This window comes from Bactrocera oleae, chromosome 2 (genome assembly GCF_042242935.1).
Source record: "Bactrocera oleae isolate idBacOlea1 chromosome 2, idBacOlea1, whole genome shotgun sequence".
Classification (NCBI taxonomy): domain Eukaryota; kingdom Metazoa; phylum Arthropoda; class Insecta; order Diptera; family Tephritidae; genus Bactrocera; species Bactrocera oleae.
Genome location: NC_091536.1, coordinates 68,169,254 through 68,408,118, shown reverse-complemented (window position 1 = coordinate 68,408,118; position 238,865 = coordinate 68,169,254). Strand labels below are relative to the sequence as shown.

Below are 238,865 nucleotides of genomic sequence, written 5' to 3'. Positions count from 1 at the left end.
TGCTTTTTAGCGCAGCGTTCGATAATGAGTGAGTATTGTGAAGTGGTTTGAGCACAACAAGCTCCCAAAGCTTGTAACAGCCATAACAGACGCAGCAAAACTGTCCAATGATGTTCACCAGCATTCCATCCAAATTGGGCAAGCACTGTGAGGCAATCAGCATACAAATGCACACAAAATATTGTGTATTGAAAAAAAGCTCATTAATTTAAATGTGCCGATAACAATAAGTACTTTTTTAATGAAGTTAGTTTGTCCATTTCCAAGTCCAGCATCGGCAGTGTTCGATTAAACAGTCAGTGCTTTCACTTACAAGCAAACTCTTTATGGTAGTCACAAGACTTGGAAGCTACAAACTTTTTGAACTTAAATGTGCCGAAAAGCTGCGTTCGCTCATTCATTCAAGGTCCAAATCATATACTAAGTATGTGATGCTAGTCCAAAAACCTTATTGCATTACAAACTAAGAGTCAGTATAGACATAATTTTGCAATAAGGTCGACAACCATTTCTTCGGTTTGAACTAGCATAGGTCTCATTTAGGGCCGTCATAGCATATTCCCCATCTATAAGTAGATTCTAAGTTCGCTAGGTATTACTTCCGCTAAGGTACCAATGTAGAGGGTTTAAAACCGGAAATCGGCGACAAATTCGTAACTATCTAATGTGGTAGATGAACTGAAAACGATTTGTGGACTAAATTATGTGAGAGGTCTGTTTTCAAGACAAAAATTAAAGACTGCTACTTTACTTATGGTATTCACATTAGAAACATTATCTGCTGTTGCTCTTGAGTATTTTATTTTTTGTTTTTGATTTTCGGCTCAACTTCAGCGATTGCATATGCCTAGTTAATACATATAATATGTATATATAAATATATATACATCTATTAAGTAGAAAATAAAGGAAATGAAAAAGCTGCAGCACAAAACCCACTTGGTTTCAGCATAATCAGATAAAGCAGCACTTAAACACTTAATGATAAAGACATTTGAACGTCATAATTGCCACAAAATGGGCATAAAAGGCAAAGTTAAATGAAAAAGCAAACAAATACTTCACGACAATCGGTCGTACGCATTGCGCAGGTGCGTCTCAATAGACAATTCAATAGACGATTGAACTACTAATGGTAATAACTTTATTTGAGAGTTTTTATGACTATGGAAGAGAATTGTTGTCAGGTGAAAGACGAAGCTTGGAAGGGAAAATAACTTACTGCTGATCGTTGCGCCTTGTTTATACGATTCAATAATAAAATTGTTGTTTTCTTTTCGGGCCTTTTTTTATTTACAACAGATACATACAAATTATCTTTATGCCGCTCACGCGCCAACACGCACAACTCATGCCCAAAGAGCTTGGAAGCGCTGTAAAAGGCTTTAAAACTTAAATGGCAACAGCGCAGCGAACGACAACAGGTCTTCCGCCCGAATTGGCCGGAGGCAGCGCTTGTCAACTGGTCTTACATATACGCCTATGTATGCATGTGTGTCAATACGTCAAACGGCTAGGTATTTGAAAGCGCAGTGATCACATAAGCCAAGCTTGTGACTTACTTACTTTTGGCTTGTGGCCATAATTGCGCGTTTGCCAATAATAATAATGTGTTCGATTGGAACTGAATTTTTGAAAAATTTTTTTTTTGGTACTTGTAACGTTTTTGCTCATGTCTGCTGCAGGCGCGCATGCGCGTATACGAAAGAACGGTTTTAGTGTATCTGGTCAGTAATTTGAGCTTTTTATGCGAAGTGGTGTATTTACATACATATGTATATACTTAAAAAATATATTTGTTATATAAAACTATTTCAGCATATATACAATAATTTAGTATTTTTTTTGTTTTTGTTTTTGCTCTCACAGCTCACCACTACCTTCAGTAATACACTTCAAATGGCAAGCCATCGCTACAGATACTTTTGCCTGTTGTCGCACTGAAACCAACATTAGGATAGGTCAATGGCCAGCCAATGCGTCGTGGTTGCATGTGCCAACGCCACATGTGGCAAAACAGATTTTGCGCTAAAAATTGCAACTCAGCATCTGTGCAATTATCATTATTTGTGTTCTATGCACATACGAGCATATATATTATACATGTATGTTTATATGTATATATTCATAACATTTTTCTTACATATGTTGCAACGCGTGCAACAGCACGCATGCGCAACATGAAATTAGCATGCAAAAGACATTTGCTGCAACAAACAAATTGAATGCTGCAGATGACATTCTTGTGGTTTCTTATTATCGTCTAGTACTAAGTTATCCATATGCTGCTGCCTCTAGCAGTCTAGCCGTGACAGTAATAAACTTTTTAAAGTTATAAGTCTTTGCAATTCCAATTGCAGGAAAAGTTCAATGGCTTCTCTGGTGCACATATGTGGCAACTGATCCTAAAGTGCCTACGTACTTACATCTATACAGGAAAAAGTGATAGAGAAAATACACTACATGTATGAGTTATGGGTACTAAACCAAATAATAAATGTTGATGTAGTGGAGACAGTTTACGGAGAAATTGTTTGAATAAGTAAATGACTTTCAAAATTATAGCTCAAGTCCACATCCGTCGTACTGAGTGTAATAATAAAACCTTTCATCAAAATACAGATCCAACATGCCTCTCTTTTCTTTCTTAACTTGTGCGCTTGTGCCATATACCATATGTGAATTCAACCCAACGCCCAGTTTGAGACCCTAAATGAAGACTTATCTAACCCAAAATTTCATATTTAGTCCCACCACAGGACAGACTTGATTGTAAGAAGTGGGTCGCTTCCGGATTCCATTCCAAATTCTCGTCCGATAATCTCGACTATTTGGTGAAAATTTACTCCCATCAACGGCTTCTTAGGTCAAGTGTACCACATATGGCTTATGCAAAGCTTTAGAGCTGTGCAAATTTAATTTTTAATTGTCTACGAAATCTAAAATGGTCAGAACGACTTGTTGCGAAGCCATAAGAAGAATAGATGGTGGATATTGACTTACACAACTCCGAGTATTTTCTTCTTTATCCTTCATATATTCATCATGTAAATTGCTGAATTCGCAGTTCTTAAGTCACAATGATAAGATCAAATTTTTACTTATCTTTCCTTGAATTTTTTTTAATTTGACTATCTACAAACTATGGGCTTTTACCAGGTCTCACTTCTGTGTGTCGTCGCGCTATCTTGTAGAATAGTGACACATTCTATTTCTCATTCTCGAACTCAGCTTTCTTCATTTGAAAGAAATAACTATATTTTCAACACAGCTTTCAAACACCTTTTGAGTACGAGGTAGCTCGGCGTATTTTCTTATACACGATAACAGACAAAACTTGATTACTTACCCACTCAGAGAGTTTACTGAACAGATGCTTCTTCCCTATTAAGATATCAGATATTCCTGATAATTGCTCTCAGCTTTAGGATAGTACTCCTGAGTTCATGCAAAGTGGTTTAACATCCAACATTTATTTATCGACTTTCTGATCGCTTAAAAGAAAATAATTACCGCATCATAACAGCGCTGTTGATTAGATCTGGTCGATAGGGAAGGGACTAAAGCAAAAAAAAATTTTAAAAGTTAGCAGATAATAATATCGATTATTTATTTACAATAAAAATAAATACTAGATGACTAGAGCCTGACCAACATTGCTTTGAATCGATTTTGAGGATTCTTACATTAAATATCAACTACAAGACGTATGTATAACAAGCAACATTCCCCAAATAATTTTTAGGAATTCTGTTGACTTCACAGCCTTTGACCGAATTGAAACCCGGACCGATTCCAGTTACCTTGACCCAAACTCGAAAACTGAAATATTTAAGTTTTATTTAAGCAAGATATTTTGTGGTCTAGTTTATGCTATTCCGATTTCCTTTCAAAAATTCAAAATTTCTTCGTTTAATATTCATTAAATAGTATTTACGTATTCAAAATCAGGGATGTTTTATGTTAGAACTCTACCGAGCATAATAGGAGGCTTCGCAGTCCTATTTCAATCTAACCTGCTCTAGTTCGCATAAGCTTGCTGACTGCTGGTCAAAGTAGAACGCAAAAAGATCTATTGAACTTTTTGTTCTCGGCAGTGTTCATTTTGCATCAGTTTTAGGTATTTTAATTGATACAATAAGCAAGGATTTTAAAAAATTTGACGGAATCCAAATGTCAATGTTGTCTGGAAGAAAACATCAAATTGGATGTCGTGAATTGCCTAGAATAGAAATCTGTCGATTTGTAATTGTCACAAAGCGTTTCGTCGATATATTGTACATATGTATGAGAGCATCTTGATCCATTTTTATTCATTTTTGACAACTCAATGGACCAATGTTTAAACGTGAGTAACCCAAGCGAGAACACCGTAATATCCATGACGACTACTAGCTCCCAAACCTAAGGTATATTGAGAGACTGATTTACTATACCAAGAGTATCTGCTCTACCTAATCAAAAAGTATCCATTTTATATAACAATATAGAGGCCACTATTTTAAATATATAAAACCCATAAAAAGTTAGTTTCAGCACTTTATTCAGCTCGCTAATTTAACGCTGCATAATCGCTGAAGTGTCTTATAGAATTGCAATTCAAACCAATTGAATGTCGATGCTTTGATTAGCAAAAATCATTGTTTATTTAAGTTCTTTAATTTGTAAAAATTTAGCGAAGAACATAAAAGGCACATAGAATTCATAAAATTATAACATAAATGTTAAAATGATAATTGTCATAGCACATATACTTGCATATGTATATACTTTTGGCCACATTTGACACTAAAACAAAGAATTCATAAACATAAAGTAAAAGTTAAATATATTTCGAAAATCAGTTCTAGATTTGGAAGTTCAATAACTTGTGGCTTAAAGAAAAAAAAAACTTGCAACTCTCACCGCTTTTTTATGACAATTTTTTAAGTAGTGTTCTTAATGTGATTATATCCACTTGTGAATTTAAAAAAATCGATTTTTTATTTGCATATATATATATATATATCGAAAACATACATATTTGAGAATAGTCTAGGATTTGTAGTTGATTCGGCAAAAGTTTCGGAGATATAAGCGCCTTTCTAAGAATTTTTTAACTTAATGTAAACGTCTCCAAAAACATTATACGCATTTTTTCCGAAACGATGTTTTCAGAGTTCGCAAGGAAACTTTCTTCGAAACGGCTAAACCGATCGACTTGAAATGTTCACACGACCGGCTTATATATATTTCAGATAATGATCAAAGCAATACGATTTCTAATAATAATTGTCAAACTGAAGTGCAAAGTTTTCACAAATAATTACTTTTTTGGCAAGCTGCCATCATATCTTCAAAAATCAAACTTTTGGCTAATTCTTCGATCATTGCCTGCATTCATCTATAGTAATAATAAAGTTTTTTTTTTAATTTGGGGATTTAAGTTAATTTTAAGCAGAAAAATCTTTCTAGGCGAAGACACCTTATTTCGAAGGTCCCCCAGAAGATCGGCTAAGGATTCAAGGCAATTCAAATATTTTCAATATGAATCCGATTATTAAAATACATTAAATTCTGTAAATGTACATTATTTTTATTTATTTTTTATATAAAATGCCTTTTCAAAAAAGAAATAACAAAACAAACGGATTTTTTCGATTCGCAAGTGAATATTACCCCTCAAGCAAACCTAATATTAGTGAATAGTAATAAGTAGTTGTGTGTAATTTGTGCAGTTAGGTAATTTACAAGCTTGCTAATGTATAAATCATATGTTTTGTATGGGAATGTTGGTAAGCTAATATACCTATTTTTTTGCGGTAATGGGCTTTATGTGAAAAAATTCCTTAAAAAGTATAAATAGAATTGAAATCACATTTGACTATAAATATAAATGGACAAATATTATTATATAAAGTGTTTTTTACACGAGTGGCAACTCATTTATTTATTTTTGTAAAAGAAAAAAAAATTGATCATTCACAGTTAAAGTTTAATTCACTTTAAAATACTTCAATTATGAGTTTGAGTAAACTTAAAAATTAAGAACTCATATGTATTTTAACAACAAAAATAAGTATCACTTAAAACTTACACACATTAAAGCACTTAAACAGAATATTTCAAAGCTGGAATTGAAATATTTCCGAAAGACCAAAAATACATACAGTTAACAAAAATCGAACAAAAAAAAGGAAATACATGTAGACGCGTAGTGCCAAACATTTCACAAGGAAATAAATGCATACACTCTACAAGCTGGGTACATGACAAAACATGGACGCAACAAAACCATAAAACAAAATCTTACAACGTAACCTCACATTACTTATAACTAACTATTTACACAGTAAAGGCATTTTTACGAAAATTTGCAATCACAACTATTTTCTCTGCAATTTTTCTGTAAAAAAAAACAAAAAGAGAAAGCCATGGTTAATAAATAATAAACACTTAATTTAGCTAAGCTTTAACTAACCTGTATATCGACTTAGCTGTCGACACATTTTATTATAATGCTTCGCCTGTTGTGGTTCATTGAAAATTTTAAGCGCAGCTACTTGACTCACATATTCGACCGTTTTCTGCATCATCTCCTTATTGAGCTCAATGACAAGGCGGTAGCCACCGCTTGGTGTTGGTTGCAGGTCTATATCACGCGCAGTACTAATGCCGCTATCACTGTTCTCCAAATCACTGCTGGTGTCCTCATCTTTTAAAGCTTTTGCATGTTTGCTGCTGTCAGCGGCGCTTTTCATAAATTTCGTTCTGCGACTTGGCATTTCTGCAACAACAAAGACATGGTTTATTAATTTTTATACCCCGAATAAGTTAAGTTAAGTTTGCACGAAGTTTGTAACACCCAGAAGAAAACATCGCAGACTCTATAAAATATATGTATATACATATAATGATCCGTATGATGAGCTGGATCGATTCAGCCATATCCGTTTGCCTGTCTGTATATACGCTAGTTTTAGAGATATCGATCTGAAATTTTACACAAATCCTTTTTTCCTCAAGAAGCTGCTCAGTTGTCAGCCCCGCTAATATCGGACCACTATAGCATATAGCCGCCATACAACCAGAACGAACAAAATCCAGTTCTTGTATGGAAAACTTCTTTATTTGCATGAATTATTGCCCAAGTTAACGCTATAATCACCGAACAAATTGTTCAGATCGGACCACTATAGCATATAGCTGTCATACAAATTGACGATCAAAATTAAGTTATTATATGGAAACTTTTTTATTTGTGAAGGGTATTAAACTTTCGGTGCAAACGAGCTTAAAGTTTTTTCTTAATTAAATTATATATTAAATAATTCAGTGCAAACAAACCTCCGCTAGATTTACGTTTGGATGGAACTGTGCTGTTGCGCTGATCAGTTTCGAGGTCTCGCTTGGGGCAGCTGCAAATCTTGACATCCAGCACGCGTTGTGAGAGTATTTCACCACTAAACGTAAATAGAGAATGAATCAGTACACGTACACATACACAAATACATACATGCATATATGTATATGCATTGTAGCATGCAGTAACATGTTCGCAAACCTACTTGATAAGTGCAAAGGTATTTTATATTGTTGTTGTTTTTTTTTTTTTTTTAATTTTTGATTTTGATTTGCTTTGTCACCACAGAGCACACAATGCACCTACTCACCTCATGCCCTCTAGTAGAAATATTATGCTTGTCTCACGGCGTCCAACGCAGGAATTCTGACAAGTGAACTTTATGGCGATCGTTTGTGAAATGGAACTGTCATTCTTTGGCATGGCACTGAGACCCAATGGTATTAAAATCGAGTAACGATCATTAATGCTTTTGCCATCAGCTGTGCCGCAATACTCAGCAGTAGGATTTTCACAGCGCAGTAAGCTGTGACGGCGCTTTTGATGTGACTCTGAAAGGTGGTTGAAAGTATAAAGCTATATCAAAACTTGATTGGACACCCCCCAAATTCACAGTGTAAACATACCGGTATCCTTGCTGAGATGATTTTGACAGCGCACCACTGGCTCACTCACTTCATTCTTAAAACTCATGAGCACACGCACGCGTAGCTGTTGCAATGGCAACTTGGGCACGTACACAGCCTCCAATGAAAGAATTTCATTCATACGTATGTAGAGCTTCTTGCGATTGGGCGAGTACATCCAACTCTTTTTGGCTTGAGTGTTATTACCAATTTGCACGTTGAACTTGTAGCCGCCAATGTCGTGCTCCTCGAATGTGGGCAAAATGTCCAAATTCTGTGTGATTATTAAATAATAAATATTAATATTATAAAATTATAATGATTTATTAAAAATATTTGCGGAAACTCACCGGCTTAGCATCCAATTGCTGCTTCATGATTAACTCCTGTATAGCCGATTGCTGCGGAAAAGAAAAAGAGTTATTTTTATAAATATTGTATTTTGCCAGTTTATTCGAAAAATATTTGTTTATCTTCACTTGTTTATTTACATATTGCTCGTATCGGCGGCACATGTGTAGTAACTTCATTTTCTTACACTTGCTTGGTCTGCAGTTGACAACTAACTAACAACTAACTGGCCTTTCGACTCACTGAAGAAGAACAACTCAGTTTGCATAGAACGCACATGCACACATACACACACAAAACTACTGACTAAGCAAATTTTAGATTTCATTCACAATTTCAGTTTGTTTGTAAACAAATTTATTGTTTCTCGTTGGCTGCTCTCCTTTTGTATTACAATTTTTTTTTATTTTTGAACAGCTTTGCATGTAGTGGTGTTACTATACGCGATACGTCACCGGTGCGTTTAATGACGATAATGCGATAAAGACAGATAAGCTTGTGAAAATACTTGAAGCTTCTGGTGAAATACACGAAAGTTCTGTGAGCACCCTTGTGAGAAATTTTACAACTTGAGCGAAAAAAAAACTTGTGATCCTATGTAATTTACTATAATAGTACTCTACACGACACCGATGTTATAAATATATCAAGGGGACTTAAAAAATTGTATATCATCAATATTCCATTAAACCTTAAACCTTAAACCTATTATTCAGTGATTCTAAGAGCACTCAATGTCAAACAGATGCTAAGAGGTAAGATTTTTTTCATATTTCGATAGGTGATACCTTTAAAAATGAGATACTGAAGTTTAAAATGAATATTTTTAATATTTTTTAGTTACAGTCTTCCAAAGTGTAGCCGGTTACTTTAATCAGCTCCAACAGTTTGGCTTTAAGCGCGTATTTCTCGAAACAGCATTTTTCAAATTTGTTTGAGCGATTACTCGGACACATTCCGATTAATATCATGATTTTCTGTTTAGCAGGTCAAAATTTCTTGAAAACGGTCATTGTACGGGCAATATTTTCTAGTCTAGACTTTTTTTTAGTTTTATTCACGGAGAAACCCGGAATCCCTGCAACAGTGAATGACCTTTTGTTTAGCGCCGTCAAAGATCGCGCGTTACTCAAAAAATATTAAACTTTTTTCTTCCAAAATTAAGAAGCATTAAAAATCGCCCTTTTAAAAGTCTCACACTCGTTGTTACTCTTTAAGGGGTTACATGAGTCTCGTCGAGCAAAAACCGTCCTATTATCAATATTTTTTTTCCATATAAAAAATTAAATATTTTATTCAAACTTTATATTATTCCGAATATAAATATTTAATCAAGATTTTGTGAAGTTTTCAAAGGAAAAAATTCAAAACACGCTCATTACGACGTCAATTCCGGCAGTTCCTCGGAAAAAAAATTACGTTGACAACAGAACTTCTGACAGGATCATCAAAAGTAAAAAAAAAATACGTGTTTGAACTAAAACCATTGGTCTAGACCACTAGATATTGGACGGAGAAAAACAAATAAAGTGAAAACTGTATTTTTGAAGCAATTTTTACAACAAAAAAAAAATGAAATTTAGGTAAAAACTTCTCGACGTTTTTTGATTTTTAAATAGTTGTAATTAAACAAAAAAAAATCCTTCGTTCAAGACATGTTAAATTATAGCTTAAAGACCTGTGTAAAATTTCATTAAGATCGGTTGAGTAGTTCGCGCGAATTCTTGACAACCGACTTTGAAAATACAGTTTCGAGAAAAACACGTTTAAAATTTTGAGTGTATCTCCAAAACTATTACTGGGATCAACTTGAAAATTTAGGACAATATTAGAGATGTTATAGAATTAAATAAGACAATAATTTGTTTTTGAAGTCGTGAAACCCATGTAACCCTTTAATGCATTTAGCAGAGAACTTGTGGAGGAACTAATTAGTGGTTGTTGTTTTGACTTTTGCTGCTCACAGGTTATTATGTTTAATAATTATTTATACATAACTGTCGTCAGAGCAAGAGGTACATAAGATCATTAAATCGTTACAGATTTCCTACCGTTTTCTTAATATACATATATACATATTTGTACACATATTAACTTTAATAATTTTATATCTTAAGTCCACAATTCCTAGAAGGCATTGTAGTAAACATAAAGCTGAATGTAAATGTTAATATCAGCTTAAGATAATAATGAACATAATGATGCTAATGAATATAGTGAATATTATTGTATTTTGTCTATTTAAGCTGTGCTGATGATCAGAGAGTCGACAACGTGTGATCTATTGCCTTACTGGCAAAAATATATACCATACATATAGCAAAATACAGCAACAAATAATAATAATGCAAAAGAGGACTGCTCAGAGGCAACCAACGACCTCGGAAAAGCTTTTGAATATTTCTGATGTCGCTTATGGCTTTGTAAATTATTTTTATTAGCGAGAAACGAAATATTTTGTTTTTTAAATATAGAAAAGATTTAACTAAAAATATGTTAATAGTTATTGTATTTGTTCGACTTCATGAAATTTATTTAAAAATAAGTGGTTGTTTTTGACTTTTTCCCCAGAAAACTTAAATATTGACTTTTGCAATATTCGACAATTAATTCACGCCCTAATAATTGTTCACGTTCAAAATCAAGTTCTTATATGGAGACCCTTTTCTATTTAAAGAGGTATCTTCGCGAAATTTGGCGTGAATTTTTTGTCCAAAGCAATACTATAGCTTTCAAACATATTTTTCAGTTGGGATCACTATTGTCATACAAACTAATTGATCAAAATTGAGGGTATTATAGCTTTTGGTGCAACGTTTTTTGTCTTGTTAGTTATTATTTCTAGTTTGAGGCACTAAATTTGTTAGATTTTTCAACAGGCTGATTTCCAAACCGTATATGAATTTAGGTTTATTAAACAGCAGAGCAACGACGCGCATGGCAAACACATTTGGAAGTAAAGTAATAGGGGGGACCGTTAGATATGATTTGCAGATAACAACAAACAATTAAATAGCAATTAACAGCTATTTACATTCATTTGCCATACGTTTAAACCAATTCGAGTTGATACTGCTGAAGTGCGCCCTGGGAAAGCAAATAAAACAAACAAATATTAAGAAAGAATCGTTAAAATTTCTGAAATTTTAAAGCGTAAAAGAGAAATTCTAAATTAACAACGAAAAACAAAATGCAGCATTTGAAATGGGTGAAAATATGTGTTGGAATTATTTTTGGAAATCTGATGTTATTCGGTTTCTCAGCGCATGGCATATCACTAAGCAAAGGTCGCTTTTACCATTCTTATATAATAGCAATGTATGCATTGGCAATTGCAATCACTTTCACAGTGTCATACGGTCAAAGTATGCTGAACGATTGGCAAAACGACGAATTTGATTTGGAAAATGTTACTAAACTATACAGTTACATGAATATTATATCAGTCATTATCAATTATCTGACAGCACTCATACTGTCAAAGACATTTGTGCGATTTTTTAATACAGTCGCACTTTTTGATACACTAAAATTCTTCGAAGTCAGCGCGCGAACAGTGATGGTATCGGTTAGATTGGTTATCCTTAAAGCTTTACTAATACCTGTCATATACGAGGTGACATTGTTGTTACAACAAATACGTAACGAACCAGATAAACATTTATTGTGGACTTTATATACAGTCTTGCCTTTGATACTCGCGCAAATGTTTCCAAATATTTTCTTTAGCGCATTAGTTATTAGCAAAGTGCTTGTGGAAACATTGAATGAACGTTTATGTGAAATTGTCAATGAGGTTAACTGCATGCAAAGTACACTGCAGATGAGTTTGCACAAGCCATATTATCGTATGCAGCGCTTTTGCGACTTGGCTGATCGTTTGGACTTGCTCGCGCAAAAATACGACATTATTTGCAGGCAAATGACAAAGTATCTGCAATTGCTTTCGGCGCCGTTGATTTGTTCTTTGCTTTGTAATTTGTGCGGCATCACAGTGGGTTGTTTTAGGCAATATTTAGCTATTGCTGAAACATTGGTAAACAATGAGCCCTATGATGTGTTTCAAGCTTCAACTAATGCAGTCTTTCTGGCTATATCTGTAATTGAAGTGATGTTACAGGCGCAAATTAGCGATAATAACGTAGTTAAGGTGGAAATTAATTTAAAAAAAAAAAGGAAATTGTTAGCAATGTTAGGTAATGAATTTTTCTTACAGGTGCAAGAAACTGGCTTGATTCTACAACGCATTAATCTGACACATGCAGATTTACGTTTCAAGCAATCGGTGGAAGCATTTTCGTTGCTTGTCTTGGTGACAAAATATAAAATTCAACCACTTGGGCTGATGGAAATAAATATTTCCCTCATTCAAGATGTAAGTGAATAAATACATATGTTGCTCAGAAATATTATTGATGCCTCACACTCTTTATATGCTAGGTGCTATCAGCGGTTACAAGCTTTTTGCTCATATTCGTGCAAAGTGATCTCACGTTACGTTTCTCATTAAAGTAAACAAGTTGAAGGAGTAGAGGTTTTGCTTACCTGGCTGAACTGCATAAGATTATCCGACTGTAAAGAAATTAACAAGTTATTATAAATTATCAATACCAAATAATATTTTGTATTATTTTACTTACATTAAGTTCTTGTAGATATTGATAAGGCTCATCACTTAGTCTGCAAGAATTTTATACATTTTCAAGGTCATATAAAATATGTATTTTTACTGAAGAATACTCACATAATATCCTCCTCTTTGTTGAGCTCGTCAGAAGGATTGGATGCATCGGAAACTTGAACGACATCTGTCATAGCTGTGTCCTTATTAGTTTGATTTGAGCTACAAGAATATTCGCTGTAAGGAGTAAAAATATTATAAGTACCAGTAGTTGCCGTAGTCTAAAGACCCGATTTATTCTTTATTGTTGGAACTCTGCACTTATTTATAAAGTTGCGAATCTGCTTCTAGCTTTCGTCACATATAAAACATTGTTTTTTTATACTATACTTAATTTGTGAAGCAGCAGCTCAAGAATTTTTGAGTTCAAGTTTTGATTTTATCTCCATGTAATTAGTCCACTACCCAGTATATTTGGTAAAATTTCATCTATTTACCTGATCACATGCCACGACATAGCGAATAAAATACTACCAATTTAAATATAATAACTTCTTCAACTCCTCCAAGTTGAAAAGGAAGAATATAAAATACACAGCAAGTAAATAACAATTATTAAAGAAAACCGAATCTGCGCAATAGCAGTGTTACCAACTGTTTCTAAAAGTACCTATGAACACATTTATTCCCTCATTTTCAGTCATAAAACCATTTTTAAATTATTAATAAGTTTTTAACAGGGAAAAACTTTAGTATAATGTCCCAAGCTTTCGGGGATAAAATGGGTATGGGGGGATATAGCCGCGGGAAACTTATAGTTTTCGAGATATTTACGTTTAAAATTGGAAATTTTAACTATTTAAAGTACGCATTTTTTCGATTTGAAATGAATTATACACTTATATTTTTCAATTTTATATCCACTAACACTTCACTAATTCGTTTGTACATATTTATTTTACATTATATAGCGGAAAAATAGTTTAATTCTATATTTAAATTATTGTTAAATTCTATGATTTCTGACAATAACAAAAGGGTTGCAAAATTTCAAATAACCAGTGTTACCTTATCGACATCTTTTGTAAATGAAATGAAAGAAATGAAAGCCGATAATACCCCAAATACAGCAATCCAAAACCGAGGAAAAAAAACTATTGTAGAGCATTGATGTTAAGGATTATGTTATACCCTCATGACAATGTTACTTTTTCTTGTAGAACTTCTTTTTAGATTGGCGGCCTTCGGCCGCGCTTCAAAAAAAAATAACCCTGGTCGGTCCAACACCGGGGTGAACCAAGGTCTTTTCGCGTAGAACTCCTTTCTGCGATGGCGGTCTTCGGCCCCGCCTCAAAAAAATAACCCTGGTCGGTCCTACACCGGGGTGTACCAAGGTCTTTTCGCGGAACTCCTTTTTACATTGACGGCCTTCGGCCGCGCTTCACAAAAAAAATAACCCTGGTCAGTCCAATACCAACACCTAATCTCTTATTTTATTTTTCTTCGTTTGCAAAATATATTAGTATGGCCGCACTATTTGTTTGACATTTACAGCCCTTGGTTATTGTCAAAATTAAAGAATGATTTAAACATCGAAAAACAATTTTTGCATCATATAATATAAAAAAAATGTCTTAAAACGAATTAGTGAAGTGTTAAATATATCCTTGATCTGGAGGATCTCCTCTATCGGTATACTAAAGCCGACCCATTAAAAGTATTAAATTGAAGTAGCTTTTGTATAATTTCATTAAGCTGTGTTAATTGAAATATAAGTCATTGTATAAATCTAGGCTTATACAATGATATAAATTGAAGATTTACTGAATCCGTTAGTTTGGCAACCGGACGTTTCAGTTACAATCCACATGTCAGCTGTCAAAGTACATAGGCCAGGGTTACCGTTTTATTATATGTATATCTTAAGTTATCTATAATTGTTTTGTAAACAAATTCTTGGCCAAAAGAATTAATTGAATTCTGTTAGAACGAAATTTGTGAATGATAATGGCTGAAACCTTTTCAGGTCACAAGCATTGAAATGGGCTAATTTACTTAAAACTAGCGAATGTAGGTTATAGGCCTTATACTATTAATTCCATAATGCAATATATAGATAGTAATTTGCTGCTTACTTGGTTATAACACTATTAGGATAATTTTCTGGTGTTAATGGCAACGGTTTCATATTTTCCACTTCACTCAACTGCTCGTATCCCGAATTAGCTTCCGAAGTGAAAATGTCAAGTTGGTTGGTTGTAATACCAATCCTATTATGCTCTCGAGATTGCGTTATGAACTGTTGCAATCCTTGTGAATGAAGTTGCAATGTTATATATTTATTATCTTCCCCAATCTGTCGTTGCTCTTCAGTTCTAAAACAAAGTAAGAATTGTTAATTTAGCTTTTGTAATAAAAAAATAATAATATGCGCACCTAATATTTATCGTAGTATCTGGTAGGGTTGTTATCTTGATGGGGCTTACAGTGGCGTTGCTACTACCACTATTGTCGCAGTGGTTTTGAATCATCTTGGAAATTTATAGCTTGACCTAAGATATTTGCAACATCTGACGTTGGTAATCCCTTTACCAACTCTATATGCTGTTGTGGATTGTGATGAAATACGTAGATTCCTCCCTGACAATTTGTCGAATTTGTTGTAGATTGTTTACAAAAATATTTTGATGTTTTACTTGCGTCGATTGCGCTTACCATTCACTTGTTTCATCGAATATTAGATTGTTATATTTAGAAAGCCTAATTTTAATGACTTTTAGGAACGACTTGTAATAAAGTAAACGGATTAGTAGAAATTTTCACTTTGAAATTGTTAGTTTGATCTCTTCATACACTTTTTTGTATTCGTTAACACGTCGAGAATGCTATTTATCAGTATTTAAATGCATATTTGCATGCAACTATTTTTAAAGCAAAAGATAAAAGAATCAACAAGTGAAAAACCGGCAGTCAATCACTAAATGTGTGGAACTTAAATAACTGCACATTAATTTCTGCAAGGTTGCCAGTTGTTAAATAAACTATATATAGTAGTAGATTAAATGGCGAATGCCATATTTACAGAAATATTAAAATTAAATGAAAGCTCTACTCATTAAAAAAGGCAGTTTGCGTAGCGAAATAAAAACTAGCGCACTCTGTAGTTTTAGAACTTAGTTAGTTTAAGGAACTAAGGATTACAACGATCTGTGATTCTTCTCTGCAAGGAGCCTAAAATCTGAACACTAAATCCACATCAGCATATTTTCGAACTCGATTTGAGATTTTAGTATCACAGTCGATGGCATTAAAATTCCGGCTGTCAACAACCCTAAGATTTTAGATGTCTGCTGTCAAACACCTGTATAGTCAGGACGTCATGCTTCCGCTTAAGCAACACAATGCACCCTTCTCCGAGCAGTTTCTTCAGTCGTCTACTTGAAGCGGAGCCAATATTAAGAGGTCACTCTTTGATTCTGTCGACAACATTGACCAATACGCTAACTAGGATAAGGGCACAACTAACTTCAGACACCCACTGACCGCTGTTCACAGTGGAGCCAACAACACCTTCACCGACCACCGTTATCCATACTTGGCCCCGCCTTACCAAATATATGCCCCGTGTATTAAATAACCGCTACAACAACAACATCATTGGAGTCCGGTTCTACATACATATATCGGCCGAAATTTATTAACTAACCATTACTCCCTTAAATTATTTACAAGCAAATTGTATATTAAACATGTCTCAAATAAAATTCTTTGATTAAAATAAAGGTACTAAGTACATCAAAAATAAGTTTATAATAACTTTAACAAATTTTATTGCAAACAGACATAAGGTACAAAAATGTAAAAGATACGGGGAATCATACAATCGTAATGCAAATAAAGAGTTAATAATAATTAAAGCAATAATTGTAGTTCATCTATCCCAGCTTTCACCAGTTTTTATCAGGATTTAGTTTTCCTTGAATGCAATGCTTTCGATCCATTTCAGGTATGGGTAAACTTTTGTGTAAACACCCGGTGCGTTGGGTTTGGCGCAAAACTTACCAAACGACGTAACGCCAACAATAAACTTCACACATTTCAATTCCGGTAATTCCGCGTGCAATGGTCCGCCGGAATCCCCTTGACACGTATCCTTCCCTCCAGCCATATCACCGACACAAAATTGCTCATTAGTAATACCGTTTAGCAAACGACGTTCTTTGTTATATATTCTTTTACACACATTTTGGTCAATCATGCTCAACTCCACCTTTTGTAGCTTATCGGAACGAGAGCCACGAAATGCGGTGCGTCCCCAACCAGTAGCAACCATAGTTGGTATATCTATATTCGGTAATTGCCAAAGACAACCTGGATGCACTTTCGAGGATATTTTCACACTACTCTCTAATTTTATCAGCGCTATATCATGATAGTGGGAGAATGATTTATATTTCGGATGCAATATAATGACAGCCACGCCAATATCTTGTAATTCGGTTGAGATTTCATTGAGATTAGATGCACCTAGGCGTACCACATCAGGAGGCTTCCTAAAATTAAAGTTTTTTATGAATTCTTTTTAACTCCTTGATCTAATTTTTATAACTTACACGCTTGATGTTGCACAATGTGCGGCAGTGAGCACATACAACTCGCTTATTAGTGTGCCGCCACAACCCCATCTTATATCCTCGCCTATTTGAGACCAACCCAATGCGGCCTAAAAAGCAAAACCGATAAGGAAAGAATTTCAATACACTATATGCTATAATAAGTATTTAATTTAGAGTACCATGTGGGGATATTCACCGTCATTGGTGACCTCGCCGCCTACAATCAACGGCAAACTTGGTACACAGGTTTTCCCAGAAAACTTGCGCGGCAAATCGAATTTGACACCTTCGATAATGTCATTATACTGCTCGCATTCTAAAACCAGATAAAGTAATTTCATAATAAATTCTTTGAACATCTTTTAAAATGAACTCACTTCTTGCGCTGAGGCTTTTGGCTTCGACATGCTTGACAAACAACGGACAACAGATTACTGGTATACTTTGCCGATATGAACATACGTCTAATTTGGAGCGATGCACACGATAATTGTTAACGGCATGTAAGCACTGATAAGCCAAAACGCAGTATCCAGCTCTGCCATCAAAGCTACGACGACAAAATGAACCCTGCGGCCGCGCCACTGAAACACCGATCTCATTTTTTATATTACCGAATAAGCGGTAAGTGTCAGAATCAACAAAAGGAATTGATTGTAATGTAGTCAGTGGTTTACTGGTCGTGACTGGGACCGCCGTATCGGCGCCTTTAGGTACATTATAATAATAGGCGCTGGGCAGATTTGTTTCACGCTTTGGTGGACGTGGTTTCATCTCAAAAATATTAATGCCATTTGGTATTTTTTCGAATATTTTTTTTCCAACACGTCGCGAATCTGTGTACTTGGTGCTACGGTAGTACTGGAAAATTTGCGGCTTTCCAAAAGCTGAAAAAAATTTGTGATTAAAATTACTACTTGCTTTGATAATAGTAAATATGAATAATTACCCGTAATTAAGTTAAAAAGAAAACTCAAGATAAGTAACTTGTCAAAAAATCGCAATCGGAACATTATTTTGCATAAGGTAAAAAATCCAAAGGTGACATCACCAAAAAACAACAAACGTGGGCTGAAAAGGTAAATATTATTTTACCGTTAGTTTTGCATATTTATAAAAGTGAATGTCACGAAAAATGGAAGCAATGACGAAAGAAATAAAAAAAATTATAAAAAGAGTTCATTAACTTGGAACATCGACTTCATTTAAAAAATTTATAAACATTATAATGCAGCTAATAAAAAAAAATTAAGAGACAAATATTTTGAGATTAATTTTATACGATTTTTAGAATGTTTAGAACCGCAATTATATAGATGTTGTAGATTTAAATACATATATATACATAGCTAGGTATTTGTTTCTTCATTGTATTGAATAAAACTTTGCCGCCGTTCCTTTTAAAATCTTTTGAGGTTAGGAATCTATGGATAACACTTTTCTTAAACTTATAAAGGACAACACTTACATTTTAATATATTCCACTTTATTAAGAATGACAACCCTTTTGTTAATTATTAATAACACTTAAGTGCTTATATTGATTAATATTATAGTTTAAATTAAATTTAAAAAGTATTTTTTAGCACTTAAAAAAATTTCTTTACATCAACAACTTGCACTCTAGAACACTAATTTAATACTGTTTCCTGCGTATGTCGTTAAGTATAAGGAAACCCCAAAACGTTTCAAAATATCTCCTTCAAGGACTGTTTACTAACTATTATATTCTGCGCCCGGAAAGCCCATTATATTTGAAATTCCCCTGTTGAAATTCCTGGTTGATTGGCTTATTTTTTTTTTCATAAACATACTTCAAGGTTTTCGGTAATCCCAGCATCAATTTAAGTTTCAAATGCATATAATCGGTCATTGCTTTGTTCGCTTTATTTGACCGTAATGAGGAGCTACCGGAAAAACCGCATTAAACAATATACCGCTTACATACATATAGATACCTGCATTTCGCACATGTGCACTAAGGATCTTTTCCAAACAGGCAGTTTATTTATAGTGAAATTTTCCTAAATTAAAAACAAGAATAAATGGAGGTTATGGGCAATTTTGTGTGACCGCAATATATAATAGTAAACTTTTTTTTGCTCCTTTGTCAAAGGAATAAGCTCTTTTTCAAATGGCATGCCCAGAAAATTACTATACACATCTGTTTCATACCTACTTGAATGAAGGGAACCGTACTTTAAATTTCTTTAAATATTTATGTGATTCCAATTTTGTGTTTCCTTAAGCCAGGATCGAAATACCTTAACAAGAAAGATAAAGAAAGCACTAGAACCTGGGAAAATCTAAAATCTCCGTCTTAACAACTCTGTCGAACAACTTCAATTCTAGCACACCTCAAAGCGGTAAAATTCTTTGAAATGAGGTAAATCTCTGAGAATGTGAAGAAGAAAAGGTAGAGAAGGAAGAAGTTGGAGCAATTCACTTATACTAAAATATACACTGATGGGTATGGAAATAGGACCTTAAGTAGTAAGTATTGAAATAAAATCATCGCCAATGCCAGCTAGCTTAAAAGTGAGCAATCAAAATTATATCATATAAGCAGAGATCGTGTGAATTTCCTTAAAACGGCTTTTTCTTTTAATGAAGCTTTATACCGGAGCCCATCCGAAAGAACGTCAATCAATGAATTTACAAATACTTCTAGCTCAGATATTTCTAAAGTTTGAGGTTTTCACCTCCAAAATTAATACCACCTAATACTTTTTATCTACCTAGGTTCGTAAGGCAGTACTCGTATTACAGTGTCGCTACATGAAATATTTCCGTGCTGAAGAAGTTCACAGTCATACATTTGAGAACATGGGACCTTACTGTTTATTGTTAAGTTTTGCTTTTAGATTTTTCATTGACTATAGAGGCCAAAGGTGCTCCTAATTTTTTTTTTTTTATAAATAATGTAAAGTTTTTTTATAAATAAAAATAAAAACGAATCACATACAATAGCATCTTTTTGTGAATAAAAAATGCAATTAATTGCTTTTTGAGCTCGAGCGTTGATTAAAATTTAGATTTCAAAACGCTGCAGCATTTAGTCTGCCGCTCGATAAGCTAAGCGATGGTTGTAAATAAATGTTGTTTGTATAAATAAAATAATTACAAAACACACGATGAATATTAGAATATTGCTCATCTCATACTTCAGTGTATTGACTATACGCAGTACTGGCGTGTCTGGTTTGCGAAAAACCCGAAAAGTGCACGGACAAGGTCGCAATCCGCATGCCGGTATTCAATCGCCGTCTGGCGATTATGACATACAACCAAACCCATTCTCTACATACAGCAATGGACAAGGCAAAAGCAACGGACATGGAAATAATGGGCGTGGTAATAGTGCTAATAACGGTGGGAATAGCAAAGGTTTGCAGGGTTTCGTTTTGGCCACTGAGTCGGACAACAGTAATACACCGACTGACTGTACAAATCCCAATGGACCTGGTAATGGACATGGACGTGGACATGCTTATGGTCACTGTCGCGGTAGGGGTAATAATAAGTTCGGTCCGAAACCACCGCCACCAGGACTTTACAAACGCTTTGCCGCTATCTATAATAATGTTGAAAGAAAAGTCCATGGTGCGGCTTACGATGAGGCGCTCGAAAATGATGACGTGAATGATGATTTCAATGGAAGATCGATTGTGGCGCCAGGACAATATCCGCACATGGTGAGCGGAATATAAATATTTTTTTGCTGCATAGATTAATGCATTTCATTAGCACGAGATAGCCGCGTCAAACCGGTTTCACTTTTGCCTCGCGCTAATCACATTGAAGGTCGAAATTGAGGTCAAAGCCATGCATTCAAGAAAATTTCAATGGATCCATATCAATATATATATATGTATATATTAGAACTTTAATTGATTAATTAGCGCTGTTAACGAGCATTATTAAATAATAATACAAACATTTTCTTTTTATAATGCAGGCCGCCTTAGGTTTCCGCTCCTTCGCCGACAGCTACGAGTACAAATGTGGTGGCAGTTTAATTAATGAGTTGTTCGTTTTAACAGTAGCACACTGTTGCTATCACAGCGGGTAAGACTTACATACATGTATACTTTAATACTAATATAAAACAGTTAAACAAAAAAAATTACGATAAAGTAATTAAATACTTCTTTTTACGACATTCAATTCCTTCATCTCAAAGCCAACAGCCCGAGACCGTTAAAGTGGGCGACATCAATCTGAAAAACGTTGACTTCGATGAAGTATTCCAAGTGCGTCCCATTGCCGAAGTGCAGGTGCATCCTTTGTACAACTCCTCGTATTACTATCACGACATAGCACTGATACGCTTAGCGCAGCCCGTGGTGTAAGACCGTTAATCGCAAGAAGTTGCTTTTTTTATATCTCAAACACATACGAAATATTTTACAGCTACACGAATTTTGTGCGGCCAATACGCTTGTGGGTTAGTGACGATATTCCTTATAATAAACTTCATGCAATGGGTTACGGTTCGACCGCTTTCGCGAAGGCTCCCACAAATATCTTGACCGAGCTGGAGTTGTCCATTGTGCCCTTGCTGCAATGCAACCAAGTTCTGCCTTCGGACTCTGGGGTACCGGAGGGAGTACTGGATTCACAGATTTGTGCTAAGGACTACGAGCGGAATCGTGATACATGTCAGGTAAGTAGCTTATTGGGATTTTTTGTTTTTTTGTTAAAGAAATATTTAGTTGTTGTAATAGCATCATGAAATGTTGATGTGCTGATAGTCCCTGAACGTCAGCACCTTAACAACCAGGAACATAAAGAAGAATATATTGCTTCTTCGTTCTCTATATGGAACATACTTAGTACAACATAGTACTGATTGACGATAGTTTTTAATTTAATTTAAATTAGCGTCAATGCTCATAGTAAAACGATCCAAACCAAGAATGATAGAGTACTAGATTTTGACATAGTAACTGCTTTATAAAACCGCATTCGGGGCTTTACATTTTCTTGGCTTGGTTTTATAAGTATGTAATTAGACTACAGCCGTATCTTCATCGTAATACGTATATAAAGAGTCCATTTACGATGGTAGAGATGGTCGGCGCTTATGGCGGAATTTATACCGAAAATCTTGGCATTTCTCCTATACCTAACCGCTTATATAATATATAAAATATGTCGTTCAATATATCAAATATCTAAAAGTATTGATGTATATTATCTAGACATACTATACCCATTTATGTAACTATTTATACTCCGTAAATCTAACAAGAGAAGTACAAATGTTCAGCTGCTTTCAGACTTTCCCTACTGGTTTTGATTGAATCTATTTGAAAAACATTACTCAGAGCATCCGAGTAGTTCATATCGTCGACATACTGCTAATCTTGAGATAATGCCAAATCTCCATTTGTTGATTGAAAAAGGAGGCGCAGGAGCAACTAACCGCACTTAAACCATCATTAGGTTTATTGTGCTCAAACAGCCATTCGGTGTTTAGCCACGAGGTGTCCTTTGATTTCAATCAAACGCTATCGATTTTTATATTTTTCAGTTCTATGCCGTTCGTTTATTTACACGATTACTGCTGAACTGCGGTATATTCAGCATGTTTTTTAAGTACAAGTATTTATTCACTCCCCATATAACAGTTTTGTCAAAAAACTACCAAATGTATGATAAGTCAATAACTAAACGCGTTAGAGACATTAACAGACGCCACATCCGACGTGGTACAAGAGAGTTTTATAGGAGCAGGTGTCAAAATTGGACGATAGGTGTGACATCGCCCACATTTAGGTGAAATCACATATCTCAGGACCTACTCGACCAATTTCAACCGAATTAAAATATAACATAATTTTGACATTCCCATGTTACGGTGCGAAAATGGGTGAAATCGAACTAGAACCACGCCTACTTCCCATATAACACAATTTTAAATTTCATCTGATTGTTTCACTTTCCAGTATATATCGAGATAAATCTTTACATAAATAGTGACTTTAAGATGTGCCTCCTTACGATTAAACATTTGAAAAATCGGGTAACAACCGTTTAAGGCCCCTGTTACCGAATATGTGGAGCCCAGTTCTAATTACGAACTTTTTATTGAAAATATCGGTAAATCTGTGAGATATATTATGGAAATTCGGAATAAATCCTTTTCTGATAATAGCATATATGTAAACCAAAAATGTTTAATCGGTTCAATACTTTCATTAGCCCACATATACCTAATATAAAGATTTTGCAATTTCCGTTTGACTTTATACCGCATATATCGGCAAATATTTGGATTATCTTTATAAAAATGAGGGAGCGTGTTTTTCTAATAACGGTATATATTTTTGCACAAAATAGATAAAAACGTGTATATGTAACTAATATCAGGATTTTCAAACATCCGGTTGACTCACCAATGGTATATGAGGTATCTTAGTGAGACTCAGTGATCATCTTTTTCTATTAATAATATGTGGTAATACCAAAAATAGATAAAATCGAGTCAATACTGTCCCTGTCTCCCATATACTTAATATAAGATAAGATGATTTCCGGCTTTCCACCTGACTTTAAACCGTTTAGGTTGGTCAAAATGTGTGATATTTTAATGAAATTAAGTGGACATGCTTTCTTAAAAATTATGTGGTTTAGCACTGAATATGTATGGAATTGGTATACCTTAATCCAAACCTCATATTCCTAATATAATCAATTCCGATCTTCTGGTTGACCTTTTGTACATCTAAACTTATGCAATATATTGATTAAATTTAGTATCTTCAGTTAAGTATACATATATATCATATTTCTATTTGAGGATGATTTTAATATAATTTTCGCTGACGGGAAGTCATATATAATTATTAAACTATGTTAGTATATCGTTTGCAACATTTCTTAAAATAAAGTTTTGCCAACACCTGAAGTTATTTCGGTTACACCCGAACTTAGTTTTCCAAAACTCCTTTTTTGTTTTCCAATATTTGCAGGGAGATTCTGGCGGACCACTGCAATTGAACCTAATGCGTAAAAATAGGAAGCATTTTCGCTACTATTTAATCGGAATGACCTCGTATGGCGAGTTTTGTCGCAGCGCATATCCGGGAGTTTACACGCGTGTTTCGTCGTATATTGAATGGATCACATCGGTTGTTTGGCCAGATGACTACGACAGTTATTTTCCAGAACAATTACAATAGTTGGGCAACGACATGCAGCAAATATGAGTAAACATTTTCTTTAATCAATGTTACTAAGGAAATGTACAGTTGTTTATTAAGTCAATACAAGTAATTTTTTAGATCATGTTTTAACGCTGCTGTTTCTGATTTGGAATCATTATAAATTTATTTTTGCAAATGGGTGGGAAAGGCAAGAAAAAACGTAATAGCAAAGATTCCTCTTCCAGCAATAACGGTAACGGGGAGGAGGGGGAGAAGAAAAAAGATGGTAAGAAGAAGAGCAGCGGCAGCAAATCGCTGGGTTGTGACATCTTCAATGATGTAGCCATGGAGAATGCCTACTATGTGTGTCACAATGTGCAGGTAAATATAAATATACGAGTGCGTTCCGATAAATACTTAGCTCACATGGCAACAATACAGACGGACATGTCTGCTTATTTTAGAAAAATGTTCGATTCTTGTTTTTGGAAGGGAAATCGAGCTATGAAATCAAAAAGCGTTTGGATCATCTATACAGTGAATATTCTTTAATGGCGGCTGTCAAAAATTAGCTTACGTGGTCAAATGTCGGTTTTTGAAGTGTCACACACAGACAGGCTACCCTGATGGAAGGTACATTAGATAGTTGAGACAATAGGTGCCGGAAAGGGGTTATTTCCTTAAGGGTTATAATGGGCGTAAGAACGCTATCGGCTCGATTAGTGCCGTGTTTGTCCACTCCTAATAACGATCGAAAGCGAGAGGCCCCATAGAAAACAATGTTTGAAGCTATTTGAGTGCAATCCGAAGGAGTACCTGCATCTTTTCGTAACCGTAGACGAAACAGGTATCCATTGATACCAACCAGAGACCAAGTAACAGTCGAAGCAGTGGGTTTCACCTGACAAACTTGCTCCGAAGAGTGTGGAGATTGTTTTATCGGCGAGAATGGTGACGGGCACCGTTTTCTGGGATTCACAAGATATCATCGACTACTTGGGAAATGGTACTGAACTTTTGAGCCGATTCGGCGCCGAATCGCAGAAAAAATTACCCTTACTACGCAGACAAGCAAAATCTGTATTTTCTGATAGGTGTTCTGATGTGGTTTAAACTAAAACGAAACTATTGAAAATGGTTGAGAATCGTAATTTTTCCAAAATTACCGTTTTGCTATTGTAGACTAACGACCTTTCGGAACGCCTTCGTATGTATGTTCGTATGTGGCTTACTACAGAAGAATTAGTATATTAGACGGTATTAATCAAAGTAGATATTATTGATTAATATTGTATTAAATTTTACTTTTATTTTAGGATTTACTCAAAACACGTGGTTTTGCTTGGCCCGATGGACAAAAGAAGAAGAAAAAGGGCAAACGTTAAAGACTTATTTATACATAAGTATATTTTTAGTGAATCTATGTTAAACGAACTAAAAAAACATTTATTTTATTATTAAAATGTATTAATTTAAGCTTCCAAGCCTCTAGTTTTGAGGGCTATAATTTAACGGCGACCATACATATGTATGTATGTATATATAAACATACCTACCAAAAGATATTGTTGTTGTACACACAATGTCTACAACTTTTAGCACCGACAGCCGTTTGCTGTCTGCCGACGCAAAATGCTCCCACACCGCCCACTCAAAGCCAACAAAAAAACAAACAACGAAAATTAAATGAAATTCTATTTTTATGTCAGAAAAGTCATCAATACATTCATTTACTTTTGATATCGAAATTTTAATAAACAAAATTCAAAAGCACTGTTCTAGAAGAATTTCTTTTCCACAAACAAAACAAAATTAACATTTCCAACAACGCTATTATTATTGAGAATTTTTCCACAATCAATTGGCCGAAAGCATAACGTTCACTTTCGTTCACAACAACTTCCAAACGTAAACAACACTTTTCACAATTCGTACGCTCGTAGCTGCTCAAGCGCATGCGCACAGAGATTCGTCTACGCTACGAGATAAACGCAAAAAAGCGACTTCGTGAATGCCAAAAACAAAGAAATCACAAATATTCGGCCAATTTGAAAAATAGCAATAAAGCGCAAAAGCATAAAATCGAGTGTGGCGGCAGGAAAAGCCAACAGTTTGCCGGCGCGTTTGAAAGCGAGCATTTGTATTCAATTCAATTTCAAAAGTCAAAGAACTAAGTGACCAATCTAACTGCAAACATACCCATATACATACTTGTATCTTCATAATTGCCGGAGAAAGTGCCGAGTGCAATACGAATAATATAAAAATAAAATAAAAAAGGATTGCATTGCATTTATTTTTAGTGCAATCAAGTAAACATTTGAAAAATCAAGCGAAAAAATGGGTAAGGCACCAGCGATCGGTATTGATTTGGGCACCACCTACTCCTGCGTGGGCGTTTGGCAAAATAACAAAGTCGAAATAATCGCCAACGATCAGGGCAATCGCACCACACCCAGTTATGTTGCGTTCAACGATACGGAACGTTTGATCGGCGATGCAGCCAAGAATCAGGTGGGTACAAAAACACGCACACTCATACATGCATTAAAAAATATGAAAATAGAGTGCAAAATAAAAAAAATTTCCCAGAATATGAATTTAATCGTGATAATACTTTATTAGGCAACAATTTTTCAAAGGATTTTGTTTTACTTGCAATTGATTAAGAACACTTTTGGTGTAGTTGAGTATGAAAAGACAATTGAAAGTCATTGAAGAATTTGTGTGAATGAAAAACTTAACAGGGGTGCAAAGTGCTTTTCTATAAGAGAGGACGTAATAGAATTGAATGAGTCATTTTGTATTTAAACCTAGTCTCCAAAAATTTTTTGCAATACGAACTCTGTAGTCTGTCCGTATATAAATATTGTATTTTCATAGCTAATAGTGCAACTTAAAATTTCAAAAAACTTGTTTATAAAAAGAAAATTTTAATAAAAATTCAGGTAACTAAAATTATGATAGATTCGGTTCCTTGAGCGAAGAAGAAATGGTCGCGTTTACTTGACAACTACTTTAAATTAGTTTCTTTAAACTCGCCTTTAATCTACGAAGCTTCACAAACTCTTAAACAGTGGCACCACAATAAAATTTCTTGATCTTGAAGAAAAGGATTGTATAACAGGTAGCGGCAGACTCTCCGTAAATATCACACTTTAACATCACTATAACTTTACGGTTAATCCGTAAATGACATAGATTAGTGCTGTAAAAGTACATAAATTTTCGTTTATTATGATAACTCGATAAGCCTTTCGACTACCCTTACGTAATAATACAGACGTAAGTTTGATAAATTCAAGGTGGAAAACAGGTGCTATTCCTCCTTTTTTGGTAAACAATTTTTTCAAAATTATGACTTACAGTTTTGTAGAGCTAAAGTTCCCTTGATTGGATTTTTTGGAAGATAGCTGAGCTATAAGCCATTGATAAGCATACTCTTTTCTTAGCGAGCTTTCAAGAGGCTATCTATGAAAACAGACTTACACAATCTAATCCCGGAGATATACGTAATTTATTATCTTCCTTGATGCTTAGTGATCCAGAATTTTTTACTGAAAAAAGTAGGTCTTATTCTAACTATGTTGTGACAATAGGGATACCTCGTGCCTTAGAGGGACATAAGAACATGCCTTACGAATTGAATGAAGCTAATACGGGTGGTCCATCATTTTCTCGGCCATAATAAAACTAAAATAGGATGATGGGAAAAGAAATTACGAAAATTTCGGCCCGTTATTTTTTTGGAGCGCGTGTTAAATAAAAATAAATTGACCTTGGGTGTAGTGAACGACGCAAAACCGTATACCGTATTAGCTGATACGACCTATCTTATGAGGGCGCAGTGTAAATGAACAGTTACGACTCGCAAAAATGGCATTATTCCCGTAGAAACGAGTCCACTGATTACAATGGCAACATTGCTCAAATGGGAACAAAAGAGTACAACTGATTTCTAAGTGTACACTACGGGCATATGTTAACTTTTCACAAATTATCATATATCCTCTCTATGCATGAGATATCTGCAGGCTCGACTTGGTAAGCTCTCTTCGATCGACTTGGATCAATCCAAACATAAATAAATCGATTTCCCTAATTTTCTATTCTACAGGCATCATCCAACAAAGAAAGTAAAATCTATACAGTTACAATGATAAAAAGAATTCGTTCTGTTTTTAGTAGAATCCTAATAAGAAAAGTATATTTGACAATTTTTTTATTTATTTGTTATTTTGAATTATTAAATAATCGCATCGCAGCGAGTTTGATCTGAATGCCTCCAATATTTATGTTAAATGTTACTTATCTACAACTGCTTAACAAGCTCTACAAACAAACATAAATGAGTCAAAATCGGTAAAGAATATATTCGCACTTGTCTCTTGCATCATGGCCAGCCAAAATCGTATGTTAATTGTTAATTTGTAAAATTTTATTAGTTTTCACACCAAATGTGTAATTTATGATTTCATAAATAAGTATGAATGGAAACTGCCAAAAAATTAAACATCAAAACAAAAAGAAAATGCACAAACAATGCGTTAGAATAATATCGCGCTTTGACAAGCTGTCACTATACGTTTTTCAGTTGACATTTCATCAAAGCACAACCAAAAATGCAATTTGTGCAACAACGTTTTTCTTGACCCTACACTTTACGGGCAAAACATAGTGCTGGGAATTGCAACGTGCACCCGCTGACGATTGCTTGTATTCTCATTGGAATTCTTCAAATTACGGCACACACACTTGTCATCGCCCAGACGCGCTGTACGCCAAATTTGATGAACCGCCATACTTACCACATTTGTGCGAACATACTCGCATACACGTGTATGTACATACGTAGGTGAAAAGGTGTAGTAAGTTTGTAAATACCAGCTCGTACATACATTTATGTCGGATTAGGTGCCGTCACTCATTATTTTTACAATAGACCATACCCGTAATGATCGCCGGCGACAAGCACCCAGTCGCTCGGAATGCCTTTATATGGATCTGACTGGTCCACTCTCCGACATTTACTACCATTTCGATACATGACATGAGTCGTCGACACCTGTTCAGCAGCCATAAATATGAAAGCATTCGTCATGCATTCAGAAAATACCTAATACACAATGTTTATATGTATGTATATGTGGTCATGTAAATATATATAATATATAAATTTGCCTTTTTTATTACCCCCATTACCGATGTTGACGAAGTCAGAGCGATGTTGTGGGAATGGTGTGAATTTTGGCAATCGTGTGGGTGTTTGCGGGTTGCAGCATCATTTAAGTTATATACAATGCATAATTACATACATACTATATACACAAACACTTATGATTGTACATACTATTTACATACATAAATTCATAAGTCACGTCGCGTGGAATGTTCTGGTTTAGTGGCACAGTGTAGAGGACGTGTGCTTCCAAGTTGTTTTGTTTCAAAAATAGCATTCGCTGCAATGAATCGATGTTTTTATGTTTCATTTCTAAAAATGTTTATAATTGTTGGCTATTTTTAGCAATGGAAAAGGAAATGAAATAATAATTTGGCAAATATTTTATTATATTGTTAGAGAGTAAGTTGCAAATATCATAAAATATTTAAGATAAATTCGTATATAAAATATTTTAAACTTATATTTTATATGTACGACAGTTTGCTCTTTAACAGTTAGCAGATTTTTTTTTTCAAAGAGAATATTGATATGAGACACAGTGAGCTAGCGCAATACCCACTTTTCAGACTATTATAGTGATATTTTTCGAGGGTTCATTCACGATCAACCTTATTTTATGGTTACCCAAATCATTCTGTAATAGCCTTTCTTGGATGTCCAGCGGGTTTTTCGTCTTCGCTGTTAATATGATCTATACAGAATTAGCAACCCACTAACAAGTGATTGTTTCAATTGGCCAAAGATCGGATAACACTTATTCCGTAAATTTGTGTTCTCGCCGAAAATTCTCTTTAAAACCAAGTCAAACTTTAGAAGCAAAACATCATATAGCGTCTTACAATACCTGAAATGGTTAAACTGGCAATATATAGCCGTCCTCGTATATGATGTGTCAATATTTATAATCAAAAATAATTGAAATTAAGATTATAATATTTTTATTGTGTATAGGATTTGGGATTTGGTGCATACGAGGGTTATTCTATTTTCTTGAGGGCGTCTTCATTTGCAATGAATTAATTTTCGGCTTTCCGCTGGGTCGTAGTAGCGATAAAATCCTAGCATTGTGCCATAGTCTTGAAGAACCTCTTAAAGAATTCGACCTTGACAATTTCTCAATGTTCCTTTTAAGTATGAGATGGCAAACTTGGCATAAAAGCCTTATAAGGTTCATGAATTTTACATGAATGGAAGCGGAATTCTTCGCAATTAATTCTGAAAGCCTGCAAACATTTCTTAAGAAATCAATTTTTCCAGACAAAATCTTTTTAAACTTTAGCCGCGTTAAGATCTGTAAGTTATCATTTATAAGTATTAAACCCTTCCCCGTATTTAAAATAATCTACAAGTTTTTTGCTTCAAACAACAAGTTGTTGTTTAAACCGGCTTTATTTTCTATTTTAAATTCATTTTACCGTAAACAACTTATAACATATTTCACATATTTCTTAGGTCGCCATGAACGCCAAAAACACAGTATTTGATGCCAAGCGTCTGATAGGTCGCCGTTTCGATGATGCAAAAATACAGGAGGATATGAAGCACTGGCCTTTCAAAGTGGTCAACGACTGTGGCAAACCTAAAATCGAAATCGAGTTCAAAGGCGAACTAAAACGTTTCGCGCCGGAAGAAGTCAGTTCGATGGTTTTGACTAAGATGCGTGAAATCGCCGAGGTCTATCTGGGCGGCAAGGTTACCGATGCCGTTATTACAGTGCCCGCTTACTTTAATGATAGTCAACGTCAGGCCACCAAAGATGCCGGTTCGATTGCTGGTCTCAATGTGTTGCGCATCATTAACGAGCCCACAGCCGCTGCTTTGGCATACGGTTTGGATAAGAACTTGAAAGGTGAAAAAAATGTGCTCATCTTTGATTTGGGCGGTGGTACTTTCGATGTCTCCATATTGTCCATCGATGAGGGCTCGCTCTTTGAGGTCAAATCGACAGCTGGTGATACACATTTAGGTGGTGAAGATTTCGATAATCGACTTGTCAATCACTTCGTTGAGGAATTCAAACGCAAACACAAACGCGATTTGTCCTCCAATGTGCGCGCCTTGCGACGTCTGCGTACCGCCTGTGAGCGCGCCAAACGTACCCTATCCAGCAGCACAGAGGCTTCCATTGAAATCGATGCTTTGCATGAGGGTATTGATTTCTATTCGAAAATCAGTCGCGCACGTTTCGAAGAGCTTAACATGGACTTGTTCCGTTCGACTCTGCAGCCAGTTGAGCGTGCGCTGAACGACGCTAAAATGGACAAAGCCGCCATACACGACGTAGTGCTGGTGGGCGGTTCTACACGCATTCCGAAAATACAAAAGATGCTGCAAGACTTTTTTGGTGGCAAACAGCTGAACTTGTCCATCAATCCCGACGAGGCTGTGGCATATGGCGCTGCCGTGCAAGCTGCCATTCTCACAGGCGTGGGTAGTTCACAAATTCAGGATGTCCTACTGGTTGATGTAACGCCGCTTTCATTGGGTATCGAAACTGCCGGTGGTGTGATGACTAAACTAATTGAACGCAATGCTCGCATTCCATGCAAACAACAACAAACCTTTACTACATACAGCGATAATCAGAATGCTGTCACAATTCAAGTGTACGAAGGTGAACGTGCCATGACTAAGGACAACAATCTTTTGGGTACATTCAATTTGACTGGCATACCGCCAGCACCACGTGGTGTGCCCAAAATTGAGGTGACCTTTGACCTTAATGCTGATGGCATATTACATGTATCCGCTAAGGACAACAGCACTGGTAAATCGGAGAAGATTACAATTACTAATGATAAGGGACGTCTGTCCAAGGCAGAAATCGATCGTATGTTGTCGGATGCCGAACGTTATAAGGATGAGGATGAGAAACAGAAGCAGCGCATTCAGTCTAGGAATGCTTTGGAGAGCTACATCTTTAGCTGCAAGCAGGTAAGTCAAATAATAACCTAAAGTAAATTTCGAGCTAAGTCGGTTTTGCCATGCCCTTCAGTCCGTCTGTGCAGATTCAAATTGTCTTCCCTGGTCCGTTTTTACTCTTATCGGTACTCCAAATCTCGCGATCCAATGTATGTAGAAATAAAAAGCAATTGTTTCTGTCGTCATATCTTCGAGCGGGTATGCCTCTAACCAGCGGGAATAACGATCCACTATTGTCAAGCAGTATCGATATCCCTTGCAAGGTGGCAATGGTCCGACGATATCCATGTTGATGTGGTCAAATCGTTGATCCGGTAAAATGAATATTGATATGGATGTTGCACCTCATCCTCCTCCATATAACAATTTGCGTTCTACGACTTAAACAATGTCCTTTAAGGACACCTACTATTACGGCAAGATGAAATTTGCTAAGGGCAAGTAGTTAAAAAAGGATCTTGCAGTCGTACAGGAGCGGGTCATTGACCAGCGTCTTCTAAGATAACGCGAGGTCCATTGGTTCAGCGCTAGAACGCAAGATGCCAATGGTCCGATTGCGACTTTAACAGCAGTCACTTCTGCCTGAAAGGCACTACAGGGGCCCGGTAGCTTAAATCTAAGATTGACGGAGGGCTCCTTATAGAAAACTCCCCTCAAACCTTCCATCCTAGCTTCGACCCACTAAAAAATTCGATCTAAAAATAATTTATTATTTTTGCAGGCCATTGAGGATGCCCCCGCTGGACGTCTGACAGACGCCGATAAATCAACGGTACGCGATAAATGCATCTCAGAGATGTCTTGGTTGGATGCCAATACACTCGCTGAAAAGGACGAGTTCGACGATCATCTGAAGGAGTGTCAACGAGTTTGCGGCCCTGTAATGGCGAAGATGCACGGAGGCACTGGTGGTGGTGATGCAGGTGCTGCTAAGGGAGCACAGGGGGGACGTGCTGGCGGACCGACTGTCGAGGAAGTCGATTAATTTAGCAATAAATTACCAACATTTCATACTAAACTTTACACATACTTTAAATTTCACTTTCAATTTGAATTATTTATTCGTACATTTTCTAAATCGGACAATTATAAATATATATCTACATAAATTTGTTTTCTTTTTACCTTTAAAACATGCACTTATGTATGTATTATACCTATAAATATTAAACTAATATATTATATAAATACCAAGCGGAGTTCGTTTAGTTCTTTCCTTTCTTGACTTCTACTTTGTCGAGTTTACTTACCGCTTCGTCGACTTATAAATAGTGTATATTCAGATTCGAATTCGAATTTTATTAATACTTTTTTATTTCCTCGTGGAATTGTAATGACGTACTGCAGCAGATACAAGTTCAATCGACGAGTACAAATATACAAAAAAAAACAACAAAACAAGTGTACAAGGTTTGAAAACAAGGGAAGGAAAAACATAAAGAAATTCATTAAATTGACGGTCACAATTTTAACTTCGAATTAGTTCTAAATACACGCTGGTGCGCGCAAGTTCGATTTTAGTTTGAAGAACAGAAAAAAAATCAAATTAGTCAACTCAACAAATTTTAAATAATTCAAAATGATAGTTATGAGTAAATTCATTAAATATTTAAATGATAACGATGTTAAATGTACCGGCATTTTTCATGATCATAGCTGTAAACAAAATGCATTACTCAACACATATAAATTTCTCTTCTCGAATATGAAATATTTCGCGCCTATTATGGGTGTAAGTGCATGTTTTGAAAGTGTATGCGGTGGACCGCCATTTGAATAAAGTTCAAAACTTTTTATTTAGTTACCCTTAATCATGCATATACGGTCGCTCAACAGGAAGGTGCTGCAGTCGACGCTCATATATTATGCGGAGGCAGTGTTGGCCGGCACCGCTATCGGCTTGTCGATCCAAGTCATTATCTGTATTTCGCGGTTTGTTTCACAAAACCTAAATAAAAATTTAGAAACACTTTGTTAAATTGTTTACAATTGTTTCCCTTACAGACATTTATTTGGTAAATATACCTATTTAAGCTTCATATTGCTGCCCACTTTCATCGGCAGCTTTGCTAAATACCTAGTACCAAGTCCACGAGTTCATCGCCTGTTCGCGACCACAATATTTCAGTGTGTAAGTATAATTGTTGAATTAAGCAGTGAATTCCTTAAATCAGCATTAATTATATATTGAGACAATTTCTAATGCTAAAAAGCACGTTGGAAGTATCCAAAGCATGGCTGAGATATGGTATAACATATGTATACAGAAAATAAGTATGTGAGACACACGCGAGTATACAGTAAATGTGTTTGTTTGCTTAGAAAGGGTTTTTGCTTTTACAATAATAATATATGCAAGTAATTTTGGCGTTATATTGGTGCTTGTGGAAAATAATGACAGAATAAATTTAGTCGGGATGGACTGTGAAGCTTATAGTCGATAAATGATTCCAAAGGTACAAGTTTCATTCAAACTTTGTCAAACGGTTGTTCGTAAATAATTGATATAGGTAGAAAGTTATATATGTATATATAGGTGTACTTTCAAATGATGACTAGGCGATGACTCCAGATGTCTGTGTATCCGTTCATCTGTCTGTACGTGCCAACGGTAACTTAAGTAAAAATTGACAAATAAATAAGGTTGGTTTGTCACGCCCACAAAATGCCATTATTCGAAAAAAGGTAAAATCCACAATTGTCCTGGGACCAAATAAAAAAATACGCCGATAATCTACATACATGAGAAATCCCATAGCAATACATAGGAGAATTTGAAAATATTGATTCCTTCAAAAATTATAGACATTTATTTTTAGTCAATAATTTCGTGAATAAAGAAAATTTTGAATCAATCAAAATTTCCCTACTTACGAGTACTTCTAAATCCAATTTTAAAGATAATCTCAAAATTTGTAGTCGATCGGATAAAAATTGTCAAAGTTGTTTGTCTCGAGGTTTTGAGAAAAACATGTTGTACAGAGTTGACACATAACTATAGTTGAACCGATGGTGGGCTTACAACATACGCTTAAAGTTGGAAAAAAATGTTCCTGCTACAAATCACCTTGAAACTTATTTTAATGACTATAAAGCATAGTTTAAGCGAACAAAAACGATTTGTTAAAAATTCTACAGTGGCCATTTCACTTAAGAATAACCTTAATAACAATATTATTTAAAGTATTGCTCTTCTGAATCTTTAACATTTTCCCATCTTCCTGAAAATGAGTGCATTTCATCCCATCCCGCCGGGTTGGGGAGCAAGAATGAATTAGGCCAATTTTTGATACCCTATTCTTATGTAAATTGTATTCCAGTGAAGGCGTTCTGCAACGACCGGAATAAATGGTAGTCAGAAGGTGCAAGATCTGGGATATATAGCGGTTCGCTAGTTGTGCAGGTTTCACATATGATTGTCGCAATGGATCCATTTTTCATCACCAACTACTTGTTTTTGTAGGATTCAAACAGTATTTCTGACATGCATAATCGTCTTTCAACGTCGCTTGGCTTCAATTCATATGGCACCCAAATTCCTTGCTTCGGAGTCTATCCGGCTGCTTTTAAACCTTTTGAACTGGCTTCTTGAGTGACTCCTAAAAACGTGCAAACCATTTTTGACACGTTCGCAAAGCCAAATCATATTCACCATACACTTCCACCTAAATACCATGACTTTCAGCTGAGGCTTCGCAAAAACTTTTTCAGGCACAAAGTTCGACATATTTGAGTAAAAAAATATGGTTGTTTACGTTCGAAATTAATGACATATACTAAGGAAAACGTACACGGATAGTAGCTTTCCAAGGTATGTTCGAAATATTGAAACAAGGAATATTAATCAAGTTACGCCAACTCTTGGCAAACTACACCAATATATCAACCAGACTTAGAACGAAGATTTCCCTCTAGTATTTCATGAGCCAGAGTAAAATTAGGTGACACCCGATAATAACCACTCCGACTATTATGTTAAAGACTACTAAAAGTATGAAAGCTCTCCGAATAAACAAGGCAGAAACATTAAATTTGAACCTACGGTTAGCAATTCCTATGACAACCATTTCTACGTTACCGAAATTTAACCGGATTTTATCTGGTGAAGGTCAATATTTTCGCTGATCTAATAAATTACTCGTTAATTATCTTTACAATATCTTTTCGAAGCATCAGTTATATTTTTTTTATTAAACCTTTGAACAAATATAAATAGGTATACATATTATTAAATATTTCTTCGCGTTTGGTTCTGGTAAATTGGGAGAGCAACAATATTTGATGCATCCGCACTTAGCCCTTCGGAAATCCCTGTCTGGAGTATAGTGGGGCTGGTGAAAGGTCTGGACTGATTGCATTAACTTTTGCCTTTACGCAAGTAAACTCAAGAAAAATCACACAATTTTATGAAAGCTGGCCGATAAATTCGGCAAAATGTCTGCCAAAAAAATTAAATTTTTTTAAGTAGTATATGTGAGCTGGGGAATTATTTAAATAATGAATATATCGAATACGTACACATAATATTACTAAGATATCTTACATATTGACCAATATATATCGTATAAGGCCAAACGGAAGTATGAAATTGTTATATTAAGCATATGGGGGTAGGAGCAGTATTGAAAAGGTGATCTCTGAGTTTCATTAAGATTGACCATTATATACGATATAGAGTCAGCTATTAGGTATATGGGTATTAGGGGGAGTTGGTTTCTTTAACATTTTTGATGTTATCATCGATAACGAAAGTGAACTCGCATGGAGCAGTTTTCAATAACTACGCAACCTCACTGAATTTCAAGCAAACTTGTTGTTCAATTTTTTTAAATGGAAAAAATCGTCCGAGGACCTTTTCGTGTCGTAAACAAACAGCTATTAAAAACACACTAATTGACATATAAGGTCAAAGTTCACACGGACATAAAAAAGCTTGTACCAATCTGGAAAAATAAGCGCGCAGATTAAATGGGCCAAAAATTTTTCAGACATAGGCGTTCCTCCTCATATTCGAACGGACGGACAGACAATCAACACGTCTCGTTATCCATCATATATATATATATATATATATATATACTTGTATGATAACATAAATGATTTTATGTGTAATTTAAAAATGGCTATTTTTTTTTTTAAACTTTACATAATTCGATTTTGATTTTATTTCTTGCTATGATTTTCAAATTTAATACTATCTCGTCTGAATCGCTGGATCTCATCATCTCACCAGACACTCGAATCTTTGATTATGCTAGAGAATACTGCACTCACGAAATTAATCGCCAATTCGCCATTGCTACGCACATTCATATTTATGTGTTGTAGTGTCTTGATATTGAATGCCAAGCGGAGAAAAGCCTACAAAGGCTTTTGGTTGATGGAACCTACACCCTACAATGCTACAACAGTGAAGCAGACGGGAGAGAATGACGACAACGGATCATGCAATCACAAAAACAAATCGTGCAAGCAATATGCTCTGCAAGGAATTCGAAACTTTATGCTCACTGGATTGGGATTGGACACCATCAAAATGCTGATGAGCAATGTGCCACCAAATGTGAACGGATTCATGGCGAAATTCTACGTCAAATTGAAAGCTTTCAAACTCCGCTCCTTCGCGCTACTCACCTCATACGTCGCCATTTACAGGGTAGGTGTTAGACACTTCCGTTTATTCATAATTTTCATTTCATTTGGATTTCTAAAATTTTCAGCTGCTGCATTGCTACTTCAATCGCAATTTCGGTGGCGACTCACCGCTGAAACACAGCGTGGCGGCTTTTCTAAGTGGATCTGGCTTCATATTTTTCCCAAAATTAACACTGCTTTGCTATGGGATGGTCGTGGGCTTACAAATTAGTTGGCAGCAAGTTACAGCTTACTTGACTGAAGAGCGTTTTGGCGACTCCTATGAGTGGGTCAAGCGGTTTCCCTGCAGAGTGATACTTTATCCAATGGCGCTCGCCTATTTGGTGAATACTTATGCCATTCACAAAAATTATGTCAGCAAGCTCAGTGCGATGGTCATAAACGGCATCACAAATAACTAGTAAGTATGTATACTTAAGGTCTAATAGTTGTGAAATATGTGTGGTTTCGGCCGGTGTTTATTTTATTTTGTCTGTCCGTCCTTCTGTACCGACATTGATCCACACCGTGTCTAGTCCTATAACCGAATATGAGGATTCCTGTAGCACCGCTTGACTTCATCAATCGAATTTAAATCTCACTAATTGTGAGAGTATCTTATAGTCGATTGTTTTCACGACAGTGGTTATGAGGGATTCAGTATGAGTATATATTTGCCTGGTTTGTTAAGAAATGTCAACCTTGGTACTGCAAAATCTTCACAATAAAGGGAAAAGTGTCTCGATTGCTTCATGCAACTTTGTTAGATTTGTAGTCTTACCGCATGTATGACTACTACTACAAGAAGTGTTCAGTTTCACACGATTTCGGAAAAAAGAACCTTGATAAAGCAAGTAGTTCATTAGACTTTATAACCAAAGCGATCTTTTGATGCACTTCGATGCAGAATATTTGCTGCTACCTTGATAGCAAATACTAGCGCTTGAAAACCAATCCGGTGGTCTGGTAGACTGAAACTAAAGTTCATGGAGCGCTTCCTATCGCAAACCCCTCTCCTATCTCCTTTACAACGGTATTTTAAATTTACTGTTCATTTCATTTTTTTACAATTTACTTCGTGCTGATATATTGATCATAATTATGATGCTGTTAGTCATAAGCACTTTGACGAGTAACCACAACAGAATTATTTATAACGATAGTAGTAGATGTTTGAACGCTATTATGTGTGTATGTATGTATTGAAATTAATATTTTCTTTTTTCTTATGTTTTTGATATAATTAATAATTATCTTTATTCTCACATTTCCACTTTATTTTAGTGTGAGATCCACACATATGAGCATTGAAAGAATCGAGAAAATTCTGGCGCGGAATTCACCAGCTTTGTAAGGCTTTAAATCAAATTGACCAATTAAAATGTAAACAAAAACTGCTTTTAAAAAAAGCTATAACAACAATTTTTTAATATACAACATGTAAGTTAAAATACATTTTTTCTCAATTAATTGAACTCAAATAGAGAATGTGATTACTCCTCAGGTATACAAGTATTTATGAATTTTAATAACACAATGATCATCAGTTCAAATCGCACCCTTTACTCATTGCTTTTGAGGTCTTCAATCATATTTTTGTCATTAAACGCTTATGTTTTAATTATAAAATTTTGATCTGTTGACTTCAAAGCTCAGAAATTGCTATATTTGAGTGCGAGGCGCAATCCATCCTGGAGAAGACTGTAGCGTTTTAAATTTTGTTGATAACTCTGATATTTACACATGGAAGAATACTAAATGTTGTTTATTATAATAATACTAAGTAATTTTCAGTCTGATTACTTCTAATAAGCAAATAACACATTAATCAATCACTAGTGATTTTCTAACGAGGTATTGACACAATGGAGCGCTTTTTAATAAGGTTATTGTAAAAATAATTTACATAAATGCAAGTGTTAAAACATGACTTATTAACATATTACAATTGAATTAAGTATTTCGCACATAGTTCGCATGTGTTTTATGATTTATAATAATGTTATGCGAAAACGTGTCGTTCCTTTGCAGAATACGTTAGTATGGCCTCGTGATTGATATGTTAGGTTGCGAAATTATTATTCAAATGCTGTCACTTAGGTAAGACACAAAAAATTCAAAATAATTTGAATTTCTACTTTAATGTGGAGTAGACGGTACGATTTATTATCAGCCAACCGTAGCGGTATCGAGCATAAAAACTTTAATATTTTTACAAAATTCGTACGACCAGACATATTTCCTAGTGGAAAGTCACAAAAGTTGCTTACATACGAGTACATATTCTTCAAGCTTACGTATTTCAAAAGCTTTAATCCGAATTTTTACTAGTTGGTCACTTAAGCTACCAGTTAGTGCAGAACAGATATAAGTATGCGTGTCATGAGTTATGGCACTCGGTAATGCAGTTGCAAAGCTGAAGCAATAGTAAGCAAAGTAAAAGAAAGTACTACTTTCTCTATTTATGCTAAATTTTAAAATCATTAAGATCAATAGGCGTAGAATTTATACAGATTTGCTCAGAACCTTCATATGGTGTGGACATGGGTGAAATTGGATAACATATAACGGTAATGTTGAAAACTACTAAAATTGCTATAACTCACTAAATAATAATAATTTAGAAGCATTATAATTCACAGCCAAGGTGCTGCGGAAAGGCTTTATAGGAGCCGGTGTCAAAATTAGTCAACGGGCGTGGCACCGCCCACCTTTTGGTGAAATCCCATATCACAGGATCTACTGCAGCAATTTTAACCAAGAATTTATACAAAATATTAAAAGAGCATAGTCTTTGCAAAGACTTAGCATAGCGAAGTATATTAAGAATATGAGACTGAATCCTAGAAACATGAGTTGTTGTGGAATGAATTTACAAAAAATTTAGTAAAATTAATTAACTCTTTAATTGAACAAAAAATTTTGTTTAATATTAATACTAAAGCAAAGGAACGTCATTTACGCTGGGTTAATAGTATTCGTTTGTAAATTGACGCTGCATACATTTTTGGAACTTTTTTTTATAAACTTTACCATGATTGCTCCGCACTAATATTATGCGAGTTAGAACTTAGTACGCTAAGGTATGGCTAACTTTTGAAACAGTTTGTCATAATAACATTATCAAGTTAAATGGGTTGTTGATTTTAATACATTCTTTAAAGAAAAAAGGTGTTGAGAATATAGAAGAATAGTCTCCTCTCGAGGGGTCTTAAGTTTAAAGTACAATTGAGAAAAAATCTATATTTATAAATAAAATCAAGCAAAACAATCGTTAATTTTGACTGCACCGAAACTAACATATAATACTCTTCACAGGTGCATTCCTTATAGCATAAAGGGTATAAAAAGATCTTTATCTTGATTATGATTGGTCGGTTTGTATGGCAGCTATATGATATAATGGTCCGATTTAAACAGTATGTTCGAAGATTGTAGCGTTGTCTTGAATAATAATATATGACAAATTTCGTGAAGATATCTTGACAAATAAAAAAGTTGTCCCATTTCAAGTTCTTGCTTGATTATGATTGTTAAGTTTGTAGGACAGCTTTTGAAATAAATGAGCAGCTTCTTGTGGAAAAAAAGGACGTGTGCAACATTTCAGATCCATATATCAAAAACCTAATTAGTATATACAGACGGACAGACGACAGGCTAACCGGCATGGCTAACTCGACCCTGTTCACGGTATGATAATCAAACAGCCCTCTAGGAAACGCCTTAGTACCTCACGGCACCCAACTAAAATATGAATTGAAGCTCAGCCAAGCATGACTAACAGACAGACCAGCCAAACTATAGGTTAATTATAGCGAAATATATATTATCTAAACAATCATGCATTTGACACTAAGTTATGAATTTGGACACTTGAAGAAAATATTCATTTTTACCATTTGTTTATGTACCCGCATAACACCATACTTGAATATGAGCCAAAAAATGTTTTGTAGGGTAACATTGTCATCGTTCTTGCTTGCAATTTGAGCTAATGTATTACATTGGATCATCAATGTACGTATTTACATATGTATATGTGCGTATGAGTGACCTTCGGTTTGCAACTAACTTAAATGGGTGCGACGCTTGCATTAGCACAAGCCAAGAACAAATCAATCAGTTCCTATTCGTACGCAACGGTCGGTTGTTCAAAATTGTCAATGCACTCTGCCCGATATATGTGCAATTCTATATAATATACATACATACAAAACATGGTTGAGATAAGTAAACTCTATCAACCACCATATAATTGTTTGACCTGCTCGGAGCTGTTAATGCATGGGGGTCTAACGTGTAAACAGTTGTTCGGGTGGAACTGGTACCGTTGTTCTATGGGATGCTTGAAATATTTCCTGCCGTTAGCTGTTGTAAGTGCACATCATGATCGTGACGCGCTTAACTCGTGTATTGCGTGGACTAAACGTGTTGTTATCTAATCGATTATGTATTTACAGTCACCATTAGTGCTTAAGCCGCGAAGCTTGAATCGTGAAACTCTGTTAAATATACTACGCTATTATTTGGAAACTTCGCTATGGGGTTCGACCAGCACTGCTTTGACTTTCTACTGCATTTGCTTTTACAGGTGATTACTTTTGAAATTTTTAATTTTTGAAATCATACAAAAATTTCTATTGGTCAAATATCTTTCGAATCAAAGGCGTCTGTTTGGAAGATACTACTTATTGAGTGCGAGTTTTTTGCCAGCGTACACAGCGTTCCAGTTAAGTTGGTTCTATCCCATTCGTACCGTGCGACTTTTCGGCACGGCAACAACACAAGCGGTAAGATGTTTGCAAAAAAAAAAAACACTTTTAATTTTTAGGAGATGATCCGAAGGGGCAGCCCTTGGGTTGATCCTGAGCAAGAGTAGCAGTATAAGATGACTAGCTACAGAATAAAGAGACAAGTATTTAATGTGAAGACAGCAGAAATTATAAATAAGGCAAATTCCAAACAAAAAAAAATAACATAACATAATAGACACAATTTACGCCTTAGTTAAATTACGAATGCTCAAAAGGTCTAATCAACAAACATTTATAACAACTTTAAATAGTAACAGCATTTTATTAAAGATATGGTATAAGGAACCTATAGAAGCCTTAAAGAAAGTTTTCAAAATCAACCTGCCATGCCAAAGCCTCAATCCACCAATTTTTCGTTTGTACTAGCAACAGTACGCAAACCGACAGCTTTTAGCTTGGCGAAAACAAAATTCTTTACGAAATAAGCGCTTCATAATTTCGTTGATGAAAATCTGAAGCTATACTTCATCTTCGTCTTTTTCCTCTACCCTACCTCCAATACAGATCTTTGCATTCTAAAAAAAATCTTCTAATTAATGAGAATTCTATGAGTAGAAGCCAATGAAATTGTATCTTAAACATAATCTTCAAACTTTTAACCGAATTGGATTCGTAGTTTTTGTTTTGACCACGTGTGGATCGGAGCAGTCCGCGGATTTTATAACAATAGAATATACGATTATTGTTTTTGGAAGGAAAATAGCACAGTAAAATCAAAGAGGGCTAAGCGCTTGGATACTGTATACGATGACACTTCTCCGTCGGTAGCGACCATTAAAAATTTGTTTAACAAAAAACCTAAGAAAAGTCCACAATCTCGTATTGGTAGACTCTGAATGAAATGTTGAACATTAGAAAGCTACTGGCATAATGGGTGCCGCGTTTGCTTAATCTATGTAACAGGTTCAACTGTGAAATTACTTCACAGCAGTATTTTACACGTTTTCTGGGGTTCACAAAGTGTAATCTGGTATGTAGAACGGTCATAGGACTGTGCTATGCAAAGCTACAGAACCGATTTAGTGCCGAAAAGAAGAAAAAACGGGCCTATTTGACGAATGAAAAAGTGCACTTCCCGCTTAACTAAATTATTCTACGAGCAGAATAAGTGAATTAGTAGATTATCGTCGCTAAGAAAATCTACTTTGAAGATCTTCAAAGATGCTAATAAAATTGAAGCATCACTCGGTCAGGTGTAATTAACTAAAAGGAGGCTATGTTAAGAAATAGGCCTAACCTTCAGAAGACACGTATGCACAGCTGAGGGACAATTGGTTCGTGATAAATCGGATTTTGAAAGACTTAAATTTTGGTATTTTGATTTTAATGAAAATAAATGCTGGTAATAGAAAAAAGTGGCTTGAATACTTGTACTGTTGTTACTACTGTGGGAAAGCTACCATTGTGCAAAATTTCATATAGACCATATAAACAACAAAGAACCCAATGGCGGACTAAAAGAGGCTGTAACGAACGAAAATATGATACAATGATTTACAAATACCAAAATGAAGTTTATCGAAATAGTTGACATCCCGAAGATGTTGAAGAAAAAAGCTGAACATATCGTTCGTGATTATTTGGGTATGTGGATGATATGTGCAAAGTGAATGCTTTGAGAGCTCACAGTCGATCAATTTACCGTTGGTAGAATTGTTTCGATTTAATTTCACAATCACCGTATTTTTCAGATCTGTCCGCAGCGGTATTTTCCTATTCCTGGAGATGAAGAGAAGCGTTGTTGGAAAGAAATCGACGAAACGAAAAGTGGTATCTAAAAGTTAAAAGATCACAACCACCATGGTACCCATATTCATTAATAATATCGATACTTAATATCGCCTTTACTAAAAAAATTGTTTTTCTTTAAAATGTTACGAGATCTCAATATTTTGGTTTACATAACCAAATATCGTATCATTTGAATAATAGTTAATTAAAAGTATCCGTATCAACTCTTTACAGATTTTAGAAACTTGGCTGCGCAAACAAAACTACTTCATAACACATTCCTTACCCATTCAGACACTCGTCTTCATGCTCTCCAGCGCCATTGTATTACATTTTAAGCGCCGTAAGGAATTCAATGGTTTCTGGTTTATACAGCCCAACACAGATGAATTACAGCAAAAGGATGTAGAGAACTTGGAAGATCTTAAAAAATCAGGAAAATGTTTACATGAGGGCACATCGTGTACAAAATATATTTTGAATGGAATGAGCAGTTATTTAATGTATGGCGTACCATTAGATTTACTGAGCACTATAACTAAGAGGAAGATGCCAAGACGTTTGAGTGAGTTGAAGATGATACGCTTCGAAATGACTGCCTTTTTTCTATCCTATGTGGGGATATATAGAGTAATATAAGTAGTGACTTTCGTTACTTGTTGAAATGATTTACAAATGTGTTGCGTTTTTAGTTGTCAAGCTGTCTGTTAACACGCTACACACGCTATGGCACAGGACAACACTTGCTCTCCGCCGGTTTGGGTGGTCTTTCATATTTCTTCCTGAACAAACTGGAATTTAGCGTTTTGGCCTTTGTGATAGCTGTTCAAGCATTTTGGCAATCGTACTGCTGCCAACAAGTAGAGAAGCCTGAAAATAAAATAACAACATTTCTAAAAAGTGTTCCGTTCGCTAAATTGTTAGTTCCATATAACCTCGCCTATTTAACGCACGTTTTTATTTTTCACAATGACGCCTTGTCAAAGATAGCAAGAGGATTCTTTCGCGGTGCGACGGATAATCGGCAAGTAGAAATTATTTGAGTAGCACTTATTTTATGGACTCTTTAAATTAACATCTTCAAATATCTGATTAACTGTCACATTTTAGATTTGAACAAATGCATCAATATATATTGGATACGCTAGCTCAACGCGAAAGGATGCTGTTAAGTTAACTATTTACTTAAATTACCTAAAAGCGAAAGTTTTATGTGCGTAATATCACAAATATATAATTCTCAGCAAGCCACTTAGTCCACAATTAATAAATCATGTGAAAGTTTGAAAAACAGATTTAAAATATGAATAATTTTCTAATGGATTCAATAACAACATGGGGTGAGTTTGCAAGAACTTTTTTTTTTGCGTCGATCAATTTTTATACCCTGGACAGGGTTACTAAATTGGCACGAAGTTTTTTACACCCAGTAAAAAACTTCGGAGATCCTATAAAGAATATTTGTATGTGGGTCTAACTGTCTACTTGTACAGGGTTTTGCAATAAGAGTAACATGATTTTAAAAAAAAACACACTTATTGATAAATCAAGTTTATTCTTGATTTTCTTTAAATTCGTATATTTTTGTATATTAACTTACTAGTACTGAGTAGTAGTTATTTTTGTAGACCATGACAAATTCCCATAATATTTTTAGTGGAAGAATAGCGAAGTGTTTTAAAAATGCAACATACTCGTATAGTGTTTCCGTTTCCAGATAAATTTTTAAAAACTACGCTGAACGCGGTAACTCTGCTTCTACTAGATAATAAACACAGCTGCTGTCTATTTCATTTCTTTTGATTTTATATTCTGAAAACAGCTGTTCGTAATATTTCGTAAAAATTGTTTGGCTGCGAATTTGGTGTTATTACTAAGGGTGCATAAATTTGTAAAATTTAAAAAACGCAACAAATATAGAAATATGAAAAAGAGTCAAACATTTGTACAACGCAATTTGGTTACTATTGTGATGATCCCCTCCCTTATTGGTATGCATTACGCATGGAGTGTAATGCAAAAGAATCGCACATTAGTTTCCGTCGAAGAAGAGATCGATCTGCCAGTTGTGACGGTAAGCTAAAATTATAACTTGGTAACATTTATTATCTAACTTATTTTGCAGTTTGCAAAATATTGCTGGAAGCGAGTGCAAGGTTTAACTGGAGGTGAGCAAAATGTTGAAGCCGCGACACCCGCTGCTACAACGGTAGCAGTTAAATAAAAATAGCATTTGCTATACGATATAAAATTTTGTAAATATCACGTTTTTTGCTAATTGAAATATGCATAAAAACGTATTCGTCTTTCCCGTTTATGTTTGTAATGTTTTAGGAGTTACATAATCAAGTGTGACGTGCGAAATAAAATTTGCTGTTAGTATCAATATACAGTAAAATACACTTTATTTAATAATATTCAGCGGATTCTTGCTTCCAAATTTAGATTAGATTACTTTGATGTATTTACACAATTAAAAAGTATAAATATGTTTTATGTTTCTAGCTATACATATCCCCACATTCAAATATAAGAAATAGTTAATTTTAATTGAATTGTATTATTTCAAACAAATTACAAACAAAATAAGAAGCATGGTACAAAATTGACCGGCTAAATATATTTTGTAAGCTACACATAATATTTAAAGGTATATATAATATGTATGCAGAAATCCCAGCTATATTTTCGAAAAATTTCTTAAATTTTAATATTTATATCATACAATTACAACTTATAGTACTATTTGCTTACTTATATAAAATGCTAATAACTTAGGTTGAATAACATTACCTGCACAAAATTTGATGTTTTACAAAAACATATTTTCACTGAGTCAAAGTTGAAGAGACGCTGAGATTATCCAATTGCCCGTTGAATAACACATCACTAATCAATTTCTCGGCAATAATGCGTTGAGTTGGATTCATTACTCGTAACTTGGATGCCACATTTATACCGATAGCATCGTATTCATCGTCCTGTCTGTGAGTTGTAGTGGTGGCATACGAGTTGCCGAACAACGGTTGCAGGTGTTCGCGAGCAATTTGTATGGTTGGAACTTGCTGATGAATTTGTGCGATTTGAGCTGAACCCGCTTGATTCTGTTGTTGTTGTTGCTGCTGTTGGTGCAACTGTTGTTGGATATGTTGCTGGTGTTGTTCCAGAGAATTCACAGCCTAAAATGTACGAGAAAAGTGTTTAATAATTGCTTAATATATATATATATATAGAAATCTTTACCTGTTGTATTTCCCGTTGCGAATTTGTGTCAAGAGATGTTATTTCCAAAACTTTGACTTCAGTTGCGTGCTGCGGTTGCGTTGTGGTTGTTGCATGTTGCATGTGTTGTTCGGCGCTATGTTGCTGTTGTTGTAATTCGTGTTGATGCTGATGCTGAAGCTGATGTTGAATTTGATTTTGATGCTGCTGTTGGTGCTGGTGTTGTTCTTCATCTTTCACAATTACGCATTCACCCGCTGTTACAGTTACAGTTTTAATTTCAGTGCCTTGATTATGATTTAGGCTCTCTGATGGTGATACAGTAGTAGCTTCGACAATCGGTTCCTCTTCAAACTCCATAGAGTCGTCAACATCGAAACTTATTGCCAACGGTCTCTTAGGTGTTTTGGCATCACGCAAAGCTGCAAGACGTTTAGGATTTTGTTCGGCGATGAAAAGTAGTTTGTCATAGTACCACAATCTTGTTTCATAGTTGTTCTTTGAACTTGATTTACGAAATTCTCGTCTGAACGCAGAACGTAGTGAGTTGATTTTGCGCACAACCATCGCACGATCTGGATTCGGTTCAACTTCCTTAAGTTTTTCAACCAAACGATCATAGGCCTTATTACGTACACTAAAGATATCATTTTATTGTTATATTAGTTCTTTATATGGAAAAGTTAACATTTTTATTTACCTGTGATTGCTGTAATCTGGATGTTTTGGATGCCATAAGCATTCTTCCTGTTGATAAAGTTCAATGAACTCGCCGAGCCAAAGCCTTGAATATGATCTTAGATCACAATGTAAAGGACTTAAGGCAGCCGACATTGTAAAATATTAGTTTGCTCTAGAAATTGGGGAAAATTTTAAATATTTAAAAAAAGATTTTTAAATGATTGGTTAAATGCAAGAAGTAATTGTTAAACATTTGTAGTAAAGTACGGATAGTTTAGCAGACCGATTTGTCAACTGATTTCTTTAAGAACTCTCTGGGGAAAAACAATTAGATAAACACTTTAATATAGGGCCCACTCTATATAAGGTGTACATATTTAAACCCCACCAGGACAGATTACGTTGTTGTTGTTGTACCGGCAGAAAACATTCCTATAGTAATTTTGAGGAATGGGGCTGAGTTGAGAGTTCTTGGCCGGATAAAAGTCCGGGCCGTTCTTGTTACTTAGGCCAAACTGTCGTGAGAACGGGACAGAATACGTTATTCTTGTTGTAGCGGCAGAATTCTGGCGAGTTTACAGTCCGTTCCGGTTACGTAGACCCTACTGTCGTGGGAACGGGGACAGAATACGTCAATACCATCGGTCTGATTTAAGCCTCAGAATGTAATACTGATTAATAACAAGAAAAAAACATTAACTTCGATGGCACGCATGCTAAAAAACCCAATATAAAGTTTTCCATGCAAGGAAAAGAACGTGTACAAAATTTCAGATCGATATCTCAAAAACTGAGACATTACTAAATCGACTTAGCTCGCCATGGTGATCATCCGACATTTCCATCTGGGCATTACGAACTCAGAGGCAAACTTAACATACCCAGTTCAGGGTATGAAAATAATATAAACTATAATCTTTTTAAGGATTGGGATATATTTATATGTTAACATGTGTCTGCGGATATACTCCTTACCCTCGAGCAGGTTGAGCGAACACGCTCGCGTTCGGACGTTGTTCCGTGTTTGCGCGCCGTATAAAACAGAATTACAAACGACTCCAAACAAATACTCGCAATTGCTATTCGGTCGTTTATTATTATTTTAGTATTTTAAAACTAAATTTCGTTAAAGGTATAGTTGTTAAAATTTACAGAACTATAATGAATCTCCCTCATTTTAATCGGACTTGTAGCACAGTTACCTTTTTCGTTTTATTGCTCTTTACTTTATGACACACTGCACTCAGTAATTATATTTCCTATTAAAGTAAGTAACAAGTTAAATTACACACTTCAAATTATCTATAATAGAACGAATGAAATGTTTTCAGTTTTTGTTTACAGCATATGCAGCAGTTTTTAGACGCCACTCTTGTTTTTTACACGACATTAAAATTTGTTGCTGAATTTTGTCCTGGTTGGTGATCGACTCGAACGTCCAACATACACAACGAACATGACCAACGAACAACCATTTTGATAGCCTTACAATGAACATAATTCGTACGCTGCAACTGCTTTCTCACTCGCACAACTGGTATTAATAAAATTAAGCATATGTTAGAAAAGACAGCTGCTGCTCTGTAAATAGAATATTGTACAATGCAAACGTGCCGATAAAATTTAGAAAGCAAAATAGACAAAATGTTGGGGACAAAACAAAAACAAATGTGAAATGTCAGAACATAGGAATTTTTTGAGAAGTTTCGTAATTTTTTATTAAAAGGAAATTGTACGTCGTTAATAATTTTAGTTCAGTGGCGCTAAGTGTTGTGAGAATATGTTATTTTTCCATTGCAGCGAATCGGTGAAAGAAAACTGATTAAGCAATACTAAGCAAATTTACAAATATCATTTGCAAAGACGTAAAGTGAAAAATCCAGAAGGGGATAACAAATATTCAAACTTACTTATAAACCTATATGTAGATATATACACCTTAATTTTCACACAGTGCGCAATTTTCGTTAAAAAAATAAGCGTTATAAATATCAAGAATTAAAAAAATCTAAAATAATAATTTCAATCTGCTTTAAACTCATAGTAGATAGTAGGTTTCTAAAGTGCAAATAAGTAACAAATCGATGTATGTAGTGTTAAGCTCAGTTGGAGCTGGGAATTTTGGCAGTAGCCACGGAATACAAGGAGCTAGCGTGCTCTGTTCGAACCCCCACCTCGCACAGAAAGCATCACCCAAGTTCCTCTAAAACCTAACAAAAGACTGCAACACAATTGGATGAAGAGTGGTAAGAGTTGGTTGCTGTATATTTTCCAATTAAATTAGAATTATTTAAAATTGTTCCAAACGAAATGACATTTGCAGGGAATTATTTTCTTATTATATAATTAGCTCGCTAAAAAAAAAAAAACAAATAAGAATATACGCATACTTATACATATCGGCGACTGATGTACCTATTCGGTATATCAAGTTTTGTTCTTTAATTAAAACGAAAATGATTTGAATAAATAAAAAAGTTAGAGATGTGTGATAATTGAAAATAGCGATAAAACATAGCCTATACGTTAGTGTTCTAAACAGGGCTGTTCCTAATAATTTAAATTAGTAGTGATAACACATTAATAACTAGATATGTGTATATACATATGGTATGTAGATATGTGTATTTAAAAAAAAACTTCACATTTGGGCTATGCATATGTACATACGCAAGGGTATGTATGTACGTACATCTTTATATACGTATGTATACACTGTAAAAACACAAGGGTGTAGAAAATAAGTGGAGAGTAAGATTTTTTTTGCAAAAAAATTGGTTAATTTGTTATTGGCAAATTTAAAATAAAAAAAAAATCGCTCCAAAATTAACTCGTTTATTATGTATAGAAAAAGTTATCAAAATTTCAAAACGATCGGTGCAGTTTTGAAGTTATGAGGCGCACCGATTTTGAAACCGTTAGTTGTGGGGAAAACGCCTATAAGTTTTGAAAATTGATGTAAAACGTTCATAAGACAGGTATAAAAATATAAAAATACTCATACTTCCTCAATTTTGCTCCAATCCATTTGAAATTTAGTTACAACATTACTTAGATATGCATTCATTTAAGAAAAAATTAAAATAAAATAAATTTGAAAAAAAAAATTAAAAATCCCCTGTTTACTTTATTTGTACATACATATGTGTTGCGATTATTGTGATATATAAAGTTCTGTCAAGATGAATTTCCTAAAATTTATTTATAAATAATGCTTGCACTAATATTTGTTTATTTAATTAAAGCGAGAAATTGGTTGAATTTTTGTTAATAATTTAATTGGAAATTTGAAATATTATCAGATGTATCGTTGTTGATGTGTTAACACGTTGTTATCTGACACATATACACAAATTTCTATACGCATTATTATTGTTTGTTTGGAACCTTGTTCATAATAAAAAGCTATATTAAAGCCCTACGTATTGAAAATACATATGTATGTAAGTATCTGACAACATGCCAATAACAATTCCATAAACACTAATCGGCATCAATTTACGTAAATATCAACCCACATACTTACATACATATGTTAACATATACATACATACATATGTATGTATGGTATTATATTTTATTAATATATAAATTATAATAAACAATTATAAGCATACATACATATGCATATAAATATTTGCTAGAGCACCTTACAGATACGTTTGCAATATTTTTGCAATGTTCTTTAATACAATTGTGTTTATTACTTGTTTACTTAAGTAGTAGGTCTAGCATTTTCGTTATTTACCGGGTTAAGCTCAAAGTCCACATTGCTCTGCACACAAAGCGCGTTTCTGTACGAGCCTCTTTCCACGTTTTCTTTTCTTTTGCTTTGGCATTAAGCATATTGATACACATAGGTGTGTGTACAATTTCATATAACGACGGATATTTATTTAGTTGTGTTTTATATATAATATGTACATATACAATTTGTATATGCGTAAGCACGTATTTACCATGTGTATAGTATGTGCGTATGCTTCCTTGAGTCGCTCGCTTTGCAGTCTATTAGCATCTTGAATTGTAATATAGTACAAATCTATAAATAAGTTCAACGAACAGAAACACCATTAGTTGTGCGACAATTTATTCAAGATGGTATTAAGGGTGCTTAAATGTTCTTAATGGAAAAAATTCTAAAAATAACATGTTTTAACAAATAATAGAAGAATTAGATAATTTTCATCATAGAAAAAAGTACTCAAATTTCGTTAAAAAAAAGCAGCTGGTCACTTGTCGGAATCACCAAGTCAAGTTAGAATTTTGTTGCAAAACCTTTTTTTGCGACTACCGCAGCGCACCTTTTCGGCATAGATTGCACCCGAGCTTTTACAGACCTAATTTTTACCATAGTTCCTCATTATTTCTTGGTTTAATGGATCCCAACTTTTACTTTACACTCTTCTACGGCCAAGTCAGAACAGCGATTGATCCTGTAGCACCCGAGGTATGCTTCGGGTCATTGTCATGCTGGAACTGCCAACGAAAGAAATCTTTTAAAGTTCTAAAAGGTCTCCGGAATTTATCGGGAAAATAATAAAGATTGTAATTATTTCGGAACCATCCATTTTACTATATTTTATTGTCAGTAACTGTATATGTCAAAACCTTAATTTGCTTTAAAATATAAAAATTGGTCAGAAAATTTTACTTAGTTTCTTACTGGGATGTCGAAAATAACCGTTATCAAAGAACAACTATTTTGTGTCGTTTCATAATTGTTAACCATTTTGTGCCTCTCTTCGCAGAGTCACACTTGTGTGTAGTTGACAAAATAATTTATTTCTAATATAGTGGTTTTTAAACATTTATAATCGGCAAAGGTATTTAAAATATGATGGAAATAACTATATACATACATATTAAACGAATAACGAAATATTATAGTTTAGTGATTCAAAATGAGCAGAGGACGACATGGTTGTGTTCAGCTTTGATAACAAATAAAACACCTTAAAAATTATATTTTCTATCTATTGAAAACAATATAGTGAGATTTGTAAAAAAAAAACACTTTGCATCTTCCAAACACATAAAACTCCAACTTTCTTTAAACGTTGATACTTCCACCATTCGAAAAAACTCAATAAAAATGGCCAGTGGAGAAATGGCGTTTTATCTTAGGTCAGATGAGTTTAAATATAATATGTTTTAGCCTGACTGTGGTCGCAACATGTCCGAAGACCAATAAACACCGCTTTCAAACCACAATACACACTTAAAACGATTAAACATAGAGGAGCATCCATGATGGTTTGGCGATGCTTTTTTTACCATGGTATAGGTCCGATATATCGGATTGAGAATACAATGACAGCAGCTACTTATTGCAACATTTTATATGATATATACCGACCCGAAGCACACATCAAAGTTAGTAAAAAATGGTTCTCAGATAACAACATTAGCACTTTAACCTGGCCTGCTTAATCGCCGCATTTAAAAACCATTGAGAATTTGTGGCGAGAGTTGAAAGTAGTATTGAGGCATAAAAAACCAACCAATAAAAATGCTCCCTAGTCACTGGTAAAGGAAGTATGGGAAGTTATTCTCCAGGAAATATGCCAAAAATTTGTTGAATACATATCGATGCCCTGGCCGTTATGTACAATATAATAAAGGTTTAACCATCAAATACTAAACAATCAAAATACATCAACAATAAAATAATATTAAAAAACAAAGTTATTTAAACTTTTTTAATTAGTAAACACTTTAATTTTACTACTAAATGTGCTTATTTTTTTCACAGCACACATATGAGATGAGCGATTGAAATAGGTTTTGTCTTTCTTTTATTATTTGATAGTAAGTACATAAGCTATTTTCAAAGCAAAAAACTTATTCAGAAATAAATTTAGATGCATATAGGTATGTATGTTTTCTTTGGATTTATATGCCATATTGCAATATGTCCCTATTATTTTTCACATGACTGTATACTATATGGAACTACCTTTATAGTCAGCTTAATTTTATATAAGAATCACCTTTAAGATATTGTAGGGTGTGCATATTAGTCATATTCCACCTGGGTACATGGACGTTTAAGTATACATATACATATTAATACACATGTATGTATGTAGGAGTGCTCTAGTTCATATGCGTCAAGATCTAATGATCGGCGTCCATTTGGCGTAAACCTTGAAAATTATTTAAATGTCAATTACATGGGCATATACAAATCTACATGCAGTTATGCACTGAATGCTAGCAGACGTGTGCTTTATTATTCAATAAACAGCGACAACTAATTTTATAAATAGAACGTATTGCAAAATTATATACATATTTATGTGTATGCATGTATATGTGCGTGTACACAAATAAATGTATATTTAAATATTACATGTAAATTTTTACAGGGCAATCGTGGAGCGCACAATAATTTCAAATCTAATGCAATCATACCCTGAACAGGGTACATTAAGTTTGCGACGACGTTTGTAACATCCAGTAGGAAACGTCGAAACCCCTATAAATATATACCTAAATGATCAGCATGATGAGCTGAGTTGATTTAGCCATGTCCTTCTCTTTGTCCGTCCGTCCGTCTGTCTGTATATATATGAACAATTTCCTCAGTTTTTAAGCAATCGATTTGAAATTTTGCACCTGCCTTTTCCTCACTAAGAAGCTGCTTATTCGGAACGGCCGATATCGGACCACTATACCATATAGCTGACATTCAAACAGAACAATCGGAATAAAGTGCTTGCATGGAAATCTTTTTTATTTGACGAGGTATCTTCACGAAATTAGTTCGGAACCAAGTTCTTGTAAGGAACCTTTGTATTTGTGAAGGGTATTATAGCGTCGGTGCAACCGAAGTTAACGTTTTTTCTTGTTTTTAATTGCAAAACATTGAAAAAAGAATACTAATAAACGCAATATAGGTAAAATACAGAGTGCAAGCGTTTGCAGGATATGTACATAAGCTTTAGCGATTATGTATACTCGTAATGCAAAAAGTCATTGACAGCGTTCCATAATTGTTCATTGTCTTCAATCAGCTGTTTTCTGTCACTGTCTTTTTATTTACAACACGCTTTTGCATTGTTTATCATTTATTTTCTTGTTTTGAACGTATTCTCTTGATTTGCTTTTCAACTGCTTCGCATTGTTTTGTTTACTCATACACACAATACATATATTATGACCGCACATGAGGTCATAGTAGCCTTTTGGGGATTGTATACTCAAAATAATCTGACTACAATTGTCATGTGTATAAAAATCTATTTATAGTGCACAATGAAATTTCGCATGGCCTCTCCCATTTATGTGATGAAATGCATAATTTCGGTTTTATAATATATGGAAGTTATATTAAAAAGTTTTCGTAAATTATTATCTGTTTTGAACATATACTTGTAGAATATTGACTTCCTCATTATCCTATACATATGGGCTGAAAAGTTGTTTGCCTCTCAAAAAACTCTGTATCCAAACAAAGTTCTTTGTCCTCGTTCTAGATTACTAACCTTAACTATAATACGGTTAAAGTTTCATAATATATTATCCAAACGTTCTCAAGTTATTGGTCCTAAAGTGACGCTATCTCCACAGCTATTTTGTGTTTCCAATATAATCATTCAGTGGGGGTCATGAAGTCATCGAAAAATTGCCTAATGTGATTCGTCCATCTACCTCTGTTAATGACAATAACATCAAAAAAGTTAAAAAAAAAACCGTGCTTGAAGATTGTTGTTGGCATCAGAGAATCTCAACATCTCTTATGGATCGACTCAACACATTTTGGTTAATGTTTTGGGTAGGAAGTGTGTTAATGCTAGATTCGTACCAAAAGACGTGATTTTTTTTCAAAACCGACGTCGAGTAGAGGCTGCAAAAGAGATGCTTGGCAACATAGTTGAGAACCCTAGATTCATGAAACACAAACGTCTCATTACAAGTTGTATTAGTTCTAAAGGAGCTTTTTTTGATGCCGATAATCAGGATTGTATTAAAATAAGTGAAAAATGAATTTTTTTTGTCAGTCCGGGTCAAATTTGATCAGATTTTATTTTTTACTATTTTATTACGGCTGTAAACGATTACTATTTCCTTATTCAGTAATTTGAATCTCTTAACACAACAATTTTAAATTACAAACAAATTGTTTCAACATGCTTCGCTGATGGCAAGTAATGTTGACAATCTGCTAAGTTCTGTTATTATTATTGCAATTTTCGCACTAAATAGCAAAAGATAGTGTTGAAATATGAATTAGCATGTTAAATTTTTTATGATTACCATGTTAATGTTATCCTTCTAGGGTGGTTATTGTTGTATAATTTTGTAGTTTCTAATTAAAACTTAAGCATGCATAACGTTTTTCGCTGTTAACTCGACTGTAAAGTCAACTAACCCGTTTTGTTTTTAAAGCAAGTGATATCACAATGTAAACACGCTGATCAAATACACCTTGCTAATATATACTACATACTTATGTATGTGTGCGCATATTTAGATCGGTAAACAAGTGTAACAGTGTTCTATATCAATATTTTCGCATGTACTATCGGTTATCAAATTATATATTATTATTCAGGCACAAATAATAAGATAAATAAACAAATAACCCTACAAGAACATTGACATCATCTGACCGGTAAGTGCACTTTTACATTGGGACTCAAAAGAGTCTCATTTTTTTCAAATTCTCTTTTGGTGTCGCTCTGTGCATTCACACGGTCAAAAAGAGTCCAGCAACTCGAGTCTAGTTTTTCTGCATTCCTTTTCACAAAATTTTCGTAAATATTTGTGCGGTTCGACTGCGCAACACTGCGTGCTGCGTATTTCATTTGTATGTTGAGATGATGGTCACACATTTTGCTTGCAATGAATTACCATGAATATGGTAGAACAATATGCATAATACAAGTACCTACCCGCTAAATAGTTTCAAATAATTACTAAAGGCGGGAATTCCCTAATCCACAAGAATGTATTGAATATCCGCAACTAATATTTTCAAGGCCAAATTTATAATAGGAATTTCCTAATCTTTAAGTATTAAAAACTCATAATTTCTTTACTCCATAATCTATATCTTAATTTTCTCCTTATTTACAATTTTTGAAAATATTTCTATTATTTTATGCATACATATTTGCATATTACATACAAAAAATAGATAACAGAATTCAAATTTGCGATCAAATTCATTTGAAACCCGAACACGAGTGGCACGGTCCCTTCGTCGTCCCCTCGCCCACAATAAACTGGTTTGAGACTCTTTTGAGTCCCAATGTAAAACGGCACTAATATGACAGTCACAGCTGGAAAAATTTTGTCAGCACGCAGAACAAAGTTTCTATAATTTTCTTAAGAGCCTTGTGCAAAAACTAATGTAAACAAAGGGATGTGTGTGAGTTTTCATCTCTCTTTTACACGTGGGTATTCGGAATTGATTCACTATATATCTATGCTGCTCACTCTAATGCGTTTTTCTGAGTCATTGCTGACCATAAATCCATCATACATAGTTGAAAATTGTCAGTCAGTGACTGAAAAGCTACATAGCTGCCACTTATTGAAATGAAGCATAATTTACATGTGTGAGGTACATACATATGTATGTTCATATTTGTACTTATGCATATGTAATATCATGGAAAAGTGACAGAATCAATCAATGGTAATCGCTAATCGAAAATCATGAGGACTCAGCATTAAACTGGACTTAGCGGCAATCAAATGAGTATATTATCATACATATGTATGTATGCATGTATGTGAATCCAGTATTGAATTCGTTAATCATTCATCCAACGACATTATGGGTATTTTCACTACAAAGTGACAAATGTTCGCACATATGTTAATAACGATTAAGTAATGATTTTTTAGCTGAGTTGTACATTCCATTGCACGAATCTCGTTTAACTTCATAACCTAATCAAGTATACTTACATATATGTTCTTTAGTTTACCTCTGAGCTTTTATTGACATTTAAGGTGAGCACCTGCGTGACAGCCTTAAAAGATGGCGATGTTTGGGAAATAAAAATAAAACTACTATATCGATTGATTTTAATTTTAAGGGCATATTTTTACAAATTTTATGAAAACACAGTAAAGTGTTTGAAGAATAATACAAAATAGTTTTCTGACGGCGCTAAAAAAAATTCCCCCACTGCTGCAGTGATTCCGGCCTTCTCCGTGTATGAAACAAAGAAAAAAAGATTGCGATAGCATACGGTCGAAAAAAATAAAGAATTCTCAAAATGGCTGCATTTAAAAAAACAAAATTAGTTGAGTTTTACTCAAAGTTTTGGTCGTGTTTTGGCCTGGTATAGTATGCAGAACTACATACATACATATATACACAAAAATCAGTAATCACTACAGAAAATTCGAAAATGCGGTTTCGAGAAAAACACGTTTATATATAAACTGATGGAGCTGCCTGTAACTTCAAAATATTTGAGATATTCAATGAAAATTTTAATATGGGATTTTTAGTAGCATAGACTAGATGCAAAATTATAAAATTATTGTTTTTTTTTTTCAAAATTTCACAATAGGTGACTATTTGCTATAGCAATATTGAACTTTTAATAATTCATAAATTCGAGTCAACACTGGACATACTGAAAGAATTCTTGAAAACCGGTTCATAGCATCCTGACCTAAGCACTGTAATAATCCTCACTTAAAGTGTATATTTTATCTTTAAAGAGTTGATTTATTTTCTCAAAATACATGTGCTCATAACTCCAGCAGGATATGGAATAAATCCATAACTATGCATGCACCTAAAAGTTTATTGCAGTAATTTGTAAATAGATGTTTGACTTTTGATCCGCCTTTTCGAGTATATTAACACTGCTAATTGTCGTTATATAGTAGCAAAAAAAATTGGGGTTCGTTTCGGTCACGTAGACCCGACTGTCGTGTCGACTACATAATACTGCTAGTAATTTGGTATATGGTATTACTAGCAATATTAGCTAATATCAAATTACTAGCAGTATCAGCTTCACCCCAGGTGACGCCTAATGTTCCGGCTGTTTTTTTTTTTTTTGGTTGCCAATAAGCTCAAAAGAACATTACCATTCAAGCTCTCATTTCTTAGAATAAAGGAAGTACTTTGTTTTCTGTTCTTCTCACCAGATGTATTTTTAGATGATATACTGTCTTTATAGAAGCATTTTATTTATATTATTTTCCTAAAGCCGTTCGCCATGTTATGCATGTGGTGATTTTTCAGTAATCTGGGAATACTATCCTGAGTAATATTTTTTATCTATATTATTTTATAAATTTATTATTGAATATTTTTTTATTTTCTGAACTAGTCCAATACTTTATATACAATACATACCCTTCTTAAACGCGCACAATGTCGGAACAAATTCTGCTGAATTCATAGCTATTTGAAATTTTTTTGGATATAAGCCAGCAGTCTTTTGTTTTCGCACATAAAAGCTTTGTTTTTGGATTTTGGACTTATATTTTTAATATATGTACACCAGGGTGGGTCTAAAAATCGTTTGTTATTAATTTTTGGTTTCGTACTCAGAAAAATTGGTTGATGAGAAGGCTCCTCTCCCAATATGATTGTAAAGGAAAGTCCTCCGCTTAACGGTATCTATTTTTTTCTTATTATCAGATATAAAAATTCATATCTGGTTTCCAACTGCTTCAAAACATATAAAATGGTCTCTTATGGATTTAAAAGATATAAACGGTTGAAGTTTGGCCATTTTAAAGCAAATTTGTTTGTTTCTTTTGAATTTTGTAACTCAATGAAAAACATAAAATTTTTTTAAAAACTTTCTGCTCTACAAAAATGTATACCGACCATTTTTCGATTAAATTAAGCGTTTACGAGATATTCATCGTCAAACATCAATGCCTATCAAAGGAAAAAACAAAAAAAAAACAAGGAAAAATAATGAAGAAACTTTTGGTGAAGCAGAAAATATCCTTAAAGACTATGAACTTTGAAATTTAAAATTATATTTTTTCATTGAGTTATAAATTTCAAAAGAAAATAACAAATTTGCTTAAAATAATCAAACTTCAAAGGGTAATATCTTTTAAATGGTTAGGTTTACGAAAAACCAGTAAAGACCACTTTAAAGAGCATTCAATTTCCTATAAAATCAGCAGTTGGAAACGGTCTATGAATTTTTCTATCTGACAATAAGAAAAAATAGGAAACCGTTGAGCGGAGGACCTTCCCGTTAAAATTAAGAGCCCATAGTTGGAGAGCCTTTCTAAGATGTGTCAATCAACCAATTTTTCAGAGTACGAAACGAAAAAATCATATGTTTTGTTTACCCACCCTAATGTACACCCCTTTGCCTTGGCATTTATAATTATATACCTACATATAGACAATAGAAATTTACGCTTTAAATATGTTCAAAAAAATATCACTTTCCTTTGGTACTATGTCCAACGTCTGGTGTGTGAATTTTAGTAATTTAAATTAATTAGCAACTCATTTCAATATTAGGTTCCTACAGGTGTTCGCTTAAATCGCTGTTAAAGTTGTGCAGTTTATTTTTTACTGATAAAACTCACGGTTATATAACAATTTGCATGCTTTTGCTAAAATGTGGCCTTTGTGTGTGTAAGTATGTATTGCGAAATATATATCGAATAATTTTCGTAAATATTGACATAATTTGCTAAGGTTAGGATCGATTTTCTTAATTATAACGGTAACAAAATAGAAAAACATTTGCTACATACCTGAAAAAAACCAGAAGAAATCAATTTAAATTATGTTAGCAATATTAATTTTTCACTAATTATGCCCTAAATGTTGTTTTCTCATAACGAGACTAAAATAATAAAAATTGCAATAACACAAAGTCATTGATATACTTTGTATATACATACATATATATACATATAAATATTTATTTATGTTGGTATATATATAATATATGTACTTATGAGTATATAACAGTTATCATTAACATCAGCAATAAATTTCATTTTTGCTGCTAATATCAGTAGCAAATGCTTGGATTTAATTTTCACTATAATATATAATAATGGCAAACATGTGTTTATACATACATATGTAGGTATGTACCTATGTGAGCTTTAGCAAGAATAGAGTACATAAAGTTTTCTGTCCGTTGTCAAATGTTAAATACCTTGTTTATGCAAATTCAGTTCACTTAAAATTTCCATATATACATACAGACACATATACATAGATACATACTCAAATAGATAGTAAATACACACATGTGTATTCTATACTAATTGGTTCTATTGTTTTCTCACACTAGGGTGCTGCAGCTTTTTTTTTATTGAGGCTAATTTACAGTTCAAAATCATCTATGCTTAGCAAAAAAATCGGTAAATTTTTACCGATATCGATTTCGTGATATCGCTAAATAATGGGTTTTATATAAAAAAAATCGGTAACAAAAAGTTTCAAAATCATGACAATTGACTAACCGGTTAAGTGATAGCTGAAATGTTTGGAATAAAGTATTATTTGTAAACCTCTGGTATACCATCTGATAAAATTTCACCCGGACTGACAAAAAATAAACATTTCATGTACTTTAATATAAATCTTTATAATTACTTTCAAAATAGGTTCCTCAGCCAATACAACCATGCCAATTTTTCATATACTTGAATTTTGGTTTTTTTTTCGTTTCGGATAATTTTTGGAGTGCCATTCTCTGAATTGTTAGAGAATTTTGACATCACAATCATAAACTCACGTCTCGTCATCAGCAATGAATCGTTTGATGAACGCAGGGTTCTCGGCTACGTTGTCAAGCATCTCTTTTACGACGTCTACTCGATGTCGTTTTTGCAAAATTTCATGTCTTTTGGTACGAGTCTAGCATTGACACAACTCATACCTAACACATTAATCAAAATGTGTTGAGCCGATCTCTAAGAGATGATGAGATCTTCTGCAATCTGTCTGATGCCAACACGACGATTTTCCAGCACTGTTTCTTTAACTTTTTCGATGTTATCGCCATTAACAGAGATGGATGGACGACTCGTATGAGGCAAGTTGTCACGCGCAGTTTAAATGGATCAATCCTAGTCAAATTTGATCAGATGGTATTTTACAGTGTTTGAAAATAAAATTGTTATTCTTATTAATATCACAATTCAATTTCGACAATATAACTTTTTGAGCCAAATTAATGATAAGATATTTTTTAGAAAATTGTTGATGTCGTGTCTGTCATCCTCATTATATTTTCTACTAGGATTAAAGATGCCTTTTTATTTTTCTAATTTAATAAAATGTTCGTTATTATTGAAAATATCTTTCGTTGTATTACGGACCCTTTAATTTGATACATACGTATGTGTATTCAATTTATTACAAATAATTTCTCAACCATCATCAGATAGCTTAACCTAATGCCCCCATGAATGCGCATATCAATGGCAATTCTCTAACCAGCCGGCAGAAAATATAGTAAAACCTTGCGCTTTTATATTTTTCGCTTTCTTCTTATTTTCACTATACTTATACTGAGTCTGTATAAAAACAGGTATATATATGTAGCTGCTACTGCTAGTGAACACGCACTATAGCCATGGCGGCTCGTAATAACTCGTAAATAAATATAGTTACTGATAATCTGTATTTACAAAAATGTGATCAAACAATTTGGACTTTTGCTTTAGTTTCTTAGTTGTTTTCTGATTATTTGTCTTATATTTGATATTGTAGTAATAACATATTTACTAAAAGTATACATAGATATACTATGTATATACATACATATATACATTTATATTCCAGCATCAAGTTATTTCTAAAATCTGGTTTTCTATAATGTTTTTCCCCCATTTTTAGAACTCTGAAAAAAAGATTGCTAGCGCATTTTATGAATTTTTTTTAGCTTATATCGAATGTTATGGAGATAATGGGGTTTAGAGTCAAAAGCCTATTTATATGGCTTGGCTAATATAATTTGAATGTAAAAATTTAAATGTTATGGCCTAGGATCTTTGCATAATTTTAGTACATGTTAACATGCTTTAACCACTTATAGCCTATAATTATCACCGGGAGATCCATGTTTTCTGTTCAAAATATGTTTAAAGACTCTCTATATGTTGAAAAGTTTTTATAGATTATAATTGTAGGCTTATTTACTATTCTACTTTTACCTCGTTTTTGAAGTACCAGTATATTTGTAAAGAGATTAGTAATTCGTTAATCATTGTCCAAAGGTTAAAATTACCTAGATAAGCAGTTTCAGTTATAGCTTTATCAATTCAAAAGCAAACGCTTTAATTATAAATAATAAGAATTATCGTTATCCCATAAGGAAAGGGAACAAATAGATATAAAGCGTTAGATAGAATGTATATATATATATATGTGTATATACATAAATGAAATCATATTACTCGGACTGGTTCATTTAAACTGCGCGCGCAAACTGAATCGATACAAATTTTTTGCTAAATTGGACAACCCGTTTTATGTTCGTTTGAAGTATGATATCATATGTCTGGCGATTTTTACTATGGGAAAAAATGGACAACGAGTTTGCTTGAGTTTCTAATGGTTACGGAAGTGGTGAAAATGTTGCAGAAGTGTTTTGGGGTTTCTACTTTATCATGGTCAGAATTATTTGAGTGGCACAAAGTATTCAGTGAAGATCGTGGCGTAATTGAAAACTTACAGTGCTTGAAAATCGACGTGTTAGCATCAGAGAGATAGCAGAGAATATCAGCATCTCTTATGAATCGGCTGAGCACATTTTGATTAATGTTTTGGGTAGAAAGCGTGTTAATGCTATATTCGTAGCAAAAGAACTGATTTTTGCAAAAAAGACATCGAGTATACGTCACAAAAGAGATGCTTGACCACATAGCTGAAAACACTACATTCATCAAACTCATCATTACTGATGACAGGACGTGGGTTTATGAATTTAACGTTGAACGTTTCAACGAATAGCGCTAGCGGAAACCGGAAAAACCAATTTTTGTTGTAAGCATTGACAGCCAATTACAGTGAAGCTATTAACCCTTTTATGGTCTCCCTCCCAGTGAATGGCGTACTTGGAGTCGAAACACAACCTATCGCCGTGAGCTCGCGTTTCCGCGTGAAACTAGAGTGACCCATGCGGAACTTCATTGTGGATACTGTAACAGGTTAAAGTCCTACTTATCCAGAAAAGACCTTGACATACTAAACATATGTCCTGCATACAAAGAGTCGCCGCATGTCATTAACCATCTGTTTGCATGGGACGCCAAACCAATTTACTTATCACATCTCTGCCTTTGGTCCGATCCTGTCGAAATAGTTCTACGGCTAAGTGATTTCAATAACAGTTGATTTTGCACTTTCTCCACACAGGGCTTAAGCACTCGTGACAACAATAATAACAAGTGCGTAAAAGATTAGATTAATTGTATAAGCTGAAAATAAGCCTATTTTGAAGACGATAATAAATATAATATTTGCATTTAAATACATAAAACTGTTTTTTGTCAGTCCGGGTCAAATTCAGGTCAGATCAGTTCTTTATGGACAATTTCTCGTTTATGAAAAAAAATTCATTGTTTATTTTCAAATTAATGTTATTATTTCTACTCTTTTCCTTCCTTTTTCTTTAAGTAATTTTCGAGAAAAAAAAAACTAGCATCATAATCCAAAAAAAGCCGGCTTTAAACCATTTCTTCTTTATCAAAATCTGTCCCATAAACATAATTTTTACATGCCTACTACTATATACAGATTGGTTGAAAAGTTACTGCGCTTGAAATGAAAAAATACCGTTATTGATACGAAATATATTTTTTTATTCAATATAATCTCACTTAACTTCAATACACTTATTCTCATGATCCTCCAATAATTGTATGCCATCCCTACAAGTATAATGACTTTCCGGAAGCTTTGCAAAATACCCGTCTACGGCTGTAATAGCTTCTTCATTCGATCAAAAACGCTTTCCATGCAGGAATTGTTTCAGGTTTCTGAAGAGGTAGTAGTCGCTGGGCCCCAAACCTGGTGAATACGGTGGATGCTCAGTCCATTCGTACTTTAATTCGTTAAATTTTGTCATTGTTAAAACATCTTTGTGAACAGGTGCATTGTCTTGATGAAAAATGATTTTTTTGTGCTGAAAACCAGGTTTTTCTAACGATATTGTTCATCAACTGATCCAAAATGCTGCAATAATATTCAGAGTTAATCCACTGTAAACGTTTTGTATTTCAATTTAGGATCCAAGTCTCATCCATAGTTATAAAACGATGCAAGAAATCAGTTTTATTCTGCAAAAAACGTTCTAAATTATGCTGAGAAATTTGTTTTCGATTTCGTTTTTTTTGAATTGTTAGCGTGTGCGGCACTAACTTTCCAAACAGCTGTTTCATATTTATCATATCATATCACATTTTTTCCATATCAAAAAAATACTCCGACACGTCAACTTCAAATGTCAATGACTTGTAACTTTGCATGTGTTCTCACGACAGCTGTACCAACTCGAGAAAAAAATTTGGAGCTAGTAGTGCTATTTCTTGATGAGAGCAGACACTTCACTACCAACCTGTATTCTTTGTGTACCCAAGCACTTCTTATCACGGACTTTTTTCTTATTTCATTTCACTTGTCATTTGTGCGTCATGGATTTAATCTTTGTGCTAATTAGCTATTCGAAATCAGCAAATCCTCACACATTAACGAACGCATTCTATGTACGTTTAATCAGGCACTTATACCCTGACCTTCACAGCTGTATTGCAATTTCAAAAATACGCAAAGTATGGCAATTCGCTCGGGGACTTCATGCCATCACCTATGAAACAACATATTCATACCTTCTTCCTGGTTGGTTGCAACAATCTTAATCCTTATTTGTTAGGAGGAAAGTTTTTCTTGGTAGAAAACAAAAACATAAGATGTCATCGAGTTGGATTAAACTCTATGAATTTGATTTCTTCGTTTGCAATGCTTAAAAACTTGCAGCTTAGTCGAAATGAAGCAGAAAAGTCCGAAAAGTCGTATTTAAATATCAGAGAGAATCATAAAGGACTTAGTAATGAATGGTTAAGGTTGACATAAGCGCTTTTTGGAAGAACGATTTGGAATTAAGTGTATGTGACTTATGTTTTTGAGTATTTTTGCTTCAAAACGTACCCTATTCTTAGTTATATCGAAATTACAGAATTCGAATTCCAATAATTATACGCTGTAGAAAATGAGAGCAGAATTTTATATCTTAAAACTGATTATAACCATTTGAAGGCCCCACTGAAAATGTCTTAACAATATTTTTGAAGGACATTTTCATCTCCTACCGACCCCCCTAAGTTAATTATTTCTGATTCTTTGAAACAAGTACCAATATGACCCAAATGGTCAGGGTAAAAAAGAATAAAATATGTGTGATTATATTGACTTAAGTCGATTTGAGCTAATGGTTTAAGTTTGAGTTATACTGACTGAATTATTCGAAAGTAGTGGCGTAAACAATTCCCTTAAACCGAAAGCTTCATATTCCGAAATATTTACTATAATTTGATCAAATCAAACAAAATATGACGTTAACTTCCGACTGTATCGAGCGGTAATACCCTTCACATCTGCATTTATTAGAGCATAAACGGATATAAAATATCTTAATTTTGAACGATCAGTTTGTATGGCAGCTATATGCGGTAGTGATACCATCTGAATAATTTATTCGGAGATTTTAGCATTGGCTTGGATAATAAAAATAAAATGTTAATTTTCGTGAAGATATCTCGTCGAATAAAAAGTTTCCCTTACAAGGACGTGTATTTGAACGTTCAGTGTGTATGGCAACTATGTATATCCTATAGGTCTCCATCAAAATGAGCAGCTTCTTGGTCAAAAAAGAACGTGTGAAAAATTCAAAAATCAAATCAGATCCATACCTATGAGTGACTAGTTCGTGTATATACAGACAGATATTTCTTGTTGAGAGTATAAATATCAGCTACGCTTAAGTTGACAATGATTACTCTGCTTAACGATTTTATAGAATTCGGAAAACAACCAATTTTTATATATAACCAAGCTTTTAAAATGTTTTTCGTTTATAAATCCTTTTTTTTATATACATATGTATGTATAGTTCTCACAATCATTATTGATATTTTGTCTGCAACCCAAATGAAGCTCAACAAATGACATGAGTTTCCAGCTGCTAATTAAATTGTGTACGAAATTAGTTTTTCATCTGTTACCATTATGATTATGCCGCCTCGTGAAGTCCTAAATTACTCATGTAATAATTGTGTATTTGTATGTTTTCAGTTTGCAATGAGCCGTCTTCTCGAGAAGCCCAACATAGCGATGTCCATTAAGTCGTCGTCAGGTAGTCAATTGTCCTCAAGTGCTGCAACCGCCGGTAATGCAACCGCATTAAGTGTTAGCGCCAGTGAAGTAGCAGTGCAAAGTCCAACGGAAACGATCACAAGTCCAACCGCAGTCATCAGTTCGAGTACAAATAATAACGGTGAGATAGACGAGAATAGAAGGCAAATTTCATAATTTCTAACTTAAATTTTAACTTTCCTCACACCACTTCAGGAACTCACACAATTTTCGATGAAGTCTTTATAAGTTTAGTGTCCGGTTCAGCGGCTGGAGCTTTGGCGAAAACCACTATTGCTCCTCTGGATCGCACAAAAATCAATTTTCAAATAAGGTGAGGTTTTGGTTTTGAATAGCAAAATTTAATGTTTCGTCTAAACGCCTTGATTAAATATTTTCTACAGTAAAAACGTTCCCTACTCATTTAAAGCGGCGATCACTTTTCTTAAGAATACCTACGAAAAGGAGGGTATTTTGGCGTTATGGCGCGGCAATTCGGCGACCATGGCGCGTATTGTGCCTTATGCAGCCATACAATTCACGGCGCACGAGCAGTGGCGAAAGATTCTGCAAGTCGATAAGGATGGTAGCGAGTAAGTTTCAAGATACATATAAGGAATAATATGAATAACTCGTCGCTTTTGCATGGTTGACTGTGCAGAAAAGGCGAATTTTCATTGTAAACGCCCAAATTTTTTCATTTATACTAAAATTTATAAACAATTTTTTTTTTTCACCAGCACGAAAGGGAGACGTTTTATAGCCGGATCATTGGCTGGCATAACCTCACAGTCTCTGACTTACCCGCTGGATTTGGCACGTGCCCGAATGGCCGTAACGGACAAATACACCGGATACAGGTATGTTAACGGGATTTCAAGGAAGTCATTTAATTGTATACTGTCATTTTGGTTTTCTTACAGAACGCTACGTCAAGTTTTTGTAAAAATTTGGGTCGAAGAAGGACCGCGCACACTTTATCGTGGCTATTTCGCGACCGTTTTGGGCGTGATACCTTACGCCGGTGTTTCTTTCTTTACCTATGGCACACTCAAACGTGAATATTATGGTAAGTGTACACAAAAAAAAAATTCCGTTACCTTTTCAACTATTTCCGGGGAATGCCTTAGAGTGTCATAATAGTATACAATTTTCTCTAATGGAAGTAATTTTTTATTATTAATACCGTAAAAACCCAGCCACCCGGGTTGGGTAACAATCGTACCGTCAAGGAGTTTAATCACAACAGCAACCATATTTAAAGTTATAGCAGAAAAGTTTTCTCTATCTCTCGAGTATATTTCTTAGTTGAAGAAGTTTTTCATAACAACTTCTTAACCTTTCGAAACTTCCTAAGATAAACGAAATGAACCAAATATTTGATTCCTCTTTGACGATTTACTATAATATACATATATAAATTAATAAAACTATTTTCCCGCTCCTCTAAACACAGTTTGTGCGATATTTGTAATTATTATGAATTAAAAAATCCTGAAATTCAATCGAATTCCTCGATACCATTGAAAATCAGAATTGTTTTGCGATTCTGTCAACTTAGCAAATCTGACTATGTTTCCACAGCAGTGCTGATTGCTTACCAAACTAATAAGAATTAAGTTCTTGTTATCAATAAGCTCTTATTTATTCATATTCTCATTAGATGATCGTGAGCATCACTCCTGATTTCTAACCAGTAAACAGAGTCTGCGTGATCACAGCAACCAAAGTCAAATTTAGCTCCTGTTGGTCTTTTAATAACCTAATAACATACTATATTTTATACATTTGCAGAGGTGACGGGAAACGCGAAACCGAACACTCTAGTCACACTTGCATTTGGCGCTGTAGCCGGCGCAGCAGGTCAAACATCCAGTTACCCACTGGACATAGTGCGTCGGCGTATGCAAACAATGGGCGTCAATAAAGGCGCCAACAATCAATATCGCACCATATACTCAACCTTGAAGAAAATTTATAAGTAAGTACATAACTGTAAAACTGGCAACAAATGGGTGTACTCTTAACTAAAACATATACTGTTTATGTTTTGCTACTTGCAGAGAGGAAGGTATAAAAAATGGCTTCTACAAAGGGTTGAGCATGAACTGGATCAAGGGCCCGATCGCGGTTGGCATCAGCTTTTCTGCCTACGATTTAATTAAGGAGCTGCTTAGAGAATTATTCCATTTGAAACGCGGTCGATACGATGCGTAAATTATGAAATTGTTATTGTTTATATTTTAATGATATTTATATGTATTGTTATGTTAAATTTTCTTATTTTTTATTTGGAAAAAATTACTAAACGGTATACTAAGGGACGAAAATTATTGAAAGTGAATTAAAAAATATAAACCATGCATTACTGGTATATATATTACCGATAAACTGAGTAAACGAGCAACGTTCAATTATTTTATATAAATATTTACAATGCGCACGTGTACATGCATATAAGTATGTGAGTTCGAATATATGCAGTGCAAATTGCCACCTATAACTTCTATATGTAATATGTTAGAATATGTATATGCAACGTTAACCGATTTAGCTTCGAATTTGTGGCGAGCCAAGTTTTGTTCCTTTTTATATGTGTTAATATAATATATACAATAAATAAATATAAAATATGAGTAATTTAATGTTTTAAAATATATTAAGCACAATGCGACAATAAATCTTAACTGATCTTTTCATATACATACATATGTACATGCATAATTATCTACAAGTTGCATACAATCTTTTAGCTACGGATTGTACATACATACATTTCCGGATGTCATGTATACTTAAGAAAGGCATTTTTAGCTGTTTCAAACTTTTTTTTTTCAAAAACTGTGTAATAGAGTGGAATGTTTCTTATTTACACATAGTACATATATAAGATAAAAGCTAATTTTGTTGTACAAATAACAAATACCATTTAATTGCTTATATATATTCCCTGCCGTTTAGTTGTACAACTATAAATTGCGCGCATAAATGCATAGTAACTGGATTTTTGAAGTTTCGTAGGTCTTTTAGTGGATTTTCTATTGTCAAAAATTGTAAAGATATTGTAAATAAATAGAAAACTAAAATGAAACTGTCGTATTTTTTTATTGTTACGCTGTTAAATAATATTGTTCGAATCGTAATTGTTGTAATGGCAAATGTTGTTATATTTTATTTTTACTTGTGCTGGACAGACATGTTAGCGCTTAGTAAATATTGGAAAAGCATAATTAGTTGGAATTATGGCCTAATAGAGATCCCCCTTATGGAGTATGAATGCATTCTGTGGGAGAATATACTGTTATTGTATTGCCGTTTTATGTAGAGCCGACTGTCGTGGGAACGGTGGTAGGAATATATACTCGTAATGCATCGTTGGTTAACTATAACTGGAGCCTTACTTACTGAAGATTAAGAGAAATGACCAAAGGGCCACATCTAGCGTGAAATTAAAAAACAAAAAACATTTTTTTACATTTCGATAGGGCATGGAAATTACATACTAAAATTTTAAATCGATATTTCAAATAGTATACTCAATGAGTATATTCGGAAAAACTTTGCGATATGCCATATGCCATCTCGAGTCTAAAAATTGTCAAACTCGGACCATAACTGTTCAAGCCCCCACATACCGAATATATGAATTCCAGTGTGGTTGACTTTTTGCTGAAAAGATCGGTCAATCTGTGAGATATATGCTTGAAATTCGGCGAAAATGTTTCTTTGATAATGCTTTAATTATTTATTGTATCGATGTATATTGCCGATTGGCGTTTGAATAAATATATAAATAAATAACTTCACTTCGCGCACTTCACTACTTCCCTTAAAGATTTTAGAACTTTCGACATACATTATACCACATAAATCGGCCAATGTGGAAGTTATTTTAATTAAGGTAGTAATCTGGTAACTTGCATTTTTTAATACTTTTTTTTGGGAAAATTTTATTTGGAAAAAATAAAATTCAATCAGCTTCATTTTGTAATATATTATTAATAGTATCTGAGTGTACAAAAAAGTTATTTTTTTTGGAATTTGTTGTTTCATTGCACTGTAGGGAGCGTCTTAAAAAAAGGTGGTTGGCCCCGGTGATTTGGTCGCTTGAGGACATCTGAAATAGAAAAATCAAAAAGATTATTGTTCTGTGAGCTTGTCATTCTGGTTGGAATTAAGATTAAACAATTTCGTTGAAAAATAAAAAAAATGATTGACGTCGAAAAAAAAGAATTTTTTAAAGAAGAAATCGGGCTGTAAAATGGAAAGTTAGCGAGCTAACTAGTTCCTGCGAGAGCTATTGATGAGTAGAATAACATATTCAAATTTTAGCCCAATCGGTTGGAACAATTTTTTTTATCTGCGTTTCAACAACAGATTAAATATGGTTATATTTATGGTATATGCGTACTACTACGAGACGTTCACATATATTATAGGTGCTATAACTTCGTCAACATTTCAATTTTCTTTTTAAAATTTTTATAATGTATTCTTAATATATACTTAGTACTTTCGAAAAAAATCAACTTACCAGACTACTAATTTAAGAGAGCGTGTTTTTCTAATAACAGTGTACCATTGTGCCTAAAATGGATAATATCTGATAATATAATTTTCGATGAAGGGAAGTAAAATATAGTAATAAAACTAAGGGAGGCTATGACCTTCAAAATAAGTTAATATTATATGATACCAAATTTGATTGTAATCTATTCACGATTTCGTCAATGTTAAACCCTTTCGCTATATTTTTTTATATTACCAACACCTGAACGGTTTTAGCCGGCTTTGACCTGTGCAATTTGCACAAGTATGAAATATTCGGTTACACCCGAACTTAGCCCTTACTTGTTCATTTTATTTTTTCGACCGTAAGTCATTATACGGGCAGTATCTTCTAGTGGAGAATTTTTTATTATACGGTTCATTAACGGAGAAGGCTGAAATTACTGCAGCTGTCGGAGATAGCGTGTAACTTGAAAAATATTTAATTTTATTCTTCAAAAACTTTATTGTATATTCTTAAAATACATACATATGTATCAATATATGGTATAAGTATGTACTTTAAATTTTTCACTAAAATATTTTTAATGAAATACGTAAAGCAAAACTGTTTATCAAAGAACGCAAAGCAGAGATACGCAAAGTCTTTGTTTATTAGCAAAATTTATTTGTATATTAATGTGAGAGAGATAGTGGCAACGCTATATATTTATTTCACAATTGAACACATGAGAAATATTTTCAAATTGGGAAATGTTTTTTTGTTGTGTTAAGTTTTTGTTTTATCTTCATTAACGGAGAATTTATCTATTCTAAGGTTGAACTAGCATAGCGTGACGTGGCGTTCTAGGGGAAGTAGTAGTCCTTTCGGTTATTTTGTGGCTGGGTAACAAAGGTCTAAATTAAAAAAAGTTTGGAACTAAAGTTTCGTCCATACAAACTGTTTTTTGTGATATTAAGCTGCACATGAAACTACCTCCTTTGATATCTAAAGAACATGTTTTACAAATTTCATCAAGATATCTCAAGTTTTACTCAGGTTATCGCTTGCACGGATAAGCGGCCAAACGAACGGATATAAAGAACGACATCCGGTAATCAATTATTATCGTCGTAAATATCACTTTGACAACCTTATATGTATCCCGACCTCCTTTAACTATTACCAGCAAGCGTTAGATGAACAAACCTATTTAACATGTACTGCTTGTTTTATGATCTTCTAAGTGGTTGGAACAGTTTAGAATTTTTCAATATCGAAAAAAATGCTGGCTTAAAGTACACTTTAGATTCCTAAAAACATTATTCCATTGGTAGAATAGTGAAAAAAGATTTCCTGTTCGACCCGTTGTAATGTTGAAGCGCTTTTGTAAGACAGTTTCAACTAAAAGTTAAAAATCGTTTTTCTTAAAACTTAATTTGTTAAATCGGGCAATAGTAGAACATGTAAACTATCGCACGTATCAACTTAAAAATTTAACTGTAGCTACACAGTGACATTATCAAGTAAACTACGATTTTTTTGTTATTGTTTACAATTTACTGATAATTGCTTTTTTTATTTATTTTTAAAAAACACATGCATATCTATCTACTTTACTAGCAATTTTCCGGTTCCGTTTTTTTTATTTCATACTCTTTTGAATGAAATTATGCTAAAGATTGGCCACCATTTTGTATAGGAATGTCAAGATACAAGTTTTTTACAAACTCAAATACTTGTTTGATAATGGCTGGAAGAAAGAAAATTGTTCTCTTTTCCCAGTTATAATTGTCAAAGTTAAGCTCTTGAGGGCTCTGCACTGACCCCTTGATAGAAAACAGGTACTCATTATTTGCATAATTGCACATATTTTCCTGTTGAGTGTAGCGGTACGTTTGAATGCTACCCTGGCATATTCTTACTGCTAGCCACAAGTGCTTAGCATTCTACTATTATTTATTTAGAGCCGGCAGTGGCACAGTAGCAATCGGACAGTAGCCAAGGATGAAATGATGCGAGACTCTTTGAATCGAGAGAGAGCTGTCAAAACCCACATTTTTTATAACATTTGCCAATCATGCCACTGTCGAACGAAAATGGATTGGGTATTATAAAAAAAAATTGGGGGTATTTTGCATTTCGATATTATTTTTAGGTGCTCCGTCCCCAAGTAGGCCTATATAACGCATATACATCCCTATATACGTGTATTTATATTATAAAATTTTTAAAAAATCATATAACATAAAAAAAATTGCATATAAATAAAAAAAAAATTATAACAAAGAAACAAAACAAGTCATAATAAAAGATCATGGTTTTATAATGAACGTTTTAAATTAAATTAACAAATAAAATTTAGTTGCACGTTATTCAAATGTATTTGTGTCGTTCCTTGAAATTTCGTTTCGCACTGCTTTTGTTAGCTATTTTTGGCTGGTTTATTTCTGGCATCCCGTTTTTTTTGACATCAGCTGTTCGAAATTCCCTGATTTTAATAATCAGGGAAAGAGAATAACAGAAAAATCAGCGAAAATGAGAGAGTCTCGCATCATGTCATCCTTGCAGTAGCAATCGCACAGTGATTATAGGACGTTCATTCAGTGAAAAAGTGCGCTAATTTTGTGCGCATTAGTTTAAAAAAATATATTTCGAAGCATTTGGCTTTTTTGTGCTAGCAAAACTCAGCTCCTTGTTCAACAATCATAATATTGTTTAAATAAAAATAAACTCGTTCATAATTGTTACTGGTAGTATTTCAAAGTGAGTTGACTGCTGTGGGGTATTTATGTACGAATGTAAATAATTTCAATGCGGCTTATGCATATAGTATAGTCAAAACCTGAATCGTAGAAGTGCGATGTGTTTAATATTATGGTATGTATGTGCACACATGCATACTAATGAATAGTTTATTATTTGCTTGCCACAAATGGCTGTAAACATGAGATCCATACGATGTTTCCCCGTTCATTCTTATCGCTTATAAGTGCACAGTTAATTTATACATGGATGCGTAATAACGCATAATAAAATAATCCAAAAATAGTGAAAATAAAAAATTATTTTTCTAGACATACATATGCATGTACATACAAATGTATATATTTAAACGCTATTAACAACTATATGCATTAATTAAAGTTGTTTTCTATTAGATTGAAGATAATCAGCCAACCAACTTGAAGTAATTTTACATACATATTATATGTATGTATGAATATTGTTCGATTGTATATATGTATACATAAGTATATATTATATATGTATATGTATATACGTATGTGTTTTGGCAATAATTGTTATGTCTAGCAATAACAGTATACCGAAATCTTAATCGAGCCTTAATAATTTTATAATCACACTATACACACACATATATACATACATATATAATTATTGTTTAGCTCCAACAGCTTTCAAAACTGCAATCGTTAATATGTATGCTCGCAATATTACATATCTTAGCGTGGGCATTGCATTTATAAACATTAACCACACGTAGTACCTAACTGGATCCAAAATTTACAAATATTTATAAACATTTCATGTTCTTATCGTGTGCTCCATGTATGAAGGTGTGTGTGTGTGATCACTGGCAATACATAGGTCAAGTCATTTTTATACTCTCGCAACCTGTTGCTACAGAGTATAATAGTTTTGTTCAACTAACGGTTGTTTGTATCACCTAAAACTAATCGAGTTAGATATAGGGTTATGTATATATAAATGATCAGGATTAAGAGACGAGTTGAAATCCGGGTGACTGTCTGTCCGTCCGTCCGTCTGTCCGTCCGTGCAAGCTCTAACTTGAGTAAAAATTGAGATATCTTTATGAAACTTAGTAGACATGTTTCTTGGTATCGTGAGACGGTTGGTATTGCAGATGGGCGTAATCGGACCACTGCCACGCCCACAAAACGCCATTAATCAAAAACAAATAAATTGCCATAACTAAGCTCCGAAATAAGATACAAGATTGTTATTTGGTACACAGGATCACATTAGGGAGGGGCATCTGTATTTAAAAATTTTTTTTAAAGTGGGCGTGGTCCCGCCCCTAATAGGTTTAATGTGCATATCTCCTAAACCGCTAATGCTATAATAACAAAGTTCACTGCGTGACACCGCCCACTTTTAGGTGAAAACCCATATCTTGGGATCTTTTTAACCGATTGCAACCAAGTCCGGTGCATAACGTTCTTTTCATATTTCTATGTTATGGTGCGAAAATGGGCAAAATCGAACTACAACCACGGCTATTTCCCATATAACACTATTTTCAATTCCATCTGATTCTTTCACTTTCCACTATGCATATCAAGCAACAATGATTATATCGGGGTAAAACTTTGCGTGAATAATACGTTTAAAGTATGCCACCTTGTGTCCAAAAATTGTCTAAATCGAACCAAAACTGTTCAAGCCCCTAAGTACTAAATATGAGGACCCCAGTGCTAATAGTCGACCTTCTACCGAAAATATCAGCCAATCCACAAAGAAATCTCAAACGAGTATACCATTTGACTTTGCGAGAGTATAAAATGTTCGGTTATATCCGAACTTAGCCCTTCCTTACTTGTTTTCATGTGAATTTCGCTAAAAATTTTACAACAGAAGCATATACTTACATATGTAGTTTTAATGCTTGTCTGGAATATTTTGAAGACGTGTGATACGTTGCCTAACAATATTTTTTGGTTCTTCAGACAACCATAGTCTAATTTATTATTATTATGTTATCTCATCAAATCAATATTATAATTATTTAAATTTTAAATAAATAGTGCTTAATTTAAATTTAAAAATTAAAATCCAAAATTTATAAATATTTATAAACATTTCATGTTCTTATCGTGTGCTCCATGTATGTAGGTGTGTGATCACTGGCAATACATAGGTAGAGTCATTTTAATGTGAATTTCGCGAGAAATCTACACAGAAGCATATAGCTTTAATCATTGTATAAATCTGCTAGAACCAATCCTAAGATTTTCACTAATACACACGCAAAAATGTCCCACGTGGTACGGGTTGCCTCGAAAATTCTACTACTAAAATCACACTTGGTACGGGCTGCCTACTTATATTCTACTACTAAAGTGACACTTGGTATGGGTTGCCAAACAATATTCTACTACTAAAACGTCCAAATGACACAAATCTGCTATAGTGTGTTGCCGTGTTAAGTTTTTAAATTTATAACTTTAAGAATGATTTCATTACATATTCAAATATTTTTCGATTGTTATAATTCGTAAAGATTCCATTTACATAGTATTATTTATTGTATTGAAATATTATTTAATGTTTCCAATTTTATCAAAATTATTATTGTGGTCGGTAACGCGCCAATCTTGCAACCTCAGAGGTGGCGAGGAGATGCAATAAATATATAAAACTCATTTGTATATCATTCGATAATACTCTTGAAAGTTTTCATTATTATTTCCTTTACGAATACATGTTCATAAACGAATTGTTAAACTACATCCTTTTATTTAAAAATCTGTGTCAAAAAAGGCATATTCGATCAGGTGATCACAGCCGTTTCACACACATAGGAAAACAGCTGATTCTTTGGCTACTTGTAGACTTACACAATGGTTTTAATGCTTGGCTGGAATATTTTAAAGACGTGTGATAACGTCAGAGAATGTTGATGAATAGAGAAGGAGCAAATGTTAGCAGTACTAAAATGTTAATTACGATGGAGGAACATCGAAAACGCGCAAATTGGAAAATAAAATTTCACCACAACTATCAGCGTACGAAACGAACTACACCACTCTATAAGCAAAATGTATACACATACATATGCACAGATGTTCTTTGATATGCGCATAAACAAAAATTGAAATAATAAAAACGAAAGAAATTGACTTTTGACAGGAAAATATTAATAATCAGGGAAATAATATTAAAATAGAATTAAAATATCATTTCATACAAAAGGGTTATAAAAATAAAAAAGGACTATATAATATATGATTGGATTTGAACTTAGGCAAAATATTTCACGTTGCAATAAAGAAGTCTGCTATACAAGCAGCACCACAGACGATATTCGAGTAATTTTGTCTAATCTGTAAACTCAAACAGCTATTGTTGTTTACTTGCTTCAATGTACATACGTCTATATGTGAATATTCTTGAAATTGCCTTCCTTCATTCGCATGTCCAAATATATTTGCATATATGTACACATATGTACATATGTATGTCCCTCAATATGTCTTTCGCAAAAAATCAAACATTCGCGCAAGTGACAAAAAAACGTAGACGCACCATCATCGACCAATAATATTCAAGCGAACATCGAATTTTTAATTCAGAAGGCTTTTCATAATTATAAATTTGTCATATCATAGAAATTGAAAACATAAATCTAAATAGGTATGCGAAACGATTTTTCATATAGGAATATTCGTTGTGTCTATTTATAGCATTTCGCATATTGTGTGGTGTATTTTTCTTTTTCGAAGTTATATTTTTCGATGTTCCCTCATGTGGAATTACAAATTAGTACTGAAAAAGATTTCAGTTAACATTTGCTCCTTCTCTATTCATCAACATTCTCTGATTTAGCCATGTCCGTCTATATGTTCGTATATACGCAAACTAGTCTTTAAATTTTTGAGATAATTGAGATTTGCCCAAGGCAATTATGCAATCTCCGAAGAAATAGTTTAGATCGGATCACTGTAGCACTGTCATATAGCTGTCATATAAACTGAACGATCGAAATTGAGTTCTTGTATGGAAACTTTTATATTTGCAAAGGGTATTCAAGCTTCGGTGCCACCAAAGTTAACGTTTTTTCTTGTTTTTCTTATATTTTCCTCGCCTCGCTCTATCGTTGAGGTAGATCTACAAATTTTCTGTACAATTTATGTCAAAGCTTTGTCGGGTGTTGGCAAGTGTTTTGTGTTACCTTTTTAACTTTGTACGCGAGTGATTGTCATGCTAAAACAAAAACTCGCTTCTATACATATCAAATTTTATGCACTTGTATGCAAATGTTCTATGAAAATGAACAGCTATAAGTAGATATTTACCCATTATACTATTAATCTATTAATAAACAGTATACTTCTCCGACTCCATTAGCTGATATACAAAGGGAAGCCAAAAATTATTTTTTCCCAAAAAACAAAATATATGTGTATATATATATAAATATATTTATAATATATTGTACATATATTTTTTTTAACTAGAAAACAGAAAATATGTATTTAATCGTTGTCAGCTATTTGTATTTCATGGTTTATGCTATTTTTGACTAACTTTTATTGTCATGCACATTTTCACATTTTTGTAATGTGTATTTCACGATCTAAATTGTTTAAATAATTTTTACAGAGCTCTTGATTGCAATCGCTAGGAGAATCTTTTGAAAAGTCACCATGAACGTAAATATGGGCATATCACCTGGAAATATTGTGATGTTCCCGTCATTGGGAGATGACGATTTAATGCCGTTATATACAAGTTTACAAAATTTATCTGAGGGCACCGCACAATTGAGTGCATCACTTTTGGCATTTCAAAACGAACAAATTATCACTAATAATAATTTTATTAATGACTACCAAGGCGGTTTGGAACCAATGGATATTCCTTCAGCGGATACATTGTCATTAATCGAACGCAAAAACGGTTTAATTGTGAACGTGGGTAACCTGCTTAGAGAATATGGTGTTATTCAAGATCAGCTGATCGGTGCATTGAAAGTTTGGCAACGGAAGCAGACATTAGCTGGCAATGGTGCACCGTTTCCAACCAATTTAGATGGTATACAGTTTGTTGTAGAGACCTTAATGGATCGCATCACAGACATTACTTTATTTATAAGTACTCTCTTGCATTTGGAAGATGAGCCAACTCTAAACGAGTTCTTGAAACATGCACAGGCCTTACATCAAATACTCATAGTTTCAACATTCATCGTCGAGAAGCAACCGCCGCAAGTGAAGAAAAAGGGGACAAAGTAAGCGGCATTTAGGTAATGCTATTAGCAATTGAATAAAAATTACATTTTATGGTACTTTCAGACTTTCGGCAACTGTGCGCTGGTTGATCGGTGATAAATTGGGCATTTACTTGAGCAAACCAGTTGTAAAATGTGAAATACTCTCAGGTAAAATTACAAAGGCGGTTTTCTACGTCATGATTCTAGTATACCATATACGCAATTAAGTACGGTTTTATCTATATTTATTTTCTTAGTATGAGAGAGATTTCGACGTAGATCTTTTAAAAGAACATATGTTCTTAAAATAATAAGAATTTATCATTATTTTGGCTAGATGAAAAGAAAAGTTCGATTGTTTTTTTGTTAAAGAAGTTTTATTTTTTTTATTCTTTAGTGACTTCGAGCAATTCTTCAATAATTTTTTTAAATTTAATTATGAGTTTAATGATTTTGACAATAGGATACATTTTTCTTCATTCTTTATCTATTTTAGTTCAATATAACGATGTTATCAGTTCGGCTGAACTTTATAAGAATATCGAAAAAATAGTTATCCAATAATAAATATTGCAGCTTTATAACTTATGATATATATATCAGCTTCACCGCTAAACTATCGGCGTCTTTGTTATCATAATTTCGTTTGCCAGCAAATGTTAGATACTACTCACAACGTCACAAACTGAATGAACTGTCAAACTTCCACAATAATTGTAAACAATGCATATCATGACGTCACGAACTAATGTATTTTTTCGTCAAACTCAATCGAAAAATGTAACGATTAACATTGTAATAATATATAATTTTCGTAACCTTCATTCTATAATTTTTCTTTTTGTATATTGAGGAGCTTAACAACTTATCGATACAAATTTAAATATTTACGTATGAAATTCAAATAAAATTTCTTATTTCACAATATTTACAGAGGCTCTAGCAAAGCGACTTACAATTGAGAAGCTTCCTATGCCACCAGAGTGTAATGGTAAAATGACGGGAAATGAGTGCCAAATGGAATTCGATGCTAATAATCGGAGTTTTTCAGCAAATTTTTCGTATGTACATAAAATAGTATGCCAATTTTTATACTCTCGCAACCTGTTGCTACAGAGTATAATAGTTTTGTTCACCTAACGGTTGTTTGTATCACCTAAAACTAATCGAGATATAGGGTTATATATATATAAATGATCAGGATGAAGAGACGAGTTGAAATCCGGGTGACTGTCTGTCCGTCCGTCCGTCTGTCCGTCCGTGCAAGCTCTAACTTGAGTAAAAATTGAGATATCTTTATGAAACTTAGTAGACATGTTTCTTGGTATCGTGAGACGGTTGGTATTGCAGATGGGCGTAATCGGACCACTGCCACGCCCACAAAACGCCATTAATCAAAAACAAATAAATTGCCATAACTAAGCTCCGAAATAAGATACAAGATTGTTATTTGGTACACAGGATCACATTAGGGAGGGGCATCTGTATTTAAAATTTGTTTTAAAGTGGGCGTGGTCCCGCCCCTAATAGGTTTAATGTGCATATCTCCTAAACCGCTAACGCTATAATAACAAAATTCACTGGAAGCGAATGTTTTTTGCACTTCTATTGACGGTGTGAAAATAGTTGAAATCAGGTGGCAACTCCGACCACTCCCCATATAACGGTACTGTTAGAAACTACTAAAAGCGCGATAAATCAAGCACTAAACACGCCAGAGACATTACATTTTATCTCTGGGATGGTATGAGATGACTTTATAGGAACCGCGTTCAAAATTAGACAGTGGGCGTGGCACAGCCCACTTTAAGGTGAAAACCCATATCTCGAGATCTGCTTAACCAATTTCAACAAAATTCGGTACATAACGTTATTTTCATATTTCTATGTTATAGTGCGGACTACAACCACGCCTATTTCCCATATAACACCATTTTTAATTCCATTTGATTCTTTCACTTTCCACTATGCATATCGAGCAACAATGATTATATCGGGGTAAAACTTTGCGTGAATAATAAGTTTGAAGTATGCCACCTTGTGACCAAAAATTGTCTAAATTGAACCAAAACTGTTCAAGCCCCTAAGTACTAAATATGTGGACCCCAGTGCCTATAGTTGACCTTCTACCGAAAATATCAGCCAATCCACAAAGAAATCTCAAACGAGTATACCATTTGACTTTGCGAGAGTATAAAATGTTCGGTTACATCCGAACTTTGCCCTTCCTTGCTTGTCTAATTTAAATTATTATGTGTATTCGTATTTATTACAGAAATCTTATAATCAACGACATCAAACGCTCCGAGAGAAAGGGTTCCGAAATTGTTACAGACGGCAAATACGCTTTGCTCTTTTACACAACCACTGTATATAAGGGATATGCGATTAATGTAAGTTAATACATAATTAATACCTAGCTAATATACATGAAGAGTCTCTAAAGCACTAGCCAAAAAAAAAATTTTATTTTTGAGATGTCGAATTTTCAGCATTACTAAAACTTTGCAAATTAGTACAGTAGGACCAGGAAGGGCCGTGAGATCACCCATTCAACTTAGGGTGAACGATGAAATCGTACAAAATATGAAGGATATTGAGCATTAGAGAGATAGCAAGGCGTCACACTTTTGGTTTGATGTTTATGCTTGTGAAGGAATCATTTAAATAGCTGTATCCAAGAATATTAAATTTTCCACAACGAGATTTAAACATAAATATTTACTCAGCCACCTTCTTGTGCGCAGTATCGCGTTGAGGGGAAAAAATAAGAAGATACTTAAACAACCATTTTAAAGGCGATAGTAAAGCTTAAGAATATGTAAAATTTATATTTTTTTACTTAAATTGAAACTTTATATGATTTTTATTAACAAGAGTTATTTTTGTATTTGCATCTTCCTATCATATTTAGTGCTGGGCAATTAGTCTACCGTTAGTTGTGGTGGTGCACGATATTCAAGCGCCACAGGCCTGGGCCACGATTATTTGGGATAACGCGTTTTCCGTAATCGAACGTGAACCATTCAAAGTGCCAGAGTTTGTACCTTGTACAAAACTGTTGGAAATATTAAATATGCAATTCGCCTACTATACAGGTCGTCCATTGACTGCAGAAAATTTGGAAGTTCTTCGTAAGTTCAAATGCCAGAGAATTTACACACATTTCCTTAAAATCTGACCGCATTTTATTTGGCAGGTAGAAAACTTGCAACGACGGAAGCTGGTCAGCCTAACGAGTGTATAAGTTATTCGCAATTCTGTAAAGATAAGTTGCCTGAATGTAACTTTACGTTTTGGGATTGGTTCTATGGCATAATGAAATTAACAAAGATGTATTTCCCGCAAATATGGAAGGATGGGCATATTCTCGGATTCATAAGTAAGCCGGAAACCAAGGAAATATTAACTCATGAAGCCATGGGAACTTTCTTACTTCGCTTCTCGGATAGTACGAAAGGTAACAACGCTTGCATATGCACATACATATGTATATGCAAACATACATACACATATATTGAATGCGTGACTTTTACACACATATTTTAGGTGCTATAACTATTGCCTATCGTGATTATTGTGGAAACATATTATTTTTGGCGCCGTGGACTTGCGTTGACTTGCAAATACGTTCTCTGGCTGCTAAGATACGAGATTTGAATGTTTTGAAGGCCGTATATCCAACGATGGTGCTCAGCAATGTTGCTTTCTCTAGTTCACCCACAACGCAAAATGGTAATTATGATGATTTAGTATCCAATATGTAGATATGTACATATTTTTGCGAACTTTTGATGTAAAAAATCATGAATGAATCAAACGGTACAATAACAGTAAATATACAAAAATTACTCAATCTATGCCACTTACAACGGGATATAGACATAGTTACTACCCTTATAAATATCTCCGTAATTTAGCCCAGCTTCTGACTTTTTCTGGAACAGGCTCCCTGAACTATTCTATTACTATTGTATCGTTTTTTGATTAAAAAAAAGCATTTACCTTGAATATTTTTTATAGTTACAGCCACATCTAAGGATGGTTATGTAGGCAATGAATTAATAACGCAAATTACCACCCCTCACTCTTCTAATGACCAGCAAACGTAAGCGCCTTATATAAATCCGTAAAGTACATAAAGTTAATCTTTATTTTTACCCTAGTTCGCCACAACATTCTGAAGTAACTGTTGCTATGCCCTGTTTCCCAACCGCACAATCTGGTAAAATATTTCATTCTTAAAAATGATTTATAAAATTTATAATATAGTAAATATTCTTAAACTATTACAGAAATAGTCAATAGTTTCAATCACATTACATGGCAGGACTTGGATATCGCAGAATCAACAGCATCGGCAGATGAGTTTTCTTTAAGCCAACTTATGTCCTCTGGATCATCAATGATTGGAGTTTAAACTGCAAATAAGGATTTTCATATCTATATGTAAATATACAAGTATATATATATATATCTTTATATTAATAGTAATTTATATATATATATATATACATCTTTATATTGATAGTAATATATATATATATATATTACATAATACATAATAAATTGTTAAAACAGTTAAAACGTTAAACGCTTTTAAACACTTTTTCATGAATAATTGTGAAAATCACTGTTATATCAAAAATACTTGTAAATTCGCTAATTTTCAGTCTTATATAATAAGTTTATATATATATTTGCACATAATATAGTTTATTCATATCATTATCGTATTCGTATAAATAATATTTTGATTATACTTGTGATATGCCAGTTTTTTAGTTAAATTGATTTTTTTATATAAATGTTTATAAACTTGTATATTTATGTATTATATAATTAATAAAAAGTGCACTAAAATTCTAAGTTGTACCCACTCAGTTCAAACAGCATTAATTAGTTTATCTTTAAACGCGTTTTTCTTAAGACTACATTTTTAAATTTGCTTGAATAATTTCTGCGAGAGAAACGATCCGATTACTAACAATTTTTTCTACACGTTCTGTATGTAGTTCTTCATACAATCAGCCATCAGACCAAAATTTTAGGTAAAATTCTGATGTTATTACAAGCTTATTGCTAAAGGTTCATCTAAGGTAAGTAATATTCTTTTCGTAATAAAGTATTTAAAGATTTTAACGCCTTATATTTGCAATTGATGTGATTTGGCGGAAATTCTTAAACACGAAAATGCCCTTTTTTCGAAGAATCATTAATTGCTAAAATAGAAATACACTCAAGTATACAAAAGGTTATACACTTTTATTTTAACAAATGCCAAAAACTATTTTCACTCATGTCTAACACAAGCATCGGAAGCACATGTTTGGCATTCGAAATGGCGGCGGAAACTTAACATAGCGGTTCGACAGTGTTACCAGTATCATCATCTATCATTAATTTTCCAAATGTTTAATTTTAGTGTAACCAAAGAATAAATAGCGTTGAAATTCACTGAACAAGTAAATTTTTATATTCTAAATGTGGTACCGAAGGTAAACAAAAAAATTATTGTATTTACAGTGATAAATCCGGACTAAACTAGGTATGAGACACAATCCAACTGATCTGGCAATACTAGTTTCCGCCGCCATTTTAAATATCATGCAAGTTTCCGATCGGCTTGTGAAAAATGTCATTTTAACTTTTCATAACAATGGAAATAAAATAATTTGGTTAATACATGTGAAATGGAGTTCTAAATTAAATATTTATTAAGACAAACTGTGTTTCGTATGGTATAGAAATGAGGTGACCCTTCTCAAAAATAAATCGTATCTTCAAAGAAGCTAGTTGGCTTTTTTATTATTGTACCACAAAGCTCGGGAAAGTATTCTTATACATATGTGCTACAAATATTATTTATAAAAAGTATTAAATTCTATGTGCTTGGTCGTGTTTCTTAATCTCTGAAATAATATATTTTGAAAGAGCAAATTGCTCTCGATTTAGTTTGCCGAAAGACAACTTCCTCTGTTGCAAAGTTATGCCGAGTGTGTACACACTAAATTTTCATTTGCTATTTAAACTATCTATTAAAGTTAAAGAAAAACTAATTAATTGATAATTTATACAGCAAATAACAAAACAAATACATATGGGAAAACTTTAGTTTAGCATCCCATGATTTTAGAGTTAGAGGGGTATGGTTGGATAGAGGAGATTCTCCAGATCTCGAATATATACAATTATTGCCGCCGGAAACTTATAGTTTTCGAGATATTTGCATTTTAAGTTGAAAATTTCACAAATTTCATTTTACATTTTCTCGATTTATGGTTTTTTTTTCTTTTATATTATGCACTTATTATACACTAACTTTTCACTTCAATGTTTCTACATATTTATTTTATATTAAATATTTAAGTATTTGCTTTAAATAAGCATTTAATTTTTACACAATTTTCGTAATATGAACAATAACAAATGGGTTCCATGTTGTCAGATAATAAGTGTTGCCATATCCAAACGGTTGAAAGCAATCAAAATAAATAAAAAACCCAATCACCCTCTACAAAATATTATGAACTTAATTTTCCATTTTAATAAAAGAAAAAGGTTTTATGGCTTAAACGTATATTTTATTGCATCTGATAATTTCACAAATGGATCATGATGCTGATTTACTATATTTTTACGCCATATGTATTCATATTTCAAATTTTCAAAATCTTCACTACTATTATAATTATCCTTAATAAAAATTGAAGTTTTTAGAGAGTGATATATTCTCTTTAACATTACTTTTTTTTGTTAAGATTTTTTATTTGCACTGGCGGCCTTCGGCCGCACTTCAAAAATATAACCCCGGTCGGTCCAACACCGGGGTGTTCATAATTCAATCGCGTCAAACTTCTTTCTGCACTGGCGGCCTTCGGCCGCGCTTTAAAAAAATAACCCTGGCCAATCCAATACCATAATTTATCAATAGAAGGGAATGAACAAAATTATAGTTCATGTATTTGGGGTATAATCCTCTTTTATTGTTCATTTTAATTCGCTTTCAAAATATATATTTATATAATAGATATGGACAACATGGAACCCAATTGTTATTGTTCATATTACGAAAATTGTGTAAAAATTAAATGCTTATTTAAAGCAAATACTTAAATATTTAATATAAAATAAATATGTAGAAACATTGAAGTGAAAAGTTAGTGTAAAATAAGTGCATAATATAAAAGAAAAGATAACCATAAATCGAGAAAATGTAAAATGAAATTTGTGAAATTTTCAACTTAAAATGCAAATATCTCGAAAACTATAAGTTTCCGGCGGCAATAATTATATATATTCGTGATCTGGAGAATCTCCTCTATCCAACCATACCCCTCTTGACCCTGAAATCGTGGAATGCTAAACTAAAACCCACCCAAATAAAATATTGTTCTAATCCATTTACAGCGCGAAAATGAAAAACGACATTCAAAGGCGAATACTTCGATATTGAGGATAAATTCGAAAAATTAAGAAACAAAGAATCAATTATTCTATAGGTATTAGTATCTAGGTAAATTTAATCAGTAAAAAACGAAATCCATTTTGTGCTGTGAGACGTGGGATGTCTAATATTATACGATATAAAATATATGTACATAATTTTTGTTAAGTGTCTTTTGATATCAAGCAGTTAACTTTGATTGATTTAGAACTAAAATAAAACAAGTTTTTTCACAAAAAAAAATCTATGTACACTCGAAAATTCTCAAAGTTTTTAATGGTTTAATGCTTCTCGTTGTCTTCCTAGCAATGTGATTTTCTAGCAAGGAACTTTAAACAAAATCAACAAGAATACACGAATAAATCAATTTCAAATTGTTCTATAAATAAAGGTTCATATGTATATACTCGTAAACATCCTTTATATGTACATACAAAAACTTAAACAAACTTAGATAAACATCTAAAAATATTTATGGTTTGATAGTATGTTTGTATGTACGTATTATAAATATTTAATGCTAATATATGCGCTTTAACCATTTTCCTGTGAAATTAGCAATCAATTATTTTTTTGCAAATACATTTTTATTTAGCGCAATTACTCGTTGCACATTCGTTCGTTTCCAATATTTGCATTTCATTGCGAAATTTTTTTCCAATACTCGGTTTACCCACAATTCTTGGCTATTATTTCCATTCGTTTAATACGGTTGATTTTCTTGCGCTGTTATTTTCTCGCTATGTGAGACTTATACTCTTAACTATTTATTACTAGATGTGAACAATGCGCTAAATTATGCATAATACAAATGGACAGCGTGTATGTGGCGCTTAGTGCAAGTTTTGTGCTAAAGTGGGCGGTGAACAGTCTAGAGAATTGCACTTCAAAGTGCAATTAATTATTAAACATGCATGTCTATATGTATATGCATATTAAGTCTTTTACTGCGAAATGTCAAATATGCACCACACAGTCCCCACCTTCGTTAAATAAATGCAAATGTTGACTGGTCCAAAGAGAATTGTAGCCTTTTAATTAATAAATATTGTAATTAAGTAAAAAGTGTATAAGATGTGGACGAATAACAAATTTTTATTTTTCAGATGTTGAAAAGACGATGTAACAAATATTGGTGTACTATGAAAATAAAACGATTATATTACGATTTCCTTGGTGGCCCTATGCTACTTGCAGGAGTAAAAGAAACAATATACACTTATAAATACATACTTGAAAAGTTGCGTAATCTCTTTAATCCCTTAAGGGTTGTTAACGTTTCTGTAGAAAACTTTATTTTATTGGCATTGGCAAAGGGAAGAAAATCGTTTTTGATAATTTGGAGCTACTTAGTAAACAGTCGTAACCGAAGATTCATCTGTGAACTGACGCTTTCGCTGACCCTACTTGCGTCAAAATTTGCATATGAATACTAGAATCCCATTGAGCAGGATTTAAATTTGGGAAAAACCCACAAGGTTAGGTTAGGTTAGAGTTGGTCGTTGACCAGCGTCTACTGAGTGCATGTGAGGTCCATTGATCCAGAGTCAGAACGCAAGACATTAATGGAGATCCAACTCGATCCCATTCCGAAGTGAGCGGGGCAAGGGTGCTTCCCTGGCTAGCTCATCGGCTTTGCAGTTGCCAGCGATTCTGCTGTGACCAGCCACCCAAACGAGCCTGATCTTGAAGTAGTTTGATGCTAATTTTAGTGAGGACAGACACTCCTTGTCCAACTTTAATTGCACGGTTTGCGCACTCAAGGCTAGTATTGCCGCTATGCTGTCGGAGTGAATGCTCACCTCTCTTAACAAGGCTGCACTTCGTAGCGGTACTTCTACCGCCACCTTCCGCCTGAAAAACGCTACAGTGGTCCGCTAAGAATGACGGAGAGCTCTTTACAGAAAATCCCCCCTCCAACATTCCCTCCTAACTTCGACAAATCCGTGAAAAAGCTCACCGCGCCCCTTCTCCAGAGGCTTCTTCCCACCCTCATCTCTCTCGTCGGGATATGAGCAGAGAAAAAGCCACCTGAAGGAAGAAAGAATTGCGTGTCCTTGTTCGGACCTATTCATAAGCCCAGCTTCTCTGAGCCTTATTGCATAATTCGCAGCAATGCACCTGCCGGCAATGTCCACAGGTGCTATGTTTAAAATAGCATTAAGAGCTATCGTTGTTGTGGTTCACAGTGCACCGGAGATTCCGTTTAACGCCGCTCTTTGGACCTGTTCAAGCTTTTTAACCAAAGTAGTCCTTTCGAGCGCCCTCCATCATACGAACACACCATAGAACAATATTGGTTTGATTACGGTTTCGTTGAGCCAGAACACCACTTTTGGTGAGAATCCCCACCTTTTTCCTATAGCTCCCCTGCAGCAATATAAGGCAACCGATGCCTTCTTAACTCTCTCCTCGATGTTTGGCCTCTAAGAAAGCTTTCTATCAAGGATAAGACCAAGGTATTTCAACTTATCAACAGGTTGAAGACGTGAACCCCCGAAAGAGGGGAGAGACACATTTGGGATCTTATTCCTTCTAGTAAATAAAACTATTTCGGTTTTACTTGGGTTGGCGGCTAGGCCGTTCCTATTCACCCAGTTGGATACCACGTTTAGGTACTCTTCGGTGATCTCATAGACGGTATTTAGGAGTTTTTCTTTAACCATAAGAACCACATCATCAGCATAGGCTGTCACCTGACAGCCTTACTCCTCGAGTTCTGTAAGTAGGTCGTTTACCACCAAGATCTAGAGCAGTAGGGAGAGTACCCCTCCCTGCGGAGTTCCCCAATTAACCTTTCTGGTTGACTTGGCACTACCCCACTCCACTACGACAGTTCTGTCGGAAGGAATACTAAAAAATGAGGTGCTTGAGGACGCACGTTATTGAAGGCCCCTCAATGTCGAGAAAGGTACCCACAGCAAATTCCTTGTGCAAAAATGCTATCTCCAACCCTGACACTATATTGTGCAAAGCAGTGTGGACCGATATAGGCATGCTGCACCTGTAACAGTTTACTCCTCGGTATTCTGCATGTACAAATCAATAAGTCTCTCCAGCGTTTTCAACAGAAACGAGGATAGGCATGAGAGCTTTTACAGAGCTTGGGAATAAACGTAACCTTAACCAGTTTCCAGGCCTTTGGGACATGGCCCAATCTAACACAATTCGCGTAGATGGGGGCCACCCAGCTGCATGATATTTTGTCCGTACGCTGTAGTTGCGCCGGTATGATGCCATCATTGAATGATTGAATGATTTTAACGCCCAGGTAAGGTGACGCTCATCCAGAAGATTCAAAAAGCCTGTAAGCCTTTCTGAAGCTCCCCAGTGGCACTTCTTCAGTAGAGCGATTAAGCGAAAAATGCGCATCTAGGAGTAGCTTAAGCGACTCCTTGCTACTCGTTGTCCACCCCCTATCTGCATTTCTTAGATAACCCACCGCCTTAACCTTGAGGACTCGTGACAACCGCCGCAGAAGGCTCTCCACGAAGCTCTCTTGACTTTCTTCAACTCGGACTTGTAAATGGCCTGTCCGGCCTTGTTCAATGCCCAGTCGTCACTAGAGCCACTTTTACGGGCTTATTGAAGAGACTTCTACTCGAAGATCTGATCTCCGTTAGCTCCGAAGTCCACCAAAGGGGTTTCCCTTTACTTTTCTGAGTTCTCAGAGGACAGGAGCTTTCAAGAGTAGTTCTACTAACAGAGCTGAAAACCTCGACTCCGTCCGCAGATAGGATCGAATCCCTGTCAATTGGTATTCCTGAAATTTCTATAGGTTTTGTGCTTCGGGAGCGGGGTGTCCAAGTTGAACCCAATATATTTATGATCGGAAAAGGAATGGTCGTCTAGAACTCTCCATTCCGAGATCAAGTTAGCAATTTCTCTAGAGGCTAGCGTGACGTCAAGGACTTCCGCCCTGCTAGCTGTCACAAAAGTAGGGCAGGATATCCACGTCCGAGAGATTTGGGCGAATATTCATTTTCGTGTGGGTATCTTTACCACTCTCTTCCACCCCAGCGGGAGCCAACGGGCCATCCGCCCTGGCCTTCTGTTGTCCCTTTGTGACACTGAGAGGAGCGGGAGCTCCTTGTTTAGGAGTATCAGCGCCTGCCGATATGGCTCCTCGGTCCTCTCCAGTCTTGTAGGAAGAGATGGATTACAGTACCTCAACATCCCTTCAATTTCGGCCGGGGTACAGAGTTTGGCCGGGCGCCAGACCCGAGCCCGAGGCCGCATCGGGAGATCCGTTTTGGCCATTTCCTCGAGCCTTGCTCCTTTCCACACTTCCCCTACCCATTGTACCGCCTCCTTATAAAGGAGTGCCGACCGTTCGTCGGTCGTACACACCGAGTTCCACTGAGCTTGCGAGTTTAGCGATTTCTCTATACATCGGTGCGGCTCTGTCGAGGTGTGGGGCTCGCTCGGCACCACTTAAGAACAAAAAAACCCACAACAATATAACTACAGAATTAATTTTGATATTCTACATAAAATATTGATTTGGCATGTCTCAACCGTTAATAACTAATAAAATAATAACAAATGCCCTATTGGATTTTAAAAACTGTTATATTATACATACACACATACATATGTGGTACATATGTACATGATAACACATATTTTTTATACCCTGAATAGGGTATATCAATTTTGCCACGTAGTTTGAAACGTCGAAGATCCTATAATGTATATATGAGTCAATTTGGCCATGTCCGTCTGCCCGTATAGTTCCTTAGTTTTTGAGATATCAATCTTTTTCCTCTCCTCACTAGGAAGCTGCTTATTTGTCGGAACCATCGATATCGGACCCCTTTAGCATATACATACATACGCGCCATACAAACTGAACGATCAAAATCAAGTGTTTTTAGCTCCGGTGCTGCTAAAGTTAAAGTTTTTTGCTGGCCTTAAATAACAAAGTGTTACATTAATATCAATTATACAGATTCTATTATTTAATTTCCATATGGACTCGATCTTATACGAATAAGTCTTCATAAAAATTGAAGAAATATAACAAACATTTATTATATACATATATTATATTATGGCAAGTTGCGTATGGATTTAGTTTAGAATGTGAAAATAAGCGTAGCACCGCACAATTTTCGACTGATTGCAACAATAGTCATTTAAGAAATTATCGTTTTATGAAATGAACTAAAACAAGTAAGGAAGGGCTAAGTTCGGATGTAACCGAACATTTTATACTCTCGCAAAGTCAAATGGTATACTCGTTTGAGATTTCTTTGTGGATTGACTGATATTTTCGGTAGAAGGTCAACTATAGGCACTGGGGTCCACATATTTAGTACTTAGGGGTTTGAACAGTTTTGGTTCGATTTAGACAATTTTTGGCCGCAAGGTGGCATACTTTAATTGCATTATTCACGCAAAGTTTTACCCCGACACAATCATTGTTGCTTGATATGCATAGTGGAAAGTGAAAGAATCAGGGGGAATTGCAAATGGTGTTATATGAAAAATAGGCGTGGTTGTAGTCCGATTTCGCCCATTTTCGCACTATAACATAGAAGTAAAAAAAGAACGTTATGCACCGAATTTTGTTAAAATCGGTTAAGCAGATCCCAAGATATGGGTTTTCACCTAAAAGTGTTCTAAAAAGTCATCCCATACCATCCCAGAGATAAAATTTAATGTCTCTGGCGTGTTAAGTGCTTGATTTATCGCGCTTTTAGTAGTTTTTAACAGTACCGTTATATGGGGAGTGGGCGGAGTTGCCACCCGATTTCAACTATTTTCACACCGTTAATAGAGGTGCTAAAAACATTTTCTTCCAGTGAATTTTGTTATTAATTCATTAGCGGTTTAGGAGATATGCACATTAAACCTATTAGGGGCGGGACCATGCCCACTTAAAAAAAAATTTAACTGCAGATGCCCCTCCCTAATATGATCCTGTGTACCAAATAAGAGTCTTGTATCTTATTGCGTAGTTTAGTTATGGCAATTTATTTGTTTTTGATTAATGGCGTTTTGTGGGCGTGGCAGTGGTCCGATTACGCCCATCTGCAATACCAACCGTCTCACGGTACCAAGAAACATGTCTACCAAGTTTCATAAAGATATCTCAATTTTTACTCAAGTTAGAGCTTTCACGGACGGACGGACAGACAGTCACCCGGATTTCAACTCGTCTCTTCATCCTGAGCATTTATATATATATAACCCTATATCTAACTCGATTAGTTTTAGGTGATACAAACAACCGTTAAGTGAACAAAACTACTATACTCTGTAGCAACAGGTTGCGAGAGTATAAAAACGATAAATAAAAGTTTAAAAATTATTTATATATTCAAGCTTATCGGGTTACATGGAGCTAGACCTTTAGAAAATACTTCAAATTTAACAACATTAAAAGACTAGGTATAAACCCTTATATGCAGTCATACAAAAGATTTTAAGTTGAATTTCAAATTATTAAATTGAAGATTTCGTGGTTAGAAAATAAATATTTATTGAATTTAAAATCTGAGTATTTTGGGAGGAATTACTATAGTTTGTATTATTTATTAAAAGTATGGAAAGTGGCATCATTCTGTGCACTACCATTCACAATATACTAGTGTAAAATATATCGATTCTGGGCTTTTACACACAGACTCTTTTGTAACCCAAACCGGTTTATTGAAGGCGAGGGGACGACGAGGAAAGACGAAGGGACCGTGCCACTCGTGTTCGTGTGGTGTCGCTTTGTGTTCTTGTTCTTTTCACTTTCAAATTCTTTGAATAGTTGCAAGAGCGCTCGGTTTCAAATAAATTCGTTCACAAATTTGAATTCTGTTATCTATTTTTTGTATGTAATATTCAAATATGTATGCATAGAATAATAGAAATATTTTGAAAAATTCTAAATAAGGAGAATATTAAGGCACTCAAAATTCAATTTAAAGAAATTATAAATTTTTAATACTTAAAGTTTAGGAAGATTCTGTTATAAATTTGGCCTTAAAAATATTAGTGGCGGATATTCAATACATTCTAGTGGATTAGGGAATTCCCGTCTTAAGTATTTCTTTGAAACTATTAAGCGGGTAGGTATTATGCATATTGTTCTACCATATTCATGGTAATTCATTGCAAGCAAAATGTAAGACCATCATCCCAACATACAAATGAAATATGCAACACGCTCTAAGTGTTGCGCAGTCGAACCGCACAAATATTTACGAAAATTTTGTGAAAAGGAATGCAGGTAAACTAGACTCGAGTTGCTGGATTCGTTTTGCTCGTGTGAATGCACAGAGCGACACCAAAAGAGAATTTGACGAAAACGAGGGTCAAAAGAGTCTGTGTGTAAGAGCCGTCATTGCGTTTGCAAATATTTTCGTTGGCTTGCAAATTAATTTATTAGATATTATTCAAGTGCATTATAATTTCAAAAGTTTCTAACAAACATGTTATAAACCGTTGGTGAAAGTGTTATTTGGAAATGTTTTGATGTAGGGCTTAAATATTATATTGCATTACATGATAGTAGATCAACGTGTTGCGCTTTTGCTTTGTATGTTAAACAAAAAATCCTTGAAAAAGCTGTTGCCGTTGGCCAGGGGATGCAGGATCATAAGCGTACCCCAATCATACATGAAGGAATCGTGAGATAAGAAGTCACCGATAAAACAACAAACAAAACGAGTTGCAGTGAAAAGTGTAGGTGAGTTGACCGACAATATGGATTAGAGGTGCCACGTCTGTTAAAATTGATAAGGCATGATAAAACAATTTTTAGATCATCTATCGATGTTTTATCCATTTACCCTTTAAATATAAAAAGTAACATGTTGAGTGTTTTTATAAATTTAAAGTTAACAACTCATTACAATGAGTGGAATCATTCAATGAGTTTAATTAGGAGGCACTACTAGAATCTTATTAAATTTTAAGGTATTAAGAAACTGAATTAATGAAAATTGAGAGTGAATGTATTTTGTTAAGTAGCAGGAGTTTAAGTTCGATTTAGATTTTCAGAAGTGGTTAATTTAATATAAATTAAACATTAGTAATTTAATTAGTTATAGATAAATGTATAATATTGAATCTACCTTTGATATGGCCACATTAGGCATCGCACATCGAAATGCAAACGTGTGGATAAAAATAACTACATATGACGCCGATAGCAGAGCAGAACGTTAAAAGACTTCGGCTATTTCATGCGTCGTAAATTTTGTTCCCGAGTTAATTTTTATTAGTGAATTTTAATGCAACTGTGTTTTATGGTAAATAATTAGAGTGCTTAGAAATCAACAAATTTAAAAATATTTATAATATTGAAAGCTTCGAAACTTAATTGGTTTATTAATACGCGATATATGAGCAAAATTTTATAGTTGAAAAGGTTAGTGAGAACAAATGATGTGAAAAAGTATGTTTTAAAAATAAACCAGGAGTTCTACCTATGTATGTAGGTATATATACCAACTATTTCTTATGAAAGGTTAGGACTGAAAACGTCTGAAAAAGAAGGTGGGCATAGGAGGCTGTTTGTGTTGATATACAATGGTATACATATTTATAAATATTTTACCCGATATCACGTCGTCAGAGAAGCCTGATGCAACAGAACCGTGAACTGAATGTAAGAACAAATAAGAAGCTTTGTGTTTCTACCTTTGCAAATAACCATTGGTGTGTAAACTGTTACTGGAAAATAAGTACATACAATAAAACGGTCCGAAACAAATTGTACGAAAACTTTGCTATCATTTATTAATATCAAAAAGCTACGTTATTATGCTATTGTGTGACATTTGTGATATCTTAAATCATTGAAGTTTGTTGTCTGATATATGCAAACTTATGAATTCCCTGTTAGAACCATGTGTATTAACAATATGCGATATTTTATCGCGAACTGAGCTACTTAATATAATATTAATTAATTGCCACAATTAGTGATTATTAAAAATCATCCGTGTATACATTTATGCATGTGAATATATGGACGTACTACGTTGTAATATGTCTGGTTTTCATGACGCTTTGAGTAAATCTTCTATTATTCACTATTTTTACAACAACTCGTGGTGTTATCACTTAGGATAAGTGATGGAATTGTTAAAGGTTATATTAATTGTGATAATATAAACAATCAGAGTTCTTACTTTTTTACTAATTAATATTTCTTGTCGAGGCTGCACCTTTTCATCATTTGATACATATCTATTTACCAATATTATTCAGTTCATAGGGATAATTATATTGAAATATGTATGTTTCATAAATTTTGCCGACTTTTATTGTTGTTTTCTGTAATACTACAACAACTATGATTTTTTCCTCTAAGAACTTGCTCAACTCGTTGCCACTAAAACACAGTCAAACAAAAATTTCACTACTTGGTTGATATGAGGGTGGTAGCGAGGTACTGTTTATAACATAGTCGATTAAAATTGTATTAATTATATGGTTGGCAATGTCGGTACACCCGTTTGCTTTTATATGAGAGTAATATAAATATGAATGTCTGTATGTATTTACGTATTTATATGAAGTCGTCTTTCCAATTCGCTTGCTGCTGTATGGCGCGAATACTTAAAACGAACGCGGCCTGCATGAACGTTCACTCTATTGCGTTATTTAATTTACATATTTTGTACATTAACACAATTTCTTGCCGCTCAGTTTCGTAGTTAGATAATTTAGGATTGCTGTTATTGGCGCTTAATTACAGAACTAGTTATTTTTTGTTTGCATTATGTTTCTGCGAAAAAAATGAGAATGAATTTAACATTTCTATTCAAATTCAAAAAATCAAAAAAAATAAAAAATAAAACAATCATCCATTAATTTGTGCACACAAAATACACACTACATATATAGTAAGTGTTTATGTATTAATAACCTCCTAATTATATGTCCGAAAATTATAAGGAATTCATAAGCATTGTGTGGAACTAACTTTGATAGTAGAAATTAGCCTACCCTAATATTTTATCACTTAGTACCTCTAATCAATATACTAAAAAAGTGGAAACAAGAACATTTGCAAGTAATTACTAATATTTTATTTTCACCGAGTTGATAGTTCTTGGATGGATAAAAATCCGGGTCCATTCCGGTTACGTAGATCCGACTGTCGTGGGTACGGACTTAATTCCAGTAAAGTTCGCCTTTATCAGTTCGTTTATTTGATTAGAATATAATTATCGGAATGTAAACGTTGAGTTTCGACGAATGTGTGTTAAAGCTAATTTGTAATTATTGTAAATATATTCTTACTACATAGTATATGTTTATATACTTCCGTGCAAAATATACTGGTCAATACATTTGTTTGTGTAAATAGGAGCGGTGGGGTTATCAAAAACATCAGATTCCTATAAAATTGCCGCTTTTGGGATTTTCTGTAATGCGTCAATATAAAATATTGATTAGCACATAGTTAACAAATATAGTAGGTACTTAATGTGTTATAGAATTATACTTTTACTTGTACTTATAGCTGCATTTAGATAAATAAATATATTTGGGCCTTATTTCCAATTATTAACACCGTCGTGATTTCCTGAATTTTTCATTTCAGTTGGGTTGTTTTAGGTAAATCTTTTTTATACCCTTGCAACACGTTGCTACAGAGTAAAATAGTTTTGTTCACCTAATAGTTGTTTGTATCATTTAAAACTAATCGAGATAGATATAAGGTTATGTACATATATACAACTGATCAAGATAATGAGACGAGTTGATATTCGAGTGACTGTCTCTCTGCCCGTCCGAGCAAGCGATAACTTGAGTAAAAATTGAGATATCTTAATGAAACTTAATACACGTGTTCCTTGGCAAAATAGTGAATCGGACCACTGCCACGCCCACAAAACGCCATTAATCGTAAACTTATAAGTTGCCATAACTAAAACGCAAATTAATTTACAAAATAGGTTTAATGCATATATCTCCCAAACTAGTCTTGCTACTGCATGAAAATATGTGAAATCGGATGAAAACCACGGCCACTCCCCATATAACGGTCATGTTAAAAACTACTAAAACTGCGATAAATCAATAACGAAATGCGTCAGAGACATTAAATTTTACGTACTAGATAACACAAAAGGGCTTTATAGGAGCAGGAGTCAAAATTGGTAAATGTGCATGGTAATGGACACATATCTCCGAACCTACTCTACCAATTTTAACCAAATGCGGTAGGTAACATTATTCTGATATTCGTATGTTACAATGCGAAAATGGGCAAACTAAAACATTAACCACGCCTACTTCACATAAAACACAACTTGAAATTCCATCTGATTTTTTCAATTCCAGTATAAAATTCAAGCACTAATTAATATATTGGTATAAAAATTTGCAGAAATATTTAATTTAAGGTATGTCATCTAAGGTCTGCCGGAAATGTGAACCCCAGTGCCTATGACTGACTAATATACCCTCGTGTCAAAAATGGGTTGAGTCGGATCAATACTTCCTTTAGCCCCCATAGAGCTAATATAAAACCTTTTGAACTTCCAGTTGACTTTATACCACATACATATATCGGCCAATGTGCTTGTTATTTTAATGAAATTACCAAAGCGTGTTTTTCTAATAACAATTTGTCTTTGTGCCTAAAATGACTGAAATCTAGCGAAAACTTGCCTTAGCCCCAATATAACTGACATTCACATTTTGAAACGTCTGGCTGACTTTACACCGTACATATGTATGTTTATATATATATTTATAAAATTGCTTGAAAATAAATTCTCAAGTATACCTGAGCAATGTCAAAAATTAAAGCAATCAGCATTTCCATTTCTATGCCCAAAATGATTTTAGTATCGTTTGCGATGCCGGGAAGTAAAATGTAGTAATAAAACTAAGTAAGTCTATGGCCTTAAAAGTAACTTAATATGATACCAAATTTGATTGTAATCCATTCACCATATTTCCCCGGCTTTAATCTTTGCAGGTTGCAAGAGTATGAAATGTTCAGTTACACCCGAATTTAGCCCTTCCTTACTTGCTTTAAGTTATAATTTACCGTTACAAACGAAAAACCTTTCTAATAATAGCATACATTATTGATAATTGAGTAGGAATGCAAGGATTATTTTTCAATACAGTGGAATATTTCTGTAACAGGTGCAATTGCTGTACTTACAAATTTTCTAGCCATATCAGCTATCCAGCAAGTAAACAAATAAACATTGAAGCGAATCGATAAAGCCAAAGTAAATACATGCAAAATAGTTATGTAAGTACACAAGTATAAGTTTACATTAATAGTAACAATACAATTAAATCCTCTAAATAAAAGTAAAGCAGAAGTGAGTATAAGTACATTTTTTCACACCAACGTAGTATGCGTGTTGTATGCACATATATTTTTATACCCTGAACAAGGTATATTAAGTATGTCACGAAGTTTATAACACCCGGAAGGAAACGACGGAGACCCTATAAAATATATACATAAATGATCAGCATGATGAGCTGAGTTGATTTAGCCATGTCCGTCTGTCTGTCCGTCCGTTTGTATATTGCACACGTCCTCTCCTCACTAGGAAGCTGCTCATCTGTCGGAACGTCCGATATCGGACTACTATAGCATATAGCTGCCTTCGGCGGTTGTACCTTTGTATTAAACAATATGGCTGCGTACGAGCTACTTCGACAAATTTGCAACACTGCTGTCGTGATTGCCATCTTGAACGCACCCTATACCATGACAAAGATATCTCGTCATACAAAAAAATGTTCATACAAGGATATGATTTTGATCGGTCAGTTTGTATGGCAGCTATATGCTATCGTGGTCCGATATCGGTGGTTTTGACAAATGAGCAGCTTCTTGAGGAGAAAAAAGACGTGTGCAAAATTTCAAATCAATATATTTTGCATTGAAGCATATCCCAACTCGCATTGCTATTTAAGTAAACAACTGTATTTATGAACTTATTGTAAAATCTATTATATAAAGCCAATTAATTTTATACTTTATATGTACATTTATGCCCGCATATAGATTTTATTAACAAGAGTAAAAAACTTAAATATCTAAATTTTTTTATTCCGCTTTGTATTTACATTTAAATATATTTACTGGTACTATTTTGTTACTTATAAAATTAAAATAATATTTTTCCCATTTCAATTTTATTACAAATGTAGCGTCTGTGCGGACCAGGTTTGCAAATTTTTAATTCAAAAATTTGGGCTCCCGAAAATAGTAATTTTTGTATTTGAATGAATTATTATTTTGCTTAACATTAAAATTTTTCAATCTGGTAGTTGAGATTAATTTTTTTTGTTTGTAATCCGGTAAGCGGGACTAAATTTTTTTTTAAGTCCGGTATATATAAAATAAAACAAAAATTTTAATTCACATGTTTACTCAAAATTTTTTGAATGCATTATTTGCAACCCTGGTTTGGACCAATATTTACTTGAATAATTTCATTGTTCACTTCCGATATTTATCAGTGGCTAATTTGTTATTCCAATGAGTTCAGTTTACTCTTAAAATTTGCGTATATGCAAACTTTATTATTTTGCATATCATTTGTTGAATGCTTCCAGTAAACTGCCATCTATATGTAGTATGTTGATTTTCCTTGTTGTATATAACGAAACTCTGTGCATTTGTTTATAACACCAGCTGAATGGGTGTCATCGAATAATGCAAAGTTAGCTTTTCTTTTCCCCCATTTCGGATGGGTATCGATGTTAAAGACCAGTTAATAATTGACAGCTGTTTGTGTATGCAGCATAAAGATTCTGCTCGCCGGTTGACATTCTTGGAAATTCGTCTGCCGTGGAATTTCACAAATCATTATTATATATATATACATATATATGCGAATAAATTTGCAACCGATATACAAATATATGAACATATGTATTTGCATATACATATGTTTATGTATTGAAAAGTGCAGTTATGCATTTAAGTGTTGTATATACATATGTGTGTATATATTCACTTCTTCAAATGTATACTAAAAAAAAAATTTAAAAAAAATATTAGTTATTTTCAATTATGCATTACTAGAACAAAAGTATATCCCTGTATATTTTTTCCAAAATAAAATATAACTTCAGCTCTTGTTTATGAATTGATTTATATCTATATACATATATAAAATATATGTAGTTATCCGAGGTAAACTCCTAAACTACTAGCACACTGCGTCCAGTTTGTCCAACTGCATTAACTTATTACTTACCGATCCAAACATGGTTAGATTCTCGCGAAATTAAATTTGATGGTCGTGCCTTGTTTGAAGCGGAACCCCCTCCAAGGAAAATCAGGAGATTATTTCTCCAACACGTCGACAACCTGAACCAATATACTGACCATTCACAGTAGAGCTGTTAACATTTTCATTGACTCCCCCCCACTGAATGGCGTTCTTGGAGTTGAAACACTACCTATTGCAGAGCAAGTGTCTAGTTGCCGCGTGAAACAAGAGTGACCCTTGCGCAACTTCATTCTGGATACTGTAGCAGGTTAAACTTCTACTTCTCCAGAATAGACCTTGACCTAGACCTTTATGTCTATAAATCAGTCTCAAAGCCAATAATATCAATTTTTGGTTTAGATTTTGAAAATTCATTATTTTTTTTATCGATAAATATTTGTATCAATCATTTCCAAAATTTTAGCTTAAGTTCAATCCATTGGATGCTTGACGTGTGTCCTAGACGTCGTTATTCTCTTACGATCAAAAGTTCTTTGATATGCCATGTTCTTTACTGATATGTTAAGCTTGAAAACTTTGTTCAAAACTGGTTCAACGACATAAATTCTGCGAAATTAAATAATCTTTCGAATCTGATTTCTTTCAGCATAGCAACGCATGTGATCCATCACCAAATTTATATGGTTAAAAATTATAAATAAATAAATAAAATATAATTTTGGTATTACACGAATGTACATACATATGTACATGTGTAACATACACACATACAATTTTGGTAACGTAATATTATATTTTATTTGCATTCTAACGTTCCCAAGGTAGTCGGGTCTGCATTGAGTACACGCATTTACATACAGACGTGTTCGAAATATTTATCAAGAACAACCAACGCAAACATAGAAATATGAAAATATTTTTCCGACAAACAGTTGTGCAAGGTTAGAGTTTTTAAAAAATGCAAAACCTGACAATCATATGCACGTTAAATGTTTTTTTTTTTACAGAGTTTTTTGTTGCTTTGAGCCCGAAACAACTTGTTCGAAAAAATAAGGTAAAAATATAAATAGTTATACGAATTGTATTTAATATGGAGAAATGCACGACTGCCTTCAAATTTAGTATTATTATTCCCTTTGCTCAGAAGAATCGAACATGTACATATGTGTAGGACTACCCACTCGGCATTATTCTTTTAATTTATTTTGTGAATGTTTTTTACCGCTATAACAATCATAATTTTTATATTCTTTATTTCTTCAATATACAAGTATCATGTGCTACAAGTATTTCTAAAATTAGTGCGAGTGTTGTGCTCTTCCCTACAATTTTGCCTAGCGTTATCAAATATGCAAACAAATATTTCCACACACGAACACGTTTTTGTTGATACCCTTATCAAATGATTGCTCATCTTAAACATTTGTTCCTAACGGCCAATCTCGTCAAAGCAGCTAATTTGAACTACTAATTAGTTGACGTCGATGACCTAAGTTCTTAACACCAACCAGAGTTACCGTAGTCAATACAATAAAAATATGCTATTATATTAGTGTTTTAGTGTTTAAACTGTACAACAATAAAGATGTGTTTGTATATCTGTTAGAATGATGATTCATATACAATACATACATATTATAATTTCTTTTTGCTGCCTCAGCAATTGTTCACAGCACAATTGCCATTTTTTGGGTTAACCCTGAAATTGCAAAATATTAAAATATTACATTTATTCATTCAATGCCAGCGTTAGGCGCCATGAACACATTTCACTTTTCTTCTTCAATTGAGAGTTTGTTGTTCGCTTCCAACATTACGATTACATAGGCGTAAGCAATCTATGTACATTCCTATGTATCTGCAACCTTATCTACAATACAAATTTACTTAGCGCTAAGTTTGAGCAGTGTAAACGTTCGTTAACAGGTTTTAACCGGCGGCTAAAAGGCGGAAATAAAACGAAAAATGCAACGCATGCAGCGCTCTGCTCAAGTTACAATTGACCTACCTGTTGGCTTAGAAAATTATCTTCACTTTTCCCCCAACCCAAATGTTTAAACGTCTGCACGGATTGCGTTCATTTGAAACCACTACTTTATGTAGTCTTAGGCAGATCCTTATCGCTTCAGGCCACTTACATACAAACACATAAATATATACGTTTGAGATTCGTGCAGCCTACAATATTTCTTATTTTCCCTATCTTACTGTTTAAACTTACGCATACGCACTTATCTTCGTATATTTATATACTTGTACATATGTATGTATATTTTCGTGGTTTTGTTTTGCTTGTCCGCTCCATTCGTCTCACCGGTCAAATTTTATTTATTTATTTGTTTGTTGTTGTTGAGAAGGTTATTTATATTTTTAGTCACGTCTTTTATTGTGTTTATTGTATTTGTTGCATTGCCTGTTGCTTCCCTTCGAAATTGTTTTACTTTCAAGGCTTATAGACGGTGCGTATGACTTTTTCCAGCTCAAACGACGTTTTCACGGGAAATCGTATAAATTCTATTCCGTGTGGCTTTTCTTGATTTGCATTCATTATAGGTCGTTATGCTGCAGTGTAGAGTGTTTTCTTTCAAACATTTTCTACTCAATGCGTAGCATTCGGATCGAGAAAGTGTGCACAAAAAATGTTAAAATTTAATTTTGAACGAATTAAAAATAAATGTTTTTGAAATTAAAAACCGTATAAGTATTATATTTTTGCGCTTTATACATTATTTATGCTTACATGTATGCATACATGCATAGTAATTGCCACAAAAAAAACGCGAAATATAATATTATTTTTAAGTGTTGTACATTTCTTAATCTAAATCTTTATCAGAGTATACTCGTATGCACCAATATTTGTGTGTTTGCATTTAATGTGCATTTATAAAGTGACTTTGGATGCGAATACGTGGGGCTAGACAAACAACGCGCAGTAACGATAAGCGAGTGAAAATTTTAAATTATTCATATTATTATTGTGTTGTCATCTTTATAAAATTTCAAGCAACCAAAGTAAATAAATCTTTTGTTTAATATCATTAAATTATAAAAATATATTATTGCTATTTGTGGTTTCGGTCTAAATGCAGATGGTTAGTCATAATTTATTAAGTATATTTAGAAAACAATATACAATTGTGTGTGTGTGCGAGCAATAATTACCTTCTTAAATAAAAAAAAGTCCATACAATTACTTGATTTTGATCGTTTACTTTGTATAACAGCTGTATGCGATGGTGGTCCGAACAGGAAAATTTCTTCGAGTATTGCAGCGTTACCTTGGATAATAATCAATGCCAGATTTTGTGAAGATATCCCGTCAAATAAAAAGGTTTTCCATAGAAAAAATTGATTTTGTCCGTTCAATTTGTATGGCAGCTACATGCTATAGTGGTTCAACAATATATCAGCGTTTCCTACAAATGAGCAGCTTCTTGAGAAAAAAATGACATGTGCAAAATTTCAGATCGATAACTTAAAAACTGAGGGATTAGTTCGCGTATATACATAATATTCTGTTCAGGGTAAAAAACGTTACTAATGCATCTATACCACATCTATACGGAAATAAGAACATTAATTAATAAAAGCCTATATATGTACATATACAGTGTCGGCCAAAATATAAGAACACTTAATCCAGTAATATTCGATTGCAAAATATTTTTTAACGTCATCGTTTTTGTTAAACTTTTTTGTTTGACGATTGGGTGGCATATTATATGCGCAAAAAAAAAAGGTTGGCAAATCTGCAGCTATATCGGTTTTTGAGAATTCCCCGAATACTGTCAATTTCATTGTACAAGCAGGGATAATGGGATGCCCAACTCTTTCCAGTGTGAGAGCGCCTCAAAATTAGCGTTTTTTATTACATTTTCCATTGTAGCCAGATTGGAATTTAAATTAAAATACCCATCATTTATTAAGATTAAATATTATTATACATGTATCCGTTAAACATATGCAGACACTTTTTATACTCTCTTTTTGTGATTTTGTGATATATTAAACAATTGATTTTTGAACTTTCAATACGTAATCAAAAGAATAAATGTATTAGCTCTCAATTAATAAATGTTTTTAAAAATTTTCAATTGAAAATCAATACCACTTAGCATGACATCACAAAAGATATCATCACATACATTTCAATTTCGCGTTTTCTTTCATTTTCATTGTTTTTCAATTTTTGTTAGTGATCTTCAACAGCAGCACAAATCTCTGGTACAAGCAGAGATAAAGAGATGCCGAACTCGTCTCGGAAGGGTACAATAGACCATAGGTCGCGGTGCATACCTCGAAACTAATCTAATCTAACTCGTCTCTCACTGGAAATGAGAGCGCAATTGCTAAACGTCAAAACCTCCTGAACTCAAGCAACTGTCAACGTTCAGGAGGTCTGACGTTTAGCAATTGGAAAAAGCGGGATGGCCAGACTGAAATCCTACAGAAAAATATGTCAACAGAGAGATTTCATGCCGCTGTTAAAGATCACTAACAAAAATTGAAAAACAATGAAAATGAAAGAAAACACGAAATTAAAATGTATGTGATGAAATCTTTTGTGATACCATGCTTAGTAGTATTGACTTTCAATTAAAAATTATAAAAAACATTTATTCATTTGATTAAATATTGAAAGTTTAAAAATCAAAAGTTTTAATATATGACAAAATCACAAAAAAGGGTTTAAATAGTTTCTGCATATGTTTAACGGATACATGTATATTAATATTTAATCTAAATAAATGTTAGGTATTTTAATTTAAATGCCCTAAAGTTATTATTTTGACTGATCTGGCTACAATGCAAAATGTTATAAAAAACGCTAATCTTGAGGCGCTCTCACACTGGAAAGAGTTGGGCATCCCATTATCCCTGCCTACTAGCCTAATAGATTTATACAATGGTCAATTTGAAGCGTGTGAAGGAGGACAATAAAATAAGAACAGAAGACATAACGGACTATTTTGTATCAGAAAGCATTAAGAGAGATGACTGAGAGACTAATGCCCGTTTAAGATATTAAGTGCAATTAATTTCACACCTAAGGTAAAATGGGTGGGGTAGGGCGAAACATTGGAGCACGGACGAACAGGAAATAGTAAAAATACTAAAAAATTAAGGTTGTTGTTGTTGTAGCGGCTGAAAACATTCCTGAAGTAATTTCGAGGAATGGTGCCGAATTGACAGTCCTGGGCCGGATAAAAATCCGGATCCGTTCGGGTTACTTAGACCCGACATTCGTGGGAGCGAGAAAAATGAAGGTCAAGGTATTCGGTGCACCAAGCCCTCTTACCACAAACAACTCAATACAAAAGTGCAACGATAAATTCGGTAGATTTGCAGTTGCGGGATTCATTCAATTCAACTGCCGAAATTAGGGAGGAGATTGCAGTTAAAATTTGTGCTCGGTCAGTAAGGAGACGTCTAGTTGAAAATAAAATTGATGGACAGCTCGCAAGGTGCCGTTATTGACACAGAGACAACGAAGCGGTCGCATCAAGTTCGCTAAAACTCATGTCGAATAGAATGTCTCAATAAACGTAAAAAAAAATGTTTTCCCTTGCACGAAATTGGTTTCTTCATAACAAAATAGATGTTTTAATCTGGCTATCCCAATCTCTGGACCTGACCCAATAGAGAACTTGTGAAGAATTGTCAAACAAAAGTTTGGAAGCGTTAGGTCGATTAAGAAGGAAGAATTGTGGAGCAAGATCTTAGCAAACAGTGCATATTCAACAAATATTGAATATGCACACATCTTTCCCTTCGGTTTTAATCATATTTATATTTCTGTCCTCTCCCGATGTGATTCAGCACATTCAGTGTGTGCATAATTAATCCAATTTTAGATAGAGTTATTGTCGTTGGTTTCTTCGACAGATTTCTTTTTATTACCACAAACTGTGACTAAGGCCGCGTTCCCCTCGGCGGGTATTTGCGTTTCGGTTGTGGTAAAATGCACAATATGTTATTGTTGTTGTAGTTGCATAAGTCATACCTCAAATTGGAGCACTAGCCGGGATATAAATTCATTCCCGATTCTGTTACGTATACTCGACTGTCACGGGAACGGTAGCGGCGTTCCTCTTTTCATTTGTAATATATTGATAAAACATTCAGGTTTGCTTTGCCAGCTTGTCGGGGACGCGACATATATTCAAAGTATACATATACAAGTATTAATGTTTATATTATATTATTACCGTTTACAACTCCACTCGGTTGAATTTGAAGTTGAAGCAATTCAACTTCAGATCAACCCAACTCTTTTTATACTCTCGCAACCTGTTGCTTCAGAGTATAATAGTTTTGTTCACCTAACGGTTGTTTGTATCACCTAAAACTAATCGAGTTAGATATAGGGTTATGTATATATAAATGATCAGGATGAAGAGACGAGTTGAAATCCGGGTGACTGTCTGTCCGTCCGTCCGTCCGTCCGTCCGTGCAAGCTCTAACTTGAGTAAAAATTGAGATATCTTTATGAAACTTGGTAGACATGTTTCTTGGTACCGTGAGACGGTTGGTATTGCAGATGGGCGTAATCGGACCACTGCCACGCCCACAAAACGCCATTAATCAAAAACAAATAACTTGCCATAACTAAGCTCCGCAATAAGATACAAGACTGTTATTTGGGAGGGGCATCTGCAGTTAAAACTTTTTTTTAAAAAGTGGGCGTTGTCCCGCCTCTAATAGGTTTAATGTGCATATCTCCTAAACCGCTAATGCTATAATAACAAAATTCACTAGAAGCAAATGTTTTTCGCACTTCTATTGACGGTGTGAAAATAGTTGAAATCGGGTGGCAACTCCGCCCACTCCCCATATAACGGTACTGTTAAAAACTACTAAAAGCGCGCTAAATCAAGCACTAAACACGCCAGAGACATTAAATTTTATCTCTGAGATGGTATAAGATGACTTTATAGGAACCGCGTTCAAAATTAGACAGTGGGCGTGGCACAGCCCACTTTTAGGTGAAAACCCATATCTTGAGATCTGCTCAACCGATTTCAACCAAATTCGGTGCATAACGTTCTTTTCATGTTTCTATGTCACAGTGCAAAAATGGGCGAAATCGGACTACAACCACGCCTACTTTCCATATAACACCATTTTAAATTCCATCTGATTATTTCACTTTCCACTATGCAAATCAGGCAACAATGACTGTATCGGGATAAAACTTTGCGTGAATAATGCGATTAAAGTATGCCACCTTGTGGCCAAAAATTGTCTAAATCGAACCAAAACTGTTTAAGCCCCTAAGTACTAAATATGTGGACCCCAGTGCCTATAGTTGACCTTCTACCGAAAATATCAGCCAATCCACAAAGAAATCTCAAACGAGTATACTATTTGACTTTGCGAGAGTATAAAATGTTCGGTTACATCCGAACTTAGCCCTTCCTTACTTGTTTATTCATATTTTTCCTAAATAAACGCTATTATGTTCACCTATAACTGCTCGGTAGCAGCTGAAATTTTATAATACTCTAATCAACCCTACTGGCACAGAGTTGAACACCGTAATATCAAAAAAAGTTAAAGTTTGACAAAACTTCAACCTAATTTTTTTGACGGGTTGAGTTGAAAACCGTAATACCGAATGATACCGAATCAACCAAAATGCAGTTGTGTTGAAAACCTTAATTGTAAATATTTATTATTAATACTTTCAATGCTTCGATGCACTGCCGAAACGGCATGATAAGATTTCAGTTAGCTGTAGTCTATATGTTTTATTATATATGCATGCATGTATGTGCCTTAATGTATATAAAGAATTCAACAGAAATCAAGTTTGAATATCAGCACTACTAACAAATTGGACCACTCAATGGCCATTTTAACATTCAATTGATCTCTTTTTTTTTAACGAGAGTCTACGATTTTATACAGCTTTTATTGAGCGGCAATAAAACAGAGTCATTTGTTATAAAAAATACGCATACTTAAATAAATAATGTATTTCACAGAATGGATAACCGCAACATCGATTTCAACGGAAGCTGTTACATATATGAAATTTTTTTTAAGGTTATAATGAGTTTTAAACAAGCAGTAACTACCTACCTTCTTGTTCAGCACTGTGCAGTATTTCAAATGGAGGAGAAATCTAACATTTTGTAGCAATTAAAATGTATTATTTTTTAACTTTTTAATTTAAAAGTCAAAATTGTGTAATTAAAATACGCACACAAGAACAAACAAACTAATTGTATTTGAATAAGAATTCTTCAATATCGCTTTATGGATTGTAGACATACATATACCATATAACAAAGATGAATGTACATACATACTTATGTGCATGCATATAAATACATAAATTGCATTTGTTTAATATTGTCCAAATCACTAAATTCTAATTGAAAATATGTGTATACGCTTTGCTAATTTGCCACATTTCGCTTCTTTCCTCATTCATTTTTTTTTAGTTTTTCATAATAAAAAAAATAAAATAAAATTCGCACGCACGAAAATTGGACTCCCAAAAAAACAAAAACTAAAAACAAATAAACCAATTTATATCAAAACGAATCGTTTCATCCATTCATCAACACTTTGGGGCACGTCAAATTCAATTTTATAACATTTACGGATTGTGAAGTGTGTCCATTGGATTCGGTTTGGCTATCATACATTGCCGTGCAGGGACATCGCACATCATTCCCACTACAATTACCACTACCATCAGCACCACAATCATTACTACCATCACTACTATTACTACTCCAACCACAGCCATTAGTGCCAATATAGGCGATTTAATCACTATACATACGTAATTAGGTTGCAGGACAGCATCCTCATCTCAGCCTTGTTTTGTATATTTGTGGTAGCGCATGTTGTAAATTGACCGAAGCAAATAAGCAGCCATAAGCTTCAATAAAAATAGCATACACAAACATAACCTGCAAAAAAGAAAAATACGTATTATATTTGCAAACGGGAATATATAAATCATAACTAAGAAAATTGTTAATTACACACACACGCACACATAGTGCTGCTCACCACAATGACTCTGTGGAAGAGTATCGTACGCTCTCCAGAGCTTGAAAAGCGCATGACTCAGTACTACGATGTCAAGGGCCTTACCGAGATACGCGTGCAATTTGCATCGTGGATTGAAGAGTTTATAATGTAAGTAAAAAAAAAAATCGAAAAGCACTATAGGCAAATAGGCTGCAGTGGTAAAAGAAATGTGTGTGCTGGGCGCGTAAACCGCCTTGCAAAATCTAGCAAAACTTAGCATTTATTTATACCTATTTGTCACAACAATTGTATTAGCATAATTTAACGCAATGCTTGCCCACAACGGCTGCATATATAAATAAATACACGTGTTTCTGTATGTATGTGCGTGTGTTTTTGTGCTTAATATGTCTACTATTTGCGTAAACCTAACGTTTTTGTTTGAGTCCTCTGTACACGTACTTGTCGTACTAGAAATATGTGCAATTTCTTCCATTTATTTAGACCCTTCCAGAAAGGGTTCGGGCGTTGGACCAAGTTAGTTGTCTTAAAATTTTATGTACCTATAGATATTGAGCTAAAAATAAACATGTATATATTTGTACAAAGTTGAGTTTGAAAATATATTTATTGCATATATGGTAATACATATACATACATACTTACCAAGAACGTTTGTGCACTAAACCCCGCTTGTGTCTTACAGGTCGCATCACCAATTGCCAACTAACGAGAAAATTTTAGAACAACTAGTCAACTCATTCTACGACGGGCTCAAACAGAAGCTCATTACATTGGATGGTGATAGTTTATTAAAGTTTAAAATTCGTGAAATTTGCGCACATTTAGCACGAACAACACCCCTTGAGCTATACACGTACTTTCGTAACGGTTTACTTCGTGAAATTCAGGCATTGAAGGAAGGAATGCCACAAAATCCCTACATGTATAATACAGCACTTGTTGGTGGTCATGTAAATGGGATCGGCGGCATGAATGCAGGTAATCCCTATTTGAGCGGTGTTGGCGTTAGCCACATCAACGATGTGCATATGGCCGAAGATGCGTATGCATTGCCGGCGCGCATACAAAAGCTAGCCGTTGATGTTGAGAATATGCGTATGGCCATACACAATTTCCAAGGTGAACAGGATTCGGTATATAATTATTTTAGTGATTTCAACCAAACGCGTGCAATGATGTCGGCACAAGATATACAGGAACGTGAAAATCAATTTAAGGAACAGTATCTCATTTTATCTGAACGCAAGAAGGTTGTCGTCACTGATTTGCGACGCGTTATCAACGAATACGATACGATACAAGAGCAGGTGATAATGGCATTGAAAATGTGGCAACGTAATCAGGCTTTGGCTGGCAATGGTGCGCCATTCCATGACAATTTAGATGAGATACAACGCTGCATAGAGATGTTGGTGGATATGATTACTAAAATTCAATTATACGTTACTAATCTGCTTGCGATGGGCGAGGATCCGATATTGACTGATTTGCTAAATCATGTACGTTCTACACAAAAAATTCTGGTGTTGTCGGCTTTTATAGTGGAACGCCAGCCGCCACAAGTGATGAAAACACATACGAGGTTAGTCAATATACAAGTACAAGTACAAGTGTATATATATTTTGTACATAGGTATATTATAATTTTGCTTGCCTCATTCTAGATTTGCCGCTGCTGTACGATGGTTGATTGGCCCACAACTGGAGATATACAGAACTAATCCAACTATAGAATGCGTTATACTCTCAGGTAAGAAAAATCTGAAAAGCTTTTCATTAAAATACAATTCCTATACTTCCTATAAAATCAATTTTAAATTCATCCGATTTTTTTCTACTTTATATTATTATAAAGCTTGTTTAAATCAAGCGTCAATGATGATATAAATCAGCCCATAAGTTCCAAAGCCCTCTGATCATGAGACCCTTGGAATTTTTTACCGAAAATAGTCCTCAATCTGTGAGATCTCCTAACAAAATTCACAGAGAATATTTTCTTGAAAAAATGTATAAAATCGGGCCAAGGGGAAGTCCCTATTATTTTAAAATAATTGCGTGGAAAATGTTTTCATGCAACCTATTAGGGATCCGAATTTGAGTCTTGCAAATTGCAAGAATATAAAAAGTTCCGTTACATCCGAACTGACTCTTTTCTTACTTATTAAAAATTATTTTAAAATTCAATATTAACAAGATAATGTTTGGCCCATCTTTTAGAGGCCCAAGCCCAACGGCACGCCGCTCACAACAGCACTTCGGATATGCAAACCGCCGCTCCACCGCAGTCTTCTGGTGAAATTTTAAATAACGTTAGCTCTATGGAATTCCAACAAGCTACCCGAGTATTCTCAGCCAGTTTTAGGTAAGTTCAATTTTTGTGTGCAAAATGTTGGCAACATATGTTATCTGAAAAAATCGACTTTCAGAAATATGCAATTGAAAAAAATTAAGCGGGCCGAAAAGAAAGGCACCGAGAGTGTTATGGACGAGAAGTTCTCTTTACTCTTCTACACAACTGTCGTTTTCAACGAATTCAAGATAAGTGTAAGTACTAACGAAATTACTTCTTCAAAATATTTATGTTTATTATTTTTCACTTTCGTTTTCAGTGCTGGACACTTTCTTTGCCAGTTGTTGTGATTGTGCATGGAAATCAGGAGCCACAGTCCTGGGCTACTATCACTTGGGATAATGCATTTTCCGATATAACGCGTGAACCCTTCCAAGTGCCAGAGAAAGTACGCTGGGCGCAATTGTCTGTGGCTTTGGATACGAAGTTTGGTTCGGCGACTGGAAGAAATTTAACCGAAGATAACTTGAATTTTCTTTGTGAGTTATACCATCTTTACGATTATTTAGAACGTGCGCGAGCTATTAAATTTTTTTTTTAATTTTAATTTTTAGATGAGAAACTTTTCCGCAACGAAGCTGGAGAGCATAATGAGTTCATAACTTGGGCCCAGTTCTGCAAAGAACCTCTGCCTGATCGAACATTCACCTTCTGGGATTGGTTCTTTGCCATAATGAAATTGACCAAGGATCATTTATTGAATCTGTGGAAAGAGGGTCTTATTGTTGGTTTCATAAATAAGCGCAAGACTTTGGAAGAAATTTTACCTATGCAACAATATGGCACATTTTTACTGCGTTTCTCTGACAGCGAATTGGGTATGTGACTCGTTGAATTTATTTGCGAAACACACTTAAGCGTATTATGTCTTCCCTTATTAGGTGGTATAACTGTAGCTTTTGTCGACGATCAGGGTAATAAACTTATGTTGGCACCTTGGACGTCACGAGATTTAAATATACGCTGTTTGGCCGACCGCATACATGACTTGAACGTTTTACGTACTGTCTTTCCAAAGAATTTGGCACGTGATGAGGCGTTTGGTAGCTTCTACTCACACCACGTCGGTAAGTGCTAACATCAACGCATTGATAAATATGCTAACCTCCGCTTAATTGCTAGCGAAAATAGGATTTTTTAACATAATGAATTTGCTTTAACTTCGCTAATTAAATAAAAATTGCTTTTAGAAGAACAAACAACACGTGATGGCTATGTTGCAAATACAATAAGGGCACACGTGCCGGCCATAGAGGGCGGTTCTGTGGTGGGCACGCCGCAACATCAACCGCAAGATATATCAATACCGAAGTAAGTTTTTGTTGTTGTTTGTTAAAAAAATAATTTTTGCTTTAATTAATTTTCGAAATTGAATTATTATATAATACTTTACTAATTTTTTTGTAATCATAAGTTTAATGGGCTGCTTTTACTATTCTTTTATCTGACTAAAGTAGTAAATTTTTTGTTTAAAGTTTTGGTTAACGATCCTTATAAAATTTTTTGTTCTATCCTATGTGCTATTATTGTTGTCAAGTCATATGTGTTGAGATTTCCTCTTTAAGTTCTTGAAAGAGGCTTTGTTAGAACGGTTAAAACTGACTTTGTATCTGTTTAAAATTTAACTATTCTAGATTATTATAGCTAGAATTATGCAATCATTGTTGGGCGCGGTTTAAGGGTATAGAAATGGCTCACACCTTGTATCTTCGTACTACTGTATTGAAAATGTTTCACTTTAAATCAAATAGCCACTCGGAGTGTGCTCAATGATCTCTTACGGTTGGACAACTAAAATCTAATTTATTTTATTGTTCTTGTAATCACTTACCAAAGTACTCCATACTCCATTTTCGGTAACACCTAAAAAGAAACGTCGGAGACCCGTCTGTCTGGTTGTATTGTACATACACGAATTGGTCTCAGTTTTTGAGATGTCGATTTGAAATTGCGCACACGTCCTATTCTGCCTAAAAGGCTGCTCATTTGTCGGAATCGATATTGGACCACTGTAGGATATTGTTGCCATATAAACTGAGCGATCAAAATGAAGTTCTTGTAAGAAAAAGTTGTTTATTTGACAAGATATCTTCACGGATTATTGTTTAGCGTAACGGTAAAATCTAACAAATTGTTCAGAACACTTTAGCATATAACTGCCTTACAAGTTTTTTTTTTTTTTTGTCAAGATATCTTCACGAAATTCTCCGATGAAATTGTTGAGATCGTATCAGTATAGCATATAACCACCATACACCGACCGATCAAAATCAAATTCATGTATGGACATTTTTTTTTTGTATGTGAAAGGTTATAGCTTTAACGTTTTTTCTTGTTATTGATATTTTAAAGATAACTAAATGTGTTCAGGAATTATGAAAATATGACGAAATTTTGCAGCCATTTTTTTTCTGTACTAAATTTATATTTCTGTATGTGCGAAAGATAATACTGTACAATTACAAATAAGGGGATGTGACAAAATATCTAGTAAATACGCAGATAAAATACATTTTTTTTTTCAAATTTCCAACATATGACTGTGGCAACATTTTGACATATTTTATGCAAAATTGAAGTTATTTCGTGTATTATGTATTTTTTTCTCTTTAATTTTAACTTGGCAAACAAATTTAATTTGTATATTTGTATTTTGCTTAAACCTTTGAACACTATCTCTATGAATGAACCTTGCTTTTGCTCTATTTGAAAACTAGATCGCAATACTTTGAAAATTAACCTCTCACCTGTTGAATTAATTAATGTTTTTTTTTTTATGATGACCGGAAATCAAGCTTTTTAGCATAAATCACTAATGGTGCGTTGTTTGCATTGGGTTGTTTCATTTAATCAATGCTAAATGAGGTCAGTCAGCGCAGTTTTCTTTCGACTGTGCCGATTTTTTGGAAAATGTTGATATGTTTAACAGAAATAACAAAACCTAGCCTATTTGTGTATGAAGTATATGATTTATTTCAATATAACTGAACACAATTTTGTCTTTTATTTTTCTCCCGATTCTTCTGGCTGTCCGACAACTATACTTTCGACAACAAAATAAATCAAAAACGACTGCGTGCATCTTAAATCTTTTGCCACTACACACACGCTTAACCTCACGCGTCCTCCCTGTGTGATGAAACCAATATTTTCTTAAACACACATACACAAACTCGATAGTTATATCGAAGATCTTGGCATCGATTGGAATTGCATCTGAAATGGGTGGGCTGTATATAATTGGTATAATGAATGGTCAAATATTTAGTGGAGTGTGTGCAACATGTCATGCAACAGTTGCTCAAGACATTTAAGCAGGTATTTTTTCTTAACATTTCGTTTTCATTGATTTGGTTATATTTTCTTTTTTCTTATTGAAAATTTAAAGTGTTGCACTACTGTCTTGAAATGTGTTATAATGTGCTGTTATGTTTTTTTTTCATTATTATTATTACTTTTTTTTTGTACGTTGATAAACAAAGCAAATTAATGCGTACGTTCTCACAGCCATTCAGCCATTTAGCCATATAGCCAATCAATGCCACCACTCAAAACTTCTCATTACCACATCTATTAACTAACTAATTTCTTACTTAAATTACACAATTTCCACATTTGTTTTGGGTAACTTATTGTAGTTTTAAATATGGAAATCATTGGACGCTTTTCAATTGATACAAAAAAGAAGTAAATATTTGAACAAATAACGGCGAACGGAGCTGTGCTGGAATGAACATACATACAGTGCTAATTCACCACTTCCGCCAACATTAAAATACTATATCCTTTTAATTACAAATAATTTATATAAGATAGTGTTAAGCGCTTTTCTACTTCCGTTTTCGAATTTAACTGTTTTTCAAATACCACAGACTTAAGCAACTTAAGTTCACTTTTTTCACTTCTTCTAGGTACTTTATGCAATTATGATGTCTAAGTTCTTAACAATTTATTTAAAAAAAAATCACTAATTCATGGATATGTGACTTACGTACGTACATACTTACAGTCTGTGTTGTTGTGCATTTAAGTAGTAACAAAAAAATCAATAAGGCATTCATGCTATAACTCATTCATCCACAAACTGTTGCTGTCGTTCATTAATTTTTTCAATTGACCAGCAAACAACATGCTAATTTCTGGGCCAAGAAATAAAATTGTCGCTGTTGCGCCAGTTTTCACTCATGCTCATAAACATTTTGTTGTCATTTGTTGCGTGTTTATATGCATTTTCGCTGCTACCGATGGTTTGAAATAAAAAACTTCTTAAAAAAAAGTATTGCCATCTATATCAAACTAACCACCACCCTGACTAATTATAAGCTGCCCTAGCTGTTTAGCTAAGGAAGCTGTTACTCCAATGACTACTTATATAATTAATACCATACATATAAATAAAAACATATCTATAACTAATATATTTAAAGCGTATTACTAATTTTCATTTCATAAATAACCAAAAGAATTAAGACAAATTTTTGCTTGCATTTATTTAGATCGCAGAGTAACACCCTAATGCATCTTTGAGTACGCACACACATTAATACAATCACCTACTTGTAAAACAAACGAAAAGCATTGTAACGAACCAAAATGATTCGGTTCGAAATATGTTTTGGCAAATACAAAATAACTTACAAATACTTCGCTACTCAAAAAATGCGCACGATTGGGAAATTAAGCGCATGCCAAGTAATTACTAAGCTATGACAAAAAAAATATTTATTAAGCTATGAGAAAAAGCAAGGACAAATGAAATGTGAAAAAAAGTTTAAAAAAAATATATATAAAAGAAATACATTTTGCAGAAATAAAAAGTATATGTGCTTCACTTACTTTTTACGTTGAAGAAATAAAATATTACAAAAAAAAAATACTAAATCACATCTAAAGTCGTTAAAAGTGTTAACACGCGTTATTACAACAAAAGAAAACACAAAAAAAAGTAAATTTTAGCATAACTCATTCTTCACTCGATTGTCACAATACTGCAGTGACATTTTTTGCATACTAAAAAAAAAATGAAAAGTAAAAAATTTATTCGCAATTAATGTGTGTACTTGCATGCTCAATGTTCTTGCGCATCAGCCGCGGAAAACTATAGTGATAATATGTAGTTGTATTGGGCCACTCAGTCTTTTGTTGTAAACCTTGTATTCAAATGTCTATAATAGATGTTTAAATAGATGTGCTTTGCTTGGTCACGTCACTGCATCTGTTTAGATGTTGCATGTCAATGGTGTGTTTTTGCTTGCCGCTCAACTTAGCTGTTCACATAGCAGAAGAGAAATTTAAGAGTTTAGGGAGGATTTGTGGCCACAAATGCTCTTTCGTGGTAAAAAAATATATACAGCTGTGTTCATGAAAATAGTAGTGCTGGTGGGTTCTAGCTATAAAACAAAAAATTTAAGTTAAAATACAAACTACGAATTCAATAATAAAAAGAAATTTCTAGTTAAGATTTATTTAAAAAAAACTTAAAAAATAGCCTGTTCAATTAAATAATATTGCCTACTTTGTTGAAGGAAAAACAGAAAAAATCCAGTTAACAATATAGTAGTCATAGTGTAAAAGTTTTCGATTGACGAACATACACCGACGTTCCATAGACCTCCTTGACGACTAGCAAAAGTTGTGTTCTACTTGATGGATTGTGTTGCTGTTGCTACAACTCGTTTAACATCTCTCCATAACTTTTCGATTATTACATTACATCAATCTTTTCTCCTCCTTATTCATTGCATTGCATTTTATACCATTGGATATCTTTGTGTAGCTGTACCCCACTATTGCTTGTTCTGTCTTGTTGCCTTAGCTTTACTATAAATTCACTCTTCTCGATAAAGCAATGTCTTCCATTACCCACTAAAAAAGAAAGAGCATTGGGATTTCAAAAAAGTTGCATCAGAAAATGATTAAATCCGTTAAATGCACTCACTTAACGCAACTACGAGTATTTATTAATTTTTTAATTTATCGACACCCAACGACGAGCACTACTATTTTAATGAACAGCATGTTTTTTTTTTAGAAAGTGCGAAAGTGTGTCATAGAAACGTTAGTCAAAACAAAAGTAACGGGGTTTTTTCGTTTTTATAATTTGAAGTGTATTCTACCAAAATAAGCACGCTTATTGACTTTTAAAGTCAGTATACGAATTGTTAGGAAAGATTTTTAAATATAAGAACTTGTTGCACTATTATTTTCATGAACACAACTGTATATAATGTAGATGTAACAAGAAAGCGGAATCATCTTATAGCACTTGGCTTTACTTTTCTCTATCAATTGCATGCTAAAAAGCCGCCAAAATTTCATATTCATTATTTAATTTCATTTTAACACACCTCTATTAATTAGTACTACATTTTCTTCTTACTGAACATACTATACTTAAAAAGTATTTATTAATATTTATAATATATATTTTGTGTGTGTTTTCTATTTAATGTCTATAATTTTTGTTTTTGTGTATTTTTCTCTCAGTTTTAGTGATTTTGAATCAATAATTTATGATGGATGCGGATAGATACACACAAGCAGTGATATACATACATATACACACGTTAAGAAATTGATTGAATAGAAAAGGAAAAAGAAAAAAAGTAATAACAATAAAAAAAAACAACAACATAACTTATACTATAAAATACATTTTAACTATTTGCCATGAGTGAAGTATAAAGCGTATAATTGTTTAGAAACTGCAACTTTTCTATGGACTTTATGACTTATAATATCAAAACAAGCATTTGCATATATTCACATACATATATCGCAAGTGAGAGTCACGCGTTTAGTAGCAAAGCAGGCCAGTGTATTAGTTATAACTAATAATTAACCGTACACACATCTGTCCACACAATTAACTACCGTTAATAAATTGTCGAGCAATATTTTCAAAACTACGTTGCTCTGCATATTTCAAAATTGCTGTCACTGTGCGACTTGTAAAACATCGCTGAACACCCAAGTAAAGCAAAATGCCACTAATGGTTTGAAGAACGAAGCATGTTTAAAACAAGAAAAAAACAAAAAACACAAAGAAAACGAGTTATTGAAATACTCTACGAAAGGATACTTTGCTGTTTTATCATTTTGTGAGCGCATGGTATGTACACATATTTTTTTTCATTTACATTTTTATTGAATTAAAGTTTACATTTTTTTATAATGCATTATTTTATACAAAAATATTAGCATAAATAGCGATCTAAATTTTTACGTATTCTACATTAGTTCCGCATCCAATTGTTTTTATTTGATAGAATAAATATTTAAAATATAAAAAAAAACGCGCGCCTTAGTTTTAAGTTTAAAAGTGCAATTAAATTGTTTCAATATCCGTTAATCAATAGCAAAAAATCAAATAGAAAATTTTAATAAGCACGTTTAAAAGTTAAAGTGTAGTATAGTACAGTTATGTTCATATTTATAGTAGTGCTATTTGGAATATGCCTCAATTCAAAAGCTGGTCTATTTGCAATACCAATTTAATTAAAATTGTGTTTTTAGCTTAACATAACGGCATGAAAAATTAGCTATCATTCGGGTTTGCTTAAAGTAAGTGTACTCCTATTTACAAGTACGTTTTACATTGATCGCCCTTTTGGAGTTGTTTATAAAAATAAGAGTGCTATTTTTAATTGCGCGTTGTGTGAAAATTAATATACGAGTATAACTATGGCTTAAAGCGTATCATCACTCTATTGCAATTATTTAAGGCAAACAAATTGACTTATGGTAAAATAGAATGGGCCGTTCCAATCAATCCCTACCCGCAAGGATATATAAATTTACTAAAACGCTTAATATTTTTAAAGAAAACATGCCACGATATACAAAAAATTATTTTTTTCCACCACAGTGGACAGATCGAAAAATTTTAAATGAATAACAACTGCAAAGAGACAGGCAGACTGGACAATGTGTGTAAAATACAAATAGTGTAAAATATTTCTGTAGGCACAACAGTATTGGTAAAAGAGAATGAAATGTTCTATTGCTTGAGTTCAAGATAACATGGTTTCAAAAAAATACCATATACCAACCAAATGATCACCATACTCCGAAAATGTGGCGCCAATATCCAATATCCGGAACGAAGATTAGTTGAATTATTATGTTATTATACGTCTTTTGTAGTTTCACTGCAATTTTTATGAACACATACTTTCGCATACAGTACTGTATAAAACAAAAGCAACAAATTAAAATAAATAACCGAAATTTTTGATATATTTTCCTAAAAAAAGTTTTACAAAAATATGATGGCTAAAAATTTTATTCATGTATTCTCTTTAATTAAAAAAAATTAAATTATTACTTCTTATTAAACAATCACTAATTAAAAAAACAAAAACTACTTCATAATCAATAAGGAAGTGCAGCTCCTTTATGGTATGGGAACCAAACGAACGCATGGTTCCGGTCCTACCATCCTGGAGGCAGCTGGTACGCGGTCCTGCGACGCCACCAACAATGCCTTTCGACGTTTTCGAGCCGTCAGTGTACCACTTAACAGTGCTGTCCCTTAGCAGTAGGCCTCAAGCAACCAACTTGAAGTGCCATGCAACACCCCGCATATAGATTGGAAGGCACCGAAAATGCCTTGTGACTTAAACCACTGCACCACGTTAAGGTTCCTATTATTCGCACAGGAACTTTTTCATACTTTTGCAATTTGCAAGTATCAAAGCCGTGCAAATACCTTAAGGTGTTGGAAAAACTTCATATTAAAAATCTTGCAAAAGAGTTCAACATTCATTATTCGACGAAATCGAGAATGAGAAACACGCTCACTCGAATTTGATTAAGATAACTCACATATCGATATATGGGGTATAAAGTCAGCCGGAATTTCAAAAATCTTTCTATTAGGTGTATGAGGGCTAAGGGGAATATTGACCCAATTCAACCAATTTTTGACATACATACCTAGTATTATCAAGAAAGGATCTTCTCCTGATTTTGATTATATATCTCACACATTCACCCATATTTTCGGTAGAAAGTCAACCATAGGCTCTAGGGTCCACATTTCCGGTATTTTGGGGCTTGAATAGTTATGGTCCGATTTTGACATTTTTAGACCTTAGATGACATTCCTTAAATGCACTATTTGTGCAAAGTTTTATCCCCATGTAGTAATTGGAGCTGGAAAGTGAAAAAATTAGATGGAATATAAAATTGTGTTATATGAGAGTAAGTAAGAGAGTGCAAAAAACATAGCATTTGCATTTTCATTGTTGACAGTCATTTGTTGTTTGAGCTATTCATGCTGGTATAGCTGGTCTAAAAATTGTGCAAAACGGAGCTTGGTAGCATTGAAGATGCTCTAACAAGTATTGCCAGACTCTTTTCTATTGAATTCAACTAACAAACCTTGTTGTTGCTTTTATATGAGTAAGTAAATTTTCAGACAAGAGAGCATAGTGAAGAGATAGCGAAGGCTGCTGAAATATTTTGTATTTTTTTTGCTTCTAATCCGGGTCTAATCGTTTGGAAATAAGAATCTCGAAATTAAAAAAAAAAATAACGGAAAATCATATATTTTAAACCAAATAAATTTTCTATAGTTTTTGCACCTGGAACTAATGTATAATGTACATAATTGCAGTGCATACAAATGAAATATGTTGACCTGAAATACAATACTACGGTGGCTGTCTTAAATATAAAATTAATTAAAATATAATGTGTATTAAATCTAAAAGATAAACTAAGAATTTACACATACGAATTTAGCGAAAGTGCTGAGCCAATTTTAAATTGATGTTATACACGTGTATTTTAATCTAACTAAAATATAACTAGCTAATATAAATGTTATTGAAATAAATTTTTAAATACTTTAAGAGAAAACAACCCAACTATTTATATTTAAATATTTAGGGTATATATGTATAGCAGATACATACACACATATGTATGTATGTAATTGTTTAAAAAAAATTAGTTTTACTATCAAATATTATAAATATATGTATTGGATCTATGTACTACTATAAATGTAGTAATTGTTTTTGTATACAATTTTTTGCATTTAAATATTGTTTTATACAATTTTTGAAAATTTTCATTTAAACTTTATTTTTCATTTCTATTTGCAGTGTACACTTTCATGTCGCTAGTCGATGCTGAATATGATATGATATTTCCATTTACCGTTATGCATGCTGTTCCGCCTTTAAATTATATATTTAGTCTATATTTCCTCTCCGGAAAACAAAAAAAACATATATTTTTTTTATGTACACTATCTTGCCTACTCTCTTCGAAAAACTTGTAACTATCGTTAGTGGTAAATAACTATAATAGTTTTTAAAAGTAAATGTAATAGTTTTATACTCGCCGTTGCCTTATATAATTATATTAAATTTTCACTTATTTTTGTGCTTTGTAAATCTATATTTAATAGTCAAATGAACTTTTTAATGTTGCGGGTGCTTGAATACTTGAATTCCTTATCACTGGTACTTGTTGTTTTGTGGTTAACTAAGTACATACTTACAAAAAATAAAATGAAAACAAAAAAAAAAAAATAATTATAAATATCTGCATGCCAGCTGGTGCAAATATGAAGAGTCCACATCATCATAACATTAAATGTTGAATTCAGTGAGCACATTTTTTTATGAAAGTAAAAAATTAAATACGAAACATTATAGAAAATGAGAAAGTAAAGGAAATCACTACTGACTACTAACCGGTCGCTATGTTGAATGTTTGACGATAAGTGTGTTTACTACTTAGTCTAAGTGCAACTAATTTAAGTAACGCTAAGTAATTGATTTATACGCGTTTTTCAGAAGCATAAACCTCACTGTTCTCTACTTGTGAGCTAAAAACGATACACGTCTCAAACTGTGTATTGCTGCGCTAGTTACCTTTCGCGGGGGTGCGCGCGGCGCTCACCAAGTTATTTTACTCTGTGTATATTTCTATATTTTTTGCTAGTTGCGTGTAAAACAATTTTATTTTGCACTTTTATTTTTGTATTTGAAATAAAAAAAAAATTAAAATTAATACGGTCCAAAGTATCTCTTGAAATTTTTACTTTTATTATAGTGAGCAGTATTTGAAATTTATTTTCATTTTTATATATATATTTTTTTAATTTCAACTTTTTGAATGGATCTGTTGTGCGGTCGCAACACTTTGGCCGTTACTTTTTTTTAAATTAAAATTTTTTCTTTGACAATTCACGCATATATATCAAAGTAGTACTTATCTTATTTATAAGCAAAAAAATTCGCCGATAATTTTTAATGTTCTCAATAAAACAAAAAAAATCCTACGTTTATTTATGTGTGCATTAATTGCCTTAAATTTAATTATTGAATACAATAATTTGTGATTCTTATTTTACAAAATTTATGATACATAATTATAATTGGCTTCCACTTCATGTCTCTAGCAATTAGCTTATTAATTTAATTTCATGTTAAGTTTTCATTTTTGTAAAGTACTAAGTTAAATATGAGCGATATGCAGTTGTAGTTTTAGGAATAAGCATTTTGAAAACAAACATAATATTTGAAAATATTTGCATTAAATGTGGTGAAATTTTAAACGATTTTCGTAAACAAAAACAAAAGCGTGTTTATTACTAAGCTTAGAAAGTAATGTTTAAAAAAAAAGATATACGTAAATATACATTTATTAAGTACAGTTAGCGATATCAATATGCGCAGTTGCATGTTGGCAGAAAAAGTAAGAGAAATAAATTGAATTTGAGGTTATGACCCAATAAAAAAAATTATTTAAGGTTAAAACAAAATTTAGTTTGAGGTTATGACCGAAAAACAGAAAATATTTGATAAATCTACTGAACAACTTAAGAGATAATATTTAACATTCTTTGTCTTTTATTATAATAAACAAATAAAATTACCCATAACTTGAATACAAGCACGTCCATTTAGAGCACATATTAATATCGCCAACTGTATGTTTACAGAGAGCAAACACTATTTATCGCATACAAAGTAAAGTCTTCGTATTTGTATGTACGTTTATGCATAGAAATATACATTTTACAAAAAAAAAACCATATTACACTATACACACATATTTAACTTAAAAAAGATAAAGAATACATTGAATAAAGTATAAAAAAAAATAAATAAGTGCAAAAAAACAGCGAGTGTTGTAATTGAAAATGTATTTACATGTAAACTGATATCTAGTTCTTAAGCACCAAAAAGATTGTATGTATACTAAATATATCGAATGTTGACATGTCAGTGGCTTTTTATTAACTACACAACACAACTGAACTTTTCAAATTGAAAAACTGTATATGTACATGCAGCATTTTAGAAAAATCTCATACACAAAAAAAAAATTACTAGCTTAAAGCAAACTGCAATTCTTACGAGGAAATATGAAATATTGACTATTAAGAAAGATGAAGGTTTTTGCTACACAGCTCAAGCCCTTGAATTTTCAAACTCGAATCACTAATACTTTATATTCATGTATTAAATATATTGTCAGATTTGCTATTAACTTTCTACTACTTGAAAAACAAGAAAACAAAAAAAAGAAGCAGAAATTTTATCAGCTACAAAACAAATATTTTTTTAAATGACTCGTCCTTTTACTATGACATTCACATTAATGCAAAACGCGCAGTGAATTCTATATAAACATACATACGAACACATACTACATGTTTAATAATATTTATAAAAAGAAGAAGAATATACATCGAATGAATGAAATTACGATTTATTGAGCAGAAGAGAAAAAAAACAAAAAACTAAAACTAAATATCATCGCACAAGTGCACATACATACATATGTAGACATATTTTGATGGTGAATTGTATGTTACTGCAAAATTATTTACAGCAACGAAGAATAATAATAATATTACAAACAAATTGAATTGAATATGTGTCATTGACGTTTCTAATTGGTTTATTGTCATATAAACGACTCAAGCCAACTGGTTATTTTATCAATAAACTCAAAATAATTACAAACAAAAAATGTGACCAAATACGTGCTTTTCCGTTTTTTAATTTGAAATGAAATTGTTTCTAGTAATTCGTCATTAGAAGTTTTGGATGCAGTATAAGATGTGGTTATAACGATCGATATATCATAGTAAGAAAAAAATCCCAGAAATAGATTGGACAATCACTGTTACTAGTAAATTACTAGATCTAGTAAAATCCAATATTTTTGCATTAAAATGAAATTTGTATTTAGCATAGTTATTATTATCCACCGTTTTGCGCGATAACTTTTTGGCATGTTGAAGGTAATATCATAAAGGCAATCTCACAGAAATCCGTAATCAATAGCACTCTAAAAGTTATACATCAAATGGCAATATCGGCCAACCTAGATGTAAACGGGGTAGAGTTAACTACTATTATACCAAGTACCTGGGAGTAATTTTGGACAGCAAATTGACGTGGAAACTTAATGTGGTTAAGAGTGTGAAAAAGGCCAGCGGTGCTTTCTACGCTTGGAAGAAGATGCTAGGACCAACATGGGGTTTATCACCTATACTATACATTGGTGTTACACAGAGTTAGTCAAGCCAATCTTATATTACAGTGAATACAGCGGCTGCACTGGAAAGATTACGCAACCGACCACGAATTGATACTGCAGTGAAAAGTTCGGCAGCGAAATCAGCTGCAAGATTGGCGGCGTTAGGTGTATTTTTTACAACAATCTTCGGGCGTAACTCGATAAGCAGGGTGTCGGTGGACTACTTACCCTCTCGTCCCTATTGGCAAAAAACCTCACAACTAAACACCCTGAGCTTCCGGCTCCTCTCTTTCGATATGTGTGGTCTGGTGTTTTCGTGATGGAACACAAATCCTTTGCTATTGACCAAATATGGCTGCTTCTTGGCGATTACTTTCTTTAGTCGACAGTAAAGGTCCGTATTAACAGTTTATTGAGTTTAAGAGTACATAGTAAATGATTCATAACGAGTCATAACGTCATAAGTGACCCACTTTTAGTTGACTATCCATATCAGAAATCGATTTCGATTTTGGGTTAACTCGTGTGATAACCGTATATCGAGCTTCTTTTTAAATCCAGCCGCGTTTAAAGATACTAAATAGTTTTTTGAGCTAGATTTAACTTTTTGGAAATCGTAACAGTGCTAACATGTCGGTAGGACTTGTTGGCTTCGATTATTTTATCGATATTTTCTACAATTGGGTCTTCTGACATCAAAATTACCGGAGCGTAATCGACAAAACCTAAATTACGCATGATTGATTTCTACAGTATGAGGACCATAAAACTATTCACGTTTTCTGCCGCTTGGTTTGCATTTGTGTCTTCATCGAAGAAAAACTGAAAATATGACGTATTCTCTCTTTGTAAGTGTCTTTGACGCATTTTCAAGCAATCACAAAATAGTCTGGAAGAAATCTTGTTTCTAACAAGGTGCCAAATAAAGGTTTCTGGTGGAACGGATCTAATTGCACTTACTTTCTTTGTCTTCGAAACAGCCTAAAGCAGTGAAACTTTTAGTTGAAAAGTATGTATACATATCTTCGAAGGCATATCACACAGTCTTGTAGCGTTATCATAAAGGCCATATTTACGTACAGAAAATTTATTTGATAAACATAAAATAAGATTTCTTTTGCGTATATTTTTTGGAAAAATAACCGTCCACAGTACAAGTATTCGTAAATAACAGAAAAGAGTATTTTTGGTTAGTGGTTTTAGCAAGACGACTGTGAATCGAGCTATTAAGTTTTTGCAACAAATATTCACTGGATATTTGATGTTAAAAAGAGGTGACTTTGACAGGCCAATCAGGGTCAAATATGACAATCCACTGACTCATTTATGTCTGCTGATTTGAAAAGCAAAGTACATATATACGAGTAATTCCTCGTTCACTCCCGATCTTACGGCAATGCATCAAAAAGGGCATTGGTAACTTGTCCATTCTAACGCTTAATTATAATATAACGCTTATATTATACAATGGAATTAGTTGGCTCATAAGTGTTTAATTGGCCAAAACGACGACTTCAATTGCCACAACTCTCAGTTCTGCGATACCAGCATTGAACTGGATTTTATCCGGCCAAGGACTGTTCTTTCGGCGATCTAACCTTGTTTTGGATCGGTATGAAACAAATAACTCTATTTACTCCTTAATTATTTCAGCTAATGGAGCTGTCAAAATTCTGATCGCCTTATACACCTCTCTTTTAGGTTTAGGTGAGTGAAGTTTGGAGATGGGGCACTGGTATACCCACCCATTCTATAAAATGGGTTCTAAATCTTATAACGGTAATTTCAATGTAACTAAAATAGGGATAGCTCTCTAACAATAACCACAGCGCCGTTATCCCTTCCTACTGAAGTATTTAGCGATTTGTTTCACCAGAACTAAGCATTCACCAACATTGGATATGTATAAAACCAGTCCATAAAGTATCCACATATGATTAATTCAGTAAATGGAATACAAAATGTGATTTAAATAGTCAAAGAGCTAGAATACTATGCAATGGTTTATTCGTGAACTCGTATATATTCAAACGTGAAATTAAAGCGTAATGTAAATACTTAGTATTTGTGCATATTGCATTTGAAATAAATAAAATTTTTGTACACTTGCAATTCAAATAAATAAATAATAGTAAACTGAGATATGTAAATAAGTGGTATCCGGTATTGTTACATATTTGCGACTTATAGTGCTGTCTAATAGTCAACGTACCGGTGTTCGGCGTTTTATACATTTTTTTGTAAGATTTGCTGTTTATTATGAGTCACTGTCAGGAGATCACAGCTACCACAAAGGATGGCGGAAAACAGGTGACAAAAGTCCATAATCTCGTATTGTTTGACTGATTGACGGTGCGCAAGATAGCTAAGACAGTAGACATCTCAAAAGATCGCATTGATTATATCCTACATAAAATATTGCACATTACAAAGCTTCCGGTAAGGCATGGTCTAAATCTACTCTACTCGAAGACAGGCAAAACTGTAATAGGGGCTCTTTTCTCTATTCCGAATTATTGAGCCGAAGAAAAATCGACCTCAATTGGCGAAGAAAAAAGTACTTTTCCACCAAGAAACCCGATGCGAAGGCAGATGAGCTGCGCTTTACTGATTTTTCAAAAAGCTTTATGTAGTGTGTACAGTATGAACAACCCTATATTTACTTATGAAAATCCACTGTTGTAAAATGACGCGATTTTTCAATGTGTTTACAGACTACAATACGATTCCGTCTTAGTTGGCACCTCGTTTTTTTCTACTTATTAATAATAAACTATTAATTTTTGCGCATTCGCAGATCGAACACCACAAACCGCCGCTGCCGCTGCCGCCACCAGCATGTGTCGCCACCACACCTTACCGCCCACAATGACTATTGTAAACATTCGCAACAACAATGTAAACATAAACATCGTTGACATCGTCTTCGTCGCTGTGTTCGGCCAAGTGAATTGAATGGAAAGTGAGCGCCAGCGAGAGAGAAGGGCGCTTCTATTCACTGGCATTGACATTTGTGTGTCGAAAGGAAAATAAAGCAACAACACACAGATAATAAACTGTAAAATTTCTTGGCTTAAAATTTCTGCTCTTTGCCGGCAGTTGCGGTGCGTTCGAAGTGTAGTATTTACGTTTGTATGTATGTGTGTGTGTATGAATTTTGGTTTGGTTGTGCAATTATGACGCTGTCAGTGCAAGGCAAGGCAAGTGGCGTAGAAACTCGCAGATGCAATCTATATAGTTTCATTTCGGTTTCAGCAACGGCTGTGCTCGGTGGACAACTTGCGACGTTTCGTATACACAGTACCTGTAATCGTGAATTGAGCCGCGCTTTTGAAAGCTGTGACGGTGATAATTGATTAAGTGGTGCTATTAGTGGATTAGAAGACGCTTTCGACGGTTCGACTGAAAAGTAAGTTTTGCCTAATATTTAGTGTGTTTATTTCCTTTAAGTTGTTTCTATCTTTTATTTATGGTTTTTTGTTTTATTGCCTTTCATTGGTACGAATTTCTCACATCTGATGCCACCACATAACAACAACAACATATTAATAAATATGGTCGTTTGGGCCCCCATCAGTGCTTAAATCGATATTAACATTTGCAGATCAGTTTTTAAGTTTGTAAGTAAATATTTTCTAAAAACGTACATACTTTTTTGTTTGACTTATTTTATTATTTAAATTGTTTTATAAGCATTTTTTTTAATTACTGCTAAATTGTGTTTTCTGCCTTTTATGATTACTTGCATCCGATCTATTTAAATACAAGAAGAAGAAGAAGGATAATTCTGACTGAAATTTCGCATGAAAGGCCACCAAAAAATATTATTACAAGTAGATCATCGGTCTTTCATTGGCAGCAAATTTTTGAGTTCTATTATAATATGAGAAAGCTTCTTATAAAGCTTACAAGCACTTCTGAAGCAGTTTAAAGTTGTTACACGGTAATGGTGTCGACAGACAGCATAAACTATTGTTGATATTGAGTTTCTAATACAGATACAGCTTTCTAAAGAAATGAGGAACTAATTTAGCTATTTTGTCTGACCGCTTATTCATGTTTCATAAATAGTGTTTTTGGTACAGATGTGGAAATTTTATTTCCAATAAAACTAAAAAAAAAAATATATATATATGAAATATTTTCGCTTAATTACTTGTTTCATATTTAGTGCTTGAAAAGTACTACGGGGATATGGCAACCCTAACTCCGTTTATGAAAAACATACTGTTGGTCCAATTTTGCACAACTTTTGCAAGCATAGCCGGTCTTATCTCATTTATAACGAATCAAACGTTGGCTTCACAATGCTCTATCGTAGCTGGCTTAGCAACATAAGATTTTGCCCTCGACATACCCTACAAAAATATATATAATAATATATTATTTTCTTGATATGATTTGAACACCAAATATTCATTCGGATAAAGTCATAGTTTCGCCCGATTTTTGGCTTGATACACCGTTCATCTGGAACAATTAAGAAGTTGTACCTTAGATATTGTTCTGGGGGTGCCATAAAGTTGGGCAACCTTTGGTCTTTTGATTAAAGTTTTAAAAAAAGCAGGGACCGCTTAATAGCTTTACCTCTAGAAAAGTTCATACCTCTGCGAAGACACTTTATACATACATACACAATTTTGCGGTAATATAATACTAGGAAATAATTATGCATGAAATTAAACTAAAAAAGTATTCCATGCAAGTAATATTATAAAATAGTTGCAACTTATCGAAACTATTTTTTTAAATTTTGGGCCCATTTGCTTCTAGGATCTGTATTTAAATAGTAAGATATAAATATCATAAAAATGAAAACAACATCAACCACTTCAACTTTGCGAGGAAAGTCATTTAATAGGCTGAAAAGAAAATTTTTTTATAGTGTTACCACCTGATTTTAAATACACGTTGATAAAAATTGAATATTTGCTAAGGAATGGGTATAAAACTTGATTAAACCCGCTTAATAGATTAAGTGTAATTATACTAACTTGAAAAGTTAAAAAGGTATGTGGTATAAAATGAGTGATATTTAAGAATTTTTAAAGGTAGGATGCTTGAGAGAGCACTTAACAATACTTTTCTGCATATGTAGGTTAAAAGATTGTTTGAATCGTTGAAAAAATTCTATAAAATCTTTGGAAAGTACAAAAATTGTATTTTTCCATAAAACCACTTCCTTAAAAGTTCTACGCAATTACATCAGAGGATTATTTTACGTTTTCCGGTATAACCTCAACTGCGTATTAAAAGCAGTGGTTTTATACGGGGAAAGACCTTTTTTTGTAAAGCGCTATATTTTGTATTGGAATAGTTCCAAAAATAACATTTTGTAAAATAAAGAGTGTTTTTTTAGACATGTGGTTTTAAAGAGGAACTAAAACGCATATAATTTGATATTATGGCCAAGAATTTAGCTTCATTATAAAGATAAGTGTTGGTCATTATGTTTTGAAAATGATTTCGGGCAAGTGAAACCCGTGACTGGGTCGAATAAACTCCAGCCTATAGGCCAAATTTTCTACCACTTTTTGCAACATTAGGGACCGTATGTCATCAATAACATGCCGAAAATCCTCTTCCAAGGCGTCAATCGCTTCGGGCACATCTGCGTAGACAAGTGTCATCACGTAACCGCTGAAAAAATACTCCAGTGGTGATAAATCGCACGTCAGTGGAGGCCACACAATAGGTCCACGACGCGAGATTATGTGCTCACTAAAGGCTATCTTCAATAAATTGAATGCTTTGTTGGCTGTATAGCATGTAGCGCTGTCTTGTTGGAACCATGAGTAGTCCACATCAACATCATTCAATTCAGGCACGAAACGGTCATTAATCATGGCTCTACAAGTAGTACAAGCGTTCCCCATTGACTGTAACATTATGGTGATTCTCTCTGCCCTTATAGCACACCAAACAAGGACTTTTCAAAGATGTAACGGCGTCTCAACAATATTGACAATTTTATTTATTAACGTACCCTTTCAAGCAAAAGTGAGCTTCATCATTTCTTGTGAAAATCGGTATCGATGGCCATCTTGTTTTGGGTCCATTCATCGAATATGCGAAGCACTCCAATTGTTGCGCGCGATGGAGGATCGCATCAGCAATAGCGTTGCAAACGTTGTTTCAGAGTAAGTCTATTCATTATGAAATGGCAAACCAAACTCAGTATAAATCAAGTAACAGTTGTCAAAAAGACCAATTCCGAAAAAAGTATATCCTCACTGAAAACACACTTCTAAGAAAAACACCCGTTACATGGGAAAAGTAAAATGATTTATGCACGGTTTATGTTGAAAAGAAAGAGTTTGTTTTCGTTGGAAAATTTTTTTAGAGCAAAAACTGGAACCGCGCGGGGCGTTAGGGGGCAAAATATGCTTGTGCAATAACGGATACTTTAATGTACATATCTAATTATTCTTAAATATTTTTACCGACAATACATTTTTAGGTCTATTTAACATCACCATTAATATATTTAAGGTCTATTTTTTTTAGTTCCACTTGTTAAACTATAAATGCACTTTAGGAGAACTGGGTTATTACCACAAGTTCACGAGTATGTAGGCATATTTATTCTATAATTTTCTTTTCTCTAAGTTCGGCAATCCGTTCAGCATTGTAACCCAAAAGTTGTGATAACACCTCATCTGTATGTTGTCCCATCAGAGGGGGAGCTGTGCGTGCATCATTTTTAGAATCACTGAAGACGACAGGTGGTCCGACCACTTTAACACTGCCATCGCTAGGATGTGGCAAAGTTTTTACCAAACCAATAGCCTGAATATGTTCGTCTTCGAATACCTCACGTATATTGTTTACGGGGCCCACCGGAAACGAAGCACCATCGAATTGTTGCATCCAACTCTTTGACGTCTTCTTTGCTAAAATATCTTCAAGCAACGCTATCAATTCTGTACGATTACAAACACGATCCTTATTTGTTTTGAATTTCGCATTCGCCGCAATGTCATTAATATTGAGTAACTGACATAATTCGCGGAACTGATTGTCACTGCCAGTACCAATGGTTAGATAACCATCGGCAGTTTTAAAGCTCTGATACGGCACAATGCTCGAGTGTGCAGTTCCCCAGCGATGTGCCTCTATGCCGGCATTCAAATAATTGCTAGCCACATTGATTAGTAGCGACACTCCGGTGGACAGCAGATTGACGTCGATTTTTTGACCATGCCCCGTACGTTCACGCTGCAGTAATGCAGCCAAAATGGCGCCATGAGCATATAAACCGGTCGCTGCATCGGTAACTGCCACACCTACCTTGCATGGTGGACCATCGCGTTCACCGGTTATATGCAACAGACCGCCAATCGAAGATGCAATCACATCGTAACCCGGACGCTTAGCATATGGACCAACCGAACCATAACCAGTCATTGAACAATAGATGAGCTGCGGTGCAACCTTGCACATTTGCTCATAATCCAAACCGTACTCAGCCAACTTGCCCGGCACATAGTTCTCCACAAGCACATCACATTTACGCGCAAGCTCATAAATGATTTCCTTGCCACGTTTCAAATCGATGGCTGCACTCTTCTTATTACGATTAATCGCTAAGAAATAAGCGGAATCCTTACAGTGCTCCAAAAATGGTGGTCCCCATTTGCGCGCCTCATCGCCACCATAAAATGGTCGCTCAATCTTGATGACTTCTGCGCCCATATCAGCCAGAATCATGGTGCAGTAGGGGCCCGAGATGATGCGTGTCATATCAAGAATGCGTAATCCCTTAAGCGGGTGCTCGGCAGTAAGCGTCGGCGCGCCGTTCTCGCTACTCGTTGCAAAATAATGACATCCTATGATTTGCTTGTTGAGTTGCTGTCGCAAAACTGCACGCAGAGCGTAAGGCAGCTGTGTAGCGATCGGAAGCATTTCCCAGTTTAGTAGTGCAAACTTATTATAGTTTATTTGTATTTTTCTTTTAATTTCTATTTTAGCATTTATGCATTGTAACCAGGCGCAAATGTATGCAATTTTGTATATTCGTGTGCTAAAACGTCTATTTGTTTATAGTTTTTCGTCTTCTTTAGTTTGCTTTCCTTTTTTATTTCGCACGTTTTCGCCTCGTTTAACGTGAAATATATCGCGCAACCGCTTCTCCTCAGGTTCTTCACATAACTAAATACACACCTCTATTCGCCAGCCCACAAATATCGGCGGGAGAGCCTTTACGACCTTCTATAGTGTATTCACTTCGTGGTGCGAATGTTGTGATAAAATGTTGTTTGTTCACCGCTCATAAATTCCTATGAGTATTATTCGTGGCGCTTATCATTCTCTCTGCTCTGAATTTGTATTTGTTTTTATTAAGAATTTCGTTATTTTTTATCATATATTGTATCTTTCCTTTCGCACTTCACTAAGCTGAATGCATAAGTACTCGAAGTTTTAACGAAATGTGACAAGAACTTTCCACTACAAAGCTTTAAATAAGTAAAAGGACTTTTGTATTTCTAATAAAAACTATTTTCTGTGATTAAAATGTGTACGTCCATAAGAAGCATTAATTTGAATGTACAGGTTGGTTAAAAAGTGTCTGCGCTCGAAATGAAAAAATACTGTTTTTGTTCGAAATATATTTTTTTATTCAATATAATCTCACTTAACTTTAATGCATTTATTTCAACGACCAAAAATGCTTTCCACGAAGGAATTGTTTCAGGTCTCTGAAGATATAGTAGTCGCTGGGAGCCTAATCTGGTGAATACGGTGGATGCTCCGTTTGCTTCCCAAAAAACTGATGCTATAACCTATTTTGCTTGTCGTTATGACTTCACCTGCTTTGAAGCTGAAGCACCAGCTTCAGTCCACTGTAAACGTTTTTATTTCAATTTAGGCTAATGGTGGTAGATCCAAGTCTCATCCATAGTATTCAGACTCGATTTTATTCTGCTTAAAACGCTCCAAATTATACTGAGAAATTTGTTTTCGATCCAGTTTTTGTTGAATGTTAACGTGTGCGGCACTAACTTTCCAAACAGCTTTTTCATATATAATTCTCCATGCAAAATATTAAATACTCATTCGTTTGAGATGCCTATGACATAAGCAATTTCACACTTAGTCAAACTTGGATCTTCACTAACAATATTATGAACTCAATGATTTCTGGTGCGGGTTCGGACCAAAAGGTCGTCCTTTGCGTGGGAATTGAAGCCTAATACGACCAGGTTTAAATTCACCAGGCCAAAATTCAACAGTGCGTTTTGAAGGTGAGGACTCCTTATACACTTCTAACAACTGTTCATAAATTTCCTTTGATTTTAAATCTTTCAAAGAATGAGTTGTAACTTTGCATGTGTTCTCACGACAGGTGAACCAACTTGAGAAAAAAACAATTTGGAGCCAGTAGTGCTATTTCTTGGTGAGAGCAGACACTTTTCAACCAACCTGTATATTTTATAGGCAAATACTCGTATATTTTAAATTGAATTCGGAAATACACATACTGACTTTTCTAAACTGTTTTGAGCACCTGAGAAATTTATAATATTTTAGTTTTAATGCACAAGGTGTTCAGAAACTCTAAGATTCAAAAATCTTTGGCTGATGAATATGATATTACAAAAAGTACTGTATATTAGGCCGTAACTACCATATTATGGTGATAAACTTTCTAATTAAATAAAACGTTTTATTCAACAATATCGCCATCTAAAGCCAATGACCAGCAACGAGCGTCAAAAAGTCGTCTGACACAATCCTTCTGCCGTATGAGGCCTTTTAGAATTTGATGGTTCTTCCATATGAATGGCGTCGTCTAAATCTTGTACATTTGTTAGATACACGAACAAATTGCTTATACCAGTACTATGACAGCCAATATGACTCAGTTAAAGGGATATGTAAAATATAACACTGTATTGTACAGTAAGTACAATTAATTTCCTTGCTATATCGAATTTGCTCACATTGTAAGCAATATTTCATTTTGCTCTTTAAGAATTATATTTGTTTAAAGGAATATAAAATTTCCCATCATTAATATTCAAAATAACCAAAAAACCAATTAAAATTAAAATTAATGAATTGATTTCGACAAATTTTCCTCTCTTTCCTTCGCTCAGCAGTAATACTTGTATTAGTCTTCTTATAACTTGATACATTTGAGCCAGCAATACTCCAACTTCTGTCACCCATAACTTTTTCAAGTTTGGAACAAAATAAAGTCGCATGGGGTCAAATGTAGAGAATACTGTGAACGTCGACAGAAACTACTAGGGATTGCGTCAAACTGCTAATAAGTGTCGTTCGGAGAGAGCAAACGTAACAACGCATTTGCAGGATATAGAAAAGTGGTCAAACCCAATTTTTACGGTTGGTTTGACTTGAAGGGGAAGAGTCGCCATATATTTCATCCAAGCGTTACTGTACAGTAAATGCAATTAATTTCATAATATATGTGATTTTCAAAGTACTTTATAAATTTATTTAAAAAATCGGCAAAATCTTTAACATAATATAATTGCGCGAAAAACGCCATAATATCGGCAGCAGTAGTGACAACTGCTTCAACTGTCTAATTAGAAATTTGAGTAGACAAGGTACTAATATTTACTAAGATGAGTTTGAGATTACTTTCTTATCATATCTGATGAAAATTAAACAAAGTTACTGTTTCATTGGGATTAACTTTTATTATATGTCCTCATTACGTGAGAGAGCAATTGAGTATTATTTGAAACTCTAATTTAATAATAACAAAAAATAGAAACTGTCAACTTCCGTTGCACCGAACCTATAATACCCTTCACAATTTTAAAAGTAAAGAATTGATTTTGATTGTTCAGTTTATATGGCGCATATATGCTATACTGATTCGATATCGGCTGTTGTGACATGTGAGCAGCTTTTGGGGAAAATATTACGTGTGCAAAATTTCAGATCTATATCTCAAAAATTGAGGAGAGACTGAGAACTAGTCTGTATATATACTAGACAGATGATCAGACGGACTGCTTTCATGGCTAAATCGACTCAGCTCGTCAGGCTGATTTGATTTTCTTTTTGAAAGGAAATGGAGCTGAAAAATAAAAAACCCTTGGATGAAATATATGGCGACTCTTCCCCTTCAAGTCAAACCAACCGTAAAAATTGGGTTTGACCACTTTTCTATATCCTGCAAATGCGTTGTTACGTTTGCTCTCCCCGAACGACACTTATTAGCAGTTTGACGCAATCCCTAGTAGTTTCTGTCGACGTTCACAGTATTCTCTACATTTGGCTCCATGCGACTTTATTTTGTTCCAAACTTGAAAAAGTTATGGGTGACAGAAGTTGAAGTATTGCTGGCTCAAATGTATCAAGTTATAAGAAGACTATGTGAAAATAAGCCGACATTTTTCCACTTTTTTTCTTTGGAAGACTAAGTACTTCGCAGACCGCCCTTGAACAAATGCTCTCATCATACAAGCTTTATCTTCCTATATTGATAGATAGTGAGAGTGTACTTAATCCAAAGTGCTAGTTACAGAAAAAAAATTAGATTTAAAGGTTGACAATTTCATAGGGGTTGTCTATACTAAGCGCGCGGTTATTGGCGCTTTCAGTGCGCCGAATATCATAATACTGAGAGTGGTATTATTGTTTCTCAAAATGAATTTTGTGTGAGTAATTGCCGATTTCAACATTCCGTATAAGGGGCATATGCGTATCTACGTAGTTGCTTACTTGCTATAAATTAAGTTAATACAAGTATTATTGCTGAACGAAGGAAAGAGAGAAAAATTTGTCGAAATCAATTAATTAATTTTAATTTTAATTGGCTTTTTGGTTATTTTGAATATTAATGATGGGAAATTTTATATTCCTTTAAACAAATATAATTCTTAAAGAGCAAAATGAAATATTGCTTACAATGTGAGCAAATTCGATATAGCAAGGAAAGGTTAAAGAAACACTTATTCTACCACAAAAGTATTTAATAAATTATGACACAATTTCATCATACAAACCGATGCACATTTATATGCATAAATTATAGTATTTAACATATATCATACATATATTGTTTACCATTAATTGTAATCATATGTGTGCAGTGTTTTGTTGCTGTTTTAATTTTTGCGGTTAAACAATTAAACTGGTTCAAGATTTTGCACATCAAACCCGTATTAGTAACAACATGAAAATAGCGAGAAAACACATTCGACGAAAAGATGAGTGTAAAGCATAAACTGCAAGCATGTAAGATAGCACACGTAAAGGGAACCTTAAAAACCCAAAAAATAATACATATTACTAAAAAGTTAATAGCTGCGCATGATGACCTTTACCTAGTTAACATTGAATGCACATGAGAAACGATAGAGAAACGACCCAGACACATGCTTATAATGCTCGTAAAAGTTTGTAACATGAAATATGGAAATGGTATCTGTCCTCAAATACTTTTTGAAAAACGTAATAACAAAGCAAAATAGTTATAGTTACCAAATTTTTATATTATATTATAATTACAGTTAGGTAGGTAGGTAGGTAAAGTGGCTGTCATTCGACACACTTAGGCCTTTAGGAGGCCTATTGTGATACCACTGGGACTGTGATCCCCTCACTCTATTGGCTCCTCTCTGAACCACCCCGTACTTCTGATGAACTTCATCAGTGAGACAAGTTTTATCTGTGCAACCTCCGAGACGTCGTCAAGAAACCCACGACCGAAGGTTGCGATTCTTTTCCTATATAGTGCTGCGCAATCGCATAAAAGATGTTTAATGGTCTCCTCCTCTTCTACTTCCTGACAGCTTCTACAATAGTCGTTATATGGCGCGCCAAGTCTACTTGCATGTCTGCCTTTTTGACAGTGGCCTGTTAGTATAATTACAGTTAAGAGTGTGGATATTTATTAGCCGGAAAACCGCCTTTATTTTGGCTAAAAATATGGTCGGCTGCACCAAAGCTATGATACCCTTTGCAGGTGCATATCTTATAGTAACTATGTATAGGTATAAATAACTACAATACATCTGAAAACGTATTCGCCAAAATCGATATGTTGTTACATATAAAGAATCATCAAATCGCATTAAGGTTACTGAATAAAGAAAAAGGATCTTTTATGAAAATCGTTATCTTGATTTTGATCGGTCAGCAAGATGTTATAGTGGTCCGATATGAACATTTTGTTCGGAGATTGTAGCGTTGTCTTGGACAATAATCTATGCCAACTTTCGTAAAGATATCTTGTCAAATTGTCTTTTTCAAACAAGAACTTGATTTGGATCGATCAGTTTGGAAGACAGCAAATGCTATATTGGTTCGATATTGTGTTCTTATAAATTTCACTAATGTCTCTATATAGGAGAACGAAGAAGTAAACCCTCCACAATTTTCCAAAGAATAGGACTTCAGTCTCCCTATCAATATCTTTAGCAATTCGAATTAGATTTAAAACATTCTCACGGTTGTTGTTGCTATTGTTGTAATACTGAAAACATGCATCAAAATGTGGGTCCGATGTTCAATTATGGCAGACAATTTTTTGTGTTACGAGTAGTCCATGTGGATGTCAAGCCATTGATTATACTTTTTTCGATGCTAAGATGGCATTAGAGTTAGGTGGATTTTCCTAAATTGGAAGTTGGTATTAGATATAGCAATAATCTTTAATATTTTGAAGAGTCTAATTTTTTCTTAGAATAGAACTTGCAGTGAGGCTTAACCAAGAGAACTCAACAAGAGACATAATAAAAAATAGAATACTGTTCTTGAAAAAATAAACACCTTTCATACATATATATTTAAAATTCTTTTTTCTTAATCGATTTCGATGAAGTAACAATGAATGAGGAGCTTTGAGGCATATCGACACCTCTTAGACAACTCATTATGCATATCTGGTGGATAGCATAAAAAGATAAGGCTAATAATTAGAAACAATGGCAAAGACGTTTTAGTTAGAACCGCCATATATTTTTCAATTAAAGCTCTTTGCAGACGCTTGTTACTATAATATTTTAATAATATTTACACTTATACATATGTACACACATGTCCGTCTGTGAGTGCAGGCATATAAGAAGAACAATTAAATTGCAATAAAAAATCGGAAAGCTTCCTGGAACACAGCTGCAACCACATTAACGGCGTACTTGGAAATTTCCACTGACTGTTTTTTAGAGAGCATCTACAAGTAGTTTCATTTAGTGCACTCAAATGGAAAACCCATTTTAAATTGATCTTTTAGACGACCTCAACAATGAAATTAATTGTCGAAAGTGTTGACCACAACTGGGCAGCTTGCTGCGCTTGCGCTTTCTGTATGTTTTAAGTGGTGACTCATTACACTCAGTTGCTACAGTTACAAGCAAGCACCTTGAGCAAAACTTCTTAAATTGTTTCATTGTGTTTTATAAACTCGTTTACTTTCCCCAAAGTAAATTTCCATAAGGCTGCCGTTACTAAGGTCAAACCTTTTAACAGTTTATTTGATTAAATATTTGTTAATGAAATTTGAAAATAATTTATTTATATAACTTATGTAATTTACATATGTAGGTATGTACATCACCTGTGCTTGTAAGATCAATTACTAATGCATATTTTAGTTGCGTGATAGTGAGAGAGTAATATATTTAAGAATTCTCGGAAGGGATAGACACAATTAGTTATAGTCATATTTAGGTATGTGTTTTTCAATCTAACACTGCTTCCCGATGAGGATCAAGATCAAGATCTTATAATTTAAAGTACCGACTGTGCGTGAACACTCTGAAACCTCCTTTTTCGACTACACCGCTAATAATCTGGATTAATGTAAACGCCGATCTGGGTTTGTACCTACGGAGAACATGTAGGCGAGGCGGATCCTCCATTAGATATATTATTGGAATATAAAAGTATTATTATTATTACGCGATATGATATTGTGCGTTTTTAAAGAGAGTTCTCAATGTGATGGAATACAGTGAACGAGATTCTATCCTTTGCCAATTTAAGTCACATTAGATTGCTCACTCTTCTGGCCCGACCCGAAATTACTCCTGTCCATTGATGCAGAGTGGTCTCTCTCGTACGTTTCTACACTATAATGATGCCATCCTACGTTTTAGACATTAAAAAACTCTATTTCTATGAATGACGATCTGACAATTAAAGCTCAATAAATTGTGAGTCAAGAACTTGACGTTCACCGCGAGATATGCTAAACTTTTGCTCAATCACTTGGACAGCTTAGAACGCCGTTCCGTTTTGCTACCTAAAACTCCTATATAAGAGATTATCCACAGTTTTGGCTATGTCTCGTAGTTCGTTGAAGGTAAGATGGCTGAAATGTTTCATCCACATCCTTGAAAAGGCTGGATAATGGATGAGAAAGTAACTAGATGTTTCCACCTCACCCTCCTCCATACAACTTTTACAGCTTGCGTCCGCCTAGGCCAAAAAAAGAATCTTGCAGTTGCACCGGAGCGGGTCGTCGAAAAGCGCCTGTTAAGCGCACGCGAAGTCCATTGATCCAGTGCTAGAACGCAAGCCGTCAATGGAAATTCAACCCGGTCCCATTCCATTGTGAGCGGGGTAATGGTGCCCCCTCTGGTTAGCTCATCGACTTTGCAGTTTCCAGCGATTCCGCTATGATTAGTAGTTGATGCCTCCCTGAAAGCGGTTACATCTGCCTGAAAGACACTAATGTGGTCCGGTAGCCTGAAGCTAAGATTTACGGAGAGCTTTTTACAGAAAACTAGCAGAGAAAAAACCGCCACGAGTAGCCTTTGCGACGCCGAGAGCCAAGTATTCAGGAATGTAATTGAAGGAAGAGAGGATTTCGGCGTTTCCTCGTTCGGACCAATTTAAATTATTATTCTTACTACATCAGGTTTAGCTTCCACTTAATCTTCCCCTATTTGGTCTTCATTTCCCACTAAAGCTTAAAGAGACAGGGTTAAATCAATGTATTATCTTTATTTTACTATTTATTTAACACCTAATATCGATTTCGATTACGTTATGGGGTAATAAATGACTGTTATTTCTTTCTTTGGCACATCTTTTCTGAACTTATCCTCCTATTGATGGTTCACCACTAGCTGTTTAAATTAAAATTTTCATGTCAGAAATATGCTCAGATGTTTCACATAATTCCTGTCATTGACCACTATAAGAAAAAAATGTAACCATATCTGATACTTTAAAAGCTGGAAAAATTACGCTCGTATGTTATGCTGTATTTTGTTGTAACATAGAACTGCCTATGTCTAATACAGTCGTCTAAAATGAGAACATTGTATTTTGACCGAAAACGATGTTACTTCGAGCATTCTTTGTCTAAAGTCCGTAAAAAGGCTGCAAAAGGATTTAATCGTAATATTATGACGTTCAAAAAGGAGTAATTAAAAATTCAAATATCATAAACTATCTGCTACATGCACTAAATGTTCTGGTGTAAAAATACAAAAGCTCTTCCCATCTCTTAGAACTGGGAATTCTTCTAGATTTCTAATTGTGTTACAGCTCTCAAAATAATAATAGAGAGCATATTGAGTTTCGTCTTGTACAAAATATAGGCTAAATCGATTCAAAAATTGTGTAAATATATATATATAATCCGGTTCCGTGAATTTATTTCACTGCTCATTACCTCAGAGTTACGCCTTTTCTACGTAAAAACAATTATAGTTTTATAAACACATATGAACCTAAGTGTGATTTTAAAATTTAAACTCATTGCAAACAATTTTATATTTTTATTGAAACACCGAAGCTTTATTTCGTCCGGTTATAAATGCAATTGGAAAGGATTAACATATGTTTGTACTTCACACCATTACGTTGATGGATTGTTTAGTGGATTTGCATTAAATTTTGCCAAATGACTTATTTGATACGTGAAAATTTGCATCACGTATAAAACACAAAACACACATGTTTAATTGCTTTTTTGACGAGAATTCTAAAACACCGCGAACTCAGGTTACATACAAATATTTGTTTATTATTACGTAGATATGGTTCATAAGAATCGCACACGCTAATTTAAAAATATTGTGTCAAAGTCCACAAATGCTTTAATCATAAGAAAATCTAATGTACATAAATTACTTTTAAGGCAATAACAAAGGGGGTTTTGGCTAATACGGCGGATTGGCGGGGTATGTATGATACATAAACTAGCTGTTTGTATAGTATTTAACGTATGGAAATAAAGGAACGTTTGACTCCCGTATGCAAGTAAATATAAATTAAGTAAGGAGTGGTTAAGTTCGAACCACAACCATGCCCACACCAAAATATTGACCATATACACAAATCAAGCATTACGAAAATATCGATATATGCCAATTCTCATTTAAATCGGGTAGAAATCGGAGAGATAGTTTATTCAAGAATATGTCTTTAAGAGGATTTTTCAATATTCAAATTATTTTCAGAGAAATACATACATAGGTATTTTGCTAACCCGACATCCAAACAAGTTCAATCGGTTCGCGAAACTTTAAACACGTTTTTCTCGAAACTGTCTTTTTCAAAACGATACCTACGATTTCTCAGGTTCTACTAGACCGATTTACCTTAAATTTTTAGAAAGTCTTCCTTATGAACTTGTATGTGCCTGGAACTTGCCATATCCCCAAATCTAAAATTTTATTATTTTTAGAAAACTCGAAACTGTCAAAAAAGGTGGTACAAAAATTTCCGTAGTTTCAAACATTGCTACATTATTCTAGATTAATATTTTTTTCTTTTTCAGATTTCCAGGAAGGTTGAAATCGTGGGTATGGTCACGTCTTATTTTTTTTAGACCCCTTTATCAGCTGCTAATTTTTTAAATCTCTCCCTTTTTTTCTGATTTTTCCTTGTATTCTCGTTATTTTAATAAATAATTACTAGAAAAATGGTTATTAAAAATATTAGTTGCCTTTTTTGACGACAGTTCATGTCTCTAGACTAGAATACCCCTTTAAGCTTCCTGATACTACTACAAGAAAAGCTCTCATTCTGTGATTCCAAACAGATGAAGTGGACTTCTTTTCTTAGTATTATTGCCAACTGATTCTTAAAATTGAAAAGAAAACCTAATATAACGATTTTGGAACTTATACCGGTTAACTTTATACCGTACATAACGGTTAATTGAATAAACCTATTATTAGTGGAATTGGTCGATGATTTACTACCTATAACAATTTTCTTTATTCGAATTCTGTCGAAAATATCGTTCAATATGTAAGTTATTTTAAAACATTTGGGCGGAAATATTTTCTCGAGCATATAATTAGTTTCATGCGAAAAGTAAATGCATTCAGTTCAGGCCTTCATCTAGCCTCAGTGTACCTTATATAATTATTTCCTCCCCTCCCCCTATGGTTGTTATTTAATCGTATAAATATCTATAAATATATTATCTTATTGCAGACTAGTCTGTAGTTTGATGCTAAAATTGAAGAAAACGGTTTCATACCTTCCCGATTCCCTTCTATAAAACAATCGATTATAATAATTTTCGTGATTCTGGTTGACGTAGATACCGGTATTAGTTAGTGAGTTGGGTGATTGGTTCACATCCCTTCATACCTACCGTTTATCGTATATTGCGGTGTGAGCGCAAGATATCTCAATAAACTGAATCAAGAATATACGTATTTCGATTTGTATTAAGTGATTCGGTAGTAAAAATTATGGATGCTTTTATACCTTTCCACAGCAATAAAACAATGATGATAAGTGGTTTCTATAGTTCGGTTGATTTTAATAAAAATATTGCTGAGTAATGGTAATGACGTAAAGTGGCCTTATGCCCTACTATGTATTACAAGTTAATAAGATACTATAATTGTAGTCGATGACACATTTTAATTACAATCAAGATTTTATTGTTAAAGTATTATAGTTCAAAGTGCAAATAACAAGAATTTGTTGAGCAGTTTCAAGAGAATTAACATTAAATAAATAAACACTATGGATGCAGACTTTTTAGTCGAATTGGGAAAAGGGAGAGTTCGAAGGGCATACCTAAGGGTTGGGTTTTCAATGAGGTTTACATTTTCTAAATAGTGCCATAGTGGTACGGAAACGCTACCAAAAAATTCCGTTATGATCTTATTGTGGCTCTGAAATTATCCCGTGAATGTTCCAAAAAGGTCAGAAACAGTCCCGAATAAATCACAAAATCTTCACTAAATAATTTTCACCATATTAGATATAGCTTTAACTAAATAAAAGATATAAACGTGTGGCAACACTATTTAGAGATATTTTCAACTGTAGGTTTTTTTAACTTTCTCTTTATTTGTTTTATAGTTTACTTTTAATAAACTAAACACAAGGAAGATTAACTAATTTATTTTTACAGAAATAAAAATTCTTGATTTCCACATTCTCGAGATTTGCGAAACTAAAAAAAGACGGCTTTTGAAATCTACATACACATAATATGTTGAAATTTATGTATTTAGTCTTCAAAGCGTTCCTTGGTACATTTCAATCCAAATTCTGCGAAACGTCATCATTACCAATTAAAAGATCGATAATCGAAATATTTTGTCTCTAACTACCGAGTACCCAATTGGTCATCTGAGCTTTCCAAAAGCAAATGTATTTAAAAGTTCGAAATAATTTTGGTGAAAAAGTATAAACTTTATTTAGTAGGGAAAAGCCCTCTCTGCAAACAAAATATTATAGAAAGTGGAAAAATCCGGTTATCCGATTCTTGGAGTCTTGGGGGAATGTTATCCGCAAAATATATATACCGTAGAGTTCGTTAATGGTGGTGCCTATATTATGTTATAGAATGATGAGTTTTATGATGAAATTTACACGTTCACGATGTAAGTTATTATAAATGACCCCATATTGATTAAAAAATTAAAGTTCTCAATACTGTAGATTTAATTTCGAATCAAGATGTAATTTCGTTTTGTTGAAAGGACAGTATTTTCAAAGATGTAATGAAAACCTTTAATATTATATATTTGAAGAGGAAAAAGAAACTCTTCTGTAGTAGGATTATGTCAAATCAACCAAAAATTATTAAGACTGTGGCTATGACTACTCAGCGCGCTCAGAGCCTCGTGCACTTTAAAGCACATACTACAGCAACTTAATAACGGCCGAATAAATAGTTGATCATGTAATCCCATTGAGACCGAACCAAAGAGGCGACTAACTGTGAGCACAAAGAGAGCTATAAAATAAAACCTTTGACTGTGACCCTTAGGTAAATAGACAAGGCCAATTTTGAAACTAAGTGAACCCTGAAGGCAAATAGGTCAGAGTGAAAATTCCTGGTCCCACAAGTTTAAAATTGATAAAAGTATATAACATAACCCATGCTACATTTATCGATAAGCTCAAGCGCACAAAGTTTACATGCATATGTATGTGCCAATATATGAGAGGAAATAGTTTATTTATAAAAATATCTTCAAAGCAAACACACTAGCAACAAATGCACAACAACACAAAGTGCATTGATTCCAATTATCATAAACAGAGTTTAGCGCAACAAGTGTCCGATGCGATGAAAGCAGGCCGCCCAGAAGCGCTTGTCCGGAGTAGAATGAGAGATAACAAATGACTTATCAGCTGGCAGCGAAACAATAACTGAGACAATAGCTCACCAAAGAGAAGCAGCGCGCTGGGAAATATTGAAAAAACAGCTCGAGAGCGAATTAAAAGAGAAGGCGCAAAGGAGAGACACAACTAGCTAATGCTAATTGCAAGTTTGAGTGTGTCTCAAGCGGCAATTGGAAGACAATACGATTTATAATTTAACACAGAACGCTTTGAAATCGCTGAAAGCACTCATAATAAACGCGTGTCTTTCACTCAAAACCGTTTGCAATGCAGTGCAGCTCACTCACATGATGCTCACGAATACGCCGAGTTGGTGGCGCCAAACAAGTTGTTGTGGTGTGTTTTGTGCGAAAAGCGAATGCTGTAAGTTGTAAGCTGTAACCCTTTGAGCTTAGCGTCGCCGAATCTCGCTCTGCTACTGGCTTTTGCTGAGAGAGTTGCGCTTAAATGATATTGCCAAGTTGTTGCAGAAATTATTTGCTCAGCATATTTCGAGCGTTAATGGTGTGACATTTTGCGCAGCGCGTACAAGCGAAGAAGACCGAATACAAAGTGTTACCTAGCCGTGACTGTGCGTGTCAGCGTACGCGTGTGTGTGTGTGTATTTATATTTCAATCAATTGCAATCTATAAGTGAATACTTCAATTATTTGTCGTTTGCTGCAAAAGTAATTCTTAAAAGAATTGCAAGAAATTGCATGATATTGTGTGCTAACGAAGACTAAGTAAAACAAAAGACTTAAGCAACGAACGCGTTGGCCTTTCGCATTGCTAGCCAAAGGCGCTGCGCATGCGCAACATAAACAAATTCAATTGAAGTGAAAAATAACGGTGGTTTAAAAAAAACCTAAAATATATAAATGTTGCAATATAAAAATATATGCAAATAAAAAGTGTACTGGAATAGAATATCTGTAAAAATAATAATAATTATATATTGCCAAAAACTTACATACATATGTGCATTACAAAATAATACACAAAACAAGTTTCCATAAACGCTAGTGTTTGTGTGCGAAATTCGTGTGTCAATTTGGGTCGAGAATGTGTGTTTCGGGCAGCTTTAAAGCTAAAGAAAAATTACGAAAACATTGTTTATAGCGAATTTGTGCATAAATGTAACAAATGAAGAATATATAATACTGAAAAATAAACAAATATTATTATAATTATTAAAAGAGCTAAAAATAATAATAATTTTACCAATTTTCATTAAATAATGCACAAATAAATCAAATACAAACGCAAAAACATTTTTTTTTTTTGAATACTTTGAAGCGCTGCAAATATTTTACAACAACAAAAGCAAAAAAAATGTATACTGGTAGAGAATAAAAATAAATATATAGCAATTACTAATTTGTTGAGAAATTCCAAGCAGTTTGCTATAGCGACTGCAGGAACTTGTTAAATTGTTGCAAGTGAATTGCCACAAGGCCTCCGACAAGCTGGCCGGAGCCGCAACAGCTGTCACTGCAGTTGCCACTCCCCGTGCAGCACACCAACTAACACACAGTTAAAGCCAAAACAATGCGCGCAAGCTGAAACAAGTTAAGGAACATTGTGCTACATGCCACCAATTTGTCGATTGTGCAACAGTGCTGAACATAAGCAAATAAAAAGCAAAGCAAAATGCTGAAACATTTAATGTAAACAACGTTAACCGCAAATACACAACAACAACACGGCAAACCAAAATTGCAGCGAAGAATCATTTATCCGCAAAATCTTCAAGCATCTTACTTGCCTGCATGCATGTGTGTGTGTGTGCTTGTGGCATATTGCACAATTCTTCACCGATGTCTGGTGAGCAATTAAGCGCGCTAACAGCGATCGCCAGCCAGCCCGGGCCGCGTACGAGTGCACCACGCCATGCCACTTCCAAGTCTTTGGCCAAGTCAAGCACCTGAACGCTCGTTACTCACAACTGCAGCACAACTAGCATCCATATTTGCTGTGTTGTTGTTGTAATCATATACATATGCATATTATATATACAGCTGTGTTGGTGTAACTAAGCCAGTGCTTTTGTGTTTGTGTCCATCATTGAAGCGCTAGTATGCCTGCTATGCATACGCAGCTACGCAACAGAAGCATACAGACACTCACACAAGCATACTAAACGCGCATACAAAAGCATTTCTGTGTAAAAAGTAGCCATGAGTGCGCCTGTGTACTGGTTTTGTAATTGCAACCGATTGCAATGAAGTAAAAAAATAAATTGAAAAAATTCAATAACAAAAACAAAGCGAAAGAAACTTTGCCAAAAGTTTAAGAAACGAAAATCACATACAAATATTTAACAAAAAAAAAAAGCTAGCAACAACAAACAGCGTTTAAAAGTTGCATGAGAAGGAAAAACGTAAAGCTAAGAAAAAAAGCAGCCAAACCCACACACATTTCACATCGCATATGTGTTTGTCGTGTGACCTATATTCATAGATATAAATAAACTTTAAGTTGTTTTAGTTACTGTTGGTGTTGTTATATTTTACTTGTGAAACGTGTTAACATAAAATCGCCAAAATTGCTGTGCTACTTTGTTCCAGGATTATGGGGTACATCATGCGGCGCTTTCTGCGGTCGGCCATGATCGTCTTCAGTTGGTTCGTTGTACCCTACAGTCGCTTCACCAACATCAAAGTGAATCGCAAAAAGTTGCCGCCCATACGGAGTCATCTGCTGGAAATACCCGCCGTCGATTTGGCCAAACTGATTCGCAATGGAAAGGTAAGTGAGCTTTTTTTGCGATTTTCCTTTGCAATTCTTTTGAAAATTATGCCAATTAAAAATATTCAAATATACTAGTAGTTGAAAGAGTACCAACTTTTTTGTGTTGTTTTGAAAACTCAGATTATTTTTGATGACAATAGTAGTTGAATTATTTTAGTATAACTTTTATTGATACTCTTAAGCAAAAACATTCAATGATATGAAAAGATATTGAGTTGATTATTGAGAAATTAGTCTGGTCTTCCTTGTAGATTCCTTGTTAATCCCAATCGGATATTACATATTGCCATATTGGACAGATTACATAAACGTTAATTTAATTTATTGAACCTCTATATCACAACACTGATCCAAAAACGATATTTTCTGGTCTAAGTGTATATTCTAGTCTAGAGGCTCGAATTAGGAACGTTGTGTGGAAATTAAGAAAAAAAGGAGTTAATATAATATTTTTAGTATCCATGTTGTTTATTCATATTTAAAAAGTACACAAAATAAATTTCAATGAAAACAAGTAAGGAAGTTTTAAGTTCGGGTATAATCGAACATTTGATACTCAACCCATTTTTGACACAAAAACATACTATTATCGAGAGTTTCATTTATTTATTTTATTATATGAATTTCAATTATATATCTTACACTTTGATCGATATTTTCGGTAAAAAGTCAAATATAGGCACTGGGGTCCACATATTCAGTACCTAGGGGCTTGAACAGTTCAAGTTCGATTTAATTATTCACGCAAAGTTTTAACCTGATGTAATCATTGTTGCTTGATTTGCATAGTGGAAAGTGAAAGAATCAGATGGAATGTAAAATGATGTTATATGGGAAATAGGCGTGGTTGTAATCCATTTTCGCACTATAACATAGAAATATGAGAAGAATATTATGTAGAGAATTTGGTTGAAATCGGTTAAGCAGATCCCAAGATATGGGTTTTCACCGGCAAAATTTACTGACAACAAATGTTTTTAGCACCTCTATCGACAGCATGAAAATGGGTGAAATCGGATCAATACTTCCTTTAAAATAAATTTTTGCCAACCCCTGAAGTAATTTCCCGGGCTTTCATCCTTGCAAGTTGCGAGAGTATAAAATGTTCGGTTACACCCGCACTTAGAACTTCCGTACTTGTTCTTTATAAGTAAGTCGTTGGAAAGTTTAGCGATATTCATTAACTTGATCGACGATTTGAAATTAAATCAGAATATTTGTTTTCAAAAATGAGATCATTAATTTATTGCGCTTTAGATTCTCCATTGTCTTCTAAAATCTCATCTATGACACAGTTCATTATAAAATTTCCATTCATCAGGTTCAGTGAATTTAAATCGACAAACTAAATATTCTGTGATTAAGTTAGTTGATAAGTCGAGTTGTTAATACTTGTAGTGCTTTTAAGCCACAATATACTTTTTCATTAGAATCAGTGCTTGAGGTTGGCTCTCTATAAGCACTTAGTAAGCTTCAACTAACGCTCTGTTATATATTCTGACATTCATGTATAATATATAAATATATTTATTTACTATATTCATGTATACGTTCCTTAATTTCTATTTCCTCACTTTTACTTCGTTCTATTTTCAACGATTTTATCGCAAAATTAAAATTTTCCCTTACTGATATTATTAACATTTGCTAAGCTCATTAAAATTTATGAATGATTTTTTTTTTAAATTTGTCATATTTTCATACATATGTATATCGATAAGCATTTATTTGTGAATTCCCAGACAGTCAATGGGACCGGTTGGTAAATGAAATTGGCATAAGTTAACTTAAATTTCATGGCTTTATTTTTACATGATTTGTAATAAAAGGTGTGTAAAGAGTATAAGAAGTAGGTACGCTTATGGAGATTTTTTTTAAATAAAAAATATGAATATTGAATATTATCGATATCTGGCAAAGTGTATAAATGCCAGATATCGATAATGATAATGCCAGATTTGGCACTGTTTGGCCAACTACCTGTATTACATGGATGTAAGCTCCCTTGTTATAAGAGGCTCTAACTGATCCCTGTCTAGAAATCTTGCCAGGTGCTAATTTTTGAAGTGGTTTGATAGAATTATCTCGAAACTTCTGTTTTGGCTCTCTTGAGTTTGTTGCTAAAATGCAAAGACATTGAATCACATACCTTTAGCAATCTAAGAAAACTAAATGGAATCGAAATTAATGGTCTTAGTAGTTTTGTAATAGTTTGAAGACGGTTTGGCTATATATGAGGATTTATATCCATCTTTGGAACGACAAATGACTTGTGCAGAGCTGTACAAGTGTGATCTGCAACTCGGGGAGTAACCTTAATACCTAACCTAACATATCCTAACATTAGGAAAAATAATGATTCTTTCAAACAACAAATTACGAATAAGTCACTAACACCCGTTCACAAGACTTTAAGCCATATTTTTCCAAATTCTATATCTAGAATGTCTTTTACTGCTAAAAAAGCAGGAATAACTCAAGAATAGTTTCTAGCACTTTTGCCTGTATATCTTGTACTTTTATTATCTCTTGGCCATGAAACCTACCTTCAGCATTTACTAACAAGTTTCAGAATGGAAGCACACATATGTACAAGTATATATATCTTCTACCTATAAACAAACAGAAATATGCTTTAGTTCCTCTAGCGTGTCTAAATTAGCATTCTTGCAAGTCAGAACGCTTAAATAATAATTATGAAACAATATTCGAGTATTGACTAGAATTATTACTTTGTATTTACGTTCGCTTCTACAACCATTTGTAATAATTAACTGCTAATTATTGCAAAAACAAAGCTAAAATTCTACTGAAACATTTAAAACCGAATGACTTTGGCATCAAAACAGACTCATGTAAAGCGGAAAAAATACAAAACAAATAATAAATATGAATAATGAGCACTTTTCCTCTCGGCAGTTAGAATATGAACTTATTATTTTAGTAATCAAATGATCGGCAATTATAATGATTTGTAATGATTAGTGCGGCAAACATTAAGACAAAACTGCGATTAGCACGAAGGAACATTTTAAACAATGATTGACATACGGAAAATGAGACAAGTTCAGATCTAATATGAATATAGTAATACAGTATAGGCATGTAAATTAATTTCATCTATTTCATTTACGGAACCATGTCTTATTTAAAAATATATTCCTATATTTTAGTTAATATATCTTACATATATTTACGGTATAATGGGAACTGGAATAATCGATATATTCTTGTTCAGTATATGGCGGTTAGTAGAACATATGACCCTATTTCAACCATTTTTGGATCAGAATTGTCTTATATCTATTTATACTAAGTTTTAAATTTCGTAAGCTTTCTTGAAACCGATTTTCGAACGCTGTTAAGAGGACGTAATAACAATTTTTCAACCGTGTACTTTGCTAACCTGAGGTGATTGGGGCAGGCGTTATAACTCAACTAAAAACCTCGAGTTTGATAGAGAGCTTCTCGATCAAACTTAATGAAATATAGCATTTCGGAATTTTATAGCTTTTAGGTGTTACAAAACATCATAAAAAATCATTAATTTTATTCAATACTTATGAAAGTGGTAATTAAGGCGTATTAATTTAGACACACAACAAAAATTGGTGCGTCGCTTGACTAAAACTAACTGATAAAATTTAAAATAATTCATAAAAATTAAATGCATGCAAAAACCAGTAAGGAAGAGTGAAGTTCGGTTGTGACCGCAGATTTTATACTCTCGCAATTTGAAAGGATCAAAGACGACCAAATACTTTCAGAAGTTGCAGAACTTTATATTAAGAAATGTTGCGAAACAATTCAAAATGCATTATTCGAAGAAACTGGATGGATTACAATCAAATTTGGTTTTTAGTTAACTTATGTATATTATAAGATATAGACTCACTCAGTTTCATTACTACATTTTGCTTGTCCGAAATATTTATATTAAAATCAACCTATTTAACTCAAATTAGATATATGTATGTGATATAAACTCTATACAAGCTTAATTGAATATATCGGATACATTGGAAAAATATCAACCAAAGAAAACCGGAAGTTTGAAAATCTTATATACATAATTCTTGTCAATTTTCTTACAAAAGGTATATGTGCGATAGGGAATATTTTAACCCGATTTTATTCAGTTTCGGTATAACGAAATATCATATCCAGAAATATATATTCTCCAAATTTCATTAAAATATCTCACAGATTAACAATTATATCTGGTATAAAATCAAGCGGATATTTGAAAATATGTATATTAAGTATATGGGGACAAAAGGAAGTTTTGCGCTGATTTAATGCGTTTTGCATGCTGTCAGCATACAAATATTCTTAAGAATTTCAATACTAGACTTCACAAATTGACCGATATGCTCAGTAAAATATTACCCATGTGCACTGGGATCCACATATTTGGTGTCTGGCTCATTGAAAAGTTATAGTTCGATTCGATCGACTGTTTTTAGACGTGAGATGAAATAGCTTAAAGGCACAATTTCCAATTTTTACATCTACTTTTATAAAGCTCTCCCTACCATCTTGATTGTAAAATTTAGGCTTGTCTCGCATTTGTTCAGTGAGTTAATGCACTTTTAGTAGCTTTCAATATAACCGTTATATGGGGATCTGATTTTACTCGTTTTCACTTTGTATGCCCCTCGCTACCGCGATCATATTTGGCAAGATATCTCGATTTTACTTAAGTTATCACTAGCACGGAGAGACGGACGTCTCTCGTCATCCTGATCATTTATTATTTATATTAATATTATTTATATAATATAATATTATTTATATATAACTCTATATCTGTCTCAATCAGTTTTAGTTGTTTGTAACACCGTTAGGTGAACAAAGCTATTATACTCTGTAGCAACATGTTGCGAGGCTATAATAAATGATATTTCCTTGCGATTGCGTCCATACGAAATTGAAACGTGCCACACGCCATAAATATAATTATATAGTTGCAAATGTTATGACATAATCTATAAACATCAGGGTGCACATTATAGCATATTAAACAAATTCTGTCAGTTATAGAGAGTATATAAATCGAAGTTATGCACTTCGATTGAGAGAAAATTATATTTGCTAGTGCCGTTATCGAAATTCGGATGAAAGGTGCTAATTTGTTATTAGTTGTTTTCAATTCGCCAATTATCTCTCTTGTAAAACAAAAATTACATATAAAAGCAATAACAAAGTTGTTGTGGTGAGCTCGATACAAGAGAGTATGCTTACTTCAAAACTACCAAAGTGTTTTTTTAGATATCTTATACCGGTTTTACCAGTGTGTCAAAAATTAAAGTAAAAATATTTGTTTTTATAGATTTAAGAAACTTCATGTCTTAAAAATAATTAATAATAGTTTATAGAAAAAGTAAGCCTTGAAACTAAGAGGATACTAAAATATTTTTACGCGGTAAGACGAATTTCCCTACTAAGCAAAGAAGCGAAGTAAAATTACGCAAACATGAATTATTGATATATGATTGCAGTTGATATTTTTTTTTATATCTTTAGTTACTTAGGTCGCCATTTTGGGGAACAATGGCAGAACCTAATATATTCTACGATACTTAAGGAATTAGTAAGCTTATTAATAGTGGATAGTTAATACAATATTTGTATATATAGTGTTGCGTTTATAATCCGCGAAATAAACGAAAACTTATCGAAGAGAAAGATTATAACATAATTATCTTTTATTCATCGAGATATCATGATCAGTTATTTACATATAAATACATAAATTGCACATAAACTGTAAATATTGGTGTTATTATATTTTATGATGAAAATAATCTGTTTAATTCTCTGAATCCAGTGCATGCAACATGTCATTAGTCGACATTAAGCTGGAATTTACAATTATTGGCACTTATCGCAATTATCGTCGCTTTAAATATGCACATATTACTACATTCAATGATATCCACATTAAATTACGTTTTAATGAATACAGAGTAATACATTTATATTAAATACATAATATTGTGATATTGAAATCACAGTAGTGTAATGCTTTTATTCACTTAGCGAGGTTTGTATCAACAAAAAATTATAGTGATAGACATAGGGTCAGGTATATGATCCGGATGAGGAGATGTTTGCCAGCCCTCCGTGTCGGGCATGGCCTTAACATTTAATATAATTACTACCCACATCTCGAAAACTACTTAAGCTATGGTACTGGTATGAGGTTCTCCGTCGCTCCGTTTGTCCTTATACCGTATATGTTCTCTACAACTCGCCATATCTCTTATATATATATATATATACAATACATATTTCTATATTTTATGTGAGATAATGGAAATGTTATAATATTGCCTTGAATATGTATAAAGCTTAAATATGATAATATTAGGTCAGTTTTTCAACTTTGTACTTTGTGTACATTTGCCCGTTTAAGTCAAATATGCCCCGTTTTGTTCGTAAACTTGTTGCCAAAGAGATGCCAACTTCATTATACACCTCTCGTAGAAGGCTGCGTCCTACTTGGTAAAAAACTCCAATTTCCATAGGCCTCTCTTGAGGCCAACTTCTCACCATAAAGCGAGTTCGCCATGGACAGGAAAAGATGGTTATCACTTGGTGCCAGGTCCGGACTATACGGTGGGTGCATTAAGACCTCACATCCGAGCTCCCGGAGCTTCTGCCGCGTCACCAAAGACATGTGTGGCCTGGCGTTGCCCTGATGGAACACAATTCGGCCTCTGTTGATCATATATGACCTCATCTGGATGAGTGCTGCCTTCAAGCGGTCCAGTTGTTGGCAGTAGAGGGCCGAATTGAGCGTTTGGCCATAGGGGAGCAGCTCGTAGTAGATGATTCCTTGCCAATCCCACCAAACACACAGCAAAACTTTCCTGGCCGTCAATCCGGTCTTGGCCATCGTCTGGGCCGCTTCCCCGAGTTTTGACCACGACCGTTGCGCTCGATGTTATCGTAAGTGACCCACTTTTCATCGCCAGTTACAATCCGCTTCAGAAACGGGTCGATTTTGTTGCGATTCAGCAGCGACTCGCAGATGGAAGTTCGGTCCATCATGTTTTTTTGCGTTGATTCATGTGACACGCAAACATCGAGCTTCTTTTTGAATCCAAGCTTATGCAAATGGTTCCAAACGGTTTTCTGGCTTATCTTTAGCTCCTCAGCAATTAAATAAGTGCTCACGTGACGGTCTGTTTCCACTATTTCCATGATTTTATCGCAATTTTCGATGACAGGCCTGCCGACGCGTGGTGCATCTTTGACATCGAAATTACCGGAACGGAACCTAGCAAACCACTTTTGTGTTACACGCTCGTTTACAGTATCGGGCCCATGAACTAAATTAATTTTTTCAGCCGCTTTGGAATTTTCTCTTTGCTGGTGTCCATCTTTGACGAGCGCTCACAACGTACTGAGTCAATCAATCGAAAAACTGTCAAAGACAAACTTTTAGCGCGAATAAACACGTTTTCAACACTAGTACTATGGACAATAACACCATCTCTTAGATTTAATATAACATAAGTTTTGGTGACCAAAATAGTCTTGGCCTTCAGCTAGCCTCCGTATACCCGATATTATTTCCAACATTTGGGTTAATTTAACAGGGTGGATGAATATTAAAAATACAAATACAAATTATTCAAACTAAATCTGAGTTTAACAATATAAGGCTTCACGTAAAAATAAAATATTAATAATAATAATATAAAGGCTATGTAATCATATTTATTGAGGACATTTTTTACATAAGTATTAAATTTCTTTTGTGCATTTTCCGCGTACGATATTTTTACAATACATACAGCAATTACTGTTTCTATTTTTATTACAATAGCCTACTTTGCAACTTTTTCGCACTCGTGATGTTGAATGTGCCTGATCTGAAACGTCTGAACTGGGACGAATGCCCTACTTTTTTTCTCCAGCTAATTCATCGGCTAAAGAAAATATAAATTCCTTTCTGGATATTTTCAATCCGGTACACTTTTTGTACAATATCCACGCGTTTATCGCTGCCAAATCTAAAATACAATATTATAAAACAATTGGAAAGGACATAGAAAACACCTTGCTTTCACACTATACAAGTATTTGCGTGTGATTTGGTCCGCGAAAATGACATCAAAGTTTGTTTTATTATAAAATGTAATAGTTTCTGGAACACATTTTTTATTGTTTTCTATCTGTATATTTCTATGATTGGTGCTTAGTTCTTAGTGCTTGGTCCGTTTATCAAAACGTATAAATCTCAGAATTTGTATAAATCTATCTCTGGTCATTGTGTCTCGGAAAAAACGATTCCATTTTTTGGACCATAGATAAGATATATAGTATTGATAGAAAACTACGTTATTCGGGAACTTTAATTTTCCAGTTGTTCTTCAAAACTCGACGTGCCTGGTTTCGGTTTTTTTATGTTTCATAATATAAGCGTCAAATATCAATTCAAAAGGACTAGTTACAGAACCCGACATTTCTTTTTGCGTAACCAGTTCGCTCTGCATTATCCTTGAATATAGTATGAACGGACGGCCTACCCATAGATTTCCTTGCTTTCAGTCTCACCCACCGTGTCCTGTCAACTGCGATTTCAATTTCTTCCATTACACGGATGTACTTAGAAAACTCGTCCTCTCATCCTCGGTGTCTGAACTAGAAATAATCCGTGCTCTTTTCTTGTTACGACTTATATTGAAGAAGTTTTCCTCTTCACTACCTGAGGATTCTTCCATTTCTGCAGTTTCAGTGGGTTCAAAATCTTCATTGTAATCACCACTTTCGCCTAATTCATATTGATCTTCTTCGGAGGACATCTCAGAATAATCCTCATTGATGTTGTTAATTTTGGTCAATTTCTTATTATATCTCGTGTTTTTGCTTATGATTTCTAGAAAAGGGTAATCAGTGAAGTCTTATATTTGCTAATCTCAAAAAGTGGAAGATTTAGGGGAAAAAAACTGTGTGCATAAATTCTTTAGAAAAAATTATTAATTTACGATTCAAAATGATTGAAATCGATTAAGCGGTTTTCGAGATATTAATTGAAAAGTTTGAGTTCCATAAAATTGACGGGTCCCGTAAACTTAGTGTTAATAACCAACATGACAATATTTCTACATTACTCATTAACATTTTTTTTACTAACTTAATAAGTTTTAATCTAATCCACAATCAATAAAAATGTTTCCTGCATCAAGAAGAAAAAAAATATTTCAAAATGTTTACAAATCATAATTATATATTTATTTTCACAATTTAAATTAGACAAAAACAAATGAGTCAGCCAAATGGAAACATTTTAAATAATTAGTATTGTGCATACAAGTATGTGTAAGTATATATATTTGTATACATATATACAATATATTATATATATGTTCGTATAGTATATAATAATCTAAGTATGAAAGACACTTTCCAAGCAAATACCGCACGCAGGTAATGATAACCTCAAAAGGCAGTGTCTACAACACTACTGCATACAAACAGTGATTATAATCTCGGATTTATAAACGTCCATGTGTGTGTTTATAACAGAATGTAAGTGAATACTACATAATTTGTAGTCTCACTACGAAGAGATTCATGTGCTGCACAGCTTAAAGAAAGTTTTTGTGTGAAGAGGCTCTGTGAATTTACTAGATATATTTTCATATTTAAGAAGAAAACATAGCGGTTTCTTTAATATATCGTCCAATATCAATTCAAACAGTTCCAAATCCAGTAATTATGACACAAAGGTAGACTTCCGTTTAGCAATAGCTCGATACATTTCAAAGTGAGAAAACGCAGTCTCTAACTACAGACGAGCCCTGCTACTTGTATTAGAGTGAGAGCGTACCTCTCTGTACGACACGTTGATTTTGGGTTGCATAAATTTTTTACTGCAAAATTTCAATCTGTTAACTTTAACGTTTCCAGAACTAGGAAGACCCGTGAAAAGTTCCCCTTAATACAGTTTCAGTTGCGTGACTTTACTCTGATTGTTCGAAAGTTTGTGACCATGCTAACTTTTAGTCTTTAAATTAGTTTTTTTCAAAGTTAAGTAAAATTAAAGTTAAGCGAGAACAAGCAATATCTTAATATCGAAATTAGCTATAAAAGTATTATTCATATTTTAGGTACAAAGGTAAGTTTTAAAGAATTGTGAACAAAGGAATCCGGTAATATTTAAGCTTATAGGAAAAAAGTCTTAGTAGCAGTTCTTTCCAAAACATATACTGCGCGTCACCAGGTTAGCACACCTTCATCAGCCATAAACAATTCTTCTGACTTTTTTGTTACTAAGTTTAAGCTTTACTTTATTGTTTTCTCATCTTTGTATGAACAATCACTGCTAAAGAAATCATTCGATAAGAATATACCGTTACATGGTTTTTGGTATTTTCTGTACTTTTTAGTCGAAAAGTATGCTTTATTTTTGCGTCATCAGGTTAGCACATGCAATTTTACTTGCACATCAAATGTGTTGTATACAAATGTTTAAATTAGATAATACATAAGTTTAAAAATACGTTCTTAGCTAAAATAATGCTAAATAAAGCTGATGACCTAATTTAAATTGTTTATTTTTTCGTTGATTTCAAATAAAAATTATTAAAAAATATGGAAAAAAGGTAAAACACTAACTGTTGTTTTATTTAGTAGTAAATTAATTCGTTAAAAATCGGTTATAATTTTAAAATTATAGTTTCTTCAGTTTTGATAAAAATTAACCACAACTATTTAAGCCCAAAGTGTGCTAATCTGATGACTCGCAGTGTACATAAATTGAAAAAAATTTTATTTCAAACCTTTTTGTATAATTATAATAGATGTGAAATTTCTTTTGATTACATTGCGTATGAGTGATTTTAATATCGCCACATTGCTGAAGATTTTACGGTGGGAAGTGCTCGGAAAATGTTCACTCAAAACGCCAGCTTTACAAATTTTTTAAACTTTGCTCTGGTGCAAGTTTTTGTCTGGTAGTTTCACAAATTAAACAGAGCATAAGTGTTAAACATACCAATGTATGTGTTTATTTTGACAGCTGATTAGACAGCTAACCGTTAAGTAAATGATAACTCTAAAAAACACACCCTATACAATTACATAGTTACAACTGTTGCGGATTATGAAATTCGTTGATATAATTTTGCAATCCTTTTATGATTGTGTCGCAAAAACTGACGTTTTCATTATCTTAGACAATTAGTAAGCAACCAGTTCGAGGCAACAAATTGCAATGCAATTGCATATACATATATATATGGCACATATATATATACTTTGTTTATATCTGTTAGCTTATTGCTAAATAATTGGGTTGCTCTTCACGCTCAATGGTTTCGATTGTTTATGCGCGCGTGCGTGCATTTGCTCATTCATTCAACGATGTATGAAAAATATTGACATGTCAGTAGATAAATGTGTATATAAGAGCTGCAGGTATTGTAAAAGACGTGCTCATAAATATTATGTCTTTAAATAAACACTCATATTTATGAGAAAAATTTTATATAGGCTGAGCACCATTTCCGTCCGTCTGTATGTCTGTATATAGGCGAACTAATCCCTACGTTTTTGAGTTATCGATCTCTAATTTGTAGGAACCGGTATAGCATATAGCTGCTATAGAAACTGAAAAACTTTTTCATTTGACAATATATATTTTCTATTGCTTATTGTCCAAGGTAATGGTACAATATCCGAAGAATTTGTTCAGATCGGACTAAAATCTATATATTCATTAGGGTGGGTAAAAAAAGAACATTTTTTTTCGCTTGATAATCTGAAAAGTAGATTCTTAGACATCTCTAAGAAAGTCTTTCCAAGTATGAGTTCTTAAAGCTCAATAAATTGTAACGGAAAGGTCCTTCGTCTTACAGTTTTCTTTTATTTCTTATTATCTGATAGAAAAATTCACGTCTCGCATTTTGTAGGAATTCAATTTCCTCCAAAAAGGGCCCTAATCTTATTTTTTCGTAAACCTAACCGTTTAAAAGATATTAACTTAAAGTTTGATTATTTTAAGGCGACATTTTTTTTAATGAATTTCATAAATCAATGGAAAATAAAATCATTATAAATCGGAAAATGGTCTCTTAAAATTTTACGATCAAGTTAAACGTTTACGAGATGTCTATCTATCCATCTTCATATGTGTATATAAATGTATATGCATATGTATTCATCTATTCTTTAATTATAAGCTCATACTTGGAGAAACTTTCTTAGAGGTATCCTAAAACCAATTTTTCAGAGTACCAAGTGACAAAAAAGTAAAAGTATTCGTTTTTTTTACCCACCCTAATATTTATACATAAATTCATAAAATACACACATACCATACTATATAAGTACATTAAGGCTTGCACTGGACGAGCCCAACTTGCTGCCAAATAGTCAATTGAAAATAAAAGCATGGCAGTTAAATTGAAAGCCAGTCTTGTTGCCAGACATTTTGACGCTATTTACTTCACAGTTTTTAGATACATATGTATGTATATGTTATATATAGAGGTATGCATTTACATTGTATGTATATTGGCAATTGTTGCGTTAGCGCCGTTGATGGACGACCTCCATTGGTATCAATAACGTACGCAAACAACAACAACAAGGGACAACAATTAGACATGCATACAAACGTGTACATATATAAACACATGAACTTATGCATCAAGCCATATATAATATAAACAAACATACATACACATTGAAGCGCCGCCACCTCTATTATCGCTGCTGTCAGCCGCTCATCCATTTGGATTACCCTCTAAGCTCAGTGTTTGAATTAACGCATTTGTCTACGGTTACATTTGCTCTCGCATCGGAGCTTGCAATTTCGATTGCGGTCGCTGCCCTACATAAGCGTTTGAGGTCGTTTCTTGCCAGCGATGAAGGTAGCGAGCGAGTAATGCGTCATTCATTGACATTCCCATTAATTACGATTACATATTTTGACATATGACATTTAAATACAGTTATACATATGTATGCACATACATAATATACATAGATCTGCATATTATATATTAGCTACATATGTGTTTAAACATTTCATATGATGTATAAGCTATTAAAGTCAGTATGTGTGGAAATTAATATATTTTATGGATTTTTGCAATAAGTTGTATGCATAAAAGATGCACGAAACTTTATTTTTGTGGGAAAGGCCTCTGACTCAGAAAAATAATATTAAAACTTAAAACAGTTAGTTAAATTTAATAATTTTAAAATATTTTGAAAATGACTTATGTATACACTCGTATACACCCTACATATCATTCTTTTTATATTTATATGCTTTAGCATTTCTGGCTTATTTCTATGGAGTTATCGTACGCCCGTAACTCATCTGTTAAATTTGAGATTCACACTTTAAGGACCTAATGATTTATAGCATATTACCGTTTGCGGGCACCCACTGCTGATTTTGTATATTCAAAGCAATAATCGATCTCTAATTGTGTGCCAAGTTTGATGAAGATATCTTGATTTTTACGCGAGTTAATGCAGGCACAGACGAATGTACAAGCAGACAACAATTCATCTTGTCATCCTGATCGTTTTGATTTATAACCAAATCACTATCGTGATTAGCTCTAGGTATTAAAAATATCCATTAGGTGAATTAAATAATAACTATAGCAATATTAGCCTTGTGCAACATGTTGACAGAGTATGGAAATTGCCAGATCGCCTGGGTTGTAAGAAACAAGCAATTCGGTTCAAGTATATCATAGGTTAAAACCTGCGATACTTACAGACATTCTGAAACTTATCTGTCCCAGAAAATAATGGTTCTTTCAAGATATACTCGTATGTCTACTTTGTAAGGCTAATTGATAGTCATTTGGGTCTCGGTGGATATTTTATTGAAAGAGGCTGTATGCTCTCGCTTATTTAGCATTTAAAAGCTTCACTAAGCTAGACTTAAACTAAAATGAAATTCAATATTCGTAAAAAAGACCCTTCAGTCTTAATAAGTCTAATGGTTAGAGTTATTTAGAAGAGCAGGATATTTGAGTGACGAATGGAAACACTTTCATTCTCTATAGTAATATAATTTGCTACATATGAATTCTTATTAATTGATTCTATAATAAAATTCTGAAAGTGTGAGCATGGTTCTCATATAAATGTCTGTAAGGGATTACATTTGACTTCAGGAGAAAGCTCTGATCAACTCAAATACATTTATTTCAATAAGGTCTCTCTTCAGTAGGCTTGATGCGTCCTCTATTTCCAAATATTATTAAACCAAAGACAGATTTTTTTCTTCTTGGCTAAACATCTTGGAAATGCAAGAGCTAATTAGAGACATATATACATATATATGATATATAATATATACATACAAACATGAATTATATAAATTTTGTTAATATAAAAATAAATAACTTTTTATGCTTTTTATTATTCTACATTAATTTAGACAAGCTTGCTAAGTTTTTAGACCGAAACCGTGAGCAAGCCTCTACAAATTAGTCAAGCAGAAAATGAAGATTTTTCCTTAACGAGAAGCAATGTGCATTGAATAAATCAAAAAATATATATAAGAAAATAAATATTAAGTTATGTACCATAAAGATCACGCAACTTTACATAAAATCGCGATTTCCAAATGCTCTCAAAGTGTATTGAAGCCTTTTTGTTCTGGAGAAGATTCTAAAAATCTTATGTACAGCAGTTGATGACTTCAATTTTGAAGAGAACATAAAAGTATACTGTTACGAAAAAGTGAAAAAATATTTCATCAACTCTCTCGTCAACCGCTATCGACTATTGCAAATCTGCATTAAGTATATTTACTTTTTCCCTCGTAAACAACGACAAAAGTCTTTGTGAAATTATCCTTCAACTACAAAGATAAGCAAAATATACTAAATATAAAATGATACATGAGGGAGAATGAGTGGAAGTAGTGATTATTTAGGGATTCATATCGAATGATCGACTTCAGAAGAGAAAATATATGTACATGTTGGTTGACTACAAACTCAAATCACAAACAAAAAGAACATATGTTGGGTAAGATAACACAATTTTGCAATTAAGGAAATGTTCGTTTTCATTCAAAGTCCAGATAAGTGAAGACTAATAGATTATTTGCAAACTTTAAATCTCTGCTACAAATAAAAAAACTTACCTTAAATAAATTATAGCTCAGTTTATTTCGATCGATTTTAATTACTCAATTTATATTCTCCCCGAAATTCTCCCCATTAAAATATGCATTGTAAATCTCCTTCTTGACAATGCAATTATTATTAGCGAAATTTCTTTGTCACTTAAAAAAATTCTACAAAACTCAATCAAAGTGCAAAGCGCAGCATCAAACGTTCCGTTACGTGCGGTACATTAGCGTGTGCATTTCCTCGAAAGCGTCATTAATGGGGTGTTAATGTCAGCTTTGATAATAATTTGCAATAAAATGGAGAGTTAAACAAATCTATTAAAACTAATAACAGATAATTAAATGTAAAGTTTTTTTTTGCACACGCGTAAATACACCGCTTTCCACCGTAAATGTCAATCCAGTCGGCGCTAGCGTAGAAACTATTAGTGAGTAGTACATTCACATGCATAACACACTCGTGCCTTTAAAGGGCGAAGGTGGAGTGTCAAGCGCAGCAGCAGAAGGTACTTTGAGACAATGTGCTTTTTCACTGTCATTTACTGGATATTATGCAAATTTATGCCAGTCAACCGCAAATGTGGTGCGACGTATTTGAATTCCATTCAATTAAAGGCAGATTTAAATTGTGTGAATAAATTCTTAATATACATTAGGGTGGTAGTTTTTTTTTATAATATTTTTTAATTTTATGTTTTTCCTTTTCCGTTTTGTTGTATCTTTTTATCAGCAAGATAATACAGCTCTACAAAAACAACAATTTGTTTTTGTTGTCCTGGATATAATAATAATAACCCAACGATTACCCTCTTCCCGCCCAACCGACGCGAGAGGCGCAATCCGCATACGTGCGGAATTAGCCGAGTCAGAAAAGGCAAGAGAGTTATAGTCATTCGATCTACAGGATTTTAACAGTAAAGGTCTAAACTGCCTCGAAAAGCGAAACAAATTAAATTTAATATCAGACAGGAGAAAATACTTGCAAACTGTTCCATTCAAGATTTTCATTAAGAATATTATGCCAAGCGTTTCCCTACGATTAGAAAGTGTAAGTAGATTTATAAGTTTTAAATGACTAGTGTATGGAGGTAGACTTACGCTAGAATCCCATCGAAAATGGCCTAAGGCGAAAAGTAAAAATTGTTTTTGAACAGACTCTTACTTCTCAGAATGGATTTGGTAGCTAGGGTTCCATACAACAGAGTCATATTCTAATATAGATCTAATCAAAGTTGTAAAAAGTGGTTTAGTTAGTGTTACGGATTTCTAAATTCAACGTTTAACAAATCTGAGGACACCTTTTGCTTTCATATCAATATGAATATTCAAATTAAGCTTAGGGTCCATATTAACTCCCAAATCAACATAGTTAAAAACTTACTTTCGACTATGGTTTTTTATTACATAGGGAGAAGGGTGCACAGATCTACGGGAAAAGCACATTGCCTTACATTTATTGAGATTCAATGGCAAATAATTTCCATCACACCATGCAACCAAATTGTTTAGGTCTTTTTGCAACAGACACCTTTCATCAGTTAAGTGTATGATTTAAAAAGCTACACGTCGTCGGCGTATAGTAAAATTTTTGAGAATTTATTTTACAAAGAGATATCGTTAATAAACAACAAAAATAGAATGGGGCCAAGATGACGACCACCTTGCGGAACACCTGAAGAGACATTAATTGTATTTGAAAGAGTATCCTTAAATATCACTCGTTGTGTTCTATATATTATAAAGATAAGAAGCTACCCATTGAAAAAATCTTGGCTGAACGCCCAGAAGATCAAGTTTATGTATGAGAGTCGAGAGATTTGCTTTATCGAAAGCTTTGCAAAAGTCTGTGTATATAGCATCCGTATGCTTTCTAAAATCCAATGGTACATGGTTTACAAATTCAAGCAAGTTTGTTAGAGTCAATTTCCCTTTACGAAATCCATGCTGAGATAAGGAAATTAACGGAGAAATCGAAAAAGTTATATGGTCTGCGATGATAGCTTCAAAAAGTTTAGGTATAACTGATAGTTTTGCAATACTTCTATAGTTTTCAATGTTGGACCTAAATCCACTTTTATGCAAAGGGATTATAAATGACTGTTTCCATATTAAAGGAAATATAACGTGCTTAAGACAGGAATTAAATACTCTTGTCAAAGGCAAGTAAATATATTTGGCACTATTTTTAGGAAGCATGAGGGTCTGGGCCGTAACTAAGGAATGGTTTTAACTTATTTAAACTTAGTAGTAGTTAAAAATTTATAAAACCGCTCATATATTCGAAATTATTTTGCGGATCAACTTCGAATTCCAAAAATATTCTCAGTTATATATACATACGTTAGATATACATATGTTACATAATCGATCTTTTGAAATTCAAAAGTGGATATTATCCGTTAAGCCGTTCTTAATCGCAACATAATTTACTTATTGTCAATTAACGCTTAATTGTCAATAAATTAGTGTAAGATTGTCCATGCAAAGATGAAAAATTGTTTACTTTTAAATTAAAAGCGTCTGTTTGATTAAAAATCTATTGTCAACAAATGTCAGACAAATGAAATAAATAGTTCAAAGAAATATGCGAAGAGAGAAATTATTTAATAAAAAAACTGTTTTAAAAATAACTATAATGAAAACGAAATTGCGAACGACGTTTTTCTTTTGGTGTTCCACCTTCCAATGAGAGCGCGTTTTAAATAATTTCTCAGATATTGCCTCTCATCTTTGCGAGAAACTAGCATACAAAATTCAAATAGATGATGTTCTTAGCTGGATAGAGTGCTAATTTTCTTGTTATCGAAACTGCAAATACTCATAAAAGTAAGTGATTTTTAAGTAGTTACTGTGTGCTACTAATTGACACAGCTTAAACATAAAATGCATCGCCCTAGAAGCTTTTAATATTTGTTCTGACATATTTTAAGGACTTAAAAAATTTTGTAGACGTTAAGAGGAAAAATTAAGTTTACAAATAGGGCACGCCCTAATGTGAAATCTTGTTTAATGAAAGTCTCAGCGACACATTACTAATTCATTGCGCCCATCTGATCGTACGTCTTGTTAGCTTGCAAATATCTTACTTTCTTTCAATTGAGATTGCTTTTTACTGTTGAATTTTGTTTTTGTGGTGCGACCGCAGAGGTTGCCTTAAATTTAACTCGTTTATTAGTTTAACGACACATTACTCATACCATCCATTTAAGTACTAAAAATAAAGGCAATAAATTATATTCTCATTTATTTCTCTTCCGCAGATCAAAAGCGAAGAGGTGGTCGAGGCGTACATCGAGCGGTGTAATCAGGTGAATCCGTTGATTAATGCGATTGTGCAGGATCGCTTCGAAGAGGCGCTCGAGGAGGCACGGGAAACTGATCGCCTTATCGCGTCTGGCATCAACACCATCGAGGAGATGGAGGAACATACACCATTGTTGGGCATACCGGTAACGGTGAAGGAGAGTATCGCTGTCAAGGGTTTAACCAATCAAGCGGGACGCGTTTTCAAAACACCACAAATTGCTAAATCCGATGCGCCTGTGGTGGAGCAGATCAAACGTTGTGGAGGCATAATAATGCTGGTATCGAACACACCGGAATTGTGCTTGCTATGGGAGACCTATAACAATGTGACGGGTCAAACGAAGAACCCGTACGATTTGAAGCGCACACCCGGTGGCTCTTCGGGTGGTGAGGCTGCTTTGTTGGCGAGTGGTGCTTCGCTGTTGGGGCTCACTTCTGACATTGGTGGTTCGTCACGTCTGCCTGCCATGTTCAGCGGTATTTGGGGACACAAACCAACACCATACTCAGTTTCATTTAAGGGTCACCATCCGACTAGCGATTACCCCAAATGGGGTGATTTCTTTACCATTGCGCCGATGACACGTTACGCTAAGGATCTACCATTATTGCTCAAATGTATGTTGGATCCTACTGGACCTAAGCTGACACTTGAACGTGAACTTAGTCCACAAACCATACGTTTCTTTTTTATGGATAACGATGGTCCATCGGGCATGATGCGTCCGCTGAGTCGGGATCTGCATGCCGCCATCAATCGCGTGGCCACCGATTTCAATGCAAAACGTGTCAATATTAGAAAAATGAAACTGTCACTAGATATTTCACTATCCGCCATGCTGACCATGAAGAATATTGAAACCATCTATTACAAAACAGAAGAAGGCGAACGCCCTAAAACCGTATGCACCGAAACAGTTAAATACTTTTTCGGCTGTTCGGATAGCATATTGCCGTCGGTGATATTCGGACATTTGCAAAATTTCATGAAAATCATACCGAATTCACGCCACAAGCACTTGGCCACTATCATTGAGGCGCTCAAGACTGAATTCAAAGAGCTGCTCGGCAACGACGGCGTCTTTCTCTATCCAACATTTCCGAATACTGCGCATCAGCATTATCAAATCTACCACAAGCTGTTGGAGCCCATGTATATGGCAATATTCAATACGCTGGGCTTGCCCGTCACCAATTGTATGATCGGTTTGGATCGACGCAATCTGCCAATGGGCATACAAGTGGTGGCGAATCCGGGACAGGATCATCTCTGCTTGGCGGTAGCGCGTGAAATGGAGCGACGCTACGGTGGTTGGGTGCGACCGCCGTCGGAGGAGTCCGCGAAGCGAGTCTAAAGCAATAGTAAGGAGCAGAGTGCGACAAAGAAAGTGAAAGCGCATTTGTGTGAGAGCGAGAAAGCGACATTTCATAATTGTAGATAAACATAAGGTGCAAAGGATGTGTCTATAATGCTGCAGTCTAACCTATCTCAGTAATTCCGAAGAATATATAAGCTGGAATGTAGCGGTTGTGCTTCTACACACTTTAGTGTCTCACTTGTGCTACACATGCTCTGAGTTTAGTAAAGCTCTTGGACGTAAATTTTCGAAGCTTTGCAAAGGGACTGATGTTACGTTATAAAAAAAAATTTTTTTTGATAACTCTATTTACAATATATATACATAGATTTATTTTAATTTATAAATCGGGCGCATCACATTTTTGTAATTAAAATTAAATTTGTTTTGTCATCATGAGTATTTATAGAAAAAATACACTTTTTCATAATTTAAAGACTTTTGTAAATTTCAAAAATAAATTTAATGAGATTTTTTCCTTATTTAGGTTTCCATTTTCTCAATTATTGCTGGCGTTATTATTATTATTATTTTAATTAATTATTTGATATGAAATGTGTTGGGTCTTGTAAAAATAAATCTATTCTTTTTGCAATAGATAGCTTTAGTAATCTGTAAAAAAACCGTTTGTTAATATTTATATAACGATGGATTTAAAAAGAAGGTCGTTCTATGGGTGCCACACGAGTTTACGCAAAAGAGTACCAAATTTTCATCTGCGAATGTCTGTTGAATCACAATAAAATCGATCCATCCATTTCTAAAGCGGATGGTTACTGGTGATGAAAAGTGGGTTACGGTCGTGGTCGAAGCGTTGTAAGCCGGCGCAAACGGTGGCCTAGCCAATAATGACTGTCAGGAAGGGTTTGCAATGAGTTTGGTAGGACTGGCAGGGAATAATCTACTATAAACTACTTCCTCACGACTAAACTCTTAATTCAAATCTATACTGTCAGTAATTGGACCGTCTAAAGTAAGCAAGCGTCCAGAAGGGACCAGCTTTGTCCAATAGGAGAGGAGTTATGTGACATCACGACAATGCTAGGCCCCACACATCGATAATGACTCGCCAAAAGCTCCAGGAGCTGGGTTGGGATAATTTTATGCATCTACTTCATAGTTTGAACCTAGCATCAAGTGATTACTACCTGTTCCTGTCTCCGGCAAATGACTTTGCTTGTGCAAAATTCGCTTCAGGAGCAGCTTGTGAAAATCGATTTTTTGCCAATAGGAACGAAGGTTTCTATGCCGTTCCCACGACAGTCGGGTCTACGTAACCGGAACGGACCCAGATTTATTCCGGCCAAGGACTGTCAACTCGGTAGAATTCTGCCGCTACAACAACAACAACAACAACAACAGGGTTTCTATGAGGTTACCTTCAACATGCCAACAAGTTGTCGAACGAAACGATGCTTATTTCAATTTATTTACTGCAAAAATTATGGATTTATATTTGCTAGACCTAACATTAACAGACATGTACTTCATGCATAATCTAAAAACAAAAACAACAATTAATAAACTGTGTTGTTACTTGGACCTTAAAAATGTCACTTATTGCTATACATACATATATATATAATATTTCGTTTCTAGGATGCTAGTATATATGCGAATAACTGTCATACATCACGCACACTATCATATTCCATTAATAATTAATTAATTAAGCCAACAACAATCCAAAAAGAGTATCATACACGATTATACATTATGATTATTGTAAACAAAATTTATAAAAATAATTGTTATACGAGTACTTGAAAAAAAGCATAATTATAGACTATAAACATACATACATACATACATATATTGTATATGTACATAAATATAAGCAAGCATGTGAGCTGAGTAATTGCATAACTAAATAATGACCAACAGTTTTCGAATAAACAATCAGCGAAAATTTCGAACATACTAGACCACACAATCTTTTCAATCTAATTAACCAGAAGCGGTTGGCCACACAAATTAAATTGCTGTGGTATATTAAATTTATATATTTTGTATTTAGTTTGTTACAAATTGTTTGTGTTTTTGCAGTTTACTTTATTTCAGTGCTAACGCTAAGAATGTTGTGTGTAATTGCTGTAAATTTCGCAATACTTCAAAGCGAAAAGCAACAAGAAGTTAACCTTCGTGAACGAAAATGCGCGTGAAAACGTTCAATTCAACTGCGCTGCAAATGCATGCATATGCACACATACAGAAATACGTACCTACATATACATACATATATACATATATGCAAGCAGTCGCTGAAATGCGAAATTCGAGCAAAATTAATACGTTACTTTTGTAAATGTGCACACATACTCATTCAAATACAAACACACATACAGACAATACATACATATTTGCATAATTGGCTCTAATGTGTATAATTACGTGTTTATGTCGAGAAAAGTGTCCGGTTATGTTTAACTGATGAATTTACGAGCCTTGCAAAATTACCGTTGAAAATCAAATTTATAGCCGTCATATGGGCTGTAGTTTACAGTAATTTTGGCAAGTGTAGAGTAAGCAAAAATATTGCTTTATTATTATTTTGAACTTATGAAATACAAAAAATATTGTGGTTGTAAAATCTTTAATGATTCGATTTTTTAAATTTTCGAAAATATAAATGTATTAAAAAAGGTCCGAAACCTTTGAAAATGATAAAAAGTGAAAAAAATCATAGTAAGTTGAAACTAATTAGAAAGGTAAAATAAAATAACAAAAATTAAAGAAAAAACAACAAAAAACGTTAACTTCGCTTGCACCGAAGATGGATTCCATACAAGAACTTGATTTTGATTGTTCAGTTTGTATGAAAGCTATATAATATAGTAATCCGATCTAAAAAATTCAGATATTGTAGCGTTGTCTAAGAAAATAATCTATTCAAATTGCGTCAGGACAATATGAGATATTTCCATACAAGCACTTGATTCCGATCGTTCAGTTTGTATGAACGCTATATGCTATAGTGTTCAAATTTGGTGCAGATATATCGTCAAATGAAAAAACTTTTCCATACAATCACTTTATGCCAATCGTTTGTATGACAGCTGTTTGTAATAGCGGTCCGATATCGGCGCTTCCGACAAATGAGCAGTTTCTTGGGGAGAAAAGGATGTGTGACAAATTTCAGATCGATAACTCAAAAATTTATAGACCTGTTCGCGTATATACGGACAGATAGACGGACATAAAAAAATCGACTCAGCTCGTCAAGCTGATCATTTAAATATATATATATATTATAGCGCATATACATATATATATATTGTCGCTGTGAAAATCTATGAAGATTAAATTTCTTAAATATAAATAAATTATTTCTGATGACACTTCAAAATAAAAAATTACGATATATGTATAAAAAATATCTAATACTAAAATAGTTATGAAAATCGATTTTTTTTTCGCTTAAACTATGCTTTATGTCATAAAGCGGGGGGAAAACAATATTTTGCCCCAAGACGAATTTCTCGTCGCGATGCGCTTAAAATAAAAACGATCAAAGAGACAACGCATGATTTTTAAAAAAAATTAGCTGAAACAATTTTTTTCATTAGCTTGAGGTTTAAACTTGATAAGTGTTTCATTAGTTCGGTGAATAAATGATTACTTATATGAAAAAAATGTATGAATCTTCACATGATACAGTGGCAATAGCCTTAATTAACAGCAATGTTGTGGTAGGTGTATTATAGTTGCCGTTATGCTTGAGTTGGAGACTATAACAAAATTTTACTTTGCGGAAGAAATCAGTGCACTTGAAGAGGCAGATAACAACCCTGAGTTTACATTTCGTTTAAAAGTACGCTGCGTCTGGCCTTAATTAATACAGATATTAATTAATCATATTACATATACAGATATTAATTAATCATATTAGTGAGTCAATAGACAATGTAAATTCCTAAAAAAGAAGCCAACTATTTATTGAAGCGCAATTTCAGTAAATTATTCAGTTAGAAATGTTTGTAATTAAAAAAAAATTAAGTATACACATTTTTCTTATTGATTTTCAAAGAAACCAAAGTGAAAAATTCGAGAAATAGTGTAAGCAACTGCTAAAGATCAGTTCCTGATTTCCTGATTTTAACATTTCTAAATAGAGAGAAATAAAGATGGCGACAGATGACTCAATCGCTTGAAATAGGTAGTCCATTTCCACTCGTAATGTACATTCTGCTATTCTGTAGTGGAACGACAGCTATATTCGCGCTATTATAGATACGTAATAGGGGTCTAAGTCATTTTTGTAACGTTGGAAGAAAATTAACAATAACTACAATCATTTCCCTCTTGCCGCCCTTGTGAAACTCGTCAGCTAATTTTAATAACTGAAGCACGAGTGAAGGTATCAAATCAAAACATGACACAAACAAAAATGCCTCTGATATATGAAGTAGAGCTGTTGTCTATATAAATATTATCAATATGGCTTCATACCAGCTTCAAAGTCCATACCAATTATAAGAATCTGCGTTCTTCAGATTTATTTTATAGCATATACATACATATGTTTATCGACTAACTAACGAGCACTAACTTTTTGCTAGTTAAATCTAACATTCATATAGCACGTGCATTACTTTTTCAGCAGTCAGATAATTGTTTTGTGAAATATAGCTTTGGTATATTGAAAAAGAGTGAATAAAAATGAATTTCGTATGCTAATGAAATACTCTTTGTAGGTGAAGAAAAATGCTGCTAATGAAAAAAAAAGCAAAATGCCTTCATGAGTGTTATCCGATCAAACTTGCATCAGTCAAACTTGTTGCCTAAATTCTGTGTAGTATCGAAGACTATAAAGATAATGGGCATCCAAAAGCCGATGTTACGAACAAAATAATAAAAAAAATCCACAAAATTGTTTTAGATGACGATAAGATAACGTTGATCGCGATAGCTGGCTTTCTAAGGATGTCAATGGAACGTGTTGAACGAATTGTTCTAAAGTAATTAACAAGCCAGAAAATGTTATTATGTTATTATATAAAATATAGTACTTTCATAATTTATACATCCAATCTGCAAATATGACCTTTAGTTTGTGCGCTCTCAGAACCTTCAGGTCAACGTAATCGGAAGGAAACCGAACTTTTATTATAAATATTAAAAACCATTTGTAGAGGAGTTTTTTGTTTTAGCTAAAATCTCGCCTAAAAGACAGTGCTATATTCAAAGGATTTGAAATTACTTTCCATAGAGCGATTGATACAGAAAAACCCTGCTACTACAATGGAAATAAGCGTCTTATCCCGCGCCTCGACATGAAGAAATCTCCAAAGGGAGCTAAAACAATTAAATGGGTATACTTTAGCTTGAGAAGTAGAATGAGTTTAGAGGGTATATAATGTTTGTAACACCCAGAAGGAAACGTCGGAAACCCTACTTTATATAAGCGTGACGAACTGAGTCGATTTAGCCATGTTCTTCTTTGAGATATCATCTACACTTTCACAGTCCTTTTCTCTTTAAGAAGCTGTTCCATTGTTTTAAACCGCAGATATTGGTGCATATAGCTGACACACAAAGTGATCGATCAAAATTAAACCTTTGTATGGAAAACTTTTTTATTTGACAAGCCATCTTTACGAAATTTGGCGTGGATTATTGCTTAGGACAACGCTACAATCTCCAAACAATTGTTCAGATCGAACCAGTATAGCATTTAGCTGCAATTAAAACTGACCGATCAAAGTATTATAGCTATGGTGGAGCTGAAGTTAACGTTTTTCTTTTTCTACTATAACAAAAGTCGTATTTTTTCTAGCAGGGCACATGAACTTTTTTATTTCAATTTTAAAGACATGACCTTTCATTTACCACCTTGACAGCGACATCGAAATAGTATGTGAACGCATTAAAACATTTCTACGAGTATATGCATAAGTACAGTTTGGCTTTACCTAGAATTCGAAGAATACATTTAAATACAAACATATGTATGTAACTACATATTTACTTAAATACATATATACTAACAAATGTATGAGTGTGCTATGGAAAATGTTTTTCTTTCAGCCACGTCTTGAGACTTTTCTTCGAATTGCCACATTAGTAGATATACATACATATGTAAGTATATTTTACTTAAACAACATTCGTGTATATGTATGTATGTACATGCTCTACCTATGTGTGTTTTGTGGGTATGTTTGCAGTAATTTCTTCATATGAAATTCCAAAACAGCAAGCATTTCATTTACACAATATCTTACGATCAAAAAACCAGTAAGCTGATTTCCAAATTCTTAACAGATATGTGGGGAGCATAATGTGTACCTATTTAATAGACCCAAAGTATACAAAATTTTCAAAAGATCTTCAACGTCGCTGAGCGTTTAGCAGCAAGTAAATAGAAACCGCCAACCTAAGCGTAAAAAATTTCGTAAACTCTGAGCGTTAAATACCAAAGCTTCGTTGATGGAAGCATCGTCAGCTCTATGCGGCTCTATCTGCTCAACTTGCTCACGCTGGAAGTGGCATTTTTTACAATCACGACCATGTGCTCTCTGCAGCCTTCACCCACAAGCGCGCTCAAGCGGGTTTTCGGTATAGAAGAGCGCTCGATGTGGTTCTGCCACTGGAAAGGGTAGCATTTAGTGCGCACAATCTTTATTCGGTTTTGCTTCTTGCTTTTGGATCCACAAATATTTCAGCTCAACAGCGTAAGTGACCAGCGGTTACCAGTTGCCAACAAGCAGAACTATCTTTCATTTCAGTTTTGGCAATCAAACGAGACTAAAGCATTTCCATAAGTCACTACTTTTAGAGTGTGGCATTTATTACTATACTTATCTGAATTTTTGCTCGCATATACCTATGTATATACATATGTATATGTAAAAGCATAATTTAAAATAAATATTTGCTTCGAATAGCAAGTGTTATTAAATAATTTGTTTTTCTGCGCATTTGAGGTGGTAAATCAATACAATATTTACACACCGTGATCCCGCAGATATATTAAATATAAAAAGTGTGTCTAATACCGTGTTGAGTCAACCGAAAATAATTCATGGTGACTTTAACCCCGTAGGACGCGTACACGTGTTTAAGAGATTTGTTTTAGCTTTAACTGTAGGTTAATTGTTATAATACCTAAGTATGTTTTTAATTGACATAGATATTAACAGTAATAATCTCAATTCAATTTTAATTGAATAAGCAACATTTTTTTTAAATAATTGATTAATTCTACTTAGCCACAGCGTGGCTTATCTAGGCCACGTGGTAAGATATGCTTTTGCTACCGACATTGACAGACATCAATCTTTATGCATGAGCTCCAAAATGTTTTTAATTGGAATTTAGAGTGCATATTTGTATGTATGTACATACATACATATGTGCTTATTCAAGTTTATTATTTATTTATTTGTTCAGAAGTTTAATGGTTCATTAAAGATTATTATTTATACGCCCTGTTGTATGTGATAATTAACAATTGTTATGAATGATTCGCATAATAAGCATCTAGGTATTTATAATTCTATTATTTTTTCTTTATTCTTGAAAGTAATTTTAAGCGAATAATTTACTACTTTAGGTTTGCACTATATACATATTCCTAGGTATGTGTGTATGTACATACATACATACATGTGTACGAAGCTTTTAAAGCACCTAAAACAACTTTGCATGCCTTTTTGAAGCATTGTCCCGACAATAGTCGGGTAAACGTAAGAAAAACAGAACCGATTTTTATCCCATCAGAGTGTGTCAACCCGCAGCAATTCTCAAAATTCTGCAAAAAACTATTTTCTGCTTCAAAACAACAACAACCTCTTAATGCAACTGCACTAGCAACATATTTTCAGCCAAACTATGTACATATGTATATTCGTATACTTATTAGTAAATGCATCAATGAATCCACATTCCATTTATGTAGCCACACAATCGTTTTAGCAAGCAATTTCATTAATATATCTGTATATTGCCTGCTTTTCAGAAGCTCTACATACAGATTATTTTGTATCTATGGTTGATCCCAAACCATCTAATGAGAAAAACATATTAACTAGCCAATATAAGGAGGTTTAAAAATTGTGGAATTAACCATTTCCATATATGTATGTATATCCATACAAAACATTGATAAAGTAATTCAAAATTTCACTTAGAAAGAATATATATATTTCATAAAAACAATCTTCAAATTTATTGATGGTTCCTAATGTTGTCTTTTCGATCTTAATAAATTGTCTTCCACACCTATAGTTTCACGTATAGAATATTAAATTCGCTTGCATCAATTTACTTATAATGCAATAATCATTATCGGTAATTAAATTATAGCAAAAATTCAACAGTCTTTATCTTTCGCACTTACCCAGTGAGAAACCATTCAGGAATACGATGACATATTGGAATACCTCTAAATATACTATATACATCCTTTTTTCAATTTCGCGCCGCTTTGAATTTGACATATTTTTTAAATAAATCTTTGCAATACTTTTCCATTCTTTTATAAATTCATTTAACACAAAAATATTAAACAGAAACTACAATAAATCTTCACTTTTTCAATTTTCACTCGAAGAACATTGCTTCTTACGAATTTGCATGACAAATTGAAATTAATTATCTTCCCGTTTGTCAATATCTTCCTTTTTATTATAAAAGGGCGCAATTTTCTATTCCACCTGACGTCCTATATGTATTGAAATAACCCTGTACGAAAAATGTCTGTTAGTACTGACGCTCTCGATGTATATACAGTCTCACATATCGGACTTGGGCCACATTTCGGCCAAATTAATAATCTGTAGTAATTTTTTTTGTATATATTGATATTAGATATTAGGTTTACCTTTTAGAATATATTGAATTGAAAAGAAAAATAATTAATATCGATTGATATCCACAAATCGATTTTTAACAGATTAATTGCTTGAACAACAAGGTAATCACTTTTTGTTGATTATTCTACTATTCGAAGCTTTCACATATAATTAATGATCTATATTAAGTACCTAATTAATACTACGCAATATTTATACATTCTTTGTTGCTATTTACGCAATTAGGTACAATACCGTATACGGTAAAATGTCTTACTTTATTCCCTATTAATGTCATTTAGAATAGTATGGCAACATCCAACAGTTGGTCACACAGCTGACAGCTGAGTGTAAAATATTTGTTGCATGTAATTTGATAGACACAAGTAATAATTTTAAACAAAGTGATTAATAAATTAATATTTGTATTAAATGTGAAAACCTGTAATTCCTGCTTCCAAAATGTCTATAGAATATGCTAATCTCTGTTCAGTGGTGGTGAAGCAAGTCTTCGGCGAGACAGTGCAAAGCGTTGCGGATTGTTTATTCTGTGCGGTCTCGCGCACATTGCCGGCTATCTTAAAAACAACAAAACTATCCCGTAAAGAGGTAAAGTAAACTATGGCTTTAGCAAGAATGATAAAGATTTCTTTTTTTGAGTTATAGTAAGCAATAAATATGTATAATTATTAAATTTCAGGTATCCCTTGCATTGGCTGTGCTAATTAAATATCAACTGGTTGTGTTTATACCATGCGAGTCAAATCCTTTTTTGGCGGAGTACTCGCTGAAACGTGAAGAAATTTTCAACATACTACGTTATCCAGGGTTAGTATGGAATATTGTTATTAATTTTCTTAAAATATATTGATGATTTTCCTATACACACAGATATGTGCAATTGATTCATACAAAGTATGGTGCAGTTGGTGCTGCTATTGCAGAGGAGCTACTGCATGGTGGTCCGCAAACCGCTACCAATGTGCTGCTCAAATGTATAGCCAGCTCAGAAGTCAAGGAAAAAGTCGATACCTATCGTGACAATTTCTTGACTATGGTAAGCGATAATTATTTAATACGTTTACCGCAGCTGATAACTGGCGAAGAGGACACGATACCTAAATTTCAAATTGATGCTTATCAATATTTTGTGCCGCCAGATATAAATCTACATTTCATAGCACAAGTGCAAGCTGGCAAAGAAAATGTGGAAAAAGCTGCTGATGCAGGTATTTTTTGGCACTTAAATTTCAGTCGTTTCCATCAAGATTTTCGGGATGCGGTAATGATTGGTGCGATAGAGAAGAAACTTGGTGCCAGCACTGGCGAATGCTTTAAATATATATTGAAACAAATGTATGAGCGTACAGATCCCTGGCAAAAGGTGACTGAAATATTATTATTTATAAAAATGTATTTTATTTTATTTATGTAACAGGAATGCTCGAATCCATTCACTTTAGCTGAAATCAAGCAATTGATTGAAAAAAAATCCAACAATCTGGATTTGATAAAACATTTGGATCAATACGTCACGCTTATAGGTTTGTAGTGATAATTATATAATAGATGTTTATATATAATGCTTTTAATTGCATCCTTGTTTAGCTGATGATCCGTTGGGCTTCATACGCAAGGTCGGCGATATGGGCGGTGGTCAATATGTCGTTGATTTAAATCGTGCTTTTGAAGAATTAACGTTGGCTTGGTTTGGGCATGTAATAACCGAACGTTATGGATCCAAGGCGTCGCGTATTTTTCGCATTATTTACATGAAGAAATTTATCGAGCAAGAAGAATTGCAAAAAGAGGCAATGATACCGGCGCGTGAGGCGAAACTATTGTCGTACTACTTATTTCAAGATCAATTTATACAAATAAAAACTATTAGAAAAGCGGGCGGTGGTGGAACGGGACCTGCTAAAGCCTTCTTCTTGTTCCATTTCAAGTCCAGACAGGTAATTTTAGTTGTGATTTAAATTTTACACTATGGAGAGACATATCGTGTATAGATATGCGCTTAATGACTTACAATTTTCGAAATATTGAATATATCTAAAATGTTTAAAGAAACTGCTTAACATACTTTCTAGTTTGGATTTTACTTATTTTATAAATTTAACTTTCTAATTTTTCCAGAGCGTACGCATGGTACTAAATATGTGCTATAAAGCTTTATATAACACAATTGAGCGCTCAAATTTCGAAAAGTCGGAACATAAACGTTTGATTGAGAAATCACAAAAGTTAGACAGCATTGTTGCAACAATGAAGGAGCGTGGTGAATCTGCCGAATACATTGACGAGGTATGTACTGTTTATAATAAGTATTAATGTATATAATTACTAAACATTTTGTATTATTTTCTTTGCGCAGATTCTCGAAACTTTAACGCCGCCCGAGAGAGAGATACTGGAAAAGGTGAAATCTCGTCTCAAGACTCTCTCGAAAGCTGAAATAACTTTAGATAGTAGCATATTTTTATTACAAATGTATCTGTTTCACACGAAAGTGCCAACAACACTTTCAAATAAAGACAAGAAATTAATGTAAAAATATACGGTTTTTATTTAAATTTATTTTAATGTATAAAAAATGTAATTGCCATTTTATTTTTAACAAAATTTACACTTTTAAAAACTAAAAGTTTAAAAGGATAACTTAAAGCACTGCAACAGTTAAAGAAATTTGACTATATACAAATGAAAGAAAACAGTTGTAAACTACAAAAACTTGTATCTATATGTAAGTATGTGTGTTCGAATAAACATACAGACATAAATATTGTAAATGCACTGGCCATAAGAAATCTTGTAATGTCGTGAAATCGTACTTAATTGCTAAACTATCAATATTAATGCTAACTTTAAACTAATAGTGAATTAAATTAATGTTTTTACGATGCAATGAAGCGCAGGTGAACGTTCCAGTTTAGTTAGATATTTGAAATTAGTGGCGAAAGTGGTGTGTTGTATATGCATGATTGAACTTTAACTACCACGGATATTTTATAAATTTATTTTTCTACGATTTGAGGATCACATGCAGTTACTTAAAGGGCACACCTATTGCAAAATTAAAAAAAATCTTTTTTTCCCTCAGTTTTTGAGATACCGATCTGAAATTTTGCACACGCCCTTTTCTCCGCAAGAAGCTGTTTGTGTGTTGTACCAGTCGATATCAGACCACTGTAGCATATAGCTGCCATACAAACAACGATCTAAATCATATTCTTGTATTAAATACTATTTTATTTGACGATATGTCGTCATGAAATTTGGCATTAATTATTCTCCAAAGCAACTGTACAATCTCCAAAGAAATTGTTCAAATCGGACCACTATAGCATATAGCTGGGATAGAAACTGTTGTGTTTTTGTTGTTAGTTTTTAGGTTTCTTCCACGAGCCCGAATTGCAGCAGTAAAGGGCATGTATTTAGCGCCATTGCGGATCGCGTGTAACTCGAAAAAGATTAAATTTTTTTCTAAAACAAAATGTACCGTGTATTCTTAAATTATGTATTAATTTTTTTTAATTCCCAAAAATCGCTTGTATTTAGGCCGTCTCACTAGGGTGCCCCTTAAAACTTCAACGTATGCTGTTTTTGTGACGTAATTATGTTATGGTTTATGGCATTATGAATGAATTTTTGTTTTTTATGAAATGAATGTAAATAGCGGTGCACCGTTATTTATAAATATTAATGTGAGTTTTGTGTGACTACATGGCGGCACCGTTAAAGTGCTCATACATATAATCCCAAAACTGTTGTCGCTCTGGCTCCGGATTACTGCGCATGTTCAGATTAACGGAAATATCTAAGTAATTAATATCTTCCATCACAGTCTGTGGATTTATGGGCGTCCAGTTGGTGGTCAACATTGTATCTTCCACATTTTGCGGCGTTGGATTGCTGAGTTGTGGTAAAATATTATAGAAAAAATTTATTAAATATATATAACACACATATTTTGTTTAATTCCCCTGCCACTTACCCATATTTGGCGAAATTCGTCCACATGCGCACCATACGGTTCTTCACGAGCACCTCGGTTGAGCGCGGATCTAAGCTCAAGTTGAAGAAGCCAAATTTGAATAAGTAACCCATTTCGTCGCCATGACACACGCCGGGTCGCGTAAGACCCAACATGCGCTTGTAGAGTCCCAGCGCGCCGTCGTACGAGAAACGATACATGTAAACAGGCGCGCTGCCGTATTTAGCGTGATTGCGTGCTGTCTTGCGTATGCCCTGCAGAAACATCAGATCCGTGAGAAGCTGTAAAGAATTCTAATTTTACTTGAGTTGTTGTTGAGGGAAGGGTGTGTTACGCACAGCAATCATTTCGTCCACGGATTCAATGCCCACTTGTTTGTTGCCTAAATAGAATTGACGTATATCTCGCGTTACGCGCTCACGCTCGTCGGTAACATTGAGATCACGTGGCACCATGCGCGAGAAATCATTTTCGATAATCTCCAGCAGTTTTGGATTCTTACGTAATCCTTTCGAAAATAAAAAGAAAACAGTGGAAGTATTGAGCATATTTCATTCGCATTTTTGTTGTTATTACTCACTTCGTATGAAAAGCATGGCTTCGTGTGTATTGTAGCCCGTCATGTACGGCACATTGCTATGGAATTTGTGTTGTTGGTACATTTCACTGGGATGTTGCGTCATGAAGGGGTCTTCATAGTATACTTCTCTACTACCTTCTGTATTCCAATAACCCTCCACCACCGGCACGAACGGTAAGCCGATATTGTTGCGTGAGTCCTCAACTGTAAGCGTCGTAGGCGCAGCCTCCACCAGTTTCATAGCGGGTACGCGTCGTAGAAATTCCAATATCTCATCCGTATCATTGGCACCCACATAACCTAGATTGGCGGCCAAACGGAAAGCGCGTTCCGACGAACTATCGGCCATCGACCAGGGGTTCAGCGCTGAACCGCTTTGTGAGATCGCGCGATGGAATAGACCTTCGGCGAGGGGCGAGAGGAGTAGCATTTGCACGGACGAGGCACCAGCGGATTCACCGAAAACTGTGACTTGATTTGGATCACCGCCAAAAGCGGCGATGTTGTCGCGTACCCACTTCAAGGCAAGCACTTGATCCTTTGAAGAACATTTTTATTTTATTATTATTTAGGAAAATTAACGTTTTTCGCGTACCTTCAAGCCCTGATTACCCGGCGCATCGGGGCCTGCTGTTAAAAAGCCTATAGGACCCAAGCGATAGTTGAGTGTGACTAAGACAATATCCTCCGCAACCAAATAGTCGGGGCCATATAGGAAAGTGTTGCCAGAGCCGAAGGAGTAGCCGCCGCCATGCAGCCATACCATAACAGGCAACTGTAGTTCACTGCAGCGGAAAGTGTCAGGGATTTAAAATAAGACAGATAGAGTTATTATATTAATATTATATCATAAAAATCTAAAAATATAAAAACTCCCTCAATGAAATCATAAAATTTGCACTAAAATCACACTTGGCCCACTCACTCATCCTCCCTGGGTAATCGTGTGGTGAAAACATTCAGAAACAGACAATCCTCATTGCCTTTGAATGTGTCTAGTATCATATTTTTGTGCGGACAGCTATTGCCCTCACGTGACGCATCGCGCACACCAAACCAAGGCTTCTCAGGCTCCGCCGCACGAAATCTGTAATGCAATTATTTATCATGTAATTGTTTAATGCCATACGATTTTCGGTAGTCTCAAGAAATAACTTTACCTCCGGCCTCCTATTGGTGCCTCGCCATAGCGTATACCCTTGAAGCTGTAGTAGCCACCGCGTTCGCCGGACCTATATTTCTGAAAGCGTCCTCGAATTTTGCCCAATGAAGATTGGATTACAACATTTGTGTCCTTCTGAAATAGTTATAGACATCGAATGGATTTAGTAAAATTTGTAGTGAAGTTATGCTTGATCAGAAAGTTCTGATCTCTTTTTCTGCATAAAATACAAATTTTGATGCGAAACATAGTATTTGAGCTTTGTGTTATAATCAAATTTAGGTTCCAACATTTTTAAACTTTCTACGTCGCCTGATTTCACTTGGTACTATTGAGGTTTGGAACTCGGCTACAGTTAAAGCCAAGATTTAAGGAATAAGAAAATACTTCTGTGATTGATTTTGTAACGAATACCGCTTCTTATCCAAACAAAGTCGGAATAATGAAATAAGAGTCGTGGACGTATCTCTACGTATACTCTTCAATGATCCGAGACGTATTTTCAAATAATACTATAGAATAAATTTCTTTTAAAAACTAAGTCGAATTTGGAGATTTGGTTCGCGGCTCAATTGTATCTCTTTTTGGCGACACGCTATTTACATATCAACATAAAATATGGCGCCCCCCTTTTAGGTCAATTATAACAGTGCCTATTAGACAAAGTTTTACCAACCATTAAACTAGCAGGTGTTAGTGGCTTAAAATTTTTGTTACCTTGACTGACTTAAATATGGAAACATGAGAGTTAAATGTATGACTTGAAGGCCAACCACAAATTCTCAGCAACTAGAACTTTTAGGCAAGCTATTTCATTACAGTCTTGCGGAAAATTTTTAAATGTTGTAAGAAAATTCTTTCTCGTCAACTAAAAACGTAAAAACGTTAATTTTATAACCATTTTAAATACAGACTGAACCAAAGGTAATTTTTGATTTCAAACTGTGAGCAGAAATTCCTACAGATATGTCATACTACAGTGTCACAGAATTTCAATGGTTTTAATCGAAATTCATGATTTCAGAAGAGAGGTACAATAACCTTGTCGAATTTTTGAACGCAATTCGTGAAGGTTTTGAGCAAAGAGTGTTTGAATTTTTATGAAACTTTTTCCTTTTTTTAGATGCCTTAGGTATACACTTTAGAACAGAACATTTTTATTGAATACTTTAGTTTCATCATTATAACTGAGTTGGCATGGGTTCATCACAAAAAATATTTTTTAAATTGGTAACGAAAAACTTTACGAAAAAGGAGTTCAACCGTTTACAACTTCAAAAGTGTGAAAGGACCAGAGTTTGTTTAAACTATTTATAGAAGCAGCTTGGTACTCCCAGAAGCTCAGTTCAATTAAGCTATCGATTTTGAAAAACCATTTAATTATTAAATGTGGTTGCTAAACTTTACAACGCGGCTGTGTAGAATTTAAAATTCTTGACTTATTCAGCACAAGGCAACGAACTGCCAAAAATATGTGGTAAGCAACAGACGCTAGTCTAGTGTTCGTGGTTAGAGCGACATTTTAAACTTGCAACTTGAACAGCATTTTTGGCAAACGGTGTCAATGCGCCTTAAAACTTATTCTTGAATAAATTTGTTTTTAAGGTTTTGTTTTTTCTCATGCTTGTTCTTACGAGCCATAGATAGCAATTAAGTTTAACGATCGACAAGCCGTGTAGGTTGGCGTGTGACCACAGGCTGAGCGTTAGTTCTAAGACCACGGCAGTCAAAACAAGTAAAAAAGGTTAACTTCGGTTGTATCGAAGCTATAATACCTTTCACAAATACAAAATATTCCTTGATTTTAAACTATCAGTTTGTATGACACCTATATGCTATAGTAGTCCGATCTGAATAATTTCTTCGGAATGTACCTTTGCCTTGGCCAATATTTCATGTTAAATTTCGTAAAGATATCTCTGTAAATACAAGAACTTAGTTCCGATCCCACAGTTTGTATGGCAGTTGTATGCTATAGCGGTCCGATATCGTAAGTTTTTGGACAAAGTCTACATCCTATAAGTCTACAGGTGGTAATATCATTTTAAAAATATTGCATTTGGTGTGATCCCACAGAATAATGATCCCCGATTTCTGTAACCAAAATTAAACGCATTAAAAGTACAATTGTGTTATGTGCTACTTATGAAAACGCATGAAAAAAATGAGAGATTGGTTAACTCTCACAAGATTCTTACCTTTGACTTGGCCAGACTTTCATTCTGTTTATGAATTTCTTAATTGTCAAAAAGTTACACTCGATTTTTAAAATTAACAGCTGAGTGCATTGCACGGTAGGATCTATGCGGTAGTATTGGTAAAAACTGACTTGATGGCATATGCAAAAGTTTTTTGTTGCAGAATCTCTCGATTAACTCGGGCACAGTTACAGTTTATCGGTGTTACTACCAAATTTTTGATTTTGGATGGTTGGCGGATAATAAAGAAACATTCAAAGAATTTCGGTTAAGCTATTCATTCAAGCTTATCGGGGATAGGATATTCCTCAAAGATTTCTTAAAATTTCATTTGATAAGCAAGTTTTCAAAATCTGCATTAATTTGAACTGTTCAAGGCGTCTATATAATTCATAAAAATTATCGATCAACGTCACCATTCACCATTGACAGCCGAAAGAGTTACAAGGTTGCATCACAAATTTTAGCCGCCCACTAGAACCAAACACATTATTTTAAGACGCTACGCTCGCACTACGAACAACAATTGATTACACAAGAGACATGAATTCCCTACAACTATGTGGAAGTTTCGCCTCAATTTCAATTTCTTATGCTCAAAATGTCAATTTTAACTACCGTCACACCTCATTGTCGATTAGCGTGCTTTCAGAATAGACAACTGTGTCAAGTCACAACAGCCAATCAACCAGCTACGCTTGATAAAATATTATTTAATGGCAAAAAAACGACTTGAGTTACTTGACAATTGCCTAAAGTACTTGTACAGAAATTCACATATGATTTAGCAGAAAATTTAGTAGCGAATTTTTCGCAACTCATTCGTTGTGTGTCCACTTTTTTGCCATCATTATTCTGTGACGAAGGTCACTGTTGCGGTTAGAATGGCCTAATGGCTCCAACGGGTTCGTTTTTTGTCATTTGCATGCGGTTGCGGTTGATTTGTAATGGTTATTGCGAATAGGCATTTTCACACAAATAATTTTTTGAAGATTTCCCCACCCTTTTTCTTTATTTTCATTTAGGTTTCCTAATACTTACACGTAGCGAACGCACCACCTCTTGCACGACGAGCATCGCACGTGACGGAAACAGTTGCACCAGCGAGTTGGGATGTGATGTTAATGTCTTCCATGCGGTCGATTCCTGCAAAGTCGAAATAATTGTGATTACAATACTGCAAGATCAGTTACTTCAATTATATATATGCACGTACATATTTGAATGATTTTATTGGCTTATGTGTGTGCTCTATTGAATAAAAAAATAATAATAATAATAATATTTTTTTGTGTTATTTTAAGTATTTCTATTTTTTTTTTTTTAATAATGTTTAGTTAATTTTTGCCTAGTTTTAGATTATACTATTCTGCTTTGTTGGTAGTTATAGAAAGCTGACGTAGTTGCTTTGTCAAAATTATTAGACAATTGCGAAAAAGAAAGAATTAAGAATGTTCTATAACTCATAATTTATTAATATCAAGTAACTGTATTGTAATTCGCCCACATCCTCATGTAATAATCAACACATTTTTTTACTGGTTGAAGTATGATTGCGGTAGCCACCAATAACAAAATGAGTGAAAAAAGTTCTTACTAGAAGTTAGAATACTAGAGTTGGGTATTAAAATATTTATTTTGTAAATGAATGCATAAAACGGTACTTATAGCAGCAAAAAAAAAAAACAATTGGTGAAGTTATGGGTATTTTTATAGCTGTCTTATGAACGTTGTATTGTAATTGAACGAAAAATTGTAAACACATTTAAAAACGTTACTCAATTAGGAGAATTGTGAAAAATTGTTCTTGTTCCTGTTCTATCCCTGCTCTTATAATAATAGTAATAACTAGTATATTCCCTAAGATTTTTATTGTTATTGTTATTGTTACACTTAATATATGTTTAATAAACACTGAAAGAAAGAAATGCGATTATTTTATTCTTACTGCCAGATCAAATTGTCAACTATAGGCCTTGCTTGTATGAGATATCCATTTAAGGCAGCCTTTTATATAAATGTTTCGAACAGATGAAAATATTTGGCATCCATTTTTGGTTTGAAAAAACATTATACTTAGTTAGGCGTATTCACCAAATGTTTTTTCTCTTAGCTTTACACGGAATATATAATACCCGTATGCGGTGAGCGTTAAGATACAAATGTGTTGATAGCGAACATTTGTCGTGAACGAGCCTTAATTTTTTTTCTGTTTGGTTGACTTGACATCTGCCCAACATATATATCAATAACCTTACAGTCATTGAACAAACAACATCATATTATTTCATTGTACCGGAAAGTGATGATTTGCGGAAAGCATTAATTTTTTGTATTTGAAAAAAAAAGTTAAGCACGCATATCAGAGGAAAGGGTTCTTAATCACAGTCATAACAAGATCAAATTTTCTAAAAAGTGTTTTGAATATACATTTTTTTTCGAAAATCCGACTTGACCCCTTTTGGCACTTGTCATATAAGCAAGTGCGATGTAAAAATGCGTTTTGGTAACTAAACTATAATTAAAAATAATTTTCGAATAAACTTAATGTTGAAATTCGTAGGTAAATATTTCGGATACTAACTTATAAAAACGGAGAAACTGTTTTTTTTTTTTACCTATTACTAAATTTCTTGAACTGATACGGTAATTGGTCTGGTCCCATACGCAGAAAAAAGTCGACTCTGCTGCATAGTGTAATCATGATGAGTCTAATGTTAATACCGATGTCTAGTTTGATTACAGACGGTGGTAACTGGTATATAACATTCAGCTGTATTGCTTGCAATTAAATTATTATCTTCATCGAATCAATAAAACTACTGTAACGTTAATTATCGAATTCATAGTTTATAGCGGTTTTTGCAAACTTAACCTTGACATTATCTATTTCAATAAATGCCACTTGGTTTACATATCAAAAAACATGTGCGAGATTCGCATTCAATCAAATTTTGTAATTGTCATATAAATGTGCAGACATGGCGTATGAGTAACCAACAATTACAATACAATTAGAGTAAACAGATTGGCAGATATGTATGCTTGTAAATGTATGTGCATATATAATATGTAACGGTATCTACGTGCTGTATATAATAATTGTCAACAAGTAAGCTTGTGAGAATACATTAGTATGTCGCAAGGCCTGAATGATAACCTCAATAATGTTTTGTTGCGTCTGTTTGAGTTAATTGCTTGCCGGTTGGATTACAAGCTTTAATTACTCTATTTATAATAAGTTTACGTTTGAAGTTCAGTAAAATAAATATTGTCTCGTTTGAGCTGCATTACACTCGAATTAAAATCTCACACATATTTCTAACATCTTTTACCGTTGATCGCATCCACTTCGTTCGTGTCGCCTTGCCATTACAAATTCATTTCATAAGTGGCGAAAATACTGGTTTTATATATGCACATACACATACATATTTTAAAATATTAATTAGTATATTTGTACATTGCTATGTAAATACGAAACGTTTATTCATATATGCTCGTAGGCACATGCACACATACCCACAATCATCCTCTAATTTTCTCACATTGCATGTCACACAATTCTTCTTCGCTTGCATGTCGCACTTATTTTTATCGCATTTACGCTGTATACCTCTTTACCAAATTAAAAATTTTCAAGTTCAACTTAAGCGCTGTTTGTCATCAGGTTTGGTTATTTGGTTTAAACATATCTACATATGTATGCACAAACGTAGCGCCCTGCAGTCTTCCGAAATTTAAATGTTTTGCTATCAAAAATGCTATATACAAGCATTCTCTAAAGCTTCGGTACCCGCAATTTTTACTCAAAATCGCTGAAGAGTCTTTCCGCATATTTTGAAAAGGCGTCTGTGCTTGTCCGCAATATATCGTAAACGAGTTTAATTTAACTGAACTAAATAAGTAATGTCTTTGAACTTTAGTTATAGAAATTTGCATTTAGCATACATTTTCAATTTTTTCCATAAAACTTTGACATAGAAGTGAGCACACATTAATTTTGTCTCAACAGATACATGCTTTGTTTATTTTTTGAATTTACTTATATATATTTTTCAAATAATATATTATTGGTGTCCCACTGAAAGTAGATTTAGCCAAGGCAGTTGTTAAAAAACCTTTATATTACTCTTTCAATTAGCCTTCTAATACCGTGTAAAATTTACCGAAGTGTTGTGCTTTTGATTTTGAATCCATTTTCGGCATCACGAAACGTAACTTTATAGAAAAAGTTTCCGTAGTCTTAGATTTCGAATAATATTGTGCACTGAGTAGGAAGGTATTGTGATTCTTTCGTTGAACTGATGAACACTTTAAAATTCGCATACATACTTTAAATAGTTTTCGTTGCTTCCTTATGGGTGTTACAAACTTCGTGGCAAACTTAATATACCCTGTTCAGGGTATAAAAAAAAAACTATTTAATAGCTGTTTTAAGTTATTTTTATTTGACGATGATGTTTTTTGGAAAACAAAATTTTAATTGCGTATGCCAATATTCAAAGTTAATTTTAACTTCAGAAATAAGACTTGGACTTGGACTTGAAATTGATCCTGCCAGTATTACTAGTAGGAAAATGATATTGACAATCCCAATGACAATTTCTAAAAGAGAACGAAGAGAAGACGAATTGTATTCTACCCGGTCTATGTCAATTTCTTACTTTAGGCTCCTAACTACGGGTTCACAAAGTTCTTTTACTACATGTAGTAAAATTTAGTATTAAACCAGTCATAATATTTATAGTTATGGAAACCGAAAATCATGGCATGGTATGCTGGTAAGAGTTAATTGATTACTAATGTGAATTTCGTTAATTTTCCAATGTATTCACAAGTTGTGAAATGGTATGCTCCTTTTTGAAAAGTGAACAGATAATCGTGAGGTGCGTTTCAAAATAACAAAAAGAAAATTTTAGAAATACATTGTACATAGCTCGCCAATTTTAAAATGCACATTTCTTTTTTGAAGCGCTGAAAAATTTTTTTAAACAATTTTGGAAAATTACAAATTTTCCTGAGTGTCTTCAGCATAAAAAATAATGACTACAATTAATTTGACAATTAAAATGTGCATTTAATAACTATTAGCTGTAGAAACTACTTAATATGTAAGGTTGAAAATTGCATAATGCATAATTTTATGCTGCAAAATAACTGTTATTAATATAATGAAAACCTAACCTAAAACGTCAGTCATTTGCTTGAAATAACTATATGCATAAGTTACTGTATAATTGTCTAACACTAAAAATAAACAAAATCTAAAAGACATTTGACACGCATTGACATTTCCGCATTGTGTGAAAAAAGTGTCTAAATCAAAATCCAAGCGTAGCTCAAAGACAAGCTGAAACATAATGAAGCGCAGCGCGACCAAAAGCACAAATCAACTTTATTACCGCAAAAGCTAATGTACATCTATAACAATAACTAATAATAATAATAAATGAATGCCAGTTATTTGCTGTTGTTGTACATTTGATTTGCTGCAATGCGTGCGTGGCAAAGAAGACACACATATGTATCTTTAGACATAAAAATGCACAGCTGCTGCACAAGCTCTGCAGAAAATTTGAAATGTTAATGCTGATACTTTTGTATTGGACGAATTCGTACTAGATCGCTTTTGAAAAGCTAGAACTTTTTACCAGGTCACATCATTTTGTATTTCCAATGGAATCACGGCCCAGAAATTGTTGAAAATGTTGCAGAAGTGTTTTGTGGAGTTTACTTTATCACGAACCCAAGTATTTGAGCGGCACAAAGCAATGAGTGAAGGTCATGAAGTCATCGACGATAACATGAATATGATAAGGAAACAGTGCTTGTAAATCGTCGTTTAGGCATCCGAAATATTACAGTTATTTATTAATCTTTTGTGTATGAAGCGAATACTAGACTCGTACCAAAATACCTAAATCTTTTGCAAAAAGGACGTCAAGTAGAAGTGGCAATGATGCTTGACAACTTAGCTGAGGACCCTACATTCATCAAATGTGGTATCATTACTTGTGGCAAGACATGAGATTATATATAAGACGTTGAAATTGTGCAACAATCTAGCGAATGGAGTTCCAAAAATGAAACGATATCGAAAAAAACAAGATACGCTGAAGGCACTGAAGGTCATCTCAGCTTATAACAAGTGTTTAGAAAATTAGACTAAGGGTTGGCATGCTTGTATTGGCTCAAAAGTAGCCTATTTTGAAGCCGATAGTAAAGATTTGTATTAAAATACGTGAAAATGTAGTTTTTGTTTTGTCAGTTCGAGTTAGATTTGACATTATGGTATATCACATTGTTAAATCAAGCGTGGCTTTCATGGAAAAAACTCTCAATACGAACTAGTAATAAATTTAAGTGCTCTAAAGTCAGTCCACAATTAATGCATATATCCCTGCAGGGTCATATGTACACGCGTATTTACCTCCAAAGTGTTGGTTGCCGCGCGTGCTGCCACAATGGCTGCTGGCAACAGTTTGGCTTTGAGCCTTGTAATTCGTCGTGACGATTGTGCGCGATCGACGGCAGCATTTATTGTTGTTGTTATATATGCCGGTATTTTTCTGGTGCGCACAACTGCTCTCGTTACTATTGTTGCTGTGGCGTTCAATGCACCCGCTGTACTAATTCTAGGTTGCTCATACGCCGGCGCGACGCCAAGCTCTGCCAACGCTGGCTGCACTGTTGTTGTTGTATCTCTTACATCGCTACTTCCTGGTTGCTCGGTCGTTGACACTGTTATGTCGCTTTCTGTTGGCTTTGATCTCATTGTTGTGGTTGTTGTTGTTGTTGTTGTACCAATTAGCATTAACAGTTCTGTGATTTGCGTCAAATTGGTTTCATGCGCCGCCAACTTTCGCTCCATTCGCCGGTTGGAATTCTGCGTGGCAATGGCGAACACAATGAGACCACTAGCCGCCGCAATGACAACGGCCACTATAACAAAGTCGGTAATGCAACGGCATTTCATATTGACTGTAACGATTGAAGAGCGCGCCGAGTTGAATGGCTTGGTAAACGACGCTGGCGAACGAGTCGTTTCGCGGATTGAATGCTTTGTCTATTAGCCAGTTTTGTGGTGAATTGTGCTCGACTGGGCACTCGGTCAGCCGGTTAGTTTGGTGGCATACATAGTATGCTTGCAGAGAGCATAAAATGCACGTGTGTGTGTGTGTGTTGATGCACTTTATGTAACACTAGGTTACCGAATACAATGATCAGCGTTCGATTATATAGGAACTTTTTTGCTTGCGTTAAACTTTTCAACCCTTTTATTGTAAGTCACTGCACTTTTTTCGTTGCATAAACGGTTTTCTACGCTTTTCACTTCCGCTCACAATTTTCTGCTTATTTTATATTTAGTAATTTCACTTTTCACTCTCGATTTCGATGCGCATGCGCGTTTTGTCCACACTCCAACTCCGTTACTCACCTGCGACTAAGCAGACGTCAGCGTTGTGCCGGCTCTCATGCCAACGAGCTCACTCACTTGTATAGCTTCCAAAGGCAATACCATCAAGCTAGTTGCTTGCGCATACTAGCAATATCACTACTAACAACGGCTTGTTTGCAGATGCAGTTTTTGTATTCGCCAGTTTTGTTTGTATCCGTCGCTAATGAAATGCTATCATTTGTTATTGCTTCTGTTGCTGTTGCACTTTTTTGCTCTTTGAATGCCTACAATTTATTATGTAAAACATGCATCTGAATGTAATAACTTCATCGCCTTGAGCGACATTGCAGATACGAGGATGCGTTTGAACGTTTACGATTTGGGAGCGTAAACTTATTTTTGAACTTATTTATTAGGTCCAACTGAGTAAATACCAAGATTTATTTATTTGCTTAGGCGCCATTTCAGATACGAGGGTGCGTTTGAAAGTTTGGGAACTCGGAGGGTCGATTAATTTTTGAGATTATTTATTATATCAAACTAATTAAATATCACATTTAATTTGCCTTATGGTCCCTTCAGATACGCATATGTTTGTGAAAGTTTGTAAACTCGAAGAGTAGAATGGTTGTTGAAATTATTTTTTGAATACTTATGAATTATTATGAATAGATAAGGTGTTTTTATGTTCAAAAAAGTGGCCCGACTATTCCGCTTATAGCAACTGTCATATCAGCTTGACGAAAAATGTTTTACATTGAAATATGAGGGATGATGCACTTGTTTTTACTTTTTTATCAACTTATATGCTACAATTAATTGGAAGCTCATCTCGAAATTCCAAGACATATTATTCGATTTTGCGAGCTAACTTCAAAAATGGGAGAAATTACTTTTCACTTATGACTCAATCTCTCAAAAAAATGGTATGGTCCAATACCCATAAAATATTGAATTTTTCATTAAAATTTTGACTTTCGTTGACTATAGACACTGTTCCGCCAAATAAAAACACTCGAGATTAAAAATGTACTATGATATTTCCCATAATCAACGCTATTGCTTGCCTTGGCTCTAACTGATTATTATTTATTCCCAGAGGCGAATTAAAAACCCCTCGATTTATTATTATCATCTTATGAAAAAGTGATTGACTTAGTTCTTGAACTTGAAAATACTCTCTTGTATGTATATACGAGTAGATGTACATACATATACATATGTACATATATCTCTCTGTTGGTTTGAAATTGCCGATTATTTGCGTAGAGTAGATTATTAGAGACTCTTTGATATTGTGGTCTTTTTATACTCTCGCAACCTGTTGCTACAGAGTATAATAGTTTTGTTCACCTAACAGTTGTTTGTATCACCTAAAACTAATCGAGTTAGATATAGGGTTATATATATCAATGATCAGGATGAAGAGACGAGTTGAAATCCGGGTGACTGTCTGTCCGTCCGTCCGTCCGTGCAAGCTCTAACTTGAGTAAAAATTGAGATATCTTTATGAAACTTGGTAGACATGTTTCTTGGTACCGTAAGACGGTTGGTATTGCAGATGGGCGTAATCGGACCACTGCCACGCCCACAAAACGCCATTAATCAAAAACAAATAAATTGCCATAACTAAGCTCCGCAATAAGATACAAGACTGTTATTTGGTACACAGGATCACATTAGGGAGGGGAATCTGCAGTTAAAATTTTTTTTTTAAAGTGGGCGTGGTCACCCGTAATATGTTTAATGTGCATATCTCCTAAACTGCTAATGCTATAATAACAAAATTCACTGGAAGCAAATGTTTTTAGCACCTCTATTAACGGTGTGCAAACAGTTGAAATCGGGTAGCAACTCCGCCCACTCCCCATATAACGCTACTGTTAAAACTACTAAAAGCGCGATAAATCAAGCACAAAACACGCCAGAGACATTAACTTTTATCTCTGGGATGGTATGAGATGACTTTATAGGAACTGCGTTCAAAATTAGACAGTGGGCGTGGCACAGCCACAGCCATGCTTAACCAATTTCAACCAAATTCGGTACATAACATTATTCTCATATCTCTATGTTATAGTGCGAAAATGGGCGAAATCGGATTACAACCACGCCTATTTCCCATATAACACCATTTTAAATTCTATTTGATTCTTTCACTTTCCAGTATGCAAATCAAGCAACAATGATTGTATCGGGGTAAAACTTTGCGTGAATAATGCGTGACCAAAAATTGTCTAAATCGAACCAAAACTGTTCAAGACCCTAAGTACTAAATATGTGGACCCCAGTGCCTATATTTGACCTTCTACCGAAAATATCAGTCAATCCACAAAGAAATCTCAAACGAGTATACCATTTAACTTTGCGAGAGTATAAAATGTTCGGTTACATCCAAACTTAGCCCTTCCTTATTTATTATAATTGTTGTTGGTAGTCTCGCATGTTATTGCACTTTCAGTAACCTTGATATATATTCGTTGTCTTATAGATAGATACATATGGATATCAGTCAATAGTAATGTGATTTGGCAGACAATAAGCTTCTGCTAAATTACTTTAACGATCAAATAATGCTCAAACGTTTCATAGGTATGGAAAAAATACTTGCAAAATCCTTGATTATCTAACTTAAAAACTAGTATCGGATCTGACAATTATGCAGATATGATTTAATTAATGGTATATCATATATTTAGATCTTGGTAGAACTTGACCAAATATATCTGTTTTTATTTTTTCAATTGTCGCGATCTAAAATTGTCCGTCGTTTTATTCAACTTGGCTGTTTCAGGATATAGACCTCAAGAACTGTATGCTTAACCTAAACTAATCTAATATTTCTATATAAGCTGTAAGAATATTTGGAACAATTACGTATTGGGAAATACTATAAGGGTTAAAACTTGAATAACTATCATTGCGGTTAATAAAAAAACAGAAAAGTGAGTTGGTTGAGTTCAATGTACACAAGTCAGCCAAAACTCCAGTTCATCATTACTTTAACAATAGGTAAATATAACCTCTCATTGTTGTATGAACTGTTAATAACGGATACACCTCATTAATTTAATACAGCCAACAATGAATGAATGAGGATTTTTGCAGCTTTTTGCATTAAAAAGAGTTTGACACAGTTAGAATCTAATAATAAACACTGAACAAGTTTGTATTCGAATTATTGTTATAGTGTAATAACAGTTAATGGGATTTATATAATTTCAAAATTAATGGAAATTTCAAATAAAAGTCCAACAATTACATTAATTTAATTTACTTGTATTGTAAAATACGAGGTATGCTGGCAAAGATTTAAAAGTTATTGTAGTATAGTGTATAGTAACAATAGGTTGAATAAATAAATAAATTTTTTTCGTATAATTTATATTGCGACGAGATGAACAAAAGACGGGGAACTTTTGGTTAACAATTACTATGACAGTTTGTCAATTTTTCTAAGTTTTCTCATCTCTTTCTACATGTATTGTATGACACAGCGTGTCACTATTTTGAATCGTATCATTCTTGAATTCGATTCGAATTATTATGAATGAAATGTAAAAGATCAATAACAAATCCATTTTACATTTCTTTATTGCTACTAAAAATCCACTTTTAATATTTTTTTGTTTATACAAGTATACATAATGAAATTTATAGTGAACTTAAAAAAGGTTTCTGCGTGTTTTCTATTCTGAATAGCTTGCCAGTTATATGTAAACCTCTGAGTTCTGTAACAGAAACTCTCATAAAGGAACATAAGAAAACATTGCACATTTTTATTTTACTCAAAAACATTAATTTTATTGTTTTAAAGTCACACCTCTAACTATTTGGAATGCATAAAGAATACTTGACTTTGACATACTATATATCATATACATATATGTGCGTATATTTATATTGGATTCCCATCATATATCTAAATTTCACACCTGCAAATGTACATAGATACTTAGATAATTACGATATTGTTAGTGTTGAAATGGCTGATATTTAACATTATCGATACTGAAAATTCCAAAGTACTCAATCTTACAAGAACTGAAATGTTCTTACAAAATCTCTGGGCCTGAAACTGGTTTTACGCACTCGGTGATGTCTTTATTCAGAATCTAGTCTTAGTATGTGGAACATTTTAAAGTTGCAAAGCTAGGTCAATTTATAAAAGTATTTTACTACATATACATATAAATATTTCAAAAATATATCTCATACGAATAATTATACATGCCTTTTTGCTTTTGCTTATATTTCTGGTGCACTCTTATTTTTAGAATTTCGGTGAATGTTGAATAAACGGTTAACATGTTGCCGTTACAATGCAGACTGTTACATAATGTTTTGAACACAAAGATGACTGGATTATAGCCAAATTTTCTAGTCGCCTTGAAGCCAGCTTCAGGAATGTTTTGAAGGCGGCCGCGACTACAGCTGCCCGTTGTCGCCGGCAAAATTGGAAATGAAAGCGATAACTGCAAGCCTGCTGTCGTGAAGTCGTGCCAATAAGAACGTGTGTATTTTAATATATGGCAAATGTCGCTTGTCGTCGTCTATGTTTTCAGCGTTATGAATATGCTTTTGCATTGGATATTGCGTTGTAAATACTGATATGTGAAAAATCAGTCTAGCTGATCTTGTTTGTTTATAATGTCGCGGCAAAATGTTTTTACGCGAAAATTTGTTTGCATAACTATTGTAGGTGTATTAACTTTACGAATTATTTGAAATTTGATTACATTTATTTAACTTTAAGCCTAAAATGCCTCGTGGTATCAAGGAACAAGGAATAATCATAGGAATGCATGAAAGCTTTTCCGAGATTACATCTAGACTAAAGCGATATCGAACTGTACTTGTATGTCAAAATTTCTAAAAAAAACCCGCTAACTATGGGATAGTGCAACGTAGCGCAGCGGAAAACCAACATTGATGATCGGTGCAAACGGATGTTTCGACGACTAGCAGTAGCGGCTTCGATGAGAAGCGGTCAAATATGGACCAAGTTAAGACGGCAAATAACGAGAAATAGAATTGTTCAAATTATACATGAAAATAAGTTTATCAAACACATGTCCATGGTAACTAAACCGAAGCTCTTGGAAAGGCACATTATAGTACGTTTGCAATTTGCACATAAATATCAATTCTGGGCCGAAGAGTGGCAGAATATAGCCTTTAGTGACGAAAAAAAATTCCATTTGGACAGCTCAGATCATTGCTAAAATAATTGGAGAGGTTTGCCTCAGGTACCACGGTCCTGCTACAAGCGAGGCTTTGGAGGCAGTATTTTGATAGTATGGGCTGCATTTTGCTTCACTGGAAAGACACCTACATATATGCTTTATATCCACTCAAATGAATGCTAGTATGTAGATCTTAATTGTTTGTATGAGGTACAATTATCCATTAAATTCTATTGAATTTTAAAAAAGTTTTAAAACTACTATTGTATTTCTTATAAGGTTTCGTCGCAAGTTTTTTTTGAAATCAAATTACATTGAAATTTACATGTCAAAGACACGAAGTGTATTAAATAACTTGAGCCTATGGCTAAAATCATGACATCGAACTTAAGTAATAATATCACTTTAAAATTTTTTAACATTTTGAATTTAACCCTGATGTTCAGCGCAAATTATTGCCTAAGCAACGAGGTTAAAAAGCGTATCTATTTGTATATGCCACTTGGAAAGTAACGGGCAAATTAAGATAAGAACATCTATATATTTATAACGCTTAAATACAACTTCATGTAATATTTGCCTGTAAGTTCCACAAATTTATGTCTCCATAAACACGGTACAAAATACTGAATTGAAAAAGGCAATACTGTACGTGTACAGAGTTTTGTTGCATATGTTGCTTTCAATTCTGAGATCTATTTTTCGTATCAATAAGTAAACAAAGTTATACATGTTTTTTAATTTACTCTGAGGCATTCCTATTAAAGGTTTATTTATTTGCATCAACTATAAATCAGCTTCAAAAGTTTTATTAATTATGCACAGACATTGCATACATATATGTATGGTATACTCATATGCGTTGCACTTTATGAACTGTGTTTAATGTTGTAAATGATGCGTTCAAGTGTAACGCAGCAGTTTTTGTTTGTTTTAATTATCCAACCTTGGTTAACTTTACACGCCAAATAAGTTCATCGTGATAAGAATTTGATGAATGAATCCAAATTCTATGCAATTTATTTGATGATCACTTGATTAGTTCTAGGGAATAGTTATTTAGTAGGTTCATGTTCACTTTAATTATACTGAATAGTTATTGACTAGGATAATTTAATAACATGTAACGACTTTTCAACACTCTTTTATTATAAAACAAGTAAGGAAGTTCTAAGTTCGGGTGTAGCCGAAATTTTTATACTCTTGCAATTGCCAATTTTACATATATTCGTTATTCGCATTAAGAAAGGATTTGCTCCAAATTTCAATAACGTATCTTACAGATTGATCGATATTTTCGATAAAATCTTCGCTGTTAGTAAGATCTGGCGTTCACATATTCGATATCGAATGGCTTGAACAGTTGTAGTCCGATTTTGACAATTTTTGATGATAAGGTGGCCTACTTTAAGGGAAAGAATCAGATGGAACTTTAAATGGTGTTACATAGGAAACAGGCTGGTTGTAGTCCGATTTTTGCCTATTTTCGCACTGAAACATAGAAATGTCAAGATAGTATCACATACCACATTTGGTCGATATCGGTCGAGTAGGTCCTGAGATATGGGTTTTCGCCTAAATGTGGTCGGTGCCATGCGCATCATTTTATTTTGACCTCGGCTCTCATAAAGCCCACTTGTACCATCTCGGGTGTAAAATTTAATGGCGTATTAACTTCTTGATTTATGCGGGTTTTAGTAGTTCTAAACTGATCCGTTATACGGGGAATAGGTGGGTTTATCATCCATTTTTACAGTGTCGATAGAGATATGTACATTAAATTTCCAAGAGCGCGGGGCCAACGCCCATTACTTATAGATTTTCGTTTTAATGACATCTATGAACTCGTTTTCACTTTTTTGTCAAGGAACATGTGCAGTTTCATTACGATATCTAAATTTTTACTCAAGTTACAGCTTGACAGACAGACGGACGGACGGACAGACAGACCTGGATTTCAATTTGTTTCATCATCATGATAATTTATATATACATAACTCTATATCTAACTGGATTATTTTTAGATGATACAAACAACCGTAAGGTGAACAAAACTCTTATACGCTGTAGCAACATGTTGAAAGAGTACAAAAATACAGTTATACAATTTTTCTAAATTCAATCAAGGGGTTAAAAAAAAGTGGGTAAATAGTGTTCACTCTAATTTTTTAGAGAATTTTTGCTGTTAAAGCAAATTATATATAATTTTTTTTATAATATTTATGTAAAATAGTCTTCATATTAAAAAAGCAAAACAGGTTACTCAAAAAAATATATAAGACACAAGGATTCTTTTGTGTCTCATTATCGGCAAATTCTATTTTGGTTTCGACCATTAGGTTCATATGAGCGACACGAGTTCGACAACTTGAGTCGGATAATTTATTTCATATTTGCTTTCATATCACATTCCCAAACTCTAAGAACCCTAGGAATAATATATACATATAATAAAATTCTAAAGATCTTCAATATCTTCTTAAGATACCCATATTTCTTTTCTCTCCTCCCCTAATAACATCCTCTGATTATACCAATATACTCGTTTATCTACTGCTCTTAGAATAACTTTTAGTAAGATCTTTACTTCGCATGTAGTTCAACAGTCGACAATGAATTCCACATTGCTAATCTAATGATAACTGATTTCGCATAGTTCTGCCAATTTCTCAATAAACTTAATAAATCAATTAGCTTTGCAAATGGTTATTTTTTAGTATTTGTTGAGCATAGAAAAATATAGAAAAGTAAAGTCTTTATGGTATTATATTTTAACGACCCCAAGTCATTCAAGCGCAATGAAAATACTATAACTCATGCATGAAAGTGACAAAACAACTCTCAATTTGTAAACAAACGTCTGCTGTCACTCAATCATTTAGCCTAGGCGACCTAGGTACCCTCTTATTTTGCAAGTATTTCAGTTTTTATTTTCGTTACTTTTCTCAATATATTATATAATTTATATATAAATTTATGTGCGTATATTATTGAGCGAGCGTCAAATTTTTATATTCAATTGCCCTCGGGCAACTAACGATTCATAATCATTGCGTTAACGTTGTTTAACAACAACGTTTGTAATATAGTCACTTAATTGTTCATCGTTAGCAGGTATACCTTAGACGTTTATCTGAATCTATTAGCAAACACTACTTTATCACATCAGCGTGACAGTGTGTTCACACGAAAACCGAATAACGTTATTCACTCAATCAAAATTAACATTGACAAATATCAAATGACAAGTGGCTTGTTCAAATTACCATCGTTATTACCAAATAAATAATTATTTTCTGACTTTTTGTCGAACATCTATTTAAAATAAGTGTTTAAACCAAACATAGAAACAGTCGTATTAAAAGTAGGGTAACAGGCATAAATTCCATAATTAAATTGTTAAAATGGTTAAAAAAATATGCAATCGGAAGGAATTGAAAGTAAAAATGCATATTTGGATTTGGATTATCGGTATTATGGATTTTAATGTAAAATTATAAATGCTTTTTTAGCTATTGAACCTTGCATATAGAGTAAATTGCAATAGCATTGCATTCAAACAGTGAATTACATAATTCATAATGAGCGTGGAAACACATTTTTATGGGCCCTTCATTGATCTCAGATTAATTAAATTAGACTCTTGAGTCAATAATAACCATATTTCCGAATCGATTTCGATCATTTTACTGGCTTATATTCTAAAACGACCATATTTTATTTAAATTTCAAAACTGTTATTTCAGTGATTTAATTAATCAGTGTAATGATTTACGAGCTATTAGTGTATTATTGGACTTTTTTAACATAATTATATTGTACTCAAATATTTTAAATCGTTTCAGAGATTTATCTATTGAAAATGTAACTTTCATTATTCAAACGAAGATCAAATGACTTGGGTTCACATTCTGAAATAGATAACTCTTAAAATCACAAATCTGTTCCATAGACTCAGGTGTATTTATTCATGTGGATAGCTTTCGACAGTAGAGTCTATTTATTTCAGGGATTACCTTGAAACCTTTAAAATAATCATCTAAGTATTCTTTCCTAAGCTATTATGTTCGAAAGTTTTCTTGGTGATAGCGCGACCACATATAGCGAAGAAAAAACCACCAATGTAGACATAACAGATACAAGAGCAATATTGAATTAATTCTCAAAATTTAGCAAAGTTCGTTGACTCCAGCTTTCGGGTCGAATAATAAAGTTCAAAAAATATGAGCAAATCTTTCAGGATGTTGACTAATGCAAGTATATATATTAAATAAATATTTGAATTAAAAATAGCTGTTAATGCGCTTTTCTTGTCATTCCTCAAAAGCTTTTCGTTTGAGTTTGCATTAAAATTGAACTAAAATATAAAAAATTGAATATTTACCTATCTTTGTCGGTATGTTTATGTTTGTTTAATAATATAACAGTTAACTCACCTTAAGTGTGTTCGATAGTTTGCCAGCCCTGGCGATGGCTGTTCCAAATGTCGATGGTGCAATGGCAAGCGATGAGGACTCACGCACCAACATGTTACACAGTGCCAACAGTATTAACGGTAATAAGGTCAGTAGACGTTTACGCGCCATTTCTTTGTATTTTGGTTTCTGGTTGTTTTAACTATTTCACTTTCACTTTAAATCTTCTTTAATGTTTATATACTTGTATATGTACAATATGTTTTGATTTTCGTGTCACAGACACAGTTTTGTAAAAGCCGGCACTTTTATTTTTAATGTTTGTCAAACTAAATTTTAAAATTCAGACTAGATAGAAATGTGAACAAATTTAGTGAGCTGATTTAGCAAATATTTTATACAGCAAACGCTCTAGACATTTTAGTGGTGAGTATTTCAAGTATTTTTTAACATTGCCACGAAAAATCACAATTACCGCTGCCCTTATATTATTTACTGTTGATATTAACAGTTAATTTAGACATTGTATCTAATTACTATTATATTTTAATTAAGATATATTTAAATTATTTTTAATATATTTTGAATGAAACAGAGTTTAAATAGATATACCTTATTATGGATCGATTTTTTTTAGATAATTATGTATTTTCAATTAATTGTCTGATGAAAAGGTTTCTTATATTGGAGTAATTTTTTCGATGTGACGGATTTTATATATGTATTTTGCCATATAACATCACTAATAGTTTTAGTTTTGCACCGAAGTTAATTGTAACTATATTTCAAACATTTTTTATAGAGTTGTCATATGAGTTGCAATACAAATATTTCAATAAAATAAAAATTGTTATTTTTACAAAAGCACTGAAAAGTGATTGCCATTTTGACAAAATTTAAGAAATTGTTGTACAAAGTTTTTAACAAATACAGCTAAGAAGACATTTTTATTGTTTGTTTTGGAACTAATCCAATCAGAGTGACCAACAATATTATTCATGGCACAAAAAATTTTATAAAAAAAATCTTACAAATAAATTGATTGTACAAATGTAAAGTGGTTATCTTTTTCTGACATGATTCGATAAAACATTTTTTTTATAAGATGTTCATAAAATTCTTATTTGTTTCCAAAATTTTTTTTGGTTAAAATAAAAAAATCATTCAGGTTGGGCATCTTTTAATGTGATTAAAAAATATTCATATTGCAAAATTGATCGAAAAATATTCAAGAGTTGACAACCTTTCTTAAAAATAATTCCAATAGCTTATCTTCTCTCATTTAGTTCTTTTCAACTAATAGTTCATTAAAAGTACAATAACCTTTTTAATTATATAGAATTTCAACTTTTAAGCCAGTGGCAACACTTTATAATATTAAAAATGTTGACGTACATTTTTTAAACATTTGGCAACTTCCAAAAAAATTTTTTCAAATGAAAAATTAATTCAGTCTACTATAAAGCTTGAAAGTTGTCATACAATGACTTATGATTTCACCAACTTGAAGCAAACATTTTGGAATTTATGATTTAATAAGTATGAATACTTAATTACAAAAAATGTTTGTTTTGTTTATTATCGAGCTTTTAGTATTTTTATAATCTGTGGTTATATCAAATTAGTTTAATTTTTTTAGCCACATAAGAGTTTTACTTTGCCTGCCGAAAAATAAATTTTATAATTGTTTTCGTAGTATTAAGATTTCCATGGCTGCGTTTCGAATGGGCCACTGCTACCTTCGGCGGTTGCCAAATATTTAGAATTATTTACCGTTAATTACCAGCGCTTATTAATTAAGAGCACCAGTTGGTCTCAATGTTCAAAGTGTTATCGCGTAATAAACAAAGTAATTGAAGGTTTCAAGAGCTTCCCCGCGTAAGGTTACAACGCATAAAAACATATATTTTTACATACGTTTGTGTGTATATAATGTATGATGTTTGCTTTTACGATTTTAGGCAGGAAACCCATATAATCCATTAACCTTAGTGTAGAAACATTGTTGTAATTTTAATTTATGAAGATTTTCGCTACAAGTAAATAAAAAATTCGCGACCTTCTTTTCACAGCGCGGTAGAAGTAATTCACTCAAAAACTTGAATCAATGTGGCTGTACATACATACATACATTTCATATGCACATATTGCCGATGTTCTGCTTAATTTGTTAATAAGGTTTAGGCCTGAAAATTACACGTGTCACTTTCGCTAACTGGAATTGCTCGCTCATTGCGTTTTAATGCGTTTTTTGTTTAATTGAATGCGAATTTAACCAGTTCAACATTTTGCAACGGCCCTCAAGTGACAACTACAGCGTATTAAAACATCTTCGCAAAATAATCAACAAGATATTCTTGAAAAAACTAAGTCTAAGGTACTTGTCCACATAATTTAAGTTATCTACATTGTTAACTTCATCAGACTTTCAGTGCATCCGTACATGCTGGAACAAAAGACTTCTGACACGAACTCGTTTATAATAACCAATGAAAGATTCATAGCTCTGAAAATACTTATACCCTGGGGGGGTATATTAAGTTTGCCATGAAGTTTGTAACACCCAAATAAAACGTCAGAGACTCTACAAAGTGTGTATTTAAACAAGAAAAAACGTTAACTTCGGTTGCACCAAAGCTTTAATACTCCTCACAGATACAAAGGTTCCTTACAATAACTTGATTCAGATCTAATTTCGTGAATCGACAATAAAAAGTAAAATTTTTTTCCATGCAGGCGCTTTGCTCTGATCGTACAGTTTATATGATAGTTATATGGCATAGTGATCCGATCTAAGCAATTTTTTCGGAGATTATATTCCGAATTAAATTAATTACATTGTTACATAGTCCCTCAGTTTTTGAGATAACGACCAGAAATTTTGCACACATCCTATTCTTGCCAAGACGCTACTCATTTGTGAGAACCGCCAATATCGGTTCAGTATATCTTATAGCTTCCATATAGACTGAACGATCGGAATCAAGTGCTTGAAAGCTTTTTCATTCGACGAGATATCTTCAAATTCGGCATGGTTTCCTGTCCAAGATAAATAGATCGGACTACTATATATAGCATAAAGCTGTCATACAAACTGACCGATCAAAATCAAGATAAAGGTATTTTTATACTACTACAACCAAATGGCGAAAGTCTGAGATGATATATTTATTCGAAACATTTTGGATGAGGTGTATGTAACACAATATCATCATACTCATATATATCAAATATATATATTCAATATCTAGATCGGCTTTTAACGACATATAATATAGAAGTTCAAAAATCATGCGAAATGACATTAATAACAACGATTAAGAAGCGTGAATTGAGATACATACATGATACCGAATATGAAGGCCTCAGTATTTATCGGTGCTTTTATAAAATGGTGTTGAAAGGCTTAAATTAGTTTGGTGCTTTTCCCACACATACAAGAAAATAATGTTTGACTTTTGACGTTATATGAACGTATTTCGACTAGCACTAAATTATGCTGCACCAAAACTGAGCGATGTCTGTCGTTATCTTCTTCCAGTAGTTATTGTAAATCTACTAATTTTTCTTATTCAAGTAGACTTTATGGTAAATATATCGGGTATTATATATATATTACACTACAAATAACGAGAGTATATAATATTTGGCTGCGGTCGAAATTAACATTTCCTTACTCGTTTACTTTTCTCATAACGTTAAGGACTGTCGCATTGTGTTTTCATGTAGCGCCAATAAACCAATAACCCACTTCCTTTATTCGCAGTCATGAATATATATATATGTATGTATATACAAAAGTATATGCTCTTATATACCGAAAACTTACATGCATATATACACATTCACATATACATATGTACGAGTATATTAACATATCAACTTGTTTCTTTCCTACCCCTTGCCGCACAGCTTTTCAATTATCGATTGTTTAGATGAAAGCGACACCAGAGCAACAGATGAATCGATCGGTAAATGAGAATTCGGTTAACACTGCCATTGGAAATGTTTGCACTTTCAACGAAAGCGCTGTTGGACACCAGTCAAGCTCGTTGTGGCTACTCAGAGCATTTCGCTTATGCTTCGGTTCGGATACTTTGCGGCTGGTGCGCACGCCCACCGAGCAACTCTTACAACACAATCGATTACACTGTTTAAAACAAAATCTCACACATACTCTTACATATATAGATAATATATATATGTATGAATATATGTATGTATGCGTTCAAACGGATCTGCCGGATTTTTGTGTGTTTCTTTTCTTTCCAATTCTTCTTTCACGTTGCTTTCGTCATCTTTCTTATCGATTGTGTTGTTGCAAGCTAGTTGTTGCTTTTTGTTGTTATTTCTTGTATGTTTTTGTTATCACAGGCATTTAGTAATGTTTTTTTTTCAACGTTATTGTGTAGCGTGAAAAATCTCGTTTGCAAACCAGCTTCAATGTTGCACTGTGACGCCGCAATGGCGTTAGAGTTCATGGGGAAGGCGACTAAAGCTGGATAAAGTTGGCCACCAAGTACACAAACTCACTTATACAGACATACATACATATACAGACGTATGCAGGTGGATATGCACTTGAGATATTATTTTAATTGATTGCGGTGAATTTGTGATTTTGATTACAAACAAAATCACTTTTTACTTTTTAACTATGTTCCTCAAAAATTTGGTAAGACGCTTTAGCTGTGTAACCCTTTCTGAGTGCAATTGCCTCAGTGCAATTGGTTTTCGTAAGAGAAAATTAAAGAGTTTAGCAACGAACTCGATTGTTCATTTCACTACATCGAACGACTACCGTTATTGCATTACTCATTCCATTAATGAAATGACAGAAATGCAGTAAGTGAAGCGAAACTGATGACTCTCAATGGGCAAGAATTGTGTAATGTTAACGGTACTTTATAAACTTAAAATAAATTTATATATCGAGATATGTATATTGTACTATAACATATACTATATGTATATAAATATATGTAATTTATAAAAATTGTATAATAAGGAAAAAAAACTATAAAAATAAAAACACATCAAAAATTAATTTTTCACAATCCATTAAAGTCTACGGTAGCTCAAAAAAAAATTACAAATCAAAAACCAAAAAAAAATTTTAACTTCGGCTGCACCGATATATACAAAAGGTTACGTATAAAAACTTCATTTTGATCGGGTATTTTGTATGGCAGCTATATGTGATAGTGGTCGGAACCGAACAATTACTTCAGAGATAATACCATTGCCTCATCCAATAATTCTTGGCTAATTTAGTGAATACATTTCTTCAAATAAAAAAGGTTTCCAGACAACAACTGGATTTTAATCGATCAGTTTGTAGGGCAGTTATATTCTAAAGTGGTATCAAAATCGGTATATATTTATTATATGTATATATAATATAAATATATAATGATATGTATAACAAGAAACATAAACAAATATCTTCCACAAATAATTAAAAATTAAAATTTATTAAGCTTGGCATAAATAGTTACAATGATGTAATAAAACAAAAAAAATTGAACGGAAAAAAAAAATTATGAAGAAATTTGCTCATTGGAGCGCGTAGAAATCAGTTGAAATGCGAAAGCTTATAAATTCATAAATGACAGGCGCATCATCATCAACTGCCACATAAAAGGGAAGTGTCTCGACACTTTTGTATGATCTCATTCGCATGTGCGCATAACGGCCACTGGTAAACGCTTCAAAGTGCAAATTTTGTTTTTAAATAAAAGAGCAAAATCGCTAATTATGTAACAGTTATATTTCGTTTGGGTATGGCCAGCGGTCGTGAGCAGTTAACAGTTATAAACAGAAATATTTAAATAAGATTTATATGTATTTTTTGTTTTTATGCACGTATTTTCGATTTGGTCTTAAAAAAATAAAAAAAGTAAACAAAATTAAAAAAAAAAACTTTTAATAGGTAAATAAGTGATTTATCATTTAAAAGCTTTCATAATAAGCTCAATTTGTTAAGGTGTGGGTGGAGCGCATAGTGAGGAATATTTCGGTTTATTTAAGCCAAATTAGCAAACACAATTTTTATTTCAAATTCTTTTAATAGACGTTGATATTATAAGAATTTCACCTTTTGAACCCAACAGATTTTTGAAAGTTTATAACAGCTAAGCTAAGGCTAGTTACAAAAAAAAAAACTCAATGTATAGGTGCCACACGAGTTAGCGCAAAAAATCTCATGCACCGAATTTTCATCTGTGAATCGTCACAAAATCGATGCATTTCAGAAGCAAAAACGGTGGTCAAGCCAATATTGACAGTCACGAAGAATTTTATCTACTATGAGCTCATTATTTGGAACTATACTGTCAACAAATGCACTATCTGAAGGAAGCAATTGCCCAGCCGGTCATGGCACCAAGTTATTAGGAGTTACTCCAGTGAAAAATTCGCCTGCAGAGAAGCTTGCGAAATTCGACTGTCCCAGTTTTTTGTCAACATTATGAAACTGTTTGAAAAAACCAGTTATTGAACATAACATTGCATACTTGACCTGCCATAAATGGGATTCTATAATTTTTAATTCAATGCAAAATTTAATATTTCTTTTAACTAGACCTATTTAATCAACCAGTCGTACGGATATCATTATAGAGCTAAGGGAAGGACTTTTGGCCTTAAATCAAAAAATGCTCAAGAAAATATTTTCACGCTGACGTCTATCAAAAGTATGAAAAACATTACTACTCAATCGATTTTTATCTAGTTTTCGAAGCAGATTGTATTATAATCAGGATATTTTGTTGAGATATCTCGCAAATTGACCAATATTTTCGGTATAACATCAGTCAAAGGCACGGAGGTCCTTTGTATATTGAGTATCTTGGGGCTATAAAGAGCATAGTCTTATTTCGACGGACATACAGACGAATAGTGAGATATTTTAAAATCAATTCCTGATCATTTTGATAAACATACATATGTGTACAGCCACATTTATCTCGTTTTAAGTATAAAATTAGCTAGCACAATACAAGTATTATACTCTTACCAATAGAATGATACTGTACAGATTAAACTATGATATGAATATTTGTTATCAGGTATATAAAAACAAGTGTTTCTGTCGTCCGGCCTATCCAATATCAATCAAGATATCAAAAAATTAAATCCCGTATGTATATGTTCAACGTATATGAAATCATAAAGCAAAAAAAGCGACGATTTGGTAAGAATATCGAAGGCAGAAGTCATCGCTTGAAAGCAAACTAGAAAGTTGCAGGAAATATTCAAAAGGTTACGACAGGGTGGGATTTTCAAAAAATACAAATTTCACACATATAACTCAATTGGCAGAATAATAAAAAATCGTAAAAAGCAAAAAAAGAAATTAAGTTGACAATATTTTGTCTTCACAAATATGAACTTCCTTTCTTTTGTAAATAATAAATAAATTTCTTTTCAACATTCTTAATCTGGCATATATTATAAACGCCAACGATGTAGCTATTTATAAATAAATTATTTTTTAGCTGAATTCCATTTTGGGCAAATCATATTAGTTTGGCAAGGCCAATGTCAACAGCAGTAAAGGGGATTGCCATGCCGTAAGTCATTTGAGCATTGCTGATTTTTAATGATTTTAATATTAATTTTTTAATAGCTCTTATAGAACCGAAATAAAACTTTATAGTTGTAAGACTGAAATTTAAATGTAAAACTTAGTTTGGCTTCAAGAAATGTGTAAGACATACTGATGTCTCAATTAACTTTTTTTGTTATTTTTTTAAATTAACTTTTTATTAATTTATTAATTATTTACAACTTTTCTAAGTGTGGTGCTTCGCGCTTTCGAAAACATATAGGACTAATGTTTAGATAGTCAATCAAATGATGACCATTAAATTGCTAATTATTTCCGTATAAATAAGATTAGTTTTGCATATTTTATAATTATAAATTGATTGTAAGAGTCGACAAGCTAATGGAGCCTATTCTATAAATTGCTACTACATTGTTTCTACTTTCATATAAACTATGCCGTAAAAAATTATGTATTGATGAGAACCGAAGGTTAAAGAAGCTTTGAAAAAAAATCCAACCATAAATTATATTTAGCCACTATTCAAGAAGTTGATTATATAAACAGCATTATTGTGGAGTTTAAGAGTTGTCGTAATCAGAAATGAAACCGATAAAAAGTTCTAGTGGATGTCATGAATGCTGATATTATTGGATATTATCGAAGCACAATATTTATTGATTTTCGGTGTTATTGAGACCAATTTCTTAGGTTTTGCCACGAGAAACCAATCAAGAAAAGCAGCACGTACCGATTTAAAATAGTGTGTTTTAATTTATTTCCATTTACCGTTACAAACTTTAATAATTGGTATGACATTCTGACAACTAAGCAATATTTTTTACTATCTTTGCCTGCTTAATATCGAGTTTTTCTAAGCTATTTTGCACTTTCATAAGGCGCATAACTAAAGTACACTAGTTAACAGGCAAAATATTTCAAAAACATAGCATCTGGTTTTATTTACAAAATTGTTTGTTGTGTTCAAAAATTCTTAAAATTTTTTGTGGTATCACTAAATAGCGTTTTTTTTACTAAGAAAAAATTCTAAAATCTTGAAAATGTGTATTGAAAAAAAAGTATTATTATTAATGCTGAGCTTCATATAATTGACAATAATGTGAACCTCAATCTAGTTCATATACTTAAAAAATAGTTAAAACAAAATGTTAAAGTAAATGAAACCCGTTTTCGAATTAAATAAAAAATGCATAAAAATCATTTTTAAACAAGTAAGGAAGGGCTAAGTTCGGATGTAACCGAACATTTTATACTCTCGCAAAGTCAAATGGTATACTCGTTTGAGATTTCTTTGTGGATTGACTGATATTTTCGGTAGAAGGTCAACTATAGGCACTGGGGTCCACATATTTAGTACTTAGGGGCTGTAACAGTTTTGGTTCGATTTAGACAATTTGGCCACAAGGTGGCATACTTTAATCGCATTGTTCACGCAAAGTTTTATCGCGATACAGTCATTGTTGCCTGATTTGCATACTGGAAAGTAAAAGAATCAGATGGAATTTAAAATGGTGTTATATGGGAAGAAGGCGTGGTTGTAGTCCGATTTCGCCCATTTTCGCACTATAAGATAGAAATATGAAAAGAATGTTACGTAATTTGGTTGAAATCGGTTAAGCAGATCTCAAGATATGGGTTTTCACCTAAAAGTGGGCTGTGCCACGCCCACTGTCTAATTTTGAACGCGGTTCCTATAAAGTCATCTTATACCATCTCAGAGATAAAATTTAATGTCTCTTGCGTGTTTAGTGCTTGATTTATCGCGCTTTTAGTAGTTTTTAACAGTACCGTTATATGGGGAGTGGGCGGAGTTGCCATCCGATTTCAACTATTTTCACACCGTCAATAGAAGTGCTAAAAACATTTGCTTCTAGTGAATTTTGTTATTATAGCATAAGCGGCTTAGGATATATGCACATTAAACCTATTAGAGGCGGGACAACGCCCACTTTTAAAAAAAAGTTTTAACTGAAGATGCCCTTCCCTAATGTGATCCTGTGTACCAAATAACAGTCTTGTATCTTATTGCGGAGCTTAGTTATGGCAAGTTATTTGTTTTTGATTAATGGCGTTTTGTGGGCGTGGCAGTGGTCCGATTACCATCTGCAATACCAACCATCTTACGGTACCAAGAAACATGTCTACCAAGTTTCATAAAGATATCTCAATAACGGACGGACAGACAGTCACCCGGATTTCAACTCGTCTCTTCATCCTGATCATTTATATATATATAACCCTATATCTAACTCGATTAGTTTTAGGTGATACAAACAACCGTTAGTTGAACAAAACTATTATACTCTATAGCAACAGGTTGCGAGAGTATAAAAATGCACCCAATGTAGATTAAAATATTGCGAATTTTCTGTGTTTTTTTTTTTTGTAGTAATTTTTCAAACAGTTGAAGTGCGTTGGCAGAAACCGCCTCTGCGTTTTTTAGAAATCATAACGGTCCAAAAAATCGCTTTTCAATGACAATGCCAGTTTATTTAGCGCACCGTTAAGACACTTGTATAAATATTGGTTTACATTTTCTGGTACAAAATGTTGTTATTTTGACCCACAAACGTCACAACAAGCAAGTCTGCTCTCCATTATGCAATACAAATGCGTTTACACTTGCTTGTGGCGGTAAAAGTGCAAGGAAGTTAAACAAAACGGTAAATAACGACTAGCGCAAAACAGAAATAAAAGCGCCAGCAAAATGAATGAGCAATGCACGGCACTGATAAGCAACATGCGCATGTGCAAGCGTCGATTCCCGAGATGCTTGTTTGTGGCCTTGTGTGCGCTTAACACATATTTGAGCGCCCGCGCCGACTTATTTCTTTTTTATCTTTCTTTTTAATATTTTTTTGATTTTTTTTTTGTTTTTGCCGAAGTTCAAGTTTGCTGCGCGAGTCTTTCGTTTTTCGCAGTCACACCAACAATAATAACAAGCAAAATAATTTCAGTAATTCCGCCTACTTGCGCGCTGGTCAACACTTTTACTACGACGTCGTTCTTCGCAAGCGTCGCGAGCGCATTTCATTTGCTTTCTTCGCGTAAAATCGGAGATTCGTAAATTCGCTGGCTCACTCACAAACGCACGCACCGCTGTTCGCTTCTTAATATTTTGCTTCCTGCATTAATTTCCGTTGATTTTTTTTAAATTTTTATTTTTTCACAATGGTTTTTTTTTTTGTTATTTTTGTGTTTTACGTACGAATCACGTTTTGGCGCTTACGTTTTGCATTTACACAGATATTTTTCAGCGTTGCGTTTCGCCGCTTGATCGTAGCTGTATGTGCTTTACCTTTGGCAGTCACCGTTCAACTGAGGCTGTGGGCTGCTCATTTATGCGTCAAATTGTTGTTAATAGCGTCTGGCCGCGCGATCGAAGCGCAAATTGACAAGTGTGCGCCCGCTCGCGGTCAACGAAATATTTAAATAAAATTAATATAAACAAAACGTGCATACGCATAGGTACATACATACATACATATGTATTTTTGCTATATATATATGCATGTTTTTATGCTTCTATGTACATATACATATGTATATAGTCATATAGGACCTAATACATATTGTTGAGTATGTAACCGAAATGCTGCAAAAATAATAATAATTTCCGTAATAAGCGTCCAAGAAGCGCATAAAAATGCTTTTTTATGAAAAATATCTAAAGTGCGAATAAAAATGAACTTAAAATTGTAAAAAATTAAATTATGTTGAAAAACTGTAAATTTAGTTATTGGTCTTTAACTTGTTTTTACCGCATACCATAAACGCTCAGAATCTGACCAAGACCTCAATAAATTTAATTATTGCCTGAAACTTGTTTATAACTGTTTCCATAACTATTTTCAATATTCTACAAACGGTACAAATAAAGTAGCGCTGTAAATAAAAACACTGCATATTCGGCCATGCGAATCCTTGATCTATAACGAATCCCTTTCAATGAACTTGACTGCTTAACGAAGATTGCGGCTATGAAAACCGCTCAAAGCAACAACACACATTTCTTATACTTTATTACGCGCTTCTTAATGGTAAGTGCATGCAAAATATTTGCAGAAAAAATATAAATTAGCATAACAATTGACATAAATAAATAAAACAAAAAGTAAATAAAAAGTAAAACGCGCTAGATACAAAGAATATAATTAAGTGGGCAAAGCAATTTAGCAGCGCAGCAAACTCTTTGACGTCTAGCAAGGCTATGCCTTATATAATGAGTTCAAATGCATGTTTGCCGAGCTTGTTTAAGCGTAAAATATAAATAAATATATTAAGTATGAAGAATTATGTTTTCAGTTAACAAATTAGTATAATAAAAACGATAAATTTAAAGATATCTAACCTAGGTATAATTAGGCAATTAACATAATATTAAACAAAAAAATTATTTTTTTATTCTGAGCATTAAAAATAAATATTATTGACATATCGTGCTTTGTTCAATGCTATATAGCGCAGTTGTGAAATTAATATCATAATAATAATTATAATTTATTTCATGATAAACACAAATACGAGTATTTGATAGAAAATAAACAAAAAACAACAAAAACAAAAAAAAATCGTCAATTTTTACGGTTTTGCAAATATGCAAGCTTTCTATTAAAATATTTAGCGTATTTGGGGTAAAGCAGTCAGCAGATGCTGGTTTTTGGCATTAAAATAATTTAATAACCACAAAAATGTGTGGAGCTACTTAAATTTAATTGCACATAAAACAAAATAAGAATTATAATTAGAAAAGTTTTTTAAAAATTAAAAAAAAAATTAAATAAAAATTTGAAAAAAAAAATTTTTAAATAAAAAAATGTAATTAAAAACAAAAAAATTAATTAAAGATAATAAAAATTAATTATTAGTAAAAATAATAAATATATAATATATTTATGTAATTATAAATAAAAAAAGAATAATAATAATAAAAACAAGAAAAAACGCTAACTCAGCTGCACCAAAGCTTAATTCCTTTTTTGTTTGAATGGCAGTTATATACTATAGCGACCGCATCCGATAAATTTGTTCAGGGATTGTAGCGTTGAATAACCAAATTTCGTAAAGATATCTTGTGAAATGAAAAATTTTCCATACAAAGACTTGATTTATCTTTCAGTTTGTATGACAGCTATGTATATGCTATAGTGATCCGATATCGGCGATTCCAACAAATCATCAGCTTCTTGTGCAGAAAAAGACGTGTACAAAATTTCGTATCGATATCTCGAAAACTGAGGGACTAGCGCGCATATAAACAGACGAACAGATAGACATAAATGAAGTCAGATCATCACGCTAATATTTTACGTATACTTATATAATATATTGTATATAATTTAAGTATATTTATATATTTTTACTATAAAGGGCTTTTTCTTTTGAGAGATACAACCTGCTCAGAGTCTAAAAAATATGTGAAAAACAATAAAAATATATAAATAAAAAAGTTAATATATATAAAAAAAATTTTAAAATAATAAAAAATAATTTAATAATAATAAAAAAAAAATTAAAAATATTTTAAAAAAATATTTAAAAAAACCTCAATAACATCTTTGATAAAAAATTTGCTTTATTGATTGCATTTAAAATAGTAAGTATGTGTTTCAATACTATGTACGTAAAGATACTGACAGAGAGCGTAAGTTAAAATAAATACAAAGTGGTACGAGATGTATTACAATATGACATTATACTATAGACTTAATATTATAATTAATTTAATAAAACATTTTAATTTTTAATTTACTACAGGTTCTTTTAAATACTGCTAATTTAGCCTAGTGTCAAACCTAATATAAGCTTGCACATATTTTACATTTAAAAAAAATTAAAAACAAACAAATGAGAGGAATGTTAACGACTGCAACGCACTTTAAAATAAATAAAGTCAGCACTTTTTATTTGGTAATTACAATGGCAACGCATTGTGCCTCAATATTTTCGCCAGTATTCATATTTTGTTATGGCCATTCATCGGTTGATAAATAAGCGCGCTCATCATGTACCGTATGAAAACTTAAACCATTACCTTCAGGCTTATGCCATGACGGCAGTAAAACGCTCCGCCAAAATGTTCTAAAAAGTAAGTAAGTTTAAATTGCCATCTTATTTGATATTTTTAGAGCTTTTTCACAATAGCACACATTACTTACCGTCCACGCACCAAGCCCAAAAATAGTTTCCAATTTTTACGCGCGCCAAAATTATATGGATTAACATAAATTTTGTTTTCTTTAAGAAAACGTTCGGTTTCCTCTTGATTTATGAGCGCCTCAATGCTAGTTTCACCGCGTGTTATCAATTTGGCATGCCATATGGTGAGGGCACCCAGAGCTAGTACAGCAGTTACGTTCGTAGTGGCCATAAATATTATAGCACGACGCCTCCCCATTGTGTATGAGCCATCGTCTGAGGTAGGCGGTGTGGGCAGTGCATGCTTGGCAGGCAGCAATAGGTCATCATCGTACTCGTGTGCATGAGTCTGCAATTCATGGGAAATTTAACGATGCGTAAACATTCAAAAATAACATAAAAGTAATTTTTTTACCACTGGTATAATGTGTCCACTTAAATTGAATTTAACTGGCTGGCCTTCTAATGGTTCCGATTCTATCCAACTATCACCATGATCTAGCCATATATGTTTATAGCCGATTTCAAAGCCAAAAATTATTAGAAAGAGACAACCGAGAGTGGTGTAGGCCATATAAAGGAAGAAGTAGCGATGATTGAAGAAGCCGACGCAATTATTCAGCCACGCTAGAATAAATATGTACACTAACATGACACCGAGCTTAAGAAAATTAACTCTAATTCATTTGTGTCAATATAAACAATAAGCACAAATATAAAACTAATTTCAACAGGACGTCAAATATTAATTTTCTGTTATAAGAGAAACTTAGTTAGTGTCTGCATAACGCTGTGAAATACTTACGGCAGTGGTGGTCCATTTTCAGTACACATTTGTTGCAAATGGAGCAATGGTGTGTACGTGGTGCTTTCGGTAAATGACATTTTTTACAAATCTTGCGCACCTCGAAGGAGCCATCACCCTACAATGCCAAAAGCTAAAACAAGTGCTTTAATATTTAATATTTACTTACGATTTTTGGGGGATCACCGGGCGGTGTAATTACACCCATTACATAGTGGAAAATGACATTTAGCAGTAGCCAGTTGCCAATAATCAGTAAAAACACAGTAGCTTTGGGACTTTTGTCCCACCAAAACGGTAAACCAATCCAATAGGCAATCACAACTACTGCAATTGTCAATCCCGTTACAGCGAATATGAAAAACTATGTGAACAAATTAATTTATATCAATTGATAGGCCAACGAACACTCACTGGTCCTAATAAATGTGTGTAGTTGTCGACGAACCAGAACATCGGTTCCAAGCATGTGTCTGAATCAAATTCTGTAATGAGTCTGCGAAACCATATCTTTGCATAGCTCCAACGAGCCCGATATCTAGTGCTGAAAACACAGAAGTTTTTTATGTACTTGATATACATACATTAACCACCTACAATAATTTTTTTAATTCGCTACTGTAGCGCCACTTAAAACGAGTCATTTTTTTGTTAGAAGCACCAAAATTTGAGAGTTATCCACAATTAATTTATTGCGATTCAGTTCCTCATCGCAAATTTTCTAGACTTCGGTTATCATAAACAATAAACAGCTGATTTGGGACAAACGGGGTTCAGACGGAGTACATTCGAAAAAACTCAAATTAAAATGTTTCTGCATGTACTCGTAATTTTAATAATTATATCAAAAAATATGATTGAATTAATCAACATTTTAGAAATTTACTGATTAAAAAAGTATTAATAAAAATTTAATAATATCGAAGCTGGCAGTTGGGCATCACTTAAATGTGGTGAAATCTACTTACAGTGACATAGACAGTGTTCATGTGTCTCTCATAAGACTTCATAATTTAGAAAATACCTTTCAATGTTTTCGAAAATATACTCATATGATCTCTAGATTTGCATTTCTATGTGAGAGATAGATTTTTTTTTAGTAATAAAACACATTATAACTAGTTTTACATGTGCGCATACATATGCTACCTATGGTGTGTATAATACCACCACAAGAAGAAGAAGAAATGTAAAAACGAAAACAGAAAAGAATTTTTATGAAATCAGTAAAGCAAAAAATTGGTAAATAAAAATAATTTGTGTTTGATAATTTTTTGGAATCAAACGTAAATGGATCTACAAGAACCTACAGGTAATAGACCTTACTATAATTTGACGATGCCAGAACAACAAAACATATTTTAATATTCTATTAATTTGCACTACGTTGTTCTTTTATTTAGGAGCATTAAATACGGGAAGTGCGGGGGACGACCAAACTACTGAACCGACTGCGATAATTATTATTGAAAATATTGCAGCTGAGCCACCAAACGAAGGCCGTAATGTTGTGGCTTCCCTAGAATCTACGCCAAAACCGCTTGTAGAGGGTAGTATTGAAACCGATATAACAGGAACAGTAAATACAGTTGTTGAACAGCCGTCCGTAACAATATCGACAAACGAACATTTACAAAACAACATTGCCGATACACAACCAGACACGGAGTGCGACCAGCAGCCAACAGGTGCTAGTACAGCACCCATTGCATTAAATGTTGAGGCGACCCATTCAAACCAGGAGGAAATTAACACACAAGAAGATGTGCAAATAATAGACAATAACTTAATGCCTGTTTCAGTAGCTACCAATATGGATATTGAAGCTGACCAGCAGCAAAGCCTTGGAAACGCTGAGGTACAACAAGCAATTGAAGCAGATGATATATCGTTAGAGGAGCTTGCTCAGAATAATAACGAAAACGAAGATGAAAGTAACGATGAAATCCGTTTTGATCCCTCACCGCTAATAGAACCACTTTTAGAAGACGACGAAATGGGCGAGCAAGGTGTGGACGATGACGTTGATGATCAGCCAATTCCGGATTATGAAGGTGAGGATAACTTAATGCTAGAGGACATTTCGGATGATGCTTCAACTTCACCAGATGCTGTCTTTAATGGTTAGTAACGTCTATATTTAAAAAGTATGTGAGAATTTCTAAAATTTTTTTTTCATTGCAGATGACCAAATGCGCGCTGCTTTTAGTGAAATGCTTGTACAAAATAGACGTGGTGGTGAAAACTTTATGCAACGCTTACGTAGCGCTTTCTTTACTATGGAACATAATAGAGAACGTCGACGCATTGAAACGGAAAACAACGAAGTCGAAGTCGAAGTGGAAGAGGCCGAACCCGAAAATCCTGTAAGCTTTGACACAAGTCTACCAGCTGAACATTCATATTTGGGCGAGAATATGGACCGTGTGTCTGGCGTGCATTATTTGGAAGTGGGTCAACAATACAATTTAATGCTTTTCATGCATCAGCACATTTTATTCCCCGGCGAAGTGCTGCCCTTTATGATCTCTGGTTCGATTATCGAGTCTGACATGAGCGCACAAAACGGTTTACTTTTTGGCGTTTGTTTCCCCACACTCTGCAACAGCGAGGAGATAGATGATAACTTTTATGGAGTCACTTGTCAAATATATGAAAAGGGCACAGACGAACGCGGCAATACACTGATCAAATCGCGTGCTTTACAACGTTTTGTCACTAAAGGCAATCAAGTAACTGGGTAATAAAGTGTAATACTAACTATTGTTCTATTTCACATAGTCAAATTTTATTTGCAGTCCACTATCATTTATAGCCGCCCATCCTCAATTCAAGGTATATGGCAAAGTTAGAATACTTCCCGAAATTTATCTACGCGAACCACTTCAATGCATTGATATGGGTTCACTTAATCGATTTCGTGATATAAACTCTATGCGCGAAAGCTATAAACGTTATCAAGCCGCCACAACAGCTTGGCCAGCACATATTTATAACTACTACAGCATTACGGCCATAGTGGAAAAGGCGCGTACACAATTGGCACAGCACAAGATCGACACAATGCCCACTGATCCAACACAGTTATCATTTTGGTTGGTGCGCAATCTGCATCTGTCTGATAGTCTAATGAAGACTATATTTTTGACGGATTCGGTTAATATGCGCATGAAACTCATATCGAATACATTTACAGATGTAGGTTGCATTGATTTGACAATTTTTTTTATATATAATTTTATTTATTTTTTAACTTTTTTATACAGGATTCGGTGTTTAGTTGTCGATATTGTGGCAATCGCATTGCGAATTGTCAACAACTCTTCGCAATGTCCAAGCATGGCGTGCAAACACAATACTGCAATTCGGGTATGATTGGATAAATGGATTTGAATATAATATATTTTAACATTTGTTATTTTGTAATCATAATTGCAGCTGGTTATATACATGAAACGAACACCGTCTATCAACTATTACCGGAGGCAATTACATATAGTGGTCAGCCATCCTCAAAATTTAGCTGGTTTCCTGGGTAAGGCAACTGAACTGCATATTATTAATTTTCAAGTACTAATTTAAGCTAAAATCTCAACTTACAGTTATGAATGGCACATTATTGTCTGCAAAATTTGCTCACGTCACATTGGCTGGAAATTCAAGGCGCTCGAACCGAATTTAGTGCCGAAATCATTCTTTGGCATCTCCAGCTCCAGCGTACGTATTACTTCACCAACACCCGAGAACACCAATACACGTGCTGCTGTTTTTCAAAGCTTGATGAGATTGGTGCGCCGCGAGATGCAATGAATTTGGCGAGTGGTGAAGCGTTTAAATTGCAATTGCCATTGTTGCGGCATGAGGCGCCATAATCGTCCACATCGACCGCAAGAAAATGAACTAAATATTATAGATTTGGTATGACACTATGCGTTTAGTGATGTGCCGCATTTGGTTTGTCAAATAATTAAAGACAAGTAAAACGTTTCACCCAGGATGATATACAATTTTCTATATACATATTTAAGCGGTGCTAATATTCGTATAGAATTAAAAATTACACTCCTCGGCCAATTAGATCGCCGAGATCTTGCAGCGAGTAGCGAGAAAACGCATCAGTAACTTCAAGTGGAAAGCCCTCTGATTACTATAAACAAGAGGGAAAGCAAAATTGAATTTCACTTTGGATTATTTTTATAAGAAACTTAAAAATTTGTGTGGACTTTGATCTATATATTAAGTATATTAAAATACTTCATTGCATAATTTCACTTTACTGTGACATGTGGATTAAAATTATAGTGGAATGACAATTTTTGCTAACACAAACTGCGCTAAGTTCTTGAAGGCGAGTGACAAAGTTAATTTTCAACGCCGCTACGATTTGTTTTTATTAGTTTTAAAACTCAAATAATTTCTTTTCAAAGCCAAAACTGCAGCTATTTAAAAAGTTTCTAGCGATTTGCATATTACAATAGTGCAACAACTTATAAGTCATGAATAAAAACCAAAATTATTAAAAGATAAACAGCCATTTGTTTTAGGCTTACTCATTAGCGTAGTCTATATGAAATATTCGTTGAATTGATGTGCAAACACTGATGGTAATTACAGTGATGTATTGAATACATAATAACTTATTATATTTAAACTAATAAGATTACTCGAAAATCATTAAAAAATAATTTGCCAATAACTCAGTGAAAGATGTTGAAAGTTTCTGGGAAGGGAAAGGGTAATGATGTCTTAGAACACTTCACAATTAAATATAAATACACTGAAAACTTACAGTTTTGCAAAAGGGACAACTGCCAAAAGAGACACTAAGAAAGTCCTTTCCGTCAGTGAGCGTGTTGAACCACTCTTTCAAACAGGCCGCATGATATATCAGCGTACATTGTGGGTTATCACATGAAACAATTGGTATTTCACCTTCCTCAAGTTGATACGAGTAACAAATATTACAAAATTTTTGCTCTGAGATATTAACTTCACCATCAACATCCATCCAGCCGCTACCAGGCGGCATGGGAAAATAGCAGATGTCGAAAATACGCAACAAGTTCTTATGTATATCCAACTCAGCATCCCATTCGCTCAGGCCATCACTTAACGTACGTCTCAACTCTTCGACAGCTTGCGTGGGTCCTATTATCTGCACTGACATCGAACTAATTGGTGCGAAGGGATCCGACAGCACTAATTTGATAAAGACACGCTCACGCAACACAAATAAGCGCCAATTATGTTTGGTCGAAACTGGCGGCGTTGGCTGCACAACATAGCACAATTCATCAATATCGGCGAAATTTTCATAAAACGGCTGTAAATCTTGCAAATAGTTGTGGAATTGTTGCACCATTGCAGTTAGGTTGTCATATTTCTGCAGCTGCTCCTCCCATGGCACACAGTCGGGTAGACTATGTTCAGTTATTCGTAGTGTTGGGAGTTCTACTTGTAAATGATGTTGTTCGTATGCTGTGAATTTAGAGAAACGCAGTAAACTGCATGCGTCATTTAGCTCCAATAGATAATTTTGTGGCGCATAGAGCGCGGCTATTTCGCTATATATATTGGAACTTGCTATTTCTATACTTTTGGCGTTTGGGCTTGCTGCATTAATGTACTTTGCTTGTAGTTGTGGCAGATTCTCCATTAAATCATATAACGTCCAATCAGCTTCTAAATCTTCATATCTTAGTCTTGTAAATTTAATTTGTTGTGGCAGCAATAGTTCCAGTTGCGCTTCCTGTAGTTTAGGGAAATGTGGACACATCACTTTTAAACGGTACCACTTGCCCTATAAATTTGCAATATTATGCATTTAAATTCATTATTGATTTGTAAAAATTCATACTTTTAGTTTTACTGTCCCTTTGGCATTGGAACCGCTTACAATTATGCCGGGATAGCGTAATATAAAATCGTCCCATTTTCCAGATTCTGGCATCGAAGCATTCAATTTGATTTTTGATTTAATTTCTTATATTATTGTCGGCTGCTAAGACCAGGGCCTTATCCATTTCAATGATCTTTGATGCGATATTTACTACAATTTTTCTTTTCCTTATGAATCGTTTATAAATTCCCGATTATTTACAAAATTTATTTAAATGTAAATTTCGCGCTTGAAATACATTCGACCTTTAGAGTGTTGCCAGAGTTCTAAGCACATTTTTAACAAGTAAAATTCAACCTTTTGTGGTATATTTTTTAACTTTGGTAAAAAGCTAGTTCTATTGTTATGTTACTATATACCATATACAATACATATGTGTGTTTACAAAATATATTAATTTTATCACTAAATTTAAAAAATATGAGTATTTAAAAAAAAATTATTGATGCGTTAATACTATATTATAACTCAATATAACTCTAGACAGTGGTTTAGAGGTTATAAATGGGTTAAATCAGCCGAAATGATATGACTAAAAATTTATAAATAATTATAATATATACCTATATCAATAAATAATTTCTAATTTTTGCTTTTAAAATCATTCATTTACAAGAAGCTGAAAGACAGTATAAAAAATGGTTCAATACTTTTTTCTAAGAGCCACCGTTTCTGGGATAAAGAGAATGTTATAAAACCCACATTTCCACGCCAACTATGAGGTACTGTACTTAGTGCGTTTTTTACAACTTTTTGAATCGTTTTACAAGTATATCGGCATCGATGGCTCTTAGAAAAAAAGTATTCATTTATATTTTTTATAAACATATAATTTTATGTTTTTTTATGATATTTCAGAGGTATTTTTATGATAACACTTACTATTTCGTTGAAAACGCAAAACCCCATGTTTTCACCTTTGACCACATACCAGAACGATGAGGAGCTTAATATATAAATTTTAATCGTGTTTTGAACCTATTCACTCACTTTGATCTTGCCGTAAATTTATGTATCTTTGAATATCTAGATTGACCGGACTATATACAAGTACATAATAAAATTTATAAATATTTCATATATCCAGTTCATTTTCAACTTAAAATCTCTGCACCTTAATATCGGTGACGAAGCAAGCCACGGAGTCCTGGTTTTTATCAATCAAATCCAATTCTTCTTTTACACCGACTTCTGGGCAGGACGAATCAACGTCGAAGTTGAAGTTGTATACGACATCCTCGGATTCATCGATGCGACATCAGGCACCATACAAAAAATTGCGGCAGACATCGGCAAGATCATCGGGCAGTGGGTAGGGCACTGTCAGCCCCAAAGAGGTGGCATGGACCACAGCTCTGATTTATTTGATATTATCGTGATTCAGAATTAAATAATATTTTTGAAAATCTTTTCTTGTAATAATATTTGTCAGTTTGCACTTACTGCCCACGAAGTTGACTTTCATGATCGTTGTACTGCGTTTGACCACGCTGCAAGGCATGCTATCGCATCTCTCAATTTTAACACTTAAAGGGAAAGGTCTACCATTTTTGCCTGAAATGCAGGCATTTTTTATAATATTTGAATTATTTATAAGTTTAAAGATATATGTGATTTTCTGAAAAAGATTATGATGCCTGAAAACATAAAAATGAGTCACAGTTTTACTTTAAGGACTAACATCCTCTTTTCCGATAATTATTAAATTAAATTTCACTTATATAGCCTTAAATTTGTGGCCGAAACCCCGGCTAAGAAAAAAGCCAGACACAAAATAGTAAAACGAAACATTTTAACTCTCAAATAAATTTGAATTTAAATTTAGTAATATCATCTTTTATTTGCAGAGTGTTCTGTGGTATCATTCTTCAAGCAGTATCAATAGCAACTGATCTATGACATTTTAAATAACGGTTTTTAAATAGTGAAGACGACTAAGTGCGTTTTCTGAATCACCATGTTAGTTTCATGGCTGCATGTGTTGACCATCTGTTGCAAGAATGTTCGAGTAAACATGCAGGTGTTCCGTCAAACTTATGGGTGTAAATTAATAACAAATTACTGGAAAAGAAGTGATAAACATTTGGACAGCGATTTAAACTAAATAGGTAATAATTTCTTATTAACATACTTATGGTTTTATTATATTATAGAAACCTGATTTACGATCCGATCGGGCCTTTAAAGTTTTGCAACCGAAAACAAAGTTTTATCTGTTCTTCTTCTTCCCAAATAGTCAGGATCCATGGTCTTTGTGAAAACATAATATAGAACTCCTGTAATCAGATCTTATAAGTCGCCAAAGCCCCTTGAGACCAATAAAAATCTGCTTAGGCGTTTTATATTTCCCACCAGCTAAGATGAGACACTCAAGAAAGAAGTGTTGAGATGTTTCTACCTCCTCTCTTCCAGCTTCTACAACAGGCATCCGGTAAGATTACCAACTTAACCGCGTGGACACCGATAGGGCAATGACCACTTGGAATACTAGAGAAATGCTAGCCTTATTGAAAACGAAGAGCTCACTAGATCTCATGCGATCCATTTTGTGCTAAAAGGATCTTGCGGCAGCGCAAGAACTAATGGCAGCCCAGTACTGCTCAAACTCCCGGGAAGGCCAGTTATCAGTAGTACAACGCGTAAATAGAGGAGTTAAGGGGTAGTTTCTTACCAGCTGACTCGATGCATTGATAGCGAAGTTATGCATTACTTAACGTACGGTTAGTGACCAACTACGAAGCAGTAGGTCTACAGCTGCCTGAATGACAGCAAATTGTTAATTTAGTTCTATGAGCTGTTCTTTGGGAAATTTCTTCATTGATACTGTTTCAACTTTGAAAAATATTGTAATCATCATTTCTAAGATCAAGTTCGTGTAGTCCAAATAGTGTATTTATTGAAAATATCAAAATTTCCAATATGCTATCCAGATTAACAAAATCTACCAGACCTGTAGATCATTCACAAAATAGTCGGATCTACGTAATCCGAAGTTATTTAACCAAGGACTGCAGCATTACTTAAATTGTTTCGGAAAACAACTTAATCATCGTGGTAAAACAAAATTTCTATATTGAGAGCGCTATTTCGATTAGCGTTGAGACCTGATAAAGAAAAAAATGGTCGAACTAGAAATAGAACACATGTGGTTGAACGACCTTTGCCAGGTCACATTTTGCTCAAAAATTTCGGTAAATATATAATAAGCTGCTGACGATCTTTTTGTGGGGTCATTTAGAAAGTAAGAGTTCACCAATAATTCTGGAAGCACTGACGAGTTTAACGCGAACATTCGTGCCGAAATTATTGGGTAATTGGCTAAGTGTCCGTGATGCTCAAAAATGTAGTGGAAACTACGCCGAAGTGTGCGGAACTTGCTGTGGTCATTGAAGCTAAGCATTTGCTAAAATTTTGATGAAATACTCCAAATAGATTATATTTTTTGTCAAGGACGAATTTGAATAAAAAACACCTCTAATGTTTATTCTTTTGGTTCCTGTCCATCAATTTTGCTGTTCAGTAATAACTCATGAGCGCACATCGTTGGTAGGTGTTTATCTTTCTATCATCATTGCAGCAATATCGTCTTTACAAGATAATAATTAAGTTGATTTCTTAACGTTTCTTTGTCTCAAAAATTTTTAAACACAAAAGTTACACAATTTCGAATTATCTCGAAGATTCGAAATCAAATTATTTCGGAAGAATTTTAGCTAAAATGAAGCATTAAATAATATTTTAGTGATAAATACAACTAAAGGCAGACCCCCAACTGTAAATATATTTCCGAAGCAATTGGATCATAAATCAGTACTTTATTGTAAATAAACAACTTTTGAGGAAATTATTGCATTTAGCTTAACATAATGCCGAAGTGCTTATCACTTCCTTTCTGTCAATGGGCTATTAGGTTACCCTGATAAATGTACGGAACACCTGTTTGTTTACTCGAATATTCTTACAACATATGACCAACACCTGCTGGTGATTCAGAAGCCGTACTCAGTTGCTTTATGCTATTTAAGATTCGTTATTTGGACGGTTAGACATCAGTCGCAGTTGATATTTTTTGAAGAGTGCTACTACAGAGCACTAAGTGTTAGAAAAAGAAATATTTCTAATTTAAAATTCAATTTTATTTAAAAATAAAAATGTTTCGTTTAGCTATTGTGTGCTTGGCACTTTTCTTGGCCTCGGTTTCGGCCACGAATGTGAGACAATGTAAGTGAAATTTTATAATAATCAGAACGGAAGTTAAAGTTCGCTCTTAGGTTATAGTTATTTAAATGTTAATTGCTTTCTAAAATTTCAAAATTCTAAAAACTATATTAAACAATTTGATTTTTTTTCAATTACCATCCTGCGAATTTAGGATAAACCAGTTTAACATTTTTGTTTGATCTTAATTTACATACAAATGTTAGTAAACGAGACTCGAAGCGCCGTTATGCTAAAGGGCCATCTCGATAAGCAATTAAAGATTGCTAAAAATCTGAATTGCTAGCAATACTGCAAATGGAGACTGCATATTGCTAATGTTTAGCAATTGATGTTTAAATACATTTCATGCACTACATTGCTAGCTATGAACTGTCATTTTGGTGGTTTGACAGAGCTGTTTTCATTTGCACACAAATTTTGTACATGCTTCGGTCGCATGATGCCAGCAAAGATGAAATGCCAATGTTTTATGTTTTGTTGCGTAAACTGTAATTTAGCAACATAATATTTAAAACATAAATTTTAACCAAACATGGAAAACAGTAATTAAATACATACATACATACACATGTATGTATATGTATGGTTAATATTTTACTGATAATTGTTAGCATTTGTAAATATCATTGCTTTTATTTAATTATTAAATTGGTAAATAAACTTTATGCAACGATTATTTAAGTTTTAAAATATGAAATCTTTTATTTCCAAAAAATACATTTGTAGATTTCAAAATCATCCTCATAAAATTTTTAAAAGGTTCTAGAGCTCAAAGCGCTATATCAGCTCGAACATATCTACATGACGCCATTTCGGGAATGATTATTTCATGATGGCAAATGCCCACATAAGAACATTGCCAATTTCAATAGCAATTTATTTGACAGTTGGTTAGTAATGTACATTCCCTGTAATAAGATAATACACAACCTATTTTGCAAACATATTTTTAGGCATGAGCTTTTCGCTTACACACACTAATCTTCCTCAACTCATAATTAATTCAAATATTACAAAAAATTTTCTGCATTTCAGGCAAAAATGGTAGACCTTTTCCTTTAAGTGTTGAAATTGAGGGATGTGATAGCATGCCTTGCAGCGTGGTCAAAGGCAGTACAGCGGTCATGAAAGTCAACTTCGTGGGCAGTAAGTGCAAACTGACAAATATTATTACGAGAAAAGATTTTCAAAAATATTATTTATTTCTGAATATTTCAGCTCACGATAATACCAAATCAATCAGAGGAGTGGTGCATGCCACCGCTTTGGGGCTGACAGTGCCCTACCCATTGCCCGATGATGTTGCTGATGTCTGTCGCAATTTGTTGTATGGTGCCTCATGCCCCATCGATGAATCCGAGGATGTCGTCTACAACTTCAACTTCTACGTTGATTCGTCCTACCCAGAGGTCAGTGTAAAAGTAGAATTGGATTTAATTGATGAAAACCAGGAATCCGTGGCTTGCTTCGTCACCGATATTAAGGTGCAGAGATCTTAAGTGAAATATGGACTGGAAATGTGGAAAATGTGTAGAATCTTATTCATGGAAATAATATGTTAATAGTAAAAAATAATAAAATATATATAAAATGGCTAAAAAGTAATTGTAATGTTTTTAAATAAAGAATTTGAGGTCGTTAAAAGAGGTTGCCATAGTGATGAAATGTACATGGAACATAGTGGAGTCGACATACTTATGTAGTTATATACAATATATGTATGTCCTTTTATAGACTTATGGTACTGAGTTTACATTTTAAATTCTTCTTTAAACCGTTGATTTTACGTTAAAATAAATACATAATTTTATGAAAATATTCTTTCTATATTTTTTGGTTTTCTACTCTCGCAACATGTTGGTACAGAGTATAATAGTTTTGTTCATATATATATATATATAATAATTTTAGTAAGTTTCATTCTGATTTCAAGTCCAGGTCATTTTTTTAAAATTAGTTCTCTTTTGAAATGTCACTGACTAACCCTAATAGTGATTTTTAGCCAACAAGCTTATCACCCGCTACCGTGTGCGATGAATTATGGATAATGCTGATAAGTGCTTCTGAAACACCTGCAACCTTTCAGCTCAGCATTCATCACTAGTCCAAGTGGACGCAAATTTAAAAACAAGTTTGTATTGTATTTATGACTAGTTCTTTTATTTGAAATAAATTAAGCCAGCATGTGGTATTTAAGTAGTGTAAATAACTCGCTTATGCGTCAAATAGAGTTGGTAATTCCGAAGGAGTACTACGCCGTTGGATTCCATACATTTCAAAAATAAAAAAATCACTTTAAGTTTTATAAAAAAATTCATCGAGGATGTACCGTTTGACCGTAATGTGTCTAGCGCTTTTGGTGGCTACTGCAGCGGCGACAAAAGTGAATGAGTGTAAGTGAGTTGTTAGAAAGAAAACCAGTGCCTTGAAATTATAAAAAAAAAATACATAAAAAACGGAGAAAAATGTTTGAGGTTTTAAATATAAATATATATATAATTAGCAAGCAAAGAAGTTGAATTCGAAAAGTGCTTCTAAGCAACTTTCCCTTTTTATCGCTATGAACGCTAAACGTCTAAGGTCCCACTACTAAATTTACAATTTATTATTTCATACAAATTTCATAAATATAGTAATAAAATATTAATTTTTTTAAAGAATTTGATCTCGCTTTAAAAACATTAGTTAAAATATGTTTAAAAATTATTTAAAATTCATCCAATAATTTTTTATTAAAATACTACTGGAAATATAACCTAAATGATTGCTAATCATTGTGTTGAGATATCTGTAATACTTACATGGGTCCCCCTTTTGATATTTACAATTACATAAATTTACAATTACTGTCACATAAAAAGTAGAAAATATCTCAATGCCATAAATAAGTTATCGCTAATCTATTTCTTAATCTACTAATGGTAGTGTAGACAGCAAATAAACCGATAGGGTTTGGGTTCTCCGGATTTTTTCAATTCAAGTGTACTCATAATTGTTACTAGTAATTTTCGTGGTGTTTCCATAAGAGCAGTAGATAGATTTCACATTGTATCCTGCTAGGAAGTTTCATTTGACACTTCTTTTATATTACGAATTCGTAAGAAGTAGTGGAAAATCGACACTAGATAATAGTAATGAAAACGTAGGGAATTAACTGGGGACTGACACCAATAAATAGAGCGATTGCTTCGTATTTATGAGCATTAATAATTAAATAAATTTTCAGAGAGCTATAAATTATAAATATAAACTGTTTATAACAAATAGCTATGGTTGTAAGTAGAACCGTATAACTCTAATATTTTCAACCAGATTGGGTATGTGTGAGTTAGCCGATTTTTGGTACAGAGTTGCCACATGTGAAGATCACACAGGCAATGGAATTGATTGTATGTGTTCAAAAGTAAGCAGTTATCTGCTCGATATTTCTCAAATTTTCTCTGCAAGGAGCCTAACAATCTTCCCCACTAAATCCACTATATTCACGAACTGCACGAAGTCTGGAGAGACTAGATCTCTAGATCACAGTCGATGACAATAAAATTCCGACTGTCAATAACCCTAAGATTTTAGCTTTGATTTGGTCGCCTGGATGTAGTGAAATGCAAACAAAGAAGCTACAGATGTGTTAGAACACTGCACTCCATATAATATGCAATGTGTAAGGATGCCTCCTGATGTCTCCCCATAATGCTGGAAAACTCCTACTTATTGAGAATTGACCCCGACAATATCAAAATATATAAAATTTGACTCTAAATTGTGCGGAAAAATCTACCAATTTCCGAAATGATAAACAAGTGCGCCTGCATATTAACCTCGTCTATAAATTTATCGTTTCTGATGTTATGCTTTAGAAAGTTAACGCAATTATAGTATTACGAAAAAACAGTACACGCGGGGAGTGTAGTTAGTAACAGATTAGTCCATTTTCCTACTAAAGATTCAGCAAATGAATATGGCCAATTATTGCAATATTTCAAATTTTAAAATATTTCATCTAATTAACAATCTCTCATTTTTGGTATTACAGGCAAAAATGGTCAGCCATTTCCGCTAAGCGTTGAAGTGGAGAACTGTGAAGATTTGCCATGTGATGTGCACAAAGGCTCTACGGTGGTGATGAAAGTACATTTTTTGGGCAGTAAGTAAAAAAAAAATACTAAGGATTCTATATCGCAAGTAATAAATTATTTAACAAACAATTTTTTATCGCATTTAGCACGCGATAATATTAAATCAATCACTGGTGTGGTCCATGCCACCACTTTGGGGCTGACAGTGCCCTACCCACTGTCCGACGATGTTGCCAATGTGTGCAGTAATTTGTTGTATGATGCCATGTGCCCCATTTATGAAACCGAAGATGTCGTATATAGCTTTAACTTCTACGTTGATACCTCCTATCCAGAGATCAGTGTAAAGGTACAATTGAATTTGGTGGATGAAAACAAGGACTCCGTTGCTTGCTTTATCACCGATATTAAAGTACGCAAGGCAATTAGTTAAGATTTGAAATTAATGAGACAACTTTGTAAATAGTGGATATTGGTATTCTTTAAATGTAATGAATGAAATTAAATGTATACATTTTTGTTAGTTATAGTTGGCATCACTGAAAGAGCAAACCAAATACCAAGTATATGTACATAATTTACTTTCTTATGTATTACAACTGTTACTCTATACTATTGTTATTTTTACATACTAAGTACAGTTTTTTGTTCACTTCAATAAAACATTTTGTATCGAACGGACGTCTTTGAATTAAATATTCTAACAAAGGTTATGGGCCCAGACCCAACACGTGTTTCGATATAGTCGCTTCAGTCAGAAAAAAATCGGTCGATATAATTAATATCGTGTATTTTTTATGTAATTGTTTTATTGAAAATAAAAATGAGCGGATCGGTTTTAAATATTGAAAAATTAAATGGTGAAAATTATGAGAGCTGGGCTATGCAAATGAAAAGCCTCTTAATTACCATGGATTATTGGGAAACAGTCATGTCACCTGTACCAGAGGATACATCTGGAGAAGTTAAGATTAAGTGGTTGGCAAACGATCAAAAAGCGCTGGCAACTATTACGTTGTGTTTGAAACCGTCGGAACTCATTCATGTGAAAAATTGTGTACATGCTGCAGAAGCATGGATTAAGTTGAAAGAAATATATCGTGCAAAAACACCATCAAGAAAAGTTAATTTATTTAAAAGTCTGTTTCGATTCCAAATTAAAAATGACGAAAAAATGGCAGTTCAAATTAATAATTTTTGTAGCATCGCGGAAAGTCTGAAAGAAATGGACATTGCTGTACCAGAGGATCTCCTATGTGTTTTGTTGTTGTGCAGTTTGCCAGACGATTTGGAGAGCTTTGTTGTTGCTATTGAAAGTCGCGATGATTTACCTTCATTAGGTCAACTCAAGGTGAAAATATTGGAAGAGGAGCAGCGTCGAGGAAGTCGGGTAGACAGCAGTGGAGCTGAAAAAGTGTTTGCAGCGAAAATAGAAAAAAAGAGAAGCGAGAACGCTGGAAGGTCAAACTACACCGGTGACAGCGGCAACAACTTAAGCATCAGCAGCAGTACGAGCGGTAATTACAACGGCAGAAACAATGAAATTCGAAAGAGAAACATTCAATGCTATGCATGTGGGCGGCGCGGTCATATTAGGTCAGAATGCAACAGTAGATCTGCACAAGCAAAAGTAATGAGTGTATTTGGAATAAAATTTAGCACAAACAAAAACGTGTGGATTTTAGACAGTGGTGCTTCTTCTCACTTGTGTTGTAACGGGGAATTATTTAATAAATTAGAAAAGAGCACACAATCCGTACTATTGGCATCGGGTGAAAGTGTAAATGCTCAAGGCGTAGGTGATGTATTTCTACAGTCGGGAAATACGGAGATCACTCTGCGTAATGTACTTTTTGTGCCGGACTTACATTCTAATATTTTGTCGGTCAGCAAAATAATTAGTTATGGACATTGTGTGACATTTGGTAAAAATACAGCGCGTGTGGTAGATAGCTACGGTAAAGATTGTTTTGAAGCTAAATTAATTGCTGGTATATTTTGTGTTAATATGAAAAAAAGGCAAGAACGTGTATTAACAGTAATTCAACTTGAAGAGAATAAACGTTGGCACTCACGATTTGGTCATTTAAACTTTCATGATTTGGCAACATTATCAAAACAAAATATTGTGCGCGGTATGAAATTGAATTTTAGTAACGAAATTTCCTGTGTTATATGTGCGGAGTGTAAAATAAAGGTTAATCAATTCAAAACTAATAAAACTATTTACACTAAAAATTGCTTAGAACTTATTCACTCCGACATTTGTGGACCGATGCGTATATCGTCCCAGAGCGGTTCAAGGTACTTTATAACGTTTATTGACGATTTTTCTAGGTACATTTCTACCTATTTCTTAAAAAATAAGTCAGAAGCGCTGCGTGCTTTTAAAGATTTTGTAACGCGATCAGAAAACCGAACCGGGCAAAAAGTGAAGAATATCCGCAGCGACAATGGGCGCGAATATTTGAGTGGCGAATTTGAAAGTTTTTTAAAAGAAAAAGGTATCAATCATCAACTTACAACCAGTTATACGCCACAGCAAAACGGAATTGCAGAGCGGGCTAATAGGACTTTAGTGGAGATGGCTAGATGTATGCTAGCTGAATCAAAATTGCCGCAGTGTCTGTGGACAGAAGCTGTCAATACAGCTACGTACTTGCGCAACAGATCTCCTACAAAGCTGCTAAAGAAAACTCCATACGAATGCTGGTTCAATAAAAAGCCAAATGTTTTACACTTGAAAGTTTTTGGGTGCGATGTCGTGTATTTAGACAAAAAACCGGGTAAATCGAAATTTCTTCCAAAGGGTAAAAAATGTTCATTTGTCGGTTATTCAGAGCATTCAAAGGCGTATAGATTATACAATAAAATTGATAAATCTATAACTATTTCTCGCGACGTTATCTTTTTTGAAAAATCATTTTCATATCACAATGTAGCTGGTGAAACTGGTGAAGAGTTCGTAAGTTTTAACGTTAAAACAGGTGATACCAGCGCGGGTGCATATACTAACACAAGCAAACAAGCTAATTCTGAGCCAAGTATAGTGGGAAGTGATGCAGATTCAGTTTCAAGTTATGAAGAAGAAGCTTATGTTCCAACAGCTAATGTTAAACGCAAGAGAGGGCGTCCAAAACTTATGAGAGAGGGAAAAGTCGGCAGGCCGCGAAAAAAGTATGCGAGTGAACAGTCACTAGAGTTGTTAAGTCAGGTAACAACTTGTGCACGTGATCCGAAAACTGTGGCAGAAGCAATGTCAGATGGCTGTTCTCAGTTTTGGAAAGACGCGATGAAGTTGGAATATGATTCTTTAAAAAAAAACAATACGTGGGAGTTGGTAAATATACCTGAATCGAAGAATATTATTGGGAGCAAGTGGGTGTTCAGTACAAAACGGCACGCTGATGGAACTGTGGAGAAACACAAAGCGCGTTTAGTTGCCCAAGGCTGTGCCCAAAAATACAAAGTTGACTATAGTAATACTTACTCACCAGTAGCACGGTACTCTACAATCAGGCTAATTTTGGCGTTATCAGCGCAGCATAAATTATTCGTCAACCACATTGATATTGTGGCAGCGTATCTCAACGGGGAACTAGAAGAAGAAGTTTTTATGCGGCAGCCGGAGATGTTTGTAGATAAAGCTAATCCACACAAAGTATGTAAGCTCAAAAAAGCGTTGTACGGACTAAAACAAGCAGGGCGGGAATGGAATCGTAAAATCGACGACATTTTACGGAGCATTGGGTTTGAAAGAAGTTTCACCGATGGTTGCGTATATCATCGTATAAAAGCTGATAACATCGCCGTTATAGTATTATACGTTGATGACATGTTGGTAGCATGCTCTTCAGAAAAGCTGATAGAAGGCATAGTATCCGATCTCAATGCAAATGTGGAAGCCATAGATCGAGGCCCAATCCAGTATTTTTTAGGCATGGAAATTTCGAGAGACTATCCATGCGGAAATATTCAGCTTCATCAATCTCGTTTTACAGAGGAGCTATTGAAAGAATGGGGTATGTTCGATTGTAAATCATCATCAACTCCGTTGACATGTGGAACAGTCTTGATTAAGTGCGAAAATAAAAACTGCAGTGAATTTATCGACACACAGACATATCAGAGTCTCATTGGATCATTGACTTACTTAGCCATGATATCTAGACCTGATATCGCTCACACTGTTTCAAAATTGTCTCAATTCAATTCACATCCCCACAATGAGCATTTTGTAGCAGCAAAGCATGTACTTCGTTATCTAAAAAGCACAACGAAAGGTATATTGCCCTATATTTCCAATAATGATTGTTTAGTTTGTTTCACAGATGCCGATTGGGGGTCCGATGCTACGGATCGAAAATCATATAGCGGCTATGCAGTCTTCTGTGCTGGTAGTCCGGTAGCGTGGGAGTCAAAGAAACAAACGGTAGTATCATTGAGTTCAATGGAAGCAGAATATGTAGCCATGTGCCAGGGATCCAAGGAAGTTGCCTTCTTAAGGAGTCTATTAAAGGAAATTGGCTTCCTTTCATATGTAAATTCTGCTACTAAATTTTTCTCGGACAACCAAGGTGCGCAATTTGCAGTGAAGAATCCAATAGTCCACAAAAGAAGCAAACATATGGATATCAAGTTCCACTATATACGAGAGAAATTCAACAACAGAGAAATTGACATTCAATATATCTCGACTGCAGAAAATGTAGCTGATATTTTCACGAAATCTCTTCCAAAAGAGAAACATAAACGTTTTTGTAAATTGCTCAACATAAGGTTCTGTTAAATACCTATGTAATTAGAGTTTGTTTTTCTCATATGTAATTAATAATGTGGATTCAAATGTTAAATGAATATTATTTTTTTTTGTTTGAAGATAATTTGGTTTGAGTCGGAGTATGTTAGTTATAGTTGGCATCACTGAAAGAGCAAACCAAATACCAAGTATATGTACATAATTTACTTTCTTATGTATTACAACTGTTACTCTATACTATTGTTATTTTTACATACTAAGTACAGTTTTTTGTTCACTTCAATAAAACATTTTGTATCGAACGGACGTCTTTGAATTAAATATTCTAACAATTTTTTTAAAGGGTAAACATTTTCTTTTAATCGAGCTGGCATCGGCCTTTGATATGTTGGATCATAATAAAGATTGTTCAATAGGTGTGTCGTTAATTATACTCTTACCTAAAACTAATCGAGTTAGATATAAGGTTATATATATAAATGCTCAGGATGAAGAGACGAGTTGAAATTCGGGTGACTGTCTGTCCGTCCGTTCGACTGTGCAAGCTGTAACTTGAGTAAAAATTGAGATATCTTTATGAAACTCTGGCATCTGCTTAACCGATTTCAACCAAATTCGTTACATAACATTCTTCTTATATTTCTATGTTATAGTGCGAAAATGAGCGAAACCGGATTACAACCACGCCTATTTCCCATATAACACTATTTTAAATTCCATCTGATTCTTTCACTTTCCAGTATGCACCAATGAATGTGTCGGGGTAAAACTTTGCGTGAATAATGCATTTACACACACACTTACCTTGTGACCAAAAATTGTCTAACGCGTACCAAAACTGTTCAAGTACTGAATATGAGGCCTCTAGTTGACTTTTTACCGAAAATATCAGTCAATGTGTAAGATAGATAATTGAAATTCATATAATATAATAAATAAATGAAACTATCGATAATAGTATATTTGTGTCAAAAAATGGGATCAGAAATCAGATCAATACTTCCTTCAATATAAAGTTTTGCCAACACCTGAAGTAATTTCTCGGTTACATCCGAATTTAGAACTTCCTTACTTATTTTTAATTGCATTTTTTTATTCACAGATTACTGAACAAATTTGATATGAAAACAAGAAAAAACGTTAACTTCAATTGCACTGAAGCTATAATACCCTTCACAAATACTAAAAATGCTTACAAGAACTGGATTTCGATTGGTAAGTTTATATGGCAGCTATATGCTATCGTCATCCGATTTGAAAAATAATCCATGCCAAATATCTCGAAGATATCTCGTTAAATGAAAAAGCTTTCCATACCAGCACTTGATTCCATTCGTTAAGTTTATATAGCAACTATATGCTATAGTGGTCCGATATCGGCGGCTCCGACAAAAAAG

The 238,865-nt window shown here is 33.8% G+C and overlaps 22 protein-coding genes, 3 long non-coding RNA genes and 1 other non-coding gene across 53 annotated transcripts in view; 16 read left to right on the top strand and 10 right to left on the bottom strand.

Moving 5' to 3' along the window:
• Positions 1–4,613: 4,613 nt before the first annotated feature.
• p53 lies at positions 4,614–15,933 on the bottom strand. The gene is made up of 12 exons (XM_014234426.3): positions 15,656–15,933; positions 15,377–15,580; positions 15,076–15,315; positions 13,064–13,177; positions 12,960–12,999; positions 12,865–12,891; positions 8,319–8,369; positions 7,969–8,242; positions 7,653–7,893; positions 7,327–7,442; positions 6,461–6,766; positions 4,614–6,385 (listed from the first exon to the last, which is right to left on the bottom strand). Exons 2-12 carry the CDS (start codon positions 15,469–15,471, stop codon positions 6,366–6,368), a joined length of 1,524 nt encoding a protein of 507 aa, XP_014089901.2. The 5' UTR covers positions 15,472–15,580; positions 15,656–15,933; the 3' UTR covers positions 4,614–6,365.
• Gr94a (Gustatory receptor 94a) lies at positions 11,372–12,937 on the top strand. 2 transcript variants are annotated; one of them, XM_070105572.1, is made up of 3 exons: positions 11,372–12,469; positions 12,536–12,694; positions 12,760–12,937. In XM_070105572.1, the coding sequence occupies exons 1-3, from the start codon at positions 11,510–11,512 to the stop codon at positions 12,832–12,834; spliced, it is 1,194 nt and encodes a 397-aa protein (XP_069961673.1). In that variant the 5' UTR covers positions 11,372–11,509; the 3' UTR covers positions 12,835–12,937. The 2 variants fall into 2 exon arrangements, with proteins under 2 accessions (XP_069961673.1, XP_069961672.1); XM_070105571.1 differs by having other exon boundaries at positions 11,372–12,694.
• Positions 15,934–16,742: 809 nt separating the features above from the next.
• snk (snake) lies at positions 16,743–19,172 on the bottom strand. Of its 2 annotated transcripts, XM_014234430.3 has the most exons (6): positions 19,025–19,172; positions 18,506–18,627; positions 17,934–18,443; positions 17,736–17,872; positions 17,554–17,663; positions 16,743–17,493 (listed from the first exon to the last, which is right to left on the bottom strand). In XM_014234430.3, exons 2-6 carry the CDS (start codon positions 18,567–18,569, stop codon positions 16,908–16,910), a joined length of 1,407 nt encoding a protein of 468 aa, XP_014089905.3. In that variant the 5' UTR covers positions 18,570–18,627; positions 19,025–19,172; the 3' UTR covers positions 16,743–16,907. The 2 variants fall into 2 exon arrangements, with proteins under 2 accessions (XP_014089905.3, XP_069961670.1); XM_070105569.1 differs by lacking the exon at positions 18,506–18,627 and having other exon boundaries at positions 19,025–19,171.
• A 1,430-nt stretch (positions 19,173–20,602) lies between these two features.
• LOC118679707 (serine protease persephone) lies at positions 20,603–24,857 on the top strand. The gene is made up of 5 exons (XM_070105570.1): positions 20,603–21,251; positions 21,515–21,624; positions 21,740–21,904; positions 21,970–22,222; positions 24,534–24,857. Exons 1-5 carry the CDS (start codon positions 20,691–20,693, stop codon positions 24,741–24,743), a joined length of 1,299 nt encoding a protein of 432 aa, XP_069961671.1. The 5' UTR covers positions 20,603–20,690; the 3' UTR covers positions 24,744–24,857.
• A 45-nt stretch (positions 24,858–24,902) lies between these two features.
• On the top strand, positions 24,903–26,480 carry LOC106617301 (small lysine-rich protein 1). The gene is made up of 2 exons (XM_014234398.3): positions 24,903–25,088; positions 26,024–26,480. Exons 1-2 carry the CDS (start codon positions 24,903–24,905, stop codon positions 26,090–26,092), a joined length of 255 nt encoding a protein of 84 aa, XP_014089873.1. The 3' UTR covers positions 26,093–26,480.
• A 30-nt stretch (positions 26,481–26,510) lies between these two features.
• Positions 26,511–34,010, top strand: LOC106617300 (Heat shock protein 70 cognate 2). The gene is made up of 3 exons (XM_014234392.3): positions 26,511–27,221; positions 31,342–32,823; positions 33,533–34,010. The coding sequence occupies exons 1-3, from the start codon at positions 27,048–27,050 to the stop codon at positions 33,794–33,796; spliced, it is 1,920 nt and encodes a 639-aa protein (XP_014089867.2). The 5' UTR covers positions 26,511–27,047; the 3' UTR covers positions 33,797–34,010.
• LOC138855734 (uncharacterized) lies at positions 29,577–30,180 on the top strand. The gene is made up of 2 exons (XR_011394807.1): positions 29,577–29,843; positions 29,924–30,180. It is a non-coding gene; the product is annotated as an uncharacterized lncRNA (long non-coding RNA).
• A 274-nt stretch (positions 34,011–34,284) lies between the features above and the next one.
• On the top strand, positions 34,285–39,966 carry LOC106617291 (uncharacterized). Of its 2 annotated transcripts, XR_011394806.1 has the most exons (7): positions 34,285–34,543; positions 34,613–34,743; positions 34,816–34,942; positions 38,045–38,467; positions 38,532–38,866; positions 39,730–39,885; positions 39,950–39,966. XR_011394806.1 is itself a non-coding variant. In XM_014234380.3 (6 exons), the coding sequence occupies exons 1-6, from the start codon at positions 34,391–34,393 to the stop codon at positions 39,797–39,799; spliced, it is 1,239 nt and encodes a 412-aa protein (XP_014089855.2). In that variant the 5' UTR covers positions 34,285–34,390; the 3' UTR covers positions 39,800–39,898. The 2 variants fall into 2 exon arrangements, 1 of the variants encoding a protein (XP_014089855.2); XM_014234380.3 differs by lacking the exon at positions 39,950–39,966 and having other exon boundaries at positions 39,730–39,898.
• Positions 39,967–42,507: 2,541 nt separating this feature from the next.
• LOC106617289 (uncharacterized) lies at positions 42,508–46,285 on the top strand. The gene is made up of 6 exons (XM_014234377.3): positions 42,508–42,818; positions 42,906–43,036; positions 43,112–43,235; positions 45,225–45,620; positions 45,683–46,014; positions 46,101–46,285. Exons 1-6 carry the CDS (start codon positions 42,663–42,665, stop codon positions 46,165–46,167), a joined length of 1,206 nt encoding a protein of 401 aa, XP_014089852.3. The 5' UTR covers positions 42,508–42,662; the 3' UTR covers positions 46,168–46,285.
• Positions 46,286–46,801: 516 nt separating this feature from the next.
• LOC106617307 (uncharacterized) lies at positions 46,802–47,388 on the top strand. The gene is made up of 2 exons (XM_014234405.3): positions 46,802–47,064; positions 47,116–47,388. Exons 1-2 carry the CDS (start codon positions 46,915–46,917, stop codon positions 47,212–47,214), a joined length of 249 nt encoding a protein of 82 aa, XP_014089880.3. The 5' UTR covers positions 46,802–46,914; the 3' UTR covers positions 47,215–47,388.
• On the bottom strand, positions 47,371–50,417 carry LOC106617306 (uncharacterized). 2 transcript variants are annotated; one of them, XM_014234404.3, is made up of 4 exons: positions 49,869–50,417; positions 48,913–49,065; positions 48,234–48,849; positions 47,371–48,169 (listed from the first exon to the last, which is right to left on the bottom strand). In XM_014234404.3, the coding sequence occupies exons 2-4, from the start codon at positions 49,044–49,046 to the stop codon at positions 47,819–47,821; spliced, it is 1,101 nt and encodes a 366-aa protein (XP_014089879.1). In that variant the 5' UTR covers positions 49,047–49,065; positions 49,869–50,417; the 3' UTR covers positions 47,371–47,818. The 2 variants fall into 2 exon arrangements, with proteins under 2 accessions (XP_014089879.1, XP_014089878.1); XM_014234403.3 differs by having other exon boundaries at positions 50,096–50,416.
• A 173-nt stretch (positions 50,418–50,590) lies between these two features.
• DPCoAC (dephosphocoenzyme A carrier) lies at positions 50,591–71,320 on the top strand. The gene is made up of 8 exons (XM_014234401.3): positions 50,591–51,139; positions 68,170–68,371; positions 68,446–68,563; positions 68,634–68,822; positions 68,970–69,089; positions 69,153–69,298; positions 70,024–70,210; positions 70,293–71,320. The coding sequence occupies exons 2-8, from the start codon at positions 68,176–68,178 to the stop codon at positions 70,444–70,446; spliced, it is 1,110 nt and encodes a 369-aa protein (XP_014089876.1). The 5' UTR covers positions 50,591–51,139; positions 68,170–68,175; the 3' UTR covers positions 70,447–71,320.
• Positions 71,321–75,291: 3,971 nt separating this feature from the next.
• On the top strand, positions 75,292–85,589 carry LOC106617283 (signal transducer and transcription activator-like). Of its 2 annotated transcripts, none has more exons than XM_070105568.1 (11): positions 75,292–75,484; positions 80,087–80,714; positions 80,779–80,864; positions 81,631–81,757; positions 82,972–83,089; positions 83,611–83,830; positions 83,896–84,156; positions 84,246–84,431; positions 84,720–84,804; positions 84,863–84,921; positions 84,992–85,589. In XM_070105568.1, exons 2-11 carry the CDS (start codon positions 80,131–80,133, stop codon positions 85,114–85,116), a joined length of 1,851 nt encoding a protein of 616 aa, XP_069961669.1. In that variant the 5' UTR covers positions 75,292–75,484; positions 80,087–80,130; the 3' UTR covers positions 85,117–85,589. The 2 variants fall into 2 exon arrangements, with proteins under 2 accessions (XP_069961669.1, XP_069961668.1); XM_070105567.1 differs by having other exon boundaries at positions 75,292–75,598.
• A 9,868-nt stretch (positions 85,590–95,457) lies between these two features.
• LOC106617302 (signal transducer and transcription activator) lies at positions 95,458–125,467 on the top strand. 14 transcript variants are annotated; one of them, XM_036368298.2, is made up of 12 exons: positions 96,312–96,511; positions 96,582–96,751; positions 112,018–112,917; positions 113,000–113,085; positions 113,553–113,697; positions 113,762–113,879; positions 113,945–114,164; positions 114,240–114,503; positions 114,567–114,752; positions 114,876–114,996; positions 120,172–120,796; positions 123,798–125,467. In XM_036368298.2, coding segments are annotated over exons 2-11 (2,085 nt in total). In that variant the 5' UTR covers positions 96,312–96,511; positions 96,582–96,749; the 3' UTR covers positions 120,215–120,796; positions 123,798–125,467. The 14 variants fall into 14 exon arrangements, with proteins under 14 accessions (XP_036224195.1, XP_036224196.1, XP_036224191.1 ...); XM_070105565.1 differs by lacking the exons at positions 96,312–96,511; positions 96,582–96,751 and adding exons at positions 111,347–111,479; positions 117,597–117,676 and having other exon boundaries at positions 114,879–114,996; XM_070105562.1 differs by lacking the exons at positions 96,312–96,511; positions 96,582–96,751 and adding exons at positions 111,347–111,479; positions 116,866–117,003 and having other exon boundaries at positions 114,879–114,996.
• LOC118681841 (uncharacterized) lies at positions 105,699–179,016 on the bottom strand. 2 transcript variants are annotated; one of them, XR_004977595.2, is made up of 4 exons: positions 178,607–179,016; positions 122,623–122,841; positions 111,118–111,247; positions 105,699–105,736 (listed from the first exon to the last, which is right to left on the bottom strand). It is a non-coding gene; the product is annotated as an uncharacterized lncRNA (long non-coding RNA). The 2 variants fall into 2 exon arrangements; XR_004977601.2 differs by lacking the exons at positions 122,623–122,841; positions 178,607–179,016 and adding an exon at positions 111,978–112,041 and having other exon boundaries at positions 111,118–111,888.
• LOC138855733 (uncharacterized) lies at positions 114,240–116,195 on the bottom strand. The gene is made up of 2 exons (XR_011394805.1): positions 115,517–116,195; positions 114,240–114,803 (listed from the first exon to the last, which is right to left on the bottom strand). It is a non-coding gene; the product is annotated as an uncharacterized lncRNA (long non-coding RNA).
• Positions 130,037–172,188, top strand: LOC106617314 (fatty-acid amide hydrolase 2). 3 transcript variants are annotated; one of them, XM_014234421.3, is made up of 4 exons: positions 130,037–130,606; positions 130,775–130,817; positions 150,291–150,471; positions 168,862–172,188. In XM_014234421.3, coding segments are annotated over exons 1-4 (1,626 nt in total). In that variant the 5' UTR covers positions 130,037–130,605; the 3' UTR covers positions 170,263–172,188. The 3 variants fall into 3 exon arrangements, with proteins under 3 accessions (XP_014089896.1, XP_036224216.1, XP_069961667.1); XM_036368323.2 differs by lacking the exon at positions 130,775–130,817; XM_070105566.1 differs by lacking the exons at positions 130,037–130,606; positions 130,775–130,817 and adding an exon at positions 148,137–148,340.
• On the bottom strand, positions 133,651–135,359 carry LOC106617315 (succinate--hydroxymethylglutarate CoA-transferase). The gene has a single exon (XM_014234422.3). It carries the CDS (start codon positions 135,100–135,102, stop codon positions 133,780–133,782), a length of 1,323 nt encoding a protein of 440 aa, XP_014089897.2. The 5' UTR covers positions 135,103–135,359; the 3' UTR covers positions 133,651–133,779.
• A 347-nt stretch (positions 179,017–179,363) lies between the features above and the next one.
• On the top strand, positions 179,364–181,619 carry Polr3C (RNA polymerase III subunit C). Its single transcript, XM_014234371.3, has 7 exons — positions 179,364–179,669; positions 179,761–179,888; positions 179,952–180,444; positions 180,499–180,604; positions 180,669–181,018; positions 181,200–181,367; positions 181,438–181,619. The coding sequence occupies exons 1-7, from the start codon at positions 179,523–179,525 to the stop codon at positions 181,612–181,614; spliced, it is 1,569 nt and encodes a 522-aa protein (XP_014089846.3). The 5' UTR covers positions 179,364–179,522; the 3' UTR covers positions 181,615–181,619.
• On the bottom strand, positions 181,608–214,948 carry LOC106617316 (carboxylic ester hydrolase). Of its 6 annotated transcripts, none has more exons than XM_070105555.1 (10): positions 214,869–214,948; positions 204,022–204,329; positions 188,039–188,143; positions 184,798–184,934; positions 184,563–184,724; positions 184,233–184,422; positions 183,638–184,175; positions 183,396–183,565; positions 183,058–183,338; positions 181,608–182,975 (listed from the first exon to the last, which is right to left on the bottom strand). In XM_070105555.1, exons 2-10 carry the CDS (start codon positions 204,169–204,171, stop codon positions 182,783–182,785), a joined length of 1,926 nt encoding a protein of 641 aa, XP_069961656.1. In that variant the 5' UTR covers positions 204,172–204,329; positions 214,869–214,948; the 3' UTR covers positions 181,608–182,782. The 6 variants fall into 6 exon arrangements, with proteins under 6 accessions (XP_069961656.1, XP_069961653.1, XP_069961655.1 ...); XM_070105552.1 differs by having other exon boundaries at positions 214,779–214,907; XM_070105554.1 differs by having other exon boundaries at positions 214,800–214,887.
• Positions 214,949–217,127: 2,179 nt separating this feature from the next.
• On the bottom strand, positions 217,128–219,283 carry LOC106617310 (palmitoyltransferase ZDHHC16A). Its single transcript, XM_014234412.3, has 7 exons — positions 219,111–219,283; positions 218,928–219,057; positions 218,683–218,877; positions 218,514–218,631; positions 218,124–218,335; positions 217,729–218,057; positions 217,128–217,651 (listed from the first exon to the last, which is right to left on the bottom strand). The coding sequence occupies exons 1-7, from the start codon at positions 219,155–219,157 to the stop codon at positions 217,537–217,539; spliced, it is 1,146 nt and encodes a 381-aa protein (XP_014089887.2). The 5' UTR covers positions 219,158–219,283; the 3' UTR covers positions 217,128–217,536.
• Positions 218,978–224,691, bottom strand: Fancl (E3 ubiquitin-protein ligase Fancl). Of its 2 annotated transcripts, none has more exons than XM_070105551.1 (3): positions 224,371–224,691; positions 223,303–224,313; positions 218,978–219,057 (listed from the first exon to the last, which is right to left on the bottom strand). In XM_070105551.1, exons 1-3 carry the CDS (start codon positions 224,461–224,463, stop codon positions 219,052–219,054), a joined length of 1,110 nt encoding a protein of 369 aa, XP_069961652.1. In that variant the 5' UTR covers positions 224,464–224,691; the 3' UTR covers positions 218,978–219,051. The 2 variants fall into 2 exon arrangements, with proteins under 2 accessions (XP_069961652.1, XP_014089888.2); XM_014234413.3 differs by lacking the exon at positions 218,978–219,057 and adding an exon at positions 222,879–223,233 and having other exon boundaries at positions 224,371–224,690.
• ohgt (E3 ubiquitin ligase component cereblon) lies at positions 219,589–223,219 on the top strand. The gene is made up of 7 exons (XM_014234410.3): positions 219,589–219,825; positions 219,917–220,636; positions 220,698–221,253; positions 221,312–221,711; positions 221,780–221,882; positions 221,952–222,048; positions 222,116–223,219. The coding sequence occupies exons 1-7, from the start codon at positions 219,804–219,806 to the stop codon at positions 222,321–222,323; spliced, it is 2,106 nt and encodes a 701-aa protein (XP_014089885.2). The 5' UTR covers positions 219,589–219,803; the 3' UTR covers positions 222,324–223,219.
• Positions 224,692–228,474: 3,783 nt separating the features above from the next.
• Positions 228,475–230,238, top strand: LOC106617286 (NPC intracellular cholesterol transporter 2). Its single transcript, XM_014234375.3, has 3 exons — positions 228,475–228,633; positions 229,669–229,779; positions 229,852–230,238. Exons 1-3 carry the CDS (start codon positions 228,564–228,566, stop codon positions 230,130–230,132), a joined length of 462 nt encoding a protein of 153 aa, XP_014089850.1. The 5' UTR covers positions 228,475–228,563; the 3' UTR covers positions 230,133–230,238.
• Positions 230,239–230,847: 609 nt separating this feature from the next.
• LOC106617298 (NPC intracellular cholesterol transporter 2 homolog a) lies at positions 230,848–233,228 on the top strand. Its single transcript, XM_014234387.3, has 3 exons — positions 230,848–231,026; positions 232,667–232,777; positions 232,856–233,228. Exons 1-3 carry the CDS (start codon positions 230,957–230,959, stop codon positions 233,140–233,142), a joined length of 468 nt encoding a protein of 155 aa, XP_014089862.1. The 5' UTR covers positions 230,848–230,956; the 3' UTR covers positions 233,143–233,228.
• Positions 233,229–238,666: 5,438 nt separating this feature from the next.
• Positions 238,667–238,865, bottom strand: part of LOC106617281 (uncharacterized) — an 8,937-nt gene continuing 8,738 nt past the window's right edge. Inside the window, exon 3 of the transcript XR_011394804.1 lies at positions 238,667–238,865. This exon is cut by the window's right edge and continues 833 nt beyond it. This is a non-coding gene — a transcript (uncharacterized protein).

Bases quoted from the DNA above. Each gene is read 5' to 3' on its own strand.
- LOC106617307 (XM_014234405.3), top strand. From the start codon at position 46,915: ATGAAAAAGAGTCAAACATTTGTACAACGCAATTTGGTTACTATTGTG. The intron at 47,065-47,115 runs GTAAGCTAAAAT...CTTATTTTGCAG, and splicing joins TCGATCTGCCAGTTGTGACG to TTTGCAAAATATTGCTGGAA.
- LOC106617289 (XM_014234377.3), top strand. From the start codon at position 42,663: ATGGTTGAGATAAGTAAACTCTATCAACCACCATATAATTGTTTGACC. The intron at 43,037-43,111 runs GTGATTACTTTT...TTCGAATCAAAG, and splicing joins TACTGCATTTGCTTTTACAG to GCGTCTGTTTGGAAGATACT. The intron at 43,236-45,224 runs GTAAGATGTTTG...AACTCTTTACAG, and splicing joins GCACGGCAACAACACAAGCG to ATTTTAGAAACTTGGCTGCG.
- LOC106617286 (XM_014234375.3), top strand. From the start codon at position 228,564: ATGTTTCGTTTAGCTATTGTGTGCTTGGCACTTTTCTTGGCCTCGGTT. The intron at 228,634-229,668 runs GTAAGTGAAATT...TCTGCATTTCAG, and splicing joins GGCCACGAATGTGAGACAAT to GCAAAAATGGTAGACCTTTT. The intron at 229,780-229,851 runs GTAAGTGCAAAC...TGAATATTTCAG, and splicing joins GAAAGTCAACTTCGTGGGCA to CTCACGATAATACCAAATCA.
- LOC106617283 (XM_070105568.1), top strand. From the start codon at position 80,131: ATGAACGTAAATATGGGCATATCACCTGGAAATATTGTGATGTTCCCG. The intron at 81,758-82,971 runs GTATGTACATAA...TATTTATTACAG, and splicing joins AGTTTTTCAGCAAATTTTTC to AAATCTTATAATCAACGACA. The intron at 84,432-84,719 runs GTAATTATGATG...TATTTTTTATAG, and splicing joins TTCACCCACAACGCAAAATG to TTACAGCCACATCTAAGGAT.
- Fancl (XM_014234413.3), bottom strand. From the start codon at position 224,463: ATGCCAGAATCTGGAAAATGGGACGATTTTATATTACGCTATCCCGGC. The intron at 224,314-224,370 runs GTATGAATTTTT...GCAAATTTATAG, and splicing joins AAGGGACAGTAAAACTAAAA to GGCAAGTGGTACCGTTTAAA. The intron at 223,234-223,302 runs GTAAGTTTTCAG...TTCCCTTCCCAG, and splicing joins GTTGTCCCTTTTGCAAAACT to AAACTTTCAACATCTTTCAC.
- LOC106617291 (XM_014234380.3), top strand. From the start codon at position 34,391: ATGATAGTTATGAGTAAATTCATTAAATATTTAAATGATAACGATGTT. The intron at 38,468-38,531 runs GTAGGTGTTAGA...TAAAATTTTCAG, and splicing joins CATACGTCGCCATTTACAGG to CTGCTGCATTGCTACTTCAA. The intron at 38,867-39,729 runs GTAAGTATGTAT...ACTTTATTTTAG, and splicing joins AACGGCATCACAAATAACTA to TGTGAGATCCACACATATGA.
- Polr3C (XM_014234371.3), top strand. From the start codon at position 179,523: ATGTCTATAGAATATGCTAATCTCTGTTCAGTGGTGGTGAAGCAAGTC. The intron at 179,889-179,951 runs GTTAGTATGGAA...CTATACACACAG, and splicing joins AACATACTACGTTATCCAGG to ATATGTGCAATTGATTCATA. The intron at 181,368-181,437 runs GTATGTACTGTT...TTCTTTGCGCAG, and splicing joins CTGCCGAATACATTGACGAG to ATTCTCGAAACTTTAACGCC.
- snk (XM_014234430.3), bottom strand. From the start codon at position 18,569: ATGTTCCGATTGCGATTTTTTGACAAGTTACTTATCTTGAGTTTTCTT. The intron at 17,873-17,933 runs GTGAGTTCATTT...ATCTGGTTTTAG, and splicing joins CAAAAGCCTCAGCGCAAGAA to AATGCGAGCAGTATAATGAC. The intron at 17,494-17,553 runs GTAAGTTATAAA...CTTTAATTTTAG, and splicing joins CATTGTGCAACATCAAGCGT to GAAGCCTCCTGATGTGGTAC.
- LOC106617298 (XM_014234387.3), top strand. From the start codon at position 230,957: ATGTACCGTTTGACCGTAATGTGTCTAGCGCTTTTGGTGGCTACTGCA. The intron at 231,027-232,666 runs GTAAGTGAGTTG...TTGGTATTACAG, and splicing joins GGCGACAAAAGTGAATGAGT to GCAAAAATGGTCAGCCATTT. The intron at 232,778-232,855 runs GTAAGTAAAAAA...TATCGCATTTAG, and splicing joins GAAAGTACATTTTTTGGGCA to CACGCGATAATATTAAATCA.
- LOC118679707 (XM_070105570.1), top strand. From the start codon at position 20,691: ATGAATATTAGAATATTGCTCATCTCATACTTCAGTGTATTGACTATA. The intron at 21,625-21,739 runs GTAAGACTTACA...TTCATCTCAAAG, and splicing joins CACTGTTGCTATCACAGCGG to CCAACAGCCCGAGACCGTTA. The intron at 22,223-24,533 runs GTAAGTAGCTTA...CAATATTTGCAG, and splicing joins GGAATCGTGATACATGTCAG to GGAGATTCTGGCGGACCACT.
- LOC106617301 (XM_014234398.3), top strand. From the start codon at position 24,903: ATGGGTGGGAAAGGCAAGAAAAAACGTAATAGCAAAGATTCCTCTTCC. The intron at 25,089-26,023 runs GTAAATATAAAT...CTTTTATTTTAG, and splicing joins ATGTGTGTCACAATGTGCAG to GATTTACTCAAAACACGTGG.
- LOC106617306 (XM_014234404.3), bottom strand. From the start codon at position 49,046: ATGTCGGCTGCCTTAAGTCCTTTACATTGTGATCTAAGATCATATTCA. The intron at 48,850-48,912 runs GTAAATAAAAAT...TGATATCTTTAG, and splicing joins CCAGATTACAGCAATCACAG to TGTACGTAATAAGGCCTATG. The intron at 48,170-48,233 runs GTAAAGATTTCT...CGTACATTTTAG, and splicing joins CGCAACGGGAAATACAACAG to GCTGTGAATTCTCTGGAACA.
- ohgt (XM_014234410.3), top strand. From the start codon at position 219,804: ATGGATCTACAAGAACCTACAG. The intron at 221,883-221,951 runs GTATGATTGGAT...TCATAATTGCAG, and splicing joins AACACAATACTGCAATTCGG to CTGGTTATATACATGAAACG. The intron at 222,049-222,115 runs GTAAGGCAACTG...CTCAACTTACAG, and splicing joins AAATTTAGCTGGTTTCCTGG to TTATGAATGGCACATTATTG.
- LOC106617300 (XM_014234392.3), top strand. From the start codon at position 27,048: ATGGGTAAGGCACCAGCGATCGGTATTGATTTGGGCACCACCTACTCC. The intron at 27,222-31,341 runs GTGGGTACAAAA...CATATTTCTTAG, and splicing joins GCGATGCAGCCAAGAATCAG to GTCGCCATGAACGCCAAAAA. The intron at 32,824-33,532 runs GTAAGTCAAATA...TTATTTTTGCAG, and splicing joins ACATCTTTAGCTGCAAGCAG to GCCATTGAGGATGCCCCCGC.
- LOC106617314 (XM_014234421.3), top strand. The intron at 130,818-150,290 runs GTAAGTAAATAT...ACTTTGTTCCAG, and splicing joins GCAGATCAGTTTTTAAGTTT to GATTATGGGGTACATCATGC. The intron at 150,472-168,861 runs GTAAGTGAGCTT...TCTCTTCCGCAG, and splicing joins AACTGATTCGCAATGGAAAG to ATCAAAAGCGAAGAGGTGGT.
- LOC106617315 (XM_014234422.3), bottom strand. From the start codon at position 135,102: ATGCTTCCGATCGCTACACAGCTGCCTTACGCTCTGCGTGCAGTTTTG.
- DPCoAC (XM_014234401.3), top strand. From the start codon at position 68,176: ATGAGCCGTCTTCTCGAGAAGCCCAACATAGCGATGTCCATTAAGTCG. The intron at 68,372-68,445 runs GTGAGATAGACG...ACACCACTTCAG, and splicing joins TTCGAGTACAAATAATAACG to GAACTCACACAATTTTCGAT. The intron at 68,564-68,633 runs GTGAGGTTTTGG...TATTTTCTACAG, and splicing joins AAAATCAATTTTCAAATAAG to TAAAAACGTTCCCTACTCAT.
- LOC106617316 (XM_014234424.3), bottom strand. From the start codon at position 193,976: ATGAAATGCCGTTGCATTACCGACTTTGTTATAGTGGCCGTTGTCATT. The intron at 184,725-184,797 runs GTAAAGTTATTT...ATTGCATTACAG, and splicing joins GCACCAATAGGAGGCCGGAG to ATTTCGTGCGGCGGAGCCTG. The intron at 183,339-183,395 runs GTGCGTAACACA...AATTCTTTACAG, and splicing joins CCGTGGACGAAATGATTGCT to CTTCTCACGGATCTGATGTT.
- LOC106617310 (XM_014234412.3), bottom strand. From the start codon at position 219,157: ATGACTCGTTTTAAGTGGCGCTACAGTAGCGAATTAAAAAAATTATT. The intron at 218,878-218,927 runs GTGAGTGTTCGT...TTGTTCACATAG, and splicing joins ACACACATTTATTAGGACCA to TTTTTCATATTCGCTGTAAC. The intron at 218,632-218,682 runs GTAAGTAAATAT...TTGGCATTGTAG, and splicing joins CCGGTGATCCCCCAAAAATC to GGTGATGGCTCCTTCGAGGT.
- p53 (XM_014234426.3), bottom strand. From the start codon at position 15,471: ATGATTCAAAACCACTGCGACAATAGTGGTAGTAGCAACGCCACTGTA. The intron at 13,000-13,063 runs GTGAGTATTCTT...AAATTCTTGCAG, and splicing joins AACAAAGAGGAGGATATTAT to ACTAAGTGATGAGCCTTATC. The intron at 6,386-6,460 runs GTTAGTTAAAGC...TTTTTTTTACAG, and splicing joins ACAGCTAAGTCGATATACAG to AAAAATTGCAGAGAAAATAG.
- Gr94a (XM_070105571.1), top strand. From the start codon at position 11,510: ATGCAGCATTTGAAATGGGTGAAAATATGTGTTGGAATTATTTTTGGA. The intron at 12,695-12,759 runs GTAAGTGAATAA...TTTATATGCTAG, and splicing joins ATATTTCCCTCATTCAAGAT to GTGCTATCAGCGGTTACAAG.
- LOC106617302 (XM_070105557.1), top strand. From the start codon at position 111,355: ATGACTCTGTGGAAGAGTATCGTACGCTCTCCAGAGCTTGAAAAGCGC. The intron at 112,918-112,999 runs GTTAGTCAATAT...GCCTCATTCTAG, and splicing joins GTGATGAAAACACATACGAG to ATTTGCCGCTGCTGTACGAT. The intron at 113,880-113,944 runs GTAAGTACTAAC...TTTCGTTTTCAG, and splicing joins TCAACGAATTCAAGATAAGT to TGCTGGACACTTTCTTTGCC.